The 288,358-nt window shown below is 37.0% G+C and overlaps 1 protein-coding gene and 1 long non-coding RNA gene across 3 annotated transcripts; one reads left to right on the top strand and one right to left on the bottom strand.

Moving 5' to 3' along the window:
- Positions 1 to 52,158: 52,158 nt before the first annotated feature.
- ITGA8 (integrin subunit alpha 8) lies at positions 52,159 to 284,162 on the bottom strand. Its single transcript, XM_001377451.4, has 30 exons — positions 283,633 to 284,162; positions 282,694 to 282,827; positions 257,220 to 257,320; positions 250,042 to 250,165; positions 240,624 to 240,685; positions 238,894 to 238,939; positions 234,222 to 234,347; positions 231,998 to 232,042; positions 225,959 to 226,002; positions 224,817 to 224,873; positions 223,836 to 223,888; positions 207,813 to 208,018; positions 201,911 to 202,102; positions 168,407 to 168,452; positions 163,181 to 163,288; positions 156,282 to 156,337; positions 154,123 to 154,277; positions 149,506 to 149,643; positions 148,930 to 148,997; positions 146,414 to 146,561; positions 136,668 to 136,760; positions 134,013 to 134,092; positions 128,260 to 128,340; positions 120,178 to 120,283; positions 117,301 to 117,459; positions 91,139 to 91,267; positions 83,958 to 84,071; positions 69,861 to 69,962; positions 57,748 to 57,870; positions 52,159 to 56,112 (listed from the first exon to the last, which is right to left on the bottom strand). The coding sequence occupies exons 1-30, from the start codon at positions 283,839 to 283,841 to the stop codon at positions 56,026 to 56,028; spliced, it is 3,192 nt and encodes a 1,063-aa protein (XP_001377488.2). The 5' UTR covers positions 283,842 to 284,162; the 3' UTR covers positions 52,159 to 56,025.
- Positions 229,099 to 250,262, top strand: LOC103101947 (uncharacterized). 2 transcript variants are annotated; one of them, XR_008912441.1, is made up of 3 exons: positions 229,099 to 229,173; positions 239,735 to 239,813; positions 249,976 to 250,262. It is a non-coding gene; the product is annotated as an uncharacterized LOC103101947 (long non-coding RNA). The 2 variants fall into 2 exon arrangements; XR_001625217.2 differs by lacking the exon at positions 229,099 to 229,173 and adding an exon at positions 231,211 to 231,523.
- Positions 284,163 to 288,358: the final 4,196 nt, after the last annotated feature.

Genomic DNA, 288,358 nt, shown 5'->3' with positions numbered 1-288,358 from the left:
TTGTAAATGGAAAAGATAATAGAAATGATGTGTTTTTTTTTTTAAAGAGCCATGTTGGCAAATCTATTTATTGTATAACAACTTATGATCTTTCTAGTTTCAATTGGAAATGTTCTTAAGATGATCTGGCCTTGCTGAGGTTCTGGACCTTGTTTACTTTCCAAATGCCTTTTGGGGTATTTTATAAGAAGATACTTTTTATAAGCTTTTTTTTTTTATCATCCTCCATAATGTTTTGTAAATGAGCACATCCTTTAAACTGAAGTCATCCTTGACTGTCATGTCCCTCCCCTCAAAGGAGGAAGAGACCAATGTTTGACCAAGAGAGTTACTAGACTTTTTTGTTCTCTTTCCTGTAGTAATAGTTTTTCTTTGACTCCTCACTGTGGCATGGAGGTGACCCTGGATTCTTGAAGTCAAGAGGGGAATAGAAATATTGGCAAATTTTGTGACACTGGACAGGCTTTGAGGATGAGATTCAGCACTAGACAGAGAATATTACTAGAGTCCTAATCAAATAAAGGACTCTGTGGTTTGTTCTCTGAAGTCCAACCACCTAATAGCAAAGCTTTGGGTGCCTATGAAACAAATGAAAGAATTGAGCTGACTAATAAGACTTAAGGCAAACACAAACCAGGTATGAAATCTTAGGAAATATTGTCTGCCCTTAATAAATGTTTCTGACACTCTAAAGCAGAGACTCTTCACCTTTTTGTGTCTTGGACTTCCTTGGCAGTGTCTGAGGAATCTTATAGATGCCTTCTCAGGACAATGTTCTTTTAAATACATTAGATAGAAGAATATTTTACATAGGATTACAAAGGAAATTGATTATGTCAAAATAGTTATTATGACATGATGGTCTACTTAAAGAATCCTAGAGATTCAACCAAAAAGCTAATCGAAATAATCAACAACTTTAGCAAAGTTGCAGGATACAAAATAAACCCACATAAGTCATCAGCTTTTCTATATAATTCCAACACAGCTCAGCAGCAAGAACTAGAAAGAGAAATTCCATTCAAAATTACCTTAGACAAAATAAAATACTTAGGAATCTATCTCCCGAGACAAACACAGGATCTATATGAACACAACTACAAAACACTTTCCACACAACTAAAACTAGACTTGAACAATTGGAAGAACATTAACTGCTCATGGGTAGGAAGAGCCAATATAATAAAAATGACCATCCTACCCAAACTCATCTATTTATTTAGTGCCATACCCATGGAACTTCCAAAATTTTTTTTTTACTGATTTAGAAAAAACCATAACAAAGTTCATTTGGAAGAACAAAAGATCAAGGATATCCAGGGAAATAATGAAAAAAATACAAAGGAAGGGGGTCTTGCAGTCCCAGATCTCAGACTATATTATGAAGCAGCGGTCATCAAAACAATTTGGTACTGGCTAAGAGACAGAAAGGAGGATCAGTGGAATAGACTGGGGGCAAGCAACCTCAGCAAGACAGTATATGACAAACCCAAAGATCCCAGCTTTTGGGACAAAAATCCACTATTTCATAAAAACTGCTGGGAAAATTGGAGGACAATGCGGGAAAGATTAGGTTTAGATCAACACCTCACACCCTACACCAAGATAAATTCAAAATGGGTGAATGACTTGAACATAAGGAAGGAAACTATAAGAAAATTAGGTGAACACAGAATAGTATACATGTCAGACCTTTGAGAAGGGAAAGACTTCAAAACCAAGCAAGAATTAGAAAGAGTTACAAAATGCAAAATAAATAATCTGGATTACATCAAATTAAAAAGTTTTTGTACAAACAAAACCAATGTAACCAAAATCAGAAGGGTAGCAACAAATTGGGAAACAATCTTCATAAAAACCTCTGACAAAGGTTTAATTACTCAAATTTATAAAGAACTAAATCAATTGTACAAAAAATCAAGCCATTCTCCAATTGACAAATGGGCAAGGGACATGAACAGGCAGTTCACAGCCAAAGAAATCAAAACTATTAATAAGCACATGAAAAAGTGCTCTACATCTCTTATAATCAGAGAGATGCAAATCAAAACAACTCTGAGGTATCACCTCACACCTAGAAGATTGGCTAACATGACAGCTATGGAAAGTAATGAATGCTGGAGGGGATGTGGCAAAGTAGGGACATTAATTCATTGCTGGTGGAGTTGTGAATTGATCCAACCATTCTGGAGGGCAATTTGGAACTGTGCCCAAAGGGTGATAAAAGACTGTCTGCCCTTTGATCCAGCTATAGCACTGCTGGGATTGTACCCCAAAGAGATAATAAGGAAAAAGACTTGTACAAGAATATTCATAGCTGCACTGTTTGTGGTGGCCAAAAATTGGAAAACAAGGGGATGCCCGTCAATTGGGGAATGGCTGAACAAATTGTGGTATATGTTGGTGATGGAATACTATTGTGCTAAAAGGAATAATAAAGTGGAGGAATTCCATGGAGACTGGAACAACCTCCAGGAAGTGATACAGAGCGAAAGGAGCAGAACCAAAAAAACATTGTACACAGAGACTGATACATTGTGGTACAATCGAAGGTAATGGACTTCTCCATTAGTATCAATGCAATGGCCCTGAACAATCTGAAGGGATCTAAAAAATACTACCCACAAGCAGAGGATAAACTGTGGGAGTAAAAACATGGATGAAAAGCAACTGCTTGACTACAGGGTTGGAGGGGATAAGACTGAGGAGAGACTCTAAATGAACACTATAATGCAAATTCCAACAACAGGGAAATGGGTTCGAGTCAAGAACACATGTGATAACCAGTGGAATCGTGCGTCAGCTATGGGAGAGGGAAAGGTGGGAGGGAGGGGAGGAAAAGAAAATGATCTTTGTTTCCAGTGAATAATGTATGGAAACGACCAAATAAAATAATGTTTAAAAAATATAGTTAATAAAATATAAATGTTTTCATGGAACCAAGATTATGAATCTCTGTATAGTGTGCAATAATGAAAGGAAAACATGTGATATGATCCTGGAAATTGTATTAAGTCCAAATTTTAGTAAGTGGGATTATATAGAGGCGTATCCTAGAGAAAAGAAAATTCCTGGCCTACTTTGTTTCCTAGATATGAACTATCATTTCCTGTCTCATCTTTGTACTTGCTCTCCTTCCTCATCGTGACCTTTTAAAAGACTTTAGGTTTCTTAAAATCACAAAGTACTACCTCCTATAGGTCCAGGGACTTAAATGGGATAAGGCATGTACAGTAGGATATAAAACTCAACACATGATTAATACTGATCCCTAGAGTACTATGCCCAATTCTAGGGGCCCAAAAGGGCACTAAGAAGCTGGAAAGTGTACAAGAAGAGGGCAACCAAGATGCTGAAGGACTTTAAATGACACGAATATTGGTTGAAGGAACTTGGCATATGTAGCTGGGAGAAGACAAGACTTAGAGTGGGAGGTGTATTTTAATTTCAATTCTAAGAATTTTTGAATTTTTTTTGTTTAAGATTGTATTTTTATAAAAATCCAAGAATTTTGAATTTTGTTTAAGATTGTACTTTTGTAAAAATTCAAGATTTTGATTCTGTTTGAGAAAAGATCTTCAAGAAAGAAGCTTGAAACTTTTATATCCAGAGAATGAACTGTTGCAGAAAGATGCTGAAAACCTACACTTCATCAAGAAGATCAAGAATGAACTTTGGATATGATTGATTGGACTGAACTTTTGATTGAACATTTATTGTAATTGTACACATTTATGCCAAAAGGGACTGCCCCTAATTTGGCTTTCTGTCAATGTGCCTAGCAAAACATTGGTTTTGCTTTCTTTTCTTTTCTATTTCCTCTCTCACTATTCTAATTCTCTTAGAAAATTGAATATTGTGTATATCTATAGTTAGAATTGAATTCAGAATTACAAAATTGATTATGTTGTTTGATCAGTGGGGAGACTGGTCTCCCATGATCATCAGGGGGGGTTGTAAACCTTAAAATTTCTTAGACTTATGAATATTGGAAATTTCCCCCATTGGGAAATTTCATACTTGAAAAAATTTCCTACTGATAGTAAGAACTCTATTGGAATATGAAACTCCTTGGCATGGGAGGATCCTTCTCCTCACTACTTAAGACTACTTTAGGACAGAAACCTTTTGCTAAACAATGGAAAGGGCTTTGACCTATGCTTAAGCATAGAACAGGAAGTTCTTTGAGTCATGATTGATTTTAGAATTGATACAATAGAGATACTTGGAATGACAGAACCAGGTCTTGGAACTACAATCTCTACCCTACTCAGTCCTAACAGGATTTAGGAAGGGCTGCAGCAAAGATCAAGATTTAATTATTTGAGAATATGACCTTCAACAGACTTGTGCAAAGGAGACAGACCTCTAGGCGGTCCTGGGTTAAGCTAGAGCCCATTGGCACAGGGGAGACATCGACAGTGATTGGTAGATGTGAGAACTGAGGGGAGGGAACTTAGATTGTTTGCTTAAAGATAAAGGGTCTGAGGACTGAAGGGGAGGTGGATGCTCTGAAGGAGGTCTGAGAGGAGAGAGGTCCTGGAGGGAGAGCTCCTGGAGAGGTCTTGAAGGAGGCTGTGGAAGGAGAACTCAGGAGGAGTCAGGAGGAGAATTCTCTGAAAACATTTCTTGAAAGGAGGCTCTCTTGAAGGTGGAGCCTGAGGTTGGCATGAGAAGCCTTACCTAGAGAGATCTTGAGTGAGTGATAAAACCAACTGAATGATTTATCTCTTAGGACTGAGGTCTAGGCCTTATTGGCTTGAGACCCTTCATTCTTATTCCTTTCTTACTTTCTCTCTTTTTCTATTGATTAATCAGTGTATTATAAATTAAATTTCTCTATAAAACCCAGTTGGCTTGGGTATATTCATAAATTGGGAATATATTCCCTGGCGACCATCTTATATTTATATAAATCCAAGACACAGTAGAAAACATATTTCAGAGGTCATAATTGTTATGTATTTCCCTTGCTCCCAAACATTTTAATTATCACAGTTTATGGCTCCCACTCTCTTATCTACAACTATTTAACGCTCAAAACTATTTAAAATCTAACATAGGGGAGGGCACTTTTGTTGACTTCAAGTATTTGAAAGGTTGTCATATGTGAGAAGGTACTAGATTTGTTCCATTTGATTCCTCAGTGGCTAAACCAGGAGCAAGAAGTGAAAGTTGTTAGTAGCAAATTTAGATCAAGTCCTTGAGATCAAGGACATTTTGCTAACAATTCAAGCTGCCCCAAAATGGAATAGTCTACCTCAAGAGATGACTAGTTCCACCTTCTTGGAAGCATCCAATCAGAGGCTGGATAATCACTTACTGGGTGAGTATGTTAGGATGAGGACTCCTTTTATGTATGGTTTGGAATAGATGACCATTGAGGTCTCTTCCAACTCCAAATTTCATGATTCTTATAATATTAGCTAGAGTCATTTTTTCCCACTGGGAAGAATTGATTTATCTCTAGGTTACACAATGTTTTCTGCCTCAGGTAAGCTTTTCCTGTTTCTCTTCCCTTCTTGAACTTCCCCTTCTACATTTCCCTTACTTAGAGTCAGATTCATAAAGCAATAGCCAGGAGTCGCTCATTAGAATGGGTGTTGGAGGTAGTATTTGCAATTTTGGCCCAAATGCCTCTCCATTGGAATATGGGGATAGATGGCTTACAGGACTGAAGGATGAAGTTTGGAAGAGTGTGATGGGGATTGGAGGTAGAAAGTAGGTTTATTCCTTCCATGGATCACCATTCTCATCCTCTTTGAAGAACAATAACTTTACATCCTCTTTACAACTTGAAACAGATCATGGAAGAGGACATGAAGGAGACCTATCAATGGGGGAAAATGAGGGTAACCTCTCTTTTCATACCAAGTTATCTTTCTCCTTCTTCTGCCTAGTACCTTTATCTTTTGCAAGTACCTCTAGGTCCTTCCCTTGGGTCTCTCCCCATCTGGCCTTCTCTGAGTACTCCCTATAGATGCCATGAGGATTACATTTTAATACTGAATCTTGGATCACCTTCCTCTTGACCACCTAGCATTGAGTAAGGTGAATCAATCGGGGGACATGATTTGGCTAAACTCAAGAACCTCACCTCTAAGTCAAGCAGAAAGTCAGTTGCAGAATTTTGGGGGGAGAAATAAAACCCAGCACTTCTAAACTCCAGAGAGGATTTACTGTCCAGGGTGTTCAGGGAATTCTTTCTAAATCCTTCCCAACACCAAATACATGGTGCTTTATTTGTAATTACACGTATTAAGGGACCTGAGCAAAGAAAAGTGATCCCAGTTGAAAAGAAGCAATAGAATTGTTTCCTTTGTATCACAGCTGAACATAAGACAGTGAAGAAGAAAGCCTCATTGTTCATCTCCCCTCTTCCTGGAGTGAGTTAATAAACTCCATCCAAGGGAGGCTGCCCAATTGATTCAGAGCCAGAGGCTAGAGCTCAGCTGGAATTTTTCAGCAGAATGTGAGAAACACCAGGTGGGGGGATTGTGCTATTGTTTGTAGATGGCCCAGGTTCCATGGTGAAAATGGATCTAGTGGGAGATAACAGTGAGATAAGAAACTGAAGGAGGAGATGAGAAGTCCTAAAGATGGAGCAGACTGTAGAGAATGCTTCCCTTTACCATATCCCCCAGAGGGCAATAAAGTTAGGATGGAGCTGCTTAAATATTTACTTAGAGTTTTCATGGGCTAGGAGGAATTTGTGGGGTCTGCTAGTTGTTAGCTAGTAATGGAAACTGGAGTTAGGATGCTTGGGTTCTGGTTTCATGGTCTTATGTGATCATGGGCAAGTCAATCCGTTTCTAACTGAACTGAGCATTTTAAAAGTACCTACTACGTGCAGGGTGAGTAGTATTGTGTAGGGGATAAGGACTTGAGAGGGAGATAGAAGGCTTGAATTCAAGGCCCCTGCCATGACCTAATGATGGTGTGGCCTTCTACAGTATCCCTAGGAAACTCTCCCAGACAGTTGAGTTGTATGGCCATCACTGATCTGTATTGATAACAGAGTCTTTCTTCAATGGGAACTCCCTCTGACAAAATCACAAGTCTAGAACCCTAAATCCCCAAACAACATTCCCACCCCTCCTCCAAAGTCACAAATACAAATACAAATAGCCCTAGGGATAGAGAGAGGGTTATGCTGGACTCAGTTCATATTGCCTCCATAGAGCTGAATATTTTATTTTCAGTGTGAGCATTTACATCTGAGAAATCTCAAAGCCTACAAATCAGGTCTTAATTTATTGTTTTATTGACTGCCTACGCTTAAGAAAGTGATGAAGAAAATGTTAATAAAGCAGATTAAACTTTATTAAACAGATATCAGACATCTATATATTTTTCTTTCTGTTGAGGGAATTGTTAAACATTTATGAGCACATCCTTGTATGCAGAGGCAAAATGAAAAATGAAACAATCTTTTGCCTTCCAGGAATGTGTGTCTTACTATAGATCATTTCACCTAATTCACTGAATCATTTCTGTCTCTCCCTCTTCTTCCTTCTCCTCTTCCCACCAATAATAATAATAACAATAATAGCAATCATAAGCATCATGATATAAAGGCTAGCGTGATGGCAGTTTAGATGGGAAGACAGAGGTTCAACCCTTGCCTATCAGTAAGTTATTTAACTTCTGAGTGCTCTAGACAATCTCCTTAGACCATAAATTACAGAGAAAATGGTAACCAGTATTTGAGAGAGCTTCTTTATTCAAGATTTTTTTTATACCAATGAAATCTCAGGCCATATCTCTAATAATTATAATAATATTTATAGAGCATTTAAATTTGTAAACCTCTGTACAAATATTATCTTATGTGTTTGCATTGTTATATTTTATATCCATGTCAAATTCTTGGTCTATTCTTAATTGTGAAAAAATAAAAATAACTATGTCAATAACTTGGGAAATCCAATGAGGATTTCAAATTAAACTTAAAGCATACAAGCAAGACATTTTTGCCTGAGAACACAGAGAGAAGCAAGGTAAACTAGGCAACAGTAAGGAATTATGTTAGTAAATTGAATTTGCTACTGCAAAGACTGCTTTGGGTTAAATGCCAATTAGGCCAAACATTCATGTGATGATAAATGAACTATCTAAATTGCCCAGATGTAGCACTGGTTGCCTGCCAACCCATGGAAAATTCATGCAGTGGGTTTTGGCTTTGTTTTATTGAGTGGAAAGAGAAATTAAGGCAATCAATTAGTAAAGGGGGTTATGAAAATCCAAGTGGGATAGATTTTTCTACAAAAGAGAAGGGTCAAGAAGTTTGTCTTGTTGATAGTTAGTTATAAGGGCTTTTGTAAACTTAAGGAATCATACTAGGACTCGAGTCTACTTTTGAAAAATAGAGAAGAAAGAAAAAGAGGGGCATTTTTGGAAGCACATCTGCAAAAAGGCAAAATAAAAACTCTTCGGGATTTAGAGCATAAACAAAATCATTTGGGGATTTATTGATTGGTCTCAAGAAAGGTGCCATGAAAATTCAAGTTAAGCAGTATAGTCTTTGCCCTGTAATGACTCATGGTTAGCACCATAAGGGACCATGGAAATATTGCTTTTTGGAGATTTTGAAACACATGACTATATAATCATATATTTAGAGCTAGAGGGGACCAAAGAGATTATTTAGTCCAACTCCCTCATTTTTACAGGTGAGGAATTGAGGTCAAGAGAAATTAAGATTTTCCCAGGGCCACTTGCCCATTAGGGCATCTAGGTGGTACAGTGGATTGGGCCTGGAGTCAAGAAGACTCATCTTCCAGAGTTAAAGTCTGGCCTTAGTTATTTGCTAGTTGTGTGACTTTGAATAAGTCACTTAATCCTATTTGCCTCAGTTTTCTGATTTGTGAAATGAGCTAGAGAGGGAAATGAGAAACCATTCTAGAATCTTTGCAAAGAGAACCCCAAATGAAATTGCAAAGAGTTGGACATGAATGAAAAATGACTGAACAAGGATGGTTGTAGAATCTGGACATTTTTACCATAGGGTTTGAGTCCAGGTCTTCCCAAATTCAAGGCCAGTGTTTTTCTTCTTACGCTAAAGGTTCTCTAAGTGATGCCTATAAACCACTAGGGGGATCGATGAGGCCCTGTAAGTGGGTTTTCAACATCAAAACTGTCTTCATAATTATACAAAGATATTATTTTCCATATAAACAAAAAGATCATCGGCATCTTCAATAATTCTTAAGAGCATAAAGAGGTCAATGAACCAAAAAGCTTGAGAAAGGACTATGCAATGCTGCCATAACAGACTATTGTCCCTTTCAGACATGTGCAATGAGAGGAAGCCCCTGAAACCAGAATCTGAATAAGGAAAAGACTGAAACTCTCTTTTAGCTCATGTCTCAGTGTCCTCTTTTTGGGAAATCTTTAATCTTCAACCAGCTTTTCCTTTCCTTTCTTCTAGAACAGTTTTGAAAGTTGATAGAACCTTGAGAAATGACTGACACATTTTTGTGACCTCTGCTTTCTCTTTCTCCTGACTTAGAAGTCTCAAGTTTCCATTTGCTGCATCCTTGTTTCCTTCTCTCCTGTTCTCTCATGAAAAGCGAATCATCACAACTTTTGGGTCTACCATCAAGGAAACTGTCCTCAGATGATATATGGTAACAGTGGCCCATACGTTTGCATTCAAAACTCCATGGTTGAGTCAATTTTAGCCACTGGATGGGACTAAGATGATATGTTGGGTCATTCTCATTAAAACTCTCCTACTAGGAGTTGACTATATAATCTGGAGCCTCCATCGAACTTCCACACAAAAGGAAACTAAGGAATGGACCTCGAAGACAGGCAGACAATAGCAAGAAAATGAAGAGTAATGGGAACCAGGATGGTGGCTATTTAAAGAATCAGAGCTGAAAATTACCTCATTTTTTATCTCCTCTTCTCTCTTCTCTCTTCTCCTCTCCTAACCTTTCTTTCCTCTCTCCTCTCTTTACCTCTCTCCTCTTCTCCTTTCCTCTTTCCTCTCCTCTCCTCTCTCCTCTTCAAACTTCTCTCCTTTCCTAACCTCTCTTCTCCTCTCCTCTCCTAACCTCTCCTCACCTTTCTCCTCTCCTATTCTAACCTCTCCTCGCCAGTCCTCTTTTTAATTTCATTTCAATCCACTGTTTGTGATTAAGTACCACCACATTTTTCAGAGGCAGCTAAGTGGCATAAGGGACTAGGGTCCAGAAGACTTGAGTTCAAATCCAAACTTAGAAACTTAGTAGCTATGTGAACTGGAAGAGATAATGTGATCTTTTTTCTTCCTCAATTTCTTCATCTGCAAAATAGGATATTAATAGCTCAGGGTCATTATTAGGATCAAATGTTTTAATGCTTGTAAAGCACTTTTCAGAACCTTACAGTGTTAGATAGATACTATTCTCTCCAGAATATCTTTCCTGAATTCCCTATACCAGAAGAAAAAGTGATTTCTTTCTCCATAAATTTCTCATGCCATTTTGCCTGCCATATTGCTGCTTGGCATTTATTTTATCCTTATTTCTTATTTATTTCTGTATTTGCATTTCTCCTCATTTGATCATAACTTCCTTCGGAGAAGAGCCAAGGCTTTCATTACCCCTGAGCCCATCGTAAGGCTTTGCATGTGATGTGATTTAAATAAATGTTTGTTCAATTGAGTTAAGTGCAACATTTCTCTTTTGAACTGAGTGTCTTGGAACTTTTGCTAAAACCAAATCCAATCCAATAAAAACTGACTAAGAACCCAATGCTTATGCAAAATACTCTTCTGGGTACTGAGTATACAATAGCAAAATGAAGACGTCTATGACCTAATAAAGTTTATGTTCTACTGAAGAGGGTACAACTTTAAGTAGATGAGTGAACACGTGATCATCTGAGGGAGAGAAAATACCAACAGCCGTGGCATTCTGGAAGAATTTCCCAAAGAGAATGGTACATGAGCCGAGTCTTGAAGGAAGAAAGAAGGTAGAAAAGGAGTCGGTGAAGAGAGGCATTGGAACAAAGGTCACAGCCCTTGTTAGGAGGTACACCACCAAGTTGGAGGAATAACAAGTGACCAGTTTGGCTGGAATATTTTGTGTAGTGAGGATTAATATGAAATAAATATAGAAAGATTGGTATGGAAGAGCTTTGGATCCCAAATGGAAGAACTTGTTTAGAGGAAATAGGGGGTGACTAATGGTTTTTTGGGCAGGGGAGTGATATTTTTAGACTTGTACTTTAGGGAGGTATTTTGTCAGCTTTCTGGAGGACAAATTTGGAGAAGGGAGACACTGGAAACTGGCAAACCAGTTAGGAAGCTTTGCAATAGGTCTAATGGGAAGTGATGAGGATCTAATCTAGGATGACAACAGGATGAATCCCAAGAAGGGCATAAATCTGAAAGGTATTGTGATGGCAGGATAGAAAATACTTGATAACTGACTGAATGTGGAAGATAAAAAAGATGAGGGCAGTTAGGTGGTTCAGTGGATAGAAATCCAGACCTGGAGATGGGAGGTCCTGGGTTCAAATCTTACCTCAGACACTTCCTAGCTGTGTGACCCTGGGAAAGTCACTTAGCCCCCATTGCCTAACCCTTACCACTCTTCTGCCTTGGAGCCAATATACAGTATTGTTTCTTAGCAAAGAGAAAGAAAAAAGAGAGAAAAAAAGAGGGCAAAACTAAAAATGACTCAAAATGAATTGCAAGTATAGGTGAAATATCAATACACAAACATATCTTTATATATCCATATCCATACATGTATATCTCTGTATCTTTGTATTTATAAATACACACATTTACACACACATAGAAACATATACATGTGCATATATGTACATGGCTATATATACACACATACATAAAACATGCATACACACATACACACACATACGTACAGACATTAATCTTTACTAGAAATAGGAAAGGAAGGAGGGTTCCTTTTGGAAACAAACATTGGGTTTTATATGCCTGTGAGCCAATAGGGAAGTTGGAGACATAAGTCTAGATTTCAGAAGAGACACAAGAGCTCAATATATAGATGTGAGAGTCATCTGCATAGAGATAAGTCAGCCCAATTTTCAGATTAATCTGTTCTTTTGGGGACACGGTTCTATTTCCTTCTCATCCTCAAAAAACAAAAGCCTCTTGAGGAAGCTGGGTGGCCCAGTGGTGAGATAGCCAGGCCTATAGACAGGGAGGTCCTGGGTTCAAATTTGACCTCAGTCACTTACTAGCTGGGTGACATTGGGCAAGTCACTTAACTCCCATTGCCTATCCCTTGTCTTTCTTCTTCTATCTTGGAACCAAGACTTCATATTGATGCTGAGATAGAAAGTAAGAATTTTTTAAAAAATTCCTGTTATTAGTCAATAAAATCTATTAAAATTTTGCACAAGAATGTAGACAGTGACAGCCATTATGTGATGTAGTGGAAAGAATTCTGTAAAACTAGGGGATTGGACAAACATTTATTAAGTGCCTACGACATACCATTCCCAATTCTGGGCTGGTGATACAAAGAATGACATAGTCCTTGCTGTCATTCTACTGGTGTGCATTTCTGGCAGGACCGCGTCTTCTCAAATATGTTTTAAGATAGTCATATTGAAGTTTCCAAAGAGAAGCAGCAGTCGGATACGTTAATAAAATGATACTATCTACCTCTTGTGTACAGTGTATAATATACGTTTGATCGTCAACAGTGATCAAAATGGCCAGGACTGGACCCGAGAAATAGTTCATTAATGTACAGGTTTCTTTCCAATGTGCCCATCCTGGAGGGGCACCTTCACTCCAAGTCAGACAGTTTCTTTCCAGCAGAAATATGATCCCCAAAGGATGCCTCTGGATAGCAGCAGCACTATCCCATGTAAAAAAGGAAGCCCGAACAGACCACCCTGCAAACACAACTTGTCCTCAACGTCTTACCCTAAATCAAGTGGCCCCTCTGATAGCTGTATTTATTACTTGGTTAGAGGTAAGATAAACACAGCAGACAGACAAATCCCTTGGGAACTAGATTACTGAGTTTGATGCCGGAGAATAAAAACAAACAATAATAGGAAATTCTGACATCTTTGGAGCAACCCTGCTGTGGGTAACTCAATATTTAAGAAAGCGGGCGTTTGGTAGATTAAGCATTCTGTTTATGCAGAGGAGTATTTTGGGTTAAGAAAAACAAGATGACTCTCCATGCCTCCCCACGGCGATTAGGTCTTGACAAAGCATTTATAAACACAACCATAACCATGAAGTGTATCAGTGTACACGCTGCAAGCCAGGCTGAAGAGAGAGATGCTGCCCTGGTCATGCCTGGAGTCTGGTATCTCCTTCCAGGTTCTGTTTTGGTGTCAGCAGATCTGAGTGGAGATAAAGTAGCCATTGCTGCAGCTGAGCATCTGGGATCTTTAATACCAGAAAGGGCTTTACAATTTATCAACTTTAATTTCCTCACTCTGGGGTTGGACAGACAAGATCCTTGGGAGGCTCAGACACAATGCAGATGGGGCTCATTTCACTGACAGGAGATCAGCCAGAGCTGTAGAGCTCCTTCTCTCCCCCTCTTTGCTTCCCCTGGTACCCAGGTCCTTGACTCTTCCTCTAGCTTTACCAGAGCCCCCAACAAGATTTAGTAGGGAGGCATCCTCCATTCGCTCAGCTAGCCTGCTGGTGACCTTGCCTCTAACAGGAAACAGCCTTACAGCAGGTCCTTAGTGCTTTGGGAGAAAAGTGCAATCAATCTACCGAACATGTTCCGTACTATTTTCAATTTAAGAGGAACAAGATTGGATCTGTCATCTTTTGTGCATTCAAGTACAGTTGGAAAATGCAAAAATGGAATGCTTCCTAGGATTGTTAGGGGCAGAGGCCAAAGGAAGATTTGCTCCTGAGTTGTCCCTGCCCCAGGCATGTGCCTTATTTTCTCTCTTCATCCCTTTTTTAAAAGATGTAGCTACTTAGCTCAGAAACACAGCTCCTGGAGGTGTTTGGGAGACGGGAAAGCAGAAGCCCTCTCCTCCTCCTCTCTTCTGATGTTTTCTCTCACATCCAGCATGTGTACCTGGGAATCACAACCACCACCACTGCCTAGATGCTATATCCAAAGCTGGACTGGGAAGCTGTTGTTCAAGAGTGACTCAAAGATGGAAATTTCCAGTTGTTCATGGCCATCTTGCACCATTCCTGCTACCCTTCTGTCTCTGGCCTGACCTCTACCCACACTTCCTTGGGAGAGAGAATAAGAGGGTCAGAATAGAGCCAAAGATGACATTTTACGGCTTCTTTATTAAGGTGGTGGTAGTGAAGGTGAAGATTAGAGAGAGCAACAATGCTCTCTGATTCTCATTTTGGGGCTTGTCTATTTGTGGGAGTGGTTGATAGTCCTTTTTCTAAAGTGGTAGGAAAAAGTCTTGTCTCCTCCCCAAACCCATTGCCTGAAATGGTAATCAGAAAAAGCATCAGTGTCCATTTAGGCACACTAAAAAGAAATTTATATTGTCAACAAGGCTTATTTAGCCACTTATATAGGATCAGAAAAGGGGTGGCGATCAGTCATAAAACAAGAATAAAGAACACCATATAGAAATCCCAGCTGAAGCATGGACACTCACAAAACATCAAAGATTTTGAAGCCGGCTACCACCATCCAGGTGGCACAGTGGAGATAGCATGGCATCGGAAGACAGGAAGAGCTGAATTCACTTTTTAAAAAACACTTATTTTCCATCTTAGAATCAATACTATGTATTGGTTCTGAGGTATAAGAGTGGTAAGGACTAGACAGTGGGGATTAAGTAGCTTTCCCAGGGTTACACTGCTAGGAAGTGTCTGAGGACAGATTTGAACCCAAGACCTCAAATCTCTCTGAGTTCAAATCCAGCTTCAAATTAACATTAGTTGTGTGATCCTGGATAAGTCTTATAACTATTGCCTGCCTCAATTTCCTCACTTATAAAATGGGAATAATAATAGCACCTACTCCTTTGGATTATTGTGAGGATCCAATGAGATAATATTTGTAGTACACTTAACACAATGCCTGGCTTAGAGCAGACATTTAATAAATGCTTGTTCCTTTCCCTCCAATGTGTTGGATACATACACTCCAGAGAATTTATGAGAAATCATAAACAAGGATTACATGGACAAAGAAGTTATGGACGGGTTATATTCTATACCAGTAGAGGGGATTCTCACAAAGGAAAGTTGAAGTGACTAATTTTGTAAACTGTATATTTGCAAGTGAGGAGTTGGTCTCGACATGCAGGAACAGGGGAGGGAGTACATTGAACTAGATTTCCAGAGGGATAGTTAAAAATCAAGGGAGGGAAAAAATTCCCCAAAGTGTATGGGGTACCATCTTGTCATGAGAGAAAATTTTAGAAAAGTTATATAATAGGTCTACACATAAAATTCCTTACAAATTTCTTTCTTCAGAAAGGCATTGAGGAAGGCAGTGTGTTCATTGCCATTTTAAAGATGAAGAACTGAAATTCACAACTGGCTAAGGTCATATGACTTGAGAATATGAACCAGTATTCAATCCCTGGTGCTCTGACCAAGTTAGGTCAGGGGAGGGGATAATAAAAAGGTAAGGTATACCCTATCCACTTCATTCTGCCAAGGTCTGATCTTATTTCTTCCACACATGTCTAAGAAAGCATTAAGTCTTTTAGAGATCGGAATCCTTCAGTAATATGAATAAATCACTCCTAATTTATTTTTAAATTAGAATTCTAAATACCAAGGTCCCCTAAAGTAAGGCAGGAGTTTAGACTGATTGCAATCTTGCAGACGTAAGCCAAATGCACAAAAATTCCACTCAGTGCTGTGTACTCCTCTCTGTTCATTTGACCTCCTTTATCTTGCTTAGTTTATCAGCTTGACTTGGAAACACACTTTCCCCATGGTAGCCGCAACTATTTATATACATTTGGAAGACATGCCATTGAAAATTGACTTCAGAATGCATCTTCTGGGGCCTGCAAGGAAGTGGTAACAGAATTCCATTGTTTCAACATTATGTTTTCTTTAGAATAGCTTCCTGTGGTGCTAATAGCCAGTTAAAGTTTAAGGAAACCTCCTACCAAGGTTCCCAGAACCTTCTCCCACCCAAATCATCCAACTCCATCTGGGACATGCAACCTCTCAGGCATTTCTTCCTACATTTGAGAAGGGAATGATCTAAGAAAAAGAATAGGGCAGGGTTCATTGTTCTAACACTCTAGAATTTGGATAGTTCTACTTCTGGTGAATGTTTTCTGATTTATGCTGTCATTTATTTTTTTTAAACCCTTACCTTCTGTCTTGGAATCAGTAATCTTCTCTAATCCTGAATATACTCATACTTACAATAGGTGACAAACCTATTTCAGTGACAAGATTCAGCTAAACTACTTCAACTTGTTCCATTTAAAAAAAAAAATATATATATATATATATACAACTTCTCTCTCTCATCACCCATTCTTTTCTCTTCCTATCTGGATACAAATAAAGAGATATCTATGTTCCCCATGAAAATAGTTCTTCCTAGCTCAGGTCCTCATTCTACAAATATGGTTCAGTTCTATTTATAGTGTTGGAGAATTGACTGGACCCATGGTGGCAAACCTATGGCATCCACGCCAGAGGTGGAACTCAGAGCCCTCTCTGTGGGCACAGATGCTGCCACCCCAGTAAAGAGTTCATCAGAATTCATTACTAGATAGAGGAACCTAGGGCTGAGCTACTTCCCTGTCTCCACTCACATGAAGACATTTTTCATATCACCCACCCCTCTAAAAGATTCACCATCACTAGCATAGACACTGAAAGATTAGCTTATCGGCAAAGGATCCAAGAGATACTATGAGTCAGGTGACACTTGAACCTAGATTTTCAGGACTTAGAGGTTAGTAAGGTCTCTTCCCATTATGTCAAGCTTTCTTTCATGAACAAAACAGAGAAAGTAATTTCAGGGGAGAAATGCTAGCAACTAAAGAAGCAGGGAACTCATTTTGGAGATCGAACTTACACTGAGTCTTGAAGGGAATTGTGGGGTTTCAATGTATAATGGGTGAGGAAAGAGAACAGTTCAAAAAAAAGGGTTGGGGAAAGGGGGAGGGAAAAGCCAGCTTGAGCAGAGGCAGAAAGAGAGAAGATGATTTCAGGGAAGTACATGTATTCTCTTTCAACTTCCAAGCTTGGCAAGTTCCTAATCTTTCCTCTAATTTGAAATCACATTACCTAATGTTGCATTGTTTCTTTTTAATTAATTGGTCTTATTTGATTAATTGTTTTTAATGTATAAAAGTCTGTCTCCTCCTGCATTTGGGTTTCCTGCCCAAGCTGAGGTGGTCTGGTCCTGATTTGTTATGCAATTGGTATGCATTGCTTAATAAATCAATATGTACAGGTGCTCAAACCTTTGCTTCTTCAGTCATTTCCTCTTTCACCTGCCACAATTGTCATGTATGGACAATAGCAAGTAGGTGAGTTTGACTTGAATATGAAGAGATTAGAAGGTCAAAATAGAACCTTACATTTTATCCAGAGTCCACAAGTAGTTGCTAAAGTTTCTTGAGTAAGGATTCCTTCTCATGGACTCAGACCTGTGATGGAGGGGATGGATTGGAGACAGAAAAGATCAAAGGGGAAAGAAAATCAGAGGCAATTTCAATAGCACAATCAGGGGATGACCAATGCAAGAATTTTGGTGATAACCTATACCGATGAAGAGAATATAATGAATGCAAGAAATGTTATAAAGGTAGAGTTAAAAAAGCTTTGCAATTTGTTTTTGATCTGGCAGGCAGGAATATGCTATTAAAGGTTTATAACTGACTATAACTACGTTGAACTATATGACACACCTTTAAATAATCCATATTTTCAAATTTTCTCCAACACTGTATGAAATGTAGAAAACAGACAAAACAGTCAATTAAGACATGATTTCTAGCATTTGCTGATTTGTGACATGTAAACGCTACAATCTTACCATCAGCTGTCTTGATCAGAGCTATCTCTGGGTACTATGGAAGGGTATGATGATAGAGGGAAGAGTTGGGGAACACTGAGCTTGTGAACCTAGATCACTGGAAAGATGTGGTCCTCTTGATAGAAATATTAATTTTAGGAGGGTTCAGCATAATAATTACCAACACCAACAATTAAAGCAAATAATTAGACCTTGTTGTTATATATTCTGAAGTTTAAAGATACAGTCAAATAAACATTTATTAAGTTCCTAGTTTGTGAAAAGTTAGCTAGGTGGTGTAATGAATGAACAGAGTAGAATGCTATGTGCTTGAAGTTAGAAAGACTCATCCTCCTGAGTCCAAATCTGGCCATCAATATTTGCTATCTGTGTGACCCTGAGCAAGTCTTTTAACTCTGTTTGCCTCAGTTGTTTATCTGTAAAATGAGCTGAAGAAGGAAATGGCAAACCACACCAGTATTTTTGCCAAGAAAACCCCAAATTCAGACACACCTGAAAATGACTGACCAACAAAAGTTTGTGAAAAGGACCAGGGTGAGCACTGGGATGCAAAGACAAAAACCAACCAACCAAACAAGAACCAGCTCTTAGTTTTCAGTGCTTCTATCCTGCTGGGTATATAATAAAGAAGCTGCTAAGTTGACTTCTTCTTCCCCACTTTCCTCTCCCCCCCCCCCCCCACTTCTTTTTCCTTCTGGCTACTGTGAGCAGGCATTCTATGGGTCATGTAACAAGCACATTATTTGAAATTATTTTCAGGCATAGAAAAATGAAGAGAGTGTTCTATCATCCCCCCACATTGGACTGAATTTCCCCTACATGATCATATCTGTATGTCTAGGTGTTAGGTTAACAAAAACAAAAGAAAATGCTCTAAAGAACAAAAAAGAATGGACTCTCTCATCCTTCAAGTACAAAAGTTTTCTTATTAAACTCAGAGTCAATTCTAATTATTGTCTCTCTGTATTCAAGCTCTGTCTGCCTCCAAAACTTTCTATTATTCTCAGGATGTTCTCTGCTCCTAAAAAGGACTCCAAAGAGTATTTTGTCAGTTAGGGAACAATAATGTGTCAGTGGATGGGGACTGTTTCTTCCCTCTTAGAGCCCTGCCTTGTCTCCTGAAGTGACCTCTCTCCTCTCTGGTTGTTATGGATGTTTGTCTGATCCTTCTCTCTTTTCTGGAGGGATCTTGCCATGTCATTGTTTTCCCCCAGCTGTTCCCAATTAACTCCCTTGGGCCTTGTCTGGGGATGAATGACTCAGCGTGGGGTGGCATTTTGCAACTTCCCTTGTTTCTAAAAGGAGCTGGGCTCTTTTATCATGCAACCAGACAAGGTAAATGATCACTTGCCACATAGCATTTCTTAACAAGAAAGGTAGGTAGGTAGGTAGGTAGGTAGGTAGGTAGGTAGGTAGGTAGGTAGGTAGGGGATTCAACCTCTATAGGATCAAGCTTTTGGTTGATGATAGATAATAGACTAGTGAAATGATGAGAGATTAATGAAGAGAAGGTAGACCTGGGCCCTATCTCTGCTCAAACAACATGGACAAAGCCCAAGGGCTAGAGAGGGCTAAGAATGTTAAATCCTGAATAGAGTAGTACAGCCATTGGAATAGTTCTGCTTTTAGGGAAGTTGGGGTCAGGGAAGTCACTGGCTTTCATCTAATTAATCTGGGAACCCCTCCACCCACCCACCCACCCAGTGAAGATGGAATTTTAGGATTAGGGCAAACATGAAAAGGATAGAATAAGTCTCTGATAATTAACAAGAGAATGAGGTTGGCTATTTGAAGATTTGGGGCCCAAGTCACATTGACTATTTTCACTGTCAAATCTGGTGAGCTGCTGTTGGTTTAGTATATAAGCAATACACTAAATGAAAATAATTCGAGGACTTATTGCATAATTGTATATTGGTCATGAGTAGTCACTATTGTGGAAAAGAAAGAATTGACAATGGATGATGTTGAGGGGATGCTGTCTTCTTTGGACTGTAGTGAATCCTGAATAGAAGTATTGGTATGGACTGTGGGCCACGCTGGCAGTATAGATCAGAGGGGCTCCCAGTTGGATAATTAAGGCTATTTTTGGTAGAATAGGTGGGAATGTACCTTTACATAAAAAAGGACTTAATTCTGGGTAGAATGTTGACTATAACTTTAAGCAATTTTATTGTGACACTGTTTACTTATTGTGCATAAGCCCTCTAGATGTGTACTATATCATACAATACTAGATAGGCAGGTGCTATATTGGATTGAAAGACAATCTTAGAATAAGGGAGCCCTAACTTTTTTTTAATTTGTAAAATTAAATTAAATTAATTAATTAAGAATATTTTCCCATGGTTACATGATTCATGTTTTTCCCTCCTGTCCTCCCACCCATTCCTGTAGCTGACATGCAATTCCTCTGGGTTTACATGTGTCATTGATCAAGACCTATTTCTATATTATTGATAATTGCACTAGGGTGATTGTTTAGAGTCTATATCCCCAATCATATCCCCATCAACCCATGTGAGCAAGCAGTTGTTTTTTTTTCTGTGTTTCTATTCCTACAGTTTTTCCTCTGGATGTTTATAGTGTTCTTTCTCATAAGTCCCGTAGAATTGTCCTGGATCATAGCATTGCTGCTAGTAGAGAAGTCCATTACATTCAATTGTGCCACAGGGTATCAGTCTGTGTGTACAATGTTCTCCTGGTTCTGCACCTCTCACTGCATCAGTACCTGGATGTCATTCCAGTTCACATGGAATTCCTCCAGTTCATTATTCCTTTTAGCACAATAGTATTCCATCACCAACATATACCACAATTTGTTCAGCCATTCCCCAATTGATGGGCATCCTCTCATTTTCCAATTTTTTGCCACTACAATGAGCACAGCTATGAATATTCCTGTATAAGTCTTTTTCCTTATTATCTCCTGGGGAACAAACTCAGCAGTGCTATGATGTGATCCAAGGGCAGACATTCTTTTAAAGCCCTTTGAGCATAATTCCAAATTGCCATTCAAAATGGTTGGATCAATTCACAACTCCAGCAGCAATGCATTAATGAAGGGAGCCCTAACTTAAAATCTTGTCTCTTATAGGTATTGGCTATGTAACTTTAGGAAAGTCATTTAACCTATCAATGCCCTAGTTACAGAGAAGGTACCAATCTTCAGTGGGAGGAATTTCCAAGGAGTGTCCAGGCCCTATTCCTATTCAACTGCAAACCGAGATTGGAAGTATATTCAAGACTAAAAAAAAAAAGAAAAGAAAAAGAATTTTCAGAGGCTCAGAGGAATAGTCACCTGTATGAGAAGTTCAGGGGTTTTAAGAATGTGATATAAATAAGGAAGAGTAGAAGAGCAATCTTAAGGCAATAAGAATAATAATAACTAACTTTTATGTAGGGCAGCTAGTTTGTGGAATCAGGAAGATTCATTTATATGAGTTCTCAGACACTGTATGAACCTGGGCAAGTCACTTAACCCTGTTGTGTGATAGATGAATAATCCAGGGACTTTGAATGACAGAGACTGGAAGAAATGCAAAGGTTTCCATTCAAGGTGTGTGTGTGTGTGTGTGTGTGTGTGTGTGTGTGTGTGTGTGTGTGTGTGTGTGTGTGTGATAGGTTGAGAAGGCTTAGCATCCTGAGGGAAGAGGAGATTCCAGGGGAGAAGCAGTTGGTCTCTCTCTCTGAATTGAGACAGCAAAGTCCTACTGGAGACTGGATTCTGAGTAAAAGATCTCATCCTTCCCTGAACCTGTTCATCATCCTCCCCAAACCCCAACAAATAGTGGCAGAAACCTGAAGAAAAGAAGAAGCAGTCCTAAAGAAGAAGATCCCTTACAACCTTCTTTATACCCTGGATTTGAACATTGCTCTGCTGTGGCAAAAGCCAGAGTCCACCAATCTGAATCTCTCTGAGGCTCAGGCTACCAAGCCCAAGTCTCTCAACCTTTTTGGGGAAGATCTAGATAGATAGGTCCTCTAGACCCCAACCTGTCAGCCATCTTTCAGTTTTGCTCCTTAGAATAAAGCTTGTTATCTACCTTTCAACTGACTCCAGTGTGAGTGAAGTAAATAGTTACAGCTGGAGGAGAGAACTGACTTTTCTCTTTTCCCAAGGGAAGAAGTTCATCTTCAAGAATAGTTTATAGAGGGGATGATAAAAATGCTGGGAGTCATAAACTGTGGCAGATAAAAGAGTAGTTGGCTTAAATTGTGACCACAGAAAACATGGTTTCAAGACAGTGTCTTGTTTTAAATCAAATATAAGGTGGTCGCCAGGGAAAAATTCCCAAATATTAAATATACCCAAGTCAGCTGGGTTTTATAGAGATTTTAATTAATACAAATGAGGAATTAATGAGAGAGAGAGAGAGAAAGAGAGAGAGAGAGAGAGAGAGAGAGAGAGAGAGAGAGAGAGAGAGAGAGAGAGAGAGAGAGAGAGAGAGAGAGAGAGAGAGAGAGAGAGAGAGAGAGAGAGAGAGAGAGAGAGAGAGAAAGGAAATAATGAGAAAAAGGGCTTCTACCAGCCTAGGCCAGCATGAGCCAGCCTAGGCTGAAAACCCTAAGAGAGAGATCAGTTAGTCTTTTATCCACTCACCACAAGATTTGTCCAAGCAAGATTCTAGTGTTCAGAGAGACACCAACTTCCTCCTCCAATTCAGCTTTTTCCAGCTGAATCTCTTGAGACCTCCTTTTAAAAGGAATTTTCTCCTATGTCACCTCCCCTAAGTTCTCACATCTACCAATCACAGTAGATGTTTTTCCAAAGGACAGACCATTCTTAATTCACACCTGAGTAGACTTAAACTTTTGATTAAGTTCACACCTGAAAAAACCTCTGAGTAAGTTCTCACCTCTTTGCTCCTTGTAAATTCATAAGTTGCCTGAACTTTATAGGTACTTAGCACCCTTTTGTATTAGATCTAAAAATAGGCAGAGCTTAAGAACTTTTGCCTCACTATAAGTATGGGTTTAAGTATTTTTCATTGTTCAGCAAGGAGTTGCTTCCCCTAAAGCATGCTTGTGGAGTAGAGGTCTCACATTCCTGATCTAAGTTCCTTCATTGTTTAGAATGGGGAATGGTCTTAACCAAATCTTATGAAGTCGGGTCTGAGATTTTTTAAGATTCACAGGAGTAAAAGGCAGGTTTAGTAAGGAGACATAACTGGAGAGGACTGAAGAGGGGAATAGCCATCTCACCCTCCTTCTACCTCCTGGTCACATAACATCAACCCCTTCTCTCCCTTGTCTTTACCTTGAGGGAGGGAAGATTCCATTCTCTCTCTCTCTCCTTCATACCACCAAAACACCCTCTATTAGAGTTGGCCTCAGTTTCCTTATTTGAAAAATGATCCAGAGAGGGAAATAACAAACCACTCCAGTAATCCCAAATGGGGTCATAAAGAAAAAAAAAACTGAACAACAACAAACACTGATGTAGGCCTTTCTAGGTGCCAGGCACTGTGCTAAATGCTTTTCAGATATCCCATTGGATCTTCACAACAACCTTAGGAAGTAGGTGCAATTATTATCCTCATTTTACAACAGAAGAAACTGAGGCATATAGGGGGTTAAGTGACTTGACTAGATAGGTCCACACAGCTATAAAATGTCATAGGCTACATTTGAACTGAGATCTTTCTGACTCCAAGTTCTGGGCTTGTTTTATTCGGCTACCTATATATCCCTATGAGGATAATAGTTTTAGTGCTAAAAGGGACATGAGAAATCATCCAGTCCATCTACCTCTTATTACAGATGAAGAAACTGATTTTTTAATCTTTTTATTTTTTGGAAAATATTTTAATTGGTCAATTTAGAACATTTTCCTTGGTTACAAGAATCATGTTCCTTCCCTACCCTCCCCAAACACCTCCCAAAGCCGACACGCAATTACACTGGGTTTTATATGTGTCCTTGATCAAAACCTACTTCCATGTTGTTGATGTGTGCACTAGGGTGATCATTTAGAGTTTACATTCCCCAATCATATCCCCATCGACCCATGTGATCGAGCAGTTGTTTTTCTTCTCTGTTTCTACTCCCACAGTTCTTTCTCTGGATGTGGATAGTGTTCTTTCTCATAAATCCCTCAGAATTGTTCTGGATCACTGCATTGATACTAATAGAGAAGTCCATTACATTCCATTGTACCACAGTGTATCAGTCTCTGTGTATAATGTTCTCCTGGTTCTGCTCCTTTCACTCTGCATCATTTCCTGGATGTCGTTCGAGTTCACATGGAATTCTTCAAGCTCATTATTCCTTTGGGCACAATAGTATTCCATCACCAACATATACCACAATTTGTTCAGTGATTCCCCAATCAAAGGGAATCCCCTCGTTTTCCAATTTTTTGCCACCACAAAAAACACAGCTATGAATATTCTTGTATAAATCTTTTCCCTTATGATTTCTTTGGGGTATAAACCCAGTAGTGCTATGGCTGGATCAAAGGGCAGACAGTCTTTTAGAGACCTTTAGGCATAGTTCCAAATTGCCATTCAAAATGGTTGGATCAATTCACAACTCTACCAGCAATGCATTAATGGCCAAATTTTACCACATCCCCTCCAACATTCATGACTTTCTTTTGCTGTCATGTTAGCCAATCTGCTAGGTGTTCGGTGACTGATTAACATTTCTCTGATTAAAAGAGATTTTGAACACTTTTCCATGTGCTGATTAATACTTTTGATTTCTTTATCTGAAAATTGCCTATTCATGTCCCTTGCCCATTTATCAGTTGGGTAATGGCTTGATTTTTAGTACAAATGATTTAGCTATTTATAAATTTGAGTAATTAGACTTTTGTCAGAGTTTTTTGTTATGAAGATTTTTCCCCAATTTGTTGCTTCCCTTCTATTTTTGGTTGCATTGGTTTTGTTTGTACAAAAAAAAACCTTTTTAATTTAATGTAATCAAAATTATTTTTTTACATTTTGTAATTTTTTCTAACTCTTGCTTGGCCTTAAAATCTTTCCTTTCCCATAGATCTGACAAGTGTACTATTCTGTGTTCACCTAAATTACTTATAGTTTCGTTCTTTATATTTAAGTCATTCACCCATTCTGAGATTATCTTGGTGTAGGGTGTGAGATGTTGATGCAAACCCAATCTCTCACATACTGTCTTCGAATTTATCCAGCAGGTTTGTAAAATCGTGGATTTTTTAACCAAAAGCTGTGATCTTTGGGTTTATCATAGACTGTCTTTCTGAGGTCATTTACCCCAAGTCTATTCCACTGATCCTCCTTTCTGTCTCTTAGCCAGTACCAAGTTGTTTTGATGACCACTGCTTTATAGTATAGTTTGAGATCTGATACTGCTAGGCCACCTTCCTTCACATTTTTTTTAAAATTTCCCTTGATATCCTTGATCTTTTGTTCTTACAAATGAACACTTTCATGGTTGTTTTTTCTAATTCAGTAAAAAAGTTTTTTGGTAGTTTGATGGGTATGGCACTAAATAAGTTTGGGTAGGATTGTCATTTTTATTATATTAGCTCATCCTACCCATGAGCAATTAATGTTTTTCCAATTATTCAGTTCTAGTTTTAATTGTGTGAAAAGTGTTTTGTAGTTGTGTTCATATATTTCCTGTTTGTCTCGGCAGATAGATTCGTAACTATTTTATATTGTCTTCAGTGATTTTAAATGGGATTTCTCTTTCTAATTCTTGCTGCTGAGATGTGTTGGAAATATATAGAAATGCTCATGACTTATGTGGGTTTATTTTGTATCCTGCAACTTTGCTAAAGTCGTTGATTATTTCCATTAGCTTTTTAGTTGATTCTCTAGGATTCTTTAAGTAGATCATCATATCATCTGCAAAGAGTGATAGCTTGGTCTCCTCATTGCTTATATTAATACCTTCAGTTTCTTTTTCTTCTCTAATTACTAGTACTAGTGTTTCTAGTACACTGTTAAATAATAGAGGTAATAATGGGCATCCTTCTTTCACTATTGATCTTATTGGAAATGTTTCTAGTTTATCTCCATTGCAGGTGATGTTTGCTGATGATTTTAGATATATATTGTTTATTATTTTTAGGAAAGGCACTTCTATTCCTATACTTTCTAGTGTTTTCAATAGGAATGAGTGTTGTATTTGTCAAAGGCTTTTTCTCAGTCTATTAAGATAATAATATGATTCTTATTGGCTTGCTTGTTGATATGATCAATTATGTGGATTATTTTCCTAATATTGAACCATCCTTGCATTCCTGGTATGAATCCCACCTAATCATAATGAATAACTCTCATGATGACTTGCTGGAGTCTTTTTGCTAGTATCCTGTTTTAAGATTTTTGCTTCCATGTTCATTAGGGAGATTGCTCTATAGTTTTCTTTCTTTGTTTTTGACCTTCCTGGCTTTGGAATTAGAACCATATTTGTATCATAAAATGAATTTGGTAGCACTCCTTCTTTGCTTATTCTATCAAGTAGTTTGTATAGTATTGGGATTAGTTGTTCTTTGAATGTTTGTTAGAATTCATTTGTGAATCCATCTGGTCCCAGGTTTTTTTTCTTAGGGAGTTCTTTGATGGCTTGTTCAATTCCTTTTTCTGATATGGGGTTATTTAGGTATTCTGTTGCTTCTTCTGTTAATCTAGGTAAGTTATATAGTTGTAAATATTCATCCATATCACCTAGATTGCCATATAATTGGACCAAATAATTTTTAATGATTGTCTTAATTCCCTTTTCATTAGAGGTGAGGTCTCCCTTTTCATTCTGGATACTGTCAATTGGATTTTCTTCATTCCTTTTTTAATTAGATTGACCAGTACTTTGCTATTTTATTTGTTTTTCCAATGTACCAGCTTCTAGTCTCATTTGTTGAGTCAATAGTTCTTTGACTTTCAATTTTATTGATTTCTCCTTTGATTCTTAGGATTTTTAATTTAGTCTTCATCTGAGGATTTTTAATTTGTTCACTTTCTAGTTTTTTTAATTTGCATGCCCAATTCATTGACCTCTGCCCTCCCTAATTTGTTAATATATGAACTCAAGGATATAAATTTCCCCCTGAATACTGCTTTGGTTACATCTCATAGATTTTGAAAGGATGTCTCATCATTTTCATTTTCTTCAATAAAAATTATTGTTTCTATGATTTTTAACCAATTTTGGAGAACTGTATAGTTTAGTTTCCAATTAATTTTTGATTTGCTTCTCCATGTATCCTTACTAATTATTATTTTCATTGCATTGTGGTCTGAGAAGGAAGCATTTATTATATATGCTCTTTTGCACTTGTTGCAATGTTTTTATGCCATAGTACATATTCAATCTATGTGAATGTACCATGTGCTGCTGAAAAGAAGGTGTTGTTTTTTTGTTTGTTTGTTTTGTTTTTCTTTTTTCCCTCTTTCTTAATTACCTTTTGATGATTCTCTTGAGTTCTGTGTTTGGGCATCAAATGTTCTGTTCAGATCTGGTCTTTTCTTTACAAATGCTTGGAATTCTTCTATTTTGTTAAATGACCATACTTTCCCTTGTAAGAATATAGTCAGTTTTGCTGGGTAGTTGATTCTTAGTTGTAGACCTAGTTCCCTTGCTTTCCAGTATATCATATTCCATGCCTGTCGGTCCTTCACTGTAAATGAAGCCAGATCCTGTGTTATCCTCATTGTAGTTCCTTGGTATCTGAATTACTTCTTCTTATATTTTTTCCTTGGTCTGATAGTTCTTTCATTTGGCTATAACATTTCTGGGTGTTGTCTGTTGGGGGTTATGTACAGGAGGTGATCTGTGGATTCTTTTAATCTCCCTCTTGTTCTAGAATATTCGGGCAGTTTTTATGGATAATTTTCTGTAGGATGATGTCCAGGCTTTTTATTTTGTCATGGTCTTCTGGTAGACCAATGATTCTTAAGTTGTCTCTCCTGGAACAATTTTCTGAATCTTCTTTTTTGTGAATGAGGTGCTTAATATTTTCCTCAATTTTTTAAACTCTTTTCATTTTGTTTTATAGTTTCCGGCTGCCTTTTAATGTTGCTTGCTTCTAATTGTTGTATTCTGGTTTTTAAAGACTGGATTTCATCCCTGGCTTTTTGGTCATCCTTCTCCTTCTGATCTTTTATCTCCTTTCTTTGTCTCATTTTCAAGCTGATTAATTTTGGCTTTCAAGACACTATTTTCTTGTTTTAGTTCAAGTGCCTCTGTTTCTAGATGACTTATCTTGCTTTTTAAGTTCTTTTCCCAGATGTCTTCAGCCTCTCTTAATTGTGTTTTGAATTGTATTTTGAGTTATTCCAATGCCTGTGTCCAATTTGCTGGAGTTTCTGTGTTTTTCCTTGGTGTTTCTTCATCCTTCTTTGTTACATTTGCTCTTTGTTCATTGACTAGATAGAAGCTCTCATTTATAATTTCTTTTTTCTTTTACTGTTGTTTTCACATATTTGCCCCTTCTTTCCCCCCTGTTGTTGCCTGCACTCTTGCTCCTCTCATTATGTTTTGGATCTGTGGTTTTGGGCTTTTCTGTCAGCCTTCCCCGTGGAGTGTAGTCAACAAGTCTCTCGGTGCAGTCTATGGTAGAGTCGTGTTGGAGCTTGAGCTTCTCTGCCCTCCGAAAGCTTTGATGAGATTAAATCCATCAGGTTGTGCCCTGAGGCTAAAACTAGGGAAAGTGTGGGGAGCAATATGGTGCTGCTGAAACTAGGCTTCCTGCTCTGTGCTTCTTCTCAAACTGCTTCCCCAATACCTGTGTTCAATGCTCTGAGCCTGGCACAGCTTTACCCACAAGGTACTCCCTCCAGCCAAGCACCCTTGTCCGCCCAGAGGTTTCAGCTACTGTGTATCCATCCACATGGAGCCAATACCCCTGTTTGTTACCAGCTGGTAGAAATGAGTCTTGAGTGATGAGCAGATCTTCTCCAAGGCTAGAGTTTGTTGGTCAGGCAGGTCACCAGATGATTGCAATCTAGGTTGAATCAGGTGGGCCAGGTGAGCAAGAGAGAACGCCAGGGTGGGCAAGGCTGGGACAGAAACGCAGACAAGCAGCAGGGCCGGGAGCCAGAGCGGGCAGCTGGGGTGGGCAGGTGAGCTGCAATCTGGGTCAAACAGCAAACTGAACTGGAGTGGATGCCTGCAGGCCACAGATCACAGGCAGGCAGGGCCGGGAGCCGGGAGCCTGTGAGCTATCTAATGGGTGGAACGAGCAGCAGCTTTGTGAGCATAAGAAACTCTTGACCAGAGAAACGTGGCTTAAAAAAAATTCTAGGCAGTAGCTATGAAAAGCTGAACTAAAGATCAGTAAAGAAAAGAATCAGAAGATTGAGAGTATTTTGTTTTCCCTTCATGGTCGCCAAACTGTAAAGATTAAAATATAAAGAAAATACAAGTAAGAGAGGCATGTGTCTAGGCCCAAAGAGCCTATTCACGACCACTCACATCTTGCCTGCTAGGTGGAGAGCCGCGTCTGCTCCCAAGCAGAAAGTAGGAAAGAGCCAGAGCCTTTTTACAACCAGGTTAAATATCCCATCTCGCTCTCGGCCCAGGTGAGAATTCAGTGAAATTACAAAGCATTCTGGAGAAGTGGAGCAAGGACTTCTGGGGATTGAAGTCCTGGATTCAAGTCTCCATTTTTACTGGGACTTCAACCTTTCCCTCTCAGAACTAGATAAATCTACAAAAATAAACACGAAAGAAGTAAAGGAAATCAATGGCATTTTAGAAAAGTTATATTTAATTGACCTCTGGCAGAAATTGAATGGGTATATAAAGGAATATGTCTTCTTCTCAAGGGCATATGGTCAATATAAAAAATTTTCCAAATACGAGAGCATAAAACTTTACAATCAAATGCAAAATAGTAGATATAATAAATGCATCCTTTTCAGATCATAATGTAATAATAATTATAATCAATGAGGATTCATGAAAAGATAAATTAAAAATTAGTTAGAAATTAATCTTTTTCTAAAAAAGCGGTGATTCAATGATCAAATTAAAGAAACAATCAATGATTTCATTAAAGAGAGTGACAATGAAGAGATAACATATCTATGGGATATAGACAAAGCAGTACTTAGGGGAAAATTTATATATCTGACTGCTTATATCAGTAAAATAGAGAAAAAGCAGATCAATAAATTGGGCATGCAATTTAAACAACTAGAAAAAGGTCAAATTAAAAATGCCCAATTAAAAACTAAGTTGAAAATACTAAAAATCAAAGAAGAAATTAATAAAATTGAAAGTAAGAGAATTATTGAATATTAATAAATAAGACTAAGAGTTGTTTTTATGAATAAAAGAAAACAAAATAAATAGAGCATTGGTTAGTTTTATTAAGAAAAAGAAACAAGAAAATAAAATAATCAGTATCAAAATGAAGAGAAAGAATTCACCACCACTAAAGAGAGAACTAAAACAATCATTAGGAGCTATTTTGTCTAATCATATGACAATTAATCTGGCAATGTAATTTAAATAGTTGAATATTTATTAAAAACACAAATTGTACAGATTAACAAAAGAGAAAATAAAATACTTAAATAATCTCAACTCAGAAAAAGAAATTGAAAGATGAAGGAACAATGAACGTCCTAAGAAAAAAATCCCCAAGGCCAAATGGATTCACAAGTAAATTCTTTCAAACATTTAAAGAACAATTAATCCTGATACTATATAAACTATTTGGCAAAATAAGCAAAGAAGGAGTTCTACCAAATTCTTTTTTTATGACACAAATATGTTGTTGACACCTAAGACAGTAAGACCAAAAACAGAGAAAGAAAATTATAGACCAATTTCCTTAATGAGTATCATGGAGAAATCTCAAATAAATACTAACAAAGGTACCCAATCAATATATCACAAGCATTATTCACTGTGATGAGATGGGATTTATACCAGGAATGCAAGGTTAGTTTAGTATTAGGAAAACTATCAGTATAATTGATCATACCAATAACAAAACTAACAGAAATTACATAATTATCTCAATAGAAAAAGCCTTAAATAAAATGCAACACCCATTCCTCTCAAAAACACTTGAAAGCTTAGGAATAAATGAACCTTTTATTAAATAATAAGCCATATCTATCTAAAACCATTAGCAAGTATCATCTGCAATAAGGATAGTTTAAAAATCTTCCCAGGAAGATCAGGGGTAAAGCAAGAATGCCTATTATCACCACTATTCTTTAATATTGAACTAGAAATGTTTACTTTAACAATAACAGAAGAAAAAGAAATTGAAGGAGTTAAAGTAGGCAATGAGGAAACTAAATTATTACCCTTTGCATTTGATATGATGATATACTTTGAGAATCCATTAAAAAACTAACTGAAATAATTAATAACTTTAGCAAAGTTGAAGGATACAAAACAAACCTGCATAAATAATCAGCATTTCTAAATATTACTAAAAAAGTCCAACAGCAAGAGATAGAAAGAGAAATTCCACTTAAAATAAGAACAAACACTATAACATTCTTGGGAATTTATTTGCCAAGATAAACACATGGATTATATGAACACAATTTCAAAACACTTTGTTCTCACAAATAGAGTTAGATCTAAACAACTGGAAAAACATTAATTTCTCATGGGTACGCTAAGCTAATATAAAAATGACAATTTTACCTAAACTAATTTACTTATTTAGTGCTGTGCTAATCAAACTACCAACAATATTTTAGAGACCTAGTAAAAGAAAAGGAAAATTTGCTTGGAAGAACAAAAGATCAACAGTATTGAAGGAATTAATGAAAAAAAAATGTGAAGGATGGTGGCTTAGCAGTACCAGGTTGCAAACTGTACTATACAGCAGTAATCATCAAGACAGTCTGGTCCTGGCTAAGAAATAGAATGGTGGATCAATCTAATTAGGAGTAAATGAACTTAACAATCAAATGTCTGATAAACCCAGAGCTCACAGCTTTTGGGATAAGAATTCACAAATGCATTGAAAACTGGAAACTATGGCAGGAACTAGATATAGAATTATAGCTCACACCTATACCAAGATGAGGTCAAAATGGGTATATATTTTAGACATAAAGTATGATATTTTGAGTAAATTAAAGGATATAGAATAGTTACCTGTTGAATCTGTGCAGAAAGGAAGAACTTATGACCAAACAATAGATAATGTTACAAGATATAAAATGAATAATTTTAGTTCTATTAAAAAGGCTTTGTATAAACAAAACCAATGTAAGATTAGAAGGGAAACAAACTGGGAAAAATTTATAACAAATTTCTCTGATAAAGGTCTAATTTCTCAAATATAGAGAGAACTAAGTCAAACTTATAAGAATACAAACCATTCCCCAATTGACAAATTGTCAAAGGAAATGAATGAGCATTTTTCAGATGAAGAAATCAGAGCTATCAATAATTATATCAAAAGCGTTTTAAATCACTCTTAATTAGATAAATTAAAATTAAAATAACTCTGAGGTAATATCTCACATCTATCAGATTGACCAATATGACAGTAAAAGAAAGTTGGAGAGGATGTGGCAAAATCAGGATACTAATGCATTGCTGATAGAGTTGTAAACTGATCCAACTATTCTGGAGGGCAATTTGTAGGTATTCCCAAATGACTATAAAGCAATTCATATCCTTTGATCCAGTAATATCACTACTGGGTCTGTATCCCAAAGAAATTAAAAAAGGGGAAACAGACTTCATTGTACAAAAATATTTGTAGCTGCTCATTTTGAGGTGGCAAAGAATAAATGGAATAGATGTCCATCAGTTGAGGAATGGTGAAAGAAATTATGGTAGATGATGGTGATAGAGTCCTATTGTGTTGTAAGAAATTATGAACAGGATGATTTCAGAAAGAACTAGAAAGAACCTCATGAACTGAGGTAGAGTGAAATAAGTAGCACCAGGAGAACACTGTATATAGTAACAGCAATACTGTGAAATGATCAACTGTGATAGACTAAGCTACTCTCAGCAATACAATGATCCAGGACAATTCTGAGGGACTTATGGCAAAGAATGCTTTTCACCTTCAGAGAAAAAACTGTTGAAGTTGAAATGTTCATCAAAACATACAATTTTTCACTTTAGTTTATTTGAGCTTATTCTTTTACCAAAATGAACAATATGGAAATGTGTTTTGCATGACATACATGGATATCCCAGATCAAATTGCTTGCCAGTTCTTGGAGGGGGTAGGGCAAGGAGGGAGGAAGATAATTGGATCACATAACTTTGGGAAACGTCAAAATTTGTTATCACATGTAATCGGTCAAATAAAATAGTTTTGTAATGAAATTTCAAAAAATAATGAAGGGCCTTAGAATATCTGAATATCAGATTTTGGCAAAATCTGTCTTACTATCCCTTAGGTAAGATTAAGATGTGGGATAGATGATAGCATAGTTAGGTTGATTCAGAGGTGGCTGAATGATTGAACCCAAGGAGTTATCCTTAATGGGTTGGTGTCATCTGGGCAGTAGCAGTGCCTATAAGAATGTCCTGGTAATGATGGAGATGATGTCTCTATTAGAATTCTGTGCTTTTTAGTGTTTTTTATCAACAGCATGAATGGAGGCTTAGATAACATGCTAGTCAAGGTTTTGAATGAAACAAAACTGGGATTTCTAACTAGCAATGAAGACAACATAGAACTTTAAAAGAGCTTCATAGTTTGGAATGATGGACTAAATCCAATCAAATGAAATTTAATAGGGATAAACATTAAGTCATGGTTGGAATCAGTAGAGAGGCATATTTTGATTAGGTATAATAAAAAATAGAATAAAACAGGGAGAAAAAAAATTTATCTGCTCTACTGAGCACAGTGATGCCAAGGACATAACAGATTTTTCATGGCCCAGTGACTTATCATAACATCTTTTCTTTTTTTTTTTTACCATAGACTTCACAATAAATGGCCCTCAAGATTTTAGTAATTCACCTAGCTGATCTAGAGGCTCCAAGAATACATGGGAGAAATGGAGGATTTTCCTAACCCTCTAGATCTGTGGAGAGGCATACCACTCAAGGGCTTTGGGAGAGAGGATATTGAACTGAAATTCACCCTAACAAAATCTGGCACTTGGGACATCAAGATGACCAGAGGGACAGACTTCCTGATAGATGGGAAAGTTTCTAGGAGGCAACAAGAACTTTAGTGTAAAGGAGAGATCCAGACATAGTCTAATGTTTGGAGCACTGTAATTGTGGGCAAGACAATGGAGTTCTATAGTGTCTATAGCATTTATGAGAGAGGTTACTTAGAGGAAGTTTCATCTAATGTCTCCCCTCCAGACTGATGCTTTCATCATCTGCTAGTAAAGTGGGGAATTATCAGAGGAGCAGCAATAGACTGCTAGCTAAAAACCATAAAAGAGGAAGTGGAAGGCACCACCTCATATCCAGAATGATGTTCTGGAAGATGGTAGAAGGATCATGACGAGAGGTGTTGATGAGAAGTAACAGGCATATAAGGAACATCCCTCTAGGGACAGTACTTCCTATTACCCCTTCCTTAAGGCTATGTAAGTCTCTGAATATGGCTTGCTAAATGTTGTACACTGCTAATTCTAATGATTTTTGAAAAAAAATTCTAACGAATTCTGTTGGGGATCTCTTTATACTTGAAAATGTCTCACCTTCTTTGAATACTGTGCACTATGCTTTCAAGAGGAAAACAGTGACAATACTCAAGATGTAGTGAGGTTTCCAGATTTTTGAAGTGGGTAATGAACCAGAGAAATGAGAAATCTTTAAATGAGTATGTGAGTCCTTCATTTCATAGGAGACACTGTCTCAAAAACAGATCTAACAACTGGAAGTATAATGGGCTTCCTCACAAGGCAAGGCGTTCCTTTTTATTGGAATAATTCAAGCTGAGGTTGGATGACTACTTGTCAGGGATGTGGCAAAGGGGATTTTACTTCAAGACATAGGCTAGACTAGCTCATATTTGATGTCCTAAATACTTCTTTAATGCTCTGGGATTTACATATTTTGACAGAGGGATGTATATAATCTTGAATCTTATATCAATCCTTTAGTACTACAGCATATGATCATCCCATGCCTGGTTGGATACTTATGAAAAGTCATGATTCCCTAGGAATTGATAATGGAGAAGATCTCAAGGGAATTGATAGATGAACCAAGGAGGGTGATTTTCTCAAGAAAAAAGTAATTTGGAGAACACTTGGAAATTGTCCTGGAGGGTTTGCCTCTAGAAAACACCAGCCTTGAAAGTCTAGAATTCCTCTTTGAGATGTGTGGTTGGGAAAGGTAAAGGGAACCTTGGAGTTTGGTTTCCTACTACTTTAAATCAATTTTAGGCCAGTTCCAAGGAGGCCCTTTAAGCTGAATGGAATTGCCCCCAAATTTACATGTGCTTCTGAAATCAGAGCTTGTTTGATATTTTAGGACTTCTTTCCTATCCTCAATGCAGCTGGAGTCCCATTCCTGAAGCAACTCCCTGGAGTCATCTTAGTGGTCTTGAAAGTTCTCACCTCATTTCTCAAGAAGAGCAATAGTGACTAGGGATGGAATGCCTGCTTCCTGGTGATAATGAGGTGGGTCAAGGGAAGATCGATCCTATTTTGTTCCCTTTGATAAACTAGCATCTGTCTAGCCTTCTGTTCTGCATTCTCTGTTATGCATTTTTGTGAGCATTCCAGGAAGAAGTTAAGAACTTGCAACATCCATAAAAATGGGATATTTGGGCTGGTTCTTTATTCTTAAAATAAAAAAGTGAGATATGACAAATTACAGACGTGGTCACTGGTATCTAAAACAGCCTAAAACACTCATTGACAAAAGGGACAAGAATACTGTTTACCCATATCAAATTCTTTTGATATTTGCAGGGTCAAGAAGAATGTCATTTTACCACAAGGCCTTACATGGACCCATTTCCTTTCCTTCCTCAAGAAGAGTGTGCTTACTCTTCTCCTGATTCTCATTCATAGATTTATACTTCTATGATTCTTGAAATAAGTTTATAACCAGATATTGCCTACTGGGAGCCAGCAACTTAGTTTTGTGGTAAGCCTGCAAGTTAAGTCAAGTCAAACAGCATTTAGTAAATACTTGTCATGTGTCTAGTATTGTGCTAAATGTAGAGAATATAAAAAGGAGTGGGGGAGAACACTTTAAAGAGCTCACAGTCTAATGGGGAGACAAAATGTAAATAGAAATGTGTATATATTTTTGCCCAAACCTGAGTATATATATATATATATATATGCATATATATATAAACACTGCATATACATGTACACTGTTAAATAAATAAAAATAAATCTATGTCTCTGTGTGTCTAATAAATTGGAAATTATCTCAGTGAGAAGGGCCACTAGCATCAAGTAGGACTGGGAGAGGCTTCTCACAGAAGGTGGGATTTTAGCTGAGACCTGAAGAAAGCCAACAGGCATAAATGAGGAAGGAGAACATTTCAGGTATGGCAGAGAGCCAATAAAATGCAGGAAAAAGTGTCTTGCTTGAGGAACAACAAGTAGGTCAGTAGATCTTAGATTATATGGGGGAGAAGGGTCATGTAAAAAGGTAGGAAGGTAGGAAGGAAATAGGTTATGGAAGGCTTTAAAAGTCAAAGAGAAGATTTTTATTTGATCCTAGATCTAATTAAGTTTTAGTAGAGTTGATTAAAGAGGAGTGCCAAGATCAAACATGGACAAACTTGGATTTTAAGAAAAATTGCTTTGGCTGCTGAATGGAAGATGAACTGGAATGAAGAGAGATTTAAGTCAGGGAGAAAAGTTTGGAGGTGAGATGATGATGAGGGACTGCACCAACATGGTAGCAGGGTCAGATGAGAGAAGAGTATTTATAGGAGATGTTATGAAGGTGGAATTAGTGAGTTTTCATAACTGATGACATATGGTCATGTGAGGGAGTGAGGCATCTAGAATATCTATGATCAAGAAGGAATACCATGTTAAATAAAGGTACTCTATGTAAAAAATGTATTCAACATCATAAGATCATAGTTTTAGAGTTAAAAGGGACTTTAGAGGTCATTGAACCCAACACTTTTATTTTACAGATGAGGAATTGAGGTTAAGATTTGTTGAGTTGCCTAGGGTCATATAGCTATTAAGTGTCTGAGGTAGAATTCAAATTCAAGTCTTCCTGACTCTAAGTTCTACCTACTTTTTGCTTTTCTCATATCACATTGCTTTTTTTCAGTGGAAGGAAGTAGCTTGCACAGGTTGAGGCTCATTTACTATAAAACCCATTCCAAATTCATCTATTACATGGGAAGTTTATTGTAAACATTTTTTAAAAAGGTATCCTTGAAACACTAGTTCCTTGTGAAACCAATAGTGTAAATTTGATGGTTGTGGGGCCATCCCTTTGGTCAATGAACTGGAATAAGTTAAGTGACTCTCATGGGAACCAAAGTATGGTTTGGGTCACAGGCTTGTATTCTTTTCCTTTTTTGATCCCCTTTTTGAATTGTTCTTAGGGTATTTAATACAGCCATATTTGTTGTATGCCATCTTCCCTATTAGACTACTAACTCCTTGAAGGCAATTCCTTTTTCATCTGCATCTTTCCTACAGCATCTTACTTAGTGTACCTCAGGTCCCAAGTATTGCTAAACTTGCTCACAAACTCAGAGACTCTTGCACCATAATTAGGGCTCATTCCCTCATCAATGATTAAAATTGAAGGAGGCCAAATTACTATTCCCTGCCTGGCACATTTCTTTTATTACATCTCAAAATCTTACCATTTGAAAGAGGATCCCAGCACTGTGTTGGTCAGTCATTTGTGATTCATTATGAATTGAGCAGTAGGATAGTCAGCTGGATTGTATTTGAGAAATTGCACTGTTTTTTTTTTTTAAACCATAAGGTTCTGACAGAAATAAAGGTCCTTCTTTTTGCCATCAGTATTCTTCTAGTGATGTGTGGCTGTCAGCCATGGAACACTTCCATCTCCAAAGGATGGGTTGAGGATCACCCAAAAGGCAATGGTGGACATTATCAGATGTTAAACATTATGAGCAAGGAATTATGTGGGCTAAATATTGCAAAAGGCATCATCAGAAAAGAGTATGATTGGGAAACAAGATGGACTAGTCACATAGTGAGAGCGAAGGGTAGATGATGAGTTGTTCCATGTATATTCATGAAATGTCAGGAGGACTTGAGGAAAGTATCTAGTAACTGAGTGGGTGAACACTTACAGAAGATTTATGGAAGGAAGAATGGATGAAAATTGCACAGGATAAGGTGGTCTTAGATACATCATCATGGGGTCAGAGACTTAGAGCTAGAAGGAACCTTAGAGGCTATCATGCACAATTCCTTTTGTCAGATGAGCAAACTGAGGCACAGAGAATTAACTGACTTTTCCAGGGTCAACAATTAGTAAGTATTTGAAACAGGATTCAAATTTGGGTTGGTTTTCAAAGTCTTTCACTCTATCTACTCTACCATCTATTTGGCATAATGGCTTGCTATTTGGGGCACTGGAGGAAGCACCCACATGGATGAAATGGTAGATCCTTTGGAGTATTTAATTCACTTCTCTTTTCTCATTTATTAATAGCAATTGTCTGCTCATTATACCCAAAGCATATTCAACTTTGCCCCAAAAGAAATATGTGGGAATTATCTATCTGCAGACTATCTTCTAGACTTGTTATTACTTATCTTTCTATATTTTATGTTTCAGTAAAACTGGGATGATTGCTGTCCCAGTATGTGACATCCCATCTTCTATTTCTGGCTGCCTTCTCATAGCAACAAGGCATTTTTCAGGACTCTGTTTTTCAAGGACCACTGCATTGATTCTTATGGAAGAATCAGGATGAAACAGATACTACTGTGGCCATAACAGCTTAAAGTGATGGAGAAAGTCAGGAATTGTAGGCAAACCACACCTTCACCCACACCTCTATAGGAGGCTTTGTATTCTTTAGCTACATCTTTAAACATGCTCGTCCATGTGTTCATTCAAACTCTACCAATGAGAGAGATTTAAGGCATAGTCTGGTCAGGGTCCCATATTAGAAAAAAAGGAATATTGTATATAAAACATTGTGTCTCTTCTAGGTCTTCTAGGTCCTATCATCGACTCTGCCTCTCTGCCCTTCAAATCTCTATTACTCTTATCTGACCTACTGATACAACCATCTACCCTTCTGCAGAATCCTTAGGACTGTAGGTTTTTCCATACACCTTGTAAATGAAAAAAAAATTCATATATGATTAAGGTGTGAACTACTGGAGTTGTCTCCAGGGACAATCTTCCTTCTTGTATTTGTATCTCCAATGCTTAGAGCAATGTTTTCCATAGAGTAAGTGCTTAATCATTGTGTCATCATTCATTCATTCACACATACATTTTTACTTATAAAACATTTTAAAAGAAATTATTGTTTTTTCCATCAAAAGTTTGACTAATGCTTCAGGAAGAATGGTCCAGAAATTACAGTCATTCTCAATGCTTCTCCAATTATCATGGATGTTTCCTCTTTAATTTTTTAGAATATTTCCACTGAATGATTGCAAAACCTGATAGTTTATCCCCTTAATATACACACTTATTGAACATATAGTGGGGAATAAAATTATATTACAAAATACCAACATTTTTCAGATTGTCATAATATCACTGAGTTTGAAGTCAGGGAGCTTGAGTTTGAATCTCAGTTCTCCTACATATTACCAATTTTTAAAAACAAAATAAATAGTTGAAATTTATATAGCATTTGAAGGATTGTAAAACACTTTACATGTATTATTTATTTAAGTTTTTCTAAAAATTCTAAGTAGCAGGTATTACAATTATGTCCCATTTACAGATGAACAAATCAAGTCCACCAGTTCATCTATTATGCCCTGTGGCTTCTTAGTGTGAAACCTCTGAGTAAACCAACTCTATTAATGAAAAATTGAGTTGAAGTGAATCTTCTCATAATTTGAAAACAGTAGACATTAAAGGCTTTCAATCTTACCATGAGGCCCAATTTGAAGTGCAATAAATATTTGAATACTGGTTTGTTTTTGTTAAAAATGTTTCTTTTTCTTCTTCCTTATGGCTTAACCACACTTTAATGACTTAGTTCTAAAAAATGGTAAGGACTTGTTTGAAATTCATACTATACCCTTAAGTTTTCTGCTGGATCATTTAACTCCTGAAATTATGACTTTCTCTCTAATTTAATTGGACATCATTCTTTACCATTAGCTCTAAAGAAGTGCCTGAGGAAATGTCTGTGTACATCTTTTTAACTGGAGTAATTTTGAGACACTGATTCACATACCCACATTTTAGAAGAAATGGAATTCTGTCTTATACTTAAATGGAAACCCCTTTGCATCTGAAGGCTAATTTTGTATGTTGGAATTTTCCTTTCCCATCATTCATGTGGTACAGGGACACATGAAAGGGAGGAAAAGAAAAGAATGCAAATTTGAAGACAATTTGAAGAATTGAGCTGAGTGATTACAGAGCCCCCAACACTGCTGAGCCTCACCAGTCTGGGTTGAGTTCACACTGACTTATGAGATTGACTGGCTTGATGTCTGGACAATCAAAGCAAAGATGGAAGGAGCCAAGCTCACCTCTACTTTAGCCAAAGTGAACATTTCTGCTCAGTGTGCAGAACATGGAATCCCACAGTGGGCTATCCGAACACTTCTAATAAAGCTTTGAAAATGAGGCATGAAGCATGACCTGGAATCCCAGTAGGCTCTTCTACCCCTTCATTAATAGCTTCTTATTGGATGTATTTAAGAGGCATATTTAGGGCAGAAAGTGGTTTAAGGGCATGAGTAACTCATTACTTTTCTTTTTTGGAAACATGTTGTCTCCTTTTCCAAATTTGAACCACCACCATTTGAATACATTCTTAAGCAAAAACAAAATGGCTACTCAGGAGAAGCTGCCACATTACTCACATTCCAGCTGTTCCTTGTAGCCGCAATACTTAACTCTATCCAGATGTAACCCTTCACTCCTCCTCCCTCTTAATAATTTTTGTCTTGGAGTAAAACAAAACTGAGGAGGAGGATTTTTTTTCTTTTCCTTGAGTAAAGGCAAAGGCAGGAAGACAAATGCTTTGAACTGCTACATTAATACAACAAGAGCAAAGTGTGAATTTTTTCCTCTTTGAATCTGCTTAATAGGGAAAAATCTTCAAGAAACAATAGTATTGAAGACAGCAAGGCTTGTTTCTTTTATTACTTAAAGGTCTAGGTAATTCCTTATGTGGAATCCTTGTTTGCCCAGAACAAAAGGAAAAGCTTGTGTTTGAAGGAAGGAAGATCAACTTAGTTATAATTACTGTCTCAGTAGACCTGGTGGAAGTGGGAGGTAGAAGGATGAGAGCAGTAGAACAGATGGAGGGAGAGGAATGGAAGAAAGAAGGATAAAGCAACCTCAGGACTTTCCCTTCACAAGTCAATAGTATGTGTGTGTGTGATCAGAAAGCAGACTTTGGAAGCCCATGGAGTTTTGGAAAATGGTATGTCTCAAGACCCCACTTGTGAGATTTATAAATCAGAGAATTATCAAGCTAGATCTCCATTTCCTTCTCTTCACTCTTGTCCCTCTTTAAAGAATTTATCACAGAAAGTCTAGGCTTCTTCAATGCCTCTCCAGATATCATGAGTGAATAATATCACAAATGCTTCCCATTTGATTTTTCAGAATCTTTCACCTGAATGGTCACAACACATCATATATTATTGTGCCTAAGAGTATTTCTCTAATGAGCCTATAGTGGAGGATAAGATTATATTGTCAAATACGAACATTTTTCAGACGGCCATGCTGTCACTGGCTTTGGGGTCATAGGACTTCAGTTCGAATTGCAGCACTGCTCTGTTACCAATGTGGCCCTTATCACACCTCTCTGAGCTTCAGCTTTTTCACTGTAAAACAATGGATTTGGATTTGGAGATCATTAGCCACTCTAGTTTCTATTCTGTACAAACCTATAAAAAACCAAATGAAATTGTGGAATGAATGAATCAGTAATAGAAGACATGGATACAAGACCCTTGATCTTTTCAATTTCCTCTAATAATAATCAGTGAGTCCTTCCAATATTCCTACGAAGCAAAACATTATCTTCCTCATTTTACCAATAAAGAAACATGAGCCTTAAAAAGGCAACTGGCTCTGTTGAAGTCAGCCAGCAAATCACTGCTAAGTGAATTTTGGTTTCTAAACTCTAAGGTTTCATCCCAGTCAATAATAATGCACTCTCTAGTTCAATACAATAAATACTGCTATAGAGAGCAGTGAGAATGATCAGTTGTGGCCCTAGAGAGATCTGAAAAAGTGCTTCCCTTTCTTTTTGGAGTTAAGAACTAAGAGGGTGGAATATTGCATACATTATCAGATATAGTTTATATATAAGTTGGTTATTTTCTTTTGGCTTTTAAAACAGAGATAACATGGTTGTTTTGCGGAAATTATTTTATAAACCATGAAACATTAAATAAAGGTAAACAGGCATTTAAAGAATCATAGATTTAGAACAAAAAATAACCAAACTAATTATCTTTTAAAAATTAAAAAAAAAAACAGAGGTTAAATGACCCACCCAAGGCCATATGGGTCATAAGTTGACAAAAACCAGGATTTGATGTAGATTTTCTAGCCCCAAATCCAATAAGCTTTCTAGCATACTGTATCAATGATTTTGCTAAAGAGGTCCAAATGAAACATGTGTTTTGGAGATTCATTGTGAATCTAGACAAAATTCATTTATTAGAAGAGGAGGTCGTGATGACAGTCGCAAAAGACCAATTCCCAGCATTATTTGATTAATGTCTGTCACTGAAGTAAGTGTAGAGATTCCCAAATTAAGTCCATAACATTCCCTTGGATGTAATTCTAAATAAAGATTTTGCATTTCAGTTGCATTACTTTTTGTTTTTTTTTTAAATTCTATTTATTCATATATAAATATACACAGAGATAGAGATTTCCTCTATATACACAGAAGATTGTATATTATATATAAATATATATATATATATACATATATAGACACATGTACAAGTTTCTAGCTCTCAATAAACATGTGCATACATATTAGATACTGGTATATGCTAATGTAATGCAAGCCAAAAAACCCCACCTCCTAGGCTTATAGTACTGTCCTAGGTCCTGAAAGCTAGATGACACAAGAAATAGAGCATTGGACCAGAAGATGGAAAGTGCTGAGTTCAAATTTGACCTCATATACTTATTACTTTATGACCCCAGCCAAATCACTGAACCTATCTTTCTTCAGTTTCCTCATGTGTAAAATGGGGATAGTAGTAGCACCTGTCTCCTAGGGTTGTTGTGAGAATGAAATCAAATGGTATATGTAAAGTGCTATATACTATATACATGCTAGCTATTATTTGTGGACAGGTAGGTGGCACAGTGGATAGAATGCTGGCTCTGAAATCAGGAAGACTCATCTTCCTGAGTTCAAATGTGGCCTCAGACACTTATTAGCTGTGTGACCCTAGGCAAGTCACATAACTCTGTCTCAGTTCTTGTGCAAAATGAGTTGAAGAAGGAAATGGCAAGTATCCTTTGCCAAGAACACCCCAAATGGGGGTCATGAAAAGTTAGGCATGACTGAAATGACTAAACAACATTAACAATTATTCTTTGGTATATGAAGTTTAATAATGATCAGTCTTCATCTGAAAGGAACTGACTTTTTCTTTGGTGTGTGTGTGTATGTGTGTGTGTGTGTGTGTGTATTTGTAAATTACACTTAATAGATAGCTGTAGCTATAAGGGTCCTCAGGGGTTAGCTAGTCCGACTTTATTATACAGATAGAGAAATTGAGGACTGGAGATATGATTTAGCCAAGGTCTCAAAAGTATTAAAGAACAGAACCAAGATTCAATTCAGGTACTACAATATCCTTAGGGGGGAGGTTATAGTTTTCAGTGTTGATGCACAGAATGCTTTGAACCTAATGTCCCATACATGGAAAAGGGGTACCCCAGATACTACAAATTAAAGTTCATTATTCTTTCCACTTCACCAAGCTATCTGTGATCATAATTAAGTTGGACTATATAAGAACTACGGTATATGACATCCCAGAGAAAGCTATGGTCTTGGATTCAAATTCTGTCTGCTACTTATTAACTTTGTGATCATGGGGAAGGCACTTAGCCTCTTTGTACCCCAGTTGCTTTGTGTATAAAATGGAGTGCTTATCTGATCCAAAGTGCTATGGACAGATTCTTGGAGGGAATAAAGAGGCTATAATCTTATCTATGGTTAATTAAATATAAAATGTATCATAATATATATGATCAAAGGAATCCTTCACTATTTCTGCATGAGATCTGTAAAGTATTACGATGGTCACTGTGATATGTTGTTATCTAAGGAATGTCAAGATTTAGAGGAAGACCCCTGGATATCCCTATAGAAGATTGATAGTGGGACAGGGACAAGAGTCACAGAATAAAAGTCACATGGATGCATCACTGTTGGATGGGATACCCACATCAATTAGATCTCATGTCTAATAAAAGAAACATGAAAAAACGTCTTACTTTCCAAGGTTGTTCTGAGTCTCAAATGAGATAAATGAAGGTAGAGGGAAATATAAATTCTAAGCACCGCATAAATGGAGGCTATTATTTTTGACAGTCTAAGAGAATGTTTGCATGGTGTTTCAACTTTCAAACCTAGAGTTTGAATTATAAATGTGTCCTCATTGATGGTAATGCAACTAACAGACCAAGTTATCAAGTCTAGAATTAAGTTGGAGCTCAATTTCCTAGAGTTAATCTTTCATTACCTATGGTTTCCAAGAGGTGAAAAAATGAAAGATAACATTAGTCTATTCAGCAATAAGGTCATTGAAAGGCAATTACTTTGAGACTTGGCAGAGCAGGAGGAGGAGATGGTTACTGCCCTAAGTGAAAGAGAATTCTTTTAGATTTTATGATTCAACAATTTTAAATTTTTTTGTTTGGCCTCTGGGATTCAGTCCAATAGTTTGGGGTGGAGGGAATGCAGAACCACTTTACATGCTGTTCCATTAATCCTCAAAACTCCTTTGTGAAGGTAATTAGACTCCCACAGATCTGAAAGCCTGAGGCTTTGAGACTCAACTCTGATCAAGGGAAATGACTACAAGATTGAGCTACCATAGTCAACTATTTTGAATGATTAAAATAACTTAGATGAATAGCTTTGTCCTCATTTTTCACTTGGCAAGAAGGGAAGAAACCAAAACAATACTTCTATGAGCCTTAACAAAAAATACATGATAATAGATCCAGGATGAATATTCATAGTTCTTAAGTCATAGAATTACAGATTTCCAATGTTGTTAGGAATTTCAATGATTTTCTAGTTCAATCCCAATTTGAAAGAAATATTTACTATGGCATATTTCATGAGTGGATATCCATTTGTACCTGCCCATTCTAAATAAAATAAAGCAGATGGATCCTTAGGTTTTTTTTTAATTCTAGATTGCCCCTCAATGGTTTTCTTGCCTCCAGTTTGGCACTTTTAAATTCTCCCTCTCCCCCATTTATATTTACTCCTGGTATTTACCCTATTGCCCCCAAAAGAGTTGAAGTGCCTGGAGAAGTAGCCAGCTTATTTCTAGAACATCATTTAGATGCTGGATGAGAGACTGGTTCATCCCTAGTCATAGATGATAGAGAAAATTCAAGAATTATAGTATTTATTTTTATTAGTGGTTGGGAGAATCAAGGTAGGGAATGGCCATGTATTTAAAGACTGATTGATTGATTCCATAGCATTTGGGGTATTTGCCTCTCCCTTTGCTGTACCCAGCCATTGTGGATCAGGTTTAGTCCCTGGGAGTCTGGCCTCTAATGATAGCTCCCTTTTGTTACATCCATTAACACATTTCCACTCCAACAGCTAAAGGGTAATGTTGCTTAAAATAAAAGTTAAGGTTTGGAGTTTTCAAATTAAGAGTTATAGGCAAACCTCATTTTTTAAACCCTTACCTTCTGTCTTAGAGTCAATATTGTGTATTGGTTCCAAGGCAGAAGAGTGGTAAGGGCTAGGCAATGGGGGTCAAGTGACTTGCTCAGGATCATACAGTTGGGAAGTGTCTGAGGTCAGATTTGAACCCAGGACCTCCCATCTCTAGAACTGGCTCTCAATGCACTGAACTACCCAGCTGCACCATACCTCATTCTTAAGGTGAAGGATAAGAGAAGAACTCAACATGCAATAGGAATCAAGTATGGGACAAATAATTTCTAACTATGGGTTCTGTGAATTGAGAGCCTTATTTAAGCCTCATGAGAACAGAAAAGAGTTTAGAAATTTGGATATTCAGACAATTTACATTTCACCTTATCTGGGCACAGTGACCAAACGGCCAAACATGATCACCTTTTCAGTAGCCACCTTCTCTGCTCTACTTCTGCTACCTCTTTAGCCCTGACCAACCACTTTGGATGCTTCTGCCACACTTGCAGATCCCTGAACCTTTTGAAATTATCAGCATATCCCACTTAAGGAAAAAAAGACAAACAAAAGGAAGAGGACCTTCCAAGTTCACCTGCTTGTGGCCTCTAGCACTATCAGGCAGCAAACATTTATTAAATTTTAACCAATCAATTAATTAGTGTATTTATTAATTAAGTATTTATTAAATGTTTTCTATACATCAGACACTACTTTAAGTACTGGTGATACAAATAAAGACAGAACAGTTCCCAACTTTAAAAACTTCACATTCTAATAGAGAAGGTGTCATGCAGATAATGGTATAAAGACAAAGTATAAACAATGCAAATATAGTGGAATTGCAGAGGTACTAATGGTAGTGGTGACAATGGAGGCTTGTATGGACTTGAATGGCCTCGAAGGTGGCATTTGAGCTGAGGAAGGAGAGCATTCCAGGCACGGGAGATAGCCAATGCAAAAGCTTGGAGTCAGGAGATGAAGTACTACTTGGAAGAATTGTGAATATGCCAGAATGGCTGGACCATAAACTAAGTAAAGGAGAGTAAAGTATAAGAAGATAGGAAATGTAGGAAGACATCAAACCATGAAAGACATTAAATGTCAAACATTATATTTGGTCTTGAGGTGATAGTGATCTTGGGGTAACGGTGATCTTGAGGTAATGGTGAGCTACTGGAGTTTGTTGAGTGAGGGGAGTGATATGGTCAGATCTACGCTTTAGGAAAATCACTGACACAAATGGAGAATGGAATGGAGTAGGGAGGGACCTGAGATAGGGAAATCAAGCTATATATAGGCTATAGTAATAGTCTAAACATGAGGTGATGAAGGACACATAAAAACATGTGGCTATGTGAATGGAGAGAAAGAGAGACACAAAAAATGCTGGGAAGGTAGAAATGATAAGAGTTGGCAACAGATTGGAAACACAGAGTGCATGTGAGTGAGAAGCTGAATCTGACTCCAAAGTGGTCAGCCTGGTTAATTGGGAGGAAGGGGCAGGGCTTGGAGGGGAAAGATAATGAATTCTGTTAATGGGCATGTTGAGTTAGAGATGTAGCTGGGACATGCAATGTGAGAGGACACAGATGCAATTAGTGATGTGAGAGGAACTCAGGAAAATAAATCTGGGAAGCATTTATGTAGAGAGGATAATTGATCACTTGGGACCTGATGAGATCACTGACAATTCAGAAAAGAAGAGGTCCAACAGAGAACCTTGGGACACACTCGTGAATCGTGAGTGTAGCCTACATTTAGCAAAGGAGACTGCTTTTAGGAACAGTCAGACATTTAGAAGGAGACTCAGGAGAGCAGAGTGGCAGGAAAACCTAGTCTCTTCCATTGGACTGTGAGACACTGACATCAAGGACTGTGGTATTGTTGTTTTTTACTTTTACTTGTGTTCCTGGCACTTAGCAGAGCGCTTGGTATATAAGGAATGTTTACCTGTCTAGGAAAAAGAGGGTGATCAAAAGGGCCAGAGGCAAGAGGGCTTGTCTAGGATGTAGATTGACAACAGGCTATTAGATTTGGCAATTTGAGAGAGAAGCTTCAGTTGAATGAAGTAAAAAAATGAGACCTCAGAAGGTTTAGTTGTGAGTGATGAAAGTGGAAGTTCTGAGTTTAGATGGCTTTCTTTTCTGTCTTTTTTTTTTTTAATTTAAAAACCCTTACCTTCCATCTTGGAGTCAATACTGTGTCTTGGCTCCAAGGCAGAAGAGTGGTAAGGGCTAGGCAATAGGGGTCAAGTGACTTGCCCAGGGTCACACAGCTGGGAAGTGTCTGAGGCCAGATTTGAACCCAGGACCTCCTGTCTCTAGGCCTGGCTCTCAATCCACTGAGCTATCCAGCTGCCTCCTAGATGACTTTCTTAAGGAGTTTAGCTAAGAAAGGGAGAAAAGATAGAGGATGATAGCTAACAGGAACAGTTGGATTAAATGAGATGGGGCTGGCATTATCCTGGAGTAGAGAAGGAACTGATTCTTCCCCATACCTCACTGAAATAAGACTTTGAAATAAGATTTGAAATAAGATGCCACTAAAATGTAGCATCTAAGAGACGTGAGCATGAAGCTGTTTCTTCTTTTAATAGATGCCACAACCCTCCATTTATTTCTACCAATGGGTTCACTGAGAAGGATGGAAAGGAAAAGAGAGACCTCAGGTCCCCTCAGAGAAGGTAGCTACTTGAAAAATAATCAAGCTTGGCCATTTGATTAGATGGTGCCCAGATAGGATGAAATGTAAACTGTCTACGTACCTATATTTTTCAACTCTTTTATGTTCTCATGAGGCTTAAATAAGGCTCTTAACTCACTGTAATCAAGTCATAAATTGATCTGAAATTCTGATCTAATCATTCTATGGATGCACACTTTGATTTGTCTGTTCTTAGCTTCTTTTTTGGAAGCAGGGTTAAATTACTTGTCCCATACTTGATTCATATGGCGTATTGATTACTTCTCTTGTTCCTTACAGTGTACTAAAGTCCTTTCAGCAACGGGTCCCTACATTGCCCATAACAGTCCCAAAGCTCCTGCACTGTCCAATGGGAGCAGGCTAAACATGCCTGTGCATACTTTGAAAAAGTGTATTAGTATTAAACAGGAGGATTTCGAAAAGCCAACTTAATGACAACCATATCAAAAAAAGAAAGCAAACATTGATGAAGCTTTGAAAAATACAAATAAGGGAGCAAAAGGAAATGCATAATGGGACCCAGACAAGTAAAGCAGTATTGGAACTATCACATTAAATTTGAAAAAAAAAAGCTGTGGAGGTTTGCAATTTTGTACTTGGTCCTTTTTCTGTTCTTTGAAAGTGGGAATGTTCATGTTCAGAGTAGTAAAAGAAAAATTTAAAAATAACATATTTATAACAGAAAGGGATCTTGCAAATTATTACAGTGGTTCTCAATAGGCATATCATAAAGTTTTGAATATATTATTGCATATAGAAAAGAAAAAGCAAGTCATTTCTCCCTCAGTTTCCACACATGTAAAATAATGAATTGTCCTATAAGGATCTTTTAGCTCTACATTTATGATCCCTTCCAACTGTAAAGATCGTATCTATGACTTGGGCTCTAGACTAGTATTGCCCTGTTTTCAGAAATATTTTGAAAGGAGGAAAATGGACTTTAAAGTATTTAAAATTACTTTGCCACTAGAAACCCTAAACATATATGTTCTGGATAAGAGAGCAATCAAAAGTGTCAAAAGCTAGAGAGGCAAAAAAAAAATGAAGATTGACTGTTATCGCTTGTTATATTTGGCACCTAATACTTGGTAACTTTAGAGACATTGGCTTCAGTTGAATGATGTAGTCAAAAGACAGATCTCTAAGGTTTGGGTTCTGTAAAATTTAATTGTGCTTGGACTCTGAATATTTATATAGGTGGTTGCCAGGGATTTAATTTCTAAATCCCAAAATGAATTACTAAAGTAAATGGAATTTATGGTAGTTTATTTACAATAGAGGGAAGATATTAACAAAGAGGGGAAAGAAGAGAGAGAGAAGGGAGAGAGAGAGAGAGACAGAGAGAGAGAGAGAGAGAGAGAGAGAGAGAGAGAGAGAGAGAGAGAGAGACAGGGAGAGAGACAGGGAGAGAGAGAGAAGGTGAGAGAGAGAGAAAGAGAGAAAGAGAGAGAGAGAGAGAGAGAGAGAGAGAGAGAGAGAGAGAGAGAGAGACAAAGAGAGAGAAAGACAAAGAGAGAGAGAGAGAGAGAGAGAGAGAGAGAGAGAGAGAGAGAGAGAGAGAGAGAGAGAGAGAGAGAGAGAGAGAGAGAATCTTCTGGCTTCCACTGATACCAGTTAGAAATTCTAAGCCCCAGCCAGGGGAAAAGAGTCTCAAGACAATGGACCTTTCCTGGAGACTTCACACCTTCTAAAAGGAAAGCAGTCTGAGGTCTCCTGCAGGAGTTCCTCCAGGGTCGAGTTCCTCTTCCAGTCTCTCCTCAAGTGTCTGTCCTCCAGTCTTTACTCTGAGTCAGAGTTCTTCCATCTTGAATCCCTTCCCTGGTCCTCTTTTTAAAGATCTTTTTCTCTTGTGTCACCTCCCTTAAATTTCACGTCTACTAATCACAGTTGACACTCTGCTCTAGGACTGCCCAGAAGGCAAATAGTTGATTCTAATTCCTTACCCACTATCCCACACATGGGTCACAGACCTCCCACCTCATGATTAAGTGGGAGATTTACACCCATGATGATCAGTTCTAACATGGACTGATCTTCCCACTCAACTTCAAGTACTGTGCTTACATTTCTGGGGATTAAATCAACAAATAGAGGATTACAATTCAATCTTCACAATCAAGGAAGAGCTAAGGACCTTCATTGTTATAATCAGGAGAGAGCTAAATTCAATCTTCACAGGTCTGACAGGGAGAAATGAAGGCACAGAAAATATGGTTTCCTCAAGGAGTTTGGTAAGAGGCATTGATAGCCAAAAGGGGTTGTTCCATATTTCACACTACCATTAGGTAAATGTTGATGTCAAATTATGAAATTGAGATGTTTTGTTTCTGTAATTAAAAAAAATCACCATCAAACTTTAAAAAGGACAATTTACTGAAGATCTAACTGTTGCTATATCAGAGCTCATTATCAAAATAAGCAACAGCCCAGAGATATTAAGAACATTCCCCTGTGTTGCATCATAGTGCCTATATGAGCTAATTCAAGACTTTTTTTATTGTCAAGAGGCACAAGTATATAGATACATTTCCATATGGATTTTTGCCAATCGTCATAAATAGCAAAGGTCTCATAAACAATTCTAAAAAGGCAGTGTGTTAGGCAGATGGTAGTTTAGGGGGAAAAGATTAAAAGAAGTAAGCCTAGCTATGCCTTGTGTACTCCCACTGTTCTGAATTCACTGTTGTCCTAAGCAGGTATAGGGCTCATGGATTTAATCTATTCCTAAATAGGATCCTCTATATCATAATGCCTTATAACAGCTTATGCAATGGAACCAGCAATTTAATTCTAATTGGCATTCAAAGGGACATTTGGGAATGGAAGGTTAGCTCCCAGAAGGCAGTAATCATGTGGTATGGGTTATGTACAAGATTAGTACACATGAATACTCAATTGTCTAACATTTTGGTAAGTCTTTGAGGGGCTTTAAGAAGGGTGCAATTTGGGGCAGCTAGGTGGTTTAGTGGATTGAGTGGAGCCTTGAGAAGGGAGGTCCTGGGTTCAAATCTGGCCTCAGACACTTCCTAGCTGAGTGACCATGGGGAAACCACTTAATTGCCATTATCAGCCCTTACCGCTCTTCTGCCTTGAAATGAACATGCTGTGCTGATTCTAAGATGGAAGGTAAGGATTAAAAAATATAATGCCCCAGTTCTAGCCAAGTAGTCTGTTCTGGGACATGATGGTCTGGGTGAAAAGTCCTCCAAGAAGTGCTCAATTCACACGTATACTCTCTTGGACTACTACTGGTAAAGGAACTCTCCCGATGATTGAAACTGTAAGTTAGACCTAGCCTGGTATTCAGGGTGCATCCAATTGAGTTTTCATTGATCTCCAGGGAGCTCAACAAGTATCTTGGTACATTTTACTGTTAGGTAACTGGGAAAGGTGGTGGACCATTCATTGCCCTTCCTCTTGGGGGCTGGGTGTACAATATGTTGACCTATATTTTTACATGTGTAATACACATGAAACCTCCCCAATGAAGGTGTAAAAACACCCGATATTTGTGTTATGTGTAAAGGTCTTTGTTGCATGTGAAACAAAGCACATCAAATAATCTGTTTTTCACTTGATATTTTATTTGTGACAATGTAAATAGGTACATAGAAACCTTAGCCAATATACACATATCTATTTAACAGCGATTGCATTCTTACAATGGGGTTTCGATGGCAACTATTTCATATTGCTTGTTTACTTTTTTTGCAAATTATCCAATTTTCATGTTTATGGACTTGCCAAAGTTTATAAAACCTGATCTGCCCATTTTTGTGACTTTGAATTAGCTGCAAAAGTGAAAAAGTATGAAAACTGTAATATGAAAGCATGTTACAGATTTTCAAGCCATTGACATTGTAATAATAAGGGGGAAATAATTCATTGTTCAGCCAAATGCTTTGTGTAAGGAATAGATACCCAGTAAATGCTCTTCTGGCTGATCTACCATACTTCATTCCATTGGATCCTCTTTTTCTATGCTAACTTCACTCATTTCCACATCTAGAAGAAGTTGATGGGGATTATATATATCCATGACATCATTCTGTGGTCTAGTCCTTAGGCGACAGAACATTTCCGCAACAACAGTCATGTGTCAGGAAGAATCCTTCCATTTTTTCCAAATATGGATAGTCCGTACGACAAAGTCAATGTCCTCCTATCTCTCTTTCAGAGCACTTTTATTATCTCCTGACAGTTTGGCCATCTCCCAAGGCATCTTCAATCACAAAATCATAGATTTTTAGAGCTGGGAGGCACCACAGTGTTAGAATAAAAATCAGAATATCTGGATCCAGTTCTTGCTCTTCCACTTTCATATACATGACTTTGGGCAACTTCTCTCAGTTAGTTTCTTTGTCAGAAAAAAAAAAGACAATATGAGCATAGCTTACCTCCCCAGAGTAGTGGGAGTCAAATGACATAGGGTAACACATTTTGTAAACTTTGGAGCTATTATTATTATTTTGCTTTCTTAATGAATCTCCTTATTTTGCAGATGAAATGAGTGAATCTCAGAGATGAAATGATTTACCCAAGGCCATCCTGTGCCAAGGTCTTACTCTTAGAAAGTTGGAATATCTTCCAAGACGTTACTCATCCCAGCAGTTACATTTTCATAAAGGTCCTTGGAGACAGGGGCAGCTGAGTGGTACAGTGTACTGAATGCCAAGCTTGAAGTCAAGAAGACTCATCTTCCTTAATTCAATTCTGGCTTCAGACATTCCCTAGCCATATGACCCTGGGTAAGTCACTTAACTCCATTTCTCTCAGTTTCCTCAGCCATAGAATGAGCTGGAGAGAGAAATGGTGAACCATACCAATATCTTTGACAAACAAAAAAACAAACCCCCCCAAAAAACTCAAATGGGGTCCCAATGAGTTGGACACTACTGAAATGACTGAACAACAATGTTGGAGACAAAAGCTTTTTGTTCTTCAGAAGAAAGTGTATGTAGAATGGAATTTCAGGCATAGGGACAGGTACCTGAAGATAGGCACTTTTGCATTTACATGATGTAGGCACAAGGTCTGGAGAGTGTTCCAACAGAGAAGAACCCTGAAGTAAATAAAGGCTCTGTAACTATAACTGACACTTTACATCTCCCAAGAGATGGCTTGAAACTCTAAAACTCCTTAACACTGCCATCATTTTAATCCACATACACTGGAAACCAAATGACTTTTTGACAGGAGAGATCGAGACAACTGCCATGGGAGTGTTGAGTAGACAAGGCAGGAGAAATATGAAAAAAAAAACACAAAAAAACCCTTTTGCTCAAAGTTACAATGTGTTACTCCATGTGCCTCTCATTTGGTTTCTAATGAAATTTTATAGCTGCAGCCAAAGGGCTCCCTGCCAGGCTGAGGAATGATTTTTAAAAAAAATTTGGTATCTGCAATCTTGGCTCGTCTTTCAAATAAAGTGTGATTGTTCAAATTGTGATACAAATTTTCCAACTGCATTGCAAATTCAAGGCTTTCTGTCAAAGTCTTGTTATACTTATTTCATCAGTATATTTCAAAAGTTTTTTTCTCCATACAAAACAAACAAAAAATTTAATGCCAGTGTAAACATGCTACAGATACATATGTATACAAAGTATTGCACGTAAAATTTGTAGTTCTTAATAGTGTTATTTCATTATAATAAAAATAATACAAAATTGTGCGGATGATGTGAATTAATTTGGCCGGTGATCCTAGTTTATCAATGATAGTGTTATATACAATGACAGGATATTTACACATAGGTTTTTCAAAATCAGATCTTTGTGGGCATTCGATTAAACAATGAATATGGAGAAAGCTTAATGAAATGGTTCTTCAATACTAGAATATCCAGGCTAACTTCAAAAGGGAAGAGCAAAAAGCACACAGAATTTGGAGATCTAACTGGGAAAGTGTAACTTCTAAAGAATTTCCCAAGAGACACTTTTCTTCTTATATTTGTACCAGGTCTGTAGTATTTTATGCTTCCCTTCTATTCATGGTTGATAAACCTTTTCTCCTTGTTGATAACACAAGGTGGTAGTAAAAGTAGATATTTAAATAAAAAAGACAAATATTGTTGTAACTTCCAAACCTTCCTTAAATATACTGAAAATTTAATCTACAAGGGCTGTTCATCCGCCCCCCCCATATTAATTTATTAATTCTTGTCAGTGGTGTTAAGTCCCACAATGATAAAATTCACTTTACCGCTGAAGTAGCACTGTTGATACTTTAACATAACTTACTACATTGCTAGTAAAAGTTTCTTAAAAAAGAAGTAAAGTTTTTTTTTTTCACTGAAGTTATAGTATGATGCCTCTTCTGATTTAGAGGTAAACTGAGTTTCTCAAAGGCTACAACACAATTCAAGATCCAACAGGTTTGGTCAAGCAGAAAAGACTTTGTGCATAAGTCTTGACATGGATGATCATCTTAAGGCTAGTGTTCCTAAGCAGGGGCAGGGGTTCAATATTGGGGGGTGGCCATCAAGGGAAAGAATATTTGAAATGTTGATGGAGCATGATAAGCACACACGTGTAAAATGAAGAGAGTTTTTTGAAGTATCATAAAGTATTGTGAACTAATATAATTGAAAGTACAAGGAGAAAAAATCCCAGAAAAAAATATGCAGCATTTAGTGACATTGGTTTAAGTGGCCGTAAGTCCCTGGATTGTGGGTGTAAAGCTAATGCTGGCAGGAAGAAGAAGGTACAGTGTACATGCATATGATTACAGATTCTCTCACAACCCATTGATTGTCTTCTCTCTCAAGTACTGTATATATTCTGCTTCTTCTCTCAGGAAGTATTTTTGTGGAATGATGTCTTAGTACAATAGGTTTTTCTTCTTTGTGAATTGAGTAAATGCATTTCAAAAATCTGCAATGTTCCAGATATTGAACTACAGAAGTGGAAAAAAATAAATAACTCACTATCCCCGCTTACAAGTTTTTCTTTGTAGCTTTAAAAAGTACTTTCACAGTACCAACAATATATTGCGTGTCTCCCTGAGCCATAGTTTCAGAAGCAATGTTTCCTTTCCATAGGGAGGTGTCAAATATTCTGCTTTATACAGTAGTGTTTGAAGGGTTGTGTCCTAGTTCCCCTTCTAGATTCTACAGCAACTCAGGAATTTCATCCTTGTAACTTAAGTTGGGTTTATCTAGAAAGCAAATTAAGCCATCACGCATAGTCCTAAGTATCTAATAAATCTGGAACAAAACAAAAGCAACAAAATTCACCCCACTGAAGGGTCTGTTTTACTGAAGGTCCTTTCCCCAAAGGATTATGCTCATCACATGGCAAGTTCCCAAAGGACTGGAGAATTTTCGAATGGCATCAACATGGTGCCCACTGGTTCCATGGTGGCTGGCTTCAGTCTCTTTCTTTTGAACTAGGTTGGTATTTCGTTTTTGTTTTGTTTTGTTTTGTTTTTTCAAGCATCAGGAACCTTGTCATTTGTTAATTGCTCTCTGTCAGCCATATCATCCTGGGGAGGTCTTGCTCGGTCAAAGAATCCACACTACCAAAAACAAAAAACAAAGACAAATGGATATACAGTCAAAATGCTTTTCTTTTAAAAAATGCTTTCTTCACTGAAGTTGAAGTCCTACATGCCAAAAATGCCCGATAGTAGGATTTTAGAGGAGCTAGCTATCACCAGTCTGCAAGAGTCATTGTTAAATTTTTGATGGAAGTATTTACACCTTAGAAACCAGCAAAACCTAGCAAGGGCTAGGCAATCAGTGTTAAGTGACTTGCCCAGGGTCACACAGCTGAAAAGTGTCTGAGGTCAGATTTGAACTTGGAACCTCTTGTTTCCAGGCTTGGCTCTCTACCCACTGAGCCACCTACCTGCCCTTTTTAATGTAAACTTATAGGCAATCGCCTAACAATTATCGGTTGGTTGATGTAGGATCTTATTCTAATACCCAATCTCTAAAATTATTCTTGTCCTTCAGAATATAACACAACAGGAAGTCTATAGGATTGAAGAAAGCCTTCTTATGCTACATAAGCAAATATTGTTCATCAAGACAATTGAAAAATTAATTGCTTTGCTCTTTTCCCTAATCTTGGTGGATTTGGGGGTGGGTTGTCCCTTTCTGACAAAATCAAAAGTTCACAATAAATTAGAAGTGAGCTGCCCATCAACAATGAACATGAGATCCTTGTTAGGGGTGAGGGGAGGGTAGAGGTGGTAAAGCATCTGGTCATCTGATCAGTCTCTGACCTGCCGGAGAAAGGGCATTATTCAGAAAAAGATTCGACATGGATGTTGTCCCCTCTGGCTAAGTCTAAAGAAAGCAAAGATCCCCACGGGCTTATTGCTTGTTGTTTTGAAAGAGAATGTGTTGTATTTGTAGGATACCTGGAACAGACAGAAATCAGCTGGGATACGCTCTGTGTTAGTTATTGCCATAAGAGTAGTGTTTATGATGGCGTTTCTATTTTGGAAAGTAAAATGAGACAGAACTTGGCATGGGTACAGGTTGTCCTGCCAAAAATCAGTCCCTATTGTAGACCACTGGAGAAAACCACGATAAAACATACATAAGAAGGGAAATAAATGTACGATTGCTTAATAATGACACAGGCTAAAAGTATCGTAAGTCTTAAAAAAAACCATCATTGCAATTCACTGTGTTACTAAATTTGTAATCTTGCTAAGCTGACTGCCATTCACAGGCTTACATCCAAAATGATCTAAACTGAAGGCAATTATTTAATGAACTTTAAAGCCTTTAATACATTAGGGACAGGGTTATGTTGACAACCCCCCCTCCCCCAAGAACCCAGGTAAATTACCCAAGAAAATACATTCGTTAGAATATTGTCACTCCCAGTGCTCCAGAAAGAAGACGCCTCATCGTGGACAATGAAGCCAAGTTCCTGATTCCTGATATGAAAGCAGGTTGTAAGCCACAGCAGATTCCTTAAATATCAGTTCTACAGGCATGTTAAATTTGCCAAAGCCAACAAGATACATGATAAACATTGTTTTTGTCCTCCCCTTAAGAATGAAAGATCACAAGGGTTCAATGTTAAGCATTCTTTGTTTTTCCAAATTCTTTGAACATTTGCAGCATTCTATAGACCAAGGAAAAGGTAAAAATGGAAAAAGGAAAAGGTAAAAATGATAAAGCCCAGGACTTACCTTCCATAAAGCTAAAGTCAAAAGGGTGAGGACCAGCAGTCCAAGAAGTATGGCCAATATGATAACCCATAACGGGATGGAGAAGGAGACATTTGGAGTTGCCCAGATGACTGATGTTCTAATCTGAAATGAAAAGAGAGACAAATGAATATTAATTTGAAAAGGAATTGGTATAAGGAAGCAGGGATCAGCAAGCAATGTCAGGGAAGGATGATGGGTCCAAATGAAACAGAGGAATAACTGGATTCATTTCAGGTGAATTGGTCACTGAATTCTTTATAAGAACATGAAGTATAAAAAGCCAACTTATGAATTACTGTGGCTATCTTGATGTCCCCATCAGGGGAAAATATAGGCTTTGAATTGTTTGAGTCAATTTTTAAAATCAATTATCAATATTTTTTGGAGCTGAGTGAGAGCCTTAAAGCAGAGTAGTTCAGATTTTGTTTTCTTATAGGGAGCCTCCTTACTGGAATTTCCCTATAGGAATGAAATCATGGCCCTTGGAAGAAAAAAATAACAAATTTCTATCTCACCAAATTGTTGTGAAGCTATCATGAGATAATGTATATGAGGTACTATAAGCTTTTTTTTTTTTAAAATACTTACTGTCTTAGAATAACTATTATATATTGGCTTCAAGGCTGACGAACTGTATGAGCTAGGCATTTGGGGTTAAGTGACTTACCCAGGGTCACATGGATAGGGAATATCTTTTTTTTAATTAAATTTTAATTTTAAAATATTTTTCCATGTTTACATGATTTTTTTTCTCTCCCTCCTCTCTTCCCTCTCCCCTCCCAGAGCTGACAAGCAATTCCACTGGGATACAAATGTTATCAATTGATACTTATTTCCATATTGTTCATTTTTGCTTTAGAGCAATCTTTTAAAGTCTAACCCCCAAGTTACATATCCATATATGCATGTGATAAGTGATATCGTATGTTCTCCTTTTGCATGCCTACTCCCATAGTTCCTTCTTTCAGTGTGGTTAGCATTCTTTCCCATAAATCCTTCAAGAGTGTCCTGGTTTTTTGCATTGCTACTAGTAGTAGCAAAGTGATAGAAAATACCTGAGGCCAGATTTGAACCCAGGATCTCCAATCTCTACATATGGCTCTCCACCCACTGAGCTACCTTGCTGACCCCAACATGAAGTACTTTGCAAATTTTAAGGTATATTTTTAATCTACTTATTGTCTTTTCCTTTTAATATTATTTTTCTTGATAATTAAATCATTTTTACAATAGTCTTGGAAATGAAACATACACATCACCGTTTGTCTTAATATAAAGCATCTGGTACTCCTGGGAAGGTACCACCAGTCAACTGAATACTGGTTATGTGTCAAAATGCCCAAGTATGTCAAAATAGATACTTGGAACCAAAACGTCTGCTAAAAAGCTAAGTTCTGTAGCTCAAGGTCTTTAATTACAAAACATCAATTTGAGTGTGTGTAAACAATAGATAAAATAATTTTCTTTTATGTCTTGGTGATTATGTCTCATGACTTCGGCTTTCAGTTACTACATTCCTAAATACCATGAGAAAAGCTACTAGTTAGTATTTTTCTTAAACCCTTACCTTTCTGCCTTGGAATCAATACTAAATATTGGCTCCAAGGCAGAAGAGTGGTAAGGGCTAGGCAATGGGGGTTAAGTGACTGGCTCAGGGTCACACGGCTAGGAAGTGTCGGAAACCAGATTGGAACCTAGAACCTCCCATCTCCAAGTCTGACTCTCTCTCCACTGTGCCACCTAGATTCTTCTCTGTGGTATTTTTTAAAGGCATCCAGTATCACCAAGATTTGAGTAGACCCACACAGACCCAGGTCCTAATCTTATCTCTGACATAATTTGCCTACAATCCATCAATTGTCTGGACACACATAATCATAATAGGCATTCCAAAGTTTTCCTATCTGGTGCTGCCTGTCCTTCCACCTATCTCATAGCTAATTCAACTCTCTGAGCCCCAGTTGATTCATCTGTAAAGGGAAGGTGCTGGACCAGAAGCCTTTGAGATTCTCTCGGGATCTAGATCTAAGATTCTCCTCTTCTTCTTGTATGTTAAACAATATAGTCAAATGGATTTCCATCATATGTATATGACTTAATTTCTTCTGCTGCTTCTCTGCCTTTGATGACATCTTTCCTTTGGCTAAAATGTATCATCCTCATCTCAATTCCTACCCATCCTTTAAAACCAAGCTGAAATCTCCATTAAGCCTTATCTGCTCCTCTCCCATTTGTCTTGAACACCTCACATGACACTTCCCATCTCTTGAATGCATTTGTGTATTTGTTGGTATTATTTTGTTGGTATATATTTTGTATTCATTGGAAAAACCTGGAGAGGGAGTTTATTGGTAGGAGAATTTCCTCAATGGGAGCTTCTGATACCAAGGAAATTGAAAGTCTGTTGAGGAAAAACAAATATTTTGGAAGAGTTTTCCTATGGCTAAGGTGAGGGTCTTAAGAGCAGATAAAGTAAACTAGAGCATCCTGATTTAGAGTTGTTTATGTTATAAAATGAGCAGCTAGGTTGCACATTTTATAAATAAACACTTATTTATAAATATCTATCATCTGTCTATCTATCTATCTATCTATCTATCTATCTATCTATCTATCTATCTATCTATCTATAGTGCTGGGTCTGGAGTCAAGAAGACTCCTCTTCCTGAGTTCAAATCTGGCCTGAGACACTAGCTGTATGACCCTGGGCCAGTTCACATGATTCTGCCTCAGTTTCCTCATCTATAAAATGAGTTGAAGAGTGAAATGGCAAACCACTCCAAGTATTATTACCAAAAAACCCCAAATGGGGTTATGAAGAGTTGGCTTGATTGCTCATTTGTATCTTTGGTTGGTATTCTATTACCTTTACTAACACATAAAGCCAATCTTTAGGGGAGGAAAGTTATTCAGTTTTGAGTCCTTTCTTTCATTCTCATGCCTAGGGAAAAGAGGGTAGAAGAGGCATCTGAATTCAACTCTGGCCTCCATTGTTGTTTATTTTTTTAGGTCAATCCTGTCTTGTCTGACTCTTTATGACCCCATTTGGGTTTTTCTTGACAAAAATAGTGGAGTGGTTTGCCATTTCCTTTTCCACCTCATTTTACAGAGGAGAAACTGAGGCAAATAAAGTTAAGAGACCTGCCCAGAGCCCATTGAAAGCTAAATTAATTCACTGACCCATTGAGTTCCCAGCCCTGCTAGCCAATCAAATTTGGGGGGAGAGGCGTCACTCAATCTATTACAAGGGTAAGTCACATGCCCGTGTGTGTGTGTGTGTGTGTGTGTGTGTGTGTGTGTGTGTGTGTGTGTGTGTGTGTAAAGTATCACACAAAAAGCCCTATCTGTGTAAAATGTCATGTGTTGGGGAAGACCTGGGCTACATGGTCCCATCTCTTTTGGCAAAGGGGGGCCTATCATAATTGTCTATCTGATTATAAAACTTTTATTATAAAGAAGCTGACATCCTGAAACTGGGACTGGTCTCCAATGGCCTCCAACCATCAACATGTTGCTACTTTGACTTATTTTTAATAAGCCTCATTTTTTTTTGTCCTTAGTTTTGCCTTATCAATGAGGGTAAAAGTCCAAAAGGAAAGAATTTTTCTTTCAACAGATCATACAGCTACAGTTTGAGGCTAGATTTGAACTCAGGAAGATAAATCTTTGTGACTCCAGTCCCAACACTCCATGTACTGTACCACCTAGTTGTGTGATCTAGGGCAAGTCATTTAATTCATTTGCCTCAGTTTCCTCAAGTATAAAATAGGGAAAATATCAGCACCCTGCCCAGGGTTGTTGTGAGGATTAGATGAGATAATATTTGTAAAGGGATTAGCACATAGTAGTCATGATAAAAATGTTTATTATGGAAATACGTTTTGAATAATGAATAAAACCCAGTGGAATTGCTCATGGGTTCTGGGAGGGGGAAGGGAAGAAGAGAGGGAAAGAACATGAATCATGCAACCATGGAAAAATATTTTAAATTAATTAATTAAATAAATGAATATATATATATATATATATATATATATATATATATATATATATATATGCTTATTTCCTTTCCTTTCCCTCCCATGACTAACTAGGGAAGTCCTCTATAAATCTTAAGAAAAGAGTTTGTTTTTTTTCTGGGGCTCTGTAGAGGATCATGGAGGCATACAGCAGGATAGCATGGTGGAAGTGGAATCCTCTAAGTCCATCTGCAAATGGAAGTTGATTAACTTAAGCATTTAGTGAACTTGACTTATATTGTCTAGATGAAATGTAGCCTTGAACTCTACACGTATGTGGAAAGGGAAAGAGCTCAAAGATCATTACGACTTAGTATGCTATTTACTCTGGCTATAAAGATAGGAGCCCCCAAAGAAGAGTTGTTGTTTTTTTAGCACATTTAGGGGCACTGGGGAAACTGTAGATGGTATATAATGAGTCTCCTATGCCCCACCTTATCCTGAGCTAGTCTCAGAAAACAATGTCCTGCAAAGAGAAGTATGGTATCCAAGTTTAGACAATATGATGTAATATGATGAAGTGTGATAGTATGGGGAAGAAGGAAAATAGCCAGCTTTGGAACGTAGATGATCTAGAATCAAGTCCTTCCTCTGAGGAATAATAGAATGTGATCCTAAGCAAATTATTTACCCTTTCAGTATCCCAGAAAACTCTCTTAGATCATGAATTATAAGTAAGTTGCTGCTCTGCCTCAGTAGATAGAGATTGCCCTCTCCTGAAATTGACAAAGATCATCGGAAATTAATTGGACTGAATATTAGATAAGCAATGATGAAAAGCTTGATCGTCAATTCTGAGAACTGCTTAATAGTGCCTTCAGAATATGACCCATCTACTGTTGTGTGTACCTTATTATTTATATGTCATTTCCTCCTTTAGAAAAGGAGCTCCTTGAGAGAGGGGCTCTTTTTGCCTTTCTTGTTGTCTCTAGAACCCAGCGCAGTGGTTGGCACATAACAAGGGCTTAATAAATGCTTGCAGATTGACGCAAATATGCTTTTTGGTCAGTTTTATCATCTTCTTAAGAATTCATTTTTAAGCACTGATCCCTTTCAGATGCCATTTCTGATACTTATTGTTTTGATTATAATTATTGTGAAACTTGTTGTAAAACACCATGAAGTACAATCCCAAGCAAGGCAGGTTTATCTTGGACCTTGTCCAATGGAATTTATTAACTGAATTGACAAAGGAGCCTCACTGCAGGGCAAAACCAATAATGTTGGTGCTAAAAAAAAGACACTCGGAGAACAGATTGGTAGTAAGTCTCTCCTGAATCATCATCACCACAAATTCTACTCCTACATGTTTTATAAGAGCCTTGTAGACTCCCAACTGGGGTGTTGTATTGCTAAAACTATTCCATGAAGGTAAATTAAACTTTAGGAAAGGAATTAGGAGGGAAATTTAAGGAAAAAAATTAAACCCTTTGCCAAGTAAGTGGCTAGTGGGATTTTCTATTTTATTTATATCTGGAAATTGGGCTGTTAAAAAAAAAATCTGCAGGGGACTTAAGCTATTCACTTGACCTGTTCACTTGCCACTTAGTTTAGATTTTCTCTATAGGATGCTAAATCATGGCCATATAATCTCCCCTTCATGAAACCTCAAATCTTTTTTTTCTAACAAATAGGGTTGAAAAGATCATAAATAAAACTTTATTATGACCACATTTTATCATCAGACATTTACGATATGTTTTTGTATATTTTGACAAAATACCAAAGCAGAAGGTAAAAGCTCCCTTGTGTTTGTAGCCATAATTAATAGTGACATTTGTATTTACATGCAAAGCCTTGTATAAACAGGCTTCATTGGGAGTTACAAGAATGTTTTAAAAAAGTGTGCCCAGGCATCATGGTAATAGTACCAAGAATGCAACCAGTAATATTGGGGAGAATGATGATAGCAACCACTTGACATAAAGCAAATTGGAGTAGTTATAAAAAAGATGAACACCGAAACACACCTTAATAGTTGCATTTCAAAATATGTAAGCCTTTCTCCTAACCCATATATTAAAGGATTTATTCTATCTGTCTGTCTGTCTGTCTGTCTGTCTGCCTGTCTGTCTCTCTTCCTGTCTCTCTCTGCCTGTATGTCCCTCTCTCTCAGCATTTCTAAGAGATGGAGAGAAGGAAGAAGAGAATTCCAGGTATGATAGTCTGTTTAAATATAAGTAAAAATATAGGTTGTGTGAGGAGAAGTAATTATAATCAACACTGAAAGAGAGGGTGGAGTCAAATTGTGAAGGGCTTCAAAAAAGCCAACAAAAGAGCTAGTATTTGATTCCTGAGATGATAGGGACCTGCAGTGAATGCTCAGATCCCTGCTTTAGGAATTTACATTTTTTTTTATCAGTGTGGAGAATCAATTAAAGAACAGAGATGCTAGAGGCAGGGAGAGCAATTAGGAGACTTTTACAATAGACTAGATGAAAAGTAAGGAGGTCAGTAGCCTTGGGAACAGTTATGTAGCCCTGTGGATAAGAGTGCCAGACCTGGACCCAGAAAGACTCATCTTCCTGTGTTCAAGTATGGCCTCAGATATTTACCACCTGCTCAAATTACTTAGTTCCATTTGCCTCAGTTTCCTCATCTGTAAAATGAGCTGGAGAAAGAAATGGCAAAACACTGAAGGATATTTGCTATGGTAACTACAAATGGGGTCAATGAGAGTCAGACATGATTGAAACAACTGAACAACAATAAGCAACAGCAAGTGAAGAGATGGAGCTAAGAGACGTTGAGAGAGTCAACAAAACTTGACAACTCATTGGATTGAGAAATGAGCGAGTGAAAAATTAAGGATGAATGACACCTAAGTCATGAAGCCTGATGATAGGAAGAATGATGATACCCTCTACTAGAACAGGGACATCAGGAAGAAGGATGAGTTAAAAGTGGAAAAATTCATTCTGCCATGGACATGTTGAGCTTCAGATATTTATGAGACATCTTGGAGGATTGATTAGAAGACTGAGCTTGTCCAGGGAAATATAGAAGTTTATAAAGCCTCTTAGTTGGAATTCTCAGCCTTCTACTATCCCCCCTGAAGTTGAAAAACGATAAAAAATAATGACTACAATGGATTCTGATTTAAATAAAGTTCTAATGTTTCTGAAGAGTTATATATATATGTGTGTGTGTGTGTGTGTACATATATAAATATATATGTATTTATATTTATGGATATATATTATATGTATGTTTATATATATATATACATATATATATATAACAACTCAATTGTGTAGCTTCACAACAGACCCATTCTTATTACTATTCTTATTCTTATTCTATAGACAACGAAATTGAGGCTCAGAGATCATATAGGGTTTGTCTATGGTCATGTTTTACATCTGGTAAATGTCAGAGTAGGGAATAGTAATTCAAGTCTTTCTCTTCCTAATATTCTATCTACTAAATCATATTTCATCTTTATTTTCTTCCTGTTTTTTTCTAGTGGTAGGGTAAGAGTCAGGGAGTCATAGTTATCTTTATAAATACATGTGTAGATATATATATGTGTGTGTGTCTACATTCATGTATAGGTATCTACAGACAAGTAAAGTAGACATATATGCATGTAATATATCAATACATAAATACATACACATATATAGTTTAATGGGTCTAACTCTCCCCTTTTATTATTAAGAAATTAAACAAAAGAAAAAGTAAGGGTATCATGAATATGAAGACCATGGTCAGATCAATGTTTTTATTTTTCATTTTCCGAGGCTGGAATCATGTGTCTCATCTATGTCTATGTCTGAGTTCACACACACACACACACACACACACACACACACACACAGGAACATAGATCTTGAGGTAGAAATGACGTCAGAGAAAATTGAGGACAAATGCCTCTTTCTAGATGAGCAGATTGAAGCTGAGTGTGGCTAAGTGAAATTGTGTGATGGCAGAAGTAAATAAGGCTCAGGTGATATTCGAATCTGGATCCTCTGACTCCAGCACCAGGGCTTGTTTGCCCTCTATCCCAATTGTATTTGGGGGGAAATGGTTAACTTAGAACTGTAGATACACAATGGGGATTAGATTCTAATTTTATAGCTTTAAATAGAGAAATATTTCTTTTGGGTTAAATAACTGCTTTTGAACAGTAAGTGGTACAGTGGATAGAGGGCTGAGCCTGGAGTCAGGGAGACTCATCTTCCAAAGTTCAAATCTGGCCTCGTTTTGTGATTCTGCTCAAATCACTTAATCTGGTTTGCCTTGGTTCCTTCATCTATAAAATGGGCTGGAGATGATAATGGCAAACCACTTCAATATCTTTGCAAGAAAATCCCAAATGGGGGTCAAGGAGAGTCAACCATGACTGAAATGAATGAACAACAAAATATAAACTATTCCAAATACATGGACCTTTCTCCCTGAAGTAACTGAAGAATTCTTGGGCAATATAACATGCAATCACAAAAGCACAGAGATGAATGTGCTAAAGGGAACAGGGGATGATTTTGTTTATCAGTTATGATGACTTTGTTTTCAGATTGAATCACTTTCCATGATGCATCCTCTTTGCTCACCCTTTGCCATAAAAAGTGCCAGACTGCATGAGCAATTCAATGGCTAAAAACAGGGAACAGATAGTTGCAAATAAAAGGTAATTTTCCTTAACTACAGAGCCTATGTAGCTCACAAGAAATACGTGAATTATGACCATGTTGAAAAGGGAGTGCTGACTAACCAATCAATCTTCACGCGAGGGCTGAGAGACAAGCAAATATTAGTGTTACACATTACAAAGATGGAGACCAAGAGGTTAACTGTCTTGCTGAAGGGTGTACACAAAAGGGCATGTTTTGGAGTTTGGACTGGAGATCTTGTCTTTAACCTATCAACCCTAGTGCACACCACACCTTAGTGTGGACATTTCTTTCTTAACTCTTTGGAAATCTGTTCTTTTTGGAAAATGAGAGTCAATGTTTTTCAGAGGTACCAGGGATCAATTCTTTTTTATTTGCTGAAAGCAGAGTTCTTTCAACTCATGAGACTGAAGAGATATTTACATATGGTCCACAACCGGCTTGAGCCTGGAAACAGCTTCATGGACCATCCAGATATTGGGGAATCTGAAAGCACTGCTTTTCCTCAGTGTTTCCTCAATAATCTTTGCAGAAATTGGGCAATCACCAGCATCAGATAACAACCTCCTTTTCTGTTTCTTTATCATTGTTGCCTCTGAAAAAAGGCTGCTGACCTGATCATTGTGCAACTTATCTGAAATTTATCAAGAACAGCAGATGATCACTTATGCCTCATTCTAATGGAAGGTGTGCCATTATTGAATGTGATCACTGTAACATGTTGTTTCAGTTATCAGACACAGGCTAATCGCAAACAAACAAGCAGCAATTTCTAACCTTTGCAACTTGTAGGCTTGGAAACCCTCTAAATGAATACTCAATATTAAAAACCAAAACTACTTCTGTTTTCTAGTAAGAGCATAAGTTAAAAAAAAAAAAACATTATGAGCAAAAAAGTGAGCTAAATGAAGAGCTGGGGAAGAGTTTGCCCTGAAATAGAAATATGGAAACATTTTTTTATCAGCTTGCAAAAATCAAAAATATGTCCAGAAAAGTCTTAGTTGATTTAGCCATAAAATATATAGAAAAAATAAATTCTCCTTCTTTGGCTTTAAATTTTTTTTTACTTATGGGATAGTGTGGAATTAATTGGAAAGTCCTTGATCAATTCTACATTCTCCTTTTTTTACCTCTAGATTTCTTTTTCATGTAAGGAGTGGTGTAGAATTAGTCAGAAAGCCCTTGATCATATAACCACCTTGATATTATGGGGCAGGGAAATCTGTATGGAGGTATCTGCAGGGCATATCCCATGGAGGTAGGCATGTGGACTGGCAACTTACTGAGAAGACACATGGAACTCTTCTGATTGATGTCCAATGGTTGGAGTTGCCTTCAAGATGACTGGTGACTTGAGAGACAGGAGAATAAACTCTTGCTGAAAGAGCTACCCCTGGACATGGTTCATGGAAGTCTAGAATTTTGAGGATCTTAGATCAGAGATTCTATTAAACATTCATGTCTGCATGTAGATGGCTGTATTGTATAGGACCATAATAAGATATGGATTTAGAAGTTGAATGAGCATAGATGCTCCTCTAGTGCAGATCCTTCATTTTACACATAAAGAAACTGAGACCTAAAGATTCACCCTCAATCAATTAGATAATGGCAGAAATTGAACTCAAGGTCTCCAAAGCTTAATCCTCCATACTTTCCATTGAACCACTCTGCCTTGCTTTTAACCAGAAATGAGCTAAAAAGGGGGTGCTAGTAAATGTTTAATTACATGCTCTTTAGGGGAGAAAATTTTAAAGATAAACTGTTCATTTTAATTTGAATTATTAACATTTTCTGCATCCATTTCTTAAGTCTAGAAAATCAATCAAAAAATAAATCAAGGGGGGCAACTGGGTAGCTCAGTGGATTGAGAGCCAGGCCTAGAGATGGGAGGTCCTAGGTTCAAATCTGATCTCAGACACTTCCCAGCTGTGTGACCCTGGGCAAGTCACTTGACCCCCATTGCCTTGCCCTTACCACTCTTCTGCCTTGGAGCCAATGCACAGTATTGACTTCAAGAGGGAAGGTAAGGGTTTAAACAAATAAATAAATAAACAAACAAACAAACAAATGAATGAATGAATGAATGAACAAATAGATAGATAGATAGATAGATAGATAGATAGATAGATAGATAGATAGATAGATAGATAGATAGATAAAGCCCCAATTTGGAATGCTTGCTCATTTCTGAGGTATAAATGCTCACATGGAAATAACTGGTCCTCCTGAGTTGGTCAGAGGTAGCTCTAGCACACTACTGGTAAGGTTATCTATTTAAGATCTTTTTTTTCCCCTTCAAAATAGCAGAAGCTCAAGAGTAAGAGTTTCTGCAAAAGGTCACACAGATTTTTTTTTATTGAATGATCATGGAATGAGCTTTGGGACTTTATAGTGTTTTCCTGTTCCCTGGTTCTGATGAGTCCCAGACAGCTATGGGGGAAAAAAGGGTTGGCAATGGTGCTTATGACCCCTCCACCATGCCAAAGCTGGCATCTTCTACTAGAAGTAATAGGGTACTTCTACTGAGAAGAAGAACATTCTTTAGGTGGGTAGAAGGGCAGAAGGGATGATTCACAAGGCTATGGGTGATTTCCATCTAATCTATGACCATGCTTGGTTAAAACTCTTTAAATCCTTCCTTGATAGTTTATTTCAATCATATTATTGTTGCCATTGTAGTAGAATAATTCCACTATTACAGGAAGTATATAGATTATTATCAGAGTTCACCAAACAAACCCATTTCCTATAACAAACCCATAATGTACAGAAAAGCCAAATGATAAAGTTATAATTTTAGAGCTGGAGGGGACTGAAGGGATCAATTCTACCCTGTCATTTTACCAGAGAGAAATCAGGTGGACAAAAGGGGGAAATGACTTGCTCTAAGGCCAGTGCCAGTATCTGACTCCAACTTCACTAACTGCTTATTAAGGACTTGCCTTATGCGGGGTACCGAGTAAATAAATCACAGCCGTATTGTGCATTATACATATTATCTCATATCTTTTTTGCAACAACTATATAAAGTAGGTGCCATTATTATTGCTATTTTATATATGAGGAAACTGAGGCAGAAGTAGGTTGAACAATTTTTTCTTAAGGATACACAGTTAGAAAGGACTCATTTCCTTAGTTTAAATACCTAGTAAGATGCCATCTACTTAATAAACAGTCAATAATTGCCTCAAAGGACTAATGAAATGCAGAAAGCCTATATGGAGAGACTAGATTTGTTTTTTTTTTCCACTCTAGGATTAGGAAAGGATCCCAAGGAAGTTAATTTTAAAGGAGATTAACATGACATTTTTCAGAAAATCGGATAAAAAGCAATTCAGGTATTTTTCCATTTAAGTAAGAAAAACAGTGATTGATGTAAAGAGATCCTTGCACATAATTAAGACAACCACACAAAGAAGAGTGACCAAATTGTGGAAGCCTATATGGTACTTACAGCTACATTTCCTTTAGGAAGCTGTGCTGGCTGTTCATTATATGGCATCTTCTTAACTTCAAATGACACGATGGAAGCAAGAGAATAGGGGTCATTTTTTCTCTGAAAGCAAAAAAAAAAGGATGATTATATTACATTAAAATATTTAAAAATTCAAAATGTAAACTGGCATTCATCATAATAATAACATTTATGTAGTGTTTTTGAGTTTACAAAATTATGCTATCACAACCACCCTATGAGGTAGGTAGTATATTATTAGCCTCATTTTACAGACCAGGAAACTGAGTTTAAGAAAGATAATGTGATTTGCCCAAAATCACAGTTAGTAAAATAATGACCTAATTATAAATGAATTTTATCAAGCTCTAGTTCAGTCCTAATTGGGTGCTCTCTAAATACCTCCTTTCCACAATTGGAATGTTTTGAGATATTAATAGCTCTCTTTAATACATTTGTAAATAAGAGTATAGGGGTGTGCTCATTAGTGCTTTACTTTCACATAGTAGAACAAAAGTGTTGGGTTTTTTTTAGGGTAAGTAGCACATCTATTGTCTTTAAGCTCCCCCCCCCTTAGGTAATCCTTAAGTTATCTCAAATACTCAGAATACCTCTGAACTAAGAATCAATGCATAATAAAAACATATCTCTATTGGCAAAGTCTGAATGGTAAAAATGGATAAAAACAGTTCTTAAGAGTGAAGAACAGTAGGTATTTCATACACAGATGTGCAATTGGAAATCTTGTGCCTTTGAACTACATTTCCCAGGAGCCCACTGACTTCCTTTCATTACGTGCTGACATAGACAGGAGATAAATAGGGTGGTCTTCTGTGGCTAGTTGTCTCTTTCCTACCTGGGTTGGGACTGGTGGAGCGAGCTGTTTGAGCAAGTAGATTAGCCATAGGCATGTGGTTTTTATTTTGTTACCTCTGGTGATTATTAATAAATTTTATAAAACATAATATTTGAAATTATTGTATATTAATTTTAATTTTTACACATATTGGTGGTTCTCCAGTCAGAAAAGAAGTATGCTGATTAGCTAGTGATGTTGGTAAAAAGCTTGGGAATCTATTGAAAAACTGAAAACGAAGGACGGCTCCAGTAATCCAGCTAAAGGGATCACATTGGCAATTCCTTATTCTCTAAAAAACTTTGTTATTAAGGCAATTTCTTCTATAAAGTTGGTGCCCATTTTTCATACTTGTAAACTCTTGAATTTAAGGTAGCCAACAGTGTAACCATTAAGATGTAATAAGACTACTTTTAGGATGCCTCTTCTCAGGTCCTATGCCCTTTATACCATATTCTTAAGCAGGAACATTATCAATGCTCTAGCTACATGGACAGGAAACAAAAACAAAAAGCAAAAAGGTAAACAAGTTAAAAATGTAAATTTCAGGGAGAAGAGTAAGGGGAATGATAGCTAGCAGGAATTTAGAGATTAATGTCAAGAGAGATTAGATAGAAACGGCAGACATTTGGGGATGGAGAAGAAAAGTAATTGACTAAACTTGATGAAATAGTATGACATGGCAGTGACCGCCATTAATTTAAGTAATGTCCATTTGGTTATATCTATGCTTTAATCCAATACTTTATGAAGGTAAGAAACTATATGTTCTTAGAAAATATTTCATTTCACTAAAAATAGCTAGTATTTAAAATAAAAAAGGGTTTGTAATAGTTTTTAGCTATCCAGAAAATTCTTTTCTGGAGTGGCTTATTTCTTCTTTCCAAATAATAGCTGATTTTATGTGTTAAAAAACCTCCAAATTTCAAAAAATCACTTAATGAAGAAACTGATAAGAAAAAGAGAAATATTAGAATACATCAGAAATTTGAGTTACAAGCAGGCTAAAAAGAAATGTAAAATTTATTATTTTCAAATAATACAATGAGTCAAAAGTTGCCTAAAAATGAAACTTTAATGGCAACTTCACTACAATTTAATTTTTTTGTATATAAATGAAACTTTGAAAATGCTTGAATTAGTTTGTTATTTTTAGGAGGTAAACAATGACCCAGGGTTGTTATGTTTAAACAAAATTCTCGTAAGTGGATAAGGATAAGCTACTATTGATAATAAAATTATTACAAGTGTTTATTATTACAAGAATAAATGTAGAAGGAACTTACTGAATTCCTGTTGTGTGGAAACAGCTTAGTGTTTCTGAAAAATCTATCTATCTATCTATCTATCTATCTATCTATCTATCTATCTATCTGTCTGTCTGTCTGTCTGTCTGTCTGTCTGTCTGTCTGTCTGTCTGTCTGTCTGTCTGTCTCTCTTTCTAGTCTGTCAGTCTACCTATCTATCTATCTATCTATCTATCTATCTATCTATCTATCTATCTATCTATCTATCTATCTATCTATCTATTCCTAAGCCATCCTTATGGATGGAAATCACACATTATTCCTTTGTAGACTGTTTTTATTAGTGTTTAATTAGCCTCATAATCTAGAACATCTTCTTAGTCCATAAAGATTCCCCCTAACACATCCCTATAATTTAATCTCATCTCTTTGTATTTTCTTGTGACTTGAAGATAGTTTATAATACTCTTTGTGCAAACCCTCATACTGGTAGTTTCCTTATTTAGCACAGAGGTTATGAAATTTGTAATTTTGTGGTTTTCAAGGATTCCTTTTTTAGTTTGAGGAAACCTATGAAACCCTTTTTCAGAATATGAGTGCATCAAAAATATGTAACATTACAAAAGCAAACAATTATGTTGAAATAGTTATTGAAATGTTAAAAACAATTATTTTAAAATTGTTTCAAAACAAATATTTAAAATATTACCCTCATTTTAAGAATACTTGATTAGATCTTTTATTCTTATAGGATAATTACTCCCCCATTTACAATCTAGAAATTATCTTAAAGTCTCTAGTCACATATATAATTTGAAAAATGAGGAAACTGAGGCCCCAGAGAAGGAAAGCATCTGGATCAAAGTTACACAGGTTAACAAGCAAGTGTTAAGCAAGTTAACAAAACCAGATTCTAACTTCCAATCCTATGCTATTTCCATTATATCATGACTTTGGGTCTGGGATTATTTGGGTGATTTATGTCCAATTTTTTTACCTTTCCTTGTTTGGCCAAGAATGATCTTATTGGGTCAGTTAATAGTGATTTTAATAATATCTATATGAGTTTGAACAACTTCATCCATGATTTTTACTTCACATGTACTTGATGGTTACAATCCAGTTTCTAACGGATAGTTACCTTATAAACAAACCACTCTGATGGACATAGTGGAGAAGCTACAGATTCTGATTACACAGTTTTTTCAAACATGAGAAATGTAGTACAAAATGCCATATCATTCATAGTGTGATTACAGTCACTTGACTGTTCAAAATCCTTTGAAGATTTCCATTGATTTAGGATATAACATCTGAAGTCTTTCTTTTGGCATGTAAATCCTTTCACACTGTCTCCAACTCTTGCCCACCATTCTCCTTTTCCTCTATGCTGCAGTAAACCAGACTCCTGGCTGGAAATCAATTCCCGCTTTTTTCCAAACATACATTATCCTCATCTCAGCCTCCATCTCCCATCCCATCTGATATTTGATTCACAATTAAAGCAATCAAAAAATCAACCTGCTTTTTAATTAAGTACTGATTCTGTGTTCAGCATTATGTTAAATATTGGAAATACAAAATAAAAGCGAAGCACTTCCCAGTTCGCAAGACCTTATATTCTAATGGGGAAGACAAGCATATTTGTTACCTTTGTGTTCCTCATCTGAAGATTAGCCAGAGTGAGTATCTGAGACTTTCTGGAGATCTCAATCCTCCCATTCAAACAATGAACACTTTCTCTGCTTCCATATTTACTTGTAACTAATCACTCTCTTTGCTTATATACTACTGTTGATTCATCACTCAGGCTGCTCCCACTCTGTCATTCAAACCAAATACTAAGTCTCCCAGAGGAGTACTTCTACTCCTCTCAATATACAAACATATCATCACAAAAAAACAAAACAAAACCCTACTCTGTCAAATGACATATACAAAAGAATGTCCCGACAATCATCAGAGGTAAACAAGCTTCCTGAGGTTGGGACTAAGGAATGCCCAACTTGCTATCTTCCTCCATTACAAATTTTGGGAAATGTCTTTTTATGGATTCAAGCTCCTGGGAGGTGAATTGCCTATGGACCTTAGACTGCAATATACCAGCCTTTGATGATAACTTAGTGACTTCTTTTAAAGGACAGGTTTTCTCTGGTTCACAATCAGGTTTGTTCTCATTGTCACCTTCATTTCCCTGAGGTACACTACCTGTTTGTCCATTGTCCTTGCCAATAACCTGATCTAGCCCTTTCTCCTTAATCAATTCCTCAAACACAGCCTTAATCATGCTTTCCAGGTTATCAATAGCCAGTATCTTTTTTGCCTTAAGGGGAATCACAAATCTAAAGATCTTCTTTACTTGGGTCAGAGTTTGAAGGACAGCCATTAAAATCACATACACTTGAGCCAGGACCTGCCAGAGTACCAGTTCAGTTTGGAATGGCAACTGCAAAATAGACATTGTAATGTTGCCTATATAATCAATAGATTCCACAATCATATGGGTCATTCTGTTGTACAGTATGTGGTAGACCCAGAAACAAGCAATGATTGCTATCACCACAGTTCAAAAAACAACTTGTTTGAACATATTCACTCTTTTCTACTCTGCCTTTCAAAGGATTGTGGGGTTCAGTCAGACTTTGAGGTGCCAACTGTAATAAAAAGATAATCTAGGCGATATTTCCAGTTGTAGTAAATGAGATACTCTTGCTGACTAGAGAAATACTAGGGGAAAACCTGAGGGGTGCCTATTTGTAATGGAGAGAAATATTCTGGAGTGACCAGAGATATACTACTAGAGGGGATACTCTGGGGTTGCCTATTGATCACTACTAATGGCTAATAGATCAAAATATTTCCTACCCTCCACCCTTCACTTCTTAGGTTTCCACCCATGCCCTCCTGCCTCCCTTTCCCCTCCCCCGGTCTTAGTCAGTCACCTTCTAATTAACTCAGGGTAACTATGAGATTTCAGAGAAATATTCTTTACTCTTCTTTTCTTAAGTAAGGGGGTTTATTGGGAAAACAGGACAAGGATGGAAGATGAGGTGAGAGGGATAGGGTTGTCCCTAGTCTATAAGGAGGGTTAGGATGATTTTGAGAAATGTCAGTCCTGTCACAACTGTGACACAAAAGTCTGTCAAGGAGATGGGAAGATAACTGTTTAATCTTCTTTCTTCTTCCTTCAAACTCAAATCTCAGAGACACAAATATCTTCTTCACCACACTAAGCCACCAATAAAAGTTAATTTCTTCTCAACCTAGCTCCAGAAGTCCCACCCCCCCCCCCCAAGGGTCCTTCACAGCCTAGGACAGAAGCTAACAGGGGTCCAATTCAGAGCCTCTTCCCCCTTCAGCCTGGCTTGACTCTCCAACTGTCTTTCCTGGAATCATTCTATTTGGAATGTTCTTTTTTGATTGACAGCTGAGGTCCTTTACTTTGTATACTTTGCATGCTTGTCTTGTCTTGTTAATCCTCTCTTACACACTAGGTAGGGAGCAAAGTGTCTTAGATAAGCAGCTACTTGGGAAATGTTTGCCACAGATGAATTGGGGCATGGGTCTGTCAAACATTTTCTTTCAAAACAATCTTGGAAGCTAGATAATTTTTGTATTATTATTCCCATCTTCTAGATGAGAACACTGAAGTTCAGGGAGATCAAGTAACTTTCTCATGTTCCATCACACAACTAGGAGTTGTCAGAGCCCCAATTCCACCCTAGGTTTCCTGACTCTAGATCTAGTTCTTTCCACTACAATACATTAGTACACAAAAGGTATGTAATAAGTACTCACTGGATTGAACCCAATTGCCATCTGGTAATTACTGTAGTGGACCTGTCCTTGTTATTTTACTGGCATTTCAGGGAAGGGGAATGCCAAAAAAGTTCGTGAGGAAGACACTTTGTGTAGGGGAAACTTGAAGCAACAGCTTGGAAACAAGAGTGTTCTCATCTTCTGCCTTGCATGGTGTAAGGGGTCCTGGGTCACAGGAAACAGTGGAAAGATAGCTGAGGTCTAGCTTGCAAATAGTTTTCAATATCACACTAAGGAATTCCATAATGAAATGCACTGAGCTTTTTTGAATAGGGAGTTTGGAAGAAAAAGCCTGTTTTAAGATGAATCTCCCAGGGAGGCACAAGATAGATTTTCTTTAAGAAAAGTGTGGCAATTTTAACTGCTCAGCAATTTCACCAAGCTTTTCTCTCATTTCTCTATCTGTACATATTTTTTCCTTCCCCCTCCTGGTTTTTATTAGGAACTGAAAGAGAAATAGAAACTAATTCATCTTCAATTTGCTGAATTTTCTCACCAAGAAAATTCCCATCAAGGGGAAATTTTTTTTAATTTTTTAAATTTTAAAATTTTCTCCACTCAAAGCCTTGTCTGATCACTGGTGATCTGTGGCTTTGAATGGTGCATTGAAGAAGCCTTCCTTCTAATGGTTCCAGCCAAGTGAAATCCAGCACCTCCCTGATGTGGAAGGGCACATGTAATGGGCATTTCAGATGATTTCTTTTCCCCTTGAAATCTCTAGTGAATATGTTTATTTGCTGCATTAAGTTGGAGTTCTCTACTCTATCAGGGAATGAATGGACACGTGGCAAATCAGAAAAATGATAGAAAAGCATCATGAAATTTAAAAAAGACACTTTGCAAAAAGAAATGAATATTCATCTACTCCAATCTTAATTCAACCATATACATTATTAGACATTGGATCTAAAAGAAATTAGGCTGTGAGCAAGTGGGGGTGGGGTGGAGTTAAAAAGAAATGGAAAGTTCAATTGACTCCCTTATTTCTATACTCATACACTAAAGGTCCCACACACTTCTGGCAAGGGACCTACTTTTCTCTTTCCTGAAATGATAACAAACCACAGGGTTGGGACAATTTGGGGAGATGTTAGCTAGAAGCTAAATTGATAGGCAGGACTAGATTTTTGCTTTGGGATCTATTTTAAATAATGTGATAACTATGTCTCTGGAAAATAAGTAAATATGAAAATAAGGTCACTAAGTAAATTTTGCAGACTGGCAGATCTGATTGAGCAGTTCTTTCTTTATCATGTTCTTTATTTAACAAATATCATACTGGGGTGGGGTAAAGTTTAGGACATTTATTCTCCCATATAGTAATTTAGTCTGGTAACAGCAATCATTGCCATATTGAAGGGTTTTGAGGCCCAAAGAACCAGCTGGGGTTAATATCTCTTGACAGTATCTTGGCTCATCCACTTGCTCCAGCCAGCCATTAATGCTCCGGAAATGCCCTGCACCTCCTCCCTAACTGCTTCATTAAATTGAGGTTAGAAGATCATTGGCTGCCACTATTATGTACTTTTGCAGAACAATTTGCTTTCTGTAAGAGTACATATAAAAGTTATGGGGTTGGCAACTAACAGAGATGGAGACTTTTGAGTTGGGCAAACACCTAGTGTGTCTGGCAGCTGAGTGTTCTTTCCCACTCCAATTCTCCTGCTTCCTAACTCCTTTTTAAGAAGCACTTTATTTTTGACCACACAACCAATTTATGGAGGCTGTGCTTAAATATTCACCATTTACTGGAAACAAAAGCCTTGTGGTCTTTAATAAAAAGCTTAAGCAATTACTGGCAAACTTTAAACCTCCAAGTAGACTTTGTTTCATGCAGAAGTCATAGATCGCATGATAATCTGGAATAAACTGAAAGAAAATCTTTTCTGGATGGCCTCTGGACAAAGGAGCACTTAGGAGAGCATCATATGCCAAAATGGCAGCCCACAGAATTTCAATGGGATACCAAACATCAGGTTGGGGCAGTAAGGCTATATAACAAAACTATTAAATTACAGGCTTAGGAAGTACACATTCTTTAAAGAAAAGCACATAAATTCATCTTCTTTGGCATTAGGGTCTTATGTATGAAATAAGCAGGAAGTTGGAATAAGGAACCATTGAGAATATACAAGCAATGATTTTAGAATCACAGAATTTGTGAGTTGGAAGGGTCAGTGGCAACAATCTAATATGGTTCAACCTATACCCCAAATGGCAATGGCCATCCAGCCTCTGTTGGATAACTTTTAATGAGAGAACTTGCTATTCTTGAAGCAGCCTGTTTTCCTTCTAGGTGATCATCATTCTAAGGTAATTTTTCCTGGACTCAAACCTTAATTTAGATCTTTGATATGTTCATCTATGGATTCTGTTTCTGGCTTTTGGGGCTAAACAGAAAAAAATCTAATCTCTCCCTTAAGACCATGGGGACATTCTATCATCATTGAGTCTTTTTTCCTTTCATGTTAAATATCCCCAGGTCCTTCAAGTGCCCTTCACTGTTCTGGTGGTTCTTCACTAAACAATCTGGTGTATTGATATTCCTTGATTTAATTAATTAATCACAATGCTTGTGACTTCATTGCTATAGGGGAATTCCTGGTTAGGAAACTTCCCTCTCCCAATGTAGCTCAACAACTTTTCTGCAATTTTGAAGTCTGCTTTGTAAACTGTCAGGTTATGGGATTTGCCCACGGGCACACATCTAGTGTGTGGCAGAGAAAGGATCTTAACATGTACTGCCTTAGATCCCTGACTACACCAGGATGTGTGGCTTTCCCTTATCAATATCCTTAAAACATGGCGCCCAGGACTGAACAGAACAGACACTATTTTGCCAGAGCAGAATATCCCAGATGAAGTATGAGAAGAGCAAAGGACAGTGAGACCATCACCATAGGGATACCTGGAAGCTATGCTTCTCTTAATGCATTGGCTTTTGGGGAGTCTGTTAATACTATTATTAATAATGGTATCTAGCATTTATGTAGCACTGTAATATTTGCAAAACTCTTTACATGCATTGTCCCATTTACTACATCACATTTCTGACATATTGAGTCTTGTAGTGAACTAAACTCCCTAGTTTTAACCCTTACTTTCTATCTTAGTAAGCCAGAAGAGCGAGGGCCAGGCAAATGGGACTAAGGGAATTGCCCAGGGTCACACAGCCAGGAAGTGATTGAAGTCAGATTGAAATCCAAGTCCTCCTGACTCTAGGCTTGGCACTCTATCCACTGAAGTGACTAGCTGTCCCTTTATTCCATTTTCAAAACCACTGCCTCCCTTGTAGTGGCTGAAATGAACTTCTTATGCCCATGTGAAAATTTGTATATGTATCCCTTCTGAATTTGATGTCATAAGTATTATCAGGGGCAGCACAGAAAACAAATAGGTAAAGCATTGCATGTAGATTATGAAGGTCTAGGTTTAAATTCCACCAGATGCTTCCTTGTATGAATGACCCTAGGTGAATCACTTCATCTTTGTGCCTTAGTTTCCTTATTTGTAAAATGAGGGGTTTGGGACTCGTGGTTTCTAAGCCCTGACCACTCTTCTGCCTTGGTACCAATATGTACTATTGCCTCTAAGATGGAAGGTAAGGGTTTAAAAAAGCAAGCTTATCTGAGATTAATCGGTGTTATCTTCAAATCTAGTTCCTTTCCAGTTCTAAATCTATGATTCTATCATAAACAAATCAGACTCTAAAATGAACTGCATGCCCTTGCTTAATCCTGACCTTGGAATTTTTTCTTTTCATCCAATTGCTATGAAATGTGTGAATACTTTGCCTTTGGAGGTGAAGTTTCAGTTAGTAGGGACAATCTTGCCATTTGAATCTCTTTCCAAGTAGCAAGTACACACACTTGTGCTTATATACATGCATACATTATATATAAATATATAAGAAACACATGTATAGATACATGTATACACAAACACACATGTACATGTGGTATTCATGTATTCATGTGTATATATCAGTGTTCTACGTTTTGAGAGTGCAGGTCTAATATTAAAAATGAATACTCTACATTGAAGAGAAGCATGTAGTAGCGAATCCCATTCCCCTGGACGATGGTGCTATAATTATGTTAGTTCTGCCTCATTGAAAAGTCATTCTCCTTCATTTCTATTGAATCTTTGGCAGGTACGGCAAGGAAGTCACTGGTGCCATTTTGGAACATGAGGAATATATGGCTACCATTCATATTAGGTGGCAGGAGAAGTCATTGTCCCAGTTCACTGCTCGTGGGTGGATGACAGCCAAAAAGTAGTGTGATTCTAAGCACATTCATCCAATGTAAGTGATTTGGACATTTAATATCCCATTAAAGAAGCGATGTAGCCAGAAAACCAGGATGTTATTAAGGGCATATGTTACTTATAAGAGGAAGAGTGTATTCTTACAAAGGCAGAGAACGTCTCTATTTTATTAACAGTCTTCAGAAGAAATGTTAAATGTTGCCTGATTTTTATGTTGAAGATTTTGAAGAAATTTAAGATCTAATAATAAATGTAGGTCAGGGAAATTATTACATTAAATAAAATGAATAGAATCATTTTTTATAACTAAGATGAAATGCTTGAATTTTTTCCCTGACTCACTAGGAAGGTATATTAAAAATTCCTTTAATTAGTACTGTCTATATCTTCAACATTTGACTGACAAGCAAACCTATCCTCTTTCTCATGATCTAGTTACAAAGGTTTTCCTCCTCAGAAATGAATGAATTAGCACATGAGTGAGTGAGAGTCAGGAATTCTATTAAGCATTAGAGATACAAATAAGTAAGAAACACAACCCCTGTCTTCAAGGAATGTTTTTACATTTTAATGGGGGACAACAACACATAAAAGGGAAGAACCAGAAAAGAATGAGGGGATGTGTGTTTTGTGTCATTTGGAAATGCCCAGAAAGTATAGTGGTGATCAAGTTCTGGACAAGACATTGTAAAAGGTTCCACTATCAGAAATGATTAGTCAGATGGAGTGTTGAGTCTGGATGACCCTAGGGAAGTCACCTAACTGCCTCAGTGTCCTCATTTGTAAAATGAGCTGGAGAAGGAACTGGCAAACCACTTCAATATCTTTACCAAGAAGACCATAAATGGGGTCATGAAAAATCAGACAGGATTGAAAAATTACTGAACAATGTACTGAGTACTCACTGGATTGAATCTACTTGCCATCTGGTAATTACTGTAGTGGACCTGACCTTGTTATTTTACTGGCATTTCAGGGAAGGGAATAGCATATTCCTTGCCAAAAAAGTTTGTGAGGAAGACACTTTGTGGAGAGGAAACTGTTGGAGCAACAACTTGGAAATAAGAATGTTCTTATCTTCTGCCTTGCATGGTGGGAAGGGTCCTGGGCAATAGGAAACAACCTAGCCCTTACCGCTCTTCTACCTTGGAACCAAGATGCAGTATTGATTTTAAGATGGAAGGTGAAGGTTTGAGAGAGAGAGAGAGAGAGAGAGAGAGAGAGAGAGAGAGAGAGAGAGAGAGAGAGAGAGAAAGAGAGAGAGAGAGAAAGAGAGAGAGAGAGAGAGAGAGAGAGAGAGAGAGAGAGAGAGAGAGAGAGAGAGAGAGAGAGAGAGAGAGAGAGAAAGAGAGAGAGAGAGAGAGAGAGAGAACAAACTGGTGGACTGGTTTGACATTTTCTTCTCCAGGTTATTTTACAGTTGAGGAAATAGAGGCAAACAGTGTTAAGTGACTTGTCCAGGGACACACATCTAGAAAGGGTCTGATGCCATATATGAACTCAGGTCTTCCTGATTCTAGGAATGGCACTCTAATCACTGTATCACCTAACTGCCCCTAAACAACCGCAAGATGGGTTCAAATGAAAACTATCATTTAATAGCTGTGAGACCTCTTTTTAAGACTCAGTCCCTTCATTTGCCAAAAAAAAAAAAGAAAGAAAAAAAGATGCTAATACCACTATCACCCGGCTGTGAGGGAAGATTATTTTGTAAACCTTCAAGAACCATAAAAAATGAGTTATTAGAGAATTTATTATTAACATTCAGTGCTTTCCCCCTTTATGTCATGCTACTTTCCCCCAATATTTGTTAATATTTGTCAAAATTCTAGTGTTATCTATAGTAATCTTTGTCTAAAAATCTTATTGGGGGTAGCTAGATGGCTCAATGGATTGAGAGCCAGGCCTAGAGATGGAAGGTCCTGGGTTCAAATCTTGCCTCATATACTTCCTAGCTATGTGCATCCTGGGCAAGTCACTTAATTCCCATTGCCTCACCCTTACTACTCTTCTGCCTTAGTACCAATACATAGTATTGACTCTAAGATGGAAGGTAAGGGTTTAAAAAAACAATATTCAATGCTATCTTCAAATCTGGATGGAAAAAGAAAAATGAATTTCTTCTCAAATGTAAGTTTAGATAAAGAAAACAAAGTTTTAGGAATTTTAGAGCCCTTTAAGGAATTTCGCTGAAAATAGTCTAAGACATTTTAAATTGTTCCAAAAACATGATCAAAGGTAGCAAACTGTTTTTAGAAATATTTCTTTTAGATTGTAGAAATGATTCTATGTCTGAGCTGGAATGAGGTAGAGAATCATGTCATTACAGGATGTAAGATTGCAGCTGATGATAATATAACTCATTTCCAGACTCCCTCTGGATGGAGAAAAGAGAAGGGCTTGTGGTTTGTGATGTATTTAATTGAACAGTGGGTAATTAAAGCATGCATTTAGCTAAAACACAAATCAATAAAAATAGGTGGAAATGCTCAAATCAGGCTTGAAAATGTATGTACCCTTATCTATATTTTCCTTTTCATTCCTCTATGAACCCCCTTTAAAATATGAATATTCTTCTGTTAACGCTATGTGGCTTTGAGTCACAGAATGCCACAGCCTCCAATGAATTCCAGTTGTAGGTCACTCAAAGGGCTATGAAGTGATGCATAAACAGGCTGCAGCATATTGCCAACAAAGAATTGCACACTAAAAACCATATAAAGGACATCATTGGGATTGTGAACTGAATGATGAAAGATAACCAATTGGACAACTCCTATGGTTCATTGGCAATCATGCAAATGATCTTGAGCAGAGGTTCCCATCATTTTATTGACCCTTTTAGCATTCTGATTAGGTTTATGGACTTCTCAGCATAATGTTTAAAAGTGCAGAGAATAGAATCTATAGTATTAGAAAAGAAATCAATTATAATGTTATAGAGTTATCAGATCATCTAAAAATAGATTCGCAGACCCCAGATTAAGAAGACCCCCAGATCATTGGTTGGGCTTCTTACAGAAGACTGATGGGAGAGCATGAGGAAGTGTAATGCTGGATGAGATGGCTGTGATCCATCATAATGGAAGGAGTACTCATTTCCATAAGATCACAGATCTGTTGAAGATATAATGATCCCAAGTTTAGTAAGGAAAAATTAAGCTCTAGGAGAATTTTGGTCAGATGAAAAAGATGCGACTATGGGGTAAGGGAGCACCAAGGCAATATTTTCATGATTAAGTCCTATGGGATCTTCCACTTCCTCTTATATAGTATTTCAAACTAAGCCAAATTAAATGTGGGGATATACAATTTCATTCACAATATGTATTTTTTTAGTGTGATTGAAAATATACTAATAGAAATCATACAAGAAATGATGAAACAAATTGTAGTAAAACAAATCAGATAAAAAAAACAGAACTTTTTTTTTTCCCAAAGAGAAATCCCTAGTTCTTAACACAACCATTAAAAAGTCCATTCTTGGTTTTTCACTGTCTCAGAGACTGTTCAAAACAATGGATCACGGGAAAATACTGTATACAATAAAACCTTTTAATGCCATTCTTAAAATCCATGTTTACTACACTCAGGTAAAACCACTTTTTCATAGGTTTTTTGTACTAGAGTAATTGAATTCCCTTGGACAGAGATCAGGAAGGACCCACCTTGTAAGGAATGCTTTTTCACACTGAATAGTGTTAGGATGCACTATGCATTTTCCTTGGAATATGATGCATCCACAGTTCTAAGATGTAACAACACTTAAAATCCAATTATGCACAAATGAACTTGGGCCAGATGACCTTAGCTCAACTCCTCAAATGAGATTTCTTTAGAAGATAGTTGCATGTTTTTTGCTTTGAAAACAAATTCTATTTGAAGTCCATTTTGCATTTTCATTACCTGGAGAAAAGTTTGGGCCCATAATCGTGATCTGACTTTCAGGACTGCACTCTCACCTCCTTCCAATCGTCTGACCACACAAGAGATTCGCAAGCATTCAATGTTCGTGCAATTCTGTACGAAAGAGATTCAGAGAAGCGCCTTTATGGATTAGTTATTCTCTGTCAGCCAACACATAGCTCAATTTGGATGGTAATTATTGGGAATATTCACATTTTCTTATCCACAGATATCATTTAATAGTAAACCAAGTCTTAGTTTAGTGAAAGCAAAAGAGTTATTTGTCTACTAAGAAGTCAACATGAGATTGCAGAATGGCTACACTTTCACCAGCTTCCTATGAAAAGGGTGCCATAATCCCAAATCCAGATATTCTTCTCTTGGTTTTTCCTGTTTTGTACCTGTACAATACATGATCATAGCCATACATCACAGGTATTTCAGGATTAAGTTTCACACAGAGAGATTCCCAAAGTAACAAATCATAGTTATGGTAAAGATGACTTTTTGTTTTTAGCCCTTCCCCCCTCTCATACCTAGAATAGTAGGGTGTACTCGACAAAATTCTCTCTAGCTTTAACGACAATAATGGCATTTACATGGTATTTTAAGGTTTTTTAAAAGAGCTTCATAAGTACTGTTTCATTTTATTCTGACAACAAACTTGGGAGGAAAGTATTATAATTATTCCCATTTTATATGTGAAGAAACAGACTAAGAAAGGTTAAATGATTTGCCCAATATCTGAGGTCAAATTTGAACTCAGGTTCTTCTGAATCTAAGTCTACCACTTAGCTGAATGAAGGAATAAATAGGAAACCCATCCTATGTGCCTAAAGCCAATGATTCTACTTGAATTTCCTTCTTTCTTTCATCTCAGTTTATCTTTTTCAACAACCTTCATATGACCCTGTGTTGAGCAGTCCACCCCTAGCTATGGGCAAGGGAAACAGTTAGTATGTACAGATTGTCTTAGAAGAGAGCATGCTCAGTCTTGAGCATGCTCAGTCTTGCGCATGGCTGGGAAAGCCTCTGACCCTTGACCCCAGCTTCACCCAGGTTAGGTGGGAAAACAGGTTTCTTTGTGCTTTTTCACCTGGCTAAGAGAAACCACACCTATACCTTGTCATTAACCAATGATAGTCATCCCTGTGTATTGTGTATATTTGCATATCAAAGAGATTAAATACCGGGCCACAGCAAGCTCTGCCCCTCTCTTTCGTTTGGATCTCAGCTCTCACTGATGCCTGTCCTTGCTGGAGCTTGGCCTCTGGCCAAGCTCCATCTTTGATTCCTTCCCTGATCTACCTCTCCCACTTGGGACCTGGCCTTTGGCCAGGCACTTTCTTTTCTCTATCATATCTCCGACCTGTGTGGTATTAAATTTGGATCACTGGACGGGTATGAGCCTTCTGAGTAGTCCACTGATCGGAGTTTTTGCTGTGGCTCCTTGATAATCAATAAGGCCTGGATTTCTGACTCATTCCTGCCACCTCATATCTCTAACTTGACTCCGCCACCCCCCTCGCGGCATACAGAACTTCTATCCTTCCTCTATCTTCCTATCTTGAGGCTTCTCGTGGGTTTGAGGAAGCTTCACCCTGGATCCTGCAAGTCTCAATGAAGCCAAGGAAGGATTTATAGTAAAACTCACATTTATATAGTTCTTTTATTAAAAGATATTTTTTATTTTCCCAGTTACACGTCATAATTATTTTATACAAGAATTATCATCCTGATGACACAGGTGACAAAGTGAAGACACAGGCAAGTTGAGTGACATATTTGGAAGCATTAGGGAGAAGAATAAAAGCCAGATCCTCTAACTCAAGGCTATTGCTATACCATCTTGCTTCTCATGGCTATTTTATGATAGCACCAGTAGAGATTTATAAATTAAAAAATCCAATTTAGATAATTGAAAGATTGAAACATAAATTAATTTGCCATTGTATTTAAACTTTCTCTGATTACATAAATCAGGTTCTTCTGAAGATTCCATTAATTCCTCAGACCACTAAGAATTCTACAGATTACATAAGAGCAACAAGCTTACCGGATAGTGTGTAATTAGAATCTGTTACCCTAAAAACTATAATCTCCAGCAAAACTACAATTCCCAGGACCCCACTCACTTCCTGTCATTATGTGCAGATTGGATATAAATTGGGTAGAGGTCCCTTTCTCTCCCTCATTCCTTCCTGTGGTGGCTTTGGTGGAGCGGGGCTTTTTGAGCAGGTAGAAAATCTTAGTCATGTGGTTTTATTTTTGTCATATAAAAAACTTTGTAAAGTAATACTTGAAGTTCTGGACATTAATTTAAATCCTACAATAGTCTCCTACAATCCCTCCAAAACTAACAAATTGAATCCAGATCCTAAAGTCACAGAGTTTCTTATATGTGTTTCTTATTGGAACAAGTATATATGTTCTCGAAAAATTGTCTTTAAAATGAAATTTTGTAAGAAGAATTACATTTTCCCTTTGGACTATATTACTGAGTAGTACTTGCATTCCTTAAAGGGCAGATGAGCAGAATGTTATGAGCTGTGTGTCTTCAAGCTAGTGAAATTTCACTTTAATGAAATTGATCGAATAAGGAAACTAGGCACATTCAGCCTTAAAGACCATCTGGATACTTCTGGAAAAGTGAATATTAAGGAACCGAAATATGAGAGAAGAAACACTGGCCTGATAATCAGGGAACTTAGGTTCTCATTCTAGCTTTGCCACTGGTTAGGGGTATAAATTGAGGCAATCAAATCACTTAAAGTTTTAGGGTCTCCAATTCCTCATCTGAAAATGGGTTGGACTAGACTGGTGATTAAATCATTTTTGTAATGGCAGTCTTGGTGATGTGGAGGGCCCCTTCTCAGAATAATGTTTTTAAGTGTACAAAATACATAGGGTGACAGAAAATCCAGATCTATTGAAATGCAGTTAGAAAAATATTAAATAAATTCACAGACCCTTGGAAAAATGATCTCTACACTCCCTGTCAATGAATTCAATCAAAATGCCATAGATGATTTTATACATATTCTAGTGGTGATGGAGGTTACTTGTACCACATAAGTATTTAGGTACTAAGAGAATTTCATTCATAAACTTATAATGAATCAATGGCTATTACATATATATTATATATTAGTTTAGAATAATACCACAATAATTGAGAATAAATTTAAAAAATTAGGCTATGGGTCAAATTTGATTTAAAAAAATGTTAAATGGCATTTACAGGGCATTGTTCAAGATTAGTCCTATCTCCTAATTGTCAGTTTCCCTAAACTAACAGTACAATTATGGTCATGCCTACCTTTGGAGTAATAAAACTGGCCATATTCACTCACTTTGGAAATCAAGGAAGTGGACCAGGATTGGAGATTGGTTTTATTCTCCTTGAGAAAGATCATCAGTAAATGTTGTCTATTTATTTAATGTGCCTGCTTTAAGAATTCTCTGGAACAGTAAACCCCTGGTTCTCTGTTAAGAGTTGTGTACAATGTACTATCCCTAGATTTTAGAAGTTCTAACCAAAAAAATTACATTTTGTTATATCTAACAAATATTTCTAGCAGTAAATGTGATATTATGATCCCCAGAACCAGATCCTGGAATTCTGTCCTTTTGAATTCCTCATCAGAAATGATTGAATAAATCTTGTTAAAAAAACAAAAACTGTAGGAGGTTTTATTTAACTTTTGATTTCTGAATCTGCTTTGCATAATCATTTCTTATCTAGAGTTATTTAGCATTTTGACTTGAGGACAAGGAATGGGGAAAGTGGTCTGTAATTTTGTAAACAATAAGAAACAAAGAAAATTCAGAATGCTAATTAACACAATCAAGTCATTAAAAACATGGAAATAGATGGTTGTATTTTTATGTCCTTTGCACCACACGTTTCTGGGTGGTTTTCAGAAGAAAAAAAAATTATCTTCTACTGAAGAATCATATAAGAAAATTGATGGAGGAGAAGAATTTGATCTTGGAACTGGAATTCAAATATATACAAGAAATGTTCCATCTGAAGAAGGGAAATGGGGACAGAGAAAAGAGAGAGATCCAACATGGCACTTACACATATGCCCTGGAGCTAATAAACAGGAAGGACTTTCAATGGTTTCTGTCTAGAGAACTTGGAGAATGGCTTCAAATAAAGTTATCATCAGAGAGTGGGAGGGTTGGTTATGTGAGGCCACAGGTTATTATTCAGGGACCAGCTGGGCACTGGGAAGCTAGATAACAGTAGGGGCTGAAGGTGCAAGAATATAGATAAACATTGATTTGGGAATGGGTCCAATCCAAATGGCCATACTAGAATTAATGATGCTCTCTTTGCATCTTCCAGAATAGGGATGATTAGACTGCTTGGCATTTTCAAGGCCCATTCTAGCCTGATTTTGATCTGTGGCTTGTCTTGGTCCTAAATTTTCTCTATCTTCTTGGCCTTGGCTTAAACTGAACCAACAGGGCTAGACCCTGCAAAACTGAATACAAAGGGAAATTTTACTTGGTCATTTCCTGCTTTTCTCTATTTTCAGGACAGTCCTCTTTCTTGGTTCTTCTTTTTTATGTTTTGATCACGCTAACCATTTTTTCTTTGCTGAATCCTATCTGTGTCCTCAACTATAGAAGTTGTCCACATTTCTGTCTGGGAACTTTTCCTAAAATATTTCCTTTAGGGATTTCTGCATATGACTTTCAAATGTATATATATCACTGGATTTACTTTATTGAGATCTAATTCTACATTGCTAAATGTTAATCATCTTCCTCCAAATGGCTGCCCTTTAGGATATCTCATGTCCAATTCATGTCAAAAGAGAAATCATTGTCTTTTCTTCCAAATGTATCCTTCCTCCTAACTTCTTTACTTTTATGATGGACACCATAATTCTTTTAGGCACCTAGATTTGCAATCTTGGAGTAAGATTCAGTTCTTCACTTTCCTTCCATGATTTCCATCCAATCAGTTTTCAAATCCTGAGATTTTACCTTTACAATATTTTTTACATTTGTCGCCTTCTCTTCACTTACATGATCAGCACCCTGATTCAGTCCCTTACCATATTATGATTGGATTTTTCCAATGACATCTTAATGTCACTCTTGCTTCCCCTTTCTAATCCAACCTCCCCAACATTGCCAAAATGATCTTCCTAAAGTATAAGTCAAACCATGTTACTCCTTTGCATAAGGACAAAATATAAGCTCCTCTTCATGTTTAAAGCCCTTCTCCATCTGGCTCCAACTTACATTTCCCTAGATATGTTCCATAATATTCCCACTCACACATCCTAAGCAGTGTTTATTCTTTCTGGCACTCTATGTCCTATCCCTGTGTCTTCAAATAGCCAACATGCATTTCTGGAATATCTTTCCTTCTCACTTCTTCCTCTTAGAATATTTAGTTCTCTTCAAGGATCTACTCAAGTGCCTGTAAAAATCCTCCCCCCCCCCTTAATCCTCATATAGGTGTTAATATGTAAACCTACCAAAGGAATTCCCTAATTGCCATCAAGGAAGACTTCATTACAATATTATATCAGGGGTGATTATATAGATACACCAATAAAACCATATCAATAACCTCATCTTTTAACCTTTTTAGATAGAACAAATTTCTTACTATTAGACCTGAATATATTCCTTTTCTACTCCCATTCATTTGGAAAAGCTAAAACTATATGATATTATGAGGTGTTTATGAAAATGCATAAATGGATTGTGAAGATTAAATCTAACTCTCCTCTGATTGTGAAAATAAAATTAATTAACTCTCCCCTGATTGTGAAAACTAAATTAACTCTCCTGCCAATTTTTAGATCTAATCACCCAAAGTGTAAACATCCCACTTAATCATTAAGTGGGGAGGTCTATGACCCACATGTACACTAGTGGATGATGAATCAGAATCATAAGGCAAGGCTTAAATAGTAATTGTTAGATGTAAAAATTGGAGGAAGGCACAGGAAGTGACACAAAAGAGAGTGTCTTTAAAAGGGAGTTACAACTTCCTGTGGGTGAGAATTGTCTTAGATTTGTGGGAGAATTGTCTGAGATCTTCAGGGAGTTCAACTTGGACTTCCACTTCTTTTGGAGTTCTGAGTTCAAATTGGAGACTGGTGAAGAATCTGCTGACCAGACCTGAGACCCTGTTACTGGTAAGACTACCCTTGAATCTCTTCCTTTGGACTGACAGGTGGTGAGTGAAAAAGCTGACTCCTTTCCTATATTTTCTGAAGAGACTATCCTCTGGAGAGACCTATCCTCTTGAGAGAGGTTCCCTGCATTCCCAGGTCCTCAGCTGCAAGGGCCAAGTCCTCTCTGGTAAAAGACTAAAATGCCTTGCTTTTTTTTGAGCCAAGGGTTGAAGCAAAACACTTAGTGCTTAGGCTAGATATCTTACCCTACCCTCTCTCTGATTTTCTAACTTTGCTCTTTCTATATTTTGCAAATAAATTATAAAGAAATCTCTTTGGAATTAATTAAATTCCTGGTGACCCTATTCTTAAATAATCTAGGACAACCTTTTTTTAATTAACCCATTTTTCTCTTTACAGGATGCATAATGGAGGCCAGTTCAACCATGCTTTAACATCTCTATAAACAGAATGTAGAGTCACAAAGACTCAAGAGTACAAAAACAGCTCAGAAAACCAAGTTTATCTTGTTTTCTATAGGGAAAAAAGTAGCTTCTTCAAGTGTTACAATGATATGGTATCCAGTATTTTTAAAGACTGGATAAGAATAGGACACATAGATGTACCAGTGGATAGAGTGCTAGGACTGGAGAGATGATGTCCTGGGTTCCAATCTTGCCTCTGAGACTTCCTGTGTGACCCAGAGCAAGGCACTTAGCCCCCATTCCTACCCTTCATTGCTCTTCTGCCTTGGAACCAATACTCCATATGATTTTTTTCTTTTAATAATACATTTCCATTTTTTTTCTTACATAACTTCTCAGGTTGGATTTATCTGAATGAGGCAAACACTCTCACACTAAGAAGACACTTACATTTTTATAATCATGCATTGCTAACAAAAATGTTAGACACATCAGTGTGCTGGAAGAAGCAAAAAAAGAAAAATGGTTATGAAGTTAAAACCATCTGTATTTAAGAACTCAGTCCAAATCATTAAAAACAGCCCTATGAAGATTTCAGTGAACTCACCAGTATTTTTGCAGGACTTTGTCTGTGAAGCTCTACCACTGGGACATGTCTCTTCCTGACAATATGAGGAATGCTAGAATTACGCAGAAAAGCACTGAGGGCAGGAGTGTCCTCCTGGGAGGCTGCTGGCTGCAAAAAGAAAGAAGGGAAACAGGAATGATACTGGAGACAGCTACATGAATGTTTGCTCCCTCTTCCTTGGCCTTGATCTTTATGCTGACTTTCTTTTTTCTAACTGACTAAGACTCCTATGAGAATTTCCTCTCAAAATCATTTTTCACACCACTGTCAGATTAATCTTCTTTATGTAGCAATCTGAACTTGTCAGTTCTTGCTCAAAGCTCTCCAGTAGCTCCCTATTGCCTACTTAACAGAGTCCAGTCTTCTTGGCCTCTCATTCAAGGTCCGTACAATCTGGTATCCCAATGTTTTTCTGGTCTTATCCCCAGACTTTTCATCTACAAATGAACTCACATATATTAGATGCTTTGAAGAGCTTGAAATGCTATATCAATGTAAGATATTATTACTGTGTTAGGAAGTATTTTCATATCATGTGCTCCAATTAAATGCAACTATTTCCTAGTTCCTATAAACTTCTTATACTTTCTTGATTGTGACTTTGTTCATCTCTTTCCCTACACTTATAGTAGTTTCCTTTCATGGTGTATCTTACCCATTCTTTAAGTCCTGGATCAAATGTTATCCTCTCTGTAAAGTATTCCTCATTTACCCAAGTTGAAAATGATCTTTCCTTCTCAGACCCTAGACCCTTGCATGGCACTTTATTTGGTGCTTTGGGCTCCTCCCTGTTTTTATTGTAGTTCTTTGTCTAAATGCTTCACTCTACCTATTAGATTATAAACTCTATGAAGGGAGGAGGTGCTGGTCATTCATCTAACATTAAGTGCCTACTCAGTGCTAGGCTCAGTGCTAAATGCTAAGGACTCCCAATGAGGACTCAAAATAGGGGGGAAATGTACAATTAGAAAATCTTGAACCCCTAAAACATTATCCACAATTCTTTCTCCGTTGTGCATGTTTGCATCTTCATGTAATTGTTCTATAAATCCTGTAGCTCCTCCCTCTTGTTCTCTTCTCTTACAACTGGACTGGGTTTAGTTAATTCTTTTACTTTAATTATTGTTAATAAAACTTTTAAATATAATACTTAGTTATTGAATATTAATTTTAATCTTTATAGGACCCAGAAAAAGGCAAAAAACAGTTCTTGTTCTCCAGGAACTCACAGTCTACTTTGTTCAGTGTTCTGCATTAATTGATAATTTAATTGGTAATAAAACAATTTATAAATGTTTACCAATCCAAATTGAGTTCTGTTCCACTAGCACCAATGCAATAATAATATGAAAGCTTAGAGAATACTGGCTAGGGTTAGATCTCAATTTCCCTTACCCACCAGTACTTAGCACGGTATTCTATTTACCATACATACAGTAAATATCTACAAAGTACTTCCTTGATGAATAAAAGAATTAATAAACTGTATGGAAAAAGAAGTTTTCTTATTATCCAATGAAAGTATTTTCTCATATATGGAGAGGCTTTCCTCTTGGCAAAGTGAGCAACAGTAATTATCTCCAGAAATGGTAAAGTAGAAGATGAGTGGAATATTTGGGGCTAGAATCATCACTAGTTGGGTACTCTCCTCCCTACCCCTTACTGTAAATCAGAAAGCTTCTTGTCACACTGATGAAAACCATTTGGCATTGGAGGGGCTGCTCCATGTTACGTACTGGCGAGTGGTATTATGATCAGTTACCAGTGGTAACACTCATTGGGAGTATGAGAGACAGTAGATAGTGACTGAGGTTCCTTCCAGCTTTGAATTCTGGGATTCAGAGCTGCCTTATGATAAGGCTGAGGACACAGCAGTTTGGGGCAGGGTCCTCTTTGGCTGCTGTACAGAATATCTGCATTCCTTTGATAAAAAAGATGCCCTAAAGAAGCTGAGCTCAGTGGTATTGACAGGAATAAGGTCACACTCCTGGGGTAGAATTTCTTTTCACCACTGAATTTGTGCTCTGGAATTTGTGATTTTACTTTGGTCTTCACAAAAAGGACATTTGATTTTTGGACAGATGTTTTAGATTATGAAGAAATCATCGCTTGATTTTTGCTACTATTGTTATATTGCTACTATTATTATAACATTTTACTATTTACTATTACTATAATATATAAGAATTGCTACTATTACTATAACAATAAAATTCTTAAAGATTAGCATGTAGGAATTTGCTATGTGTGTCTGTGTTTTTCCTTTGAGAGGAAAATGTTTTCTTCTACATTCTTTTTTTTTCTTTTCTTTAAATAAGGGCAAAGTAGTCTCATGGAGTTCTCATCTCTGAGAAATTAAAATAATAAGAGTTGGAATGTGATGTGATGGATGGAGTGCTAGATTTGGAAATCTGGAAGACAAGGGTTCAAATCCTTTCTACTTGTGTGCCTCTGGGCAAGTTATTCTCTTAACTCCTCTGCCTCAGTTTCTTCATTTATAAAATAGAAGGGATGGAAATGAAGACAGCTAAGTTTTGATCTGGTTCTGAAACTATGATACATAATTATAAATCCCCTCTCTTATATGGGAAAAAAACCCACTGAAATGGATGAAATGAATAAGAAGAACATTGAGTAGGAGCATAGTAAGATCAGAGAACTTTTTCTAGCTAAGATAAATCAATGAGTGTTTTGTTATTGTTGTTGTTGTTGTTGGGGTAATAAGAGTACTTCTTACTCTGGTGGAAAATAAATATCTTGGAGGCTTAATAGATACTTCAGTGGATGTGTGATGTCTTTGATGTGAACATTCCTACATCAATGGTACAGTTTGAGGCCTAGCCTCACCTTCCTACCTCATGTACCTTTTTGTCTGTGATCTCCACAAGATGTCTGTGCAGGATATGGAGGAAAGAGCCCTTTCTGTTTGCCATATTTGCCAAATTCTTAGGTAATTAGTAAATATTTTCTTTCTTAAAAAAAAAACAATCTTTACCTTCTGTCTTAGAATTAATTATTGGTTCTAAGGCAGGAGAGAGTTTAAGGCTAAGACAATTGGGGTTAAATGATTTATCCAGGGTCAAATAGGTAGGAAGTTTCCTAGGCCAGATTTGAACCTATTTTCTTCTAACTCCAAGCCTGGTTCTCTATCTACTGAGCCACCTAGATGCTTTTAGTAAATATTTTCTTACAGGGGTAAGTGCTTCTTTTTGCTAAAGAAAAGGCAAATCTTGGTGGATTAATTGATACCCAGGAAATTATGAGAGCTTTGTTTTGGAGTTGCCTTGATATTTCACCAACAAACATGGGGGGGGGGGACACTGGAGCTCTTTAGCCTTTAATTTATTCATGTTTAAAGTGAAGAGACTAGCTAAGTACTAAGGTCCTTTCCAACTCCACACATATGATTTATTGATTGCCTATTTTCTACTGTATAACACTGTGGAAACAGAAAAGAGACACATGATATGGTTGTGACCTTCAAGTGCTTTATAATCTAATTTTATCCTATATTCTACCAAAGGTAGTTAGATGGCACAATGGATAAAGCATTGGATCTGGTGTCAGAAGGACAGATATGAGTTCAAATCTAGCCTTGAATATTTACTAGCTGTGAGATTCTGGACAAAACTTTTCTCCCTCAGTTTCCTCTTTTGAAAAATGGCAATAATAGTAGCATCTTCTTCCAGGGTAGTTGTAAGCATTAAATGAGATAAGATATATGAAGTGCATTGCACACTTTTAAAATGTTACACAAATACTAGCCATAATCATTACAAGCAATTAATTTTTAAAAAAGCAACATTAGTTCTGAATAACATGTTCATTTTATTTGGAGGCTACTTTATAGATAAGAAGTTCTTAACCACTTGTGTGTCCTGGATATTTTTGGCAATCTACTGAAATCTATAGTCTCCTTTTCAGAATAATATTTTAATGCATAAAATAACACATAGGATAATAAAAGGAAGTCATCAATATTGAAATATGGTTATTGAATTAAAAATATAAGTTCATGGATCCCAGGTTAAGAATTCTTTTTCTTTAGATTGATCACTGTATTTCCACTAACTCCCAGAATGAAACATTATTCCTGTGGTGATAAACCTATGGCACATGTGTCAGAATGGGTTGCTTCCTTCCACCTCTCTATTAAACCTGGGGACATTTTTCACTTCACCCACCCCTCTTCTCAGCAGCCCAATGGGAGCACTTCTTAACCCTTCCCTGCCTGGGATATGGGATGACTCACATGCAGTGTGAAGGTGCAGTTTGGGCACTTGGTCTATAAAAGTTTTTCCATTATTGTCTTATACATAGTGATAAAGTAGGGCTATTGTTCAATCTGAAATCATTACCAGAGTGAATGGAAGACTCTTAAATAAAACCGACCTCACAGCACTAAGGTTATGGACAAACTGTAAAGATAGTTTAGCTTAGTCAGTAGGAAAGAAGCTATCACAAATGAAACCAAATCTTTCAGAATGAAGATGAAAATTGTTCCGTTCCAAAGTAGGAAGTTTGTCATTGATAAATTTGATAAAATCTGTCATTGATAAATATGCTTCATTTTCTATGTGTTCCTTTTAAATTTGGTCACCAACAGAAGTTTTCTAATTACTTGATCTTTAAAGTGATGAATTAAGAGGAAGATCCACTGTCCTTGGAAATGCAACTTTTGAAGAAATCTTTAAAAGTTTTTTGTAAAATATGATCAAAGTCATTGGAAACACAATGAAAAGTAATGACCATCATCTTCTGCATTCTTGGAATTTTTATATTTTGGCTTCTAGGTATTATAGTACATACAATGGAGGCTGCATGTAAAAAGGTCCAGGGGGATCAATCCACCATATAATTTTCTTTTTTAAAGACAGAAATGCTTAGAACTTAAAAAAAAAAAGAAAACTTGTTTTCCTGAAAATTTTTTAATGATAGTTGAACAAGCCAGTTCAACCCACTAGTGATTTCAAGAGAATTCTCAAAATTAAAATGTTTCCCTTATTTTTTACTTGGTCTATATTTTAGAATTTTATTTCTATGTTGAAGAATAATCAAAAATAGGAACCTGAAGAAAAACCCACCTCCCTCCCCTTGGCAGAGTGAAGGCAACAGGGCCATTGCCACAAAGAATGTAACTTAAAAAAAATAACAAAAACTTGTCTGCAGTTGTGATGAAACACAAGTTTCTTAGAACTGGATCCCGTAAGATATTTATAATGGGAAGAGAATGAGATTCCTGTGTCAGAATATCTCACATTGTAGAATATATTCATGTGGGAATACTCAATATTAGGGAAAGACAACCAGAGAAAGGAGTGCTGACATTTGTTTGCATCACTTATTAAGATATTGACTAAGGATAGTAAGGAGGGAGGATCGTTCATTCTTTGGCAACCAATAACGGTCACCAAAGAGAAAACATTTAAAGCTTCATTCTCCCAACAAAGCCATATGAAAGACAAAGAGGTTGATGTTTCTTTTAAAAGAAGCAAAAGCAAAGAAAGGGGGTAAATAAAGAAAAATAACTTCAAAAGAGTTAAGAACTCTGAATGATGAAATATCCAACCGTGACTCCAGAGGACCAATGATGAAGGACAGAGAAGTGAGAGACTCAGGGTGTGGAATGAGACATACTGGATTTGGCACATTTGTGGATTTATTTTATTTGAGAATGCTTATTTGTTGTATTGGGGAGGGCGATTTTGTACAGTAGTACAAAAATAAGAAACAAACTGGTTTATTGGAACATTTTCAAAATGCACAGAAGAGAAGGAAATACAAGCAGGACAATTTTGAAAGTAACATGTTGAATTTATTACATTACATATATATTTAAAGAAAGCCATTCATAATAGAAATCCATTATTTCCCATGTAATTCTCTTTTTCTGCTCTACTTTGTTCATGGAAATGTTTTCTTTTGGGTATTCACTAAGTTCAAAGTTTTAAAAGATCCTGCAAAAGGGAACTGTGAGCATCGTGGGGGTATTACATAAAATTTTTGAAGGAAAAAGGTGCCTTGTAGGCACTTGTAAAACAAAGTATTTCCCCATCCACACACCAAGATCATTCAGGGTTCCTTGGAAGTTATAACAACAACAACAAAACCCTATTCAATAACCCTCTGGTATTAACACTGTGTAGAGGGTGAAGTCCTTGACATGTTCCTGTTTTTTCGATGGCATTGTGTTGATTGCATCAAGCCCCAACACACTGCTGAGCTTTCTGGGAAAAGATCTACAATCACTCAAAAGAGTTTGGTGAGTTTATTCCCACAGGAAATACCAAGAAGATGAAGAATGTCTTTTGCCCAGATTTCAACATACATTTGAATGGACACTATATAGAATTTTTTCCACTACATATCTAGGACGGATAGTATAATTGGACAATGGGATAAGCTAAAAGTTGAAAAGAAATATTTTTTTGAAATTGCAAATCTCCCTTTTACTGACTGCAAATTTCCCATGAAAGCAAAGGCCCATATTTCTTTTTTTTTTAACTCTTATTTTCTGTTTTAAAGTCAATACTGTGTTTTGGTTCCAAGGTGGAAAAGTGGTAAGGGCTAGGCAATGGGGGCTAAGTGACTTGCTCATGGTCAAACAGCCAGGAAGTTTCTGAGGTCATATTTAGACCCAGGACCTCCCATCTCTGAGCCTGAGTTCTCAATCCACTGATCCATCCAACTGCTATCCATATTTTTAATACTATTATGTTTAATAATGTTGTTGTTGGTCAGGGAAGTATAGAGAACACCACTGCCCTTGAAGGACTAAGACGTGCATTACACACAGGGAAATGGAAAGGTATATGGCAGGCGTGAGCAAGCAGCAACATTTAGCCAATAAGGAATTCTGAAGGAGTAAAGGATATCATAGAGAAATTGTATGACACGAAGAGAAAAGGGCCTAGTTGTGTAGATAGAGAAAGAGATAAATGGTGGGCTGCTAGAGTGTACTCTTGCTACCCTCTATCTATCAGAAGAAATCAAGAAAATCCTGTAACACTGGGTGCTAGACCTGGGTGGACTCTCTGTGACAAACTTTTGGGAGAACATGTACAAGAGTCATACAGGACCAGCAAGCATGGCTGGGACAGATCCATTTGTGTATTTGACAGTATACAAAAATTTCTAGTAACACAAATTAAAAATAGAAAATCGAGGAAATTTTTATGAACTCTTTTGCCTAATTAATGTTCAATAAAACTGACATTTGAATGAAATGGATGAATATATGCAAAAGTATATAAATGCACAATGAATATATGCACAATCAGATTAACATAATAAAAATAGAGACTATACAACCCAATCTTAGAAAAGTAAATCAAAAAAGCCATAAACGAGCTCTCAGACTGAATGTGATTTTCAAGATCTAGTCTAGCCTTAAAAAAATCCTATGATCCTAAAAAAAATTAAAGTGAATATATTTGGAGGGAGGCATTTGCTATAGATAAATGTAATATTCTCTTTATTTCCATTGGAGGGAAAAAAATAAAAAACTAAAGCCTTTATCAGAGAGGAAATAATATTTACAAGCTTGAATATAAATGAGTACAAGTTTGTTAACTTCTTCAATGCCTTCCTACAGATTTTTGAAAGCCATTTGCAAGAAACTGATATCAATAGAGGACTATGGGATGAGGTTATTGTTAGGTCTCAACTGCCAAGGGATGATGTATGACTTTAACATATAGGATTCTGTTTGAGAAGAGTTTTTTTTTGTTTTTGTTTTTTTGGAATCTCACAGCTTTTTTTTTTAGCATGCCTAAAGGTCCATTTTATTTTATTTTCCTTCTAAACATTATTTTATTTGGTCATTTTCAAACATTATTCATTTGAGAAGAGTTTTAAGGCTATATTTCATCTTATAAAATAAAATCTTTCTTTTTTCTTTTTCTTTTTTGGTTGGAGAAATTTACAAATGAGAACATAGTGTGATTGTGTATTTTCTGTGCCTTTCAGTCAGTTGTGGAAGAGAGAAGATATATTCTGTTAGGTAATATCTGAGAGAGCCTACTTGTTACCTTTTCATATTTTCATTTAGGGTATCCTTAATGCATTCATAGACAATTCTCATAATGATTTTATCAAGAAAGTAGAGATGTGGGTGGGTAGTGATTTGTTCACAACATTCCATCTCCTTTTTTTTTAAATTTTATATAGTTGATGGATTTAGACATCTTCTGCAAATGTATGTTCAAAAATACTGTCCCTTATACTTGGAATGTATTTACTCTTTCCTAATTTTAAAGTTGTCAATTCCAGAATTCTTGTCCTCCTCCAAGGAAGTTACACACATTAGTTGTACACAAAGTCTGCTTATTCTTATTCTTTCTTCTCATTTGATTTTGATTTGGCCTTGGCTCTAAGTAGTTGATGGTCTAATAACATACAGACAGGCAATTGCAAAATGATGCCAATGTTGGTAGCCATTGATTTCTTCTTATGAAATGCTCAATTTCATTTTTGACGAAGATTTGGTTTGGTGATTATCATATGCAAAACCATCTCTTCCAGAGTTCCAGAAATTCCAGAAAGAATTCATAACATCCTTTCATAAGCCCCAACCACATTATCAGATACATTTTGCTGCCCTCTTTTATGCCCATTTTACATTAATCAAATATCAAAGAATATGATGACTAAGTTTAGAAGATCTCATCAAGAACTTCGTAGGACTGTTTTATTCTTCAAATGCTTGTAGTTTTTGTTCTCTGTTATCATGCTTTTGTTCATTGGTTTGTTTTTAGTTTTGCTTTGGGATTCAGGAAAAAACCCAATTCTGACAAGTTACCTTTGGCCTCAGTTTCTTCATCTGTAAAATAAAAGAGCTGTACTAGATGACCTTGGAAATCCCTTCCAGCTCTAGATCAGTGGCCTGTGTTGCTATGAACTACTGTCTATAATCTTTCTAAGAAGACTCTGTAAAATATTCTTCTATTTAGTTGTCAATTGTTTATAGTTTCTGCCTTTTTGGATACATACACACAACTATTCTATATTCAATTCAGACGTAGCCATATTAGTCCAGTAATATATGATAGATGGTCTCTTCCACTGCCAAGCCACCATTTATGCAGGAATAAAAGGGGGCTGCCAGTGACTGAGTGTTATATTGTGCCTTATTATACATTTCATTAGTCTTCATGGTCAAAGAATTTATTTCCTAGCGGCCAGTCCTCTGGGGAAAGCCTCTCTGTGCAGCTGGGCTGGTCCATAATTAATGCTTTATTTAAAACTTTTCTGAATTACTAGAACCAGCCAAAAAGTGCTCTCGTCAGACATGGTCTTAAGGAACTCATGATCAACTCCACGCCACAACAAAGCTTCAGAAGAGGGCTTTGATGATCACTAGTGTGACTAGGTCATTGAGCATGGTCTGTGTCAAAGTTCAAGCAGCAGAGAGGTCCTTTCTATATGGCGAGGAGGTCTAGATTCTCTTTAATATAAGTAGCATTGTTATGGTTGCATGAAACCCCATAATATTAAAGGCTCCCTAGACGGGATCCAATCATACCAAAGTGATTAATCTGGCAAGTCACACAAGCAAAATCAGATAGATGAAAAATCCCTATTGTGCAGATTGTGACATGCCACTGAATGGGCAGCCTATTGAAGTTATCCATCAGTAGTTCTGCTGATGAACAATGAGCTGAACTGAGAAGTGAACAGGAGGAGAGCATGCTAGATCACATTTGGGAAAATCCAAAGCAGTGTTAATGATTCCCACATTACTCCCTACAATAAAAGCTCATCTTTTAAAATAGCAATATTCTTCCAGTGATTCCACATGGCTTTAAATCATGGAATCCAGTGATCTCAGAAGAATCAAAATTGCCAGAAAGAAAAAGGGTAATGGAACAATGCATCATGGATGTAAGTAATTTCTAGCATGTTATAACTAATGACCTACCAAAAATACACCAGGAATAGTCATTTAGACCTAGCATGAGTATAAAAGAAAGTGAGGTAGTAATGAAGGGAAATAGGTATAACCTATGGAAAGGCCACATGCTCTATTAGTATCCATAATATTTCACACACACACACAAAAAAAAAACTGAGCAAGAACATCTTTGCTAATCTCTTCTATGGAAGATTTATTGGAAATGATGGATATAAATCAGATAGCAAGAGAAGCTATGGATGGGATTCACCTAGTTTTCAGTAGCTTGTTCCCTCCTCAAATTACTTGTAATTTTGGGGAATAAATTGTACTCTGCCCTGCCTATAAACCCAGAGAAATTTCGGTTCCCTGAAGAAAGGAAATTTCCATCTTTGTAGTTTCATCACCTAATGATGCCTCAGATAGCTAGGTGGCAAGGTGGATAGAGCACAGAACCTGGAGTCAGGAAGACCTGAGTTCAAATCCAGACTCAACCCATTACTAGCTGTGTGACCCTAGGCAAGTCACTCTACCTCTTTTGACTCAGTTTCTTCACATGTAAAATATGTTGGAGGAGGACATGACAAAGCATTCCAATATCTTTGGCAAGAAAACTCCAAATGGAGTCACAAAGAGTGAGACGACTGAAAAATGACTGAATGGCAACAAAATGATGTATTGCATGTGATAAGTTCGTATAAAATGTCATAACTGAATTAATTTTACCAGACTACAATTTAAGCAGTGAAGGCAAAGAGCACACATCAATGAAATAAAACAAATAGAATAATATATTTTCAAGAAAAGTCATGCTTCTCAACATGGGATTTAAGTATTTATGCCTCTCCGTTCCATATTTTTGTTAGGTAGCATAAAATAGGGGGGGGGCAGAAACTAAATTTGGGGATAAGAAGACTCAGGTTCAAATCTGTCCTTAGGAACTAGTTCAATGGTACTGGACAAGTCTCTTAACAGTGCCTCAGTTTCCTACTATGAAAATGAGGGGGGTGGATTCCACAGCTTCTAAGTTCCCTTCCGGTTCTAAGTCTTCAATCCTATGTTTATTTAGCCCTCCACTGGGATTGGTCTTGCTTAAGAGGTTCTTCTTTCATGAATTTCTCACAGGTCACATTCTCCTTTCCCATCTTCTTTTTCTTAGTTGCATTACTTACAAAAATTTTAATTCAGGATATTTTTTCTCCTTGAATATTTGGGACAGGAATATGATTTTGTGATCACAAGTGTTAAATTCTGGTTCAACATTTATTTTTTTCTTTTGTTTTCAGTGTCACATTTCATATCCTTTTTTCTTGTACCCTGAAACTTTGCTGAAGTTGTTAATTATTTCCACTAGCCTTTTAATTGATTTCCTAGGATTCTTTAAGTATACCATAATATCATCTCCAAAGAATGATCATTTCCTCATTGTCTACTTTAATCCTTTCAATTTCTTTTTCTTCTCTAATTGCTATTACTAGGAATTTTAGTACAATATTAAATAACAGAGGTGATAATGGGCATCTTTGCTTCACTCCTGATCTTATTTGGAAGGCTTCTAATGTCCCCATTGCAGATGATACTTGCTGATGATTTTAAACATATACTATTCATTATTTTAAGGAATGGCCCTTCTGTTCCTATACTTTCTAATGTTTTCAATACGAATGGGTGTTGTTTTTTTGTCAAAGGCCTTTTCTGTGTCTATTGAGATAATCGTGATTTCTGTTGGTTTGATTATTGATACAGTCAATTATGTCGGTAGTTTTCCTTATATTAAACCATCCTTGCATTCCTGGTATAAATCTCACCTGGTCATACTGAATAATCTTTGTGATAATTTGATGTAGTCTTTTTGCTAGTATTTTAGTTAAGATTTTTGCATCTATGCTCATTAAGGAGATTGGTCTGCCAATTTTTTTCCTGTTTTTTGTCTGCTTGGGTTTAGAATCAATACCATATTTGTGTCATAAAAAGAATTTGGTAAGACTTCTTTGCTTATTTTGTCAAATAATTTGTATAGTATTGGGATTAGTTCTTTAAATGTTTGATAGAATTTCCTTGTGAATTCATCTGACCCTGGGGATTTTTTTTAGGAAGTTCCTTGATGGCTTCTTCAATTTCTTTTTCTAAGATGGAATTGTTTAAGTATTCTATTTTCTCTTTTGTTAATATAGGCAATTTATATTTTTGAAAATATTCATCCATTTCACTTAGATTGTCATATTTATTAACATATGATTGGGCAAAATAGTTCTTAATAATTACCTTAATTTCCTCTTCATTAGAGGTGAGATACATTTTATTCTCTTCTTTCTTGTTTTATTAAATTAACCAGTAATTTATCTATTTTATTTGTTTTTTTTCAAAGTACTAGCTCCTACTCTTATTTATTAATCCAATAATTTCTTTACTTTCAATTTTATGAATTTGGGATTTCCAAGCTAGTTTTTAATCTGGGGATTTTAAATTTGTTATTTTTCTAATGTTTTAAGTTGCAAGCCCAGTTCATTGATCTTCTCCCTCTTGATTTTGTTGCTATAGGCACTCAGTGATATAAATTTCCCTCTAAGTACTCCTTTTCCTGTATCCCATAGGTTTTCATCTGTTGTCTCCTCATTGTCATTCTCTTTAATGAAGTCCATAATTGTTTCTATGATTTCTTTTTTGACTCACCAATTTTGAAGATTTTTAAAAATTTTTAATTTTTATTGCATTATGACCTGAAAAAGTTGCATTTATTATTTCTGCTTTTCTGCATTTGTTTGTAATATTTCTATGCCCTAGTACATGAGAGATCTTTGTATATGTACCATGTACTCCTGAGAAGAAGATATATTCCTTTTTATCTCTGTTCAGTTTTCTCCAGATATTTATTAACTCTAATTTTTCTAGCATTTCATTCATTTCCTTTACTTCATTCCTATTTATTTTTTGGTTCTAGTTATCTAGTTCATATCCTTGTCTCTCTACCTTCTCAAATTGGCTATTTAGTGTCTCTCTTTCCAAATTTTTTGTTTATTATTCCCTTTATTCCTTCTGTTCTTTAATAGAGCTATATGTTTCTAATACTTCTTACTTGAAGTTCTCAACATGCTTGAATGAGTTTTGAAAACTAAAAATAAGAACAACCCAAATGAGAAAATACAATATTTGGAGAGGATTCTTTTTTAAAAAATAAAACAATCTAGCCTTATTTGATATTGTTGACTCAATTTTAAAATTTTATGCCAAGAACAATCTGGAGCTAATTAGACAATAAATGGACCTTAATGTTGTAGACAATGGAACACTTACAAAAGTCTAAACAAGTAGAATATGAAGTCTTTGTCTTGTCAAGTCCTTTGTCCTTAACCTCAACTGCATCTGTAAGGAAATTTGCTTACTATTCCAGGTTTAAAAGACAAAACCCAAAATAACCTAACTGGGATCCTGAGTATAAACAGCATTGGAATACAATATTCTGTAAGAGAAAACTATGAAAATAGAACTAGGACAAACTTGAGGAAGTGTCATCATTCCTTTTGTTGTCACTACTGTCACCACTATCTACCATCTAGACATTTTTTTTCCTTCTTGGGCTCATTGTCCAGAAATTGAAGGTTGAACTGCAACCACTAAATGGGCTGAACAAATTCCCAAGAAGCCTAGAAACAAAAGGGAGTTTCCATTGCAACTTACAAAGACTAATTATCCTGGTTATTAGGCAGAAGTTGCACAGACTTTGTACATACTGACACTAACGATACTGCTTTACCCTTTGTGTCTCTAATCAAAATTTGAGATCTTTGTATGGAAGATGAGAATCAATCAATCATTTATTAAATATGTACTAATGTCAAGCATTGAACTAAACCTTGGAGATATAGAGACAAAAGTAAAATAGGCCCTGCCCTCAAGTAGCTTATGTTCCATTGGGGGAGACCATATGGATATATTTAAGTTTAGAAAATAAATATTGTATATTTGAAAATCTGTTATCTTAAAAGAGAACTACATATCCCGAGAGCCCACCAACTTCCTGTCATTACGTACTTCCTGTAGACCGAGGATAAAGGGAGTGGGCATTGAGGCTCCTCCTCTCTTTTTGCATGATATGGCATCAGTGGTGATGCCATATGGTAAGGTAGGGAATTTTGAAAATGGCTAACCAGCCATGAGCACATGGTTTTTATTTCATATCCTCTGTATTCCTTGATGTCTAATGATCATTTAATAAACCTCCAAAACTATAATATTTTTATTATTTGAGATTATTTTAAATTTTACAATATGGAATATTTTTTGTGTGAAGGGCACTTGGTAGTGGTTAAGGGTACATGGCTGACAGAAGAAACTAAAATACTTCCCTTTATATTTAGTGACAATGGGATCAGTTCATCTATAACAAGCATTTTGGCAATAATACCCTCATCCTGATCTAGCTTAACTCTGTTCCCTGGATGAGTAATACAATAACAGAACATTGACAGCTTTCAACTTACAAATAATTCTTTCTAAGTCTATTGGGGCTCAAAGAGAAGTTTTCCTTAGTAATGATAGTATCAGTTATGGTTACTATATATGCTTTCCAGGCTAACTCACACAAATCTATTTAATGTACAAGGAGTTAAAATGCCACACATTTGCAACAGAAAAATCATAGAAAACAATTCTCTTTTTATACTAATAAACAGAAAACAAGGTTGTGTGAGGATCTGTTTATAAAAATGTATTCAAATGTTGATGCTCGAGGAAAGCAGGTTAAATTAGAGAAAAACAAAAAGCTTGTAAGAATTGCAAAACTTGTGAGAATTATGAGAAACATGAATTATTTTCAAAGATTTTTAAGAGGTTGGTTTCCTTGAGATATTGTCCTTGAACAATTGCTTTACAAAATTATAGAGTTTTCTGCTTTCTTCTCAATGTAAACTTACATTTGAGAAGGGCAGGGGCAGAGAGAGGATGGGAGAGAGAGACAGGCGGAGACAGAGACAGAGAGACAGAAAGGGAGAATATAAGAAAGTGGGAAGGGTTTCCCTGATGTGTTTTCTAAACAAGACAAGGAGAAATCTGAGTTATTGAGCTGTGAGGAATGAAAAAGAGCAAAAGCTTCTAGAGAACCTGTGTATAACCATCCCTTGATAAGTAAATGATGGCTGGCAGAGATGTGGGAACAGTCGATTCTCTGTGACAAACACCAGGTGGTGCTGCCAGCTCAGGACATCTTGATTACAATGGATGGTAGAATAGCCAGTAGTTACAAAGATGGTGTGAATACATATATATGGGTGTGAATACATAGGTGTGTGCTAATGTACATATAAGCCCCCAAGGAAGGGACAATTTCTAATGTCCATTATTCATATATACAAATGTTTATATTCCATATGTTTGCAGCTAGCAGAAGGGCAAGATGTAACATCCTGTTGTAGGAGTTAAAGGGATTTAATTGTAATCATATGTCTAAAAGGATTCACTTGAGTTGTATTTTTCTAGGTCAAAGGCTATCACCTTCCAATTTAGGCTTCATTCTTTTTTTTTTTTATGGAAACCAATAACGTGTGAAAATTCCTAAAAAGAATCTGGAGTGGAAAAAAAGAACCCACCATACTTTGAGTCAGAATATCCAGATTTAAATCCTGCCAGTACTATTTACTGTTTGTATGAGGTTGGAAGAATCGTTTCTCCTCTCTGGGGCTCAGTTTCCCTAGATGTACAATGAAGATATTGGGCTAGCTGACATCTGGGGTCCCTTCATTGTAGGTCCCTTGATTGTAGGATTGCTTTGTTTAGAATAATTATGCTCTAGATGACAAAAAATGCTTAGATAATTTACTTGAGACTATGGAGAACAATGCAAACTTTCCCATAGGATATCCATACATGGAATTTCCTATTCCTGTGACAGTGGACTTTGTGCTTCATGCAGCTGCCACAAAAGCAAGACAATTCATTCATATAGACTGAAATATATTTTTAAACCCTTACTTCCCATCTTGGAATCAATACTATATATTGGTTCCAAGGCAGAAGAGTGGTAAGGGCTAAGCAATGGGGATTAAGTGACTTGCCCAGGGTCACACAGCTAGGAATTGTCTGTGGTCTGGACTGAAATAATAAGGAAAGAAGGAGATATTTTTAGACAATGTGCCCCATATGGTTATTTCACACAAAATCACAGAATCTTGGGGTTGGAAAGTATCGAGCTCAACCTTTCCCTATAAAAAGGATGCCCTCCACACCATGACAATTAAGAGAGTTTAACCTTTGCATGGAAACCAGACCTTCCAATGGAAGAGCCTACTCTTCCTCCATGAGAGCACATTCTATCTAGGTATAGCTCTAACGGATTAGATGATTCTTTCCTGCACCAAGTCTAAATTTGATTTCTAAAGAACCCAACTATTTATCATTATTTAGTGATATTATATAATACTTATTTATATAATATTTATAATAGCAATATTTAATAATAATTTATTTATTATATTTTATGTAATATATAATAAATAAATGTTTAATAATAATAATTTAATAATAATAAATAATATTTAGTGATATTATATAATACTAATTTCATTATTCCAAAAGTCTTAGTGTAGTTTTAAGCTATTATCACTTTTAAACAGCACTAAAATCTTTGGGACATGATGCATATCTGATCTATAGCATTATAGTCATAGCAGGAAGGGACCCCAGAGGTCATCTAGTGCAGCATCCTCATTTTACAAATTAGCAACCAGATTAACACGCTGCAGCTATTTGCCCATGTCAAGTGTCCGATTTTTAAGGGCACTCTGACTCCAAAGCCAACACTTCTCATTCTACCAAATGTCCACCAGTGAACTACCTGTCATTTTTCTTCCTTCCTATCCCCAAACCATACACAGTTAAGACCTGATCTTATTTACTTGGCATCCCATTCCTGTAAATTAGACAGGTGGTTTTTATTGAAAATAGTAATCTATATTAAGTAAATAATATCTTTATAGTGGTAAGAATATTGGTCTTAATGCCAGGGGACTCCAGCTCTGACAACAGCTGTGTGATTATGGGTAAATCATTTAACTTCTCTGAGACTCAGTTTTCCCATCTGTAAAATGAGGATAATAATACTTACACTGCCTACTTCATATAGTTTGCCCTAAGAAGACTTTGTAAATTTGGAAATTTCACATGAAGGGGAGTTATTTAGTGATTCTATCAATAAAGAATCTGAAGTTCAAATAAGGAAGGTCTCTTTATCCTCTTACTCTTTTTAAAAAGAATTCATCTTCCTATTTCACTCAGGCTGGTACTACTTATTCATTCCTCCTATTGATTCAAGAGCTGCGATTTGCTTTATTTCTGACTCTGGTCATTATTCAGGCAGCCACATTGGTGCTGTACTCAGTGTAGACACCTTATTGATTTTGGTCCAACTTCAACTGAGAATTCTGGAGATTTGCCAGACTCAACCTCCTCCAGTAACTGGGATTACATGCATAGACACCACACCTGGCAAAGGGAGCTCTTCTGCTTCAATTCATACAGTGTGTATGGCCAAGTGAAGGTGGGCTTACTATGCTGATCTATATGACCATGTCTTTGACCAACAATTAATTCTCTGCATGTTACTAAAAATAAAACTCCATATATAGCAGCTAGGTAGAGCTGGCCTCAGAGTCAGGAAAAGCTGACTTCAAATTCTGCCTCTGACACTAGCTATGAGACTATGGGTATACCACTTCTCCTTTCAAAGCCTATATCCTCCTAAGTAAAATGGAGACAACAGCTCTTACCTCACCTTACCTTTTATCCGTTCCCCAATGTCTTGTCTAATTAGTTACCAACCTTGTGAATTCTATCTCTCTAATCTCTCATATTTGTTTTTTCCCTTCTACTTCCACTATTACTAGTCTAATGTAGGGTCTTAAAACCTTTTGTTTATAGTACTGCATTAGTCTCCTAAAAGGTATTTTTGCTTCTGGTTTCTCCCCTCTCCATTCTAACCTTCTCTGCCCAAGTAATATTCTTAGTGCTTCTGCCTGATCATGCCATTCCGTTGCTCCAAAATTCATTCTCTCTCTCTCTCTCTCTCTCTCTCTCTCTCTCTCTCTCTCTCTCTCTCTCTCTCTGTCTCTCCTTTTCTTTCTTCTTTCATCCTTCCTTCCTTGGGGGTGAGAAGTCTTCTTCTTTCAATTCATTGACTCTTGACCATTGTGAAGATTGGATTTAGCTATCTCCTCCTGATTGTAACAATGAAGATACTTAGCTTTTTCTTTATTGTGAAGCTAAAATTGTAATCTCCTGATTTTAACAATGAGGGTAATTAGCTCTTCCTTTATAGTGAAGCTACAATTGTAAACTACAATCTATTTTTAGATTTTAACTAAAGAAAGGTGTTAAATAACTACAAAAGGTGAATTATTAATAACAAAAAGGTGTTAAGTAACTACAAAAGGTGAACTTAACAAAAGAAGATTTAAGCAAACCAAAAAGATAAAATCTAATAAAAGAAAGTGAGAACTAAAGAATAGGCAGTGCTGGAGAAAAGCATCTGCTGTGATTGGTAGATGTGAAAATTTAGAGAAGGTAACACAAGAGAAAAATGGTCTTTAAATAGAGGGGGGAAAAGACTGAAGAAAGACAGTCAGTCACCTGAGCTTGGAGTGAAGGACAGAGGAGCTACTGGAAGACCAACACCCAGACTTCTTTTAGACTATTACCATTGGTGCCTGAAAAGCTGACTTAGTGACCCCACCTTTCTGGAGGCGTGGAGCCTCCAGGAAAGGCCCAACTTCTTGAGACTCTCTTCCCTTGACTGGGACTTAGAATTTCTAACTGATATCAGAAAAAGCCAGAGTTTTTTCTCTCTCTCATTCCTTAATATCTTTCTTCTATTGTAAATATTGTAAATAAACTACCATAAATTCCATTTACTTTAGCAATTTATTTTGCGATTTAGAAATTAAATTCCAGGCAACCACATAATTAATAATATACCATGTAGACTTAAAAAAATCAAAACTGCAATAGGACATCTTCAAGAAGCCAATTACTTAAGAAAGAGTGGACGCTGACATCGGAATGGAAATTGTTTTATAGTAAGCCATTGACTACATTGACTACTGAACCAATTCCTCCATAACAAGGTCATGGCATATGAGGATGGATTGAAAGAAGTGAGGAAGTTTAGCTGAAGAAGACTTTTGAAGAGCCATGAAAGGGAATGTTCAGGCATCTGAAGGATTCTCATGTAGGAAAGGGTTGGAGTTATTCTAGAGAAGAACTAGAAGCATTGGTCATATGGAAGTTGTGAAGAGGAATATTCAATTTTGATAGGAGAAGAAACAAAAATGAAACACTTTTCTAATTAGAGCTTTCAAAAACGAAGGTCAGCTAGATGGCACAGCCTGGAATCAGGAAGAATCATCTTTCAGAGTTCAAATCTGGCCGCCTCAGATACTTACTAGCTGTGGGACCCTAGCTAGGCAAGTCACTTAATCTTGTTTGCCTTAGTTTTATTATCTGTAAAATGAACTGGAGAAGGTAATGGAAAACCACTATAATATCTTTGCCATAAAAACTCCAAGTTAGATCATGAAAAGTGAGACATGACTAAGCAACCAAAAGAGAATGAGCTACCTTAAGTTCCCCATCAATGGAGGCTTTCAAGGAATGACTAGATTGATATTGGCTTTACATGTGGTTAAGGGGATTCTGATTCAACTATAAGTTGTGCTAGTAAGCCATTGAGCCACTTTCTGCCTCTGATCTTCTGTTCTATGATTACAATTCAGTGATCTTATCTCTCTCACCTTTCATCCATCTCCTATACACTCATCACAGCATAACCTATACTACAATCATTGGTGTAGATTTTCTCTCTTGTAATAGTCTATAATTTCCTTTAGAACAGAGACTATTCTTTTTGTTACCTTTATTTCCAGGTCTAGAGGTGGTACAGGGACATAATAAATATTTTTTCTGAAAAAATTAAATTGTTAAATATATCTCAAGTCATACTGAGATTATCCTGGGGTCTATTGTCCAATGTGTATGTGTAAGAAGTTTGGTGAAAGTTATAGCCCTTCAAAATCTAAATAAAAGATAAAAGGTGCATTTTGGGAAAATGGTAGAGTAGGGTGTGAAACTGCCTCACTTTCCTAATATCTTCTAGAAATAACCAAATATAACTTCACAAAATTAATAATAAAAGTTACAAAAACAGACAGGATATGGGAGTAAAGATGAACATATAGGGACAACAAGCAAGGAAGGTTTCTGACTTCCCTGGCCTCAGTCCTATTGCTGTTATCCCTGGGGACAGGAATAGAGCAAACAGCATAGAATCCACAAGGCAGCCTCTGGGGGCAAGAGGCAACCTCACTTTGTTTCCTGAGCCTCAGAACTTATATTCTCAAGGATACTACTAGAATTTTCAAACAGAGGGCCTTGAAAGCAGCTGTGCCTTTTGCAGCCTTGGCTCTGAATATCCTTGCCTGTTCCATAGCTAGTGATTAGGGAAGTGGACACCACAAAGTCTACAGGTACCAGGCCCTATGGGTAGGAACTCAAGCCTCATTTCTAATTAATGAGGGAGTTTGGAGGTCTAAGAAACATAGAATAGACACTTGCTCCATCCCAGGATAAGGCAATAGGACAGAAGGAATGAGGAAGAAGTGTAGACTGGTGAGTGTGGTTGCTAAATGGCTAGGGCCTCATCACTTGTGGTCACCCCCAGGAAAGAGGAATCATTGGTTACTGCAACAGGGAGAGGTGGACAGAATGATTGCAATTACAATGCAGAAATGCCTGAGGATTCTAGTTGTAGCACTTGAAGTAAATCACTGACTGTGACTTGAGTAAGAGCCTGGGAGTACATCAGAACCTAGACTATAAAAATTGGAATGACTAAATAGGTCCCAGGGAAAAAAAAACAAATACAAAAAAATCTTGAAACCTCAGGTAACATACTTCAGTACTTTAGAAACCATGGGACTCTAAGCAAAAAAAAAACATTAATTAAGTCTATTGACCTGGTTGCTAAAGTTAAAAAAAAATAAGATCAAGCAAGGGAGAAAGAACCTACTTATTGATAGCTATTATGGGGATGGAGAAGACCTCAGCTCAAATTCAGAGAATACTGAAGTAAAAACACTTACTTCAAAAAAATAGCAAAGAAATACAATAAATGGCCATGAGCTCAAAAATAGATATCAAAAGAGCTTTTAAAAGACCTTAAAAACAAGATGAGAGAGGCTAAGGAAAAAATAGAAAAAAAATAAAAACAATGTACAAAAAACAATAAAATTCTAAAAGAAAAATCACTCGAATGGAAGAGATCCAGAAACTCATGGAAGAAAATAATGTATTAAGAACTAGAATTGGACAAGGGGAAGCTACTTCCTAAGACAATAAGAAATAATAAAGCAACTTAAAAGAATAAAATAAAAGAAGAGAATATGAGACATCTTAATCACAAAACAACTGACCTACAACATAGATCAAGAAGAGTCAAAATAAGAGTAGCTGGACTCCCTGGTAATGATAAAAAAAAAAGTCTAGGCACCAAGCTCCAAGAAATCAAGGAAAACTGCCCAGAAATTCTAGAATCAGAGGGTAAAATAGAAATGAAAAGAATCCACTAATCACTATCTTAAAGAGGCCCTAAAGATGAAAATATGCAGGGGACATCATTGCTAAATTTTGTAACTTCCAAGTTAAGGAAAATGCTACAAGCAACAAGAAAAAGACAATTTGAATACTGTGAAGCTAGTTAGAATAACAAAAGACTTAGCATTTGAAACAGTAAAAGAATGCAAGACATGGGACATAGCATTTTGTAGAGCAAAAGAACTAGGCTTACAGCCAAGACTAATATGTCCAGCAAAATTGAGCATAATTATAACAGGTAGAAAGTGAATATTTAACAAACTAAAGGAGTTCCAACTATTCTACAACTCAGCAGAAAATTTGATCTATAAGAAAGAAGCAAAGATAATGAAAGATCATCATAAGAAACCCAAAATATGAAATTGTTGATTCTTGTATGGGAAAATGTCATCTATGGTCACTGGAAATGGCATCATTACTTTGGTATTTTGAAGGGGTGTGTATGAATGAAAGACTCAAGGCTGAGGTAAATGGAGGTAAATGTAATGGAATGAGCTGAAATGGTAGTGGAACAGACCAGAAAGAGGTTGGGTGCAACTAAATTATATAGAGAGAGGACGAATGAGTGGAGGAACTGCAACAGAGAAAGTGAAGAGAAGATGGAGGGCTGGTAGTATTAGAACCCTACTCTCATTAGACTTGGGATAAAGAGAGAACCGCATACACAATTATAAGGGTAAACATTTCCTTAATATATAGAGAAGAGGGAAAGGGAGATGGAGAAAGGGAGGGCCTGGGAGTCCCTTTGGGGAACTGAAGTAATAAGAGGAGAAAGGGTAGTTTAAGAGGAATAAGGGCAAGGGGATAAGAAAAAGGGGGTACTTAGAGGGAGGAACATATCAAGATATAGTGGGGTAAGGTACAGGGATAGAAAGGACTTTTAGGACAAGATGGGGACAGATTTTAAAAATTGAACTCATAACAAAAAGTAGGAGGGCATGATTACAGGGATACGGGAGGGATTTTTGGAAAGGTGAACAGAATAAAAATTAAAAGGTAAGGGAGAAGGGACAAGGGAGGGAGTCTTTGAAAAGGTGGACCAATTTGGAAGTAGGAGGGCAAGGGGAAAAGATCAAAAGATATTGGTCGAAGGAAATTGTATATATGAGGAGGGATACCACAAAAAGAAAGGAAGAGGGTGATACACAATGAGAAGGAACAGAGTAGATGGAAATGCAAAGCTAGTAACTATGACATTGAGAATAAATGGAATGAATTTACCCATGGGAAGAAAATAGATAGCAGAAAGGATCAAAAAACAGGACTTGACAATGTGTTGTTTATAAGAAATTCACTGAAAATAAGAGACATCAATAGAGTGAAGGAGAGACACTGGAGCAAAATATACTGTGCCTCAGCAAATCCAGAGAAGGCAAGGGCAGCAATCAAGAGGTTCAAATGGAGTTGGGGATAAAATGGATAAAATTGGAAGGGATAAATAGGATAATTATATTAAGTTGTGAGGGAGGGGGCACTATAGACAACGAAGCATTATCAATATTGGACCTGTATATTTCAACTGTTATTAATCCAGTATTAATCCAGATTTTTAAAGAAAAAAAACTAAATGAAATATGGATGGAAATAGATAACAAAATAATAATAGCAAGGGTATTTAATTTTCCCCTTTCCAAAAAAAGATAAATCTCACCAAACAATAATTAAGAAGCTAAGAAGATGTATAGAACTTTAGATAAGTTAAATATGACAGATATCTGGAGAGCTCTCACATCCTGCATAAAGCTGGTAATAGATCTAAGCCTGAGTATATACATAATCCAAACATACTTTCTAATAAGACAACAATGACTTAGAGAGCATACATATTCTACAAAAGTCTTGCTTTAACACTCATCATATTATGGACATAAGCCTGCATTTCTTAGGGGTTGGAGCATTAGAACAAAAGTTCCACTGGGTACGACCAAGCTGGAAAGACTTGGATATAAAAAGAGTATGGTTCTGGCAACAGATTTTTTTTTCCTACTGCATTAGGACCAATCTAGCTAAATATGATCCTGGTAATGCCTGTTAACTGAGAACCAGATGGTTGAGTTAATCAAATTAAATGCTGATAAGAACATGTAATATATTACATTTCTAGAACAGCTATAATTTTTTTTTTTAGAAAACAAGATGGAAATATGCATTAAAAGTTGTAAAGTTGTTCAGACCATTACTAGGATTACGCCCTAAGGGCATTATTGAGAGAATAAAAAGCTGTGTATGTCTGAAAATTTTCATGGAAACTTTGTAATGACAAAATAACAATAAATACAAAGGCAGTGTGAGACTGAGTAGAATGTGATATTTGAATGTAATTGGATTGTATTATGTTATTAGAAATGAGAAATATTGGAAATATAAAGAAATTAAGGGAAATATATGAAGAGATGAAAAGAGAATAAGAGTAACACATACTATGATTACATTTAAAAAAGGCATAAAATCAAGGGGGAAAGTGTCCAAGTAAACAAGTCCAAAGGGAACTCAAAAGCAGAGGATGTTTATATTAGCACATATATAGTTTACATATTTTTAAACAGATAGTACACAATGTGGAGCTTGTGGTTTTGCATGTATTTTTTTTGCATTTGTTTATTTAATTTTTTGTGGTGGTGGTGGTTATTAAGGATATAATTTAAAAAATGAAAAAGAAAAGAAAAGCTACGTGGGCTTTATCCTAAAGAGTAACCAAGATGCTAGAGGCATTGCTTCTACTAATAATGTAAATGAAGAAGCCAATTAACTCCAGGCCCAGTCCCCAAAATAATAAAGCATCATTAAATAGCAATGAAGCATAGATGGTAAAGCCAATGACGTGCATGTTAAACAAATTACACGTCACCTATTTGTGGGGGAGAAGCCTTTAGGTTCTTGGACTCTTGATCATGTAGACTGAAAACTCAAAACTGAAATGGGGCATCTTCAAGGTTAATAACTTTAGAAAGAGTGACATTCTGGCACTGGAAAGGGAGTTGTTTTACAGTAAGCCATTGTCCTAGAACTTGTTAAAGTGCTTTGAAAGGAGATTCAAGGAAGAAAAATATGGAGATTTAATTTTTTTTTTCCATTTCTAGGGAAGAAGTACTTTAAATAATTAAATAGACCACAAATGTTCCTATTTATTATTCCCCCAGAGAGAGTCAGCACCATAGCCCCATTAGCCCTTTACACTGAACCCCTATTTTTGCCTTTGTGCTTTCTGTTCTTTTAAAAATAGAAACCAAGTCAATCTGAGCTAGAAAAATAAAAACCTCTTTTATAAGAGTAGTGACATTGTGCCATCCATTGAGAAGGGGCAAACCTGTATCCCAGACTGTAAGCCAGTATTTCACAAGCCCTGCCTGGTGTTCCCTCTCAAACAGAGGCCCTGTGTCCCCCAGCTACTTGGAGAATATCCTTTTTTCCTCCTAGGAAATTCCTTCTATCTTTTAAAAAAAGAAATATCCATAATTAGTAAGAATCTTCCTCAGATAAACATGACTTTCTCAAATATTTGCACTGAATTTTTCTCTTCCCCTCGAAAGCTAGTATAAGGCCCCAAGTTGGACAAAATCAAATTTGTGGTGGACAAAACTGTCCTTTTCTGCCATAGCAACAAAAATGTATATTTCTATGATGCTTTAAGACTCACAGAGTGTTTTCCACCCAATTATTATCCGGGATAGGCTAGGACAATAGTATTATCCCTGAGGAAACTGAGATTCAGACCCAGTGTCCTATGTATAGCTAATAAAGGTGTTTTCTATGTCCTAGCTTGATTGATCCTCCTCACAATTTCAAACACTCCCTCTTGTGGCTTCCCCATAATGCTGTCAGTGGAGTGGAGACCTGGAAACACTAATCCTTTGGCTTGTATGACATTGAGACAGCCTTTGGGGGATTATCTCATGTCACCAGTAGCACTTGGAGCTCTTGGAAGGAGCTCATTATTTCCCCCTCCAAGTAATGGACTAATCACTCTGTCAAATGCCTCTCCCAGCTAGCATTCCACACTGATTCCTCCAGAAGACAGACTTGGATTTTTATTTTGGCTTACAAGTATACAGATGACTGAGCATTATTATTTAAAGCTAGCTAAAAGTGATATATTTTGATAGTCTAACTCTGAACAAATTTAACACATATTCCTACTTATAAAGAAAAAATACCGGGAGAATCAAAGAATCATAGATTCAAGTTGTGGAAGGGACCACAGAGGATGAGACATCCAAGCCCTACCTGAAGGGTAGGTTGAGAAAAGGATAGATGATCCAGTTCCCTTCAGTTTGATATTATTAAAGAATCCAATCTTTTTGTTTTAACAATAATGAAGTTAGCTTTTTTTTTTCATCCCTTGGCTTTTTACAGGTGAAAGAAGGTGAAGGTTGATCTTGTCAATTGGTCAGTGGGTTGGAAGTTCTTCCATTGGTACAGATCAAAACCAGTCCTTGGAACATGTCTTTTTGGGGAGAAGCTTTTGATTTTCCACAATTTATTCTAATCTCTTTGACTTTCAGAACACTGATAGGGTTGTCTATACGATCAGCTCTCTAACCATTATTACACACCACCTCTCCAGAATTTACAACTTATTATAATGAAATCATTAGTAGGAGCAGGTTCCTACCTTTATTCCCAGTGAGTTGATAGCAGGGTTTGTTTGACACTGCAATGGTCCAAGGGTCTGAATATGGAAAATATATAGAAGAAATTCCTCTCGGGCAGAATTTGGCCATCCCACAGTTAGAAGTGTTTCACTGATAGTACTGGGTCCGATATTATGCAGCTGCCAAAGAAATGCTTACAGTCACTATCATGCTTTAATGTATATATCATTCTTTTAAAATCGGCTGGAATATGAATCCAGAAAAAAATAATATAAACAGTTTAGATGGGGCCAAGTACCATAGACAGTGTGACCTGATGGCTGTTATTAGAGCTTGTTTAAATCAGTGAAACTCCATGCATGGATTTTCTCAACACTGTCCACAGAGCTTAGCCATGTTCTAAAGTTATAGTGTTTACCTTGATTGCTTTTATTACTTTAATTTTGGAGATAGGCTTGGGACATTAACTGTATCATTTTTAAACTCAGTTGTTGCTTTTCCTGGTTAGAGCTGTCTACCCTTTCCCAACTACTGACTTGTGAATTGCAACCATATGTGACATACTCTCTTTCACCCCCTGGAAGAATGGTCATCTATCAAACGCTGAAGATAGTCTGGCCTCACTACAGTTCACTTAAAGGGCTTGTTCCAAATCTGGGATCCCTTTGTTTTAATCAGTAAATCTCTAGGAAAAAACCCACAACTCATAAAGAGATGTGCACTATGAAAATATAAAGGCCCTTCATTCAACGGCTGCAAAAAAGCTCACAAGGAAAGTTTACCACACTTGAACTGGTTTTGTTTTGGGTTTTTTTCTCACTAGTATTGACAGGAAACTTTCATCTTTTTTTCATAGATTTTAAACATCCCTAGTCAACTCCAAAATATTCCTTTGTTTTGCTTATTAGGTTTAATTCACATGATCAAAAGTCCATGATATTCACTGATATAGTTTTAAAAAAATATTCTGACCAATTAAATGTGTACTGAATAGCTGATGGTTCTGATGTGGCCAGAGTAATGGAATTCTTGTTACATCAAAACTAGTCAGATAATTTGGAAACTGGATTCTCGTGATTATTTCAGTAGGGCATGGGGGCAGATTATAAATCAGGTACTCCCCAGGGCTGAAATCAGCACAGGGATGTTTGCATGATCTATCTTGCAATCCTTTTCTCACAGTGTCTTGGTTCATTGGAACTGTGTTATCCTTTATAATCAGAAGAGATTTAGGTGATCCTTTGATCCATGAATGGGCAGGGCCACATATGTTTTTAAACCATGTAGCTTGGAACATGCAGAACTCCTCCCTTTGACACTGGGCAGCGTTGGATTTCTTCTTTCCCAATAGCATAAACAGCCAATCCATTTTCAAAGGGCTTTATGGCTAAATCTGGTGAATGTTACCTTCAAGTGCTCTCTAGAGGATAGAAGATGGGGGCTACATTCAAAAGTATTTGAAAAGAGAATGGTTATAAATTCTAAGGTCAAGGACAGGAGAAATCAATTGTGAAGGCTCTGCAGAACCTTAGTTTTTCATTGCTTTTCAATGAAGAGAAGTCTCAAAACGTTCACATGAAGTAATAGCTATTCCTTTCCACCGTTATGATTTACACCAATAAAAAAATACTGAAAGGAATGAAGCCATCACCTCATTTCAGTTTTTGCATTCTTTGGCTCAACAAAGAGACATTTGATTTTAGTTGTTTCTACATTTTAAAAAAAGCTTCCAATTTAAGATCAGGGTTTTTTTTTTCTTTATTTGGAAAGGTCAAGGAATAGCCCACAAAATCTTAGAGATGTTATTTCAGAAGTTTTCTATTCCATCCTTCACTTGAAGCATGAATCCTCTCTATAAAGTCTAATTATTATATTGTGCTGTTTGCTTTTATTTGAATATGTAAAAATCAATATAGGGAACTCGCAGTGTGCGATCTCTTTTGATCAATGCAGATTGCAACTCAATTATAATAATAATCTTAAGAGGAACATTTAGATGGTACTTTCTATGTCCCAGGAACAGTGCTAAGTACTTCACAATTACTATTTTATCTGATCCTCCCAACAGCTCTGGGAAGTAGGTGCTAAGATAATTTAGGAGTGATCCTAGTAGCTGGGGAGAAGAGTTATATAGAAAGTTATAATTGAACTGTGCTTTACAGGAACAGAGGGATTCCTAGGAAGCAGATAGAAGGAGTGAATCCAGGCATGGAGAATGGCAACCAATGCCATTTCCCCTCATTTAAATGGCCATGTTGGACTTTTGGTTTCTAAGGTTGTTTTCAGCTAGAAAATTTGACCTTTAGAGATGAATGTTTTCAATTCAGCTGTGAATACTTGGCAAAAATTTTTAGAAATTGTCTGTGTGTAGTCAGTGGTCTTCTTTTGAGTGAGGTCTTTAAGGATGTGAAAATGCATTAGCATGAGGGAAGAACCAGAATCCAGTCATCTTTTTATATTTCCATGCCACAGACCAAGAAAGGAAGGATTGTAAACATATTTGCCTGCCATGTTAACAGTTTTTACTAAAAGGAAGTAGGTAAATTGGATCTGTAACTATTTTAATTTATACAACTTAAAACACTGGAAACTTAATAGAATATTTTTGGTTTTGAATTTTTATTTAATTAGTTAATTAGAATATTTCCCTAGTTATAAGAATCATGTTCTTTCCCTCTCTTTCCCCCACCCCCTTCTTGTAGCCAATATGCAATTCCCCTGGGTTTTACATGTGTCATTGATCAAGACCTTTAATAGAATATTTTGAATGCACTGATCTACAGTGAGTACAAAAGCCAGAACTTGAATCAGAGACATTTTAGAAGTCCATTAGTTTCTTTAAAAAAGTTAGAGAATTTAAGGCAGCATTACTAGGGCAACTTTAATGTATAAGTTACCTCATAAATATGCTCTACTAATGGTCCAACTTCTTCTTCTTTGTGGGGCTCCTCTTCAGGTTCCCAATTGTGAATGGGCAGAACAATTTGTGGTGGATGGGATACTCTGTAATGTAAACATCGCAAATGATTGAATGAACACTATCATCATCATCCATCCATCAGTCCATCCATTCATTCAACAAACATTCATGCAGGGCACTGAGTAAAAATATGAGCTTTACAAAAATAAACAAGATCTAGAATTCTCTTGAGAGGAAATTACATTCCAATAGTATCAATCAGGAGTATAGATCCATTCATCTAATCCATTAGATTCTGAGATCCTCAAAGGCAGGGACCATTTTTTGCATTTCTGAGTTTCCTCAATACTTGGCACAGTACCTGGCACTTAAGAGGAATTTCTAAAATGCTTACTTATTGACTGACAGACATATCAAATACCTGCCTATGCAATGACCTGCACTAAAAACCAAGGTAGATAAAAATGTTAGATAACCTACAGGTTCTGCCCTCATGGTGCTTCTAGTCCAGTAGGATAGGAAAAGACATATACACAAAATAGTCCTAATATACAATAACATGTAGCAAGAATACAATCCGACCAATTTGTTCATCCATATGTATAAGAGAGATGTAAACAAAGGATTAAACTGAGACATAGCTAGGAAAGGTCTTTGCTAAATAGAAGAGTTTAGGAAGGCTTCCTAGAGGAGTTAGCATTTGAAAAGATGGATAGGAAGTTAACATACAAATGGAAGCCAGAAAAAAAAAGACCTCCTAAGTATAGTTACCAGTGAGAGCAAAGACAGGAAAACAAGGGTAGTTATGAAGAAATGGTGACCAGTCCAGTTTTGTTGGAAGATAGAGAGGATCACTTGAACAAATGGGTGGCACTAATGTGTAGAAAATCTTGAATAATAGGGTAAGGAATATGAAATTCAAAGACAAAGATGGACACTGAAAGGTTTTGAGGGCAGAAGACCACGAGCAGGTCTACATAGCAGTAAGGCAAATTAATCTGGAAGCTGGGTAAAAGTAGGAGAAAATGAAGGGCAGGAAGATGTGTCAAGAGACCACAGTACAACCTGAACTAGTGGCAACAGCAGGAACAGAGGAGAGACAGCTGGGAGAGAGATTATGAAAGTAGAATAAACAGAATTTTGTAATTGACTGGATATGAAATATGAGGGAGAGAAAAGTTAAAGCTAATTCCCAAGTTTCAAACATACAAAAAGAATCAGAATAAATGGAAGGAAGGAAACAAACATTTATTAAGTTCCCACCATGTGCCAGGCTCTATGCTAAATGCTTTACACAATAATCTCATTTGTTCCTCACCATAGCCTTGGTAAGTGTTATTATTATTCCCATTTTACAGTTAAGGAAACTAAGGCAGACAAAGGTTAAATGACTTGCCTGGGGTCACACAACTAGTACAGAGCCCAGTACTTTGGGCAGTTCTTTTAAAATTTATTTATTTATAATCATCAATGTGTTCCATCCTAAACACACCTAAAATTTTATGTAGTTATATTTAGGATGTCTATATAGGATATCCAGAGATATAACAATATGGACTTAATTTAGTACCTCAAACATTCATGCTTCAATACCTTTTGCATCTGAGATTTCAACTGTCTGGGTCAATTCTTCCACCATGTCCCAGACTACAACTCATTGATATGTTAGGAAATGGTTTAATGAGCTACTATAGCCATCATCTGGTGGTAGTTCTCAAAGCTAATCTAGGTTGGTTCTCACATAAAAGACTTTAAAGCTTGTTTCTGAATTCACTTCAGAAGCCTTTCCAAGGCTCTCAGAGTTGGTGTTCTGCTGGATCTGCCCTCCATTTTTATACCAAATGAGGCTAGCTAATAATGAGTAGAGAACAAAATCCAGGTAACTTGAAAGGTGGCCCGGCCCTGTGGTGAAGACAGAAAATGGTAGGGCAAGACTGGAGAAGTGGCCCCATCTTGGTTTTCCATTTCTGAATTTTCAGTGGTTCTTCCTGCTATGTCTCATTTTTCTGTCACAAGGCTGGAGCTCAAAGTTAAAGGGAGGAAGCCCTGGATGAAGCCCTGGTTGAATATTCCAAGAGTCTTGCCAACAGTTGGGGAGAATGAGACAGGAATCAATGTTATCTAATAAGATCAGCTGGGTGGCGATTTGATAGGATATTATTTTTACATGTAACATATTTACCCACAACATAGACTATGGGCATGGTGTGAAAAGGAATGAAATATAGTTTCATTATTTCATATCATCAGCTGTTTATCCCTAATAAAATGCTGGAACTATGGACCACTCAGGGTAAGTGAAAGATGATTTTGTCAGAGTCCAAGGCAAATTGATGTTTAGAAGAGACTAACTGAAGTCATCATTAAGAAAGCAGTGCTTGTCCTTCCAGCAAGTAGTGCTAGGTCAAAAAAACTATGAGAAGAAGAATTCACACACCATATAAACTAGGAGCAATTTCAATGGAAACTATCTCTTTTGGCCATCAATCACTTTGTTTGGCCTCTTAAGTGCTGCCAATAATCAACTTGGCATAAAGAAAGTTCAAATCTTATTTTCTCTTCTGGGTAATCCATGTCCAAAGAAAAAACAAAAATATTTTAAACTGAATTCTCACCCCCAGGCAAGTCATTTAATAGAAGCAGCATGGTGTAGTTGATAGGGCGCTGTATTTGGAGTCAGCAAGATCTAGGTTCAAATTTAGAATTATATATTTACTAGCTGTATGACTCTGGGCAAGTCACTTAACTATTCCGTTCATCAGTTTCAAATGAGGAAGTTAGACTCAATAGCCTCTAATATTCCTCCTAGTTCTATATCTGTGATACTATCCTCTCTATATGCCTCCTTTGTCTTCTCTGAAAATAACAATATCTTTCAAGCTTTCTGAGTTATATACAATAGAGACTGGAAAAAATCTCAGTCTTTTGGTTAAAGATAATTAATCAAAGTTACTTTCTGGAAGTGTGAGGTCATATGTGATTTTTTCCTAACATCCTCCAGAAATCTTGCTAAATTACAAAGAAACGTCTTTACCTCCCTTTCTTACAACTTCAGAGGAACAAATTATCTTCCTCTAGAGAGAGGTCAATCTCTTCACCTGTACTCTAAACCACAAACTCCCCTCTTATCTCTAAAAACCTGTTCATCAATCATCCCTACTCTCAAGAGTCTTCAGACTTTCCTCTGGCATCCATTTTCTCTTCTCTCATTTATTGCTTATCTTCCTACTCATTCTCCTGAGTTCAAATCTGGCCTCAGACACCTGTGTGACCCTGGGCAAGCCACTTAACTGTTTCCCTCAGTTTTTCCTCAACTGTAAAATGAGCTGGCAAAGGAAATGGTTAACCACTCCATATTCTCTGCCAAGAGAATTCTAAATGGGGATATGAAGAGTCGGATACAACCAAGATAGCTGATCAACAACAAAGCATTTATTGTCCAATTTTCTAGATAGATTAGTATAAATTTGCTTTCTTCACTTAGCACCAGTTGGAATTTTACTCCTAAACTTCTTATAATTTTTCTCTTATCATTTTACTTAAAAAGCCCGATCCAGCATTACTATTGAGTACCTCATCACTAAATAAAAACACTTTTCTCCCTCTTGCCTTCATTTTTTTTACCTCTGAATTATTTTGGAATTGGTGGTCCCATCTTCCTTTTTACCTTCTACTCCTTTGGTTTCCAGGACACTACATCCAGATTATAATTCCCATTCCTACCTCTTGGATTGTCCCTTCCTTGTCCTACCCTTTAAACCTACTCCAAGCTTCTGTATACTTCTTTTCTATTTTCTCATATTTGTGTATGTGTGTATACATTTTATATATGTATGTGTATATATATATATATATATATATATATATATATATATGCATTTTCCTCCTCCTCCTCCCATAAAGTGGAAGCTGTCTATGAGAGGATCTGGGTCACATCTATTTTTATGTCCCTAATATCTAGCATAGTGCCTTAATTATAACAAGTACATAATAAAAAATTGATGAATTGGCATCTCTGTTGAATTAAAAAAAAGCCCCTCCTTCCCTAGATCAGAGGAAATTGTTGAGGGGGGAGAGTGTGTTTTTTTTTAAGATTATCCAATAGTAACTGATCATTTTAAGAAAGAGGAATATAATGACTACAATGAAAAGTTCACTTTCAATAATTCTAATGACCCCATGAAAGAGTCGTCATTGTATACTGAACAAAATACGGATGGATCATCATCAGAAAGTGAACCAACAGATGAAATTCTTCTTGGCCATGACACTCATCATCAGTATCACTGAAGTCATTGAAAGACTTCAGTCTATAGTGGAGGTAGCTCCTACACAGATCAAAGCACAAAGACTTGAAGTATAATCATTGGGAAAGGATCTTAAAGATCATTTAGTTCAATCCCTAACCAAAATAGGAATTTTGTCTACATATCCAGTCTTTGCTTAATGATGTCCATTGCCAGGAAATTCATCAACCCCCAAAAGTTTCCTTCCATTTTTGGAAATTTCTCTTTTTAGGAAGTTTTTTTTCCTTTTTCATATTGAGTTGAACTTTTTGTGACTTCTTTCTAGGGCCAAGAAGAGAGGTCCATTCCCTTTTCCATTTGAAGAGTCCCTTCTGAATTTTCTACTTCAGGCTAAATATACCCAGTTCCTTTGAGTTTTATTTATGTGGCATGAGTTTACCATTCCAAAGGTGAGTTGAGAAAGTCAGAAAACACAGGGACATGTTCACCTCCCTCACTCTGCACACTCTAGTCCTGTTCAGTCAGTTGCCTGCCTCTTCACACTGTTGACCCATGTGGTGTTTGCAGCCCACTAATTCCCCCTAGGCCTTTTCTCATCTGAATTGCTTTCTCAGCCTGGTTTCTGGCTTTTAATCTACTGCAGCATTAGCCAGTACTTCTAAATGGCTCACAATGTCAACAATTCAAATGTAGTTGTGTTTAAAAGAATGAGCTGAGATTATCCAGTTTAGAACTGGGCTGGCAAGTTCCAGTGTTCTTGGTTTTTTCCTCCAAGCTAGAAATCCACATGGTGGTTCAGAAAACATGCAGAAATAAAAAAGAGAATTAGAGCTTCAAATTTATTTTTAAGGTAGTGCCAGGTTTAAAAAAAACCCCAAACCAAAATATTTACTGCTGACCAAAAATGTTCATTTTCCCCATAGATCATAATGGAAGAAACTCAACACATTCCTTTTTCATTCCTAGAGGAACCCACCATTTTGACAAATGCTTTCTCTACTAATGGTAACAGTTGGAGGGAAGAATTTTATTTTGAAAATGGCCAAAGAGAACTGCAATACCACCTTCAGGAATCAATTGGGCATCAAATTTGAAAAAGTTAGATCAATAATTTAAATGACCGCATCCCTGGAACAAAGCTTATATTTGGATGACATATTATAGTTATTAGCATAAAGGGCCCATGTATTTCCTTGTCAAGGAAGGAGGCATAGTAGTGACAAGGAGACAAATGCAATTACTTGAGAAGTTCAATATAAGAAAACAAAAGGGATATTTTATACTAAGCCTTAACTTAGTTACCCATAGCTCACCACAGCATATCTCCCTTTAATTTTACATTTTATTTGCAATAAGAAACTGATTTAATTTTATGTCAGGTTAGGACACTGAGATTTACTGCATTTGAAGAGTCCCAACTTTTAAACACATTTGATATATATGAAAAATACAAAAGGATGAATAATAAGGTAGCAAAGAATAATGCCTTGCTGTCTGTTCTTCTCATCAACACAAATCTAAGAAATTATTCATTGTCTAAATCTAGCTTTAAAATGAAATGAAAATGGAAATGAATGGTATGTAAGGGACACAGCTTAAATGGTTTTTATCAAATTACTTTGATTTGCTATCTTCAATGCAGAATAAATCTGATCCAATCAAATATTCATTTTCATTTTTTGGTTGCCTAATTTTGCATTGAAAGTGGTACACACTCAGAACGTTTAAATCCAATTCCAGAAACCTATTTCCTCTAGCTAATTTTTCATATTTCATTGCTCAGTTATGTAGGGCTACATTATAATTTTAGCTATGCCAAAATAGTCACAATTTAGATTTACCTCTAAATGCCTGCTACCTAATTGTGTCTTTATAGGATAAAATTCATGAAGGCCAAGATAGGGCAAGATAAAGGTAACATACTCCAGCTACCCAAAGTCAGTTTTTGGTTTCTAATGTGAAAAACCAGGAATAAGCCAGCCAATCCAGGCTCTTTGCTTCTCTGTCTTCCATCTTCATGTTGCTTGCCCCAAAAGATGCTTAGACTCTGATACCTTTCTTTACTGTCCCTAACAATCAATAGTGTATGTTAGAAAACTCAGGTCACAAAAAAAAAAAGATGTCTTCATGCACCAAAACAGCTATTCATTAAGTGAATCCTTCGTTTAATTGCAAGGTCCCTAAACAGGATAAGCTCGATTTTTAGCTGAAATGCCTAGTTTGTGCTAACTTGACAAGTTGCTTTGGCATTCTGGGAAAGAAAAAAAAAACTGCTACAAAGTGAGTTCTGACACTGTTACCCAATGGAAATTTGCTCATTTTAGAGGAGAGTAGCAGAAGTCAGTCAATATAAGGCAAATACTTATTTGAAAAGATTCATGATTTCACTAGTGCAGGTACTCTCTTGATTCCTTAATATAATAGAAGGCTTAATAAATTTTTGTAATAAAAAAATTAACTGTCTATTGCCCTAAATTTTGATTCTTACATTCTTATACTTAGGCTGATTCTTGGATGATAGATATACAAGCCATCACCCATATCATGGTAAATTGGAAATCATAGATTCTTATTACACTGTCATTCTGTAATCAAAGAGAACTTGAACTAAATATAGATGAGATAATCTTCAGAAAACAACCTAACAGAGGAAATGTTGCTTGTTCATGCCAATTCATGATCACTGTCAATGAGTCATTGAAATTCTTTGGTCTACCACTGAGTGAATTCCTACGTAGATCGAAGCACAGATATTTGGGGTCCAATATTTAGATTTAGATTTGAAAAGGATCTCAGAGATCACTTAGTTCAATCCCTAACTAAAACACAAATCTTGTTTACATAGCCAGTCTTTGCTTAACGATGTCCATGGCCAGGAAACTTGTCACCTCCAAGAAGGTTCATTCCATTTTTGGAAAGCTCTATTTTTAGGAAGGTTTTTTTTTTTTCATTGTTTCTTTTTCTTTAAAGAGCTGCAGTTGAAAATCTACAATTAAAGTGTCTTATACTCTGTCAAAGGGCTAGCAGAATATGTGAATACACAAAGAAACTTTATCAGCTATCCTTGCTATAGGAACTTATTCCACCAACACACAGTTACATAGATATGTTGTTACTATTGTAGTTGTTAAATAGTTTCAGTCACGTATACCTCTTTATGACCCCGTTTTGGAATTTCCTTGGCAAAGATACTGAAGTTATTTGTTATTTCTTTCTCTAGCTCATTTTATAGACGAGGAAATCAAGGCAAATGGGACTAAATGACTTGCCTAGGGTCCTATAGCTACAAAATGTATCAGGCCAGATTTCTACTTAGGAAGATTAGTCTTTCTGACTCCAATTTTAGTGTTCTATCCACTGCATCATGTAATTGTCCCATATACACACATATATAAAATACATATTAATGTGTATAGAGACATGTTATATGTTATACATACATGGATATATGCCACATAAAATTTATGCACACATATATATCACATAAAATTATGTAATTGTAGAAAACAGAGATATACACGTTTCTGTGTTCATGTGTGTCTCTGTGTTTGTGTATCTATCCTAATGTGTTGCCTAGGCTCATAAAATTATGTGATGAATCTCGGGTCATATAGTTATTAAATGCTAGGAGTAATATTTGAACCCTAATCTTCCTTACTCTAAAGCCAGTGCTGAATCTATTATACCTCTTTGCCTCTAGGTCTTGCAGAATCTAAATGAAAATTTTAATCTATAATATTTTTCAATATTTTATCTTTTCTTATACCCAGATATGTGATTTTGATATTAGATAGATACAGTTTGCTACTTACCCTCTTATCTCTACTTGGGCCACAGCAGTGACATTGATTTTCAAGCTCACGGAATTGCTGTCTGGATTATCCTTGTTGGAACTAAAATATAGTAACACAATTACTGTCCTAAAGATATCAATCATACTGATGATTCTCAGTAATACAGTCCATATTTTAAAAAAATCAACAATGACAACTGAATTGAGAATTCTGAAAGAGATCTTATTTGAAAATAAAATAATCTTTTAAGGGATAAGGCATTGTAGTACTTATAGCACACAAAAAGGAGAAGATGATATGAATAGATAACATCATGGTGGCAATGAACATGAGCTTGGGCAGACTTGGGGAAGTAATGGAAGACAGAAGGGCCTGGCATGGGATTCCATGGGGTCATGAAGAGTTGAACATACAACTGAAACACAACAACAATAACAATACTTAAAAAAAGAGAGACTTTATTTGAAAATGGTGTAAATCTTGGGAAATGAATTGGTCTTTGGGATTTGATGGGATAATGATGACATTGAGTTTGCGTCCCAGGATTTAGCGAATGATTTCATCAATCTGTGTATTATTTCCATTGTCTATTTCACAAGAGATTGTCCAATTAATACTTAGATTTTCATGCTAATAAAGTGAAACAATGGTATTGGCTACCTTTGAAGAAGTATAAGCAAAAGAGCATTTATGTAGTGATCTTGAAAGAATTTAGATTATCTATTACCCTTATAGCAAAATTATTTTCATGGTTCAGTAGAAAGATCCCTGGCCCTAGATTCAGAGAACCTGGGTTCTGATAATATAGTATCTCTTTCCCACAGTTGTCAACAGGATAGAATGAGATATTCATAAAGCACTTTGCAAATCTTAAAGTGCCATATAAATACTAGCTGTCATTGCTGGGTTGTTGTTACATCCCATTTCTCATGATTACTACCTGTGTGACCATAATGAAGTCACATAAATTTCCCAGGTCTCAGTTTCCCCACCTTTAAAATGAGGGGTATGGACAAAATTATTATTGACATCAATTTCAGTACTATATCATGATGCTACTTCTTGAGTTAATACTCTCTCTTCATCCACTGTATGAGTACATGGGGCATGTGGGCATATGAGTTAGTTTATAAAGAGAAATCAGGATAGGTTGAAAACTGCATCATCTATGCCCTAATAATTGAGCAATGAATTGTCTATGGAGTGTTTCTAGAATTTCAGGTGAAAAAGTCACTTTTTTTGTAAAAAGTTAGAATAAAATCATTTTTATGTTTGCTGATATTTTCTCAAGCAAATGGTCATGGGTAAAAATGTCACCCTCATCCCCATTCTTATTTAATAAAAGATAGATAGGTTAACTATTCAAAGCTGCAAAGAAAAGAAATTAGGTCTTACAAAACTTGAGCATATACTGAACCTTATGTATTAAAGTTAGCACATTAACTACATCCTGCAACTGTTGGCAGATTGGGAATGTCTGATAGTCTGGTTATACCCCAGGGAGAACCACTTGGGTTTGGACTTGGGATTTAAGCATGAGAAAGACTGATTCAATGAAACATGCTATAGAGCTGAATTCTCAATTAACAGGATTTCTTCTGGTTAGCTTTTTAAAGTTCTCCAAATTTAGAATCTGAGAAGAATAGGATAAAAGTCAATAGAAACTCTCAGATGGGGAAAAGGTCATTAAAATGTACTTTTGTGGTTTTCTCAATTCTTTTTTTTTTAAGCATTGGATGATCATATGCAATGATAAGGCAATCTAAACTACAAACACACTAAAAAAACAGAAATGCACAGATGTCAGGCTCAATTTCTGTAGCAGCCTAGTGCTGGTATAAGCCTAGAGGAACTTGCTCACCATTGTTTGAACCCCTGTTACCATACTGCTTTGTTATTATCACATCTGGGGAGCATCAGTCAGCTAGAAAGAGTGCTTTTTAAAGGGTATTACTCTGAATAACTAACCACTAAGAAGCAATTAAATGATTCTGCTAGATGCAGTTTTGGGGGTTCTGAATTTCTTCTAAGTCTGGAGCAAATCATTAATTTGCAGGTTTGAGTCTTTTAAGGAGTAGCTATGCTACTCCTAGTCACGGAAAACACAAGGATTGGATTATAAGAGGCAACGCTTCTGTGTATACGGGTGTATTTCAATTGTCTTATTCCCAACTATTTTAATTGGCACTGTTATTCTTCAGGTGATACAAACAGTTATTGAGTATAGAATCCATTTTTTAAATGCCAACAAGAAGTGTGTGCTTGCTTTTTAGAAATACAACAAAGTCAATCAAAGCCCCGGAAACCAAAATTTCTGGTTCTGTATCGAAAATTATCCTACATCTACCCTATATCCTATATTCTGTGATATTCTGTAGCCTAGAATTTCTAGGGAAATTTGTATGGAATCTAGTGCTTAACAAAACCTCCTCATGAGAAAAGAGCCACAATTACCATGTGTACAGTTTGTATGTTTTCTTGACCACTCTGAGCAGGAAACCTCCCTTGCTAATACTGCTGTTATATTAAACAAGTAATCCATCATTGCCTATGATATAGTGCTATTTATACTTTCTGCTCTATTTCTAAGCAAATTAATGGTGAACTTCCTCTATCTGAATACATCCTGATGTATGCCAAGGATAAATATGTTTTTCACTTCTTCTAAAACTAGCATATTTCCTCTTTCCGCACCACTCACCATTTCCTTTCTCTCCCTGTCTCTTTATCTTTGTCCCTCTGGCTGCCTCTCTCCTCCTTCTTCCTTCTCTCTCTCCTAACTATACCATGTGACCTCCTAAGATTCTGGGACCTTTTGATTATGTCGGCAAAGAGAATCAGCATTCAGTGATTAAGCTTCATTTCTGGTGAACAAAAATTGGAAAAGGTGACCACATGTTTTATATGTGTCTATCTATAGACGCACACACATATGTGAACTTTCTTATGCTGGGAGAAAAATGCTTTCATGTATCATAGAATAAAAACAATAGAAAGGCCTTTTAATTAAAACATTTGGTAACAAAAATGTTTCAGATTAATTACTCTGAAAGCCAATTTTCATCTAGGTGGGCACCAAGGCTTCCTTATGTGGGGAACGGCATCAAGGACTGTCCCTTTGAGATTTGAAATTTGATTTTAAGCATTTGATTTAATTTGGTTTTGGTTGAACTTGTTTAAGCTAAAATCAAACCATCTCGCTAGGCTTATTCACATCTTGAGAATCTATCAGAATAGTAGGTGAGTAGAAGTTCATTTCTCTCATGATAATTAAGTCCACAAGTGCTTCCTTGAATTCAAAATGTGCCTTTGAACCCCATCCTTTTCTGGGAAAGGGGCTTGGCACGTCCCTTTCATAAATGAGGAAGCAGTGATAAATAATTAGGAAGAGAGGGAAGATGTACTAGAATTGAGACTTCTTCATGAGGAATTTAGTCTGTTTCTGATGATTCCATGGTTGTCAATATCATGGTTTCCTTTTTTCTTCATTTTTTGAGACTATTCTGGGATCGTAGCACATTGCTACAACATTTAAGGAAGCAAGGAAATCAAGCCCAAACCTTTTAGGTGAAAGTGAATGTGAAAAGAATACTATTTTGTTTTCAGTTTTTAATTTAGCACTGGGTGAGGGCAACCATGATCAAAATACAAATTTCTACCGAAAGGCATTGGAGAGGGCTCCGAGAATGACCAAGTACTAGAATGACTGATCATTCAATCATCTCTCCTAACTTTACTGTTTTTATTATACACAAGTGCTACAATTATGAATGAGAAAGATGGATCAGTAATTTTTTTCTTCTCTGCATCAGGCTTTCTTTCTAAAAGTATTTTCCTTTTTCTGGGCAGCCCACTGATGAAGAGGACATCTACCCAGGGAATCAGAGCTTTAAGAAGCTTCTTTAGAAACAATGAGAGGAGTGACATAAGTGGGGGATTACCTTTCAATATTATACTATATAGCACCTTCTGGGCTTTGACTGAATATGCTTGTTCCTTATATATTCAGGAAATTTAATAAGATAATTGGTAAATGTCACCTCCATACCCCACTCTATCCTGGCATCTGATTGCCAAAGAGAAGACAAATAAGAGTCAATGACAGCAGAAATGATTTAGGTTACTGACTAAGGTTTGACAGTTAGTGGAAAGGGAATGTAAGACAAGGTATAAGATTCCTTCATCTTGGAAATCATTCATAACTACACAGGAACTCAATAGTCTTGGGTGCAGTCTTGGCTAAAAAACCTCATCAGATCCATTCCACACTCAATGGTTCTGTTTTTTGTAAATGGCCCTCATCAAATTTGTTTTATATTATTTCTTAAGCAATAAGGACAATGCCTGTGATTTCATTGGTAGAGGGAACACCCAGGTGAGAAAACTCCCTCTGCCAATGGAAGTCAACACTTCTCTAAGGCTTTGTCTCCGAGATATACCTAGATCACTGGGAGGCTGTCACTTGCCTAGAGCCACAGAGTCATGACACCTCAGAAAATACTCTTGAAATGAACTCATTCTGACTCTGAGGTTGGATCTCTCATCTATTATGCCATAAATTTCCTTAGAATATGGAAAGAACTCTTCTTTGGATATTCTAAGGAAATTAATTATGTAATAGTCACATAATCCACCCCATGGGATCCTAGTTGAAAATATGGACTGCAGTTTTCTTCAGAGCCAAATGAAAGCTACAGACCACTCTATTAGCCACATAATCAAGGGCATGCAAGGAATAAGAGACTAGCCCTTATTTATCATTAATACATATTGATTCAGTGTGTTGCCACATTGAGATATTGCATCGCTCTCTATAGTTTCTTCTGGCAAAGAGCACAGTTCTTTCCATTTCTCAGGATGAAAGAACAGAATGAAAGGAAAGAGAATGAATTTAAATAAACTCAGGACTTGAACAGGACCAGTCTCTGTAGGAAGAAGCAGAGGCATTTGCCCATATATAGAGTTTTGGGGGTGGTCAAGGATGCCTCTCAGCCTTTTTCCTTTTCCTTATCTGCATGATATCTAAAACTCTGCCAATCTTTTCATGTCTTAGAGGTTTTGCTTGGCTTCAATCTCTTCTATTAAAATGAAAATACTCCTTGGGAAAAGGTTGTGCCATGAATTATTATTTTATTGAAGATTAATTAATAGTTGGATGGATTCAAGGTAGATCCTTGGAGGAAAGTCTAAGGGCACCAGGATAAGGATAAAAGAGAAGGAATGTAAAAAGGGAAGGAGAGAGGTAGATTGCCTACTTCATAATCTGACCAAAGGTTGCTCTGACAATGAGATTCCTTTCTTCCTTTAGAAATACATTGACAGGAGCTAGGAATGGAAACTGATTAGAGTGCTCCATAGGATGGTCCCATAGATCAATTCAGGCACTACCAATAAATTCTAAAAAAAATAGTCTTTATTAAAATATTAATCAAAGTAGGGAAATTCCCCCCAGAGGCCTTCTTAACCTTTTTTTTGTCTTCTAGATTCTTTTGACAAAATGGTAAAACCAATGGATCTCTTCTCAGAATATGAAACCAATTTATTTTGAAATACAGTTATGAAAATATTAAAGGTTCCAAATTCACCAACCCACATGGACTATCCTTGGATTCCAGTTAAAGAACTCTTGTCTTGGATGGATGGTTGAAGAAAGCTTTGGCCACTCTTTTTGGCCACCCAGAGTTTTTCAAAGAAGAATTAAAGGAAAATGACAAAGGATTAAAAGTACTTAGTTTAAAATGTTATAGTCCTTTAATGACAGAATGTCTTACCTTCTGATTTGGAGATCAAAGTCAATGCTTGTATTGGTATTTTCAAGACGGGTAACAGCAAATCGGAGGCCTAGTGAATACTAGAGAAGAATCAGATATGAGACTCAGCCATGACAGAATCTTAGAACTAGAAAGTCATTTTTTTCTCCCAATTTATGGATGTCTTATATCCTAGCCCTGACAGTCAAACATTCAGCTTCTTCTTAAACACTTCTAGTAATGGTTAGCTCTTTATTTTGAATCTTTTTTTTTTTTTGGTTATTGTTTGGTCATTTCAGTCATGTTCAGCTCTTTATGATCACATTTAGGATTTTCTTAGCAAAGATACTGTTGTGATTTGCTGTTTCCTTCTCCAGCTCATTTTATAGATGAGGAAGCTGGGTGAAGTGGCTTGCCTAGAGTCCCATAGCTAGTAAGTGTCTCAGGCTGGATTTGAACTCAGGCTTTCCTGACTTCAGTCCTGGTTTTCTGTCTCCTATGACATTTAGATGCTCATTTTGAAAGGTAGCCTGTTCTATTGTTAACAAAAATTAAAATCAATACTGGAGAACCATGAAAGATTGCTAGTGTGGAATTATTGGAATATTTTATTCATAACTAGAATCAAATACTAGATTTCAAAAATAACCCAGTTGACATTCTTTGGCTTTTGTGAGGGGTTTTTTGCTAGAAAAAATTGCCTAATATTTTTTAGGAAACTGATTAACTGGTAGTATGTTTAGAATTATTTATTATGGTTATTATTTCCTGCAAGGATCAAATGAAATCATATATACATATATGTATAATATTTTTTTCTTATAGCCTATATAATAAGGTACTATAGTGAACATTAAGGGAAAACTTTAATATAATATAGTTTTTGCCCTTATAACATATTTGAATAATGCCTTATACTTTTCATAGTGTCCTTCCCTATAGAATTACACTGTAATCAATGGATATATACATGTGTATATAGATATGTATATAAAATATAAGTATATAAATATATTAAATGTATCATGTTATGTATTATGAATATATAGAGAGAAAGAATAGAATAAATATATAAAATATGAAAAGATAAATATATGTCTTTTAAAGACCCAAAATAGGCAGGCAAATATACTGAAGTTTTACATGAGAAGACAATATGATGAAATTGGATGTGGTGAGAGCTTTGATAAAAATAAGATAAGAAAGCCGTTTTCTGCTTCAGTAATCCTCAGAGATAAACTGATACAAACAATTCTTGATAATTAAGATTCTTTGGGTGGTCACAAGGATTGACTTCATTTTTTTATTCTCTTTATTTGAAGTCACATTGACTTAGATTTACCTTTGAGAACATATTCTGCCCAGCTCTGCTCCCCTTTATGTGCTCATGGTGTGACAACTTTTATCCTCACTTTCCCTACTTCAGGTAAAGAATTTCCCCAAGTTTTAAAGATCTCACTTTATTCTCTGTCTGGATTTAATACTAACACAGGAGTGGGAAACTAATGACCTACAGATGCTGAAGAGGAGTGACTTTATTTCTTTCCTTTATGGTCTTTGGTAGGGTTTCTCACTCAAACTAGGTGGTTAGATTTTTCTTGAACTACTAGGTAGAACACCCATTAACTGACTCATAAACACAACTGTGCTATAAAATTTTCTGTGTGGTAGTTCAAATATCCTTTTCTGACTATGTACTTTTGTTTTAAAATGATGGCTCCAGGGGCAGCTGGGTAGCTTAGTGGATTGAGAGCCAGGCCCAGAGATGGGAGGTCCTGGGTTCAAATTTGGCCTCAGACACTTCCCAGCTGTGTGACCCTGGGCAAGTCACTTGACCCCCTTTGCCTAACCATTACCACTCTTCTGCCTTAGAACCAATACACAGTATTGATTCTAAGATAGAAAGTAAGGGTTTAAAAAATAAAATAAAATGATGGCTTCTTTCAATACTTAATATCTATATAGTCCTCACAATTTAAGAACTTGAAAAATTATTTCTTTAAATGTTTTCATTTTTTTAAATGACATTTGAAATCTCAAGGAAGACAAGCGTGCTCCTGATCCCATTTCTTTTGACTTCATTCCCAGAAGACAATGAATAACGTAAGAGACTCAGGACCATTCCCTTTTTGTCAAGTGGAAAAAATTAATTCAATACATGGAAATTACCATAATAAATGTTTATTAGTTCACATACAGAAGAGCTACCGCAAAGACCCATTGGGAAATCATGTTTGAAATTTCTCAGTAAGGATGAAAGATAGAGAAGCTCCCTGGTTTGCTAACCAGTTTTGATGCCTCCATTCAAGTTTGTGTGTGTTTAAGCGGTGATGACCCAAGAAAGGGGCTCAGAAATTTCTGGGTTTTTAAAAATTGAGTTTCTAACATAAGTTTTGCAATTAGAACTAATTTGAAGATAAATCTGAAACAGACAATAGATTCTTGCTGTCAAGAAGAATATAAAAGTGTTTTTCTTTTATGTTCTTGACACCAGTCCTTTCCTCTTTGTAGAAGTTGATGCTAGATCGTATAACTTCAATAATTTCACATCTAAATGAGTAATTTGTTTTAGCCTCTGCTTATTGAGGAGCCAAGTGCTAATGAAGTAGTTTTCCACTAACTTCCTTTAAAATTCAATTAGATAAAAATCAGCCAGCACATCTGGTTTTTTCTTACATTTGTTCCAGCCGCCATAGGGTTCCCCAGGTCACACACCACCATTCTGGTTACATTGTCCATCTTGTACTCACAGCTCAGTGGGTGCAGAGCCTGCAATAAGAGAGAACACCAACATGGAGTTCAGGGGTCAGAATAAATTATACCCTGGCAGCAAACAAAAGCTTTGGGGCTGTGAAATTTCTTTGATTTTAAACACCTGTGTGGGCAATTTTGCATGAAGGCTTAATTTGTGACTGTCAGCCCAGAAGGGGGAAATGGGAAACCTGAAAAGCATGGGGAGGAGGCAGAATAACGATAGAAATAAATGAGACAGGGGAACAAATATGTTGTGTTTGGATGAGAAAAAGAAAAACACTTTAACATCTCAAAGTGGATTTCCCCTGTCTCCCAAGATTTAGAATCAAAGAATAAAAGTAACTAGAAACACTGTGCTTAAGTAACAATAATAATGGCAGCTCTTGCTCGGATGGGGTTTTAAAGTTAGCAGAGCCCTTTCCTCACAACACCACTGTCATGCAGGTAACTGAGATAGAGTGCCCATTTCTATGAATAAAAATATCAAATGGAAGTGATACATGTAATGGCTTTTTAAAAAACCCTTACCTTCCATCTTAGAATCAATACTGTGTATCAATTCCAAGGCAAAAGAATGGTAAGGGCTAGGCAATGCAGGTTAAGTGACTTGCTCAGGGTCACCCAACTAGGATGTGTCTGAGGCTAGAGTTGAATCTAAAACCTTCTTGTCTCTAGCCCTGTTTCTCAATCCACTGATTTGCCTGGGTGCCCCCCAATATAAAGACTTCTCAAAGGGATTTTCCCAGATTCCAATAAAAGTAGAAATTAAGGTTAAGTTTGAAGAGAGAGGTCTAATATCTCCCCCAGACACACGGGTTTCAAAAGTATATATTCTTTTCCAACTAAATATTTAAATATTTGGGAAATTGAAAGATTGTTTAAGTAACTTAGAGGTAGTTTCATATTGTAAATAGGTGTACATTCAAAATCACTCCTTACAAATGGCAATTGAACATAGTACAGTAGAAAGAGGACTGGATTAAGATACAGAGATTTCAGATCTCAGTCCTGCTACTATATATATATGACAATGGACAAGTTACTCCCTAAGCCTGAGTTTTATCAACTATAAAGTGAAAGGGTTAAACTCAATGCTCTCTAAGTGGTGCCTTCTAACTTTAAATCTATATGATCTTATTGTAATGTATTACAGGTTATACTTTCTTGTGTTCATTTATACTATATGATCATTTTCGTTTCCTGCATTGACATGGAAAATCTATGAATGGTTTATATTTTATAGGTATGTACATGTGTTTGGGTGATGAGGGCTGATCCTAGAAAAACTGCTATGGCTGTTACTAAGTGATATTTGTCACCAGGTTTCCTCTGGCTACTAAGGACCAGTTGCACTATGCCATTAAACATTCTTAGCTCACCCAAGTAGTGCCCAATATTCTTATTTGGGGACTAGTTGGAATAGTAATGACTTTGGAGTCTGAGAATATAGGTTCAGATTATGGCACCACTAGTTACATTCCTCAGGGACCTGGTTTTCTTATCTATAAAATGTTCAGTTGGATGACTTCTAATTTCCCTTTTAGTTCTAAATTCTACACTCTCAATATCAAGGAAATAGATTGTTGGTCATTTCTTTCAGTCATGGCTGACTCTTTGTGACTCCATTTAATATCTTCTTGGCAGAGATAGTGGAGTTCCTTGCCATTTCCTGCTCAGATCATTTTACAGATAAAGAAACTGAGGCAAACAGGGTCATGTGACTTGCCCAGAGTCACACAATTAATAAGTGTTGAAGCCAGATTTGAACTCAGAGAGATGAATCTTTATGTCTCCAAGCTTGGTACACTATCCATTGTACCATCTAGGTGCCCTGTTACTAACTCTGATTGAGAATTTTGTAAAGAATTTTTGTTTAGATACAGACTGAACCAGATTCTTCCTAATGTTTCTTCCAACTTTGAGATTTTATAACTACTATATCTCTGATTCATTCTTTCAGGGCCCTATTCTAAAATTCCAATGCTTTAATAGATCCTTATTCTCGGTAGTGGGTAAACATATTCCCATGATACAGTACACTGGCTCATGCTAATATGTTCACTGGAGTTAGCTATCCTGATAGTAATTAAATATTATAATTTCACTGATATAGATGAATTTTACAACCTGTTCATGTCTTCTTTACTTTTATGATTCTTATGCATGTCCTTTTATAACTTTCATAAAGAATTCATTCAATAAACAAGACCTTCCTTCAGTTTTCTTTAAAATAAGCCCTTAATTTCTATATTAGAATTAATATGAAGTGTCATTTTCAAGGCAGAAGTACGGTAAAGGTTAAGTGACTAACCTAGGGTTGCACAGCTCAGAAGTGTCTGAAGCCAGATTTGAACCCAATTCCTCCTGACTCCAGGCTAGCTCTGTATCCACTGAGCCACCTCAATGCCCTCTTCCTTTAGTTCCTAAAATATTTCTTGGGTACCAGTGTGACTCTCAGGTTGCCCAACAATCATCCATCACTCTTAATGTGGAACAGGCCTTTTATTTCCCTGGGCTTAGTTATCCCTGATAATGAATGGTATGCCATTTCTGAGGTTATCCCTTACTGCTACCATCTTCCTGGTCACCCAGGCTCACAACCCAGGTCAACTCTCCACACTCTTTCTCCCCTCATCCCTCTATAACCAATCTGTTGCCAATTTGTTCTTTCTATTTTCACAATATACCTTCCTTTTTCTGAAATTGTCCTCTATCTTTGTATAAGCCCTCATCACCATGTCTGGTGCATTACAGTTACTTCCAGATTGATTTCCCTTCCTCAAGTGTCTCCTCATTCCAGTCCATCTTCCACCACCTCCCTCCTCAATAAGGTCTGAAACTCTCTATTATCTTCATTATCACATATAAAATCTTTGCTTTGATTTTTAAAGACCTTTACTCTCTCCCCCTTCCTATCCTTCCAGGGTTCTTCTCCTTTCCTCTCTTCCACACACTCTACGATCCAGTCACAATGTGTCATTGCTATCCTTCATCTATGGCATTCCATCTTCTACTCTTTGCATCTTCATTGGCTATTTTCAATGCCTAGAATTCTTTCCACACTCATCTTTTTCTCCAGGTTTCCTTTACTTCTCAGCTAAAATTCCATCTTCTGCAAGAAGCATTTCTCAGTCCTCCTTAATGTTAGTACCTTCCCTCTGGGGCTATCTCCAATTTATCCTGTGTTGATTGTATATTATTTTCCCTAGGAGACTCAGTTCCTGGAGGGCAGGCACTGTTTTCACTGTTTTGTAGCTTTAGCATTTAGCACTATCAAAATACTTAATAAATGTTTGTTGGCTGACCAGAATATCAGGGGAATTTGTTGAATAAGGAAGACAAAGAAAAAGAAAATCTTACCATTTACTAAGAAAATAACAAAGCATTAACAAGGGAGTTTCTATGTTGTACTGTAAAACTTCATCAGAATTTTCCATTTCTCATGCAAATCTTATCTTCTTTCATAAACATTTTGATCCTGTCCAGCAGCCAAAAAATAAACTATACATTTTTCATCTTTGCTAGAAATAGTATTCAGGCTTTTTGGCACCTACATCAATCAAAGGTCTTTTTCTCCCTTCCTATTTTTTAACAGTTAGTTTCTTTCGATGGCTTAGAATTATTGAACTGAGGTTTAGGAAAAACAGTTCTTATTTTCATAAATAACTAGGATTTTTTTTCTTCCACTGCTCCAAGAACCCTTTTCCATTGCTATAATCAAATCATTAGTTGGAGGAGTTTAATTCATTAAGGATGTTGTGATAGTGTTTGTTTTTTATAAGTGGCAAAAAATCCCCCCCAAATTTGAGATGCCTCAAAATAATGGAGCTTTTCCTTCTCATCAACTAGTCATTCCAAATATGTGTATACACATTTGAGCTAATTCTCTAGTGTCTAACTTCATGCTGCTTGGAGAAGGGAACGTTTCTTTTATTGACTTCTTATCTCTAGCACCTAGTAGACCTGCTCACTCAGAGTGGGCTCTTAATACTTTTTGATTGATTGACTTATGACTTATTTCACTGATCTCCTGCTCTACCATCAAGGTCTAGCTCAAGTGAAATCACCTCAATGAACCTTTCACTCAGCCCTGAAAAAGGAAATGATGTTTTTTCTCATCTAATCTCCTTGAATTTGTACTTTTTATACTCAGATTTTCCTGGGATACTTGGTATAGATCTCTCCTTTGTTCCCATAGCACCTGTTTGTATTCTACTAAACAGAGAATATTCCTTTTCTCTCTTAGTGTAACACAAAGTCCTTGAGAGCAGGGTTTGTGCCATTAAAGAAATCATATACTCAAAGTTTTGTATATATAGGCAATTAATAAGTATTTGTGAGCACACTCTAGCTTTTAAAGCATTACTCTGTGTAATATCTACCTTGCCCCTGTGTGTGTGTGTGTGTGTGTGTGTGTGTGTGTGTGTGTGTGTGTGTACTTATGCCTTCTCTAGTACAGGGAAAGGAGGAAGTGAGGGATGGAGGTAGCTACCTGGGCATTTTGAGGTAACTAACAATGAATACAATTTTAAAAGTAGTTCTTTGAGAGTAGAGAGCCCATCTCATTTATCTTTGATACATCTTTTTTTCTCTATCTCCCCCATGCACCTGGGCTAATGGCAGGCATTCAATATATTTTTTGTTGAATGAGTGAATGAACATTTAAAATCAATCAATGATTCAATGCTTCAGTGATCTGCGATTTCATTGGTATGGGTGCTCTCTCTACAGATACACTACAACCTCCTTATAAATTAGAAGACGATTCTTGAGGGTTGTCATGTGTGGCCCATTTATTTCTCTGCTGCCCTTCTGGTAATGAGTCTCTTAGAATTTAGCAAGACTGAAATTCAGTTACCATATACTCTATCTTTAGCTTCCTACTCCAATCTTTCTAGACTGGTAAGATGTGCTAGAGCTAATGGAGTTTGTTCCCTGTTAGCATACAAGGCTTTTGAGAATTCACAGTGACCTCCTTTCCATTATAAAACAACTATGTAGGAGAGTGAAGAAATGCTAATCAAATATCAAGTAATTACTGTTTACCATGTGCAAAGCACTGTTTAGATAAGCACTAAATACGATACAGAAGAGTATTTAAGGCATAGTGCCTGCCTTCTAGGAATGAATAATCTAGCTAGTGTGAACTTTAGATTAATCTACCCTATTTAGTCTAACAAAAATAGGAATGTCTATACCCATACTTAAGGATTAAGTATTTAGGAGGATGGCCTATGACAAACATGTGCTAGCAAATGACAAATCAGAAACGACTGACAGACCCCTGGGCTGTCCTAAGTCAAGCTTAAGCTACCATTGGTACATGTGATATGCAGGAAAGTGATGTAAAAACCATCTATATATTTCGCACCACTTCCTCTCTCCAACCTCTTTGGCGGGAGAGAGGTGGTTGGAGGAGTGTGCTGAGCATTTCGGCATCTTGGGTGGTGGCTGCTATTGTCTGGGTTTAGCGGTGAGTTTTCCTTGATACTGTACTGGAGGAATCTGAGTAGCCTAGTTCAGATGAGGCATCTTTACTGAGCCCTCTTGGAGTTTAGGCTGATTCTTTCCCCTTTACCTTTCAAACACTATCCTCTTAGAAAGCCACTAATCTTCTTCAGAGACCTCATGGTGGATGACTTTGAACTCCCCCTGGCACAGGCCAGGTGGGAGAAATCCTACACTTTTTCCCTCTCCCTTCTTATTTCCTTCACTCTATGTTAATGGTACTTTAGTACCATAAATATCCAAACTGACTTGGGTATTTTATTTGGAATATTGCCTGGTGACCAAAATTAATTTAGATTAGGTCACAACCCTAAAATTATCCTTACACTCGGGAAATAGACACAGAATGTCATATTCTTCATGTTCTACTATACCACTGGTACCACAACTTTGTATCTTGTTAGTTTTTATATATTTCTTGCAACTTTCTAAGTGTATCAGATTTATTCTTTTTTCTGTACTATCCTTTCTGTAAAACAAACAAATGTGATGGACATTGACACTGAAGTCATTGAACCTGGGTTCAGATCTTGATATTTACCTATGTGACTTTGGGCAAGTCACTTAACTTTTCCTAAGCTGTTTTTTTCATCTCTAACATGAAGGGGTTAGAAGAGATGACCTCTGAAATCTCTTGCAGTTCTCTATTTATAAATAAGCCCCTGATGTGCTTTTTTCATTACTTTGAGGAAAAGTAACACTACATTATACTATAAAAGTTCAAAAGTAAAGAATGTAGTGCCTTCACTCAAGTCACAAATGAGAGAAATGCTATTGAAAGGAGGTTTTAAAAAAACTCAATTAAGGACTCTGAAATCACACAATAGTTTTCTTGTTGTCTGAGATGTATTTTTGAACAACAGACAAATAAAATCTCAGCCTCAGATGAAAATGAATTTCCTTTCTCATACTTGCATTTGAGAAACTATTGACAAGTTCAGTAAAACAGAATTATAGAAGTGCATTGATGTGAATGACCTATAAGCTTATAGAGATGTACTTGAACATGGCTCTTAGGAACAAATGGTAAATGGAAAAGAAGGGTCATGTCAAAATAAAAAATCAGGAATGGGAGAAGTGGCTGAAGCAGAACTTATGGTAGAACCAAATAATCAGGACCAGATGGAATGCAACTACAGATACCATTTTTATCTGGATCAGGGCTTGTTGATTGGTTTAAAGCCTAGACAGTCAGAACAACAACTGCTCTCCATGAAGCCAACTGAAGAACAAAGTTGTTATTATACTAAAACAAGAGAAATCTCTGAAACATGTTTCTTTGTTTAACTGAGAGGTGGGATAATACGGAGGGAATATGATCTCAAATATGTGTGGAATTCCAGGGCTATTTCTTAAAATCACATCATCGAGCTTATTTTTTCTTTGTTTTGTGCATAATTTGGGAATAAATTTTAGATTCCCATGAAAATAGCTAAAAAATGCTAGGAGGTTACTGTTAAATGATCATCAATAATCTTGAAACCTATGACTCTCTACTATCATCAATAAATTCTAACCAGTGTCCACCATGGAAATGTCACCATGCTGGCTGTTAAGATCAGCACAAACATACATACACACATGTGTACCATGCAACATATACATATATACTTTTATATATAGACACATATACCTGCTTATTTTTGTTTGTATGTATATATGTACACATAAATACATATGCACATCTCTCTCTCCCTCTTCCTTTTTCCTCCTTTCCTTTCTTTCTCCCTCTTTGTCTCTCTCCCTCCTCTCCTTTCTTCCTTCTCTCCTTCTCTCTCTCTCTCTCTCTCCTCTCTCTCTCTTTCTCTCTCTCTCTCTCTCTCTCTCTCTCTCTCTCTCTTTCTCTCTCTCTCTCTCTCTCTCTCTCTCTCTCTCTCTCTCTCTCTCTCTCTCTGTCTCTCTCTCTTTCTCTCTCTCTCTTCCTCTCCTCCCTGAGTTCTAGATGTAGAACAGACTAAACAGACTAACAGACTGCCAGAGGTTAGTTCAACTGTCTTATTTTACAAATGAGGAAACTGAGGCCTAGGGAAGTTTAGTGACTTGCCTCTTTTTTGTATCCCCAGTGCTCAGTCCAGTGCCTGGAACACAGTAGATGCTTAACAAATGCTTGTTCATTATTGATTGATTGACAGTAGAAATCAGGCACAGGCTCTTCTATTTCTGCTTTGTTCTGAAATTGTTCTAAAACTAATTGCTTAGAAACTACATTTTATTTTACTGGTTGAGACTTTTGGCAATGGATTATTTTGTAAGGAATTCAATTTGTAAGGGATCTAACAAACATTTATTTCACACTAACAATGTAAAGGTATAAGGGAGAATAGAACTGGTAATAGAATACAATCTATTTCTAATGTGATTTGGACTTCAGAGCAAGTCCATAATGCCTTTAGATTTTTATGTGGTTCCTCTATTAAGTTAAGCAATTAAGTATTTATTGAACGAATTCCTATTATGATGAAAGGTAAACTTATTTAAATTTGTATACTGCATTAAGGTTTATAAATATTTTTTCTCAAAATAGCCCCATGAAGTCAATGGGGTATTATGCCCATTTAATAGATGGGCATAAATTAATTGCCTTTGCCCATGGTCACTTGGTAGCAAGAATCAGAACTGGAACTGGAGCCTGGATCACCTAACTACAAACCCAGAGCTCTTCTATTTCTGGCATATTTCCTCTTACTTCTACGATATGTGCAATCTTACAATCTACGATTGTAAGAGGAGTATAAGACACAGCCCTGGCATCCAGTATGTGTGAATCCTTCTCATTCTGATGTCTTGTTTTTCTCAAAGCTTTTCTAAGACATTTTAAATGATAATAGGATTATATAGATGAAGTGATATAAGACCTCTCAGTGAAGGAAAACTGATGTTCTCATAACAAAAGGAAAGTGTACAATCAACATCTGCCAGAGCTTAATCAAGGATGGACAACACTGAATGGGAAGAGAGAAATGGTTCTGTTATCCTTGGTCAAGGCAGTGGAAAAGTAAGCTAAGAGGCAAGAAAAATGGACATTTCCCTTACCAGGCTGATACAGCCTGTTATCAGTTCAGAGTAGGGATTGGATGGGCCCAGTTCCACAAGTAATAATAAAAACCAGGCCTCTTGCAACCTTTTTGAACCTTAATGGGCTCATAAACAAACTTAAAATAAAAAGGTGGGGAGAAATTGGGGAGCAGGTAGAGATGGGGGATTTGTGTCCTGTCAGTTCATCAAATGCTTATTCTCTTTCTCAGTTCAACTCAACTCACTGTGTGACCCCTCTAGATGCCCCTTCAATATGCAGATAATGATCCAAAAATCATTATAGGCTATGAGTCTAGTCCAAATAACATAACATAAACTAAACATAAAATAATACAATGTAACATAACAATATAACAACATATATATATATAAAAAATATATATATATAATCCTTAAAACTAAATCTAGCAAAATTTGAAAGTATATATACAGTCAGGCATGTCAAAGTCCATCATTTTTTTTGTAAAGTGAGAGAACTGACCAGAGGATATGTACTTTCAGAGATTTTTTTTTCATTGTAAAATCAGATAGACTTTTAAAAAAAATGCATCTACCACAGGGACTGGAAACAGAAGTGCCTGGGGCCTCTGAGGACCTTAATCCTGCCTTAAAGAACTGAGCCCAAATCTTTTCTTCTTCCTGGTTTATTTCTCTTATAATTACTACCATGAGGTAAAATTCTCCTGCCCTATTAGCCAAGGAAAAGAGCGACAGACAGGGCCTCTCTAAATCGAGCTGACTACAAAAAAATATTCTCATATGTATTTAGTACTTTGGAGTTTGGGAATTGATCTACCTATGCTACTTGGTCACTCTAAACAAGCCTACATTCCAGTGGAATGTTGATTTCTTCAAGTCAGGAAGTGATTTGTTTTTATCTTTGTATCCCCAGTGCTTAGCACAATGCCTGACAGGTTTCAGAAATTCTTGCTCAGTGAATAAAACCTTATGACTTATTGGGGGATATCACCATTTCAAAGATAAGGAAACTGAAATTCCAAGGTATTAAAAAGATCTGGTTTGGGTAACTTGGGTTATAAGGGTCTAAGGTTAGATTTGAACTCAGGTTTTTCTGACTCCAGCTTTCTGCATCAGTCTCAATAGAAATGATTTTAGAGATTTACCTTGTTGTTGCGTTCAATACCGACATAATCTGCTTCCTCAGGTATCAGCACAAAGAGTTCAGCTTCGTAGGCACCCTCCCCTCCATTCCTTGCATTTATGATAAGCATTAGGTGGTTTTCATCTCCAATGATCAGCTGCTCTTTGTCTCTAAAAATGTAGAGTTAGAGGACTTATTAGTTATGGTGGGTCTTCAATGGTTGGTGCCCTACTGAAGGATGCTGTTCCCAGTCAATGACTTGCCTGGGACTACAAAGGAAGGAAGCACTATGGAAATGTGTCAGATTAAAAATGGAAGAGGCACAGCTAGGTGGTTCAGTGGAGAGAGGGAGAGCCAGGTCTGGAGCCAAGAGGTCCTGGGTTCAAACCTGACATCAGATGAAGACTTCCTAGCTGTATTTTCATGGGCAAGTCATTTAATTCCAATTGACTAGCCCTTGACATCCTTTTGTCTTGGAATTGAAATTTACTGTGGATTCTAAGACAGAAGGTAAGGGCTTTTTAAAAAAGGACGCAAGAAGACTGATTTGTAGTGGGAGAGGGGTAAAGCTACCATTAACAAAGATCAATACAATGAATCATCCCTGACAAGGCAAGAGGAATCAGGAAGAGTCAAAGAGGAAAGAAGTAAGGGTTAAAAAAAGGCTAAAACAAGGACCCTGAAGCTAGGATGTGGGGAAAGAGTATTCAAGGAAAGGAAATCAGTCAATAAAATGAGCCCCAGAGTAGTTGAAACCAAAGGTCCTGGCTTTCTGATCTCTTCACATGAATCCAATGGAAGAAGCTCCCTAGGTAAGAACTCAAGCTAAGAGATCTGGAGCACTCTGACTGAGGAACAGCCCTTTTGTATTTGACAATTGTTCAAAACGCCTACCTCCCTAACCTCCCAGAATGGAGGAATGACCTAGTGGCCAAAGAAGCAGCCCCTTCAAGTAACAAGGAAGATCTTGGTCACTGAGGGCAGCAGAGAGTCTCATGATGCTGTTGACAGCTATCCTGAGGGCAGGCATGAATATCTCACTCCTTCCCCTCCCTACTCCACACACTCACAGACAAACAATGGGCTATTTTGATCTGCTCTTCCATTTTCTCTGGTAAAAAATACAATATAGGAGGCAGATAGGTAGTTCAGTGGATTGAGAGCTAGGCAGAGAGACAGAAGGTCCTGGGTTCAGATATGGCCTCAGATACTTCCTCGTTGTGTGATTTTGGGCAAGTCACATAATTCCTATTGCCTAGCCCTTACCACTCTTGTGCCTTAGAACCAATATGCAGTATTGATTCAAAGATGGAAGGTTAAGAGTCTCAAAAAATAAAATACAATGCAACTTATAAATACCTAGATCAATGATACCCTGACTTTTAGGAGCTAAGACAATTATTTACTGATTTAATTTTATCAGAGTGCTTTAAACTATGTATTAAAAAATTACAGAGAATTACATGTACTGCTATGTCTATGTAGATGGGTATATTTTAACTTTGCAGTTAATAGTAAATCTCTAGAGAGAATTGGGGAGACATTTGGTACGTTACAAAAACATAATTACGGATCACTCATGTAAGGTGTGAGCATGGCCAAGTCCTTTTTTATTATATCTTTCTCATGAACCACCAGATAAATTAGGTTCCTTTTCATTAACAAATTAATCACACAATCTATCTACAGGAATTCATTAAACACTGAGTTCTAGGGCCTTTAAATCTATCTTTCTATCTATATCTATCTATCTATCTATCTATCTATCTATCTATCTATCTATCTATCTATCTATCTATCTATCTATCCATCTATCCATCTATCCATCTATCCATCTATTCATCTATCCATCTATGAATCTATCTATGAATCTATCTATCTATCTATCTATCTATCTATCTATCTATCTATCTATCTAGTCTGACTGTCGATGTATCTATGTATCTATGTATCCATGTATCCATGTATCCATGTATCTATGTATCTATGTATCTGTCTATCTATCTATGTACCTATGCATCTATCCAACTATCTATCTATCTATCTATCTATCTATCTATCTATCTATCTATCTATCTATCTATCCATCCATCTATATATCCATCTGTTTAGCTATATCAGCATTTGTTTTAAATATGCAGAAATATACATATAAAAATCCAATCCTTTTCCCTTTAAAAATCTAATCTCTATCCCTATAAAATTGGTTAAAATGTGTTATATCTGGATATTTTATATATATGATATAAAAACATAAACATATATAAATAAAATACTATATATACATAATATATCTACATATAGGAATATTTTTCCTGTCTCTGAAGGGTGAAACAACTCGGGCAAAATCCCAGGGTGTGCCATCTGAAAGGAGTGATAAAGAACTGACCTAAACCAGCTCCAAGTGTAGCCAAACTCCAGGCAGTGGATTTTTTTTTTTTGCTAGCATTGGGAAGCATATACTTTCCCTAGAGAAGCTTTAAGTAAACACCTGTATTCCATTAGGTATAATACACAAGTTTATTTATTTAAACTTACGGTACAGCTGAAAGTTTCAAGTCAGGAATGCACATATTGTCATCTCCACAGTCCACCAGGATGTGAGCCTACATTTTTTCAAAACAAGCATCAATGGTCTCTTGGAAAACCTGAATCACAGCCTTCTTTCAAAAACAACTAGTAAAGCCATAAATTAAACAAATGTGCATTTTACACTACACACATTTCCACCTGGATACAAGTTCTACAGATTGACCAAAGGAGTCAAATTTACATCCTATCTCCTCCCCCTTACTCCGCACCCCCCCCAATCCCAATTCAATCTAAAATGGTTGTATGGAATGTAGCCCTGGCAATGTCAGGAAGATTACAGGCTGTATTGCTTCCATTACATTCACATTCTGAATGAATTAAATCTGGGTTTCACAAGGGGAAGGGCTTCCGAAAATACAATGATGCAGTGTTTCAAGAAACATGTCAGAAAAAAATTCCAAACTGTTTACACGTTTGCATGCAGGAATGAAATACAAAGAGCTGGGATCTGTTTCAAGGTCACATAAACAAGCTCCATGGCTTGGTGGAATAGAGGCCACAAGAGAGGGTCCCTGATCATACCTGCTCATTAACAATGCTCTCCCGGTAAAAGTTCAGTATTGGTTTGACAGCAAGACCTTCCTCAAAAGTGGATTCATCTAAACTGTAATTCAAGCTAATGTTGATTGGAGATAATTTATCTCGGAATTCAGTTTCATCCTGGGGGAAATAATCACAAAATTAAAGAAGGCTCCATGAAATAGCTACAAGATGCTAATCTATGACAGCAACATGTTTTTTTTTTTTATAAACAACACTGAGTGACTGAAATAATTATCACAAAAACAAACCGAGAGATTTGTTGCTTTATGTGGCCTCTAGTAGCTAACAAAGTTCAGTCTTCTAGAAGAGGTCACTGAAAAAACATCTTGTTATTCAATAAAGTTTTATGTGCCTACTATTTATAGACCTACTATGTGCCAAGAACTGTCTGGGGATACAAAGAGGGTAAAATCAAAGACAAAAACAAGCCTCTGCTCTCTAAGAGCTCACAGTCTAAAGGGGTGACAACATAAAACCACTATGTACAAATAAGAAATAACAAGATAAATTGGAGATAATGAAGAAAGAGAGTGCATGAGAATTAAGAGGGTTTCCTGTAGAAGGTGGGACTTTAGTTGGGATATGAAGGAAGCCAGGAGGACAAGAGACTGAGATTCTGTGGGGAACATATAGAAGCTCTTGAGAATAACTCTTCTCAGTCACCCAGGCCATTGAGCTTTTCCATAGATTCACTCTCCTCACCTTACAAAGTGCTTAGTCCCCAAACATGAGTAGGCATGCAATATGTATAGTATATAATGAAAACAATTTTGAAAACGTAATTAAAGGCATCATGGACTGGATTTTTCCTTTCATAAAGATGGTGGATGAGTTTTGTTTTGTTTTGTTTTGTTTTTGCTGTTGTTGTTAATGTAGAAAAAGGTTTACTTATGCAATGAGAAATATAATAAGGGTTTGTCCCAAAGTTCAAGGAAAAACAAAAAATCCAAAGCTTCCTGTAGAGATAAAAGAAGAGATGTATAAGGAGCCCATAGACATATAAAATCAAACAAACAAACAAACCAAAAACCTCTTCCAATTCACACAGGGATGTAATTTTTCCAATATATAATACTACCCTTTGTGGTTTGAGGGTAACAGAGAATAAAGTTTTCCCTTTTTCTATCTCATTACCAAATCTACACAATTCTGTGAACTTTTTATGAGTTTATTTGAGATCCAAGTAGGGGAGCATGGCTTCATTCCTTTTTGTTCCTTATACGTCATTTGTATCAGTATGAACTTAGCACAGTTCTTGGCACATAGTAGGCACTTAATAAATGTTTATTTCTTGATTGATTAACTAAAGGTATGTTGGTTGGTGCTTAAACTTTATTCATTTGGGCACCCATTAAGTGCCTACTGTGTGAAGGGCAGTTGCATTAGGTACTCAGATACCAAGTGATAAAATTTAGAGTAGGTTTGCTGCAGGGCTCACTATACAAGCAGTTAATATTGAATTAAGCTATTCATTTTCTCCATTACTGTGTACACTGTCTGTATATTTACTTTGTATACATTTTGCATTTCCTCATCTGTGTATGTATTGTGTCTTCCCAATAGAATATAGGTATCTTGAGGACAGGGGCTTTTGCTCCTGTCTCTGTATTGCCAGTTTCTAGCACAGCATAGAACTGTGAATAGTTGCTTGGCACTCTAGTAACTAGAGGCTGAATAAAAGTTTGTGGATTTGATTTAAAAGTCTAAAGAACTGGGATCAACATGATAACCAAGCATTATTCAAGAGGGTTGATGAAATGTGCTCCCCTCCTCCTGACAGAGTAGAAGATGGGCTCAGGGTGTAGAAGGAGACCCCCAGGCTCAATTTGCTTTTCTTAACCATGCCTAAAATATAAGAGGGAAGTAAGAAAGAAGGAAAAATATTTGAATTGAGAATTTTTACTGTCATTCAGCTTCATTTTATTGCAAATAAAATTCTTAGACAATGGTCAAGGCAACCTCTAGCTCAAGAGGATGAAGGGTAAGTTGCACATAATAGAGACTTAAGAATAAATGAATGAATAAGTGAATTTCAAGGAGCAGCAAACTAGACACAGTCACCTATCATAGCAGAGGGAGGGACTACTATGGGGAAGTCCAATATGGATAGGAGTGTTTCTGTCTTTCCAGATGGATAGCAAAGGGACAACTGGTGCCTTGAAGAATCTTGGTGCTAAAACAAACTAAGAACACATCCTCCACCTAACTTTTGGCTGAATATATATATATAGTAAATCCTTACCTTCTGTTTTAGAATCAATATATATATATTTATTATTATTATTAATATATATTATATATAGTAAATCCTTACCTTCTGTTTTAGAATCAATATATATATATTTATTATTATTATTACTATATATATATTGTATATATATATATAGTAAATCCTTACCTTCTGTTTTAGAATCAATATGATGTATTTTCTATTATGCCCCCTTTTCACTCACAGAAGACTGGGAAGGGCTAGGCAATGAAGGTTAAATTCTCCTGCCTCTAGGCCTGGCTTTCAATCCATTGAGACATTTAGATGCCCCTGACTACAGTGTTTTAAATATAAGAATGTGAGGCATCTAGGTAGCATAGTGGATAGAACACCAGGTCTGGAGTTGGGAGGACCTGGGATCAAATTTGGCTTCAGAGAGATCCTAGCTGTGTGGCCCTGGGCAAGTCACTTAAACTTGATTGCGTAACCCTTGCTGCTCTTCTCTCTTAGAATGCTGTCTTAGAACTGATTCTAAGGCAAAAGGTTATGGTTTAAGAAAATATATGTATAGACATACACATATACATAGATTTGTCTTTCTCTGTGTCTCTGTCTTTCTCTCTGCCATTCTGTCTGTCTGTCTGTCTTTTTAATATGTAAGGTCTTTGGGAGCAGGGAATGTCTCACTCATATTTGTATCCTCTGTTCCTAGAATGGTGCCTGACACACGGCAGGCTTTTATTTAATGTTTTTTGATTATTTGGTAACACTGGGATTAAGTATAATAATTTCCACAGTCAATAGATTTGGAGCAAAAAACCATCATTGAAGTGATCTTGTCCAACCCCCCATTTTACAGATGAGGAAAGTGAGGGTCCATGATTTTGATTTGTCTAAGGTTCCACCAATAACAAGTATCTGAAGTCCTCTGACTTCACATTCAATATTCTTTCCATTGGACCAAACTCCTATGATTTAATGTTTATGCATATGTTTGCTCTTCTTCCCCAAGTTACTTTGATGCTGGAGGGCTAATTTGGGGATATTGCCCCATTTACACATGAGGAAATTTAGCCTCAGAGATAGGTGATTTGTCCAAAGGCACAAAGGTAGTCAATGATAGACACAGGACCACAAGAATGGCACGGGTCTCTCAGCTATGCCATGCCCCCATGTCACTTGGAAGTCATTATTAAGGGCTTGAAAAATGACAAATTATTTTATCTGTAAAAACACAAACTCTGGTTTTAAAGATATTAGAACTTCTCCCCCAAATGCAGGTCCCAAGTTGTAAAGTCTGTAGTAGATGGGTCTTAGAGAAATGAACGAGGCTTAGGCTCAGGTTGTGATTTGTCATAGCCATGTGGCCAAGCAGTATTGGATGGGAGATTGGATCCAAGGTTTCCTGACTCCTAGGTCCAGAGATCTCTAGTCAGTCAGTATATCATATTGCCTTCTTTAAATGTTAAAATTTTTTTTAAAATCACCTTCTCTCCTCTATTCCTGAGCCCCAAAGATCAAATAAATGAAAAATAAAAGGATATGAATTGTATTGAAGTGAGGCCCTATTCTCTCTTCTAGAGTCATCAAAGTCCAGTGGCAAGACCAAATTCCAGACCACTGAGGATAGTTCAGGATGCAGTGGATGATCTTAGCCTCTAGCTCTAAGGACTCCACAGTGCCTACTTCTGCCACCTACATGGTGACTGGAATTGTTCTCATCTGCCCATTCTGCTGGTGCAAAGTCTTCAAGATAAACTGTATACAACTTCTAATAGGATTTGCTAGGGGCAGGACCAACTGTGATTCCATGATGGGCTGAACCCATGATAAAGATGTTTTCTTTTATATTAAAATCTTTGCAGGTTTTAAATGTTTCATTCCTTGTATTTGCATCACTGAAGCTTAGCAGATAGAAGGTGCTTTACAAAAGCAAAAAGAGACCACAGCAGCTCATTGAACCTAAGAATGGCAAAACTGCCAAGAATGATTGTAAGTTTTACTGAGATTTCAGTATTCCTCTGGATTTTGAGAGGCAACAAAGTTGTAGTAGATAGACCTCAAATTAAGAAGATTCCAATCCCTTCTTCAAAAAATACTGGCTTTATGACTGTGGGCAAGGTTACTGGCTAATGTCCCAGCCACTTCTGGAACTGTAAGTTACAGATCTTTACTGACAGAGGGAGTTTCCTTAATCTGTTTGTCTCAGTTCCCTCATCTGTAAAATGAGTTGGAGGGAAATGGCAAATTGATCCAGTGTCTTTACCAAGAAAACCCCAAAGGGAATCATGAAGAGTTAGGCATGATTGAAACAACTAAATAAAAAACAAATTAAAAAAACCCTACTGGTAATAGAGGCCAGAAAAAATGATTTTGGAGAGACTTACTCGAAGGTAAATAATGAAGTCTTGGCATTGGAGTGATTGATGCTGGTTTATTACTAGAGGGAAGACAAACTGTGACTGATGGTTATCCCTGAAGAGGGTCCTCTTAATGGCTCCCTTCTGTTTCAATGAATCTAACTGTACATCAGCTATCAGACCTACAGGACAAAAGTAAATTAAACATTTAACACAGAACAAAACACTGTTTAATGAACAACATGCTTTCTTCTGCACACAAAAGAATTATTGCTTCAAGTTGGTTCTTTAAGGGGAAAAAACCATTTTGTAGTGGGAATCAAAAAAATAAAAAAACAAAAGTCAAAGGAATTCATGAGATATTTCTAAGATTTAATAACTACACAATGGGACATGCTGCCAATTGATTTTGATAATAACAGAATCATGGAAACTCAAACGTAGAAGGTTAGAGAGAATCTCATCCCACTTGCATTTTAACAAGAATTTCTCCAGCCACCTACTTGTGTAGTAGCCTTTGCAGGCAGACTTCTAGTGAGGGGAAACCCCAAACTTTCTGAGGAGACCCATTCTCCTTTGGGTAAGTCAATTCTTAGGAAGCTTTCTTTGATATGGTAAGTCAGAATCTGTACCATCCATCCACTGCTCTCAATTGTGTCTTTGGGGGCCCAATTGTTCAAGTCTCATCCATTTTCCCAATGGCAGTCCTTCAAGTATTTGAGAACATATTTGTGTACACCATCCCTTTTCTCTTCTGCAGGCTAAACAGCCCCAATTCTTTCCACTGATCTTTAAAGAGCATGATCCCAGGTCTCTTCTCTATTTCTGCTAGGTAAGTTTCCTCTGAATGCTCCCAAGCTTTACAGCATCCATCATAAACTGTGGCATCTCAAATTGAATACAACTATCTCAATACAATCTGGTAAGGGAAGAGGCAGTGATACTCTTATATCCCTTATAATGGACACTTTACCTTAAGAAAATACAAGATAAAATTAGCTGTTTTGATTGTATATTGATTTCTACAAAGTTTGTAATTTACAAAGCTCCAAGACTGCCCTCTTCCCAGTGGAATGGCTACCATAGCTACTTTGCCAAGTCTTCCACAACTTATATTTCTAAAGTTTGTTTTCTGAGCCTGTCAGAATTTATTTTTATTTTTACTGGATTAAGCCCAATATTCAAGCTTCTCAGGATTTGATTTTTTGGCTTTTGAATCTCCATTCTGTCACATGGGATGCTGGCTCTTCCTCTCTGCTTCATGTCATTTTCAGATTTCAGATGAATGTCATCTATGTTTTAAACCACATATCAATGTTACTTTAAAAAACATTCTCAAAAGTTTTTTGCTTTTTGAAAAATTTGAAACACACCCAGCTATAACATACACAAGTAGAGATTCCCTTCCCAGCCCAGTCATTCAGCTAGTTACAGATCTACCCAGTTATCATGTTGGCCAGCCTGCATCTCTCTGTCTTTTTCACAAGTATTGCTCAAGAAATTTTGCCAAAACTATTTTGCCTAAAATCAAAGGAAGCTTTATCTCTAATATTTTATTGATTCGACAGTCTAGTTACCCCAGTTATATCTACACAAATTATGAATCTGTCACGATTCTCTCTGTTCATCCTAAACAATTCTCAGGAATTTCAACTGGAATCAATTTTTTCAGTTTTAGACCTATATGAACTGATACAAAGTGAAGTGGGAAGAACCAGAAGAACACTGTCTACAGTAACAGCAATATTATATGATGAACAAGTGGGAATGACTTAGCCATTCTTAGCAATACACTGATCCTCAAGGACTCATGATGAAAAATGGCATCAGTCTAGAGAAAGAACATTGATGGAATCTGAATACAAACCAAAGCATGCTATAATTTTGCTTTCTTCATTTTTTTGGTTCTAATTCTTTTCCACAAAAATGAGTAATATGTAAAAATATTATGCATTATTACATAGGTAAAATGTCTATCATATTGTTTACCTTTTCAGAAAGGAGAGAGGAAAAATATTTGGCTCAAAGTTTTAAAAAAGTTAAACTTGTTTTTTCATGAGAAAAAAATATATTATTTTTAAACAGAATCAGTTTCAGGACTTGTTTTTGACAAGGCAAAAAGTAGAATTTCATTACTCTGTCATACACATACACATATACATATAGGAATATGAAAAGATGCTTACCTACTGTATTTGAAATGCTCTGACCTTCTACAGACGCACACACTCTCAAAGTAAAGCTATTAAAAAACAAAATTGTTAGTTTATAAATGCCAAATTCTGAAATATAGTTTATTCTTCCCCAAATAAAGGCAATAAAAGGGGACTTCTTAATTTTATGATGTCTTCCTTTGCCAGCAACAATAAAACAGAACATCTCTATTACTAAACTAGCGCAATAGTAGTGTTATTAAAATCGGGAGATGTGGATTCTAGACCACAGACTGCACTCACCAATTATATGAGCTTGGTAATGCCATTTTCTCTAGGTTTTACTTTTTCCTCAACTGAAAAATAGGGATCATGATAGTTTTTAAAAAATAAGAATAATAATAGCTTATTACTATGACTGACTTCATTTTAATTTCTTTATCTGAAAAAATAAGGATAATAACACTTGGCCTGTTTCCCTCACTGAGTTACAGTTTGTAGTATTTTTTAATACATTTATAATTATAATTTTCATATTATCTATTATTTTACAAGCCTTCTATAATGTGCAAAGGGCTATATAAAGGTGACTATCAATGTGGAAAATTTTACATGATTTCACATGTATAATCTGAAAGTTTTATATGACTTCACATGGAGTGGGAGTGCAAGATGGAAGAGAATTTGGAATTGAAAATAAATATCAATAAATAAAATTGCAGGTCTATAATAGACACACAGAGAGAATAAAGATGACCTGTTATTATTACTTAAGGACTAAGCCATTGTTTTGGGGAGGCCTAATATATCAGAAATAAGAGGAATCAGGAAGCCCATGATTCATATCTATGCCCTGGAACATACTGGGAGTAGGACCCAAGGCAAGAAATTTTAACATCAAAGTCTCCCCTGGCAAATCCCTAAAGTAATAAATTGCAAAATAGTTGCTGGCTTGCGCTAGAAGGGTTGTTGGGAGAATCAAATAAGATAAAATGTAAAAAGCTTTGCAAGCCTTCAAATACTACATAAAAACTAGATAATGATAATAATACTGAAATACCAGCATTTGTTCAAGTCTTTACCAAATTCAAAACCATCAAATTATATCTAAGCTTTTTATAACTGTGTCAGTTTCCCATGTCAAATATAACGAAAATGTGTCACATCTGGGATTCATATATCTTCTGTGACCTCAGCCAGTACCTTCCTTCAGGGTAAATAATTTGCCACATACCATTAAGAAAAAAAAAATTTTTTTCTGAAACCTCACTGCTATTACAAGTGTTTATTCGATTTCCCAAGAGAAATCACAAACTTGGACCCAATTTCTGTTTCAATTAGAATTACTCGAGTGAGATGAATAATTGATTGTAGCTTGAAATTTCAGACACAGGCTGGGCCCTAAATGGAAAATTTCCTTTTGCTCTCTGTCTTTTTGGAATTGCTCAGCTACTTATTAGAAAAACATTCAACTGAAAGGTAGCTCTAAGTCATATTCTCTAGATATTCCAAACACCTTAAAATAGATCATTCCACGTAGCAGTAAAACTCTCATCAAGGCTAAACTGCTATGAGAATTCTTTCTAGTGTGGAGTTTGGGGCTACCAACCCCAACCATTTGAAAATGCTATATTAAAGTGTGGAGTTTGAAATCTCTCTTCATGAGAAACTATACCATTGCCGACATCACCCTATGCGGTAGTTCTTTTTAGTTACTCATAGGAGGCAGAATGATGCAGTGAAAAAGCACCCTGGATTTGGAGCTAGAGAACCTTGGAAGCTGATGTCACTTCTGACACTTACTATCTGTGGGCCCCTGGAAAAGTCATTTAACTTTTAGTTCAAGGATCTGTCAACATCAATCCCTCTAGGAGCTGGGATTACAAGCATGTGCACTATTCTCAACTATATTACCTTGATTTGAAAGCATTTTAATTTACTTCGCCCAGATTTGACTTAAGTACAGATGATTCCTAACTATGAACTGCTTAAACCTGGCTCAAGTGACAACCTTTGGGAAGAGTATTTGCCCATTTGTCAAAAATAGCTTTGGGTTGGCTGCTTTGGCCCATAAAACATGTCTTCTAATTTAAAAAAATGGGATGGATTATTGCCTTCAAGAATTGTTTCCCAGAGATAAACATATCGATTTTAATTTTATGTTGCTCCAGGATGACTTAAAAAACTCACCATAGAATTATGTATTCTTTCAGGCAAACCCTTTGATTGCAAAAGACAATTGGTGGGACCACCTGGGGAAGATGTGTGTTATTTCTACATTGGAACCCTGCACTGATTTTGAGCTAAAAGTTCTAGCTGGTGTTGAGGCTGCTGATTCAAAGTAGGCAGGCAATCTGATGGGCAATTCTGATTTAAGCCAGTCTCTTTGTGAAGATCCTGCCAAAGACTCTCCTTCCATGGAGACCATTAAGAATAGGAGAGAGAAAACCATATGTCTGTGATGGTTTCCATGTGGCATTGCCTGGAGGGAGGGCAATACATTAGATGACCTTCTAGCTTAGTGAGTACTGAAGACCTCCTAACCTAGTGACATTTGGAAGGATTCCTTCTGCATATCTGCAGTGATTAACTCTCTGTAATAAAGAAGGAGTTAATTAAAAGTGAAATAGGATATAAAAGCAATTGAGACTAGCATTCTTTCTATTACATCAATAATGGAGGCTTGGAGTTAGAAGATTGCTTGTTGCACTTTGCTTCTAGCTCTGCTACTGACTAGCTATGTGATCATGGGCAAGTCATTCAACCTCGGGGAACCCCAATTTATAGATAGGGATAGATAAATTGGAATGATGATACTTACATTACCACGCTCAGAGGGATGTTGTAAGGCAATCACTTCATAAACTAAGGCAAGTGTTACATGTGAAAAGCTATTAAAATATGAACCATTGGATTTTTTACATGAAAACTATGTCCTGGAAGCAGTTGGAAATGACTTTAGAGGACAGGTAATCATGCAGTTCACTCATTTTACAGATAAGGAAACTGTGGTCCAGAGAGATTGCCCAATGTCATTTCATGAACACGTAGGAGAGGGATGTTTCATATCTATGTCCTTCCTGGCTTCTAAATCCAACCTTTTCCCCAGTATACCACAGAATTTGTTAGGATCTTTCATTATCCTTCCTCTGAATTGTAGAGCTAATGCTGCAAAGGATCTCAGAGATTATCAAGCGATTACACCCTCTCATTTCACCAGTGAATAAAATGAGGCTAACAACAGGGATAAGAGAATTGCCCAAGGTCATTCAGGACAAAACTTCAGAGATGGAATTTGAACCCAGGTCATTCTCTTCCAGATTGTCCTTTCATTGTACCACATAGCTTCGCTTTGACAAATTAAGAAATAGTATATGAATATTGGATGTTAATCCACATTTCTCTACTTCCTAGTTAAAATGACTGTCTCCTTTCACTAATTTCAAAATATCAATCGGGCATTTCATACAAGCTACATACATAGTTGGCTAACGAATACAACAATCTCGACCAGTGGGACTGAGGAATTATTTCCCTGTTCGAATTGACCTAATTGTTTTCAGATGTTCAGTACAAGGTTATATCAACTATAGAGAAATACTACAGCAAAAAATAATCAATAGCTCTTCTTCAGTCATAAGGGGAAACAAAATTAAAATTGGAGAACCAGGAACAAAATCTTCAGGGAAATCCGTTTATGTCAGATTGAATGAAATTCTCGTAAGGAACATGGCTAATACAAAAAAAAAATCCTTGTGTAAATGAAGGGAAATTTCTTTCATATTATTGTAGCATTCATGCAATTAAGCTGTTGAATAAATAATTGTGATGTATTTATTCATGTAATAAATGATATTTTCTACAAATAATATTATCTATCACAGCAGGAAGCTGACTCATGTAGAAACTTTCCTTGTTAAAAAGTAATATTCTTTCCTCAAAGCAAAACAGTGCCTGTAATCTGTTAAACCTACTTAAGCCTTATAAAAATTTATTAAAAAAAAGAGAGAGAAATCCTTTTAGGAGAATCCTTTTCCAGGGCACTACCAGTTTCTTCCCAACTGTGTGTCTACAACTAGAGAAATGTCACCTCATTCATGAGCGATGTGAGCAGCCAGGTGCTCCAGGGTGACCTTTAAAGGGTTAAGATTCATGTGCAGGTAGTCCTTATTGCTCATTTTGTGGTCATTCACCACGTACACAGAGAGAATCAATGTCAACTTTTTCCCTTAATTTTCCCCATTTCCCAGACCATGTTTTAGTCATAATACTTTGTGGTTTACAACCCCTTTTATTTTCTTATGGGCTTGGGGCTGCTCTCCAATATTGCCAAATGCTTTTGGTAGAGAAGAAGGCGAGAGGACAAGCCTTTCCTCAGTGGCGGCTTGAAGTTAACCGAATGTTTTAGAAAGAATTCTTCAGGGTCCTCCTTCCTGCCTGCCCTCCACCCTCAAAGGCTTTGCCTCCAGCACAGACTCCTGTCCAAGGGCCATCAATAACACTCAAACATGGGCCAGAAATAACTGTTCTGGCTCAGACTGGATTGTTCTGCATCCTGCCCCTTTGAGAGTTGGAAACACCATTTTAGGAGGCCTCTTTTCCTGAAAAGGAATGGCAATATTTGAATGCTGGGAGTTTTTGTTGGCTTTTCTAGGTATCCTAATAATAACAAGGCTACCACTAATAATAACAGTTATCGCTTATATAGTGCTTCACAAATATTATCTCAATCTATCCTCATAACAGCTCTCTGAGGTAGGTGCTGTGGCTATTCCCCTTTTAGAGATAAGGAATCTGAGCAGAGGGAGATTAAGTGACTTGCTCAGGATTACAAAATTAGTAAGTATATGAGGCTGGGTCTGAGCACAAGGCCAATGCTTTATATTATGAACCAACTCAATATCTATCAAGTTCTTTAGGGTCTGCAAAGGACTTTTCAGCTGTATTTTATTTGCTCCTCACAACAAAGTGAAGAAGGTGTTATTATTTCTACTTTAAATGAGGAAATTGAAGCTCAGAGAGTCTAATTGACTTGTCCAGGCTCAAACAGCTAAGAAATGTCTGAGGCAGGATTTAAACTCAGATCTTTCTGACTCTATATCCAATATACTAGCTACTGTGTCATTTTCTGAGTGGTAGTATTACTACTATTACTAAGGATGATGATGATGGTAATGGTATAGTCTAATATCTTCTTTAAAAATAAGCCAGTTTATCTACTTTTGCAATGGCTTACTGAACATTAAACACACTGTTGGCAGCTACATGCCATGATGAATAATGTTGGATATGGAGTCAAGAAGAACTGAGTTCAAATCTGACCTTACGGGAAAAATAGCTTTGAAAAAGCTTTTTTTTTTTTTAGCTTTGTGACTGTAGCTGAGTCACTCAATCTATGTTTGCCTCAGTCCCCTGCCCTGTAAAATAAAGGTAATAATAGCATCTACCTCCCAGGACTATTGTGAAGATTGAATGATGTAATATTTTAAAGTGCTTTTTAAACCTTAAAGCACTATATAAATTGTAGCTAGTGTTATCATGAGTATTAATCACTAATATCAGTATTACTGTTCTTGCTACAGAACAACAGAGACAGAACCTCTTGTACTCCCTTGACTATAACAGGGGTTCTTAGCTCTGGTCCATCGATAGATTTCAGGAGATCCACGAACTCAAATTCATCTTTATTTCACCCAACATTTAAATGAAATTTGTCATTTTATTTCAATTACTTCAGCTCATTCTTCTGAGGAGTCAAGACGCCTCCCCAATCTATATAAGGAGTTCATGACACCTGGCTGAAACATCTATCAGTTAGTTAACAAGCATTTATTAATTGCCTACATTGTGCCAAGCAGTAGGTTTATCTGAACTCCTCTAAAGGTAAAGACAAAAAGAATAAAATAATAACTAATATTTATAAGGTGCATTAAAGTTTTCAAGGCACTGACATATATTAGCTCACTTGATCCCTTATCCTCATCACAATATCATGAAGTAGATCATTTTATTATCTCATTTTCCCATGGAGAAAACTGAATCTCTAAAAAGTACCGTGGGTTGCTCAGGGAAATATCGTAGGTATTTGAGGCAGTGTTCAAAGCCAGGTCGTCAAAACTCAGCATTAGAAGCAATGATACACTTCTCCACTTTGGAACATTTACATCCAGTTATATGACTTTTAGAAGATAGGGAAGGGACCAATTTTTATAAGCTATAGTGAAGGCTTCTTGGAGTCTAGGCATAAGAAACATTCTGCCATCATTAACAACGGTTGTGATTTTAAGGAAGTCCGTTCATCTCTCTGGACCTCTTTCCCAAACTGTAATGAGAGATCAGACTCATCTGAGGGGTCAAACTTCGGGTCTGTGGCATGGTATCACAAAACTCCATTGTGGTGCTAAATGAACATACAATGCACTCTAGATAATGTTAATCTGTAATTTTCTAAGTCAATACACAGGGGAAGCAATCCATTTCTATTTGGTTTTGACACTTCTAGACTAGGTCATCTCTCCTAACTCTAAAGCTTTATGATTACAATGATTACAAAGTGTTGCTTAAGGAAGAAAATTCTTGACCTTTTCCTATGCCTACCTGGGAGGCCACTGACTAATAGCAGTTTCAACATGGGAAATGTAACAATTTGACCCAAATTTAACAAAAAAGAAAAAAATAGTTTTTATGCCTGAAAAGTTGTCTGAATACTCCAGTACAGCAACCCTAGAAGACAGCCAGCTTCTGCTGGGGAAAGGGCCAATAAAGACTTACCGTGTCTCTAAGAGGTGTTCATTGGGTAGGTTTTCCAATTTGGGGTGGCTTTAGTTCTGGAGAGAGCCAGGAGGTTGTGAGGTGAGGGTAAGGGGTAGTCCTCAAACAAGTCAACAAGCAAAGGAGATAGCAGCCACAAAAATGCCTGCACCCACACTCACCAAGGCACCAATGTTGCAAGGCTAGGGATCTGGCAGGTTTTATTTTCAAGGTTTATAATCATCGGGTGCAGCAGAAGCTGGGCGTCCACTGTCACAACTGGTCTTGCTCTGTGGAAGGACACGGATGGAGAGAGGGAATCAGATGCTTAATATGCTGAAGGAGTGATGATCAAGCTGTTTTCATCCCAGAAAACCAAAGCTTTGTTTCCCAAAGTGATTTGATGTCTATTACCCTAGCCACCTTCTTGGGCTATGATCACTTGTGGGGTTTGCCCCATGTCCCAGCACCCCAGCTTTTAAAAAAACCCTCACTTCCATCTTAAAAGCAATACTGAGTAATGGTTGCAAAGCAGCAAGGGCTGGGCAATGGGGTTTAAGTGACTTGTCCCAGGTCTCATAGCTAGGAAGTGTCTGAGATCAGATTTGAACCCAGGACCTCCTGTCTCTAGGCTTGACTCTCAATCCCCTGAGCCACCTATCTGCCCTTCCTGCTCTTCCTCCCATCTCCATCCATATTAAGAGGTCTTCCTGACTGCATATACAATGGGCAATCCTAATCACTTGATCATCTTATTGAACATCTGACAACACACATTAAAACTCAAGATTTGATTCCTGGAGGCTGAGACAAAATACCGATCAGTTTGTAGTGGAAAGCTAAGCTAGGAATCTAGTTCTTTGGGGTGACTTTTTGTGGGGGGGAGGAAGATTGGGCCTCTGACATCATTGGTATGAACTGAGCTGTGTGAGGACATTCCTTCCCTTCTGTCTTAGAATCAATACTGTGTATCAGTTCTAAGGAAGAAGAGTGGTGAATATCAGTCATTTCTACAATTTAGAATCTTATGGATTTGCTTTGGAACACAGAGAAGTTGCGTGTCTTGCCTGAACTTATACCTACAGCTGATCTGTGACAGAGAGGAGGTTTGAGTCGAGGTCTTCTGGGCTCTAAAGCCAGCTCTCTAAACACCAAAGCAAGCTGCCTCTCTTAGTCTATTCAATGAAGAGAGGCAGCTGGGTTGCTCAGTGGATAGAGAGCCAGGCTTGGAGATGGGGGGCGGGGGTCCTCGGTTCAAATCTTGGCTCACACACTTCCTAGCTGTATGACCCTGGGCAAGTCACTTAAGCCCCATTGCCTAGTCCTTACCACTCTTCTTCCTTGGAAAAGATACTTGTATTGGGGACACCTGGGTGGCTCAGTGGATTGAGAGCCAGGACTAGAGACAGGAGGTCCTGGATTCAAATCTGGCCTCAGACACTTCCCAGCTGTGTGACCCTGGGCAAGTCACTTGACCCCCATTGCCTAGCCCTTCCCACTCTTCTGCCTTGGAGCCAATACACAGTATTGACTCTAAGACGGAAGGTAAGGGTTTAAAAAAAAAGTTACTTGTATTGATTCTAAGATGTAAGATAAGGGTATAAAATACAAGTGAGTATATTAAGAGTCATGTGTTTCTAGTGTTCTTTCTAGCTTCTGATTCTTATTCTGATGCAGTTGTTTTTCACATCCCAGTTTGTCTCTGATTTTTTTTCACTTTGTAGTTTTCCACTGCAATCATGTGGAAACAATGTTGGCTTCTGTGGAATCTGAAACTTGGGGTTCTTTCTCTGGGCCTCAGTTTTCACATCTATAAAACGAGAAGGTTGAATCAGAAGATCCCAAAGTTTCCTTCTAGCTCTGAATTTGTAATCCTACGATCCTTCAGTGAGCAAGCAGTGACACTGCCTCATTGGAAGATAATGGGCAGAGAGTAGATGGAATATGGTGAGAAAAAGGACAAAGTGTGTTGTTCAATAGTCTCAGGTATATCTAACTCTTCCTGACTCCATCTTGGCTTTTTCCATCTTGGGGTTTTCTTGGCAAAGATACTAGAGTGGTTTGCTGTTCCCTTCTTTAGATCATTTTACAGATGAGGAAACTGAGGCAAACAAGGTAATGTGATTTGTCCAGGGTCACACAGCTAGTACATGTCTGATTCAAGATCTGAATTCAGGGATATGAGTCTTCCAGTCTCCATGCCCAACATTCTATCCATTCCAGAGTACAAGGTACATTTAAAAAATAAATCCTTACTTTTTGTCTTAGAGTGGATACTAAGTATGCACGCTAAGACAGAAGAGTGGTAAGGGGTAGGCAACGAGGGTTAAGGGGCTTCTCCATGTTCAGACAGCCAGGAAGTATTTGAGGCCACATTTGAACCTAGGACTTTTCATCTCTAGACCTGGCTCTCTATCTATGTAGAGAGCCACCGAGCTGTCCCTATAAGATACATCTTTTTAAAGGAGTAACTAAAAATCATGGCAGTTAATAAGCCCAAGACTTCAGATGAAAGCCACACATGATGGCCATCCTCTCTGCAATAGTGTGACTGACAGAAATGCTGACCTTTAAGACAGGCAGCAAAGACTTGATCAGCATGCTGTCTTCAATACGGATTTCACCATCACCAGATTACCAGAAGTCCTTCCAGGATTTTCCTAAAATCCTGCTGATTCTTATTTGCACACCATTCAAAAGACTTTCTTTAAAATTGAACGATGTTCCCAGGATGGCTTTTCTGGGAAGGCACTCTCCTCCCTTTTCCATATTAATCAACAAGACTACAGTTTGTTATACAGGGAAGTCATCTTATAAATTTGTGTGGGCAAGCTGAGATTCTTCTTATTCCTGAGGGAACCAATCTAAAGGGAACCCATTGGGGATCTGGGAAATGGTGTTCTAATTTTGGCCTGGTGCCCTCCGGTTCTTTACTATGGGGCCTTTAAATAAACGTAAACAGTTTTAGGAATTCGTTAATTCAATAAGTGTCTGATTAGTTGGAGAAGGATCCTGGGCTGGGCATGGGAGATATAAAGACAAAGACAAATAACTCCTTCCCTTTGAAGAGTTTAAATTCTTGTGGAAGACTCCCCCACCCCAAAGACTGCTGTTGTGTTGTTCAGTTATATCTGACTCTTTGGACCCCATTTGGGGATGTTTTGGGGCAGAGGTACTGGAGTCATTTGATGTTTCCTTCTCCATTTCATTTTTACAGGTGAGGAAACTAAGGTAAACAAGATGATGTGACTTGCCCAGTCTCACATAATTAGTAAGTATCTAAGGCTGGATTTGAACTCAGGTCTTCCTGACTCCAGACCTAGAACTTTATCCACTGCTCCATCTATAACCTTTCCAAAACTCTGTGTGTGTGTGTGTGGTGAGAGACGGACAGACAGAGAGACAGAAAAAACATAGCAAGAGACAGAGAGAGATAGAGAGAGAAAAAGAGACAGAGAAACAGAGAGACAGGGAAAACAGAGACAGAAACAGAGAGACAGACAGAGAGACAGAGAGTGAATGTATGTATATGTATGGATGTAGAAGAGGATGAGTGCTAAAGTACATGCAAAATGCTATGTATCATGGAGAGATTAACAAGTGGGGGCGTCAGGAAAGGCCTCACTCATAGAGAAAGTGCCTTTGAACTGAGTCTTGAAGCAAGCTAGGAATTTTCAGAGGAAGAAGGCAGGAGGGAGTATATGCCAGACACAGGGGAAGAAAGAGTCTACAGAAAGGGTCGAAATGAGAAATGGAAGACAATCAATTTGGCTAGAATGATGAGTATAAGAAGGGGAATAATTTATAGTAAGCCTGTATAGGCTGATTGAAGCCAGATTTTGAAGGCTTTTCAATGTCAAAAAGAAGAGTTTGTACCTTATTGCAGGAGCCAATAGTGTTTGTTGAGCAGGAAAGTCATATGTATCCGTTAGCCACATTGCTTTGGCAGCTATGCAGGATACCAAGGAAGCAGCTTGCTGTAATTGTGCAGGCTAGAGGGCATAGGCGCCTGAACTTGGGCAGTAAAACAGAGTGGACAGAGATGAGAGATATTCTGGAGAAAGAATTAACAAGACTTGGGAACTAACTGGCAATGGGAGGTGGTGAGGGTAAGTGAGAGTTGAGATGGCAAATCTCAAGGATTTGAATTCAGCTGGTGCCCCACACAGAAATAAAGAACTCTTAAGTATCTACTTACTATATCATTGGAGTAGATACTCTGAGCTTTGCTTGTCACTTCTGGACAGACCCAGAAAATCATTATCCCTATCCAGAAGGCTACTATTGATCAGAAGAAAGGATCTAAGATATATATCTGGAAATTAAATTTTTCCTTCTTTGCTAGTCCATAAAGGCACGTGAAAATATGGTAAAGGCTAGCTGTGTGACCCTGGGCAAGTCACTTAACCCCCGTTGCCTAGTCCTTATTGCTCTTCTGCCTTGGAACCAATACACAGTATTGATTATAAGATGGCAGGCAAGGTTTTTAAAGAAAAGAAATATGGTAGAGGCAGGAGAAGAGAACTGAAAGAGTGAAATCTAAAAGAGATCACTTAATAGACTCCTAAGGTTCAAGTTTTGCTTGGTTATGGGTGAGAAAGAATTGGGGATGGGGCATATAGTCATATAGTATGATATTACACGCTAAAACTACCATTACCTCTGGTGCTGCTACTACTACCATTACTACTATGACTACTTCTATGTGCTAGCTACTATGTGAAGCCTTCCCTGATTCACTCTTCCTTCCAAGCTGTCTGTCTTCTTTCACATAATAATAGAAAAACAACAGCTAGTATTTATATGATGCTTTAAAGTTTACAAATCACTAACAAATATTATCCCATTTGGTCCTCACCACAATCCTGGGAAGTAGGTGCTATTATTAACCCCATGTTACAGATGAGGAAACCGAGGCAAACAGGTTAAGTGACTCCCCCTGGGTCAGACAACTAGTAAATCTTCGAGGTCCAATCTGAACCTGATTCTTCAATTCCAAATCAAGTTTTTGATCTACTTCATTTTCTTGTTGCTAAGTGACCTTTCATCTTTTATCTCTCTGTTTTATAACCTCCTTCCTGAGTAGAATATAAGCTCTTGGGGACAGGGACAATTCCTCTTTTCCCTTTCACAAAGTAAGTGCTTTGTAAATATGAGCTAAATTCAGAACTCACAGAAAATCTAAGCCCTGAAGGAAGAGATCTCAATAAAAAAGGGAAAAACAAAAACAAGCAGGCAAACTTTACAACACTAGTCTTAAAAAAATTAAGGTTTCCAAAATAAATATTTGAAATATTTGGAAATTTCTGAACTAGCACTTCCCCAAATGCTATTTTAGTCTAATGTAACACAGAAAAATTAAACAAATTCGAAACCACATGAATATTTGCATACCATCAACCACATACCTATAAACAACCACTTTTCCAGTTCCAAAGGCACCCACAATTAAATCTGGAAAAAAAATACAACAGTTTTATAGTAGCCATGTTTCAAACTCAGACTCATCACTTACATATGTAACATGCTGAAATGATCATCATTTTTCTTTTTGGTAGAGCTGCTATTTCAACAGTAGAGAGAATCCCAAGTATGGAAACTTCCTTCCTAGATGCACATTGGCAAGTCTACTGCAACTTGTGGTAAAGAGTTGCCTGGGACAATTGAATATGATGAATAAATATCACCTATTTGCCATTAATAGCCATAATAAGAATAGGGACTGCTGTTTCTAAAACATCGTGGATCAAAATACAACTGGCTATGGTATCCAATTCAATAAAATGGTGTTCTGTTTGGACTCCCATTCAAGGATATTCTGTGCTTGAACACTATCATATCATTTTGCTTATCAACCAATGGTCAAATAAAAATTCCAAAGATGGCATCATAGCAAGACTCTCTCCAAGGGAAAAAAAAAACAACTATTAATAATTCAGATGAGGAAAACACCCATTATTTTAAAACACTATCAATCTTATTAAAGAAACTTTGAGGAAAAAGGGAGGTGGAAGGGATGATTAGAAGCATTTATACAGTGTCTACTACTATGTGCCAGGGACTATGCTGAGCACTTTACTAATATCTTATTTTATATAACAATTTTTCTAGAATTGGAGGCCATTTTTGACCTTCAAATATTCCTTTCTCCAAGTCCAAAATCAGGTTAGAAATAAGCAAAACATAGTTTTGTATATTCATATATCTTATTGTTAAATGATACCTTCTCTAATCTGGAAAGGGGAGGGAGGGAAGGCATCATCTGGGTATTTTAATGTAACAAACAAATAATAAATTTAAATTTAAACAAAATTTTAAAAAATGAATTTCACTTTTGGACTGTCCTCCAACAATGATAGCTGGGGCAGGGGGATAGAGGGGCACAAGTTTCTAGATGAAATCTATTTTGCCTTCCTAAAGTATCTAAGTTAACATTATCATTATAACCTCACCATATGCTTGGATAGTTTTAATTGTGAAAAATATGTCTGTAATTATCACTTCATTTCTTTGTTTTTTTCCTAGCTCTTCCAGTAGAAAAATAATTTCCTTTCACACCAAAAGAAAATATTGAACTCATTTGAAGACTGTGAAGTGTTCTATCATAGAAATTATGGATCCCAATCTTACTACAGAAGGATGATCTGGATAGTTCTATCTCACATAATCATTCAAGTACCTGTTCTGAGTGCTAGGTATATGAAGACAACTAAGGAAATCTCTACTAGCAAGGAGTTTATAGTCTAGTGGGATGGCTGCGAACATGTATTACATATGTACATATATATATATATATACATAATACAGAATATATATAATATATAATACTGGATAAATAGAAAGAGAACAAATACAAATAAATATGGAAGAGTTAAGTGAGATGATTTCAGAGAGGACAAGAGCACTTGGGATAGGGGGTCTAGAAAATGTTGCATCCTGAAGTTGGTGTCTCAGATACATTTAGAAAAGAGGTCTATGAGACAAAGGGAAGGAGGGAATATATTTGAGGCAAGGCAGATGGGCGGTGCAAGGAAACTAAGAAAAGAAGAATTATCTTGAGTAGAGAGCAGAGAAAAGGCCAGAGGGGCTGGAGAGCAGAATGTAGGCATGGGAATAAGGTCCAATGAAGCTAGAGAGATATGTTGGGAAAGATAATGACGGATTTTAAACATCATTTGAGACAGTTGGATTTATCCTTGAGTCAACAGAGAGGAACAGGAGTTGTTTAAATAGGAGAGTGACATGATCAGATGTGCATTTAAGGATGATCACTCAGACAGGGAGGGCTTTATTAGGGAGATGCTTGAGAGAGAAATATCCATTCAGAGGCTGTTCTAGTAATCCAGGTGAGAGGTAACAAGAGCCCGGACGAAGGTAGAATCAACGTGAGCAAGGAGTGGGGGTTAGATATAAGAAATACTATACAGGAAGAAAGAGCAAAATTTGACTACAGGAGCCATACTGAGTGAAAGTGATTTAGGTGGCTAGGATAATTTAGGTTACAAATCTGAGAGATTAGAAGAGTGGTAATGTTTTCAACAGAAATAGGAAAGTTTAGAAATGAGAAAGGTTTAGGGGGAGAAATATTATACATGTTGAGCATAATTAAGCTATCCCTAGGATATCTATTTTTAAATGTCTAAGGGGTAACTACTGACATGACTAGTGTTAAAAGATTAAAGTTCTCAGAGGAAAAATGGGCCAGTTATATAATTCCATGAATCATCTGAATGAGATGATAATGAAATATACAGTAGTTGTTGATGAGGATACAAAAAAGAATGGAGTGAAAAAAGAGTAGGAGACCTAGGGCAGAACCTTAAGGAATACCAATGGGTGGGGTGGATGGGGAGACATGATATGGCTAATGAATCATTGAAACAGACTGGGAAGGAGTGATAAGACAGGCAGAATGAGAACCTCGAAGTCAGTGTCATGGAAGCCCCAAAGGAAAGAGTATTTAGAAGAGGATGGTCAACATCAGTAGAGGCCTAATTAAACAAAAAGATCCATGAGGATGAGGAATGGAAAAAGATGATCATATTTGGTCACTGAGAGACTATTAATAACTTTGAGAAGAGCAATTTTTGTTCAATGATGAGGTTGGAAACCAAATGACAAAGGGTTGAGTATAGAGAAAAGAGTGGTGGAAATAGCTAAAGTAGGTAATGTTTCTTCTAGCAGTTTGGCTGAGAAAGAGAAGGATCATATATGATAGTATCCTGGGGGTAGTGAAGTCTAGGGAAAGTTTTCCAAAGATCTAGGACATTTGGGAATGTTTGAAGGCAATAAATTAATAGTGAGACATTAGATATTAATGGGAAGTAATGATGAAGGTTAAAATCTGCTGGAGAAAAGATAATTTTGTTCTCTCTCTTTTCTTCTCTCTCTTTCCTTTTTACAATTTCTTTCTCTAATTTCCAATTCTTTCTCTTTTGGTCTTCTTTTGTTCTTTCTTTTTCCCCCCTTTCCTTTTCTCTTTTCCCTTTCTTTCCTCTCTCTCACTCCCACAAAAGTGAGCTATTTAAAAAGATATACTGAGTATTTAATGATTTGGAAATTAACAAAGAACATAGAATATCCCTAAAAAAATAAGAGAACAAGTGAAATCTGATTCTGCTGCTGATGTCAAAAAAAAAAAGCTTCATGCGTTAAAAATGAACAGTGTTAGTAAATGCTGGAGAAATTACATTTTCAAAAATGAAAAATTTCAGGAAGAAAAAAATACATATTACTTTGGGGTGTGCTTTGAAAAAAGATACCAAGTGATGATACAGAAAAAGCAGAACTTTGATTCCACCAGGACCAGAACACTCAGAATAAATTCAATTCCATCTTAAGAAATTGCCTAGACTTCCAGGAAAACATAGCAGCAATCTAAACATGAATCACTTCCTCTCCCCAGTACCCAACGAAATAGACAACCTTAAAAGAACATAAAAACCGTCTTTGGAAGAACGATGGGACTCTACAGTAGCGTGCAGCACTGAAGGTATGTGGGGTTTGAGCATTTCCACACTATAAGAAGAAGAAAAAGCTCACACCCAACCATGAACTGAGCTACCCTCCCCCACCTCACCTACAGAAACAGAGAAAGTGGGTGAGTGAGGGACGTCCCTGGAGTAAGTGGGGGGCACACCAGGGTCCTTGGGAACTGACTAGGACTGCCAGGGATCTACCCCTGAAAGCAGTTACACAGGAGACCCCTGCGTACAGGAGAGCACAGACCACGGGTGCTCTAGCAAACTGCAGAGGCTGTGGAGACTCCAGAGCTTGCCTGAGGCAAAAGCCCCACTCTGTAACTTCACAGAAAGCCTACCCATCTCACTCAGATTTCTGACTAAAAAGGAAAGGGAAAACCACCAAAGGGATGGTTCATTGTGCCCAAGACCAACCCTTCAAGAGAAACAGGAAGAAAGTGACTCTTGAAAACTTTTATGGAGCGAAAACCCAGGCTACAGAGGAAAAAGAGGATGAAATTCAAACAAAATCAAAATTGTCCCCCCAAAATGGAAATTGTCCACAAGCTCTGGAAGAACACAAATTGGAGCTTATACAAAAGATGGAAACCTTCTGAAAAGAAAAATGGGAAAAATTTCAAAGAGAGGTCAACAGTCTGATAGACAAGAACTACCAATTGGAGAAATAGCTGGAAATCTCAAAAAGCAGGGCAGACCAAACTGAAAAGGAAAACCAGTCCTTAAAGACCAGAATTAGGCAACTGGAAGAGAATGATCTTGCAAAAACAGCAACAATTAATAAAGCAAAGTCAAAAGATGGATAAATTAGAAGAAAACATAAAATATCTTACTGATAAGGTGACAGACCAGGAAAACAGAGGAAGGAGAGAAAATTTGAGAATCATTGGTCTACTTGAAAAACCAGAGATAAATAAAAATATTGAAACCATACTACAATAAATCATTGAAGAAAATTGCCCTGAAGCTCTTGAACAAGGGCACAAAATAGAAATTGAAAGGGTGCATAGAACACCCTCTACAATAAATTCCCAAAATACAACTCCCAGGAATGTAATTGCCAAATTCAGGAACTTCCAACCTAAGGAGAAAGTCTTACAAGAAGCCAAAAAGAGACAATTCAAATACCAAGGAGCACCAATCAGGATCACACAAGACCTGGCAGCTTCCACACTAAAAGACTACAAGGCCTGGAACACAATATTCAGAAAGGCAAGAGAATTGGGGCTTCAACCAAGAATCACCTATCCATCAAAACTGACTATTTATTTCCAGGGGACAGTATGGGCATTCAATAAAATAGAAGATTTCCACGTATTTGTAAAGAAAAGACAAGAACTCAGTGCAAAGTTTGATATCCAAACACAAAGAGCAAGAGAGACATGAAAAGGTAAATATGAAAGAAAGTGAAAAGGAGAAAAATGTTTTCTCCTTTTATTCAAACTCTCTTTTATAAGGACTACATTTAGATCAAATTATATGTATATATTAATATATGGGGAAAATGTTATGTGTAACTATCAAAAATTTTATGCATTATTAGAATCATAAGAAGAATCACTTATAGGGAAAGATTGGGGTATTAAGATGATATGGAGAAAAAAAAGAAAGAAAAAGGGAGGGGGGAAGCAATGATGGTACCAAGATATACTTGAAGAAATAGAAATAAGTTAAATAGAATAATCTTTGTCACACAAAGATATACATGGGAAGGGGAGGGGAAGAATTCTCTCATGAGAGGAAGAGGGTGCTAATTAGTATTACTTAAACCTTACTCTCAGTGAAATCAAATCTGAGAGGGAAAAGCATCTAGATCCATTGGGATCTTAAACTTTATCTTATCCAACAGGGTAAGGGAGAAGGGAAAATTCGGGGGGGGGGGGGTAAGGTGGAGGCAGTACAAAAAGGGAGGGAAGGAGAGCGGGGAGGGAAATTAACAGACCCTAAAAACAACAAGAAGGGAACAAAAAGGGAGGGGCCAGAAAGGGAAGCATATCAAGGGAGGGGAGTAGGGGGACTGATTTAAACCACTGGTTTAAAAGGTTATAGCAAAAGAAAAAAGGGCAGAATTAGGGGAGGATATCAAAATTCCAGGGAATTCACAAGTGACAATCATAACTTTGAACATGAATGGGATGAATTCACCCATAAAATATAGACAAATAGCAGAATGGATTAGAATCCAAAACCCTACCATATGTTGTCTTCAAGAAACACACATGAGGTGGGTAGATACTCACACGGTCAGAATTAAAGGTTGGAGCAAGACCTATTGGGCCTCAACTGACAGAAAGAAGGCAGGACTTGCAATCATGGTATCTCACAAAGCCAAAGCAAAAATATACCTTATTAAAAGGGATAGGGAAGGTAAATACATCCTGATAAAAGGGAGTATAAACAATGAGGAATAGACATGCTAATCAGCATGTATGCACCAAATGGTATACCACCCAAATTTCTAATGCAGAAACTAGGAGAACTGAAGGAGGATATAGATAGTAAAACTCTACTAGTGGGAGACCTGAACCAACCACTATCAAATTTAGATAAATCAAATCAAAAAATAAATAAGAAAGAGGTAAAAGATGTGAATGAAATCTTAGAAAAATTAGAGTTAATAGATATATGGAGAAAAAAATAAATAGGGACAAAAAGGAATACACCTTCTTTTCAGTAGCACATAGCATATTCACAAAGATTGATCATACACTAGGTCATAAAAACATGGCATACAAATGCAGAAAAGCAGAAATAATAAATGCAAACTTTTCAGACCATAAGGCAATAAAGATAATGATCAGTAAGGACATGTGGAGAGCCAAATTAAAAATCAATTAGAAATTAAATAATATGATACTCCAAAATCAGTTAGAGAACAAATCAAAGAAACAATTAATAATTTAATTAAAGAAAATGACAATTGTGAGAGATCCTTTCAAACTCTATGGGATGCAGCCAAAGCAGTACTCAGGAAAATTCATATCCTTGAGTGCATATATTAACAAATTAGGGAGGACAGAGATGGATAAATTAGATATACAAATAAAAAAAATTGAAAGCAAACAAATTAAAAACCCCCAGAAGAAAATCAAATTAGAGATCCTAAAAATTAAGGGAGAAATTAATAAAATTGGAATTGATAGAACTATTGAACTAATAAATAGGCTAGAAGCTGGTATTTTGAAAAAAACAAACAAAATAGACAAAGTACTTTCAATCTAATTAAAAAAAGAAAAGAAGAAAAGCAAATTAATAGTATCATAGATGAAAAGGGGGACCTCACCTCCAATGAAGAGGAAATTAAGGCAATCATTAAAAACTACTTTGCCCAATTATATGGCAATAAATATGCCAATCTAGGTGATATGGACAAATATTTACAAAAATATAAATTGCCTAAACTTACAGAAGAAGAAATAGAATTCTTAAATAATCCCATATCAGAAAAAGAAATCCAACAGGTCATCAAAGAACTGCCTAAGAAAAAATCCCCAGTGCCTGATGGATTCACAAGTGAATTCTATCAAACATTCAAAGAACAGCTAATCCCAATACTATACAAACTATTTGACATAATAAACAAAGAGGGAGTTCTACCAAATTCCTTTTATGACACAAATATGGCACTGATTCCAAAACCAGGCAGGTCAAAAACAGAGAAAGAAGACTACAGACCAATCTCCCTAATGAATATAGATGCAAAAATCTTAAATAGCAAAAAGACTCCAGCAAGTGATCATGAGGGTCATTCACTATGATCAAGTAGGATTTATACCAGGGATGCAGGGCTGGTTCAATATTAGGAAAACCATCCACATAATTGACCATATCAACATGCAAACCAACAAAAATCACATGATTATCTCAATAGACACAGAAAAGGCCTTTAATAAAATACAACACCCATTCCTATTAAAAACACTAGAAAGCATAGGAATAGAAGGGTCTTTCCTAAAAATAATAAACAGTATATATCTAAAACCATCATCTAATATCATCTGCAATGGGGATAAACTAGATGCATTCCCAATAAGATCAGGAGTGAAACAAGGATGCCCATTATCTCCTCTATTATTTAACATTGTACTAGAAACACTAGCAGTAGAAATTAGAGAAGAAAAAGAAATTGAAGGTATTAAAATAGGCAAGGAGGAGACCAAGCTATCACTCTTTGTGAATGATATGATGGCCTACTTAAAAAATCCTAGAGAATCGACTAAAAAGCTGGTGGAAATAATCAACAACTTTAGCAAAGTAGCAGGATACAAAATAAACCCACAGAAGTCATTAGAATTTCTATATATCTCCAACACAGTGCAGCAGCAGGAATTAGAAAGAGAAATCCCATTCAAAATCACCTTAGACAATATAAAATACTTAGGACTTTACCTGCCAATACAAACACAGGAACTATATGAACACAACTACAAAACACTTTCTACACAACTAAAACTAGAACTGAGCAATTGTAAAAACATTAACTGCTCATGGATAGGAAGAGCTAACATAATAAAAATGACTATCCTACCCAAGCTTATCTATTTATTTAGTGCCATACCCATCAAACTTCCAAAAAAATTTTGACAGAATTAGAAAAAAACATAATAAAGTTCATTTGGAAGAACAAAACATCAAGGATATCCAGGGAAATAATGAAAAAATGCAAAGGAAGGCGGCCTTTCAATCCCAGATTTCAAACTATACTACAAAGCAGTGGTCATCAAAATGATTTGGTACTAGCTAAGAGACAGAAAAGAGGATCAGTAGAATAGACTTGGGGTAAGGGCCCTCACCAAAACAATCTATGACAAATCTAAAGACCCTAGCTTTGGGGATAAAAATCCACTATTTGATAAAAATTCCTGGGGAAATTCGAAGACAGTGTGGGAGAGATTAGGCTTAGACCAACACCTCACACCCTACACCAAGTTAAACTTAGAATGGGTGAATGACCTGAACATAAAGAAGGAAACTATAATTAAATTAGGTGAACACAGAATAGTATACATGTCAGATCTTTGGGAAGGGAAAGATTTCAAAACCAAGCAAGACTTATAAAGAGTCACAAAATGTAAAATAAATAATTTTGACTACATCAAATTAAAAAGATTCTGTACAAGCAAAACCAATGTAACTAAAATCAGAAGGGAAATAACAAACTGGATAACAATCTTCATAACAAAAATCTCTGACAAAGGTCCAATTACTCAAATTTATAAAGAGCTAAACCAATTGTACAAAAAATCAAGCCATTCCCCAATTGATGAACGGACAAGGGACATGAATAGGCAATTTTCAGTCAAAGAAATCAAGACTATTAATAAGCACATGAAAAAATGCTCTAAATCTCTTATAATCACAGAGATGTAAATCAAAACAACTCAGAGGTATCCCCTCATACCTAGCAGATTGGCTAACATGACAGCTGTGGAGAGTAATGAATGCTGGAGGGGATGTGGCAAAGTGGGGACATTAATTCATTGCTGGTGGAGTTGTAAATTGATCCAACCATTCTGGAGGGCAATTTGGAACTATGCCCAAAGGGCACTAAAAGACTGTCTGCCCTTTGATCCAGCCATAGCACTACTGGGTCTGTATCCCAACGAGATAATAAGGAAAAAGACTTGTACAAGAATATTCATAGCTGCGCTCTTTGTGGTGGCCAAAAATTGGAAAATGAAGGGATGCCCTTCAATTGGGGAATGGCTGAACAAATTGTGGTATATGTTGGTGATGGAATACTATTGTGCTCAAAGGAATAATAAAGTGGAGGAATTCCATGGAGTCTGGAACAACTTCCAGGAAGTGATGCAGAGCGAAAAGAGGAGAACCAGGAAAACATTGTACACAGAGACTGATATACTGTGGTACAATCGAATGTAATGGACTCCTCCAATGGTGGTAATGCAATGATCCTGAACAACCCATAGGGTTACAGGAGAAAAAACACTACCCACATCCAGAGGAAAAACTGTGGGAGTAAAAACACTAAAGAAAACTATTGGTTAATGACATGGGTTGAAGGGGATATGAATGGGGAAATAGACTAAATGAACATCCTATTGCAAATACCATCAACACGGAAAGAGGTTCTGATCAAGAACACATGCAATACCCAGTCAAACTGTGCATTGGCTATGGGAGGGGTGGGAGGAAAAGAAAATGATTTTTGTAACCAAGGAACAATGTTTGAAATTTAAAAAAAAAAGAAAAAGAAATTGCCTATTCTGGTCAAAAAGAGCCCAGCCTCAATCCTTATGACAGTAAATAGAGTTTATTTTTTCAGGAATCTTTCATCTCAGCACCCCACGATGGGATTCTTTCTACAGTGAAAAGTAAGAGTTCTGGCAACATTACAGCACAATTCAGTATATGTAAATAACCATGGTTATCTAGAGTCCAAAAACCCAGTTACTTATCAACCCTAGAAAAATGCTTGTCTTCTGAGACACCACATTGGTGTTGTGCCTGCTGGAAAAGGCTACCCATAGTTCAGGCTCAGGCCCTCAACCTGGAGAAGACAAGAACTGATTTGTTGACTTTGCATTTCTGCCCAATCAATTTTCTTTCCCTAACTAGGAGATTGGCTATGATAGTCATGTTGTGGTTCACATATGTATTTTTCAAATGATCTTAACTCTTTGTATTTGGCAAGCAGGACACATATTTCAATGTTTTGGGGCTTAAATGGTGATTTGGAGGCAGATCAATTGTGGTGCTAACATTTAGATTCCTTACTCCACATACTTTCTTTCTCTCTCACCAAGAGATAACCAGTCTCAGATTTTTATCAACTGCCTGTTCTCTTTCGATTCATTTTTTAAAAATAAGAGTTGTTCACAGGCAGGTTTTTTTTTAATACCTTTACCCTTTTCCTGTTTCTTTTCCAGGGGAAAAAAGCGAGTCTGGCAAAAGACCTTTGTTCTCCCTCCTTGATAGAAAAATAAAATGAAATGAAATGGAGTTCTTAAATGCTAGGTCTTTGGTGATCCATCTCATTGCTCAAATGTTTATTTTCCTTTTGATTTTTCTTGGATGAAGTGAATATTTTTGCTCAAACCAAAAGGTTTGGTCAGCAAGAAAAACAACTAAAAACCTGAGGTCACAGGAGATATATATTACCTCTAGGTCTATGTCAATCTCCTCCAAATTTGTATTTTTCTATTTTCAAGAAGAAAGAAACTAAGCTTTGAGACCATTTCTTGAAATGGAGAAGTCAAAGTCTTAGATTTCAGCAATCAACCAAGGGAATAATTCAAGTTGGATATTCTCTGATGAGAATAGAGCAGCTCTGTTTCAAGTGAGCAGGTGAAGTAAACAAGAGGGCATTTTGCTTAGGAGACTTAAGGAAGTGAGTAAGCAGGAGGTAGAGGCTACAGGAAGAAAGGTGGTTGACATGAAAGAATCAAATGAAATTGTTTCGTGGAGGTGAATGGGGTTCTTGGAACTCTGACAGCCACCTATAAGCATCTATTTCACATGTGAAAGGAACAATGTAATATGTGGGGGATCACATTAGTGTTAAGGATAGGGACAGGGACGGGATCTGGGATTTCAGTGGTGTCAGGAAACTTCTGCCAATGTAGGCCAGCACTTGCTCTTTCACTTAAGAGTTAGAAATGCCTAGAGCAATAAGAAGTTAAGTGACTTTCCCAGGATCACATAGTTAGTATACACTTTCTAGTGGTTCTTGACTCCGGTCTTTCTGTTTCCAAGTTAGTTTTAGCCATTACCCCAAACAGCCTCTCCATTAATGCTAAAAGTTCAATTAAGTATCACTTGTTTACTTATGCAGAATCCAAACCCATGGATTATTTCAGAAGTTCAAAATCCTTAGCCTTGCATTCATAGCTCTCTAAAACAAAATGGTACCAGTATATTTCTTTGGATTTATCTCCGTCTTCTTTCCCTCTGTGCCCACAATGCTCTGGCCAGACTTAGTTAATTACTGTTACACTGTATATATTCTGTACAATCCCACTTCTATGCCTCTGTTATGCTCCTATCTCACTCATTACTTAAGACCCAATTCAGGTGACTGCCTGAAGGAATAAATGTTAATTCATTGAGTTACTGTGTTTTGAGCACTATTACATTATTATGCTTTTTAAACTCTGGGGATACAACTAGAGAGGTAAGATAGTACCTACTGAAAAAGAAACTCACAATCTAATAAGGAAAGAAGATACATTTAGAAGTATTCACTTGCAGGGCAGATAGAAAAGCCCAGGCTACAGTAGCAAAGCATCTTCTGTAGATGCCAAGAACTGTAATGATGAGAGACTTACTTTTCTGAGTTTTCTGTAAGTATGGTTGCTAGGGAAGCAGGAGTGGTATTAGAGAGGGTATTGTTTCCCTCCTCTGGGTGAGGGCTGTGAGAGATGAAATAGAGGAAGGGTCAGTGGCAAAGAGGATGCTGCTATTCCCAGGATTCTTGGAGGTAGGGTCCTAGGTTGACTCTGCATCTCTTTATCAGAAGATAGGTTGTGATTGAAGTGGTGGTAGTGCCTGGGACTTCCTAGAGAAGGTCACCTTCTCTCTCTCCTCAAAAGTGTATTGCTGATTTAGATAAACTTCTATGTCCTCCATAACGTCTTCCCTAATCCAATAATCCTTCCTTTCATAGAACAGGGTGATAGGATAAAGTTTGGGGTTTGGACCTCTATCTGGTAAAATACCATCACATTAGAAATCTTTTTAAAATACCAATGACCACAGAATCAAAATAATTTGCCTGAGAACAAATATTTGGTATTGAATCTTCATTTTCTATTATAGTTATTTGTAAAGTGCTTAGTGTGTCTGATACATAGTAGGCACTTAGTGAGACACATAGTAGGCACTTAGTGTCTCTGACATATAGTGGGCACTTAATAAATGCATGCTTCTGTTCTTCCTTCCTTCCATATGTACCATCAAACCCATACTAGATTCTAAGCATAATGAAGGGAGGAGTAGTGTCTGATTTGAACTTTAATTTCTTTCATTTCCAAGAGCAGTGCTCTGCACAGAGTAGGTACTAAAAAATAGAAAATTACTGTGAGGTAGGAGAATCCTGCTTCATCACTTTCAACCAGGGTGAAGTCACTTAACCTGACTAGATTTCAGTTTCCCTAAGGTTAAAATGAAGAGGAGGGGATGACTACGTGGTGTCTTTTGGGCTCTAATCATTGGGTCAGATCCTGGATCTGGAAACATAAAAGATCTTCAGAGGTCACCTAGTCTAACACTTTGATTTTGCAAATGGGTCAATAGGCTTTTGTGGCTAAGTAAACTCACCTAAGATGGAGAGACAGGTGCTCTGACTCTAGAACAGGTGCTCTTTCCTTTACGGTGGACAACTTCCTGTGATTACTCCTATGAATAATAGCTCCCCATTCCACACTTCTTCCTTAGTTCTAGTACCCCATTTCCAAGCATCAGTTGGATGAAAAGTTACCACAAAAGATGCCACCCTATCTCTACCTTTAAAAATGCTCTAAATTAATCATTTAAATAAAAAATAAAAAATAAGTAAATGAAGTTAAAAAAAACCCTACTTGTCATCCTTCTTCAATGGAAGCTGATATTTAAATGGAGCTCTAAGGTTTGCACAGTGCTTCCTCCCAATCATCCTATTTGAATCTCACAATGATTCAATAACATATAAACTACAGAGATCATTGATACTATTTTACAGAGGAGGTAACTGAAGATTCAAACTGAAGGCCAAGGGACTTAGCAATGGAAATACAGAAAGCAAATGATTAAGGCATTATTTGAACCCAAGGTTTCCTGACTTCAAATCTAGTACTCTATCCACAGTGCCATACTATCTGATTTCTTTAAGGAAATGCTTTTATTTTAAATGCCAATTTTCAGGAAAATGAAAGAATTTGCTTAAAAGGAGAAGAGTTTTGAATTCTAGATTCCAATTAATTTTGTTTTGGGGTACTGTGTAATTTTGGAGAGTCACTGTTCTTTGGTAAAGAGAGATAAGAATGATAAAGTATAACACCAAGGTTGCCAAATATGGCAGTAGAGTATGGCATCTTCCCTTGATTTCGATTCTTCCCACTTAGAGTAATAATTACATGAAAGAAAAAAATAAAGGACAACTATGTCAATAAATACAATAATGTTCATTTGTAAGCAGGGGATTATGAAACCTCTCTAGATGTTTGGCGCTGGATAAACATAACTCATTTTCTGTGAAAAGCAAGCATTTAGATAGGTCTCCTAAAGTCTGGCAAGTGTGGTTTCCTAAAACAGAAGCAGTTTTTATTCATTGCCCTAATGTTACAATCTACACAGCATCACAGAGAGGATGGGTGGCTGGTTAAAGAAGAAATGCTTTAAAAAGCATTCATAATTTGTATAGCAGAAAGTATTCATCCTAACAGTCTGTGAAAAGCTTCCAACTGAGCACTGAAGAAAAACATTCATGAGCTATGAGGCTGTGGCAATTCTAGTTTATGAAAGATTTGTTTTCTTGTTTAATAGCTGATAAAATCCAAGAAGATGAATGTCTAACTATGACCCTGTCTCGTGAAGATAATTGCCCAAATGTCATTGGCAGTCTATGGCTGAAAAAAAAAAAAGCAACCCATAACCCTTTTCTGTTGACAATTGCTCGTGAGCTCTTGGAGCCTGCAGATGCTGAACCAGAGCACTACAGTTCAAGTCCTATCCCATAGCTTCTTTCTCTCATCTCTTCCTATTTGCTAGCTCCTTATGTATCTACAAAAATGCTCATGTCTTCTCCATCCATAAGAAAATCCTCTCTTAATCCTGTTCTTTCCTCTTATATTCTTCCTATCTCATTCTATGCCTCATTAAGTCTTGACCTTATAAATAATTTCAATTATAGATTTTGTCCTCTGCCCTGGCACCCCTTGCCCTCTTGCCCTGTCTTGCTTGTGCCTTTCCAAACTCCCTTCTGTGTTATTCTCTCTATCCAACTTTTCTACTCTAAGTACTACTCAGTGCTGATAGAGAAAGCCACTAAAATGTCATTGGGAAAATATCTATTTGGAACATTAGCCAGATATTGTTAACATAACCCAAGAATCTCATGTTGCTATTATATGTTTAAGCATGGGAATGCTGAATTTCTGAATAGAAGTTGGATATTAGTCAATGGATATCATTGATTTCCATAATAGTGAACATTTGGATTTTGGTTTTAACATATTTAAAGCAGTCTTTATCAAATTGATTCATTACTTTGTAAGTCAAGGAATTGAACTCTTTGATCAGTTCATCTGAGATATCATCCTAGTATCACTAAAAGAAACAGCCAATTTCCCCATATCACCCAAGATGAACAGAAACTAACGTCCTAATTTAGAATCAGAATTTTACCCATTTGTGTCTACCCATTTGGTTGTACAGATGAGTAAATGCAGACCAGAAAGTCAAAGTGACATGAACAATGTCAAATAACTAATCATTGACAACTTTAAGACAAGAAATCTAATCTTTTGGCAACCAGTGCTTTTTTCTACTATTTGACATTGCTATCTTCTAGACTTTCCATTAAACTTTTAAATTTTCTCTAAATTCACAAGCATCTTACTAGAAAAGTGATCCACTCAATTCTAATTTTTTCATAATAAAATTATCAAAATATGTCTACATGAAAGCAGCTTGGTGTATTGCCTTTCTTAAAAAATGAGTAGGAGTTTGCCAGGAAAAAAAAAATAAACTTAGACTATACGGCTTAAGAGATTGGTTCCAAATGTCAAACTGGTGATTTTACGTGAACTCAAAGCTTGACAAAATACATTATACCCTGGCTTCAATTTTTACCCTATTTGGGTGAATCTATCCATCCATTTCCCATTACGGATTGTCTCTTGCTCATGCACATGTAAACCCATGTATAGTGCTCTACTCATCAAAACAGATGCATCATTTCACAGTTCCCCAACCCCCAGTATAACTGTCTAAATCGTCTTCATGATATAATCATCATATATTACAAGCTTGAACGAGACAATGATAACCTTGGCATGGTGCCCATTTTCCCTCCAGTTTCTATAGCCTGAAATTTCTGCTTCTACAACAAATATGTACTTCTTTCTGCTGTTTGGGTTAATGCCTGTAGCAGATGGAGATATTAGAGAGTAATGTTTTAATAGGATTAGACTAGATTATTGAATGTTAGGGATTCTTGCCTGACTACTACAGCTGTTTCTTTTCAGAAGTGTTTGTATTTGATCAAGGTATTCAAGGTATTACTAGTAAATCAGTCCTCTAAGCTTTTTGAAGCACATAAATAGTCATATTTGGAAATACATCCCCCTTTAACTTCATATTTTAGTAAGTAAGTAATTTTGATGTTTGCAAGTAAAATCTATCTAAAGATAATATGCGTGTGTGTATATTTTTCTTTTGACCAGCCATGTGATTCCATTGGTATAGAGATGTCCCAGTTAAGAACTTCTTCAATCAATGCAAAGCTGCCTACTTGGAAATAATTTGCTAGTCTTCTGATAGGACTTAAATTCAGGCATTCCAGACTCAAATGATAGCTTTCTATTCATTATACCACCCTGTTACTGTATCTCAATATGTCTAGGTGTGTGCATTTATGTATATCACAAACAGAAAAAGAGTTTTGCCTAGCAAGAGAATAGTGAGAACTACAAGAGAAATAGCTTGGAGAGAATGACTACATGTGGGATCAGGAACATCAAGGCCAATAGTTCAGAATAATGAATTGCCTTGGGCACATGGATTTCCTCACTTTGGGGACACCTTCTTAGGTTTCTATATTTGTGTGTCCTCTCTCTCCTATGGATCATGAATGCATTAGTGGGAGACTGTGACCAACTTTTGTGGATGGATTGTGACTTCTTGATTATCCATGTTTTGGCTTCTATTGAGTAAAAATTTGAGTTATTTTTGCTTTTGCCCTTTGGCAGATAAATGTTATGATCATATGGGGGGGGGACTTTTTATTAAGTAAATGATCTATTTTTAAGAGTTCATTTTGAGGTACAGCCAAGAAGATAGAATAGAAGCTGGGAAAGTTCAAAATCACCCTAATACTCCTCTCCAAACAATATTAAAATAATGACACAAAATAAATACTAGAATGAAAGAACCAACAAGGAGATGGAGTGATGCAACTTTCATGCAGAAAACAATTCAAATGTCATGGAGCAACAGTCAGGATTACAAAGGATTTAGCAGCCTCCACATTCAAGGACCGGAAGATATAGAACATAATGTATCATAAAGGGAAAGATCAAGGTTTACAACCCACAATCACCTATCCAGCAAACTGAGAATATTCTCTCAGGGGAGAAATGGTCATTCAATAAAATAAAAGATTTCCAAGCATTTCTGATGAAAAGACCAGATGTAAATAGAAAATCTGAGGTCCTAACACAAGACCCAAGAGAAACCTAAAAATTAGACAAGAAAGAGAAAATTTGAAGGACTCAATAAGGCTAAACATTATGTATTCCTACATGGAAAGAGGATATTTGTAATTTTAAAAAAATTATGAGTAGTATTGCAGTTAGAAGGAGCATACATAAACAGAGGGTGTGGAAGTAAGTTGATTGGGATGGCATGATATGGGGAAAAATTGAGAGATAAAAAAGAAGATTGCACTGAGAGAAATGGAAAAAGAGAAATGGAATGGGATAAATTATCTCTTCCTAGGGGTAAAATTAAAGTAATCATTAGGAGTTGTTTTGTCTAACCATATGCCAATAAATTTGACCATCTAAGTGAAATGGATGAATATTTACAAAAATACAAATTTCCAGATTAACAAATGAAGAAATAGAGGACTAAAATAATCCCATCTCAGAAAAAGAAATTGAATAAGCCATCAATGAAATCCCCAAGGAAAAAATCCCTAGGGCCAGATGTATTCACAAATGAATTTTATCAAACATTTAAAGAACAATGAATTCCAATACAACATAAACTATTTGAGAAAATAGGCAGAGAAGGAATTTTACCAAATTCTTTTTTTATGAAACAAGTATAGTACTGTTTACCTAAGCTAAGAAGAACAAAAACAGAGAAAGAAAATTATAGGTCTATTTCCTTATTGAATATAGATGTAATTTTTTAAAATAAGATAGTAGCAAGGAAACTACAGTAATATACAAGGATCATTCACTATGAACAGGTGGAATTTATACCAGGAATGCAGGGCTGATTTAATATTAGGAAAACTGTCAACATAATTGACCATATCAATAACCAAACTAACAGAAATCAGATGATTATCTCAATAGACACAGAAAAAGCCTTTGACAAAATATAACAAAAATTCCTATTAAAATACTAGAAAACAAAGGAATAAATGGATCATTCCTTAAAATGATAAGTAGTATCTACCTAAAACCTTCAGCAAGTATCATCTGCAATGGGGATGAGTTAGAAGCCTTTCCAATTAAGATCAGGAATGAAGCAAGGATGCCCATTATCAACACTACTATTTAATATTGTATTAGAAATGTTAGCTTTAACAATAAGGAAAGACAAAGAAATTGAAGGAATTAAATTAGGTATTAAGAAAACTAAACTATCACTTTTTGCAGATAATATGATGGTACACTTAGAGAATCCTAGAAAACTAGTTGAAATAATAGTAAAGTTGCAAAATAAATCCACATAAAGCATTAGTATTTCTATATATTACCCACAAAGTCCAGGAGCAAGAGTTAAAAAGAGAAATTCCACTTAAAATCACTCTATACAATATAAAATACCAGGGAATATACTTGCCAAGTCAAATATGGGAATTATATAAATATAAAAATATATAAATATAAAGCATAAAGATAAGATTTAGATTTTCACACAAATAAAGTCAGAAAGAAACAATTGGAAAATATTAATTGCTCATGGGTAGGCTGAGTTAATATAATAAAAAATGACAATTCTACCTAAATTTATTTATTTATTCAGTGCCAAACCTATAAACTACCAAATAACTATTTTATAGAACTACAAAAAATAATAACAAAATTCATCTAGAAGATAAAAGGTCAAGAATATCAAAGGACTAATGAAAAAAAATGTGAAGGAAAGTGGCCTAGCAATATCAGATCTCAAACTGTACTATAGAGCAATAATCATCAAAATAGTCTGGTACTGGCTAAGAAATAGAATGGTAGGTCAATGGAGTAGATTAGACACATCATATATAGCAGTAAATGACCTTAGCACAACTTAGTGGTTGATAAACTGCAAGATCTCAGCATTTGGAATAACAATTCACTATTTAACAAAAACAACTGGAAAAATTAGGCAACAATATGACAGAAATTAGGTATAGACCAATATCTTACACCAGTTAGCAAGAAAAGGTCAAAATGGATATATGATTTATATATAAAGAGTAATACCATAACTAAATTAGGGGAACATAAAATAGTTTACCTGGCAGATCTTTGGAGATGGGAAAAATTTATGACCAAACAAGAGATAAAGAGTACTATAAGATATAAAATGAATAAGTTTAATTATATTAAGTTTAAAAGGTTCTGTACAAACAAAACTAATGTAACCAAGATTAGAAGAGAAACAACAAAATGGGAAAAAATTTTACAACAAATTTCTCTGATTAAGGTCTAATTTCTCAAATTTATAGAGAACTAAGTCAAATTTATATGAATACAAGCCATTTCCCAATTGACATAAGGTCAAAGGATATGAAATGCAGTTTTCACATGAAGAAATCAAAGCCATCAATAATCATATAGAATTGTTCTATGTCACTCTTGATAGAGAAATAAAAATTAAAACAATGCTGAGGTGCCACCTCACACCTATCATATTGGCCAGCATGACAGTCAGGGGAAATGGTGAATATTGGAGATGTGGCAAAATTGGGACACTCATGCATTGTTGATGGAGTTGTGAATTGATCATTCTAAAGGGCAATTTAGAACTTTGCCCTAAGGGTAATAAAACTGTGCATACCTTTTTATCTAGTAATACCACTACAGAATATGTATTCCAAAGAGATAATAAAAAGGGGGAAAGGGCTGGCCTGTTCAGAAATATTTATATCATCTCTTTTTGTAGTGACAAAGAATTGGAAATTGAAAAGATACCCATCAGTTGGGGAATGACTGAATAAATTGTGACACATATTGGTGATGCAATAAGAAATAATAAGCAAGATGATTTCAGGAAATTCTGGAATGGTCTGCAGGAACAGATAGAGTGTGAAATAAGAAGAACTGGAGAATGTGGTACACAGAAACAGCAATATTATAAATGATAATCTGTGAAAACTTGGCTACTCTTGGAAATGTAATGATCTGGGACAATCCTGAAAGAATCATAATGGGGAGTCCTTTCTACCACCAGAGAAAGAACTGTTGGAGTTGATTGGTTGTAGATTAAAGCAGACTATCTTTTACATCAGTGTATTTACACTTTTATTTGAGCATTTTTTAAATATATAAGTGTACTCTTACACATATGGAAATGCATTTTGTATGATAATAAAAATAAAATTTAAAAAGGAAAATAATTTAAAAATAAAATTAAAAGAGTTACAGAACTTTTTAAAATGAGTTAATGTCATAATGATTGATTTTGTGTATATGGAAGCACATTAGTGGGGGCTAAGGAATTATAGTACTAAGTTATAGGAGAATATCCTTGACACAAGTAGTTTGCCTAACTGAGAGAGATTTTGGATCATAGATGTGTTCTATTCTACTTTCTAAGAAACCCAGACCTGACAGTGAGAGTGAAAGCTAGTTGAGACAAATAGCCCAAAAAGTGAAATTAGGGGTCTATATAACCCTTAGGCTATTCAAGGCTTTCTACAACCTCATCCTCAGCTATTTCCTACACAAACTCTCCATTTACCCATACTGTTTCACCCCCATGCTTACATTATATTTTTGACTTGTCATTGATTCACACTAGTGCTGCCACCTAGAATTCTCTTCTTCATTATAACAGTCAAGGCTCAGTTCAAATTTCTTCCTTCTCTATGAAGTTTTCCTTTACCACACTATCTAGACATGATTTCTCTCTTTAATAAGTCTCTAGAACATATTTTGTTACATTTTTAACAGTTAATGATTGACTTGGGGATGATAGTAATCTGTTTTATTTATACACTAAATGTCTTGGTTACACAAAATGTCTTTGAGAGCTTGGGTATAGGTGTGCATATCTGCCAAGTGTCCCTTAATTCTATATAGCCCTCACAAAGCTTAGCACAGGGAGCACATGCTTATACACAGCAGGTAATCAATAAATATTGGGCAAAACCCTACCCAAATAAGATAGTCTCTGAACTTATGCAGAACTCACGTTGAGATTGAGCTTCTCTTCAAAGAAATCAGACCACTTTTTATTAAAATGAAGGTAAAGAGAAAGATTCTAATCTAATTTAAAGATTCAGATGATCAACTCAGGGCATTGATTTCTATCACCCACTCAAGAAGCCCCTTAGTGTTATGTGCCTAGCATTTATATTAAAAGCTGTAGGGGTCACAAGAAAGATATAAAAAATGGTTCCCCAGTCACAAAGAAACTTATTGATTGACTTTTACAATTCAAATTTCATCTTAAAAACACCATTCTTCTACTTATTTAAAACTCTTTCCCATTTCCCATTTTTTTTCCCAAGAAGGTGGGTGATATAGTATATGCTTTACCTGCACTACTATATGATACATATTTCTCTGCTCATCATGTTGTGAAATAAGACATTTATTGCTTATGCCAGAGAAAAAATCAGGATTTTTAAATATAAATTAGTATAACAATTGTTCTTACCATTTCTTCCCAAATCTTCACCCCCATTCCTACTAACCCTAATCTTCCTCCCTCTCAAATTTGGGTAATTTTTGGAACTGCCGTAGGTGACTCTCTTCTGCATAATTCCCATAATATATTAAGTTGGTGCTGGCAGAAGAAATATGATGCTCCATAATATTTTATGCTGCTAACTAAATGGTTTTTGTAGAAAAGAAACAAATCTTTGCAAGGATAGACTGAAAGAGAAAGAGATCTATGCTAACACAAAAGAAATAGTTCTAAGATCATGAATAGAAGTTCCAGGAAAGTTCTTGCCTCCCAAATCCTTGGCATTATTCAATGGTTTAACATCAGAAACTGAGATGACTTTATCCGTGGAGATGGCATTGAAGAATATGCATTTAATCTATTTTGCAGCTCTTCCCTAAAGACCAGGCTCCTTTTCCAACTGCCTTGCAGATGAAACTAGACAGAGAACTATATGTGTGTGTGTGTTATATAACATATATTAAATATATACACATACTTATATAGAGGCCATTTATAAACCTAATACCTTTATTTATACAACTATATCTATATAGAATGTCCCTCAACAAAATGTGAACTCTTTGAGAGCAAGGACTAATTTTCCATTTCTATTTGTATTTCCAGCACTCAGCACAGAACTCTAGATAATAAATACTTAAATGATTTTCCATCAACCTATCCATCCATCCATCCATCCATCCATCCATCCATCCATCCATTCACTCATTCATTCCTTTACTGACATCTAGGCTTAGACTAAGGACTATATGGGTCTAAGTCCTATTTATAGCCCAAAGGTGTTTCATTACTGGGCAAGTCACAGAATCTCAGTGTTGTGGATATCACTTTAAGACTATCTGTTGCAAAAAAGATTATGATATGCTTTGGTAGGAGAATAATCCCTAAACCAATAAAATCAAATACCTCAATTTTTCACTGCCATATATTATAGGCTATTCCAATGATTGCTATATATACTGCAGGGTGAAATATATGCATAGATATAATACATTTTGGGGGAAAGGACTTATTTTTCATTATTTTTCTCTTGCTGCTGGTTCTTGAGGAGGTGAGGGAAATTCTGAAACTATCTTTTTTTTTTCTTATCTGGCTCAGAGAAAAGGTCAGTGGGCACCTCCATTGTCTCTGTTGCTCTCAAGGAGCAGAAAGGTTCAGAACCTCATTTTTGTTTGTTTGTTTTATTTTATTTCTGTGTTTCTCTGTCTTCAGGCTCTCTCTAACTATGGCATGTTTACTTTTAAAAGTAGTGAGAAGGAATTTCTTAATGTAAAAGTAACCGTTTTGTACTATAATCCCCATTTTGATGAATATTGATTTGAATACTTGTCCATCAGTTAAAAGTTTCCAATATGGTCTGCATGTATTTTAATTCTACTTCTTTACTGAATGTACATTCTTATTTTCAAAGAAAGACCTGTGAGAGGTATGCATTTGAAGGGATAATCTACCAACATGGGCTCTTGCTAAAACCAAAAGATTGTACATGGCTGATTTTGGAATGGGGATAAGAGATAAGAGAAATGTATGTCCATGTGAGCTACCTAACACTAATATAGACATTATATAGTGTAAATCTTGAAATTTCTCAGACTTGTGAATGTTAAAAATTTCCACATTGAGGAATCCTCCATTGGAACAAATTCCCTACTGGAAACATTCCCCATTTTGATGTGAGAACTCGGCCAGGATCAGAAATTTGAGGACCTCTACTCCACCCATTCTTAAGACTGCTTTAGGGGAGAAAACTCCTTGCTAAACAATGAAAGTACTTGGACCCATGCTTATAATAAGGCAAGGAGTTCTTTGAGCCATGCCTGTTTTTAGAATTGATACAATGGGATGCTAGGTACCTATAAAGGTGGGGCAGGTTTTCTCTTGATGGGATTAGTCGACTCAGCTGTGTTTTCTCTGGTTCAGACTTACTGAGGGGATTAGTCGACTTAGCTGGAATTCAGATGGGCTGTCTTTTAGAAAACATCTACGGTGATTGGTAGATGGAAGAACTTAGGGAAGGTAACATAGAAAAAAAAAATCCTATATAAGAAAAGGAATCTCTTGAGCAAAGGAAGCTTGGAGATCCTTGGAGATCCTTGGATCCTTGTAGATAGATCCTTTTGGAGGAGGCCCTTTGAAGAGCTCTTGAGAAGAAGTCCCTTGGGAGGCTGACTCTGGCTGGAACTCCCTCTGGGGAGACTCTGTTCCTCAGATATCCTTGCTTAAGACAAATCTTGTGGTGAGTGATAAAAGACTGACTGACTGATCTCTCTCTCTTAAGATTCAGGTCTAGGCCATGTTGGCTTAAGGCCCTTCATACTTATTTCCTTTTTCTCTCTTTCCTTTAATTACTCATTGTATTATTAATTAAAATCTCTATAAAACCCAGTTGACTTGGGTATATTGAATAATTGGGAATATTTCCCTGGTGACCACCTTATATATTTGATTTAGAAACCAAGACACTATAGTGAAACATATTTTCTGTGGTCAAATTTACTCACCCTCTCTTATATCTATCACAAATTATATCTTCCACTATTTTATTCACTACAGTTTATGTCTCCAACTCTTTTAACTGCCACAATTTAAGGCAGACAACCATTTTAAATCTTACAATAGTGAGGGAATTCTTGTGCCTAGATGTCTAGGTAAGGAGGTTAAGTGACTTGTGCAGTGTCACAGAGCCAGGAAGTATCTGAGGTCAAATTTGAACCCAGGACCTCCCATCTCTAGGTTTGGCTCTTAATCCACTGAGCTACCCAGCTGCCCCCAATTCCTCTTTTATCTATTGAACTCAGCTATTCTTTGCATTTTTAAAAAGTTATTTTGATACTCTTTTCATATAATTCTTACTTAACAATGATTTTCTAACCCAATTAAAACTCTCATTTGTAACAAATAACCACACTCAACAAAACAAATCAGCACATTGGTGAGTTCTGAAAATGTATGCCTCACTTGCATACCTTTCACCGATCACCTCTCTGCCAAAAGGTGAGGCAATCATTTGAACACTGACTCAAATGCAGCAGTCTCCATGAAATTTTTCCTAGGTGATAATAACCTTCTCATTTAAAGTGCTTGAAGTACTGTTTTTTTACACCTCTCATTAAATCACTAGATAATATGCACTCTAATTATCTGTTTGCATGCTATTTCATCTATTCAAAAAAGTTCCAAGAAGTCAAAGGTGTGTGTTTATATAAATTTTGTATCTGTTCCATCACTTAGCACATGTTTCTGTATACATTTGGTACTCAATAAATGTTGGCTACAAGTATGATACCTATATATATATATATATGTATACATATATATACAAATATATGTGTGTAGCACCTATAGTATATGCAGACATAGTTTATATCCATATAGTATACACACACAAACACACACACACACACACACACACACACATATATATATATATATGTAAAATGATTTATGGGAAACCTAGGAAGAATTTCCTGTGATGAAATTTAAGTGTTCTACACCAATGAAATCAGATTCGCAAACATCCAATATATATGTTCTTGTATACAAATAGGCAATCTATGTATACATGCATCATACATGTTTATAGATGCCCATACTATTTATGTATGTATTATATACACACATGAGTACATTCAAAGCAATAAGAATGTGTACAAAGAAATAATAAATGAGAAGAGGAAAGTTGGTGCATTATTTTAGCAGGCAGGTAGGTGGGTAGAACAATGGTGGAGTTAGAAAGACCTGATTTCCAAAGTTGGGCTTAGACACTGCTAGTCTTGTGATCCTGAACAAAACTCCTGTAACCTTTGTCTACCTCAGTTTTCCCATCTGCAAAAAGGGGCTCATCAGAGCACCTATATCCCCAGGGTTGATGTGAGGATCAAATGAGATATTTGTGAAGACTGTGCAAACTATAAAGCACTATATAAATGCTATTATTGCTGTTAATTATTATAATTAGAATAAGAAAGTGAAAAGATTTTTTCACATACATAGTTAGGTTGTTATTAACATCAAGGGCACATATTAGAAGAGCAAAAAAAGAGGCAGAATTGTTAGGGTATAATCTCATCTCATTCTACACACTACTTATCTCCAACATGGGTCATATGGCATGTATCATGGGAGATCCTAGTAGGAAGGGTTTTGTGGTTAGGCTCTGACTAGTCCTTGGTGCATTATGAACACTCAAATATCAAACAAGTAAACAAATATTTAACAAAATAGTAACAAATTGTGTTTGGAGTTTTAGCTTTTCTACCACTCTTCCTTCCTGTTTCCCACTGTTCCAACTGAGAGGAGACCAAGAGTTTGGCTCCAGGTCCACAGTAATAACAACTTCGCCTTAAAAGGCTACAACATCTCTCTGTTTCTGGGCTTGGAAAAATATTAGTCCTTGTATGTGCTTGTTTTTGGTCTAGTGTTATTATTATGATGTGGGTGAACTGGCTAGGACCTTCATGGATGAACTGTGTGGATGGTTTTGAGCCATGTGGGAACTTAGGGGCAAATAATGATTTCATAATTCATACTATATACATCCTTAGATACTCAAACAAGCCTGGGATCAGTTCACAGCTTGTCCATCTTCCTGTGTAACACTTGTCCATATTTTCCCACTGATTTGTAAGAGGGATCTACCTAATGTGCTGGAGGTGTCTGGTGCCTCCAACATATTGTAAATAATATAGGAAAAACAGCCTTATGGTTTCCTCCCACAGAAAGAGTAGATATTGTAATGGTGACCTAGAGGGTTTTCTTATACACTATTAAAGAGGATAGTCTTCCTTCCCCATAAATAGCAGAAGTACCAGTAATGATCAAAGATGGCACTACTTTGATGTGTTGCTGGATCTCATGATGAAGAAAGAAGCACAACTAGAGGTGGAAGGTGGTACTTGGCAAGGAAGATAAGAGACAAAATAATAGGATGTTAGATCTGAAAGCAACCTTAAACACCATCTAGTCCAATTCCCTTCCTCTCAGTTTTACATATGGGGGCACTGAAGCCCTCAGAGGTAAAATGATTATAGGACTTGTGGGTCTTACTGCTAGTAGGTGGAAGAGTCATGTCTTCAAGCTAGACCACTTCTCACTATAATTTATGATGGCAGCAAAACTCTGCTTAACTGAGTTGGGGCAGACTAGCTGATAGAATGTGATTGTAAAAGCATTCTGTCTTGCTCCATTAGAAGCATTCACTTGTGAGCTATTTCCAAATCTACCCAGGGTTTTTAAGGGAATCATGTCCAATAGCAAACCCAACCAATTAAATTTGCTTTAATATGAGTGAGAAATGACAGCCTTAATTCCTTAAAATCATCCTTTCATATTTTTTCTCTTGGCTTTTGAAGCCTCCATTGTTTCAGGGATTAAAATTCAATTGAGTATAGGAGTGGGGTGGGTCATGGAACTATACCAGGCTGTGGAGACTGGAGATCTATTTATACATGTAGGGTTGGTGGTCTGAAGAATAGACAGGTTCTAGAGAAGCTTTTTCATTGGGTCATGCCCTACCTCCTGTTGACTGGACATTTCATTAAGGCAAGTAGATTCATTAATAAAGGTATCATGGCATTGTGGAGAGAATGCAGGCTTGAGGAACAGGTCCAAGTCACAGCTCTGACAAATACTGACTGGGTGACCCCAAGCAAGTAATGTAACCTCTCAGTGAGTGATCTGCATTGGTAGAAAGTATTTCCTTACTGAGAGTCTCTTATGCCAAATTATCTAAATTACACAGATATAAATTATAGTAATAACTAAAGGATTTTAAAAAGAACAATGGCATTGATTGAGTTATTTTTTTATTGACTAAAAAAATATATAGATATGGCCTAAGGCAACAGCATCATACTTTTCAACAGCTTGGCCAAGAGAAAGTAAAATAGTCACTATTTTTTTTTTCACAAACATGTTTGTATATTTCTATTGCAAAATGGCTTGCATTCAACATTTTAATCAGTTATCATAAAAATTATGTGGGGAAATATGTCATACTTCTTTCTTCAAAGGATGTCTTGGAAGATACCTACTAAATCAAAAAAGAACTGCAAAGAGAATCATCAATCAAGATAAGGACTGAGGTAGCACCCATTTCCTGTATTTTTAATGAGGGCTATAAAAAAATGGGCCTTGCAGCAGAGAGGTATTATTAGAGCTCTCCCCAGCCTTCAGCGATGTTCCCTAGATCTGAAGAGACCTCCTATCTTAGGCTTACATGTCACACATTTAATAAATGTTTACTGAACGGAATCAGAATATCCTTTTGGAAAACTTATATAATCAGAGTGACTTTTTAGCCTGATGTGACCTATGTAATTTAGTTGGAAATATTTCCTTTTCCTTTAAAACTTGAAACCATTGTGCAAAATATAAAACTCCTCTAATTACTTTGTATTCATATTTTATAATTTAAAAAATATGAGTGCACTTTTAGTAATGGTCATTTTTCTTGAAATTTTAGTTTCCGTATTGACAAATTTGATTTGTTAAATACATGCTAGGGTCAACAATTCTACCCCTAACTCCCAGAGAAACACAGAGCCATTTTATAATCAATGGGATAATCAGATTTAAATCTGAAAAAAAGGTTTTTAAGAGAACATGTCTAGCTGTGAACTGATCCAACCATTCTGGAGGGCAATTTGGAACTATGCCCAAAGGGCAACAAAAGAATATCTACCCTTTGACCCAGCCATAGCACTGCTGGGTCTGTACCCCAAAGAGATAATGGACAAAAAGACTTGTACAAAAATATTCATAGCTGCGCTCTTTGTGGTGGCCCAAAACTGGAAAACGAGGGGATGCCCATCAATTGGGGAATGGCTGAACAAACTGTGGTATATGTTGGTGATGGAATACTATTGCGCTCAAAGGAATAATAAAGTGGAGGAGTTCCATGGAGACTGGAACAACCTCCAGGAAGTGATGCAGAGCGAGAGGAGCAGAACCAGGAGAACATTGTACACAGAGACTAATACACTGTGGTATAATCGAACGTAATGGACTTCTCCATTAGGGGCGGTGTAATGTCCCTGAACAACTTTCAGGGATCCAGGAGAAAAAAAACACCATTCATAAGCAAAGGATAAACTATGGGAGTGGAAACACCGAGGAAAAGCAACTGCCTGAATACAGAGGTTGAGGGGACATGACAGAGGACAGACTCTAAATGAACACTCTAGTGCAAATACTATCAACAAAGCAATGGGTTCAAATCAAGAAAACATCTAATGCCCAGTGGACTTACGCGTCGGCTATGGGGGGTGGGGGGGAGGAAAAGAAAATGATCTATGTCTTTAACGAATAATGCTTGGAAATGATCAAATAAAATATATTAAAAAAAAAGAAAGACAAAGATTAAAAAAAAAAGAGAGAACATGTCTATTGACATGTTCATATATATTCTGTATAATGCACACAAACACATAGACTCTGCTGTATATGTTCTGTGGACCTGTCTTCATTTTTTAAAATAAACCAATGCTATTCTTCATAAGGGATATCAAGTTACCGTAATGGTTGCTGTGCTTATCATATACAAGGAAATGATCGAAAAGGACCCATGGTCCAGATCTGATGTAGGCTCAGCCATCATGAAAAACCAAAACCAAAACCAAAACCAAAGGTTACTTCCTGACTTGTCAAACAATGTTATTGCCAAAGGAAAAGCAGTAACTTTCAGGTTTGAACTATAATCAGAACGATTCCTTTCCTTTTCCCATTCGATCAAATAAAATGAGCTTTTCTTGATAATTCATTCTTGCCTGCATTTCACAAGTTATTTTAGGTCAATATCTATCCAAGCTGCTTGTTCACAGTTATGACTCAAAATAACAATCTAGATTTACAAAGAGCTTTTAGGTTTACAAAGTGGTTTCCTGACAAAAATCTCAAGAGAAAGATAACATTATCATTTCCAATTAAAAATAATGAATCTGAGGCTCAAATGTGGTGACATGACTTCTCATGGTCATTTGTGTAAATAAGTGTCTGAGCTGTGATTTGAACACTGGTTTAGAGCTCTTTCAAACCAGCAGACTCACTAGTTTAATATGCCTTCGTAGATTATTTAGATGTTTAGTTGAAAGAAATGAATTTGTCAAATATTTAATGTAGACACTGCCTCACTCTTTCCTTTTTTTTTTTAGGAGTTCCTTGGAACTCTAGACCTTTCACAAATCATAAATGGAAGGTCATGAGATTTTCACTCAAGTTTGAAGGGCTCTCAGAAGCCTTCTAGCCTAAGCCTGAGCACTGAAAAGTTAAGTGGTTTGGCTGGTGTCACATAACCAGAGGTGGCAGTTGAATTTAGGGCTTCAGCGCTTTATCTGTTAGCCATCCCGATTCTTTAATTTCTGAAAAGTCAGATGAAAAAGGAGAAGTGTTCAAGGACCACACACAAGCAAATGTCTCCCACTTTTCAAAAAGATGGATTCTTTAAAGTTTAGGCTGGCTAACTTGACTTTGATTCTTGGCAAAAAAAATTCATGGAGAATTTAAAAAGATATTGGAAGATCTCCAAGAGTCAAAAAACATTTATTTGTTTCTAAGATAACAGGAAAGATTGAAAGCCACAGAAGTATCCATAGCATGATGGAGAAGGACAGCAATTATGCTATCAAAATGTGGGGTTGTATTAACTGAGTTCTCTATTCATTAAAAGTCTTTATTCTAGAGTGTCTCAGTTCAAGATCTACTCTATTGTCTCATCAGCATCTGGCAATCACCCTATATTCTAGAAGGCTGATGGATATGTTTGAGTTCTAGACTTTACCAAGCTGGAAAGGTCAGTCTGGTAAGGGAATACATGTGTGCTGCTCAAGGACCCGTCTAGACAAGTTGGCAAAGGTTCACTCCCAGATTAGCTACCAGATTATTAACTCTTTTGAGACACAGAAATGCATGAAAACCAATGATTTAGACCAGAAGGGTTGCTCTCTACATTGGCAGACAGAATCCCCATGTTGATGAAATAATGGAACCTTTAAATATTGAAATAAGGCATTTGTTGTTGACTCAAATATTGATAAAATTTTGGAGGATGATCTTAAACTAGCCAGGATTGCTGTGAGCAAAGAAGTTGTGTTGACTTGGGATAGTTTGCATTGACTTTACAATAAGGTGGATTGAAGTAAAACTCAGTTGTGGACCCCTTGAACAGGAAAATTATGAAAGCCATTTTTAGGCCCTCATGTGAGGAAACTCTTCAGACTCTGGGAACCTTCTTGCTGCCTGATTTGAACCTTCTTGGTAGAATTTTTATCTTCCTGAACTGCTTTTAAATGCTCCCTTAGAAATTGCTTCTATTTCAGGGTGCTAGAATGTTTTTTGTAAAAAAGGACTATTTCTTTGAACCCTCAGATTATGGGGGATTCATTTGCCCAGATATGGGACCCCACTGGGATATAATGGCTAGAAATCCAGTCTCAGTGTCAGCTTGACCTAGATTCAAGTCGTGCTTCTGGCGTCTCCCCAACAAAAATGTAGTAGAAAAGTTGCTAATTTGCATCAAGGAGAGAGGAATAGGGAGGGCTTCACAAGAATAAAATCTAAAACAAGGCCAAAAAACAGTATTGAAATAGTGAGTGGGGTTCTTAACTTTTCAGGGGTCATGGCTCCCCTTTTTTGATGAAGCCTATGGATGCCCCCTCCAAAATAATGTTTTATATGCATGAAATAAAATAGAATTACAATGGAAACCAGCTATCAAATTGATTATCAAAATATTTGTCAATCAGTTAATGGACTCCAGGTTAACATTAAATCTGTGAATCTCAAAATCATAAAAACCCCTTTCACTAGAGAGGCTTACTATTCAGGAAAGGGAAAGAGATATCTGGTTCTTATTTTTTTAAAGCTACCCCTCAAACCCATCCACATGCTTTCATTAATTACTAAAAATTGGATTTGTCGGCTCCTGCAGATGCTACTTGAGGGCACTGACCACTCCCAAGAGAAAAAAATTTTATTTCCTTCCTTTTTTTCTCTAAATAGCCAGTCACATCCCCGGTTAGGTTTTCTGATTGTTAGAGGCTGTGAAAAAAGATATGTGATGGCCAATAAGCACAAATTGAAATAATATTTAGAAGAGCCTCTCTTTATCTCCATTCTTCTTTTCTTTCTCCTCCAAGGAAAAATTCCTCTAAGAATACATTTTTTCCATTTCTCAGTGTTTTCTCCTCCTTCCCTCTAGAAATTTCTAGCCTCATAAGGAAGTAGAAGTTCTGGACTTTTGAGGGATAATCTCCTTGCTGCCTTTAAACCTTGGTAGACCCAGGATTCACTCTATCTGTCAAGATCTGCCATTATAAGAGGAAGGCTGTGCCAAATACAAAGAAGAAGAATTTTCTATAACAATTATTTATCGAAAATTACATTGTGGTACATTAGTTTAACTACCCACTAAGACATTCCACCACTAGGAATCAGATAAGAGCACTGTAGAGCAAAAGAGCGAGTTCTCTGCCCTGGATCTAAAAGATCAAATGGTGAATCCTCCTTAAGGATGCGTTATGTATAGCTCACTGCCTTCCCTTGTAGCTGACTGTTACCGTTACTGATTAAACTTTGGGTTGGCATGATGTAATCTCAGAGGATAAAGCTACACTCTTGAGATGTCAAGTGATTAGAGAACATTAGCGTTGATTTGAACACAATCCTAAGACTTACCACAATGTCTGTGTTAATATGATGAAAGTTTTCTGCCAAGACTTAAAATGGGAGTGAGGAATGGAGGGAAACAATGAAATGCTGGAGGAACCTTTTTTTTTTTTGCTCAAATGCAGAGGAAAGAGAAAGTGAAAGGATGAAAATTTGAGTGTTATATATTTAAGAAGTGGACTTGTTGGAATTCTGCCCTGAAATAGAGCACAACAAGACTTGGACATGGAAAATACCCAAGCAAGGGCCAGTGGTTGGCAGTAAACCATTAGTGATTGGAGTTGAAATCATGCTAGAACAGGGTCATTGGCATGAATGAAAAAAGAAACTTAAAACCAAGGAGCTCATAATCTCTGCTAGAAACTCCAGTTTTTGAAGTAAGTCTTCATGGGGAAGCATAGAAACCTTCCTTATAATTTGTTATAACAATAAGTTTTAAGTTCTATTCAGAGTTTCCATAACTCTATAATCAAAATGGAACAGCAAAGGATACTTTACTGCCTCACCTTCCATAATGCCCCTTTTCTCTGTTTTTTAAAATTTAGAATTAAATTTCAATTTTAAAATTGAATTAATTTGAATTTAAAATTTGTATAGATAACAAAAAAATCTTCTCAGAGAGTTCCTTATAACAAAGGACAAAAAGGGTCAGAGGAAAAAAAGGGAGATAAAGATATTAAATCTAGTAGTATATGCAGTGTTTCTCTCTCCTTTGAAAAGAAAGGTGGGAGATCCTAATTTGTTTTTCAAAGTGCCATACATTTAGAGTTGGAAGGGAACTTAGAGGCCAAGCAATCCAAACCCTTAATCTTACAGATAAGGAGACTGAGGTTCACAGAAGTTAGGTAACTTGTCCTGGGTCATACTACCATTAAGTTTGTGTGGTAGTCTGAGGTAGGATACAAACTCAAATGTTCCTGACACTAAGTCCAGAGTTCATCATGTCACATATTTGCCCAAACCAAATTATAAAACCTCTTTCATAAAAATCTAAAATAAGAACAAGGACTACTTACTTAAAATAAGTGTTATCCCCCAACACTCCCCCCACAAAAAGTCCTACATAGGCAGCTTGGCTAAACACAGCCAGGGTGGGTAGAGTCAGCAGAAATTCTGAAAGATTGCAAACTTTATGAACTACTTGCACAGCCTGAAGAAATCATCCTCCTTTCTGGTAACATCTACTTTATTGGGATTTTGAGGGGAAAGGTGGTTTAATTTTTTTGTTAGAAAGCTGACAAGTTTTATGCTTAATGTAGCTATTTAAGCCTTCCTTGCATCTCTGATGCTGACTCTTGACAGGAAAGGGAGTATTTGTTTTGTCTGACTAAATTCTCAAGAAAACCTTGTAGGAATCCTACAAAAGAAAACCCTGTGACTATATTCAAGCTTAACCTTGGTCTCTATTAAAGAGTTGCTCAAGCATAATGCATTTTCCAGAGAAGGGAGGGATGAAATGAACTCTCCTGTGGAAAGACTTACCTGGGTAATCATTCTTGTCTATGTCTGAATCACCTCTCAAAGTGAAGCCAAATCCCGATGGCACAGCCTGGGAGGCCCAGGCTCCATTCAGAATCTGGGAAGGTTTCTGGTTTAACCCTTCTGCATTCCCATTGTAAATGAAGACTTTGCCTCTTCCAGCTTCTCCTGCAAATGGCGCACCAACTGCAATGTCTACAAGACATAAATACTTATTTCTTAAAGCATGACCTTTTGATTAATTAATTGATTGATTTTATTTTTTACCAATTACATGTTATAAAGTTCCACACAAGTTTTCCCAAGTTATATGATTAAACTTATCTCCCTCCCTTCCCTTCCCCATCCCAGTGCTGGCAGGTGATTCAATCTAAGTTATACACATTATCACACAAAACATTTCTATATTTTTTATTTTTCTAAGTGAATAATCATATAAAACCAAAATTCCAAAGCATAAACCTAAATAAACAATTGAAGAATCATATGCTTTCATCTGCATTTTATTTCAAAGGTTCTTTCTCTGGAGGTGGATAGCATTCTTTGCCCTAAATCCTTCAGAATTGCCCTGGATAATCATACTGCCAATAATATCTCACAGTTGATAATCCCACAATATTGCTGTTACTATGTAAAATATTTTCCAGGTTCTGTTTATTTCACTCTGTATCAGTTCACATAGGTCTCTCAGCTCTTTCTGAAATCAATCTGTTCATCACTCCTTAGAGCACAATAGTATTCCATCACCATGATATATGTGAAAATTCAAATTAATTCTCCCCTGATTGTGAAGATTAAAATTGTAACCCCTACCTATTTTTAGAACACCCTACTAAAGTTGAGTGGAAGATCTGCCCATTTTTTAGATCTAATCACCCAAAGTGTAAATATCCCACTTAATCATTAAGTGGGAAGTCTGTCACACACATGTGCAATAATGGATAATGAATCAGAATTGACTGCCCCATGGACAGTCCTAAGCAAGGTTTTAGACTATGATTTGTTCATGTAAAAAGTGGATGAAGACACAGGAAGTGACACAAAAGAAGTCTTTAAAAGGAGTAGTTACTTCCTGTGAGAGAGAGTTCTTCATTCTTTTGAAGTGAAGACTAGAGACTTCTTCACTCTTTAGAGTGGAGGTTGAAGGAGAAATCTGCTGATTGAATCTGAGACCCTGTTCCTGATGAGACTGTTGGACTGACACAGTGATTGAAAGAGCTGACTCCTTTCCTGGATGTTTTCTGAAGAAACTAGCCTCAGGAGAGACTAGCCTCTTGAGAGAATTTCCCCCCCCTCCCACCCCCCCCACCGAGTCCTCAACTTTGCTAAGGCCAACTAAGAACCAACTTTCTGTACTCTGATTGGGCTAGGGGACAGTAGTAAATTACTTAGTGCTTAGGCTAGATATCTTACCCTATCCTTTCTCTCTGATTTTCCTTACTTCACTCTACATTTTGTAAATAAATCTCTTTGGAATTACTATAAATTCCTGGCGACCTCACTCTTAAGTAATCCAATTCAGTCCTTTATATAAATTAACCTTTTTTTCCTTCCCTACATATACCACAATTTGTTCAGCCATTCCTCAATTGATTGACCTTTTAAAGGTATCCTTATGAAATGAGAATTTGTATGATCATGATACCACAGATTTAGAGTTGACAAAGGCTTTTATGGGTCATGTAGTCTCCCTCCCTCCCCTCCTTTTTATTATTGGGAAAAATTGGATCTAGAGAGGTTGAAAGGCTTCCTGGGTAGATAAAATTAGATCCCAGAAGCCTTCATTTTACCTCTTTTAGTTAGAGAAGAGGACTCTGAGACTCAAGGAGATTAAGAGATTTGCCCAAGGTCAAACAAGTAGAGTGAGTGTATCAGAGGCAGTATTTAAAATCATTTCTTCTGACTTCAGAGCTAGTGCTCTTGGGGTTCTCCATAATAACACATTACACCCTCAGGTAGTTAAGGGGTAATTTAAGCTCAGGTGTTTGACTCCAAGTCTCAGAGACTTTCTATTACTGTACCATATACTAGTTACACTAAGATCATGGATTCATCAGATCCCTCTGGAATCCTACTCTATCAAAATAGTTTTATGTGACTTATGATGCAAAATTCTGTTAAACAACTTTAATTGTAAATGAAAACAATTTCAATAAATGCCTTGCCTTTATTGCATATATATGGTACCTTCCAATTTTTACTATTTTTCACTTAGCAAAGTGTTCTGTGAATCTTCTTATTTTGAGGGGTGGTTGAGATAGGAAACTGTTATTTCATAAACAGGGGATTCTGGGTAACTCCCAGTAGCAATGATAGGCTTTAGTTTGTCATTTCAGACACCTGCCTGGGTAACCACAGTGTCTAGGGGATAGGGAACTACACTGAGACTGAGGAATAACTGGATTCAAATACTACTCTGAGATATTTGCTAGTTATGTAACCCCCAGGGAAGTCAATTCAGTTTTACAATCTGTCAAATAAAAGTGGGACAGGCAAGGACTTAAAAGCATCTATGGTTCCTTCCAATTCTAAATTTATGTTCCTCTGATTTGTCTGCCCATGGTGACACAAAGTATTTTTCAGATTTAGGACTGGAATCCAAGGTCTTTCAAACTACATGGTCAGTTCTTTATTATTCCCTACTCCTATATATTCACAGGCATTAAATAAATGTGAGCTATTATAATCACCATAACATTTGATGCTCACAAAAACCCTATTGAGTCATGAAGACACTTATTATTATTATATTTTTATTATTATTATTTCCACATAAGAATTGAGGAAACTAAGGTTTTGAGGAATTTGGTAGCTTGTCTTCAGTCACACAACCAGTAATTAGAACTAGGTAACAGAATCCTGGTCCTCTGAGTTTCCTACTCCAGTGTTCTTTCTATCAGTACTATAAAAAGCAGATTACCTTCCAAAAAGTTTTTATTAATGTGGGAATTTATTGAAGTATAACTTCAAATTTAATTAAATAGATTAAAAAGACCAGGAAAAGTAATATAATAATTATACATTACAGTCAACAAGAAGTATATACATTCATTTGTACCATATTTCTTGGTTACAACTAATGGATAGTTGATAAGACTAAATAATTGTAGGTTCAATATCAACAGTTACAAGTCTCAACATGGTTGTGCTGCCCCCTCCATTGTGACCTCTGAAATGCCATTTTTTCACTAATCTACTTCCTTTCACCTTAGCCCTCTTTCTTTCTTCCTCCTTTCACTTTTGGCACCTACTGAAATCTAGTTGACTCCAAAAGATACTGAATGACAGGCTACCATCTCAATCACTGGATATGCCTTCCCTCATGCCTCCTGATGCACTGGTTGAGACCTGCTCTACTTCCTCCATTAATGTTCCCTACCTTCATATATATATATATATATATATATATATATATATATATGTATGTATATATATATATATATATATATATGTCCCTCTTCAGATGCTCATAGTACATCTTTTATTGACCAGTTGGCCATTTTCATTCCTTTCTGATTTAGTTAGTTCTAGACTTCCTCTCCATCTTCCCCCAAGCGTACTATTGCTGAATGCTCAACTTTAAAGCTCACAAAAGAAGACACAAGATGATCTGGAATAATCATTTAAGATTAGTTCTCTAAGTATTAATAGAAAAGAACTGTCCTTTGTATGGTAACAGATTAATAAAGCACTTCTGTCATCTTCTAAGTATTTTTTAAGGATATGGGTAAGGAAGCAAGTAAATAATAAAAGGCAGTTTCTCAATGGGATGTTGAATTTCAATTCACTTAAGGGAGTCTTGGGAAGTCATAAACCAAGTGGATAAAAACTAGTATTGGAAAGCCATAAGTTACAAATCAGAATAAAATTTAATTTCCCCTAGGGCCCTGGGCTCCATAGATACAAAATGTAATTTTCTAAAAGTTTCTTTAGTAGGCTTCAATGTCTAAAATATCAAGGAAAGGGAACAAAACCCATTAACTTAGTAATAACAACCTGGCTACTTCGAGGTTACGGTATCCTTCAATTTGGGGGCAGCATTATTCAATGTTGAAGCATCTCCTCTAGTTATGTTCATAATTAAGGTCTTAGCCCAATGCACATGAAAAAAGAAACTGGTCATGGTCACATAGCCAATTACTTATCTAATTGAGTTTTTCAGAGTAGTCATATTTCTGTCAGCCTTTTGATTTTTTCTTTTCCCAGATAGCTAGGTGGATTAACCCCGGATAGATAATCTTGCTAATGAAATATCACTTGTTTCTTTGCTTTAAGACAGGCAGAAATAAGAATATCTTTTGGCTAGTTGGCTTTCATTCATATGGAGTCACCCGATCCTTGATCCTTTGCAAGTCACTATCTGGAAGGCAATATGGTGTCATGGAGAGAAGACAGGATTTAGATTTAGAAAACTTAGATTCAAGGCCAATCTGCCTAATAATGATGATGAGGGCAATGATAACATAATGTGAAATAGTGCCCTAAATTCTGGTAAGCAATTTACAAACATTATCTTTTTTTGAGCCTCAAAACCCCCAAGAGGCAGATCTAATATAATTATCCTCATTTGGCAGAGAAGAAAACTGAGGTAGACAGAGCTTAAATGACTTGTCCAGGGTCACTCCAATAGAAAATGAATGGAATTGGACTTGACTCAGGTCTTCCTGATTCCAGATCTAGTATTCTATCCATTGCACTGGCTAGCTGCCTTACTATTTGTGTAGCCTTGGGTAAGTCACTCATCTTCCATGGTGACTCATCTATAAAATGTGATTAGAAATATTTATCTTACTTACCTCACAAGATTGTTTTGAGTACTGAATAAGGTATATAAAGTGTTTTGTAACCTATCGAAACACTAGGGAAATAAAAGTTATTCCATTTCCTAAAAACGAAATATTTTAATGAATCAAAGTCTGTTTTTGACTGATGATAGTTTCTGAATGAGCTTCAGAAACCTTGCTCACATATATCATGTAACATGTATGTGCTATACAACATCCTGCCTTACTTTCTTAAAGTGACCAAGGCTCTTGCACTGTTCCATTATGGCATTCAATTTTGGTGGTAAGGATTTTTCTAAGGAAGCTTAAAGTGCTTCAAGTTTAGATCCTGAAAAGTGTTAGGGGGCTGTCAGAGCAAGAATCTTATTCGAGCTAAGTTTGGAGAGATCTATCACAAAAGAATGAAATTTTCTGCCCTGGAAATTCATAGAACCTGGAGTGGTTTTTATTTTCATCGTGGTCGTATGCACTTTGACCGTCTCATATTTCTAATTTTGTTACATTTTATTTCCCTCCATGTGATCATACATTGAATTTACACTAGTCAACATTCTAATACTCGTGAATAAGATTCCATTTCTGTCTCCATGTTAAATTTATCATGGATGTCCCTCTTATCTGGGATATTTTCCCCTCTCTACTCTGTGTCTTCATTTCCCTAGATCCTTTCACTATTCACTTCAAATGCCACTTCTACTATAGATTTTCCCCCATCCACTGAGTTGCTATTGCCTTCCCACCTGAAACTATTTCCCATCTACCCTTACTGTACTTACTGTCAGGTTTTCTACAACATTCGGAATGTGAGCTCTTTGAGATCAAGGATTGTTTTATTTTATATCATTCTTTAAATCCCTAGTGCTGGGATATTGTAAGCACTTAATGAATTATTTTCAATTGATTGAAATCACACAACTTAAAAAATATCCTCAGCACACTATATCAATTTGGATTTTCTTACATAAAGTCCCAAACAACCACCTTGACAGTGCCCACATTTTAATGACTGTATCATATACACCAAAAAGACCAGTATGAAATGACATTCTTTCCCCACAACAAACCATAACATGAAAATTATGCTACCATTTAAAAATATTGTGAAATTCAAATAAGCTCACCATTGTATCCATCTTGATTCAGATCTCCCAAATGGGTAATAGCACTTCCAAATCTGCCAAACACTTCAGTTCCTGAGAGGACCTGGGCATCTCTGAAGAGCAAAGGGCTTTCTTGCAAGTACAGGTAAACCTGTCCCACTTCTTTAGGGCTGCTCTCAAATTCACGCTCCATGAAGAGAGGGGCTCCAACTAATACATCATCCAGGCTGAGAGAGAAAGAGAAAAGAGAGTGAAGGAGAAAGACAAGGAAAGGGAAAGTGACAGACGGATACACAGAGAAAAGGAGAAGGGGAGAAAGAGTGAGAGATTTGGAGAATCAGTATTCCTACAGTCTTCAAATTCTTTTAAAAAGTCAGAAGCATCACTTGTATTCATCATTCTCCTAATAGTGTTAGTAAACAAAATATATTCTGCCCAATTTATTGAGCCTTAGTAAAACTATATTGCCAGGAAAAAATGTGGGCTATTATAAAATCACAGCAATTATTTTGGGCCCACATAATTTCCTAATGGGAAAAATCATGTTCCTACCTAAACACACCTCAATTTTTAAGTAATTTTGTAAATATAGGTATCATTTATTGAGAAAAGACATTTTCAGTTTGCCAGCTGCTTACTACTTTTTGTTTTACTAAAATAACACTCTAGGATAGTATTTTGAAGAAATTTCAGAAGAGAATAAAGGAGTTTATGAAGAAATAATATTTAAAATATGACTTAGTTAAGTAATACCAAAAGTATTTTACTTGTGCAACATGTCTGAAGTTTCGAGGGCATAGAAGTGTGAATTATTTGAATTCACTTTAGTAATGTTTCACAAGATCAGGATGAGAATATAGTTGTGTCCACTATACTGGATTCTTTCTCTTATTGCCAACAACTTCCCAATTTTTCAGTATCATTTCCTATGCAACCCTTGTGGTGATAATCTCAAAGTCTGCTCAATTAAGAGTTTGTTTCTCTATCCCCATTTATTTGATATATCAACCTTCTCTCACTTTCTAGGGCTGAAAGCCTCAGGTTCATTCACGATTATATCTTACAGCTCTTAAGAATACTGCAAATGTCAAAAGAGTAAGCACAGACTTTGGGGTCAATAGAGTTCCATAAATGAACAACATTGGTAGTAAACCTGCCTTCCCATAGTCAATGTGGAGCTAATGACACAGACTCCTCTACTATTTATTAGCAGTGTGTCCTTGAGCTAACCACCTGACTTTGTTAGGCCTTCACTTAATTTAATTAGATGTTGTTTAATGGCATATTCACCCCTTGTTATTATTCCAAATGCATTTATTTAATAACATCAATATAGACAACACACTTTGCTAAACAAAACTCAGAAAAATTATCTACGGTTTTTCTTACAATACTAATAATGGAATATTGGATTTAGTTTTCCATAGCTTGTCTACCAGTCCTTCTCTGAATAAATCCACTTTATACTGATCATTCATTATTTTTACCTACCACCAAGGCACAGCTTTTGTTCTACACGTGTATCTTGTTACTTGGATCACATGTTGTAATTAAGTATTCATGAATAAACTGAGCTCCAAAATTGGACTCAGACTTTCTCTTCTACAAGAGCTGTGTGTGCGATTTCTTATCTTCCATCCAGTACCCTTAATTCATTCATAGTTGTCATGCAAACGATGTTGGCTGAATGAATAAATGAAGCACTGAACTACATAACACTTGTCTACAAGAGTTAAATTAGGAGCCAATCAAATGCTCAAACTGCATTAGAAATAATAAAGTGAAATTTAAACATTACAATCTTGCATTTCAGAAAACAACCATCTTTTTTATATCTCTCTATGAGCTATACATATATACTTATATAAGATATACACATATGTATATATTTAGTTGGCAGATATTGGAAGATGTAAAGATTGATATTTGTCATGTTTTTCTTTTCATTTGAATCTACTTTATAAGTCTGGCTACCAAAGCTTGACCAGGATGGAGTCCTCAGAGTAAGTCAACAAACAGATTTATTTATGCTGAGTCTTCCACATAAATACAAGTATCCAATGTTACTTCCTTTGCAATAAAGCAGCCCGAGAATGGTCAAGTTAGCCACCTGCTGGGCTTTCACTCAGCTCCTTTGTGTCCTGCAGAGGCCATAAACAGCAGGAGGATGGGAAGTGTCAATGGGTTAAAGTGTAATTTTGTGAAACTGTGATACAATACAAATACACCAAGGCAGTGTGACTGAAGCTTTGGACACAGGCTTGTTTGTTTCAGGCAGAAGATGAAAAGCATCAGTATCTTTTGTTGTTGAAAACTTGTCCAAAGACTCATAACCAGACATTGATGGCTTCAGATACATTGACTGGCTTCTTTGCTGGAGTGCATCTAGCTTTTCAAGTTAACTTCCCCAGCCTGTTTATGTTTCTCAGATATCTGGAGTCCTTGAAAGTCCGTTCATCAATCAACAATCAACATTCACTAAACAATTTAATCCAAATTGTTTAGAATTCATTCAAATGACTATCAAGAGATTATATTTAGTGAGTTTGCTTAATGTGAGAGAAGAGGAGAGAAGTTAGGGGGTTCTGAGGAAATGACCCTTGATTTACTCATTGGACTGTATTGCCCAAGACGATGAATCAATTTTCTCTTCTGAGTCTGAGCTCTTGCCATGCAATATCTTAGAAGGGATTAGAGCATAAGATTTCCCTAATGGTCAGAGTACAATGCACCTATGTAGGAGAGTTACAAGAGGAAAATAGGTATAAATAGTTAACATACAATGCTATTATTTGCCTACCCATCTCTTGGTTGGTGACTTGGATCTCTTTCACTGCCCTTAGGACTACAGAGCACTGTACTAAGGAGAAACATTCAACTGATACTCTGAATCTTGTTTTGCTACATTAAGTAAACAGGTTGAAGAGTGTTTTATAAATCTTTAAGAAGTATATAAATGCTAATTACTATTATTGCTATAATTATTATTTGGGATGACTAGGGAGAAGGCCATGAAAAATTTCTCTTAAAGAAGCCTGACTGTCAGTACTGTCAGGGAGACAGAGGCAAGATGGCAGATTAGGGACAGCCACTCAGCTGGTCTCCCAACATTTCTCTCCCAACAACTTTAAAATAACATCTCAAGTCAAATTTTGAAGCAGCACAGCCAACAAAAGGTTGGTGTGAGACATTTTTCTGACCTAAGTAAAGACGGGAGGTCTTCAGAGAAGTTTGTGTCATCAGGGTGGAGGCCTGGAGTCTGCTACAATTTGGGGAGCAAAGTCAAAAGAATGAAAAAATAGAAGAAAATATGAACTATTTTATTACAAAAACAACAAACTTGGAAAATAGATCCTAGAAGAGAAAATTTAATAATGGTTAGAGGGGCAACTGGGTGGCTCAGTGAATAAAATCTAGGCATAGAATCAGGAGGACCTGGGTTCCTGGGTTCCAATATGATCTCAGATACTTCCCAGATGTGTGACCCTGAGCAACCCCAAATGCCTACCCATTACCACTCTTCTTCCATGGAACCAATACTTATATTGATTCTAAGACAGAAGAAAAGAATTATTTTAAAAAGAGAGGGAGAGAGAAAAAAGGAATTATTAGACTACCTGAAATCCAGGATCAAAGAAAGAGCCAATATATCATTTTAAGAAATAATCAAGGAGAAAAGAGGGTAAAATAGAAATCAAAAGAATCTATCAATTATCTCCTTTCAGGGATCCCAATGTGAAAACTCCAAAGAATATTATAATCAAATTCCAGTGCTCCTAGGGCTAAGAAAAAAAAATTAATTGAAAGTAAACAGAAAGAAGCAATTTAAATATCATGGAGTAGGGGGCAACTAGGTGGCTCAGAGGATTGAAAGCCACGCTTAGAGATTGTAGGTACTGGGTTCCAATATGACCTCAGTCATTTCCTAGCTGTATTATCCTGGGCAAGTCACTTAATTAACATTGCCTATCCCTTACCACTCTACTATGCTGGAACCACTACATAGTATTGCTTCTAAGGTGGAAGGTAAGGGTTAAATAAATAAATAAATATCATGAAGTCACAGTTAGCATTACACATAATTTAGTAGCTTCCAAATTAAAGGAGTGGAGTTATGATATTTTGGAAAGCAAAAGAGCTAGCATTACAATCAAGAATCATTTACTCAGCATTTACTTCATGGGAAAAATGGATATTAATGAAATAGAGGACTTTCAAGTATTTCTGATAATAGAGGTAATAGAAAATAGATAACAGAGCTAAATAGAAAATTTGATGTTCAAAAACAGAACTCAAGAAACAAAAAGATAAGAATGAAAGAGTAATCATAAAGAACTCAGAAAGAAATTTTTTACATTCCTATATAGGAAGATGATATATGTAACTCCTAAGATATATCATTATTAGGGCAATTAAAAGTTCATATATACAGAGGTGATGTTTGTAAGTAAATTATGTCAAAATAATCTCCAAAAAAAATGAAGGGCTAAGAAAGAAGAATGTGCTAGGAGAAGAGCAAGAGAATGGTAGAATGGGGAAATTTTTCCCACATAAAAAGGTACACAAGGAAGAGCTTTTACAATGGATGGTGAGCAATGCTTGAAACTCACTCTCATTGAAAGTGGTTCAAAGAGGGAAGACTAAATAGATAGATATATGAATTGAAAAATATATCAACTCAGTTGAATTACTATCATGCTATAAGAAATGATGAGGAGAGTGGTTTTAGAGGGAAAAACATGGCAAGGACTATATGAACTGGTGCAAAGAAAAGTGAGAAGAACTGGAAGATCATGGTGCACAGTAATAGCAATATTGTAATAATGAACAACTGTGAACTATGCCAGTACTATGATATAAGATAATTCCAAAGGACTCATGATGAAAAAACACTATTCACCCTCCCAAGAGAGAACTGATTAACTCTGAGTGCAATAAAGTACAATTTTCTCACTTGATTTTTTTCCTGCTTTTGAAGAGAGAACTAATATAGAAATTTGTTTTGCATGATTTCACATGTATATAACTGATATATTGTTTGGCTTCTCAATATATGTGTGATGGAGTGGAAGCAAAAAGAGAATTTGGAACTCAAAATTTAAAAAGAAAGAATGTTAAAAATAAATACATTTTTAATTTAAAAGAGTCTGTGAAGAAATAAGAAATATCAATTTAATTTAAAATTCATTTTTTAAAGCCTGTTCCTCTCTATTTGATTCAGTAAGAGGGTGGTGCAAGGGCTACTTCTAGGTCCCATCTCCCTACTCATCAGTAAGGGAGATTTGATCTGTTCAATTTTTGACCTGGGCCAATTCACTTCTGCTTAAAGAAAGTGATGGCCTCTAGTCACAGTGGTTCATCATTTTAATGCTAAATGTAGTGTGGACATCTGACCAGTTTAGTCCACCTCAGCTTACAGGCCTAAAAATCTACTAGCCTTGGATTAAAAGTATATGCAACCATGACCAGATTGGGATCTCAATTTTAAAAGGAATCAAAGAAACCCAAGATCTCAGAGTTGGAAGAGATATCAGTCCAACCTGTACTGGACTGGATATACATTACAATCTATTTTAAAAGATGTCACTCAGTTTTTGCTTGAAGAACCCCAATATGATGAGGAGAGGTGGGGAGCTCACTACTTCTGGAATCAGCCTTTTCTATTTTGGGGTAGCCCTGTTTGGAAGTTTGTCATTGTTTCAGATTTGTCTCAAGTAGAACAAGCCCAATCCAATTTTTACATGAATTTGTTTTAGACACTTGGTGTGCTTTGCCCTTCTCCATCTTGTATCTGTGAAGATGACTTTTTGATTCCAACTCTAGGATTTTACATTTATCTCTACTGCATTTCATCTAAGTATATCTGATCCAACAGTCCAGCCCATCAAGATCTCTATAGATACAGAATTTGATATCCAATATTTTAATTGTCTCTTTCAGCTTTGTGCCATCTGAAAATCTGATGAGCATGCAATCTATGACTTTTTAAGATACAGATTAGTCAAACAATGTAGGCTCAAAAAAAACCCTCTTATATCTTAGAAGCTATACTAAGTATCTGTTCCAAGGCAGAAGAACAGTTAAGGGCTACACAATACAAGTTTAAGTGGCTTGCCAAGGGTCACACAGCTGTCTGAGAACATATTTGAACTCAAGGCCTCCCATCTCCAGGCCTGACTTTCTATCCACCAAGTCACTTAGCTGCCCTAAAGTATTCTCTTAATAAGTACTTGTTGATAAATTTATTTGAGTGCATTCAAACACCTCAACTTGAGTAAATTCAATTACAAAATATCTGCTATGTATAAGCACACTGCTAAACATTATAAATAGGAGAGAGCCAACAGAGATTCTTAGGGCATTTTGCTAAACACGACCTTCAAAAATGACATTGAGACTTGCAGGTAAACATGGCAGCAGTGTAGATCAGGACTCTTCCTCTCCTCACCATCTACCAATATAGACTACCTCAAAAGGCCAAAAAACCCAATTCATATGAACAAATGACTCCACAGTAGGGTGCAGCTTTGAAGGTACATGGGATTTGGGCACTTCCACACTATAAGGGGGTGAAAAAGCTTCCACCCAAACACAAGCTGATCAACCCCCACCCCCACCCCACACACACAGAGCCAGTGAGCTAGAATCAGAGCCAGTGCTCTAGAATCAGTGAGGGAGCAAGGGGCACCTCTAGAGTGAGCGAGGGGGCACCTGTAGTTCCTTGGCAGCTGACTAAGACCACTAAAAATCTATCCCTGAGACCAAATAGACCTGAAACCCCAGCAAGCTAAAGAGTTCAAATGAAGAGTGCAGACCTTGGGCGTCTATGGAAATAGCACAGAGAAGGACAGCAAACAGTAGAAGCTGTGAAGATTCAAGAGGTGGCCTCATGCAAAAACCACACTCCCTAGCTCCATACACAGAGAGCCTGCCCTCCTCACTCATACTTCTGATTGGAAAGGGAAGGAAAAACCACCATAGTGATGGCAAACAATGCCCAGAAAAAACAACTTCCCAATACGAAGAAGAATAAGAAGAAAACATTGACCCTGGATAATTTTTATGGAGGAAAAATCCAGACTACAGAGGAAATAGCAGAAGAGGAAATACAAATAAATGCATCCCAAAACCTTCCCCAAAAATGGAAATTGGCCACAAGCTCTTGAAGAATTTAAATCAGAGCATATGAAAAAGATGGAAGAATTTTGGCAAGAAAAGTGGGAAATAGTACAAAAAGAAAGCAACAGTTTAAAGGATAGGAACTAAATTGGAGACTAAAATTAAATAGCTGGAAGCCATGAAAAGCAGGAAAGACCAAACCTAAAAGGAAAATCAAAAGATTATAGCAGAAAACCAGTCTTTTAAGACCAGAATTGGGCATTTGGAAGCCAATTATCTCGCAAAACATCAAGAATTAATAAAGCAAATTCAAAAGACTGACAAAATTGAAGAAAACATAAAATATCTCAATGATAAGATGATAGACCATGAAAACCAGTCTCAAAGAGAAAATTTGAGAATCATTGGTCTACCTGAAAACCCCAAAATAAACAGAAATCTTGACATCATCCCACAAAAAATTATCCAAGAAAACTGCCCTAATATTCTTGAACAAGGGGGCAAAATAGACATTGAAAGAGTTCATAGAACACCCTCTACACTAAATCCTCAAAAGACAATCCCCAGGAATGTAATTGCCAAATTCAAGAGCTTCCAAGGTAAGGAGAAAATTTTACAAGGAGTCAAAAAGAGATAATTCAGATATGAAGGAGCATCAATTAGGATTATACAAGATCTGGCAGCTTCCACACTAAAGGACCACAAAGGTTGGAATATTATATTCAGAAAGGCAAGCGAATTGGGTCTTCAGCCAAGGATCACCTGCCCATCAAAATTGACTATATACTTCCAAGGGAAAGTATGAGCATTCAACAAAATAGAAGATTTCCAAATATTTGTAAAGAAAATACCAGAACTAAGTGGAAAGTTTGATATCCAAACACAAAAATCAAGAGAAACATGAAAAGGTAAATAAGAAAGAAAGGGGAAAGGAAAAAATGTTTTTTTTTTCATTTAAATTTTCTTCCTTAGATTAGGAACACCTCACACCTTACACCAAGATAAACTCAGAATGGGTGAATGACTTGAATATAAAGAAGGAAACTATAAGTAAATTAGGTGAATACAGAATAGTATACATGTCAGACCTTTGGGAAGGGAAAGATTATAAAACCAAGCAAGACTTAGAAAGAGTCACAAAATGCAAAATAAATAATTTTGACTACATCAAATTAAAAAGTTTTTGTACAAACAAAACCAATGTAACTAAAATTAGAAGGAAAGCAACAAATTGGGAAGCAATCTTCATAATAAAAACCTCTGACAAAGGTCTAATTACTCAAATTTATAAAGAGCTAAATCAGTTGTACAAAAAATCAAGCCATTCTCCAATTGAAAAATGGGCAAGGGACATGAACAGGCAATTTTCAGTTAAAGAAATCAAGACTATTAATAAGCACATGAAAAAGTGTTCTAAATCTCTTATAATCAGAGAAATGCAAATCAAAACAATTCTGAGATATCACCTCACCCCTAGCAGATTGGTCAACATGACAGCAAAGGAACGTAATGAATGCTGGTTGGGATTTGGCAAAATAGGGACATTAATGCACTGCTGGTGGAGTTGTGAATTGATCTGGAGGGCAATTCTGGAGGGCAATTTGGAACTATGCCCAAAGGGTGATAAAAGACTGTCTGCCCTTTGATCCAGCCATAGCACTGGTGGGTTTGTACCCCAAAGAGATCATAAGGAAAAAGACTTGTACAAAAGTATTCATAGCTGCACTCTTTGTGGTGGCCAAAAATTGGAAAATGAGAGGATGCCCTTCAATTGGAGAATGGCTGAACAAATTGTGGTATATGTTGGTGATGGAATATTATTGTGCTAAAAGGAATAATAAAGTGGAGGAATTCCATGGAGACTGGAACAACCTCCAGGAAGTGATGCAGAGTGAGAGGAGTAGAACCAGGAAAACATTGTACACAGAGACTGACACACTGTGGTACAAGAGAACATAATGGACTTCTCCATTAATGGCTTTACAATGTCCCTGAACAATCTGCATGGATCTACGAGAAAAAAACTATCCTCAAGCAGAGGACAAACTGAGGGAGTAAAAACACCGAGGAAAAGCATCTGCTTGACTACAGAGGTCGAGGGGACATGATCGAGGAGAGAAGCTAAATGAGCACCCTAATGCAAATACCAACAACAAGGAAATAGGTTCAGAGCAAGGACACATGTGATACCCAGACAAATCGTGCGTCGGCTAAGGGAGGGCTGGCGGGGGTGTGGGGGGGAGGGGAGGAAAAGAAAATGATCTGTTTCCAATGAATAATGTATGAAAATGACCAAATAAAATAATGTTTTAAAAACTAAAAAAAATAAAAATAAAAATAAATAAATAGATTTTCTTCCTTAAGGGTTTCAATAAGATCAAATTGGTAATCATATTTCAAAAAAATGACATTGAGACTTTAATGAATACTCATTAGAGTGCAATCATTCAACCATTCCGAATTTATCTAAATGCATTATCATTTAGCCCATGTCACTCTGACTACTATCTATAGCAGAACATGGGCAACTTTATTAAACTCTTTAGTAAAGTCTAAGTAAACTATATGTGCAGTCCTAATCATATATAATTGTCCAATAACTACTACTACTACTACTAATAATCATAAAAATGGCCTGACATAGACTGTTCTTGGTGAAGCCATGCTGGCTCTTTGTGATCACCACCTCTCCTTCAAGATGGCCACTAGCTACTATTCCTGAACATATGAATTGACTTTAGCTAGACAACTAATCTAGACAGCCAGCTAGACAACTAATCTAGACAGCCAGTGCTCATTGGAATCCATTTCTTCATGGATTATAAACAAAGCAGAATATCCCTTTGCAGCATAAGTCGTTTTTAGGAAACTACTTTTTTTAAAAGATTACCTGGGTGCAAAATATGCTATGATGTCTAAAGAGACTAAAGCTAATGATAACACTTGCAAAGTCATTGACTATTTAGAAGGAAGAGAAATCCAATCAGACAAAATGGATTTTCCTGATTAGTTTTTTTCTTTCTTTGTTTTGTTTTGTTTTTGAAACTATAACACACAGGACAGTGCCTGGAATGTAGTAGACTATTAATAAATACTTGTTGATAAATTGATTGGCCTCCATCCAATCAATTCAAGGAATAGTTACTACTATGTATATATAAAACTGGGAATTCAGTAATAAAAACAATATGAAATTGTTCCTGCCTTGAGAACCTAATATTCTACCAAAATTCACCTTACACTGCCCTCAAGGAATTTCCATTCCAAGATGCCAAGTGGTTCTAGTACCAAATTGATAAGAAGAATTTACAGTGGGAAATATGTGACAACCCCCTAAACTCAGAAGTATTCAGTTAAATGTTTAACACCCAGATCTCTGAAAAGGCATTGAAATATTTCAAAGTTAAGTTTTTGTGATTATTATTTTATCTATTTCTTTCAGTCTTGAAATAAAGAAAACTATAAATTTAGTCCCGATTTGGATGTAGCCTTTGTTGATTTCTGAAGTGTAAATTTTCACATTGAAATTTTAATAACTGAATCTTTAAAAAAACAGTAACCTTTACTTTATATATTGATTCCAAAGAATACAAGTGGTAATAGTTAGGCAATGGAGGTTAATTGACTTGCCCAATGTCACACACCTAGGAGTGTCAGAGGTCAGATTAGAACCCAGGCTCTTCCCTTCTCCAAACCTGGTTTTCTTTCTACCGAACCACTTAACTGCCCCAATATTTGCCTCTTGAAAGAGACTCAATGGATAAGCTGGCTCCATTATGTTTGACTAAATGATACATCTCTATTCTGTGAGTTCAGAGTCCTGCTTAGATTTTTAAAAAGAGAACACACATTTATTAATCCTATGCTCTCCAGTATTTAATTAAAATAAATAAAGTCAATACAGTTCTGTGACTGTACTCCACATATTAGATAATAGATGCCTATATCTGGAAGACTGTGATGCTTTAGGGAATCTGAGGCTTGTCTCTTCTTGACTGTTCACCTGCATAGGGATTAATACATTCCCATATACTCTTTAAGTCTAAAAACCAGAACAGTTTAGTGCAGTGAGAAGAAAAGGCAAGCATCAGGTAATCTGGCCTCTAGCCCCCACCTATGTAACCTTGGTAAATTCATTTAATTTCTCAGTCTCGGTTCCTTTATTTGAAAATTGGTTTTAACAGAATGATTATTAAAATTAAATAAAATATGATATATAAGAGAACTCTGGAGGAGTGGAAGGGTGGGGCAGGAGGATGAGAAGTCACTATAGAGATGAGTGGCTTAATTTTTCTGCATGGCTTACCTGTTCAATGAAGGCAACCCCTTAAAATCCCAGTGTCTTAGAAACCTTAGTCATTATCGACATCATGCTCTTGTGTTATAGATGGGGAAACTGGAGCTGGACCAAGGTCTCAGAGCAAGTAAATGCCACTTCTGAGAGTAGTACCCAGACCTCTCTACTCCCAGTCCCATACTTATCCCACGACTCTTACTACCTCTCCATATGTAGCATGTAATAGCAACAAACAGTACTATGTGGAAGCTAAAAAGTGAATGGAAAATGCTGGAGCAATCTGAGGCAATTTAATTTAATTTGTCCAAAAGATGCTAATGAGTCACTCAGGATATGCAAATCCTACCATGGTACCTTGGACCATACAACCTGAGAATCTCTATTTAGAATCTCAGCAGGAGCCCAGAATGATGAGAGCATCCTTCTCTTAAAGGGAAGCTTGGGGGGAACTAGGTGACTCAATGGATTGAGACCCAGACCTAGATACAGGAGATCCTAGGTTCAAATTTGACCTCAGATACTTTCTAGCTGTGTGACCTTGTGCAAGTCCCTTAACTTCCACTGGTTAGCCCTTTCTGCTCTTCTACCTTGGAACAGATACTTAGTATGGTTTCTAAGACATAAGAATAGTGCCCAGTATTCATTCTAAGGTGGAAGGTGAGGGTTTAAAAAGACAAAGGAAGCCTGTATATCTCTTGCCATCTGGTATCAGCAAACTTTTGCCCACCAGAATTTTGCAGAAATCAAGGAACAAGGCAAGGTCAGCTCCCATGATATTGTTTTTCATGTATCATGTACTTTACTGAGCTCTGAAGGGCTTTGCCTTCTGAGGGGACAGGTTCTAGAAAGCATGGAAGGTGTTTGTTTGTTCCAGGACTAAAGTTAGTGGGAGCACTTCCAGGAAGACTCATGGCAGCCCTTGGTCAATCCCTGTGTTGTTACAAGCAGGGTTAGTAGTCAGCTTGAAAACGGAAACACCAGGACCCAGAAAAAGCTCACAGCATTCCCATTTTAGTCTACTGTAATGTCAATTCTACATCCTCTAAGAACACAGGCATAGATACTGATCAAAGATTTATTATTGTAAGTAGGACAAGTGACTTTATATCTCAGCTAGAGATGAATTTGAGTATTTTCTTCATGAGCCACTCTTATCTAATTCCAGGGAGCAATTTTACTGGGTGTATATTGCTACTGAATTTCCATGGCACCTTAATATTTTAAGTGCCAGTATATGACCATCCCTAGGGCCTCCAGATTATCCTTAAAGGGACAATATTCAGTTATCAGCAACATTATTCCAGGCACTTGAAAGCATTCAGAATGAACTGCCTGATACCCAGCACATTGCAGGGAAATCATAAATAGATGGGATGAGCCAGTGGAGCAGGTTTTAAAGACAAGAACAGCCTGATTATCAGTGAAGAAAGGTTTGTGTTAGTTACTTACAACCATATTGTTTCGATCAGGGGACACTAATGAGATTTTTCTCACAGCCTTTTTTTCTTCTTTAAAATACTGAAAACTATACTATAAATGATGTCACAAAACTTTGCTATAGACTAGAATGAGTCTGTTTCCGGGGTAGATACAATGTCCCGCCAGGCATATTGTGGGTGGGGGAGGGGGTAGGCAAGAGACTTGAAAGGAATAAACAAAAGTCTGACCCTTGGAAAGGAACACATTGAGCCAATTTGTGCCCTATAAAACATCATATTTAAGTCCCAGCAGGAAGGCATCCCTGTGCTGGTTGCACTACCATTTGTTGAAAGATACATATGGTCACATAGCTGGATGGTAAGCCATCATGCAAATACATTCTCATTAAAGAAATCAGGACGTGATGCCATTTTTTTCTCAATTTATTCTCCAGATCTTTCCCTCTTCCCCAAACTGGGGGAACCCATTCCTTAGACTATAACAAGTCTGTTTCTGGATGGATACAATGTCCATCCCTTCCTCTCTTCCTTTCTTTCCCTTCCCCATTCTTGCTCCCTCTCCGTCTTTCTGGGGGCATGGTGTCATCAAGTGGTAAAAGCCCTATTTACCTAAAGGATGGGCACTATGCGATAAACTGGATGGGAGGAAGAGCTATCCTTCCTTTATGGCATTGGGAAATTAATGTTTTACTTTCTTTCATTTGTCCTTTTTCGTTCCAAGTGTTGGGGAAACAGAGAGGGAGTCCCCAGACCAGGAAACTCAAGCCATGTTGATCTTAGAGTCTGAATTCTAGGTCCACTGTTGTTACCAGCCCAGCAAAGAACCTTTAAGAAGCCAGTTTGCCAGAGTGCAAACTAGCAAGGCTTTTGACTTGGAACTGGGTGAGACTAATGCTTGAAAGAAACTGAGTAAAGTCATGAACTGAATTCTCCTCTCCTCCTCAGAGACTAAACTTGTAATCTTTGAATGTTTGTTTTTGTTATTCTTTTGAAGAATATATGATTTTGTAAAAGCTAATCTTGTTCTTAGGTAATTAGGTAGAACTGGAATGCTTAGTCCCCCCTAAATTTGGGAGACCACAAATGAGGGAATAAATCAGCCAATAACAGACAACTCTTGGGCCCACTTAGGAGAATGGAGAATTCTGGGGTGGAGGTTATGTGGCACACACCTGGCTCTCAGGCAAGTGGACCAAGGTATTATTATCCTATAATTAATCCTCTGAGAATTGGCACTGGCTATCCTCCCAAGCCTGGAATGTTCTCAACCTCCTGGCTTCCCTGGCTTCCTTCAAATCTCAGCTAAAATTCAACCTTCTTTTGGAAGACTTTTCTAATCCCCTCCATACCTCTGAAGCTTATGCTTTCCCTTTGCTGATTAACTCCAATTTAACTTGGATATATCTTATTTGCATGTAATTCTTGTCTAGTTGTCTCTCCTAGAAGATGGTGAGCTCCATGAAAGCAGGGGCTGTCCTTTGCCTTTTCTTTTTACTCCCAGAGCTCATCACAAGGCCAAGCACATAGCAAGCACTTAATAAACATTTATTGACTGATTCACCTCCTGAGGCCATTACATTTTTTGAAAACTCTATTTGCCAGAGTACATTTGTCTTTCTACTAGGCTAAAATTGGCCCCATGGCAGCCTCTAATCCTTTGCTCCTAATTTGGTCCTCTTGGCCAAGCACTGGAATGTAAACTCCTTGAGGGCAGGGATTATTTTTTCTCTGCCACTCTTAAATTTAGGATAATGCTTTGCACATAGTCAGCACTTACTAAATGCTTGTTGACTAATTCACAATTGTCTGCCCTCTTCCATGTGACAGTCCTTTGACTGCTTAAATTATTTCATCCCCCAGCTATCAAGGCATATTTTTGGAATGTTCCAAGTAACAAGAATTACTTTAAAACCAAACCACATCATTAGCATCAAATGAGCACTCATTGTATCCTGAAAGAACGGAGGGGAGGGGAAAGGCCCCATCAGGAGACATGAAAGAGATCTGAAGAACCTTACATTCTATAGAGGAACACTGACCGAATGGACACAGATGGTGACATATAAATACACACAAATGGAAACATAAACATACCACCCATCCCAGCTATGCAAAGATGGTACCGCTAATGTTCAGTTCAATGGCCTGTCAATTTAACTGTTCACAAAGGTATATTTATAAAAATAAACTACTCTCTTTAGAAAGAGTAACAAAAAATATAATTTTGTTCTTTGTCAAGTTCACATTAGCAGATTTAACTATTGACTCCCAAGACAAGAGCATCCATCACCAAATTAACAGGCCATGAGATCATAACTAATTAATATGCTAACTGTTGATGAACGTGTATAGAAGTGTGACTTTTAATAGAGGGAGATGAATTTTGATGGGTGTTTTAATGAAATAATAATAATAATTTTTGTAAAGATACAATTAAAATCAAAGCAAATAAACCTCCTTTGGAATGACAATTTAGAAACTTGGGGGTGTGAACAATTAAAGGATTAATTAAACTAGGAAAAATAAGTCCATGGATTTTACAACAAAAGTTCTGTGTTCAAATTCTGGCTCAGCTTTATAAACCATAAAACCTTTGGTGAGTAATTCCATATTTCTAGGCTTCAGTAATCCTCTAGATTCAAGATGTAATTTTTTTCATCAGAGGCAAAAACCATTGAGTAGGGAGGAAATGAGATAGCAATGCTTAGGATAGCCTAATGACAAGCACGATCATGTTGATATGGATGAGATTGCCTTCACTATTCTAGGAGCTCAGGGAGATGGTGAAAAATACTTTAGGAATGGGACCCTGGAGAACTGGAGCTGTCATGGCATGGGTGGACAAAAGACTATGTCCTAAATTCTATAAATGGTGGCTGCATGTTGGGAAGTATGCCCTCTTGGCTACTGGTTCCTGGAACTAAGCCCAATTTGATCAATGCCTCTGGTTAGTATATCTATAAAATAAGGGACTTGGAAAAAATGATCTCTGAAATTCATTCCAGAGTTCCTGGCATCCAGTAGGTGCTTAAGAAATGCTCTTCCAGCCAAATTCTATGAGCTTATGAAGATGGACTCTTTTTCTTTGTTGAGGAGGTACAAATAAATTTTGTGTAGCAAAAAATGGGATAAATCTGTGTAGGTACTGTTAGTTAAGAAAGGAAAATAATATTGCATGTAGTCACTTACCCATCATTGTTGACATCTGATACAGAAAGAGCATATCCAAAATAAGATGCCATCTGTAAATGAAAACCAGAAGTCATTACATACTTTGTGTCCCCAAACTATTTTGATATAATCACTTCTTATTCATCATCAAAAAACTATATTCGATGCAGGTTAACCACAATCTTATTTTGCATGATTATTTACTCTAATCACCACTCTATTGCTTAGTTTTACTTTCTGATGCAGCCTATGGCACAACAAGAGCTATTTCTAATTTTAAAAGCTCAATTCTCTCTTTCCACTAATGGAAAAGATGAGAGAGGGAATGGCAGCAATCAGGAAATCCAATTTGGGCTGCTGACCATGTTAAGGGTCAAATGGTCAATATCCAGCATGTGATGAAGAACAAAGATGAGTTGACATTAGACACATCTGTCTTCAAATGCTAGTAGAAAAAAAAATCAAAGCCAGAAAGAAAATACTTTTGGATTTGGGGGCTTTAGATCCTCTTTACTAAAGGGATAGTAAAGCTATAATTATTTTTGTAAGCTTTTGTTACAACTACTAAAACATAAACACAGAATATAGAAGACTAGATAAAACTGAGAGACTTTTTTTTTTTTACAAATGCTCATTTAATATTGGGTTTCTCAGGGATAGTTAGGTGACTGAGTTGATAGAGAGCCAGGCCTAGAGATGGGAGGTCCTGGATTCAAATCTGGACTCGTATACTTTTTAGCTGTATGATCCTGGGCAAGTCCCATTACCTAGCCCTTACTACTCTTTTGCCTTGGAATTGTACACAGTATTGACTCCAAGAAGGGAGGTGAGGGTTTAAAAAAACATTGCATTTCTCATCTAATGAAAGTAATCATGCTATATGATGATAACTAAAAGTAATACTAAATAATAATCATTGTAAATATCAAATTATAAGATTGGCATATTATTCTGGAGTTTACACACAATAAGTATTAAAATGTTGAAAGCAGAAATTACCTGTTCCCCAGTGAAATTCTGAATGAAGGTCATATCTGTTGAATTAATAATTGAAACCTAAAATCATAGAAATTAAAATTATATTACTGAGGAGCAAGAGAACAATGGTTTTCAAGGTTATCTTTTTCTTCCACCATTCCATCATTTTTGGGTGTCATTTGGATTCAATGACATAAAACAAGAATTCAAATGGACAAAGTAAATTCAGAGGCCACAAGTTCTAAAAATCAATGAAGACTTTTCATCCTTACAAAATGATTCTTTCCAACCAAAAGTTTTGTTCACTTTTCTGCAATGGAAAAAACTACCCTGTATTTTTTATCTGTATACATGTTCTCTCTCTTTTAGTGGGAAGTACCCTACATAAGGGTAAGAAACTATTTCATTTTTGTCATGGTATCTCCAATGTATTTGGATTGAAGGAGTCCAGTGAACTATTCCTCTAATTTTCAAGTAAAGCATCTATTAAGCATCTACTGTGTACATAGTGCTCAGCTAAGAAACAGGCAAAATGTAATATTAAAATTATAAATGGACCCTGCCCTGTGTATTAGATAGTAATTCTCTTTTCCACACCTGAGTATGAAGTGACCCATTGGATAGAGTAGTGGGCAAAGGACTAGGATGACTTGAGTTCAAATCCGGCTTGTCACTATGTGACCTTGGGTAAGTAACCTAACAACTTCTATTCGCCTCAAGTACAGCATTTGTAGAATGAAGCTAATAATTGCATCTACTTCCCAGGGCTGTTGTCAAGATCAAATGAGATCACATATGTAAAGCCTTTTGCAAACCTCAAAATTTAAATTAAATTAAATTTTGTATTTAATTTAAATTTAATCATTTATTTAAAATACTATTTAATCATTATTATTACAATCCTTTTCATTCATTTACACTGGTACAGGAACTTTCTTCATGAGAAACTTTCTACACTAATTCAACCATAGGACTAGACCAAAAAAAACCGTATCCATATGTAGGTATCTTCATATAATATATGGCATATGTTTATAAATTTATGTATATTCAAAGAGAAAGAAAGACATGAACAGAGACAGAGAATGAAGTAGAAAGAGATTTAAAAAATCTTGCATGTGGAGTCTCTTTGATGAACTAAGAGATGCGGTCATAAAACTTACATATCCAAAATTCTGTGCACCTCGTGGAACACCAGCCAGGATTTCTGAAAGGAAAAATAGGTGGTTAGAAAGCAGACATACTTATTGACAATCACCAGGTATACAACAGTCGTAGCAGAGGAGAGTTTGAGCAAAAATCAAGCTTCATCCTGGAGTTAGAACTTCAAGTTTAAAGTTGACCTTTTAGCCTGATTTTGATCATTGCTTTTTCACCCTAACCCTTGTCCCAATTGGGCTTTTTTCAAGTTGCAAAAGATTGAAGGGAGATTGCTGCAATGTAAAAACCCAAAAGAGGGCCCCTATTTGTTCTGTCTGTGGGTGAGAGTGACTCTTGGAACTAGCTGCCAATGCAGGACAGATCAATCAAGTCTCTCTGGTTCAGTTTACCATCCATCCCAGTTTGCTCTGCAAGGCTAAGATGTGTTGTCCCAAAAGGAGAAATAAGCTGCTTTGCTTTAAGTAAAACAAGCAGTATTTTACCACTTCCAAAAATAGTGAGAGGCAGATTTCCAAAGAACCAATTGCTTTTCTTAGGGTATAAAAAATCCACTGTCTCCTCTATTTGGGACACTTTCCTTTAGAGGGCTTCTCAGAGTGAGGCGTCTCTAAATCAGCTTTCCAACCAGTGGCTTTAGGTGTATTCTTTGGGCTATCTCTTCTGAACCTGACCTCACTCCTATTGCCTTCCCCACAGTGGCTCTAAAGAAGAAAGAGCAACTCCTGCTACTTCTTGACTTCAAAAGAAGTTCTGCTAGCTCATAAACTGCTTGAGGTGTGGATGTCCTTAACTTCCAGTGACTTAAGCCTACTTGGACTAATGTGTAAGGATGGATGGTTCTGCTGTGCTTCTATCAGGGGTACCACAACTATGACTCTTTATGAGACTCAAGTGTGTAGGCTGCAGGACTACCATTTGAAATACATTTTCTCCTCAGAACTGGCTGTAGCACATTTGGTGGAGCAACCATCATACAACTCAGAAAGAAACTAGAATGGTTATGGAAATCGATAAAAATCAGGGAATAAGTGTAAGAAAGTGTGGCAATAACAATGATACTGACTTAAGCCCAACATATGAGTAAGGGCCTTCTTTTATTTTTTTCAATTTGGAAATTTTTATTTAATTAATTAATTTGGAATATTTTTCCATGGTTACATGATTCTTGTTCTTTCCCTCCCCTTACCCCACCCTGGTCTTGTTTTAATTAAAAAACCTGGTAAGATTATTAGTGTCTTAAGGAGGGAGGTTATAGAGGGATTGAGTGAAATAATTTAAAACTCAATTTAAAAAAATGAATAGTAAAAATAATGTTACATGTCATTGTGGAAAAATAAAATATTAGTCTAAAATTACCTATTAAGCTTATTTCTTTTTTAATATCCCTTACTTTCCATTTCTGAACCAATAATAGTAAGATTAAGTAATAGGGCTTAAGTGACTTGCCCAGGGTCACACAGTTAGGAAGAGTCTGAGGTCAGATTAATGTTTATTTCTAAGGGCAATCAGTTCTTCATTTGCTTCTTTGCCCACTCTCCCCTCCCAAATTCAAATGTAATTCTAATCTTATACAGAAGAATTTGAACATAATGAAATTTATCTTGACAGACTTGGGCTAGCATATTAGAATTAGGAACAAAAGTGTTGGGAGTAGGTATTGGAATTGTCAGTAGATAAGTATTAAATTCATCTACTTGGTGAAAAAATAAACTTTTGGTAAAATTAAGCCATGTGGATGTATTAGTGAAGTGATGGTGAATCTTTTTGAGGGGTGGGTGATCTGAGAAATGTCCTCTGGTGAGAGGGAGGGAAGCAGCCCAGCTCCATGACCCTCTGGCTTTTTAGTAACAAACTCTGATGAACTTTGTGCTGAGGTGATGGCACACATGCACACAGAGAGTGCTCTTAGTGCTTCCTCTGGCATGTGTTCCATAGGTTCACCATCACAGCATTAGTGGGTGAGCTGTCTACTTTGGCAGTACTTGGTCTTGGCTAGAGTGATCTTTATCAGATGATGAGAAATTAAATTCACCTGGTACTGCAGAGCTTTCAACCACAGGGAAGTGTTAGGACGCTGTGAGAACTCAGGAAGGGATCTGCCAACGAGGAAGAACAAGGATCAAAAGGGAGAGGACTTAGGAATGATTTGTTCAGGGAATCTCCAAGTGAGGAACCTCTCTCTAGAGATGCAAGTCAGCACTTTCTCTGCAATTTATGGTCTTAAAGAGTTGCCCAAGGCAGAAATATTAAGTGGCTTGCCCAGGATCACAAAGCCAGTAGTCAGTGATGGGACTTGACTTAGATAGTGATGGTCCTCTTGACTCATCATCCATTATACAAAACTGCCTTTGTCAATCAGACAAGTGTTTTATAAGGGTTTTCATTCAAGATGAATGATATTTAGTCTCTTACCTCCCATAAGCTCATGTGCACATGTGTATACACAAACACATATATCTCTTTTGAAAGAGTTCAGTTTCACATCACCAAACAAAGATGATAAATCTTGAGGCCTAGAATTGGTCTAATTCCTTCATTTTAGAAAAGAGGAAATGGAAGCTTAGCAAAGGGAAGTAACTTGTTCAATATTACACAGGTGGTAGAAAGAAAAGATGGGATTCAAACCCATGTTTTCTGACTTCATTTTGGGGATATGTTTGAAATCTTCCTAGTATTATTTTTCCCTACAAAGAGTTAGCTCTTATGAGTTTAACTCAAAAGTTTCTATTAAAATTATAATTGGTTTTTCTAAACTTATGGAATCTAAGAAAATTCAAGCTCGGAGGAACCTTAGAGACTAGAGAAGATATTTGGGGAGACATGATAGCTGTCTTCATATATTTGAAGGGTCATGACTGAGGAAAGAAACTGGTTCTGTTTGTCCGCTGTGAATTTTAGATTTACTCCACCCTGCTTAGTCTAACCAAACAGGAATGTCTACACCCCTACTGAAGGATTAAGTGTTGAGAAGGATGGCCTCTGACAGACATGTGCTAGCAAATGACAAATCAGAAACAACTGACAGACCCCCTGGGCTGTCCTAAGTCAAGCTTAAGCTACCATTGGTACATGTGAGACACAGGAAGTGATGTAAAAATGGTCTATATATTTCGCGTCACTTCCTCTCTTGGTCTCTTTTGGCAGAGAGGTGGCTGGTGACAGCATGCTGGGCACCTTGGCATCTTGGTGTGGCTGCAGCTATTGTCTGGGTTTGGTGGTGAGTGTCCTTGATACAGTAACTGGGAGAAGCTTAATATCATGGGTCAGGTGAGGCATCTTCCCTGAGCTCTCTCGGAGTTTAGGCTGATTCCTTTCTTTCCCTTTCCCTTTCCTAAAAATGGCATCCTCCTAGGAGGCCACTCATCTCGGAAGAGGCCTCGTGCCTGGAAGGTCTCTGAACTCCCCTTGACTCAGCCTAGGCCGGAGAAATCTTATACCCTTTTCCCTCTCTCTTCTTCTTAATTCGTTTCCTCTATATTAATTAAACCATCATAAAATTCCCAAACTGACTTGAGTATTTTTATTGGGATTTGAATTAATTTGAATTTGAATTAATCTCTGGTGACCATAAAGATAATATATTAGTCATAAAACCCCTAAATTTACTCCTTACACTGCAAAAGATAGAACTACAAGAAACAGATGGAAATTTCAAAGACACACATTGTTTTGATGTAAAATAAATCTTAAAAATTTAAAAGCTACATTATAGTGGAATAGAATGCCATGAGAGGTGGTGAGTTAACCTTCATTGGATGTCTTTAAGGAGAGGCTGAATAAACTTGATGGGAAGTACTGGAGAAGGGATTCTTGGTCAGATCTGGGTTAGACTCAATATTCTCTAAGGTCTGTTTCAGCTCAGGATACTGTATTTATTTCACTCAACTCTCTTATTTTACAGATGAGGAAATTGAGTCACAAATACAAAAAGTCACCTGCTTAAAATCATACAGCTGATAAGTGACAGAGCTGGAAAACAGACATAGGTCCTCTGAGTCGAAATTTCAGACTCTTTCAGAGCTCTACTTAAATCCCTTAGATTAATTTTCTTTTGTTTTAGAGGAAATTTGAACACCAACTTGGACAGTTTTGATTTCTGGGATCCTAACTCCTAATTAGGTGAGGAATAATATTAATAGCAATTAATATTAATACATAATAATTAATAATAATATTATTATTACTAAGGCAGTTAGGTGGTACAATGGATACAGTGCCAGACCTGGAGTCAGAATCTGAGTTCAAATTTAATCTTAGACACTTATTAGCTGTGTGACCCTGACTAAGTCACTTAACTCTATTTGTCCCAGTTTCCTTCAAATGAACTGAAGAAGGAAATGGCAAACCACTCTAGTATCTCTGCCAAGAAAATCCCAAATGGGATCATGAAAAGTCAGATATGACTAAAAAGTGACTAAACATAAAGATGGCTAACCCATTGGGAGTACTCTTATTTGAAGGTGAAGACATTCAGATTCTTCCCACTTTGTCCAAGTTACTAGACATTTAGTGCGTCCATTGCCCAGAACTTTAGAAATATCCCTTCCCTTCTAGTCCTTTCATCAGCAGAGCGGGAAAAAGTTTTGATCTTTGGGTCAGGAGACCTGCCTCTGACTCCCATGATTTGGGGGAACCTTCATTCAAATGCCATTTACTTCTCAAACAGTGACAGAGACTGGCTTAATCGAGAGAGAGTGGGGATTCCCAGGGGCCAGAGGATTTGCTTGAGCTTGGTCTCAGTGCATCTAAGTGGATTACAAGAGGATGTGCAGTTACTCATTTTGTTTGACAGGCTTCTTTCCTCGCCGCCTCTTGGGACAGTCTCCTTGAGTAAATACTGAAGGCGGGTGGGCCTATGGAGCCTTGGCCTGCCTGGGAGGTTTGTATTTTCTTTTGAACTGATGAAGATGTTCTCAGATGCTGGGATTTCAAAGGCAGTTTACCAAAGGTTCTGGAAATCACTAAAATCTTGGATCTATTGCCTGACTAGTCTTCATTTTAAAAGCATCTCTGAGATTGGAAGGTAGCCGCTCTTTTCCAGCCTGTTCATCTAAAATCTGTGGCTGTGGTTCACCAAAGCCTTCTCCTGGGTCAGAATTGAACAACAGCCCAAAAGTAATGCTGTTCTTGATTTCTTTCCCACAAGTCTGAATCCAATGTCCTAAAACTGTTGTGCTCACAGATAGTCTGGCACTTTTATAGTTTCCTTTGCAAAATTCCTGAGGAACTGCAGGACTGAGATTTTTTTTTACTCCCCTGATAGTACTAGATGTTTGGTCTTCTTCACAATCTCCCCGATTACCAGCTTCCTCTTTTTTTAGCCACAAAGAAAACCACCAAAAAATTCCGATGTAATAACTGGCTTGAATCAAGCAGATATCTTTAAGAAAATAAACAACCCCCTGCCAACATTCTAAACTCCAGCTAATTGTAGTGTACTTTTTTACGGTTTACATGTAGTATTTGCCCTTCTAGAGATGACTGTATTTAACATGTTGTAAATTTTATTATTTGAAGAATAAGAATTCAAGACCAGAGACGAACAACAGTTACTGTCCACCAAAGATGTAAGTATCACTGTCTGGATAAGAGAACTCTTGGTGTCTCATTCTAAGACTGCTACTAAATGCATCATTTGTTCTAGACATTAAACATTTGGTAAGTCCTCTATCTAGAACCTGAGAATTATGCCCTCAGTTCCCAACTCATTTATCAGTATACAAGAAAGACTTTGGAATTAAGAGACCTGCACTGGACTCCCAGTCCTAGAATTTACCAGCTGTATGATCTGATCCTGGGCAACCTTTAGAGTGCCAACCCTCTTTTGTCACTGAATTTCCTTATGTGTAAACTGAAGAGGTTGGACTCAATAGTCTCCTTGGTCCTTTCTAGCGCTAAGCCTAGGTTGTAATGATCCTAAGTCATTCGGCCTCCTTGGGGCTCAGTTTGTTCATTTGTAAAACGAGCATGCTGATGTTAACATTTTCAATCAGCATTGTGAAAGAAAGTTCTCTGATAGCACTCGATGCAATATTTCCTACCTTGCTGAGAATCTCCGGTAAATTCTCCAGCAGCAACGGAATATCCTGTAAATAAATGCATAAAAAATGAATAAATGAATGAATGGATGAACACGTATCAGCTAGAGAGGCCAACAAATAAACTACTTAGAGAGAAATGTGCAGAGTTAAGTACTTCCAGGCTCCTCCTCTCTTTGCAGAGCACTAGAAACTTAATAAAAAAGGTCTGAGACTGGAGGAAAAAAAGCATAATAATCAAATTAACTTGTATATGTTCCTTCTATAAAAAGAAATAAAACTGGACTACTGATCACTATTAAGAGCCCAGCAACTACTTTCTTACAACAATGACCAATATGGATGTAGATTCTGCATAACACATGTAAAACCCAGATCAAATTGCTTAGCATCACCAGGATGGGGGAGGGAAGTGTAAGGGAGGGAGACAGAAAACTTGGATCTTATTACTCTGGAAAATGGATGTTGAAAATTGTTATTACATGTAATTTGTAAAATCAACTCTTTTAAAAAAATATGTGAATATAAAGAGCACAGCAACATCACAGCTAAGAGCAGAGATGCTTCCCAATTCAACTGGAAGTCAGGACTGCTAGCAGTTACATTTTTAATTAACTTAGCATAATTATTAAAATCTGGGTTGTAGCAACTCTACTGTCTCTGATACACTGTATGTAAGTGTTTAGGTTTTCCCAATTCAGGTAATCAGCAGGAGCTCTGGGTTCCTACTTTTCCTTAGCTAAAAATGCAGGGTGAAAAACTCAGCAATGTATCCTTTGACCAAGGCTTTTGATTTCTCAAGAACTGCAAATACCCCTCCACATCGCCTAAGTTAGGGTTGCAGTGCTTCTGTGATCTGGAAAATCTGTGAAAATTTTTTTGTTCTTCCCATTTTTTCCCTTTTGTACCAGAGAAGTCTGATTTTCTTCTCTTTTTCTTTTTTGGGGGTGTTTATAGTATCTTAATGTAAAATTGAAGTTAAATATTTGGCCATCAACTTCTATTGTTTCTAAATATTTTTGTGTCATCTGTTGGCCTTCGTGTGTCATCTTCAGTTTCTATAAAACTCTCCCCAATTCTCATTTAATTTCTTATGTCATACTTAATATTTTGCTATCAAAATTGTTACTGGGAAAGTCGCAATGTGGAAGGGATACTCGTACATGTACTATTAAGACCTGCCATTTTTGTCTTATATCTTCTGCCCAAAAATTTTATAGTGAAAGATAACTCTTATGTGGAATCAGATAAGAAATACAATCACAGGATGGTGCACTTGTGAGGAATTTGACCTCATTGTTTCCTGTTCTCAGTCTGACCTCCTGTAGCCATCAAAAGCCATTATGGGAATCTTCAGAATTCTGATCGTGTTTAGGATTACTTGGATAGTTGTCCCTTCGGACAGCCTTTGAATTAATTCAATCCAATTCAGTTTAATAAGAATGTATTAAGCACCTACTATGTGTGCTAGACCCCTGCTAGGTACCAGAATACACATAAACAAAAACAAAACTGTCTGTGCCCTCAAGGAATTTACATTGTATGGGAATGTGGGAACAACATGTATACATATAAGTGAACAGAAAGTAAACCCTAAGTAACTTCAGGATTGAGGGTGGGCACTAAGAACTCAGGGGAGGAGAAAAAGGTCCAGAAACACTTTGGGGAGAAGGTAATATTTGAGTAAAATCTTGAAGGAAATGAGGAATTCAAAGAAGTAAGCAGGAATAGCATTCTAGGAATGAGAGAGAACTGGTACAAAGACCAGAAGCAGAGTTGGGATGTCACATATAATCAACGATGTCAATTCTTTGAAATTAAAGTTGACATCAGGACCCTTCGAGACTCTAGTCAAATCCTTTCAGTTTATAGATGAGAAAATTGAGGCTCAGAGCGATTAAAGGAATTCCTCAGGGTAGAGCTGGTGGTAAGCATCAGAGCAGGGAATTCTTCTCAGGGCCTCTAACTAGAGAGCCAGTGCATTTTCCACTTACCATGCTGATAACTATCAGTTATATCTGAATGTGTGCATGTTACCTAGAGTGGCTGACCCAAGGGATTTAGGAATACTTTTGGGAAAAGGCCTTTTTATAGACTTAAAAGAAAAAGAAGGCAGCCTTTCCCTTACATGACCACAAAGCCAATGGATTACCCATTGGTCCTCAGTGAGACTTACATATCTAGCCAAGAGCAATCATAAATACGTCAAAGAGTTGCTGAATCTTACCAAGGTAGCTGTCATCATAGGATGCTGGCGCAACTTCAGTTTGCTTTTCTCGAGTCAATTTTCTTAGGATATCTTTGAATGAGTAATTGGCAATGATGTCGGCAATGTTGGCTGTAATCACCTGGCCTGGAGTCAAATAACTTTATGTTAAAAGAAAGCAAGGAAGCACCATGTTTCCTATAACCATATCTAAGATAAAGTCATTCTACTGAAATGCTCAGTTCTTAATACATGGAGGGAACTATTGATGATCTCTGGGGTAACTACAACAATATACACACCAGGAATTCTGATTAGCATAAATTTTGTTGTTCAGTCATTTCAATCATGCCTTATTCTTCAGGACCCCATTTGATATTTCCTTGGCAGAGATACTGAATTGGTTTGCCATTTCCTTTTCCAGATAATTTTCCAGATGAGGAAACTGGGGTCAACAGGATTAAATGACCTGTCTAGGGTCACAAGGCTAGTGTCAATGTCTGGATTTGAACTCAGGAATATAAACCCAGTGCTTTATCCACTGTACTACCTAGTTGCCCCAAAATAAGTTGAAATAGAGTAAATTAGTGTATTTAGGGTTATTCTAATTCTGAATATGCTAACCTTGAGTTACCTTGAACTACTAGGACTAACATGTCTCCTTATACTTGGGAAGACATTTATTGGAATTCTGTTTAAATTCATAAGATCAGGGGGCACCTGGGCAGCTCAGTGGATTGAGAGCCAGACCTAGAGATGAGAAGTCCTAGGTTCAAATCTGTCCTCAGACACTTCCCAACTATATGACCCTGGGCAAATCACTTAACCCCCATTGCCTAGCCTTTACCACTCTTCTGCCTTGGAACCAATACACAGTACTGGTTCCAAGACAGAAGGTAAGGATTTAAAAAATAAAATAAATTCATATGATCATAGATTTAGCTGTAAGACTGACTTCAGAGGTGATCTAATCCTTTCATAAATAAGGAAACTAGGTCTAGCTAAATTAGTGAAATGGTTTGCCAAATAAGATCACATAAGAAGTGATAAAGTCAAGATTTGAACCCAGATCCTCTGATTTTAAATACAGTGTTCTTCCATAATACAACATTTGTATATCTCATTGTTATCCACAGTAGAAAAATGCACTTGTAGTCTTAGCTTCCTCATCTCTCAAATAAAGGGATTAGAGTAGAGGCCAGCTTAAGGGCAGTACAGTAGCTCATTTTTGTTTTTGTCTTCCCAGTGCTAAGGACAATGCCTGATACAAATTATGCACTTCATAAATATACGTTGATTTTAATTTACTCTAATTCTTGTATATTATGAACTCCTAAGTGCCACGATATTAAATTTTCCAAATGTAAGAGGAAACTTCAACCCAGCCTACACTGGGTTATCCAATTCTTCCACATGGTGAGGTGTTAATATACCATATGAAATGACTATTATTGTTGCAGAGTAGTGCGAGAAAATTCAAGTTATTTTCTCCAAAAAAAACATTTACTTACTTTCCATTAAAGTCAGAATCACTTTTAAGAGCAAAGTTTTTATGGTTTCTATTAGAATGCAAAATTAATCTTGTCAATGCCATGTGAAAGGGTCAGGGTCATGACTCTTATGATTGCCCTGTTTTCATCATCAGCTTTCCTGAATGACTTGAGCAGCAGGATAGACCTAAGTAATTCATTCTGAAGTACAGGAAGTCCCTTCCTTCCTTCCTGTCCATCCCAAGCTCTCTTTATTCAAAGGAAAAAAGGATCCAAATGGTGGTAAAATCTGCAGATCAATAGACTAACATTTAATTAATTTATTTTCACAGTTCCCAAACCATAAGTGAAATCAAGGCTCAACCATTCTATTAAAACATTTGAAAAACTCATTTATTTACATCATTGTTAAAGTCAATTGGTTAATTCCATTAGTTTTAAGGCTATGTAGGCACTAACTATCTTTGTGGTCCTGGAAAATTCACTTAACCATGTTCTTGAGAAGGAAACTGAAACTCAGTAACTTGCTTAATATTATAAAGCTAGGAAAGTCAGTACCAATCAATTATACATCAACATGAATTTAACAAGCACTTACTATGTGCTATGTGTTGGGGATGAAAAGAGAAGGAAAGAAAGAAAAAAGAAGGAAGGAAGGAACAAAGATGAGACAGAGAGTAAGAGAGAGAGAGAGAGAGAGAGAGAGAGAGAGAGAGAGAGAGAGAGAGAGAGAGAGAGAGAGTCATATTCTTTCTTTGATTTTGGTCTGCCTGACTTTGAAATCAATAACATATTTATGTCATAAAAAGAATTTGGTAAGACTTCTTCTTTGCCTATTTGTCAAATAATTTGTATACTATTGGGATTAGTTGTTCTTTAAATGTTTGACAGAATTCGCTTGTGAATCCATCTGACCCTGGAGATTGTTTTTAGGAAGTTCCTTGATGGCTTATTCAATCTCCTTTTCTGAGATGCAATTATTTAAGTATTCTATTTTCTCTTTTGTTAATATAGGCAATTTATATTTTTGAAAATATTCATCCATTTCACTTAGTCATATTTATTACCATATGATTGGGCAAAATAGTTCTTAATAATTACTTTAATTTCCTCATCATTAGGAGTGAGATCACCTTTTTCATATTTGATACTGTTAATTTGACTCTCTTCTTTCTTTTTTATTAGATTGACCATTACCTTTATCTATTTTATTTGGGTTTTTTTCAAAGTACCAGCTCTTAGTTTTATTTTTTAGTCCAATGGTTCTTTTACTTTCAATTTTATTAATTTAGGATTTCCAATTTAGTTTTTATCTAGGGAGTTTTAATTTGTACTTTTTCTAATTTTTTAAGTTGCAAACTCAATTAATTGATCTCCTCATTCTCTATTTTGTTGCTGTAGGCATTCAGTAATATAAATCCCCCCACCAACCCCCGAGTACTGCTTTGGCTGTATCTCATAGGTTTTGATACATTGTCTCTGCATTGTCATTCTCTTTAATAAAGTTCATAACTGTTTCTATGATTTCTTCTTTGACCCACCAGTTTTGAAGAAATAGATTATTTAGTTTCCAATTAATTTTAAATTTGCCTTTCCACAGACCCTTGCTAAGTATAAATTTTAAAGCATTATGATCTGAAAAAGTTACATTTATTATTACTGATTTTCTACATTTGTTTGCAACATTTCTATGCACTAGTACATGGTCAATATTTGTATATGTTCCATTTGCTACTGAGAAGAAGACATATACCTTTTTATCCCTGTTCAGTTTTCTCCAGATATCTAGAAACTCTAATTTTTCTAGCATTTCATTCACTTCCCTTACTTCTTTCTTATTTATTTTTTGGTTCAATTTATCTAGTTCTGAAAGTGGAAAGTTGAGATCCCCCAATAGTATGGTCTTGCTATCTATTTCCTCCTTGGGCTCTTATAATTTTTCTTTTAGAAATCTAGATGTTATGACATTTGGTGCATAAACTTGTAGTAATGATATTACTTTGTTATTTATAGTACCCTTTAACAAAATGTAATTTCCTTTCTTATCTCTTTTAATCAGATCAATTTCTACTTTAGTTTTGTCTGGTACCATGATTGCTACTCCTGCTTTTTTATTGTAGATGATGGATAATAAATTCTGCTCCAGCCTTTTGCCTTGAATCTATGTATGTCACCCTGCCCCAGGTGTGTTTCTTATAAACAACATATAGTAGGATTCTGGTTTTTAATCCACTTTGCTATACGTTTCTGTTTTATGGGTGAGTTCAGAGAGAAGTGTACTCTTGAGAAGCTTATATTCCATGGGGGTAACCACTAGAACTTAACCTTGATCTTACTGAGTTGAAAGTCTGCTGTTTGGACACACTGTGTTGCCTTTCAGAGTTTAGGATGAGCATCTAAAGAAAGAATGTAATCTGGCAATTTCCTGTCTGTCAGAGGGAAGATATTAAATCTGTCAACTTGGGGATATGCTCTTTAAAGGCCAACATGTAATAATTAATTTAAAAGCCAAATTTCTCCAGTGAATTAACACATGGTTCCCACACTGCTTGGGACCAGAGCAAGTACAACAAGGAAGCTGGGCCATAAACTTGATTTGATGGCTGTGATTTAAAGGACTGTTCTGAGTCAGACAATGGCAATTACTCATGTCTTGTAGAGGGAGAACAATGCTAGAAAATTTGCCAAGTTTCCCAGGCTGGGATAAAGGGAAAAACCCAGCAACAATGATCTTGTTTTTAGATATTCCTAATAATTCTCACATTAAACTAAACTTGGATGTAATCACAAAATGAACTTAAAGTAAATTTTCTCAGGAAAAAGTAAATGCTTCAGTGGCTCTATTGTCAGGATGCCGGTGAAATTTCATTAGTGTGGAGACATCTCTTGGTACAGAAACTCTCTTTTTAGATACAGATTGGCCACTCTATTTAAGAGATTCTCAAATATTTTGACCATTTTGTAAAAAGGAATTTAATAAGAAAATGCAAAATGTCAATTTATTTGGTTTTAATCTATGTGGGTGGTTACAAGGAATGGTTTAATTGCAAAATGATTTCAAAATAAAATTTGCATAGTCAAGTACAGATTCTATGAATGCAGATATAAAACCGAGTGTAATGAAACACCAATTGGTTTTAACTCATAATTTTCTTTTATTAGTATCTACCAAAACAGATTTCCTCTATGTCAACAAAACTTACCTTGCCAGTAAAAACTGCCAGGTCCTCCCACTATGAGATCTCCATTCTACAAAAAAGAAACCAACAGTAATCCCATCAATTTTTAAAATTATTAATGCATGGTAAATTATATAAAAATTAAAAAGTCTTTCTTATCACAGTGCCTAGTATATAGGAGGTACTGAATAAAGACTTGACTAACTATATAGGTAAAAAAAATTTTAAAGGAACTTTTCTACCAACCATATTTATGTGTTTTAAGAGTAATAGCTGAGGTGTATTTTGTGCTTTAAAGTTTTCAAGACATTTTCCAGACATCATTTCACTTTATAGGAAACTTATGATGTAGGTGCTATAGATTATATTATCTCTTTTTTACAGACGGGAAAATTGAAGTTCACAAAGGTAAATGGCTTGGCCATGCTCACACAGCTTGTAGATGTGAAAGGCAGGATTCAAACCTAGGTTTCTCTTGGTTCCACTACCGATACCCCAGTTAATTTAATTTCTTTTCCTTGGCTCTGATTTATTTACAAGAAAGGTCCACAAGATAGATTTAAAATTAAGCTACCAAAAAGAATATAGCTATTTTTGTATTTTAAATCTCAGTTAATGAGCTGAATGGGCTTCTTTCTTAGAAAGGGATGAATTCAGCTCTCTAGGACTACATCACCAAAGTAAATCTCTAATGCTTTTGAAAAACCTTAATTCCATCTAATAATACACATAATCATTTGAATCTCAAGAAAGAGGCTCAAATCAATCTCAGACTTATTTTCTGAGTGAATATGGCGAGACGGAAGGCTCCCACTTTTTTTCTAATTTTCATATATCTGCTATTGTTGTTATTTGGTCATTTCAGATATGTCCCACCCTCTGTGAGTCCAATTTGAAAAAATACTAGAGTGGTTTGCCATTTCCTCCTCCAGGACATTTTACAGGTAAGAAAACTAAGTCAAACAGGGTTTTGTGATTTGCCTAGGGTTACATTGCTAGTAAGTATAAGATCTGGTCAGATTTGAACTCATAAAGATGATCCCTGTCTCTCTATTCAAGTTCTATTCACTGCACAATCTAGTAGCCTAACAATATCTATACCACAAAGCGCTGGAACTCCATTGACAATTATTCTCAGGCCCTTGGCCTTCCTGATCCTAATCACAACCAGTCCCTCCCCACCCCTAATTTCAGAGGGGAAAAGTTCTACTGGAAAGCAATCTATAGGTTGCTAATATTTTTAAACCCTTATCTTCTTTCTTAGAATCAATATTGTGCATTGCTTTCAGTGGTAAGAGTTGGGGGGGGGGCGTGAGGGGCTAATATCTTGCCCAGGGTCACACAGCTAGGAAGTGTCTGGGGCCAGATTTGAACCCAAGATCTCCCATCTCTGGGCCTGGCTCTCAATCCCTCTGCTAGTCTTCTTGAATTGTATTGTGTGTGTGTGTGTGTGTGTGTGTGTGTATCCCAAACTCCGTTCTAGTTGCATATTACTTTGATCAAGCCCTTATCAAAGAATATATGGATTTTGGTGCTCATATATAATGTATTTAATATTTGTTAGAGGCAAAGCAAGTTTTAGAAACTGATACTTATTTTTTCAAAACAATGATTTATGAGTTAGTATAAACATACAGTGATTTTTTTTTGTTATTAGAAAAGCAAATGGCATCCAAATAAGCCACCAGGATAGATAAATGATTTGGAGAGAGTATTAATTATTGCCTCTAAGCTATGAGTGAAACAAATCTCACCTTGTAAAAATCCAAACTGAAGCCTGCTTGACAGTAACCTTGACCTTCAGGATCAGCATTGCCTACAAAGATGGAAATATAAAGCTATTAAATATGGAGCACCCAAAGGGCATCTTCTTGCAATCCATGTTAGGATGTCCCCATTGCTTTTTTTTTAAGCCTTACCTTCTATCTTAGAATCAATACAAAGTATTGGTTTCAAAGCAGAAGAGCAGTAAGGACTAGGCAATTAGGATTAAGTGGCATGTCCAGGGTCACATAGCTAGGAAATGTCTAAGGCCAGATTTGAACCTAGGACCTCCCATCTCTAGACCAAACTCTCTATACACTGAGGCACATAGTTGCCCCTCCCCAATTTTTTTTTTTACCAGAGACTAAAAAATAGGCTCAGGGCAAAAACCTTTCTGTAGCTCAATACACAGAGATCTGCATACTTACTCACTCAGATTTCTGCCTGGGAAGGGAACAAAAACTAACACAGCAATGGCCACCAACACCCAAGAACTAAGATCTACAGCCAAAGAAGAAAAACAACTGCTTGATCAAATGGTTCCATTTTTCCATAAAATGGCACCATGGAATAGAAAGAGAACGCTACCTGGTGTTCTGGCTTCTATACTAATTTGTTGTGGCCTTGGTCAAATGACAGCTTCTTGGGAAAATCAGTCCATCACTCTGGGACTCAGGTGTTTCAACTCTACATTTAAGGACTTGGACTCAATGATCTCTGAAACCCAATTTTGCATTGTTGGTTATTGGGGGGAGGGAATAAACAAACAAACAAGGGGTTGGGCATGGGAGATAAGCATCAAAGTCTCATCCAATAGTGTTCTTTCTCATAGGTCTCTCAGAATTGTCCTGGATCATTGCATTGCTGCTGGTAGAGTAGTCCATTACATTCAATTGTACCACAGTGTATCAATCTCTGTGTACAATGTTCTCCTGGTTCTGCTCCTTTTGCTCTGCATCACTTCCTGGAGGTCGTTCCAGTTCCCATGGAATTCCTCCAGTTCATTATTCCTTTGAGCACAAGAGTATTCCATCACCAACATATACCACAATTTGTTCAGCCATTCCCCAATGGGGGGGGGGGGCGTCCCTTCATTTTCTGATTTTTTGCCACCGCAAAGAGCGTGGCTATAAACAGACCTAAATATTAAGAAAGTCACTGTAGTGACTGAGTGGAGGATGAATGGGAGGGGGGAGAGATTTGAGGCAGGTAGGCTCACCACTGTAATTTCAATAATCCCGCTGTGAGGTGATGAGGGCTGGCACTGCCAGAGGAGAGAAGGGGGCATATTCAGGAGAAGTTGCAGGGGTGAAATCAGGAGATCTTGGCAAAAGCTTGGATATGGGAATGAAATACTGACAAAGCCAATTTGTAGGATTATAAATCAAGAGTTGGAAGGGATTCTATAGAGCTTATAGTCTAACCTGTCATTTTTTTTTTAAATCTTTACCTTCCATCTTTGAAACAACACAATGCATTGGTTCTAAAGCAGAAGAGCAGTAAGAGCTAGTAAATGGGGTTTAAGTGACTTGCCCTGGGTCACACAGTTAGGAAGAGACTGAAGTTAAATTTGAACCCAGGACCTCCTATCTCCAGGTTTGGTTCTTTATCCTCTGAGGCACCTAGCTGCCTTTGCCAACACTTCATTTTTAAAGTCAGGAAACTGAGGCTCAAGGGAATTAAGTGACTGAAGTCACATAGGTAGTGAGTATCTGAGATAATAAATCATGCACTCAAATCTTCTGCCTCCTGAACTGGTGCTCACAAGATCCTTTCACCCAGCAGTCAGACTCACACATGGACCCCAAAAGCAGCCTTATTGCAAGGCTTCAGAGGATGTGGAATCAGCCTCCCCACCCCACTCCAACTCTGACGACTCATAAATTGTAACTTGAAAGAGTCACCGCAGCTTCGAAAGGTGTCTAAATTGTAACCAGAAAGTAGCTTCAGTGCTTGCAGAAACTGAATTCTTTAAGGATTGTGTGGCAAATATGTAAATAATTATTCATTTGTTTTGTCAGGATAGAAATGGAAATGAGAGGGCAAGGAAGGAAGCACATATCATCATCACATCATCCACAGAAAACAATTTATAGTTTGGGCATGGAGGGCCATTCCCAGACTTTCCAACTGGGCTTAGCCTTCCCATCTTTTCTGAGGATGGACTCTGCTCTTTCTCCATTTACTTGATGCTCCAGAGCTGCTTCTGGCATTGGGTCATCTCCCATTCTTTCCAGATGTCCCTGTTTCTTTTCGTAATTTCCTATCTTGGGTACTATATTTACTACTTTTCATTTTCCCTCGCCATTGACTTTTATGGTTTATGTGTGTGAGGCCCAACAAATGGGTGGCCTCTGACTTCTGGGTGCCATTTTTCTTCAAGTTCTTGAGTGAGTATGTGTGAGTAGGAGAGCATTTGTGTGTGAACATATGTGAGTGTGACTATATGTATGAGTGGGATCATGTGAGTGTGTGCGTATATATGAGTGTGAATATGGTTGTATGTGTGAGTGTGTGTATGTGTTTAAAAACTGCTCTCAAAATAGCATAAAAAGGAAAAGTCCCATGGAAAAAGTTTTCCTTAGAAATTGGGTAATAAATAGAAATTCCTTCCTTTGTGAAAATGATTCATTCTCATTTAGTTTTTGTAGAGTGCCCCCAAAATCTTAATAGAGTTTTAAGCCAGCTTAAAATTGCACTAAGACTTTTGGGACATTCTGTAATGGAGGAAGACTCCAAAAGGAAATATCCTTTTCCCCAATATAACAATGCATTGTAAAGCTCTGTGCCAGGATCACAGATTTAGAGGCCAGAAGCAACTGTAGAGACTTTCCAGATGAACCTTTTCTTTTATACAGATGGAAAAACTGAGGCCCAGAAAACTTAAGTGCATTGCTCAAAGTAATAATAAGTGATAGAAGAGGTATTTGAACTCAATTCCTCTCACTCCCAAGTCCAAGTTCTTTCTATTAGACCATTCTGTATCCATGCTACATTCAGCATCCTGATATTCAGACAATCATGCTGATTATATGCCTTGATTTCCAAAACAGGAAACAAAGGTTTGGAGGGCTATTTTGTTCCTCCAATATGATTGAACTGAAAAACTGTGTATAAGTAGTTAAAAGCTCCCACTCTAAGAGGAAAGTTAACTCCATATTGATCAATGTGGTAATGACATTATTGAAGAGTCTTGGGGAAATTAACAAGGCAGGCTTCTCTGACTCCTGTTTGAAATATCTCACCACAGATGTTTCAGCTTCATGACCAGATGAGCGTGAAAAGTGATCTTTTCATGTTGTTGAGTTGTGAGGACATTAGGAACCAAGAGAAATCTTTTGTGGGCATTTGTAGGACAATAGAACTTCTGAGAATTGAGAAGAAGCCTCAGAGGTAGAGAAAGGAGTCTCTATACTCTATGACTCAAATCATTCTTCTGTTGGTATATGAGTTCAATATAAACTGGATATTAATTTTGTAAGAAATTCTGCTCTTAAGGATCAGCATCCTATGGAATCAAGAACACAGAGTTTAGGCTGAGGCCCAGTTGCCTACCAAACAACTTTAAAATAATGCCTCAAAATAAGTTTTGGAGAAACAGAGACAACAAAAGATTAGAAAGAGACATTTTCCCAGGATAAGAGAACTGCATCATAGGGGTGGTTACAGATCTGCAGAAGGGTAGGAGAACCAAAAGTAGGTCTTAGAGGTGGCTGCAATGAAGAAGTAGAAGTTTGGGGAGCTTTCAGCCCAGAGACTATAAGGAAGTCAGATGGCGGTCAGAAAGAGATGACAAGGACCCCTTTGCTGCCGATGAGTGCAGCTAGTGTTGACTGAGAACTCTATTGCCCATAAAGACAGTTCTGCATTGCAGTTTCAGGAAGGAGAGGAGCATTAGTACTTGTATTTGCAGGAGAACAGGGGTGCTTTCTGGATAAACACCAGAACTGAGACCAGGGCAGTAATTACCACACCTCTCCCATGATCATACACCAGAAACTTGCAGTCTTCCAGAACTAACACTGAAAACAACAGCATGAAAAAGCCTGATGCTTGGTACTGTGCCTCCCAACCACAAGGTGAGTTGGAGTCCACCTTTAACATAAAGTTCAAAGTGAAGAAATAGTCTGAGAAAACAAGCAAACAACAAAAAAGTACATGGGCATTAAAAGTTGCTTCAGAGGCAGAGAAGAAACCAAAACCTAAATTTAGAAAGACAACAATGTGAAAATAGCTACCAAAAAAAAAATCTTGAAGAAAAATGTTAATTGTGCTCAAGCCCAACAAGAATTCCTGGAAGACTTAAAGAAAGATATTAGCGGTAGAAGAAAAAAATGTGAAGAAAAATAAGTGAAAGAAAAGAATGAAAAAAGAATTAACCATAAAGACACACACACACATACACATACTGAAGAAAATAACACCTTATAAACGAGAATTGCTCAAATGGTTAAAGAGGCACAAAAATTCACTGAAGAAAAAACTTTCGAAAAAGCAGAATAAGCCAAATGGAAAAGGAGATATAAAGTTACTGCAGAAAAGAACTTCTTTGAAAGTAGAATTAGACAAATAAGAAAAAAGAGGAGCAAAAACTCACTAAAGAAAATAATTTCTTAAAAATTAGAATTGGGCAAGCAGAAGCTAATGACTCCATGAGATATCAAGTAACATTAAAACAAAGTCTAACTAATGAAAAAATAGAACATGTGAACTATCTCATCAGGGAAAAAAAAGGCTGACCTGGAAAATAAAAATAATTTAAGCATAATTGGACTCCTGGGAAGCATTTCAAATCCATGAAATTATCTTATGTAGCTTCTACAATATATTAAAGTTAGAATTATCCAGAAAAAGAATAAGAATATTTTAAAAAAGGAAAGCAATTACATTTCTCCCAGGAGTAGTAATTATGCAAGCAGTTAGGTGGTGCAGTGGATAGAATAGTAGGCTTAGAGATAGGGAGAACTGATTTCAAATCTGACCTCAAATAATTACTAGGTACATGACCTTGGACAAGTCACTAACTCTATTTGTCTAATTTTAGTCATCTGTAAAATGAGTTGGAGAAGGAGATAGCAAACTACTCTGGCATCTTTGCCAAGAAAACCTCAAATGGGGTCATGAAGAATTAGACACAACTAAAACAACTGAACAACAGCAAAAAATTCTAATAAACTTTGTTATCTCATTGCCAATTTATATTTAAGTATCTCATTTCCAATTTATATTTAAGCTAATTAAACTGGAGTTCAGGGGTGTGGTACAGTGTAGTGTTGTCAAACTCAAAAAGAGAATTTCTAGGCCACACACTGACTTAGAAAACAATAAATTAATATTATCTGTGCTGCCTTATACTGTATTTTTATTTATTTTGTTAAACACTTTCTAGTGACATTTTAATCTGGTTCAGGGAATATCCCTGAGTGTGGTGAGTTACAATGCAATAGCGGTTGATCCTTCTGGTGTACAATATTGACAATATTCATGATAGCAGATGTACTATCAAGAGTAAGAAGTAACAACATGAGAAGTGACCATCACCCCCAAACTAAACACCAGCACCCAAAATCAATAACTAAAAACAACAATAAAATGAAAAACCCCAAGTAGTCAAGGTCCATTTACAGCAGGAACAAAGAAGTGGCAATGCACATTGTCCTCAGATAATTCATTGTAGTAAAGCATATTTATGGACACAGACATAATGAACTGTGATCAAGAAAAATATTAAATCTCACATCATATGTTCTATTTAAACAAATATGCAGTGCGTGTTAGGAGATGAGTTATAAATTCTATGAAGATTTCTAGTAACGTGGCCTTTAACGATGTAACTTAAAAACAGTTAAGCTGTAGTTATCTGAGAAGCTCATGTAAGCAAAACATTCATTCCTCAACAGTGCCAGATAAAGGGACCATATGTATGCCAAGGGAACCAAAAGTAATTTATAACCTGTGAAATAATGTTGGCTAGTGGGCTTGAGATATCCCAGGTCGATATTTCTTTTGCCTAATTCCTAGTGCTGTGAAAGACAAGGAAACACTGTCCTTCCCCAAATATCTCCTGGCTAAGGTAAATACATTTAATTTCAAGAGTCTTCCTAGATTCAGTTTAATTCAACTCTTTAAGCACTTTCTGTGGCCTAGGGATGCTACTTGGTGCTATGCATATGAACCCAAGATTGGATCATCTCTCCTTTCAAGGTGGTACTTCTTCATAATGTGCTTCAGGGTATTATAAAAATCCAGCCTTTTACCCAGGGAAATCTATACTTTTTCTGTGCCTCAGAGATCTAAGGAGACAATCAAAGGCTACCATTCCAAGTTTGACTTGTTTAGGCATCTTATCTTGAGTTTTTCAATAGATTCAGTATAAATCTAGATATAAAAAGAATTGAAGTAATATCAGACTAATTTAAATTGGGAGAAAGGGAGATCAATAGCCCTTCTAGAATTGGTTCTATATAATTGGGTAGTTTCTTAAATAGAACAGCTAGGGGGCCCCATGCATAGATTGTTGGAAGATGTGAATTCGAATCTGGATTCAGACACTTATTAGTTGTGTGACCCTGGGCAAGTCCCTTCACCCTGTTTGCTTCAGTTTTCTCACATGTAAAATGAGTTGGAGATGGAAATGGCCAACCACTTTGGTATCTTTGCCAAGAAAACCCAAAAGAATCAGAAAAAAAAAACGGAAACAACTAAATAACAAGAATCACAAGAGCTTCAAACATGCTAACGAAAAGCATCTCTGCCTGATGATAAGAAAGGTGATTTTAAAGGCCAAGAAATGGATGTAGATCTGAGCCAGGCAATGCCACAAAGAAATACCATTTTCATAGAGCCAACTGTCATAATGAGGATAGTGACTCTGGATTACCATTATGACTCCTTTCCCTGTGTGTTCTTTTTACATTAATCCTAACAAGAAGTATATAGGGGAAGCTAGTGGCTCAGTGGATAGAGAACTAGGGCTAGAGTCTGGAGGTCCTGGGTTCAAATCTGCCTTCAGACACATCCTAGCTGTGTGGCCCTGGACACTTAAGTCACTTAACCCCAATTTCTTAGCTTTTATTGCTCTTTTGCCTTGGAACTGATACTTAGTACTGTTTCTTTCTTTTTTTTAAAACTCTGACCTTCTGTCTCAGAGTCAATACTGTGTATTGGTTCTAAGGCAGAAGAATGGTAAGGGATAGGCAATGGGGTTTAAGTGACTTGCCCAGGGTCACCCAGCTGAGAAGTATCTGAGGCCAGATTTGAACCTAGGACCTCCCATCTCTAGGCCTGACTCTCAATCCACTGAGCGACCCAGCTACCCCCCCCTTAGTACTGTTTCTAATACAGAAGGTCAGGATTAAATAAAAAGAAAAGAAAGATTTAGCTAACTTTTAGAGAGAAGAAATTAAACAAAGAAGTCAGAGTCAAGAAGAATAGAGCAAGTGTAAGATACATTACTCCATGCAGGAAGGGAAGTTCAACTAGCCATTTCTAATTCTGGGAACCTACTGGCTAATGTACATTCTACACAGAGAGCTCATTAGCATTAAAATTTCATACAATTAAGCATGAACATGGATTCATCTAAAACTATATTCAGAGTACTTATCAACATCAGCTATTAGCAATAAACAATGTAGCTCCATCGATTTTCAAAAAGCTGGATTTTCTTCCTGACATACTTTATCAGATCCCTTGACCTTCTGAAGAAGAATCTCAAGAGATGACAATCAATTAAGCTCTGGGATAAATGCATAGTTGAGAAAGAGAAAATCCTCTACGGTTGATGCAATTAAAAATGCTTCATTTGAAAATGTCTTTTCTCAGAAGTAACTGTTGGTATTTACAGGGGCATTTCTTCAAGGAACAATTTTTACTTTCTTAGAATTAATAAGTATCATGATATGCTAAGACAGAAGAATGGGAAGTGTTAGACAATTGGGGATAAGTGACTTGCCCAGGGTCATACAACTGGGAAGTTTCCAAAACCAGATTTGAACCTAGGTCTTCCTCCCTTCAGGCTTGGCACTCTATCCACTGAGTCACCTAGCTGTCTCTTCAAGGTATACTTTTCAGTAAGGTAGAAAATTTTGAAATCAAAGCTTTTTTAGAAGTAGAGAAAAACAGAGAATGGATGATGGGATAGTGTGGCCTGGTAGAACACATACTGGATCTGGAGTCAGAAAAGCTGAGTTTACATCTTGTTATTGAGATGTTTCAGTCAAGTCCTTGTGACTCCATTTGGGGTTTTCTTTCTTTTTTTCCCCCTTAAACCCTTACCTTCCATCTTGGAATCAATACTATGTATTGGTTCCAAGGCAGAAAAGTGATAAGGATTAGGCAAAGGGGGTTAAATGACTTGCCCAGGGTCACACAGCTAAGAAGTATTTGAGAGAAGATTTGAACCCAGGACCTCCCATCTCTGGGTCTGACACTCAATCCACTGACCCACCCAGCTACTCCCTCATTTGAAATTTTCTTAGCAAAAGATACTGGAGTGGTTCAACATTTCCTTCTCCAGTGACAAATGTCTAGCTAAATGATTTCAACTGCCAATGTGTAGGTGTATTCCACTGACAGGAGTCAGGTCACGGGTAATGTAAAGTCTTAGAGAACTGTCTGAGAGCATTGAGACATATATGTACGTATGTGTATATATACATATACACATACATACATATATATGTGTGTGTACATATATATTTTGTTTAATATATATTTAATGTTTTTAATTTTTTGTTTAATATTATATATTTAACAATAATTTAATTTATATATATAATTAAGTTAATTTTCATAGATTTAATTTTATGTATAACTTATATATATATTTAAAGTAGCACTCATTCTATCTAAGGCTGGATTTGAATTCAGGTTTTCCTCATCCAAACCCAGAACTCTATCCATTGTGCCACCTAGCTACCTCTTTTTGTTATAGTATTTTTATAGTAAGATAATCCTTATTGAGGCTTTTTTTTCTTTTTTGGTGAGGTCATTAAACACTTGTTTTGATGTTGTTGGGTGGTTGGATGCCCTTCATCCTGGAAGAAGATCAAAGTGGCATCACTGGTGGGTAATGTTTTTTGATTTGAGCATAAATGGGATTTAAGTGAGGTAGAGTGGCAGAACGTCTTTGGCCTCACTCTCTCTTTCAGTCATCAAAATCCAGTGGCAAGACAAAAGTCAGATGGCTTCTGATGGCTCTGGATGCAATGGATGATCCTGGCTTCTTCAACGTCTCATTCAAGCTCTAAGCGCTCCACAGTGCCCACTTCTGCCGCCTTCCCAGCCATTGGAAACCAAACCAAAATTGAACGAACATTTTGACTCTGTCTGTACTTACAGGAACAAGAAAGAATATCTGGAATCAAACAGCACTTTCCACAAGAGGACATGACAAACAGCACTTACTGTTCCGACAAGGAGAGTATTCTGCATATGCACTGAAATTCTGAATCGCTACGTAGCAAGTGCCAACAGGATCCTTTTCCCGGGTAGCTTTGAGAGTTCTCCAGTGATACAAAGGAGCGCAGGCCTGTTAAAATATCAAAGACAGCAGGCATACTTGGATGAGGATTTAGCCACCTTGTTTCCTTATGCATGGCAAACCACAAGAAATGAGAATGATACAAGCTTGTGTTCAGTGGTTCTCTTATGAAATGAGACAGGCTACCTTGGCAATGTATTGTATAATCTTGATGTTCAGAATTTCTAAGGATCTCAGAGGTTACTAAGTCATAGATTCATTATTTATTTATTTATTTATTGGTTTTTTTTTTTAAACCCTTACCTTCCATCTTGGAATCAATACTGTGTACTGGTTCCAAGGCAGAAGAGTGGTAAAGGCTAGGCAATGGGGGTTAAGTGACTTGCTCAGGGTCACACAGCAGAGAAGTGTCTGAGGCTAGGTTTGAACCTAGGACCTCCCATCTCTAGGCCTGACTCTCAATCCACTGAGCTACCTAGCTGCCCTCACACTCATTCATTTTATATCACATTTATATTACATTATACCTGTATTTCTATTTGCTACTTATGAAATTCATAGGACATTGGGATTCTGATATATACTTTGTGTGTAGCACATTTCTTCCCATTTTATAGAAATTAGAATAAGTTTTTATTAAGTTAAGTGATCATAGAAGTTTGATTGCTGTACCTTTGTTTTTATGACATATTGCTGACCACATCAATCATTTATTTGATACCAGATTTTCAGTCAATGATGCAGCAAATGGCACTGTTTGTATGGAAAAATATGGCCCGTTTGCAGAAGGTTTGTTTTATTCCATGGTTTCCAGAACTGCATTATGGGACAAAAGTGATCATTCCCTTTAGATTATTTTGGCCAACATCAAGAATTTTTATGGACAAAATAAATGTAAATCAGAGCAGGAATAAGTAATGTGTGCCCAAACTATCTTACTTGGTTCTCCAGAAACATTTTATATCAAGGAAAAGGGGAAAAAAAGGAAAAAGATTTATTTTAGTAAAGATTTCAATAAATTTGATAAACTAAAATATTACTAGAAAATGTTTTACATAATGAAATATATAAGTGTGTGTAGATACGCATACTCATATACGTACATGTTTTTTTCTATATGACATAGACTCTTGGTTTTTTACTCCTGCTTGTTGGACCTAATGCTGGTTGAGTGTGTTTGCCCTTATTTAGTCAAGCATTTATTTCCAAGAACACAGAATCCTGGAACTGTAGGACTGGGAGCGAACTTGAGAAGTCATCAAGTCTATCTCCCTGCTTTAGGCAGGCTCCCACTTAAACTGATTCCAGATGGATGAGGACATATCCTAATTTTAAAGACATGGTGTCCACAAAGTCTTGGTAATTCATTCCAGTGTTTAACCAACTTCATCCTAAAAGACTTTTATAGTCTAGCCTCAATCAATCATGGCACAGTGGAAATTCTCCGCAGAATGAGAATCTCTAATTTCTATACTCTCAATGAGACCTCTCCAAACACTTGGACATTATGAGCCTGTGTCTTTGGTCTTTATTAGTTTACCAGGGTTATACCAAATACACCCAGCCATCCAAAATGCTGACCACAACCTGGATTGCCACTTTCAATTCAATCTAGCAAAAAAGTAAGCACCCATTGTGAACAAGGCATTGTGCTAGCACTGGAAATACAAAGACAACATTAACATTAAGCTGACTCTATCCCCATAGGGAGCTTACAATTGCATAGGGGAAATAAGATATTTACAAAATGATAATGATATAATAGATCATAATGTGATAAGCCTTGATGTCTTCAAGGCTCTCTCTTGGGCTTTCTTCTCTTCACTTCCTACATTCACTCCATTGATAAGTAGGTAGAGGTGGATAGAGCACTGGCACTGGAGTCAGGAAGACCCAAGTTCAAATTCATCCTCAGACACTTACTAGTTGTATAACCATCAACAAATCACTTCATCTTTATCTGCATCCATTTCCTCAACTATAAAATGGGGATAATAACATTTCTTACTCCTACTTTGATTTACACTTTTTGTCCAGAGAAATCCTTCACATTGGCCAAAATAATCCAAAGGGAACAGTCACTTGTACCCCATAATATATTTGCGAGGATGAAATGGGATAATATTAAAAAAAACATGTAGCACAGCACTTGACACATAGTAGATACTTAATAAATGATTATTCCCTTCCCTCCGTGGTGAACCAACAGTTCATTTCTATGAAGATGACTCAAAAAAGGTCATGTTATTAATATAGTCATAGTTTTCCTTCTGAACTGCAAGCTCTATCACCAATCCTTTGGCCATATTTTAAACATAAAAGGTCTGAAATAGGACTTATTATCTTCTTCCTGACTTCCCAATTTGAGTTTCTCATCATCCAGGTTCATAATATCCAAGTCATCCCGGGCTCTTGCTTCTCCTTCATCCAAATTTTATCATTTGTACATCTAGGACACTTTTTCATCAGTCCTGTTGTCTTTACTTATATAGGGACTACTCTAGTCTACCTCCTCATGCCCTCTTTCTTGCTCTCTCTCTCTCTCTCCTCTCCATTAATTCATCTATTCATGCATCCTCTACATACAGTTTCCATGTAATGTGTTTGTGCAAAAGGTCTAGAGACATCAATCTCCTGTTGAAAAACCTTTGTTGTTGTTCAGTCATGTCTAAGTCTATGACCTCATTTGGGATTTCTTGGCAAAGACACTAGAATATGTTTGCCATTTCCTTCTCCAGATTATTTCATGGATGAGGAAACTGGGACAGGAAGGGTTAAGTGACTTGCCTAGGTCACACAGCTATTATGTGTCTGAGGTCACATTTGAACTCAGGACTTTCTATCTCCATCTTCTATCTTCTATCAGTCACTCTATCCATTGTGCCACTTTGCTGCCCTTCAAAAGCTTTTAGTATGTCTTTATTGCCTCCAGGATACAAAACCAACTCTTCTACTTGACTTTTAAGACTCTACCCAATTTTATTTCAACTTGCCTTTTTAAGTTTCCTTCACATTCATTTATTCTCTACATGCTGTGTTCTAGCTTCCTGGTGGATTAGCCATTTTCTGCCCTTGCTCTTATTCTCCTGTCTCTTTCTCTCATCCCCAGAATGTAATCCCTTCTCATCTCTTTTTGGGATTTTATCTTCCTCTCAGGCCCTACTCATTGTCACCCCTTCATAAATCCTTTCCCAGGCTGTCCCTGGGTCTTCCTGTTATCTTCCTTCTTAAGCTAGGAATAGTTTTCTTGTTCATGGTTTTCTTGTTCACAGACATATTGTATTCTCTCAGTCCAATGTCAACTCCTCAAAGACTGCGACAAGTTTGCCTTGGGCTTTGCATCCCCAGTGCCTAGCTCAGTCTCTTTAAGCACTTACTTGTTGAGTCAAATTAAATTGATGAGCACAAAGAAGAGATCTGGGAAAAGTGTTGTGGCAAATGTAAAAAGTAAGAGATCACTTTCAGCTTGGGAAAGCAGGGAAGCTTCATGGAGGTAGTGCATGGGTTAGCTCTTGAAGGAAGGGACGATTTTTAACAACACTTGTAAATACTAATAACTCCCATTTCTATATGGCATTGGGTTTATAGAATGCCTTCTTCACCTCTGTGACATAGGTCATTCTGGAATCATCGCCCCTATTTTCTAGATGTAACTCTACCCTAGTCAGGAGGAACAGTCCTGGGATGCTCAATTCAGTTCATGTAGGGAGATAAGGTTTCTGACCAGCAGAGTCTAAGAGAGAATTATGCAGTATGTTGGGGGAAAGAGAACAAGGAAGAGAAAGCACAGGATGAATAATGAATGGGAGCCTTCCAAAGTTGTAGACAGGCTAGAAGCACCCAACACCCCAAAGTGTCCCTTCATTTCCAGGTCTTGTCCCTCAGAAACTGCTGATAGTGAACTTCTCTCCATAGTTAAGGCAAGATTTCATTTAGATCTTGTCTCAGATCCCTTATCTTTTGCATTCTCTTCCATGAAGTGATCCATATGACTTCCCCAGTTATTGTTTTACTGCTTACTCTGATAACCATGTTGGCCTCTTTATGATTGCTCCATTCTGTGAGAAAGTAACAGCTTAATCTTGGCCAGCTTAGCTCTTCTCCCACCAAAGGCATGAAAGATAATCATGGAAAGAAGGCAAATATCTTTATCAAAGTAGGCAGCAAAGCCATACAAATCAAGTTAGGCAATGGAATATGTGAGCATTAAGAACTCTGCCAATCAGGAGCAAGATGAAATCTTGGCTCAATCAGGAATAAAATAATCTTACCTTGGAAGTTCACTCAATACTATCAAAGGAACTTAGAAAGTCACAAAGGGGGAAAGGAAAAGAAGTTCCAAAGAAATGACAAGAAATGGTCCAGGGTCATCTACAAAGCCCAGAAAGGATTAAAAAAAAAAAAAAAGATCCAGCAAGAGCTTAAGGTTGCCACTTGAAGAGGAAATGTGGTATAGGGTCAAGAATGTTGTTTCTGAAGTCAAAAGATCTGGGTTCCGATTCCCTAATTTGTTAGAATAAAACCTGTGGGATTTTGAGGAAATCACTCTCTCTCTAGGCCTCAGTTTCTTCATCTTTAAAATGGGGACGGGGGTGGGACTGGATATGACTGGAGTACATCCTTCAAATATTTGTGTTATCTGGAAACCTCAATGATAATGACAGGCTGCACTAAAAGAGGGTTGGCTTCCTAAACATAAAAGTACTCTTCTCCCAGAGGGCCCGTGAGGGAGATAGTTGAAGAATCATTATCCTGTAAGGTTCTACAGGGAGAAATAAGCAGATTCAGAACCTTGAGTCATTGTGGCTCCAAGTACTGTGCTAGTGTCATTACAACATCATATACTTCCATAATATTTCATACTTAAATAATATTATAGTTAACAAAGCACTCTCCTTAAAGCTACCCTGTAAAGTAGCCAGAGTGGAAATAGAGTTGGCTTTCTTTCACCAATGAGTCTACTGAATTTCAAAGAAATGAATTGACTTGCTCATGACCACAATTCTAGGAAGGATCAGAGGGGAGACAGGAACCTTGGTTCAGTGATTTCTTTCTTACATCTTATTACTTAGCAATATGTCACATCTTTTAGCATCTTAAATTAGAATATGAATGAACTAGGGGCTCTGAGATAGTCCACGAGAAGAAGTTAAGAGTAGAGATTGTGGGACAGGGAGGACAATTGGCTATATCATCTCGGGGTGACTGACTAGGATCGTTGATCTAGAGTTGGAAGGGACTTCCAAGAGCATCTAGTACAACTCTCAATTTACAGATGAGAAAAAATGAGGTCCAGGAAGCTTAGACTGCTTACCCAAGGTCAGCTAAGGTAAATTTCAAAGACAAGATTTGAACCCAAGTCCGCTGACTCTACAATCATCTTCCTAACCATTGTACTAAATGGCTTCCCTATTGTTGTGGTTGTTCAGTTGTTCTGTTATGTCTGACTCTGTGGCCCTATTTGGAGTTTTCTTGGGAAAGATACTGGATCTACTTGGCATTTCATTCTCCAGCACATTTTGCCCATGAGGAAACTAAGGCAGGGTTTAATGATGTTCCCAGGATCACAGAGCTAGAGTCTGAGGCCAGATTTAAACTCAGGAAGCACAGTCTTCCTTATTCGAATACCAGTGCTCTCTCCACTATACCACTGAGCTACCTAAGCAATAATCTACTTTATCCATTTGTGTGTGCAAGGCAATGTTTTGAGTGTTTCATTAGTAACAATTTTGCGAAATTGAATTCAAAATTTTGTATAAAAATTTTTCACAGGTTAAGAAAGTGACTCCAACTTTTAAAAAAAATATACTGTCACTTTTTCTCTATGCTCTAGCACTAACCAACAATTTACCTTTTTCAGAATGGCTCATGTGTGCTATTTTTGTTTTCTGATGTCTTGAAGGATCTCATTTTTGTGCTTTCTGAGAAGTTTTCATAGATGATTAAGAATTTGGGGGTTTTATGAATGCTAACAATTTTTCAGGCATTTTTAAGCACTTAAAAATCATGGACAAAAAAGCAATTTGAAAGGAGTTAAGATTTTTTTAATGAGTCATTACACCAAATGACTTATCAATTAAAATCAATATATTATCCTGCCGGCAAAGGAAAGAAATTAACCTTCTGGAATATGAGATCTACAATAATAATTCAAGAAAAGGACTAGGGGGAATATAATGTAAAAGCTTGGTTTGTACCCAGAGAAGGAAGTATTTTATCAATTACCTGTTTTCTTTTAAAACCCCTTTTGGGGGTTAACCACAAGACCAAATAAAGCAAGGCATTTCCTTTAGGCACTTATTCCTATTAAATCATAATTGAAATAGTTTTAAACAAATTTTAAAGCTGAAGTTATTTCTATATTCTTATAAAGGAAAAGCAAAGCTAATCAACTTAAAAACAACAGAAAATATTTCAGTATTGTTTCTGTAAAAGAATAAATAATGAATAATCAATAGTTCAAATGTATCATAGGATAGAAATGCAATGGAATCATTGAATCATGGAATGTCAAAGGTTTTAACAAACATGAATCCATTCTGAATTAGTTTTCTATAATGTTGATCATTGAACTTAACAAAAAACCACTCTGTTAACAGAGATCTGAATATATAATAAAATGAGTTAGTCATCACAAGATTATTTAATTCCAGATTGATATTATTACAATAATAGTACAAAGAACATAGTGGGGTAATTGGTCTTTACCAGCAGTCTTAAATATCTTGACCATCTCTGATTTTTAAATGTTTATTTATTTTTTATCAACCTTGGAAACATTTATTTTTAATTAAAAATAATCACTTGACAAAATTATATTTAGAAATGAAGTTTTATTTACTGTAGAACAGTGCCTGGATCATAGTAGGCAATTAATAAATGTTCATTGACTTATGGTTCTGAGCAATAAATGACTTTATTTGTGAGAAAAGGAGCATATTTTATTACTAAAATGTAAGCAAAGTTTTAAGATTCTGAATCTTAAATTATAGAATTTAACTTGCCTGTGATTTTGTTTCTTAAAATCTTGCTTTGAAGTCAGAGAAGAGATGTACACTAGATTTTCTGAAGAAAAAAGAACAAATGAGGAATCAAGACTTACCACCACTTTCCCTTTATGAGCTTTCACTGTTGCTCCAAACCACTGATTTGATTTAAATTCAATAGGTTCCTTGGTTCCATTGACTCTAATTTTTCTATTGTCTGATAAAAGAAGAAGGAGGATTGTTAACTTAAAAAACATGCCAATTGCCAAAGCACTAAAGAAGTAGACAATAATAAATCTATAAATAAGACAAAAGTCTATTACTCCTCAAATGCCAATTTCAGATTTGTTTCATTGAGCATATATAATGGAATTCAGGAGAAAAAGAAAGTAAGAGAGAGAGAGAGAGAGAGAGAGAGAGAGAGAGAGAGAGAGAGAGAGAGAAGAAGAAAGAAAGAAAGAAAGAAAGAAAGAAAGAAAGAAAGAAAGAAAGAAAGAAAGAAAGAAAGAAAAGAAAGAAAGAAAGAAAGAAAGAAAGAAAGAAAGAAAGAAAGAAAGAAAGAAAGAAAGAAAGAAAGAAAAGAAAGAAAAAGAAAGAAAGAAAGAAAGAAAGAAAGAAAGAAAGAAAGGAAGGAAGAAAGGAAGAAAGGAAGAAAGGAAGAAAGGAAGAAAGAAGGGAAGGAGGGAAGGAGGGAAGAAGAAGAAGAAAGAAAAGAAAGAAAGAAAGAAAGAAAGAAAGAAAGAAAGAAAGAAAGAAAGAAAGAAAGAAAGAAAGAAAGAAAGAAAGAAAGAAAGAAAGAAAGAAAGAAAGAAAGAAAGAAAGAAAGAAAGAAAGAAAGAAAGAAAGAAAGAAAGAAAGAAAGAAAGAAAGAAAGAAAGAAGGGAGGGAGGGAGGGAGGGAGGGAGGGAGGGAGGGAGGGAAGGAGGGAAGGAGGGAAGGAAGGAAGGAAGGAAGGAAGGAAGGAAGGAAGGAAGGAAGGAAGGAAGGAAGGAAGGAAGGAAGGAAGGAAGGAAGGAAGGAAGGAAGGAAGGAAGGAAAGGAAAAAAGGAATTAAGGAAAGGAAGGAAAGGAAGGAAGGAAGGAAAGGAAAAAAGGAATTAAGGAAAGGAAGGAAAGGAAAGGAAAGAAGGAAGGAAGGAAAGGAAAGAAGGAAAGAAAGGAAGACAGAGACAGAATGAATGAAAATAGGAAGAAAAAAGAAAGAGAGAGAGGGCAAGGAGAGGGAAGAAAGGTCATCCTTTGATGAAAATTTCTTCCCACAGATTATGTTTCTAACTTAATTTCAAAAAAAACAAACAAAAAAACTCACCCTCAATGATTTTCATTTCAAATGATAAGCCTTGTGAACACTTACTGTATACAAAGACATCTCGATTTGCATCAATGCTTACTATCATTTGACTTTTAATTTAACCTATTCAGATTGAATACTCTTAAATGTTATTAAGACCTGTTGCTGGTGAAGCACACAGCATTCTTATCATGGACCGACAAATGAAAGCCTTTACAGTGTGTATTATAGATGAACCAGCACTAAGGATGGCCAAGGCCTCAGGTTTTAACTGAACTACATGTGTCCAGCCTGGCACAGGAGACAGCTCCTTCACACTGCTCTATATACATGTTGCAGATGTCAACTTAAGAGAGGCCATCTGGGGAGAAAGGCAGCCCATTATAATGCACTTCAGGTTTTAATAAAAAGCAGATATCCCTTTCTTTCACCCTCAGTTCTCTAAAGAAAACTGATTTCCCACATGGTTCTAAGCAAAGCTGAGCTCCTCCTTCACTAGTCAAAGCCAATCAATGAATTTCCCCAGACCCTAACTAAGGCACCTTGCTTGCGGGATTCTCCTTTGCCGTTTATGCTCTTTTACTTTTTTATTCCTCATAGTTTTTATGATAACGTTTTAGGATACATCCTAAAATGAAATTTTATCTGCAAGTTGGCAAAGCAGAAATGTTCAAATGGCTAGATTTTAACTTAAGAGCTTATTTTTTATTGCACAAGTTTCACAAACATATAAAACTTACAATATTAATTTTTATAAAATGTACATTTGTATCATATTGGCAAAAAGTCATATAATTACCTTATCAAAATGTTTGTGCTTTTCCTGCTTATTAGCAAAAAAACAAACCAAAATAAAATACAGATGTGTTTCTTAAAAAAAAAACTCATAGCATTGATTCATTATTTTTCATTGATTCATATAGTTTTGGAAAAAGTGTTAAATGCCTATATGTTGGGTGCTGTGTTAAGCACTTTAGAAATATTGTCTTATTGGATCTTCACAACATCAATGAGAGGTAGGTACTACTATTATCCTTATTTTACAGTGGTGGAAGCTGAGGCAAAGTTAAATGACCTGCCCAGGATCATACATCTAACAAATGTCAGCGATCAGATTTGAATTTAGATGTTCATTGCTCCAGGCCAGGTGCTCTAAACATTGCATCACCTACGTGACCTTAATAGATTTTTAACAAGTAAAATAGACTTCAACATTTCCAAAAATCTTTCACTGATGTAAGTGCTCCCTTCCCCAATGCATATATCACACATTGATAAAGAGCAGATCCTTAGATTTAGTTTTATCAAAAAAAATGTTACATCTAAAAAATTCATCACTTTGCCAAATTTCTGGCAACAAATCTCCACATGGTTGGCTAGGTTGGTCTTTGCACTATCCCTGAGTTTGTATTTAAGGTCTTTCCAATTTGGTGGGATCTTCTGTGGTTTATAATCTACTAGCACAGGCTTAACGAGCCCCATGATGAAGAAATTGTGTCATCTAATAATAGGATCTTGCTGTTCAGTTATTTCAGTTGTTAGACTCTTTTGACACTGTTTGGGTTTTTTGGGACAAAAATAATGGGGTGGTTTGTCATTTCCTACTCCAGCTCATTTTTACAGATGAGAAAACTGAGGTAAACTGGATTAAATGACTTGCCCAGAATCACACAGACAGTAACTATCTGAGGTCAGATTTGAACTCGGGAAGATGACTCTTCCTGACCACAGGCTTGATACTCTAGCTACTGTATCACTTAGCTTATCTAGCCAATCAGAGTACCATAATTCAGAGCTGGAAGAGCCTTTAAAGATCATTTAGTTCAGGGATCCTCATTCTTTTCCTCTGTCATAGATCCCTTTGGTAATAGCCTAGTGATCCCTATGGAGTCCCTCAAATCATGTTGTCCTTTTTTAAATCAAAAAAGAAAATATATAAGATTCAGTCATCAAAATAGCCCAAAAAACCTAAGTTCATGGACCCCGTGATAACACCTCCTGGTCTAGTCCAAGTCTCTTATTTTGTAGAGGAGCAAACTGAAGTCCACAGCAGTTGAGTATGTTGCCTATGTAAGTTGCCAATCATTAAACAGTAGTAAGTGATGGAACTAGGCTTGGCACCAAACCCAATGCTCTTTCCTTCTCTAGTGATAAACAAGATTCCTAATGTCTCTGTCTACTATCTTGTGAAGGAGCATAAGAATAAAACAAATATATTTCTATTTAGAATGGATACCTATCTTCTAGATCTGGCAACCATTCCTTAAGATACTTACTTTTTCTTTATATGTTCCTTCATTAATTTAAACCATAAATAATGTAACCCAGAGTCAACCATTAGATAGCCTCTAATGGAAACTGAATAACATTGCCTCAGTGGGAGTTAATAGCCAAAATTTAAGATGAATGGAGTTTCATAGGAACAATGACATAATTTTGGTTAAGAATCAGGAGAAAGGGCTAGGATTGTCAGAGTTGATCTGGAAAAAGGAAAGGAAAAAATGAATATGATAAGAAAAATATATGGACTGGAAAACTTTTACTCTCCCTATAAAAAGTAATAAGGAAATCTTAAAGCACTTGGGGAAAATAAGCTAGACCAACAATTCAAGGAATTGATCATATGCACAGCAAATCCCTAAACTGATTGAGAGAAAAACAAGTGGCAAGATCTAAATTTTATTTCATTATTAACATATAATAAATTATTGCTCAAAAGTGTTTGCATTGTTCCCCTGAGTTGGATATGTTTTCTGTTGACTCAGGGCAAAATATATAGGATTATGCTTGTTCCAGAACCTGGAGTTGCCCTGTCATTTTCAGGGGGGGGGCCTCAGGTGAATCCCAAATAGAAGCTAAATTTTGGGGGGAGGCTCCCAATATTTTTAAAGCTACAGTTTGCAGGACTTAAGCAGTTGGGTCCTTTCAATTGTTGCATGTTATCCTTGAAAACCAGAAAAACCTTCTGATGTGGGGCAGGGAAAGGGAGCCTACCATGACTTCACTACCAGACTTTAAAGAGCCCTCCTCAATAGATGCTCCAATTTCTGGGCTCTGGTAGACTCTTGGGTGGCAACCCTGCTTCTTTTTGGTTTGATTTTCATGGGAATCCATGCTTCCCATTTTTTTTCTCTGGGAGCATAAAAAAACATGTCGAACATATGGTCCACAGACAGTTTCTTCTGTTCTCTTAACTCAATGAAATGAGAAGCAGTCCAAGAAGTGAAGATAGCTCATGATGGAGGAGAGAGAAGAGGTAAAAAAGGTGAGTAAGGCCAATGATATTTGGCAAACTAAATCATTTCTAAAATGTGTATGTAAAATCTTTGGCCTTGAATTAAAGAATCATCAAATTTCCTCATAATACTAAGTCTTTGGTTTAAATTTACTCTTCTAAGGAATTACCTAAATATGACCTGTAAATATTACAAGAGCTATCAGAAAGTATTTAGAAAATAACCTTATACTTATAAACATGATGGTGCTTTCCATTTTTTCCATAAAATGGTACCACAGAATAGAAAGAGAAAACTACCTGGGGCTCTGTTCTAGCTTCTATACTCATTTGTTGTGGCCTTGGTCAAATGACAGCTTCTTGGGGAAATCAGTCCATTATTCTGGAACTCAGGTCTTTCAACTCTACAATTAAGGACTTGGACTCAATGATCTCTAAAACCTTATCTTGCATTGTTGGTATTGGGGGAGGGAAAAAACAAACTAACTAACCAACAAGGGGTTGGGCATGGGAAATGAGCATCAAAGTTTCAACCAATACCTAATTTACAGAAGAAGAAAGCATAAGCTAATTTCCTTCTGTCTTTAATGTTGGTATATCCTGGTTCATTTATCCTTGAGAGATAATCACAGTGTATTGTTTGGGGAAATGTAGGAATAAAATCAGGGAAATAGTGTGAAATGCTTGCAACAGCATATCAATTTTTATCTGCCTTTTCTTTTCATGTCTTCTGTAGCATATGTTCCCTATTTCTGAGATTTTGTGAAGTATATCTCTGTCTCCTATGGGTATGGCATAGTGGATAAGGGACTCGATGTGGAATTGGGAAGAATTGGGTTCAAATCTCCCTCAAACCTTTACCTTCTGGAAAACTTTGGACAAATCACTTAACCTCTGTGTCCCAGTTTTCTCATTTCTAAAAAAAACAGAGAAGGGTGAACCTGGTACCCCTTAAATGTCTTTCTAGCTCTAAATCTACAATCCTGTATGTGTCAGGCTCTGGACAGCTCCAGTCTAGACTAAAAAAGTACATTTAAGAGGGTATGTCTGAATAATGTTGATATATCCTGAGATCCACATGTTGGAATTTCCATAATTGATCTAAATTCCCTACTACTGGGAGAAGATCATTGATTAGTGAGCATCTACATGGAACCTCTTCATGGAATTTTTTATTTGCTAGTATTAAGTTTTCCTTTTGGTGTACTCAAAGTGCTCCAAGTACTGATAGTTCTATGAGTACTGAGTATGATGAGTATTGATGTATACTATGTACTAAATCAATGCTCTGGTCTAAGAAATAAATTTTCCCTAAAAGGGAAACTAAAAACTATGCCACGTGAAATCTAATTCCCCAATTCATAACTCAGAAATTAAAATAATTATTTGACACTCGGGTCACAAAGCTCAAATTACATAAGATTTACTTTCCCTGTACTTTCATGTTCTCTTAGTAAGTTAGGGAAGAGTCCAAAAGGAAACTGTTATGGTGTCCAAGGGGTTAAAATAGGGAGAGAGCTGGGCCTGGGCAAAAACCCAGGTTGGGTCTTCTGATCATAGATTTAGATGTTGAAGGTACCTTAAACTGTATTGAGTCCAACTCTTTCATTTTACATATAAGGATACTGAATCACAAAAAAAGGTTAAGCAACTCATCCAGAGTTAGCTAGCTATTGTGTCCAAGTAGGATTTGAATACAAATCTTCCTAATTCCAAGTCCAGTGTAGTAGTATTCATGACACCATGCTGCTTCCAATCAAAGAGCACAGAATCTGATAATGTACCTTCACTTTGTTTCAGGGCAGTTACACAAACTGAACTGTTTTTTCCTAAACTCACATTTGGTAGGGGATGAGGCTCTGTGTTAAGAACTTATGACTAGTGTCATAGTTAGAATGAGACATCAGAAGAGGACAAAAGAGGAGAACAAAAAGAGATTGTCACTGCTGCCATGAGATGAAGGACACAGAACCCAGAAGTTGCTCTGATTATGAAGAGTGTGTATAAGGCTTACTTCTTATTCTCCCAAAGGAAAATTTTTTGTTTTCCTCTTCCTCCTCTCATGAACCCATATTAATGAAGAGAAAAAAAAGCATTGATTAGGTGATTTATATATTCCAAATATATTATGGGCCAGGTAAACAAGTACAAAAGTGAACCAAGTTCCTGTATTGCAGAGGTTTACATTCTAATTGGAGAGATAATTTCTATAGGGACTTGGTGAAAGGAAGGAAGCGAATGTTATGATTTTGAAAGTTGAAGGAATGGTCAATGGAATGATGGAGGAGTAGACTGATTTTCCTATTCCAGTAGCAATGATTGTACTGAACAGAGGTGATTATGGTTCAAGATATGGAAAGGGTAAGATCCTGAGCTACTGGAAGGTAGACTTGCTCCAAGGTAACCATCAAAGAGATTGCTAGGCACTAAAGTGAAGCATGGCTCCAGTGCCTGCTTAGAAATGGAGTGCCCTGTGAGGGACAAGCCAAGACTTCTGAGGCTTGGCACCTAGAAGTTCACTTCCTCTGTTACCCTGAATCCATCTTCTTTATTCCTTGATTGGCATTCCTGGAGCTATATCTCCCCTTGGTGTTGAAATCACCTCTGGCTCTAGACTGGCATTGCCACCCCTTCCTTTTGCCCCAATGTTAGTTTCTTTGATGCCCTTCCTGACCAGGGCTCCATCTTCACAGCTTCCATAATGAATTTTTATTCTACTTCTCACCCAGTACCACCTGGTCACATGATCCTAGCTTCTGTCTCAGAAAAGAGCTCTCTCATTGCCAAACATGAGTGCATAAGCAGACATCAGGGCTAATGGACAGTGTACCTCCTCCTTTGTGCCCTCCCTTTGTTCCACAACCCTGTTCACTCACCACAGGGCATTGCTTCTATGATCTGAACTGCTCTCCATATAGTAGCTATTTTGTGAACTTCAAGATATCTTCGCTCTTCCTCAAGATCTCCTTCACAAAATGGCCATATCAATTCTATTTTTGACTGACAACATTAGGCAATGCTAACTTATTTGGGGCAGGGGAAAAGTAATCTCCCTCTTCCCATTCACCCCCACTATGCAGACTCATCTCAATAGAAAAACAACATGTTTTATACAGGTGAAACAAAATGAAAGTGAACAGCAAGAGAAGTCTTAAGGGGGGGAAAGACACACAAAAGGCAACATGCAGCCTAAGTGTGTGAGAAGGGAGAGAGATAGGGAGTGCCCTGAAACAACAAAAATATATTCCACACACATTGTATGAAAAGTGAAAAGTAGTACGAGTCTTGTCTCATTCCCTTATTTGCTAATTCTCCCCAAGGTTGTTGTGAAGATTAAATGAGATAATATTCTTAATAATTCTTCTTTTTTCCTTCCTTCCTTCCTTCCTTCCTTCCTTCCTTCCTTCCTTCCTTCCTTCCTTCCTTCCTTGCTTCCTTCCTTCCTTCCTTCCTTGCTTCCTTCCTTCCTTCCTTCCTTCCTTCCAAGTTAAACTGAATTCCCTCTCTATCTCCTTCCTTCTCCAAAGTTAAATTGCTTGTGATTTGGGTTTATCTGTATGAGCATAATATCTTCAACATTAGAATGTATATGCGTTGAGGACAGACATTATTTTAAATTCATCTACCTAGCCTTAGCACCTAGCAATGCTAGGCCCATAGTAGATGTTAAATAAATGTTTTCTTGACTAAGAGAGCAGCTCAGAATCATGAAAAGCCCCCGGTTTATGACCAGTCTTTGACGTATACTGTCTGAATGACACAGGGTAATTTACTGAACCTCTCAATGCTCTGGGCAACACTCTAGGACTAGGTGCAAAACAGGTCTAGAATTTGGATGCAAAATAGTCTCTGATCTGTCTGCAGGGCGTTCATATAATTACAAGAAAAAAGAAAGCAACAAAAAATGCAAGGCATTGTGCTATGCACTATGGGTATAAAGATAAAATCGCTCCTGCCCTCATGGAGCTCACATTTTACTGGATGTTCAAAGCCAACACAAGTCAGTAATTATTAGAGAACTGACAGGAAGAGATAGTATTCCTAACCTGGGAGGATGATGTCATCAACAAGGTGACACCTGGAAGGAACTTTAAAGTGAGCTTACAAGGGTTCCAAGAAGCAGAGATGAGGATGGAGTACTTTCCAGGCACAGGAGACACCTTGAGTGATGTGTGGAAGCCAGAGCAAGACAAGTTCAGGAAACTTGTAGAGTGGTTTGGCAGGAACAAAGAATGCATGAGGGGGAGTAATATGAAGATGGGGGAAGGCTATCATGGAAGATTGGAGCCAGATTGTAGAGCATTTTAAGTGTGAGAATGGGGAATTTGTATTTCATTCTGGTGATAAGATTTTGTAGTAATGAATTGCCAAGGTCACAACTGGGACTTTGGAAGATGATTTTGGTAGCTGCTTTTAGAAGAACTAATTAGAACAGAGAAAGCTAGAAGTAGTGGGACAAATTAGGAGGCAATTATAATAGTAGAATATAAATTTCTTAAGTACAAAGGCTGAGGATTTTGCCTTTTTTTTTTTGCCTTTGTATCTCCTGTGCCTACTATAGTGCCTAGCTTAGTACTTTTCTATTAAACAAAGAAAAACCCTTACCTCTTGTCTTAGAAGTGATACTAAGATATTAAGTATTGATTCCAAGGCAGAAGAGCAGTAAGGGTTAGCCTTAGATTAGTGGCTTAGTTAAGTGAGGGTAAGTGACTTGTCCAGGGTCACAGGGCTAGGAAGTATCTGAGGTCAAATTTGAACTCAGGACCTCCTATCTCTAAGTCTGGTGCTCTATCTACTGAACCACCTAGCCACCTCTCTTACTTAGAGTTATTATATAAATGTTTATTGAATTAAACATCCCTGGTATGAGAACATAAGAGCTTCAATTAGGTTAATTACCTTGTAATGGAGAGAAAGGGGTAGATGAGAGAGGTGAGGTAGAGGTAGGGATGAGCATGATTTTCAGTTAATTGGATGTGAAGGATGAAGAAGAGGTAAGGGTCAAGAATGACTCTGAAGTTATGAAGTTGGGCAGGAGGAGAATGAGGTTTCCATCAACAGGAATAGGAAAGGTCATGGGGAATCATAGGATAATAGATTTAGTGCTAGAAGGGATCTTAGAAGTCACCTAGTTCAATCCTTTCATTTTATGCATGAGGAAACAGCAGATTGGGGATATAAATTGGCTTGCCCAAAATTGTCAAGATGGAATTTTAACCCTGACTTTCTGATTTTAAATCTAGTGTTTCTAAAAGTTCTGTTTTAGCCATGTAGAGTTCGATACGTCTATGGGATAGCCAAGTGAAGGCAGGTAAGAGGCAGTTGATGTGGGAACTAGGTAAAAAAAAAAGACATATTAGAATTGGGTATATAGATGTGGGACTTTTCTATAAAAATGGCAATTGACCCATTTTTCTCTAGTGATGATAGTGAAATTCATAAATCCCTCTCTTCAACCCTCTCATTATTACAGGAATTATTAATTACTTCCTAGTGGAAGAAATTTCCACTGGTGGGCAAATGTACATGTCTGGAAACACTGGAAACCACAAGCTGGTTACAATATGGTTTGACCTGAGACCGAGGCTTGCCAACTGCCCATTTGTGATTTCTGGTCTCCTTGACTTCATCATAATGTTGCATACATGTGTCTGTTGAGTAGGTTGGGGAGGGGGAGCTATGGACTACTTGCCAGCAGCTAATTTTCTAAATAGGAACTACTCTTACAGGTCTTTTTATTTTTGTAAAGCATTATATGCTACACACTCTTGAATCCTCAGTGCTTGAGTTAATGCCCAAATACCTTTTTCTTGCCCCCAATGGCTAGAGGCCCCCAAGGCTTGTTAGTAACATCAGGAGGAGACTGCTTTGCCAGTGGATCTCTGCTATTGCCCAGTTCTTCATTTTCCGGTGTGATTTCAACAGCCGTAGATTTATAATTTAGGAAATCTTTGATTGTTTAGGATATTTTGAAGGCACCTTGGGTCTTGGGGCAAGTTATGATGTTCTCGAATGTCCAAGAGAGATAGATTTTTAATAAACCAAACTATTGTTTAAATATATATATACATACATACATACATAAGAATTCAAATTAAAAAGTATGTCTTTCTCTCCTTTTCCCTTGAAGCAAATACTAGAGTTAGGAATTAAGGAGATATCCACCATTTGGGGAATGGATAAACACATTATGGACTCTGAATGTAATATGATGCTATTATACTATAAGAAATAAGGAAAGAAACAAAATGATAGTTTCAGACGAACCTGAGAAAACTACTGCTCTTGGAAATTCCTTAATCTAGCTTGCTCTCAGCTGTTAAGTGATTCTTTAAGGGATACATGGGGGGGGGGAGCATAAGGATCTATCCTCTATGGTTTAAATAGAACAGGGAATAATTGACCATGCATGCCATTGTCCAGTGGGCTAAATGGATCCTTTGTTCATTAATTCTTATTAACATTTTAGTGAAGTCAATATTTTTATTAGAAACTTACTATTTGTTTTTGAAGTATAGAGCTAAAGAATGAACTTGGGCTAATATCCACAAATAGGGTACCATTATTAGCAAATTGATTACAGTAATGCTTATGTTTCTACCATTTTCAATGATGGGATATTTTGATTTGGAAGGAAGTCTTGATTGCTTAATTCTGGCATCCTTTATTAAAGGTTGTCTTACCATGAAATATTTTAATTTAAGAAGGAGGCCAAGAGGCTCATTTTAACAAATAGCTATACTTCTGGATAGCTCTAAGAATGGAGTTCCAATTAATCTGCTAAGAGCTGTTACTTCTTTGGGAACATCAGCTAACATTGCCTAACTTTCATCATTATATACAAATACATTTTCTAGTTACTTTTCCCACTAATAGAGGGCATATTTCATCCAAAGGTGCTATGAATATGTATCCATGCCTCGCATTTTACAGTCTTGGTCCTATCATAAGCAGTATCAATAATGTTTGGTCCCCTCAATCCTATCCCTGAACCTCCAGGGTTCTGTTACTCTGACTCTACTAATTCCCAGTCCTGGTCTTCTCCATCATTCACCCTTTCTACTCCTTTTTCAACAACTTCTAAAGGAAGTGACAAAACTGGGCTCTCTGGTTTGCCTCCTAATAAACTGTCTTTTCTCAGTCTTTCACTTACTCATCACCCCTTCTACACCCTAGAAGCGGGTACTAAATCAGCCTGTTTCTCTCTTTAAGTGATTTTATGGACTTCTGTGCCTTTTTATGATTTTTCCAGTAGCAATATCTGGCTGTGAGAGTTGGACTATGAGGAAAGTTGAGTGCCATAGAATTGATGCTTTCAATTTGTGGTGCTGCACAAGACTTCTAAGAGTCTCTTGGACAGCCAGGAGATCAAATCAGCCAATATTTCAAGAGATTAATTCAGACTGTTCACTGGAAGGTCAAATACTGAAACTAAGTTTCAATACTTTGGCCACATATCGAGAAGACAGGACACACTGGAAAAGACTCTGGTGTTGGTGAAAAGACCCTAATGTTGGGAACTATTGAAGGCAAAAAGAGAAGAGGATGCCAGAGGATGAGGTGGATAGATAGTACCATGGAAACAATAAATATGAGCTTGGACAGACTTTGAGAGAGAGTAGAGGATAGAAGAGCCTGGCATACCATAGTCTGTGGGGTCATGAATTGTTGAGCACAATTGAATGACTGAAAAACAACATCAACAGTTTCATTGATCAGTTCTATGTAAATGATGCCCAAATGAATTCACCCAATCTAATCACACAGCCCAAGTTCCTCTGCTGGGTTCTATTTCCAGCTGTCCTCCAGATATCCCCATCAGGCTATTCTGTTGCAACCTTATACTCAACATTTTTTAAATGGAATTCGCAGAGTCATAGAATCTTGGGATTGGAATCAGAAGTTTGACTTGAAGGGTCTTTCCAACCCTGAGGCTAAGCTCCATTTACTATTCCACAAAGGCTTTCATACCTATGTATTATCTGGTTTATAAGTTTTCTAGAGAACACACAAATTCAAAAGGGCCACCCAGCAATCAATCATAAAGAACAACATTTTATCAGAGACCATATTAATGTAAATTCTAAGGTTTGTATCTGATTTATTTTTAATACTTCCCTTGCTTTAACTTCAACAAATTAGAAATGGATTCTATGATCCCTTATAGGATTAAAGAACTAGGAAGGGTTTATTTGATTCTTAACTCGAAGTCTTAGAGCTACCCAATGACTACCTAAGAAGTGAACTCAGGGACACTTATTTTGCTGACCTCTTTTATTTTTTAACACTGCAAATTTCATTGTGACAAATATGAGCATTTGAGGACAAGCTGTTGACTTTTCTGTTGTAGTCTAGATTGCATCTTAGGATCACAAATTTAGAGCTGCAAGGGATCTTTGAGATCACAGGAACAGAGAGGGAGATGATGACAAAAGAACCTCAGAGGCTATGTTGTTTGATTCCATCATTTAACAGATAAGCTGAATCCCAGGAAGGTTAGGTGATTAGCAAATGGCAGCACCAGGATGACTCCTCCCAGCCCACCTCATTTTCCTCTTTTTGAAATACAGATTTTTCACTTATCTGGTTTATTTAGATTAGGGTGCACTCAACTAGAGCTCTAGAGTTAAATAGATTGTGAGCCCCCCAAGGGCAGAGGCTGTTTCATTTTTGTCAGCACAGGGCCCATACTTTCTGTTCAGTAGACAAGGTCTCAGTGAGTTCATCTCTACCTGTCAAGAGGAGTAGCAAGAGGCGAGTTTCGAACCATACCAAGCTTTCTTTGTGCCTTTCTCCCAGAAAGCAGCAGCAGCTGCTATGCAGAAGGTTTCTGCCAAGTGCCTGGGAGCCTGTTCCATCACACAGACATTCAGCTCCTTGAAAGAATTTTGCAGATTAAGCAACAGGCGCCTGATGCTCATACAACTCAACTAACCATAGAGTGGGTCTGTTTCCCATTTTTGTTTGGAGTTTCAAGGACTTCCTCTTTCTAACTGCTTCCTCAGTCAGTGTATATTAGAGAGATTGCTGTCTCCTTTCTCTCCAAAGAACATTCCTTTGTCAGGGAGGGCAAGGAGCACAGGATTTGGTGTCAAATGACAAGGCTCTACAGCTTGCTGCCTTGGACAACTCACTTAACTTTGTCTGTCCACTAGATGGATCAGTGGAAAGTGGGCTAGACCTAGAGTCAGAAAGGTCTGAGTTCAAATCCAACTCACACATTTAATAACTTGTGGGACCCTGGACAAGTCACCCATTCTCTATCTGCTTCAGGTTCCTTAACCATAAAATGGGGATAATAACAGCATCTACCTTCTGTAGTTGTTATATGGATCAAAGGAGATAACATTTGTAAATACTTGGCAAAAAGCTTAGCACATAATAGGCATTATACTAATGCCAACTATTATCATCATTACAGGCTTCTATTTCTTCATCTGTCGAATTGTCAGACTAGTAAACCTCTAAGGCAAGGGGTTCTTAATCTCAGATTAAGATCTTATATCCAATAGCTTGCCAAGCCTAGTTTATTCTATTTCTAGAACATCTCCCACTTATCCACTCTTCACCATATCATGAAGCTAGCACCCTGAAGCTAGGTTAGGTCACCTTTTGCCTGGAGTATCATCACTACCTCCCAATTGAGCTTTATATCTCAAGTCTCTCCCCCTCTCCAATCTAACTTCTACAACACTGCCAAATAGATGTTCCCAAGTCACAGATTCATCCACGTCATTCCTCTGCTTAAAAAATTCCAGTGACTCCCTATCATTCAATAAACATTTACTCATTTTTAATGATTATTCATCCTAGAATTTCTAGGAGAGGCTATAAACTCCTGTTGGTATTTAAAGCCTTTATCAGTTTGGTCCCAACCAACTTTTCTAGGTTTGCTGTACCTCTTGTTCCTTTGGTATGAGGACATTCCATCTCTCATTTCTGGGGTCACTCTTGTGCCTGGAATGCACTCCCTCCTAACTTTTGTTTCTTAGCATCCCTAACTCCATTCAGAAAGGTCCACTCAAGAGGTACCTTCTACACTAGATCTATCTTAATTAATGTCCTACTCCCTCAATTTTTTCACCTAATTACTTTCCATTTATTGTGTATATTTTGCATCCACTTATATAAATTTCCCCTGATAGAATATAAGTTCCTTGAGGACAGGCACTATTTTTCTATCTTTGTATCATTAACACATAGAACAGTACCTGGCACCTAGTTAATGATTAATAAATGTTTGTAGATTTATTGATGAGCTGGAAAGTATCCAAAGGAAATAAATCAGGATGATGATAAAGGGCCTGTTCTTGAAATCTAAAGAAAGGTTAAAAGAATTAGGGTTGTTAAGTCTAAAAGAGAGTTCTAGTATGGGAGGTATGATAGCTGTCTTAAATATTTGAAAGGTGGTCATGGGTAAGACTTGTTTTACTTGACCTCCCTAGGATGGAACTAGGAGAAAAAAGTGGTAGCTCCAGAGAAATATTTAGATGTGATGTAAAGCAAATCTTTCTCATAATATTAATAGCTGTTATTGTTCAGTCATTTTCAATTATGTCCAACTCTGTGATCCCATTTGGGATTTTCCTGGAAAAGATGGACTGGAATGCTTTGTTATTTCCTACTCCAGCCCATTTTACAGATGGGGAAGTGGAGGCAAACAGAGTTAAGTGACTTGCCCAGGGTCATATAGCTAGTAAGTGTCTGAGGCCAGAATTGAACTTAGGAAGATGAGTTTTTCTGAATTCAGGCTTGGTGCTCTATCTACTGCCCCAATAGCAGAACGGTTTGCCTTGAGGGCTAAGGCTAACTGATTGGCTATCACTTAGTATCTCTAAAATAAACTGAAAAAAAAAAAAACACTTCTCAGGGTTGTTTCAAAGGAAATTATGGTTTAATTCTTAAGTTTTATTTGATATCTTTAGTTCAACAAACCCCAAACTGAACTCATGATCTTTCCACCAAAAAAACACCACCACCTTTTCCAGACTTCCCAGGTCCAGTTGTTGGTACCACCATCTTGCCAAGGTCTCGGGTACATAATTTCAGCAGTTTCCTGGACTCCACTGTCTCTGTTGCTGCCTCTACAACCTTTCCTTCATCTATCTCTTACTCTCCACTCAGAGGTACATTCTTTTTTTTCCCTTAAGGCTTTACTTTCTGTCCTAGAATCCATTCTGTATATTGGTTCTAAAACAGAAAGGGAGTAAAGGCTAGGTAATTGGGGTTCATTGACTATCTCAGAGCTCCATAGCTAGAAAGTGGCTAAGGCAAGATTTAAAGCCTTACATATCCTGGCTTAAACCAACCCTCATCCCCACCCCAACTAAAGCAGCCAGATTATGTAATGGATAGAATGCTAGATCTAGAATCAGGAAGACATGAGTTCAAATCTAGCCTCAGATACTTCCAGCTGTGTGACCCTCTGCAAGTCATTTAATCAGTTCATGGCACCTGTAGTTCCAGGATCTGGCTTAGTGCCCAGCACCCAGTTGGTGCTTAATAAATACATGTTGAGTGACTAGAAGACCTCTGAAGACCATTCTGGCTTTTAGATACTCTGATAAGTGTTTTGATTTGCAAACCCATTTCTCTTTCCACTATAGAATAATTCATTAGGCTTTGATTATTTTAGTAATACTAAGCTGCTCCTGACTCATGCATACCTAAAAAGATAGAACAAAAAGATAAACCAGTTGGTTGTTTTTTTTTTTTTTAATTCTGGATTCTACATGTGAAAATAAACCTCTTGGTCCTGATGCTTCCTTGGAATGCCTCAAGTCTTCTGATTGTACAGTAAATTCCTACAAGGTTGTTGTTTTGTTAAAGCACTTCTCAGGAGCAAAATTAACACTACTTTGGGAAGCCTTTAAAGTGTTTTTCCCCATCTTCCTCCTCAGGCTCTAGACTGACACAATCTTCCCTTCCCTTCATTTGTGTCACCATTAATATCATTCTTGCATTTCTTCCATTGTTTCAGTAAGCAAGTTCTGACCTACATTTTCTTCTTTTCTTTCTTTTATTGTCCTGAACAGAAAAGATGTTTTTCTAAGTGAATTAGGAGAGGAAGAAGGCTTCTGTGACCAATATGTTTCCCCCCTCCAACCCTGCCCCCACCATCCCAAGAGAGCATGGGCACACCCAACATTATCAAGCCCCAGTCATATACCAGTCACTATGCCAGATGGTTTAAGCTGCTTCTTATTGTGGGTTTACCGGTACAAAATAAAATACTCCCCCCAAATAAAGGCTTCCTGTCTCCAAACTAAAACACCATCCCAACGAAAATTCCATCCTTTCCAGAGCTTTGAAAAAGAAATCAACTTAACTATCTCCCATTTTTAAGATAAAAAGAAAAGCAAACAACCAAAGTTCCTAAATTAAGGCCAGGCAAAAGCCATCTTTTCTAAGTTTGCAGTGGGAGGGGGCAGATTTTTGAAGTTAGATAGATGGCTTTTAAAGCCTAATGGCAGCAAGCAGAATCAGAAGGACATTATACACAGTAACAACTATGATGGACGAAGATCAACTGTTAAAAAATGAACTATTAGCAACAGTACAAAAATCCAAAACAGCTCCAAGAGACTCATGATGAAAAAAGCGATCCACTTCCATAGAAGGAACTGATGGAGTCTGAATGCTGACGGAAGTTTATGATTCTTCACTTAATCTCCTTCAGGTTGTTTTTTTTCTGATGTATGCAATATGTGCCTTCTTTCACAACATGGTGAACATGGAAATATGTGTTGCATAATAGCACATGTATAACCTACATCATATTACCTGCCATCTTGGGGAGTGGGAGAGGAGGGAAGGAGAGAACATGGATAGCAAAATGTCAGAAAATGTTTATTAAAAATTATATTGCTATCTAAAAAATAGTAAATAAAATCTAATGGCTCCTCCTACTTCTTCCTGCGGATTTTTTATATGGGACCTTAATTGTGAATGGTTCCCAACTATACCGATGCCCATTTCTTATTATATTAGTCAGGCAATAAGCACGTACTAAGCTGCTTCTTTTTTATTTCATATTTTATTTTTTCATATTTATTTTATTTCATATTACATGCTAGGGGTACAAAGAAAGGCAAAAACAAATTTCTCTTTATCATTACTGTTTCTGAGATTTGTCTTTTTTCTTAACACCCTGGAATGCCTCCATATATGCTTGTCCTTTGCTCAGACTACCGAAATGATGTGACTTCGGTTCTCTAAGATTATATAATGGGTAAACACAATCTTTCCATTTATTGTTGTGTGAATTTGGTCACTTGTGCTATCTATGTGACACTGAGCACTTCATTTACTTTCCCTAGGCTGCAGTTTCCTTTTCAGTAAAATGAGTTAGATGAGATGGCCTTCTTTCTCCCTCTAGGAATATGATTTTATGATGCCAAAGGGGTAGGGATTTTGTCTTCTCTGATCTTCTTTTGCTGCCTGTATGGCAATTCCTCAGTCCTTCTTTGACCTCAAGTATGTTTCAGATGGGTGGAGAGAGGAAGAAGTGAACTTCAGTGGAGATTTTGATGCTGGAACTGGTAGATCTTTCAGGAAAAGTTATTTCAAAGAACATAGAACTCATAGAGATGAGGATAGGATAGAAGACCATGATGGAGGAGTGGATATGAAATAGCTGCAGTACTGCATACCTTCTGTGCTTGGTTTTACCAGTGCCAAGTAGCAAAGACAAAACACACAAGTTTGGAGCACCAAGGTCACAGAGCTGATGCATACCTAGTTATCTTTAACAAGATGGGATTTAATGAAAATGAAATTAATGGTGACTGGTTAAGAAACTCCTTTCTAAAATGAAAAGGCAACTAAACTGGGACAGACTGAGGCTGAGTTATGAGCCAGAATCTGAACTGAATTAGGAGCCAGGCTTTCTTAGTGCCTCAGTTAAGAGGCTTTGAACAGTTACTGCTACTGCTCATGCAGATCCAAGGGACTGGAAAATCGGGTGATTTTTTTTTAAAAAGGTGCCTGTTTTCAGTCACCAGCACAAATACTGGTGTGCCCTCTTGTCCAAGAGATCTTAAATTTAAAATGATTTCAATTGAATAGAGAGAATTTTACAAGTTACAAGTGAGATCTGGGGAGTTACATATCATATATATGTATATATATATATATATATATATATATGTGTCTCCTTTCATATATATGTTATCACTTAAAATACAATGTTATATAGATTTTGTGCATATATTTTTTCTTCATTTCATGAGTTGCATGAGCTAGAGAATCCATCCCCAAGGGACCAACCTCCTCCTGATGAGCTTCTTTGTATTTATGTATCAGTGGGGATTTTAATCAATAAATAAAAAAGAGGGAGCTCCCAGGCTCCCTTTCAGTCATGCTAATTTAGAAAGTGCTCTGGGGCAGAAATATAAGAGAATGTCAAGAAAAAGGAATGAGGAAAGAGTCTTGAAACAGACCAAAGCCTCAATTTGAAATAATGATTTTTTAGAAATCAAAAATGATACATTGGAAATAAATCATCTTACTATCTATTCAGACCCCAGAAAATAAATATATCTCTCTCATTCAGAAGCATTGTCAGAATAAGTCTTGTGCTAGGCTGTGGATGGAGGTGGGGAATAGAAAGGAGAAGAAGAGGAGCAGCTCTGCCAAGTGCTAACAAATAAGACTTGAAATGAACACACACACAAAGAGTCCATAACTCACCAAACACAAGGCAAAGTCCTCTCTGCTCAAAAAACTTTTCTCAGACTGTATGCTGCCCTTCAAAGATCCTTTCAGGGAGCAGCTGGGTGGCTCAGTGAATTGAGAGCCAGGCTTAGAGACAGGAAGTCCTAGGTTCAAATCTGGCCTCAGACATTTCCTAGCTGTGTGACCCCCCATTGTCTAGCCCTTACTGCTCTTCTGTCTTAGAACCAATACACAGTATTGATTCTAAGATGGAAGGTAAGGGTTAAAAAAATATTCTTTTAAGGATGATACACTTAAAATTCATTTTAAGTTGATTACCTACAAAGACAGATGGGGTAAAGTTGGAGAAGCCATTATTTGTTCAGGTCATGACACATTTCTAACAATTGGATTAAGGACCGCAACTGCCCAGGGATAGATAGCCTTGCTCTCACTTTATGGAATAAATGCATTCTAGCAAAGTTGAATGTAATGCCCACAACCAGCAGGTTTGTTTTTGTCATTCGTTTTCATTCTGACCTCCTTGAGAATTGGTATCACTCTTAATCCCTGTGATGGCTTCATCCACATCTTTCTCAGTCCTTCTCCTCATCAGGTCTTCTGAGTTCAGTTCAATTCTCACCTCTAGGTGGATGAATTCTCAATCTACAAAGCCAGCCCTCATTTCTCTTAACCAGCCAATCAATCAGCATTGATTAAACACCTACTATGTGAAATCATCTGGGACAACCAGGAACACCTGCCATCCTTAGAGTGCCTTGCCCCACATTGCTGATTAATTCTTCATACCCCTTGGATGAGAAGTCAGTCTACAATTCTGTTCCTTCCTATGACATGGAAGGCCATCATGCTGTACCATCTGCCTTGCTTCTGGGTCTTGAAGTCCCCACGCACTGGCATCTGACCTATTTTTCTGGCCCAAGGACCCCTGGGTCTTGACATCTATCTCACCACTGAAACCTTAGGATTTCTGAGTCTTTCCATCTGCCCGGCAGCTGAAATGTGCTTTTATGTGTTGTCTAATCCAATTAGAGTGTGAACTCCTTGAGAACTTGGGACTGTTTCATTTTTGTCTTAGAATCTGTGGTACGGGGGACATATCCAGACATGGGATTTCATCTGTTTTTGGAGATCCTAATATGGAAACTTCCTCTAGCAATACAAATAAGCAACTTAGCTGTGACTTCGAATGTGAGAGTTGCCTGTATAGCTGAGAGCTACCTAGTTTACCCATAGCCACCCAGAGAGTATTTGTCAAAGGCAAAATTTAAACCCAAGTGTTCCTGACTTCAATGCCATGTTTCCATCCATAATGCCTACTTGCCCTAACACCTGACACAAAATATGTGCTCAATAAATTCTTGTTGCATTGAATTCTGCTTTTCTGAGAGTTCCATCTCTCCAGGCCAGGTGAATAAGATAGCAGGTTTGCATTAGTCAAACAAAGTAGGTACTCCTGAATTACAAACACCTAAGATACTGGCCCCTCCCTACCCACTCAGAGGCCATGATGAAGAACAACTAAGTTGTCTTTAGTCAATAGTTCCCCCTGGTGGAATATGTGAAGAATTTTCTCTTCCCCACCACTTCCTTTCTTCCCATTGGGTGATGGTGAAGGATAATGGTCACAGTTTCCCTCTACCTATATTCTCCATTGATTTTTCCTCTCATTTATACGCTGAAGGATTAAACTACGTAATTCTAAATTCTCATCCAGATCTCATTCTATGAAATCCATGAAGAAGCACCTTGGGAAATTTCTTGCATCGGTTACTTCCGACCCTTGTCCTTATGGAACTGATTGTCTTCTTTTTAGTTCCCCATTTTTATCCTGTTTGTGAGCCAAAAACTCAATGTGATCATAGATAAAAAGTATACGGTTAGGGTTTGGTACAGTAAACAGAGTATTAGAGCTGAAGTTGGAGTTTGTGGTCTTCAGTCCTAACCCTGCCACCTAATGACCATGTGAACATGGCAAATCTCTCAACCTCTGTGGACCTCAGCTTCCACATATAAGAAATGAGATGTCTGATCTATATGAGCTCCAAGAATCCACCCAGTTCTAAATGTATGATCCTATGAAAACTACTAAGAAAAGAGAACATTGGAAATTAAGGTGTCCATCGTTAAGAGCCAATACCAAAAATCTTTAAAACCCTTGGAAGTGTACACAATTCCTCTTTAAATCTGCATAGAAGGCTCTGTCCCCTTCTCATCCTTCTCCAATTAAAATTACATTTTCCTCAAGGACTAGTGTTCAAGAAATCCCATTTACTTTTTGCTTTTTATTGTTTATTTGTCAAATTATTTATATTGAAACAATAGTTTTCTTTTTTAACTTTCAAATGTGTAGCATTTCATCTACAAATTGTGAGCTGAATAGGCTTCTGTGGTCTAGCTTGAGAACCTAACTGTAATTGATGGCATTGTCTCTGTGGGAAAATGAGTTTCTGGTTCCAAACAGCCAGCCCACAAATAAACTTTGGCAATAGAACCCATTTGTAAGTTCTGGACTACTTATAATTATACACATTTCTCATTCACAATCAGAACTCTTTTCATATTTTGCAGCAAGATTGTTATTGTAATGATTAATGAGAAATGGATTCAATTATAACTCCTCTCTGTGATGGATATTTATTGCCTCTGTGTCCAAAGAAATTCATGCTAGAGGCAGATGTGTGATTTGGGATATGAAAGTAACTCTCCAGTTGAATTCTCACTTTACACTGGATTCAATAATTTTTGTGTGTGATGTATGTTATTTCTTAGTCAAACTAAATACATTCCTCAAATTACATATGTTTATTTTCCCATAACTGAAATTGTATTAATAATGATTACTGCATCTTCATTACTGTATATCCACATCTAAAGACTTTTTTTTTTGTCAAACAGATTTGGCTATATTGCTTTTAGGGTAAGACTTTCAATTTAGTTCTGTTCAAATATTTCACTTTGCTGACTTAGAAAGATTATTCCTAAAGCTGAGGTCAGAAACAGGGTAGGCTTTCAAAGTCCTGTTAAAACCACTGAAGTGGGAGAAACATTTCCTGTACAAATGAAAGTCAGTCAGTAAGTAGACTTTAATTTTCCAACTCCCATCCTTTAAGTGAAAGCTTGTAACAGATGGCATGAAGACACCTGCAGCATTTATTAAAATGCCAATTGAGGCAGGATTGAAAAAATAAAAAGCTCACAAGCAGTCCTTGAAATAAAGTAAATTATTCAAAAGACCTTTTAAAACAATGAAAACATTGCTAAATGACTAAATAAATGGCTAAATAAAATAATAAATATGAAGAACAGGAAGATATATGGATTGATGCAAAGAACCTAGTAAATAATATACCCAATGATAACAAATGAATAGTAGTTAGAGAACAAAAAAAAAATTAAGCTGATTTTGTTAATGGCAACTGGCAGTTATAATGGTCAAGCTTATTCTGAAAGAAGTGAGAAAATGTTCCCTCTTTTCTTTCTTCAAAGAGGTAAGGTGTAATGGGTATATAATATTGCATATCCTGTCAGATTTGACTGATGTTCATTACATTTGCTGAAATGCTCACATTCCTCCCCCTTTTTTCCTTCTTATTCTTTGATATAAAGAATGGCTTATTGGGTAGGGAAGGAATATATATATATGAAAGTGATACTACTAGATCAGTGGCACTAGTGCCAAAGATGGCACACAGAGCGCTTTGTCTCTCACCACCCTCCACTCTCTGAGTTCTTACTAGAAAGGCAGAGGGGCTAAGGCAGAGATGCTCCCCTCCCCCTCTCCACCTGGCCTGAAGACATTTTTTCATGTCACCTGCCCTTCTGTCCAGCAGCCCAGTGGGAGCACACACGGGTAAGATGAGCAGCCCACAGGTGGCAGAGCTGAAGGAAAGCAAAGTGCTCAGGCCATTCCCTCCCCCTCTCTACACTGGCTAAGGACGCTCTTTACCTCACCCACCCCTCTGTCCAGCAGCCCATTGGGAGCACTTTCTCCCTCCCCTATGTGGGGTAAGGTGGGGCACACCCAGCATGTGAGGGGAAGGGGCATGGCACATGGTCTGGAGGGTGGAGTAGGGGTGGGGCCTGACACTTCATATCTAAAAGATTTGCCATCACTGTACTAGATCTACGCCCTCAAAGAATCCAAAGAAAAAGGAAAAGGATGAAGTTATATACACTATTTATAAGTAGCTCTTGTCCTAATAACCCCAAATTGGAAGCTAAGGGAATGTTCTATTGGGGTAGAGCTTAGTACACAGTAGATCATAGTACATAAATGGAATGGAATATCATTGTGTAATAAGAAATGCAGACATAGACTGCTTCAGAGGAAACAGAGAGGACCTCTCTGAATTAATGGAGAGGCAAATGAATAGAACCAGGAGAACAATTTATTCAATGACAATGACATTATAAAGAAAAACAACTTTGAAAGACTAGAACATTCTGATCAGTTCAGGGATGTCCAAAAGAATTAAGATGAAACGCACACCACTCATTTCCTGCCAGAAATGTGATCGACTTAAAATGGAACAATTCATATATTATTTATTTGGGGGAGTTTGTTTTAGTAGACTTTACATGTTTATGATGACAGTTTTATTTTGAGGGGAGGGGAATTCACTTTTGAACTAGATGGCACAGTGCAGGGCCTGAAGTCAGGAAGACTCATCTTCAGTCATTTACTAGCTGTGTGATGCTGGGTGAGTCACTTAACCCTGCTGGCCTCAGTTTCTCATCTGTAAAATGAGCTGGAAAAGGAAATAACAGACATTCCAGAATCTTGGCCAAGAAAATCCCAAATGGGGTCACCAAGATCTGGACATGATTAAACAACAACAACAAAACTGTTGTTCAATTGGAGAAGGGCAAAATCTAAATCCATTTAGAAATAAATTTATTTAGAATTTTTACAAAATAAAGGAAGAGATAAATATCATTAAGAACTTAACATTATACTATCTATGTTTCTAAGTTGTAGCTAAACCCTAGTCACTCACCTTCCCAAAGAACTTTCAATCCCTATAAACAAAGAATAAAAGAGAATTTTAAAAATACATTTACTTTTTCTTTTGGTCCTAATTCAAACTATTGCTGATAGGAGTGACATCATCTGTCACTTTTAATCTGTCATCTCTTAAAATAGTATCTATTGAAAAATAGAAATAACTAATTTCCTTAAAATCTTAACTATGCATTATTTATTAACACTAAGTACATAATACTCATGTTATTTCACCTTGATGCCATATAAATTTCAAATGCACCTAAGACTGTGAAGTTAAGAGCTGAAATGAATAGTAAGGATCACTTCATCCAGACCTTTGACTTTACATATAGGGAAATGGAAGGCAAGAGAGTAGAAATGGCTTGCCCAAGGTCACACCAGTGCAAAGTGATACAGCTAGAATTCAAACCAGAGACTGACTATAAAGCCAGAAAACTCTACTTTAGTCCACTGCTTACCCATTTATTCAATTATTATAATTTAGCAGTTCTAGCACTAAATATATAGACTGATTACAGGGATTAGGTAAGTGATTCACAAAGTATTTCACATGATACTCTCCTCAACTCAGGGCTTCCATCCTAGGTGACAGGTTTCAGTTTTCTTGGGGAAAAAAGGATTGGTGCATGCTATGCAATGATGTAAACTTTCCAATTCGTAAAGATTTACCCACATAAATTAAAACATTCAGTGTCAATGTTTTCAAAAGCACTAGGTTTAAATTATTTTCTCAGGACACAAAGGGGGAAACACCACAGAAAACAGAACCAGCCTGAGTGGTTTAAAATGTATTTTCCTTTTAATTAAATAAGAACCAGCTGTCTGGGGATTTTGGAAACGAATGTAATCCATCCACATTCTGACTGTACTAGTTTGCATCTAATGTCCAATATTTGGAAAGAAAAGTCCTGCTTTCTGTAAGGAATTAAATGGCAACATGAAATAAAGACTCAGTCTGTAGCGACTAAGATTTGCCCTGGGAGTTGGGACACTGGAGGCTTGCAGAATCCGTCTGCTCCCAGATTTGTGGTTAGGAATAAACTAAGCTCTTTGCCAAAGCTGTTGTATAACATTTGTGCTTCTTCTGGAGTATGCCCTCGCTGGTCCCAGAACATTGAGGAAAACTGCAAATAGTAGGCTAAGTTCAAATCCTCAAGGTCATGATATTATTAGTTCTCTAGAGTCTAGTAAACAGCCCTCACTCGCAACACTCAGACTTGCATGCCTGAAAAAGTTGGCTTCTCTTGGGACCTGCCCATCCTGACACATCAAACAAGTCACCCCAAATGTAAGCGGGCTCCGAATTGATTTCGGTGGTGGCTGAAGCAAACGGCGATTTGAAATGATCATTAAGATAAGGTAAAAAGAGAAATCACTTACTAGTAGTGTCGAACGGGATCTGCTTACAGTGAACATCCCCCGTGGCCGGCCAGGGGCAGTAATAGACAGCGCCACCTTCCACTATATCCGGCTGGCTAGTGTTGGCTTTGGGAGCCCCCACCAAGATACTCACTCTGCAAAATATTTAGAACAAAGTCAAGACCTTGGACACCCTAAGCAGAGAAGGGAAATGCCTACAACTCCTGAGATCCTAGAAAGAAACGTTCTTATCGCGGGGGACACGGTCTTATCGAGTGACCAGTTCTCCTTTGCCTGAAATCTCTGCATCAGAAATGCTGGGGTTTTGCGGGGGGGGGGGGGGGGGGAGATTTGAGGGGGGGAAAATAACGAATAACCAAGTCCCTCCAGATGGAGCTGTTTGTATACAAACAGCCTGGGAGAGGAGAGGAGGGGAAAACCCGAGGGTCCAAGTATAACTTTGTACACAGTGTTGCCCCATGTTCTCTTGCCCCTAAACGTTCCCTAGATCTAGTTCCCAGCAATGTGTCAACAGGCAGCCAGAAGCAGCGTTTCCAGCTTTTCACAGGACAGGTTTCTGTTTACTTTTTCTCTGCCTGACTTTGTTTGGTCCAGGGCGCTGTCGGATCTTTAGAAGGATGGAGAAGTCCTGGTCCACGGATCTCTCCGAGGACTAGGGCTATACACAGTTGCTTCTCCACTTTGGGGTGTATCAAAAGCCTCGCAGAGGAAGAGACGCAAAAGCCTGGGTGTCAGGGCATGAGAAGGGAACAACAGGGGCAGTGAGCGCCCTGATCTCTCCCCTTTCTTCAGACTAGGGCTTCCTAGAGTTGGACATCCCTAAAGTGAGAGGCAGACGAAGGGCTTGAAGCTCCGGAGGTCCCGGGGCACCGGAGTGGACGGGGTATGGGAGATCTCTCCCGGGATGGATGCAGAAGACTCAGAATCCAGGCAACTTACGTTCGCTGGTCAGGTATGTGGAAGTCCACAGCGTAGCCGAAGTAGCTGCCTTCAGGACCGCTGTACACAGTGAGCTTGTCCACGTCCAGGTTGAATGCCTGGGAAACAGGCGAGCAGAGCATCCCCAGGGCTGTCCAGAAGCCCCAGAGGGGCGCCCGCAGCTGCTCCCGGCTCCCCACCGCTGGGCAGCGGGGGCCGCCTTGAGCCATGTCCCGTCCGCCTGCTGTCCTCCAGCAAACTTTATCCGAGAGGGCGCAGGAGAAGGAGGAGGAGACGAGGTGCGGCAGAGAAGGCGCACACAGCCCGCTGTGCCTCGGCCGAAGCGCGGCTGGCTGAGGAGAGCAGCCCAGCTAGTGAGAGGTGGGCAGGCAGGGGCTGACCAGCAGTGACAGGCGTGCTGCTGCTCTGCGCCTGCATCCCGTCTAGGGCTCCTCTGTCTTCCCTCCCCTCTTCTCCTCTCCCCTCCCCTCCTCTCCCTCCTTCCGTCCCTCCCTGGCTGCCTCTTAGCGGCTGTGGCTGAAGGAAGGTATCGAGTGGGGAACGTGGGTTCTGGCATCAGGGACAGGAGCGCACGCCATGCTCTTTGCCACCCCCTGGCGGCCGCACTGAGCAGCACATAGCACTCGCGGGCATGGGGCACTGAGAGGGTTGCTCAGGGTGCGAGGATGACTCCTTTTCTCAGCTGCTTGCATCTTGGCCCGCTGCTGCTGCCCTTTCAGCAAAGAGCCTGCACCTACCACACATCACCCATGGGCACCACTTCGCAGCCATTGTTCGCTCAGACGTTCCTTCCACATATGGCTTTCTGTCCAAGGGCAATTTGGGTCTGTGGGGTATTTCCTGGGCTGGAGGCTGCCTCCTCTGACCCTGCAATGTGTACATGGCTCAAACTTTCCATTGAAAGTATGCTTGCTGCATGGATTTTGCTCAATTTCCCCGAAATTGGGAAGCCTGCCCTCATCCTATAAAGGGATCCATTTTCTTTTCCCTTTCTGCTGCTTTTTAATTTAGTGGGGGTCAGTATTCTTAATGAGCCCCAGACCATGTATTAAAGTCTACATTCGGGAGTTAGAAGAGAAGCTGGCACATTTAAAAGGGCAAAACTTAAGGGAGTGATTTCAAATCGCATCTCCGATGTTTAATAGCTGTGTCCTCAGGCTCTAGTTTCTGAATCTGCAAAGTAAGGGAGTCTCTGAAATAGAGTTTCTGAAGTCCATTCCAATTCTGAGGCTTAAAATCTAAGCAGGGCCCTTTGTAACCTTGGACATTCCTGGGCCTCAGTGTCCTTGGCTGGAAAACGAATGAGTCCAGTCTCGGTTTTTAAGAGCCCACTTCCACTTCTGATGCCTGTGACCCCATTATGTATCTTACCCGTTTGAGGTGGGGAACACAAGGTGGAAGCATGTAACATGGTATCTACCTTCAAGAACAAGAATAAAGAGCCCAGCTTTGTGCATAAGAATCCACTCTTTGACAAAAATTGTAGGGAAAAGTAGAAAACAGTGTGGCAGAATCTAGGTATAGACACATATCTCACACTCTATATGAAGATAAGTTCAAAATGGGTATATATGATTTAGACATAAAGGGTGATACCATAAGTAAATTAGGGGAGCACAGAATGGTTTACCCTGCAGATCTATGGAGAAGGAAAGAATTTATGACCAAACAAGAGAGAGAGAATATTATGAGATATAAAAATAAATAAATCTGATTGTATTAAATGAAAAAAGTGGTTGTGGAAGCAAAACCAATGTAACCAAGATTAGATTGGAAATAACAAAATGAGAAAACAATTTTACAATAGATTTCTCTGATGTCTCATTTCTCAAAGTGGGTCAAATTTATAAGAACACAGGTTATCCCCCAGTTGACAAATGTTCAAAGGATCTGATCAAGTAGTCTGATCTGATCAAGAAGAAATCAAAGCTATCAATAATCATATGAAAAACTAATCACTAGATTACTGAAATGCAAATTAAAACTCACACCTATCAGTTTGGTGAATATGTCAGTAGAGGACAATGATAAATGTTGGAGGGGATGTGGCAAAATTGGGACATTAATGCATTATTGGTGGAGTTGTAAACTGATCCAACTATTCATGAGGGCAATTTGGAATTTTGCCCCAAGGGCTATAAAACAGTGCATCCTTTTGACCCAACAATACCACTCATTATTAGGTCTATAGCCCAAAGAGATGAATAAAAATGAGGCTGGCAGTAGAGCAGTGGGAAGAACCTACTTGTACAAAAATATTTATAGCAGCTCTTTTTTGTGAAGGCAAAGAATTGGAAATTGAGGGGATGTCCAACAATTGGGGAATGACTGGACAAATTAAGGTATATGATGGTGATGAAATACTATTGTACTATAAGAAATAATGAACAGGATGTTTTCAGAAAAATCTGGAAAGACTTCCATGAACTGATGCAGGGTGAAATAAGCAGAACCAGGAGAACATTGTACACAGCAGTAACAATATTGCATAATGATCAACAGTGAAAGCCTTAGCAGGCTTTCCAGGACAATTCTGAAGAACTTAATGACAAAAAAAAAAAATACTATCCAATTCCAGAAAAAGCACTGTTGGAGTCAGAATGCAGATCAAAATATACCATTTTCTACTTTACTTATGTTTCTCTTTAGGGGTTTTGATTTCATATGAGTATTCTCTTACAACAATGACCAGTATAGAAGTATGTTTTGCCTGATAATAATACATGTATAACCCAGATCCAATTGCTTATCATCTCAGGAAGGAGTAGGGAAGGGAAGGAAGGAGAAAATTTGGATCTTATTTCAGAATGTATTTAAAAAAAAATTGATGTTACATGTAATTAGGAAAATAAAATATTTTTCAAAAAAGGAGAGACATCTCATATCATGTGGTATCGATAAAGTTGAGTTATGAGGAACTGGACTAGGTTAATTATCCTGGAAATAAAAAGAAGGCATAAACCCAAAAGATATTTTAAATGAAGAAACAACAGGTCATGTTGTTGTGTAGTCATGTACCCTTCTTGACCTCATTTGGGTTTTGGGTTTTCTTGGCAAGATCCTAGAGTAGTTTGCCATTTCCTTCTCCAGCTCTTTTTATAGATGAGGAAACTGAGGCAAATAGGGCAAACTGACTTGCCCTGGGTTCTATAGGTAGCAAGTGTTTGAGGCTATATTTGAATTCATGTCTTCTGAGTCCTTTGCTTTATTCTCTGTGCCACCTAAACAGACTAGAGGGTAAATCGAAGGACCAAAGGGCAGGAAGTCAAAGAAAATTCTCAGACTGCTAACCTGAAAGATTGAAGGAATGGTAAAATTATTGATGACAATGGAGTGATTGATAAAAGAGACAAGTGTGGGGGTCTGGGGCAATAAGAATTCAGTTTTAAATATGTTGAACTTGGAATGACAGAAATACAAGGTAAACAACAAGTAGGCAACTTGAAATTTAAAACAAAACACTTACTAAAGGTGGTCATCTGGTCCAACTCCTTCATCTTATAGATGAGGAACCTGAGACCCAGGGAATTTGTGACTTGCTCATGGATAGAAAGCATCAGAGGTAGGATCTGAACCCATGTTCTTAGACTACAGAATCACTGTATTACTTTGGATTTAGATTGTCAGGTCCTTTGTTCACTTATCATTGAAAGCCCTCAAATGAATTAGTTCCCCTAGGGAAGTTTAAATTCTTGTTACCTGTCACCTCTCATAAGAGCTTATGTATTGCTAAATTAAATTTTTGGCTCTTTGCCTTATTCCCCAGTAGAAATTCTCCATCTGAAGAGTTGCTAAAATAGAAATAAAATGGAAGAAGGATCTTGGCAAAGTAACGGATGACTTGGATAATCTGCAAATTGTTTGGCCCTTCACTAGGAAATAAAAAGCAGACCATATAAACCTTTCCCCATGTCTAAGGTTTCAAAAAATGTAGTGGTTGTTCCTAGAACTTAATCTGTCATAGGTACTAATTTTGGGTTTCCCATAGCAACCTTCAGTCAAATAATCCTGAAAAGGCTGAATAATTAAGCTTATATAGTGCTTCAAGATTTACAAAGAATTATTCTTCCAATCATCCTATAAAACAGATAGTACAAACATTATCTCCATTTTACAGATTTCCCTCTGTTCAGAGCAATACTTGGCCACAGACCCAGGGATTGATATCATGGACAGGATGCAAACTGATTCTGAAGCTAGCACTCTACCTATTATGTTGCACTGCCTCTCAGCTGGCCAGAAGCCTGCACATAACAAAGCTAGAAATAGGAGAAGAATCTCTTTCATCTGGTGGGGCCCTGTTTCTGGAATGCTAAACTTTAAATTAGTCCTATTCCAGGTAGATCTTAGTTTTGGAATGGGAGGTTCCTAACCAGGTGAAAGAAAATAGCCATGTCTCCCTTTTCATTCACCAAACAAGAGATGAATCTAATAACTCAGAGATAGATCTTGGCAGTAGAGGGTGAGCCTTATCACATACTCCTTAGATGTGTTTGCATATTACAGGATTACATCAGAGTAGCCCAGACATGAAGAACACAGGATTGTAGAACTAGAAGGAACCTCAAAGAAAAATCCCCTTATATTATAAATAAGAAAACTGAGCCCAGAAAAACCAGGGGATTTTGGATCATGGGAATATAGACCTAGAGCTTGCAGGGACCATAGAGATCATTTCCTCCATTATAAATCATTTAGCAAAACTAAGTCTGAGATCTAGAGGCAT

Source organism: Monodelphis domestica, chromosome 5 (genome assembly GCF_027887165.1).
Source record: "Monodelphis domestica isolate mMonDom1 chromosome 5, mMonDom1.pri, whole genome shotgun sequence".
Taxonomy (NCBI): domain Eukaryota; kingdom Metazoa; phylum Chordata; class Mammalia; order Didelphimorphia; family Didelphidae; genus Monodelphis; species Monodelphis domestica.
The sequence above is the reverse complement of the archived record's forward strand: the minus strand, read 5'-3'. Positions and strand labels throughout refer to the sequence as shown.

Bases quoted from the DNA above. Each gene is read 5' to 3' on its own strand.
- ITGA8 (XM_001377451.4), bottom strand. From the start codon at position 283,841: ATGGCTCAAGGCGGCCCCCGCTGCCCAGCGGTGGGGAGCCGGGAGCAG. The intron at 148,998-149,505 runs GTATGATCAGGG...GAAAAAATGTAG, and splicing joins AGAGCATTGTTAATGAGCAG to GCTCACATCCTGGTGGACTG. The intron at 91,268-117,300 runs GTAGGAACCTGC...TTCTTTTTGCAG, and splicing joins TCAACTCACTGGGAATAAAG to CCAGCAGCCTCCCAGGAGGA.